The sequence below is a fragment of the Pagrus major genome, chromosome 4, assembly GCF_040436345.1.
Source record: "Pagrus major chromosome 4, Pma_NU_1.0".
NCBI lineage: Eukaryota > Metazoa > Chordata > Actinopteri > Spariformes > Sparidae > Pagrus > Pagrus major.
The window spans coordinates 31,885,762-32,097,709 of record NC_133218.1 but is presented as its reverse complement, the minus strand read 5'-3'; the positions used below and the strand labels follow the sequence as shown (position 1 = coordinate 32,097,709).

Below are 211,948 nucleotides of genomic sequence, written 5' to 3'. Positions count from 1 at the left end.
AAGGGGATGCTGAATGGAGTTAACACATTGCTTTCTTAAGGTTACTGCTAATAAGATGTCTCTACAGCCAAGGCTACGGTTAAATAAACCCTGCATAGTAATAATGGGACTCCCAGCTTCCCTTTAGGCTCACACCACACATTAGCCGGGTAACATGTCCTCAGTTGCTTTGTGCCCCACCCTTTTCACTCCACCATAGCCTCTGGGTACTCATCAGTCATACTTAAGATGTTCCTTTACAGACCACTGGGGGGCAGTGTGATCCTTCACAATGATTCCTCAGAAGACATAGCCACCTGGTGCCACTCCCATTAGCAGAGAGTGCTGCCTGAGTGTTGGACAGCATGTGCTGATTTGACCTCATACCTGCCAACAAATTTCTCCCTCACACTGATACACCCTGAAAAAATGAAACCCTTACGTCATGAAACTGAAACGGTGTGTGAAAAATGTGTGTTCATGTGGAAAGCAACACATACATGTATTTGTGTGCATGTATTTATGTACATCTGCATGATGTATGTGTGCACAGGGGAGACGGATGGATAGGCTGGCGAAAAAACAGACAAAGAGGGAAGTGATGGAGATAAGAGGGTGAGATGAGGCCACAGAGTTAAGACAGGAGCACTGAGGCGACATCACATGGTTGAGTCCCCTGAGAGTTAGATAAAAGCCCTCGCTGAGCGACAGAGGGGTCGGCCTCACTATCTACAGCCACTCATCACTGTTAATAGGAGGGCAGGGCTCCTCTGCAGAGGTCTCAGTGAGGACCCGTATGCACAAACCCACGCACAAAAACACATGCATTCATTCTCATACTTTACTGCACTCGCCCATGCACCTGTCTGAGTGTGTACTGTTACTGTGTACACTGTTTTCCTGTCCTCCAGTGGTCTCTGGGCTGCTTCAGCATGCCTCATATTTCATCGGAGAAGCAGGCGAGTGGAGCGCAGAGAGTCAGGTGGAGGGCTGGACTCATGAGGTAGAGCTCACAGCCTGTGGGGAAATAACTGTGTGTGAAGCTCTTGAATCAGCCCATTCATTCTGCCTCTTCCCGCTTGTGCTACTACAGTACTACAGGCTCCACCTTCAGCAGCAGCTCTGCTTGTTTCTCTCCCTGCTGAACTGTCTGTGCTCTCTGACAGTTCAAAGCGTACAGCAGAAGACCTCCTGGGTTGGCATATATTTGCAAATCAGTCTTTGTGCTTGTGGAAACGAGGGGTTCTGCAGTAATATCCAGCTAGCCACAGTACATAAAAGAAAGATCAGAGTCAAAACTCCAGCAGCAGAAAGTGCCACCACGAAAATACCTATTTATGAGTACAAAAAAAAGGGATGTTTACTTATTTATAACATGACATTCACACGGCGGTGACCCCAGTTTTTATGATCTTTCACCAGACAAATAAACACCGCGAGTATCCAGTTTGTACATTTTAAAACATTATCGTGACATCTGTCTGCCCTGCACTGTGCTGTAAATCTTGTCCTCTACGTAGGTTAAAACAAGGCATTATGTGCATTAGGTTTGAAATGTCACAGTTTATTCATCTCAGGATATTGCCTCAGTCAATTTCAGCCTCTCACACTAAAAGCATTATATTGACCGCATTCCCTTTTCTTCGACTATTCCTGCTTCACATCTCCATATAAAAGCTGCTGGTGTTGTAGTGGGGTGTAATTGTATGACATGTGGTGATGACATCATGGTTACAGGTCTGGTGCATGACCTTAGCTGAAAGTCATTCCATCTCTGCTGTCTTTCCTGCTGTTCGTCATAAACATAAAGCAGAGAAACCGAAAGGAAATCTTTAAAAGGTGCAATATGTAATAATTTAAGTGTAAAGCATTTGAAAATAAACAGAAATTATCATGAAAATGTGAAGAAATAACAGTTTTGGTGTTGTGTCAAAGACATCCATGTATTGTGTTGCAGAGATACAGTATCTAGCATGCTAACCAGCTAGCAGTGTAGCAGCAGTTAAAGAGACAAGCACGAAAATGGAGTTCTCAAACAGAGGGTGAATAGAGGTGCTGCAACAATGGACAGTATGAAAAGTAATGTGTTTTATGAATATTAAAGCAATTTTAGTAAACCTTTTATAGTAGACACACAAATATGAATAGTATAGTAAACAGTTCTCTAACTGTAAGGTTTCACGACCACACACGTGGTTGTCTACGTGCATTAACCCATTTTTTTGTGAATATCAGTATCTACATTTGTCTCCAATTACTTTCCATGCATTCATTCGGCTATTCTGTGAAATTACCCCCAGAAGTAATGCTACTGACAGATAAGACATTTTCTCAATGTCAACCCTGCTGCGTTTTACAACCTGCCAATCAAATATTCCCCAAACTAAACAGGCACAGCCTGAGGAGAAAGGGGAATGAAGGAGGATGAAGCGGAAGATAAATGAATGAAGTCAGGGAGAGGGGGGATTGAGAGGAGGATGAAAGTGGGGGAAGTCATCTCCTTTATTTGGACTACATATCTCTGGAATTATATTAAATCCTGTGTGCTTTACAATAAGCTTTCAATACGCCCCATAGAGTAGCTGTGAAAGGTGAGCTCACAGGGAGAAAGCAAGGAGCTGTCAGTAATGGCTGAGGACTGTTTGCTCCAGCTTCTTCTCTCCCCCGGGGTCTCTGTGCCGCACTCCATTCACTGTTGGCTGGTCAGAATAGGACCCCAGAGAGGGAGCAGCTTTAAAACTCACTGTATAACAATTTTCTATACTACAACCGTGGGCAGAGTGTGACACTCGTATTTGAAGTGAAGAAATGATGCATCCTTGACTCCCCTGTCCGGGCGAGTCAGAGGAGAATCAATATAGTGTTGTTTTTTCATATTTAGTTTTTTACTTTTACAGATCTTATCCTTAATTTTCCTGTCCTACTTATAGGCTGATAATAGGCTTGAATCTAGTAATGGACTGACAGCATGCCTGTCTCTCTGGCTTTACGTTGGGCCAACCATGAGTTGATCCAGCTATAGTTGTGAGCCAGCCTTGGCAATGAAAACCTTCAGCTTTGGGCAATGCATGTGGATTAAAGCCTGCATGTTGTCTGCCAGTGAGGGCTTGCTCAGAGTAAAGTGCTGGCTCCTGGCCATCAGTCATCCAACAAGGGTTTTACTTGCTCCTACATTATATCCAAGTCTGACCTGATGTCAGAGCTGCAGGAGCTCAAATCTCTGCATACATTACACCGGGCCTGACAGAGTCATATAAATATACTGATTCTCCACCAGTCTTTATGCCCACTGGCAACACAAAGTTATGCAGTTCCACTGCTTTGTAGGCATCACCAGTGACAAGTAAGTTTATGTGCCTAATTCTGGCTGAAATATGGGACTTGCATAAGAATCTATGAAGCGGACTCGAAGCCCCCTGTTTGCATTTCTTTCCCCTGCTTTTGTTGTTTGCTTTGCTGCATGTTTTCTCTGTCATGATGGCAGAGAAATTACAACACAACACTACAAACACCACTTTGGTTATTCCATTAGCAAGTGTCAAATGGCACTGAAAAAAAGTCATGAAGCCATTCGTTGGACAAAGAAAAAGCATTTATGGGCTTGCTCCACATCCAGCGCTAATCAGCTCAGTGCTAAATTAACACAATATTCAAACTGTAATCTTTTACCAGTCAAAGGTCTCAAGAATATGTCAACAAAATCACATATCATAGTGTTAATTTGCTAAATTGTGATAATTACATGCAGGTTCTCATGGAGGAGAATCTAGAAATGGCCACGTTAACACATCCATGTATGTAGTTTGGAGCAGCATGCATTTCTCTCTCAACACAACACATTATCCTTTTAGCATGTGCTGAAAATTAGAGTGCTTGTAGTCCTGCGTCACGACCAACGTTGTGGTGAGAATGACTCATTCTTTGTGGAGTTTGTGTACAGAGCTGGATGCTGACTGTGGCAGTGTTTGGTAGTGCAGCCTTGCTAGCTGGGACTGATGCTGCAGACTTATTTCCACATCAGTGAATGGTACAGGCTGAATCTCAGTGGGCTGGGTGACCCACTTTCCAGCGCTCCAAGTGTATGTATGCGTCGTGCGCTGCACACCACACCGCACTCGGCCGTTATCTAGATTCCCTCACATGCCAGCCATTAACGTCACATCCCAGAGAGCATCAAGAACATCATTAAAAATAATTTGTTGTATTTCCTTCACAGGCTATTGCTCTAGTGTTACCATTTCAGCCCTGATGAAGGAGCTTTGCTAGGGTTGTTGGTTGAATTAGAAATGAAGGAACAATGTGAAAAGTTGGCTCATTGCTCCCCCCAATGTTATTCTGCTAGTTGTGCCAACACTAAAATTCAGAGGGGAATATTGTAGTTTTTACCCGATTACAATTATTTGACATCTCACATATACAAGTGCAGCTGAAATAAAATGCTAAACTACTTTATTTTTCTTTTCAATTATTTAGGTTAGGAGCTAACTTTACAGGATAGGAACTAACGTCACAGGATAGGAGCTAGCTTTACAGGATAGGAACTAACGTCACAGGATAGGAGCTAGCTTTACAGGATAGGATCTAACTTTACAGGATAGGATCTAACTTTACAGGATAGGATCTAACTTTACAGGATAGGAGCTAGCTTTACAGGATAGGAGCTAACTTTACAGGATAGGATCTAACTTTACAGGATAGGAGCTAGCTTTACAGGGTAGGATCTAACTTTACAGGATAGGAGCTAACGTCACAGGATAGGAGCTAGCTTTACAGGATAGGAGCTAACTTTACAGGATAGGAGCTAACTTTACAGGATAGGAGCTAACTGTATAGGATAGAGGACTTAGCAACAGCCATCAAGATGAGGGTCCAGTGTTTGTTACCGTACGGACTGGAGAGCATGATGGTGTGTATTTCCAGAGCAACACTCTTCTCACGACCAAGAGACAACCCTGACTTTATATTCAACTATTTGTCAGAGGTGAACAGCTTAAAAAATCTCACCCTAACAATGATCTCAAGGTTGTTTCCTCCGACTACCAAGAGCTTTGGGGTAGGCTACTGTTAGGCTACTATTATATCAAATAAAGTCTTTTAAAGTAAATATTTAAGATGTCCTGAGATAATCCATTAAATTTCTCAGATTGATTCCGACACTAAACCAACTGGTCCCCCAGTAGCAACACAGCGACTTTTGAAATAGTGAATCAAATTAGTATTCTTGCAACATATATTTGATAGTCTGGTACTTATTCAGTGCTGAATTGATATGTGGGACAGCTCAGAGTCTGGTATTTTAATGCTCTTTGGATTTGATAAGTGAAAATCAATACATAAACAGTTTTAATCCTGGGCTAGTTTAGTCTTAGTATTTTCACAAAGTCCCTTGTTTCAGGATTGAAATTGGGACATCACTAAAAAAAAATAACATCCAATAATAAAAGATGAATGAATTTTACCACTAATGCCTGCTCAGGCCTGTGAGAGCTGAGCAATCAGAGCAGACTGGGCTTTTTGGGAGGCAGTCCTGCAAGAGACAGTCACTAAAATGAAGTGGTGAATAGAGGTGCTGCAGCATCGGACAGTGTGAGAAAAATGTGTTTTTTAAACACTAAAGCATGTAAACTTTTTCTAGTAGACACCAAAAATAAAAATAAGAGGGAGATAAAAAATACGAGGAGGAATAATTAAAATTTTCTAAACAACCACGGTCAACTTATGTTGCCTGATTGATGTCTTCTAATCGTACAGGCGTGCACAATATGGGTTTGATTGAGAGCTCCATCACATGGCTGTTAGGTCAACATAACCTTGTTATCATTGTTTTTAGGTTTTTGTGAAAAACACTAGTGAGAGTGTGCAGGACCCTTCAGATATTGACAGTAATGGGTCTTCAGGCACCAGCTGAATGTGCATCACTATTTAAGGGGGACCAACAAGACCTAAAGATTGTACCTGTGTCTTTCCTACAACTTTTGAACAGCTACACACCCTTCAGTGAAGAAAAAGAAAGCCTTTCTTCAACATATACACATTAGAAGGTGTAGTAAAACGCTTTGAAATGGTAAAAGCACCGTTTAAGTTAAATTTTAATCAACGGCAGCACAGTAAGTGCGCTCCAGAGGACTATTCAAAAGTGAAAATTGGGTCAATTAAAGAACACTCAAGTACTAGCTGTAAAACTGTGGAGGTCAATTTAACTTTAACAAAGTATTAACATAACAATAGCCACCTGCTGTCTTTAGTCGGGTTTGACACATTCAAAAAGCACTCACACACTCGCACTGTGGAGCCTTTTTTCAGCTAATCAAAGATAGAACAGCCTTCAAACAAACCTTGTTTTTCAATCTCGGTCGTGCATGGCCATTGCAGCATCAAGGATGAGGACCATCACTGACTTCCCACTGGAAAACACTGCCTGCTGTTTTCTTTGACACACATGTCCCTGGGTCTCTGCAGAGAACACAAACTTTACCCCCGCATCACACATGCAGAGCCAGTTCATACACTCATATTTAGCGAACTGCGTGCCCTTTTCTCAAGCTACAGCAGACAGCACAATTACACTACACAGTAAGCTTCACGTTTTACATTTGAAACTGTTCAAGCTGCACTGAACCACCAGTGACCCAAAGGTTTCACACAAAGCAGTCAAGAAAATCGCTCGGGGGGCTGAGCAATTTATGCATGGCTTGTTGTTTATTGCTGGGCTTATTTACACTAGATGCCCGCGAGGTGCTTTTAGGGCCACGTGCCTGTAAAATGTGTTATGGAATTGCAGCGTTATCTCCGCCATTATTATTATAGCCATATCACTCACACATGCATGGGGCTAAAGAGTGGGAATAGTGGTAGGAATAATGGTGGTGGCGAGTCTTGTTACTTGGCAACCTCTGTGTGTCATTGCATCACTCATCAGGGGTAATGGCAGGCATGACTGCTATAGTTTTAAAAAAAAAGCATGCCTTGCCTGTTTTGATGTATGAGATGCAAAGTGCTGCTGTGAAAACAGCTCCTTAATGTGATCCTCAGTGTGCATATCTAATCTGGTTTACACTGCTAATGCAGAAGACTGTCTGGGTGGAGGATGATGTGTCCTTGCTGTCTTATCACTCATCGACATAGTCCATGTGTAGCCCCACACTTCATGTTTCAAGTTTACACCACAGGCTGTCAGCCCGGGAGTCATGAGATGATTTTCATTCTTCACTCTTACATTCTTCTCTAGATCTCACAAATATGTCAGTCCTGAGCATTTCGACAGTAGACCTTGACATTATTCTCATGCTTGATGCACAGAGCGATGTACTGTAATGTACTGTCTGGTGCGGGAAAAATTAAGTAATTAATTAAGAGAATTCATGCATGAAGCGTGTTTCTAAATATGGAAATTATACAAACCTGTTTAAGTGGAGGCATGAGCAATCCAGAGCCCTTAATATAATAATATACTTTGTACCTTCCAGTCTTGACAAGAACAGCTGGTACATTTTGTGGAAAGATACAGGAAACAAGAGGCAGAGGTTAATTACATATTTTAGATGTATTGCCCGCCCCGCATCGTTCTGCATCTCTCCGCTGGATTTTAGATTTATGAGAACTCAGGAAATCTTCAGAAGAGTCTGCAAAGAGTTAACGGGCACTCTGTTTTTAGGTCAAACCTGGGAGCTTCTGCAAAGCGAAACAATTAAAACAAAACAGAAAACAAGGCAAGAAGCTGGGTGATTTGAATCATGGGTCTTGGCAGTTGTTTTCTATTCATCAGATTTCATCTGCTGGCAATCTCACTGAGGCTTGATGCAGGAATGGCCTGGGCTTGACCCTCATTTTCTGTTTATATTGTAAAGCCAAGGTCTGGCTCCTGCCCAGCACCCTGGAGAAATACCCTGCCCCTTGTTATCAACAAATCTTCCCGAGAGGAGCAGTCAGACATCCTCTGAATGGCCATGCAGGTTACAATATAGAAAGAAACGCATATTAAACATGCAGGAATATTGGGATCAGAGGTGTTGCTTTCCTTTTCTTTCTTCTTCTGGAGGGGACTCTCCAGTTAGTTAGAACTGAAGAAGCCTCTTGGATGGGAGGTGAAACGTCTTCAAGGCACTGAAACACGTCCAGTTGTCTACAATACAGCACTACAGAATTACCATGACCTGGATGACTGAGAAACTTCATCAACTTAAATGGTACTGCATTACACAGCGCTTTTGAAACAGCTTATACTGGCTGCTACGGTGGATGAATAGCCTTCTTTGTCGACTTTAAGTAATAGTCAGAAAAGATTGGAAGTTTACTGTTTAGATGAAGTTTTAAATGAGCTCCATGGTGCGTTGATGGCTATTTGGAACGCTGTCGCATGTACATAAATCACTGCCTCAGCTGGCTTTTGCTGCAGATGTATCGGTTTCACCCCTGACATACTCACCAAACGAGCAAGCATCTCTCCAAAGGCTGCTGCATTACTCTGCAGACCACTGAGAGGGAACATCATTCAACCAGAAACTGTTGCAAAACCGCTGGAAGCATCATGAGTAATGTGACAGTGGTCGGCAGTAGGCAATTTGAGGGGGAATGAGGGGGACGCCATCCTCCTTGTTGGCAAAATGACCAAAATGCATCCCCCTTATTAACTTGCCATCCCCCTCCGCCACCAAGACCAGTAAAAGACGGACCACACTCTGGCTCCAGACCCAGATGCCGCCCAGACCCGGACCTTTAAGCAATACATTTTGGGGAATTAATATATTTTGACAGAGCATTTAAACAGTCCAGCATTTCCAGCCTTAGAGGGACTAGCAGCCCAGGAAACTCACAGAACAATTGTATATGTTGTAAATCATCTCACAGTCTCCCCCCCTACTCATCCAATAGGCCATATTCACACGGCGGCCATTTTCCTCCCAGGATGGAAAGCTGAAATGCTGGGACATTATGCTGCAGTGTTTCAGGTAGCAAGTCATATAAACATAGGGCATCTGACAAATGATCATTTCACCATTTCCTGATTGATCAGCAACTGAAAAGATGATTAATGGTTAAAATCTGGAGGAAAATCAAGGTTAAACAACATATTTGATACCCTGTTAGCTAACGTTGGCATTCAACCACTTTCTAGCTAACATTACTGATTGATTAGTTCCAGTGCGGTTCATTTCCAGGCTGTCCAAGATGTGTATTGATATTTTAGAATGAATGTACATTTTTTCTATTCTATCATAGAACACTATCGAATACTAACATTAGCTAGGAAGTGGTTTAAACCCTAATATTGGCTGTTGTGTAACAGAAGCTAACGTTTTTGTCATGTTGCTTTGCCTTGAAATATGGCCCGACGTCCCTCAAGATTATCACTGTGGCCTTTCCATCAGGAAGCGGTGAAATGATATCAATTTGTCAGATTACCCATATTACCACTTGCAACCTGGAACCAGTTTTCCCACCCTGAGCAGAGGGAAATGTCCGCCGTGTGAATAGGGTCTATCAGATCTTTCAATAAGCTTTGCATCTTGAGTCAGTGTGTGAGACAGATACACACTTAGCAGAGAGGTGAGAGGAAATAATACAATCGGGGAATACAGTGAGTGATACAGAGAATAGTAATTTCACATGCTGTGCTCCAAAAAAGCAAAAGACAGCCAAAGCAGTGGGACCGAAAGGAGGCATTCAGGTCTCTGTTTAAAAAATGAACAAATCCCGTAATGTGGGTAGGTAATGCATGTTGTCAATCATGGAAATGTATATTAAATTTACTTTCAAGTAATATAATGGCCGAACCTTTTCACCGCTCTGTAACTGCAAGTCGAGCACATCAAGTAGGGTGAACAGAGTCACACAAAGTAATTGCAAATTGGACTTCGGTCGGCACAATAAGGGCACGATGACATATTGAAAGCGGCCCGTCTCAGACTGATTTTTCAGGCGGGGACATTAACGGGACATCATTGTCCTAGAGAGAAGGTTCTGAGACACTCCCAGCCAAACAGATGACTTGTGCCACGAGGCCACGAGGACACTAGCTCAGCCCAAGCGTGCTCAGCTGATTTATGATTTCAGCGCTCTGCCTCCGCTGAGATGATTATGCAGGCGGCTCCCTGGGCCCCGAGCACGACCATAAAGGTTATTAGAGGTGCTCCACCACTCCACATCCAGCCATATGGAGAGACCGTGGACAGATGAGTTTTTAACTGCCGCAGTGTGGATCCGAGCCCTCAGAGGGGTCCGGGATCACTTTCTATGCAGCTGGTCAGCAGGATTCAATTCAGAAAAAAAACACTTTTGCGTTCTCTTATACAAGTTTCTAATCTCAGGCTGAGCTCGGACTTATCCCAGCACAGCCGCTATCAGCCTGTCTATGTGGTTCCCACCATGAACCTGACTAGCTCTTGCCAGAGGACTGTGTGCAGGGCCTCTGGGGACAGAGGGGAATCGATACGGGATTGACTCTCCCTCTCTCGCGCTGATCCTTCCGAGCTCTGTCATGTAAAGTCATTTGCTTTACCATGTATGTGTTTACTGGGACTGCGGAGTTAATGCTCGTCAGCCTGCACCAATATCCTTTGGCTTAGGAGAAATCACCAAAGGTATTCTCGATGGCTCGTTAAAGGAATCTTCATTTGGAAGACAAATGACCAGATGCTAAAAGGCAATCAATCTCTATCTGAACAACCTCTGCAGCCTGTCCTGAACTATTTGGTGAAGCGAACATGCAATCACATCTGTGTACAGATTGGACCAACACGTTGGAGAATAAGATTTAGAGTAAGACTGGTTTTAAATCAATAATCACTGCCATGATCATCAACTGCCATGATGTTACGTACATATTATCCGTTTTATTAGAACAATAATTGCAGAAGGTGTTTTGCCTGAAATTGTCTCGAGTATATTAAAAAACGATCAATTTGACCACAGAGTAAACACTGTGTAATGTAAATTATACTGTAATGCTACATAAATGCATCTTTGTAATGGAAAGAGGTGGTGTGGCGACTCAGCGGGAAGGCTGCGGACTCACGTTCAGGCTTTGGATTACTATGTGTGAAGCTTACACGTTGATTTGTAATAAATAAATCATCTCCTGCCCTCGTGACCCTGAATAGGACTACACGAGTGAGGAAAATGAAAAGAGTAAATTACCGCGGACACGTTCTTTCGGCTTAAGTCTACTTCGAATCATCAGATCAATTTATTAGCAATGAGGGTGTTGCGTAATCAATAGCTGGACGTTCATCAGGGAGATTTATTTCGACAGCACCTCTTCTGAAAGCACAACAACAGACGTGTGAGATATTACAGCCGTCTCCCCCTGGGCTAACCTTTTTCAACTCATCATGGCCTCATTCCAAAGCATTCTATTATTGTGCAGCAGTAGCGGGCCCGGCTGAATACAACCAATATCTCTAACGACATTATAATGTGCCATCACTTCACCAGCTGAAGCAAACAACCCATCAGCAATGCCGTCGTTAACAATTCACCCTAACATTACCTGTTGGGTAAGTGGTGGAAGTGGCCCTTCTCTGCTGCACTACACCCGGGCTCATTTTCACTGAGAACCAAGGAGCGTTTCTGTACATGATTTAAAGTAGATGTTTTCTGAAGGAAACTGAGAGCAGCTCCTCTGAGTTGTAGATAGTGAGAGTGAGGGAGGCGTACTCTCTTTGTGGCTTGAGTTTTGAAGGGTAGCACTTTAAAATACGGTGCACAGAAATGTGAGTAGGTACTAAGGACCGAGTGAGGATCGAATCAGGAACAATATGAAATCAAGGACTAGATAATGATGACTTACTAGAGATCAGACTGAGAGACACTATATTAATGAATTATTAGATTATTATTAGGTATTTTGGCAGGTTTAGTCCTCCATAACTGAGTAGTTACTACGTAGTCCATTACTGCATGATACAGACATGGCCAACAGGTCAACACGGCTCTGTTAACTGGCCTCTCTGTGAACACAGCTGGACATTAGACTGGAACGAAACACAGCCTCAGACAGATGCCAGTTTGAAGACATGGGATACAAAACAGAGGCGATTTACAGCCGCTCTGACCAGGACTATAACTCCGGGGATGAGAAGACGTGGCAGGCGGGGAAAGGAGAGGCATGAAGCAGCAGAGGAGCGAGAGAGAGAGTCAGACATCAGCAACGGTTAGCCGGTTAGCATGCTAACTTTAGTAGACATCTCTGCAACACAGCACATAGAGGTCTCTGAAATAACATCAACACTTTTGCTTGCTCAAACTGTTTATAACAGTTCATTTTTTGAACGTTTTAAACTAAAATTCTGGCCATATCTTACAAATTTCTGCTTTAAAGGGTTGACCATAGAGCAAGAACAAACAAAAACTGCTTCCAAAAATCCAATGCAATTACAAAAATGTCTTAATTGAATTATCTTGGGTGTCAGATGGCCACAAAAACACACAGACTCTAGCAAACACTTATCTGCTCCCAAAGGCCTGCAGATATAAAGCTTAAGGCCAGCACAGCATCACATCTCAGCTCACTTTAGCACCAGGGCCATGGAACAGATGATAGCAGGTGACTTAACTTATAATTACAAAACATGCATCTCGGTTAAATTAAGCTTCATGTTGAATTGACCTAAAGATCTAGTATGTAACATTTCCACATTGAAAACAACTATATCTTTAAATTGAACCAGAGATAGTTCAGGTTGTCTCAGCAACAAAGACCATAGTAACTGGTCCTAGCAACACGCTGTAATAGATGCTCTTTAACATTGGTCTTCCACCAATTAAGAATGCATAGCACCACTCTGTCGCATCTAAGCCGCCATTATCTTGTCATTAAGCACTGATTTATTTAATCCCTTTATTTCCAGATCAAACACAAAGACAACCCTGTTTAAACCACATACATTCAAAGCACACCCAGTGCGCTCAAATTAAACATATGCAAATCTGACCTTTTTTTTTTTTGGCAACACAAATGTTCAGAGGATGAGTCACCGCCATTAAGCAGCAAGAGCAGTTTCTTTTGTCACACCGGAGCACAGTGGGGAACATTTAGGACAGTCACCTGCTATACTCTTAAAATATCAGTATTAACCATAAGAAATCTCAAACATTCTTGATGGACTGTCAATAATTGGCTATTGTTTTCCAGTTACACTTAAAAAAAACGGTGAAAGAAAGTCTACCCTGGCACTTTGCTCGACAGCAACCGATAATTTGCCTGGGTATTAATGTCTGTCTTTATTGCCTTGCTCCAACTCTGACTGTTGATTTATTTGTTAGATTATTTTGATCCAGCAAATTAGAATTAATTAGATGAAAATGTGGACTTTAACCTAACAACTTTCCTTTTATCTCGCATCATGATTTAAAAACTCATCTCTGAACCCTGATTCATCTCTCTACCTACTGGATGCCACCTCATTGCTCTTCCCTCTCTGGCCTCGACCGGCAATTAACTACTCTATTTATTTTCCTTGCACTTTGAACCCAGGAATAATGAGCAGACATGATTAAGACCCGATATTTAGAAGCTTGCCTTTCAACTGCTTGTGATTTGGGTGATTTAGAAGTTAAAAGGTAGTTCTAGTGGGAAGTCATTAAACAGCTCAAAGTCAAAATGAGGTAACTGGTTTCTTGTATTATCCTAAAATCGGCCAAAAACCTGATTTCTTCTAAAGTTTTCAACACATTATATAATACACTGAAACTGTTCATTTTATATAGGACTTCCTGGATAGTCAATCAAGTCAGTTCATAAAATTAAAATGCCTTGCAAAGAGATAAAAAAGAACTGAAAGATGATTTTATTAGAGACAGAAATTGGGTTTTGCAGGGACAGAAACCTTTTGTAGAGAAAAAACTCCAGAACAAAAAGGTCATTCTCAAGTGAAGATGTGTTTTCCATATTGTACATCCATAATATAAGCAGTAAGATTCAGCAGTCACACACATATCATGTATGCATTACCTAAAAGATGACTTGATTCAACTGGTATTTGCCTCTTGTGAGAAGATTGATACCAATCTCATGTGTGTAGCTTAAATATGTAGCTGGGTCCTACAACCAGCAGCTGGTTAGCTTAGCTTAGCATAAAGACTGGAAACAGAAGGAAAAAGTCAGCCTGTCTAAAGGCAACAAAACAATGACAATGCACTATACTTGTATTTTCCTTTTTGTGTAGGTTAAATGAGAAGGTCGATACCACCATCATGTTAAAATATAAAGATATGGCCATCAGCTGTCACAATGACTGGAAGGAGAAGGAAACAGCTAGCCTGGCTCTGTCTGAAGGTAGACAAAATCTGCTTTGAAGCCTCTTAAAGCACACTAATCAACATGGTGTGTCTCAGTTGTTTAATGTTAGCTGATTATAAGCATATTTGCAACTTGAGATGTATTCCTTCCTATCCCTTTAAGAGACTATTAATGGTAATTAGACCAGGGAAAATCAATGATTGTTTGCAATGGATACAGTTAGTCATTTTTTCTGAGTTTACTCTTCTGTTATTCATCTGTATAGAGCCATTGTCCAATTTCATGCAGCAAGGTTGAAGAAAACAATCCCAAAATCATCTCAAGACAATTTCCCTGCCTTCCCCTCAGATATATTGCTCTCTATATCTGCAATAAAACCTTATGATCATAGCACTTTGTATTCTGTATTCACAAGAGTAAGTCAGCCAGAGAATGACTTTGGTCTCATCTTTCTGCAACTTAGACTGTCTCTGGCCTGCTGAGGCTCTGTGGGTGTTAGGGGATCCTGTCAGATGTGCAAACAAAAATGACTGTGTGAAGAGGTAGGCCGCAGGTGATGAAGCATCATCCGAGGAGGGGAGCCCCTTAACATGGCCTGTATAGCCGTGCCATCGCCTCTACTCATAAAGATTAATGACCCAGACATCCATTTAAGCCTATGGACGAGCCTGAACTACAGCGTGCCACAAATCATCAAGTCTTTCGATGCAGGTAAAGGAAAACAGTCCTCATTCTTTAGACAATGCGATGTGGATCAGCTCAATGAGTTGTGACCCCTGAATCACAGGGCTGTCTGGCTGGTTCACGCTTATATTGGTGCTCAGAATGGTTGTCTAATACGGGGATGGATATGTTTCTACTTTCTTTTCCACCTTGCTGTTTGCAGTGTTGGGACCCATATTTAACGTTATGTGTCTTATGCCAGAAAAACATTTATTTATTGAGGTATTACATGGAACATTTTTTAAGTCTAAATGCTTTGCCATTGCATTTCTGTAAGATCAGTGACAAAATAAAATACGACTAGTGACAATCACATATTTATGTATTGAGAACTATTTTTAAAAAATCAATCAAAATCAGTGTATCAATCATGTATCAGTATACCGTGGCAGTTGCTGGCTTGACCTACAGGTATGTACAGTACCTATATCCTGCCTAACGGAGGCACTAGTGAGCAGGGACCTCTGAGGGCCTCTCTCCACTCTGCTAAAGGAGACCAACAGTTGCTAACGTTAGTTTAGAAATGGTGTCAGGCTTCGTCAGGCTTCCAGCGCAACACAGTAGTTCCAGAGCCCCTTTAAGATAGAAAAAAATTTAAAACTTTTACCTGCAGGTTGCGTTGATTACCAAAATAAGAAATTTGTGCCGATTTTCAGTACTTGAGGGCCCATCTGGGTGACATAGTAAAGTATTGAATAAAGAGAGATAGCAAAAGCAGTCTGCAGAAAATGTGTCAGACTTTTAAAACTCAATGCAGACAACACTGTCAAAATGCAAAGCTGGCCAGGGCAACATGCTGAAGGAAACACCTGGTCAAAAGCCAAAGAGTCTAGGCCTACTGTGTTTGACAGCCTGAAAGCCAAGTCCCTGACAGCAGCCGCTGCTGATGAACCCTACGTGGACGACAAAACGTGAGGTGAGGCATCGACAGCTTCACTGACGTCTTCATGTAAATAATAAGCTTGTTGGACAAGTTATCGTTGGAGATAACTGGGTTTTGCTCACTGTCTTGGTTGACATTAGCATCCGAAATTCCTTACCAAAATGCTATTTCGTACACTTTTAGGATGTACAAAAGCTCAGTATTATACCAATATAACTTACCGGTACCGTTTCAAACCTGAGAGGTACAAACCTCTACCGGTAAGCACTTCTTCTGTGGCTCAGGAAACCCACTTAACATGCCGAGAGGAAGCAACAAATGCACACTCCGACACAGGGCTGTACTGAGAGACCTAAGTGCACATAAAGGAAGAAATGAGCGAGCTCAAGCAGAGCACTTGGAAGGAATACCGTGCCGGGAACTGAACCAAATTCGAGGGATCAAGGCAGGGACCCTTGTATCTGCTCACACCACCTATACCCTGGCTTAAGTCAAGCAGTAGCCTTAAGATAACACCAAACTGTATCAACCCACTCTGGGAAATTGGGTCATTACAGCATCAGCAAAAGTAAAATTATTCAACTGGGTTAGGGCAGACAGAGATATAGAATATAAATTTAAGCAAAACAAAGCATGGGGAAAGCACATTAACGTGTATTTCTCCCAGGAATAATCCTGTACAGAAGCAAGATAAATACTATTAACATTGAAAAGGTAATACTGTCAGGCTAGAGGCCTGGAGAGGATTACGGGAGGGATACATTCGGTGTAAATAGGTTTGTTGCAACCCCAGCACTAAGGCACAGGAGAGGTGCTTCTCATTCATAAAATGCTGTGCTATCATATCAGGACTGGCGTTATTTCCAGTTCAAGAGTTGGCCTCGGGCTCCCCAGGGCTGTGGTGACGGGCAATGTGGGATCAGTCTATTGCATCAGTCACTCTTGGAAATAATACGAATGTCAGTGCACAGCACGCAGTAAACGTCCAATTGTTACGATAACTATTAATAGCCAGTGTGCTCTGTAAATAGAAACTTTTATTGATATAATGAATCACAACGGAAAGAGGAAAATGTTCTTTGTGCGCCCAAATCGACCGGGGGGAGCCGATTAGTTTGGAAATAAGCTTCTATACATCATGATCTGATGGCCCTGGAGATTATCTGCTGCGGTGTAGGTTAGCTGTAGAATCTAGGTTACCATGGTGACACACCCGATGTAGAAATGAACAACCACCATGAAGTGTCAGCCAGAGTTCATTCAGATCTTAGTTTGCTTAATAATCTTGCTACATGAGCCGGAAGAATATCACTGCAGACCTGGACAAAGACTGTAAGCTGTTGAAAGTGTTAACATGCCGCTTATCTTATACATACGCAGCCCAAACCACGTGTTCACAGATGTTTATATATAGTATTAATCTAGTTTTCAGGTAAAACATCTTGTCTTTCTGTCACTATTTGTTATAATCTCAACAGTGATCCAGTTTTCTATATGATAATCTTACTACTGTGTGCCTTTAAGACAACCCTACAGTGATGTACAGACAGTATGTCACATGAAACAACAAGATTAGAGCAACTACAGTACAGTCATGCTGGTGGCTCTGTGTGCGTGCTGCCTCACAGAGCTGAGTGATAGAATAAGATAAAACGTCACACACATGTTTTGTTTTAAGCTGCTACTCTCTAGAGGTCAAGGCTGAAATAAAAGTTTCTAATAAGGTAAATCAAATGTTGACGTTGTAGCAGTACCATTGTGTAAGATTTGCCTTTTTTTTTTGCTTGTTTTTGGGGCTGAATTTCAAAATCCCTCTGGACTGATTGCAGTGGATTGAGATCACCTGTGTGCAGGGTGTGGAGACTGACTCCTAAGTAACGAGTGGAAGCAGCTTGGGGCATTCCCCTCCCAGCCAGTCAGGGTGTGACGACCCCCTTTTGTGAAGGCTTAAGAGAGGTGGGGAATGGCACCCAGTTTGGACTCACTGTCATTCTGAATCTGTCCCCTGACACACTGCAGACCTCAGCCCTAATCGTCTCTAAATTGAGATTTCTTTGCTGCCCCATTTCGTTCTAGTTGAGGGAAATTGTGTTTATTCTTCAGACAAATAGAGTGACCAAAAAGTTGCCAGGCTACCTGCATCAGGGCCGTCCTTATTTGTGCAATGTTGCTTGCCTTCCAAATAGCCAGACGCCTGCAGGTTTTCTTTTGTTTATCTTAACTGAACCTCTTGAAACCCAAGCCCCTATACACCTTCAGTTTTTACCTTATTATTTTTTGATTATCGCCTGAAGAGGTATCCGTTTATTATCCAAGTAGTTCACATTTGGCGTTCCCTGTTGGTATACGTATTTTTTGTTTTCTTATTTTTATGTAGGTTGGGGCTGGTTTGTCAGCATTTTACTGCCAGTACCGCCACAACGTGGTGACAGCACCATAGGAAAAGTTAAAGGATCGCCTCAGTTATTACAATTCATCCTGAGGCATCGGGGGGCATGGATGTCTGCATCAAACTTCATGGCAATCCATCAAATAGTTGTTGGGCTGCCAGAGGGAAGGCTGTGTAAACTTTTGTACGAAAAATGTTCTAAAGTCAATAATAAATTATGAAGTGACTAAGAGATGTTGTTTTATCTGTTCAAAGTGTGAATTATGAAATGGACACATAGAAAAATGGAATGAATGGCCAGAGAAGCTGTAGTGCCACATGTCCGTTCAGATGAGCGCAGACACTCGAGCAGTTTGGTGGAAAGTGATGAAACTCGTCTCTCTGACCATCTGCCACGGGGCTTTCCTCTATACTCCGCAGTCTGGACGGAAACAGGGGCACGCTGTGGTGACCTAATGTTGAAACTGAGACATCGTCGCCTTCCAACTGAGCAGTACATCCCCGCCTGGTTATTGATGGTCAGACTGGGAGATGTAGCCACAAGGAAGTTGTACGTCTTAAACTGTCTCTGCTGATATTTGCAGCCTGACAACCTGCCTCAATCCCAAAAGTCACGCTACACAATCACACACACACACATACACACCACCCACACAGAGACAGACATATGCATATACAAATATACTTAACCCTGTACACAAATATAGACGTGCTAAAAAAAGGAAAAGCCATCAAACCGTACGTCACTGAGTGAATGGGCGACATGCAAAACCGTGTGTGAATGAACTGTGAAAAGGTGGCGCCATTCCAGTGATTATGATTAATAGCAAAACAGCCTCTGTGCAGCAGCTATGGCTGAGTGCCTGCATATAAGATTATGTTCCACTCTATGAAGCGATGTCACACCGGTGGTGCATTTGCGAGGCAGCACATCCATACAAAGTGTTTCCACGTGTCATTTATGTTTAACATGTTGGACAGCTCTGACGCGACACAGAATTTAATGTGGCATTACAAACATTATGGGCAGGTCATCCATGATGCGACATTATAGCCTTGACAGAAAATACCAGAGGGGCTCTTAATGGTCGGAGGGTGACAACAACTGCAAATAAGCCATTTGTCATATAAATGTCAGGAAGAATAGCCCAGTAGACGTTATCTCCCGTCTTACATATAAACCTCTGTCTGATTTTCTCTGTCATGCTCGGCTAGAGAGGCATTTAACAGCTCACACCTGACTTAAAACCATGTAAGCTGCGATGCAGGACACAGAGCCAGCATTTACCTCTCAGCCAGGCTATAGGTCGGTCAGGGGGCCCCGGATTCAGACTGAGCCAACTGAGGCCCAAAGCTGTAATTACACATGAACAGATGGCCTTGCTGGAGGACTCTCCTCCCTCGATCCCTCCTTCTCTCAGACCTGCTACCTGCAGCGCGCCGAGCTCTCGCTGCCCGCAAAGCATTGTTACACATGCATTATTGTCCACAGTGAACGGGGGGGGGCTCGCAGGATGGCAGGTACAGAGGCAGCTGTGTTGCCAGGGAGCCGTGAGTTCCATCACTGAAACAGCCAAACCATCACAACCCCCATAGCTAACCGTTTTCTGATAAAACAATGCGATTCTGGAGATGTGTATTGTGCTTCTGCTCCTGAGTGGTACCTGAGGGAAGAGATCCCTTAACCTGAATATGCAGGGGACATACATCTATTGGGCATAACAAAGAAAGCATTTACTTTCTCTCTGATTTTAAATGAGTGTTGCATTCACTGACTGCAGCAGTGAGGAGAAAAAAAAACCAAACAGAATCCAGCACGGTGCAGTTGGAATGGGAGTCCATCTTTCCATGCACTCCCATGAGATAAAGATGGAGTGGGGTAGATGCTTGCTGTGCTAGCCGTGTCCTTTGTTCTCTCTTTGAAATCATGCAGGTGATTTACGAGTGAGGAATACGAATAATGCCTCTGTTGTGTTTTGCTGTGTACCAGTGGCCCAGTGCAGACACAAGCACAAACATATTTCAGTGCAGCTCTGGTTATTGTTGAGGAATTGAACATGTATTGAAAGGAAAAGGACAACTATATTTATTTATTTTGTATTTATTCAGCTGTTTTTTTATTTTAAAGCAACATTTCCCGCAAACTAACAGCTGCAGAATCATTTTGGTGGTTCTTCAGTGAGAGGGTAGGATCACAGCGTTATGTACATGTTTACTTCAAGATACGACAGTGGTGTTACACTCTAAATAGCACAAAATGCCAATTTCTACATGGTGTTGCTTTAATGATATTTTTATTTTCTTAGTCCCCGACATACACACAGGTAGTAAAAATATAATTTTTGTCATCTTTTGTCACAGGCCTTTACAGAGTAAATTAGTAAAAGGAAAAAAAGTAAATGTATATTAAAAACACATTTGTCATTGAAATATGCATGATACACACAGGTACACATTGTTTTTAATACACTATTGTAATGTACAAGTCATTCATACTGTACATTTTTCAAAAATGACTTTACTTTAGAAACGTAAGGAAACAGATTACCTGAGAATTAAGTAGACTATTAAAGTTACGAGCTCAAAAGTTTTAACAACTTAGAATTATTAGTCTGCTTGATCATTTTTGGTAAACTTTCCATTTTATTTTTTATTTTTTCCAAGTACAATTACTTTGTCAGATTTTAAAGTGTATGGTGATGTAGATGGGAGGGAGGTGATTGTTAACCGCAAAATGGACAGGAAGTTAGATAAAAACACAACATTTAGAGCAGCTTTAAATATGAAGATGTGTTCTTTCTGCCAGTAAAGTTTATAGTTTCCTGCCAGAATTTATTTAACTTTCAAATAAAGCTTCATGCAAACTACTTAGAGCCATCACACACACGATTCAGGGGCCTCAGAGCTCTGGAGGAAATGAGATTGTAGATATTTACTGTGTCATAGGCCCAATTGAGCTGTTTCTTTTAAATGCCTGATGGAGATAGGACAGCTGCAGGCTCGAAAATGTAATGATTTGTCAAATCAAAGTGATATACTCGCCATTGAGCGATCCGCTGACCAGATTCTAGATGCAGGCGCTTCCTTTTAATCAAAAACCGCAAAATGAAACTGTGCAGTCAACTGAAAACTACACCCAGATGACTGTATCGCAGGAGCAAATAAATTATGTCTCCCCCTCCCTCGTCGTCATGTGTGTTTGCTATATAACTGTCACCCAGCAGAGGCAATTACAGCATTGTTTGCGCCAACTATACACCAACGCTTGGCTGCTCAGCGTCATGCCTCGGCTCAACGTCTCATCTATCAGGGTCAAAAAACGACAACCCTGTTATCCCCGCACGCCGTTACAGAAGTGGCTGCAGCAATCCCTCACCACGTCTAATGAACATGAGATCCCACCTCGTGACTCTCAGGTGGTGCATTAGTTAGTGCTCAACAAGTATAGTGACCACCTCTGTGCGATAATGGCTGACTCTTACTTGCCCGTTGTGGCTGTAGACCTTCTTCTCCACCGTTTAATGGCAGGATGAGGAGCAGGGTCCCTGCGTCCACCGAGGCACATCAAGCTGTAATTAGACTGAGTCAGATTTGTTCGGGGAGAGAGAGGGCAGGGCAAGTGTGCACCCATAGGACACACTCTATACACACACACACATGCCCTATATAGTTCATGGGGACAGTGCTTCCACATGCAGGTCACACAATGTTCTTACAGCGCATACTGTATATGGTACATACGCTCCAGACACATGATCCCGATGATTTATTAAAGCAGCGAGAGGAGGAAGGAGAAGACGGCAGTAACAGAGAGGGAGGGTGAGGGAAGCCGTGGGGAGATGAAGTGGGGAGGAGACCTGGATGACTTGTCACACTGATATCGGACAGTGAGAAAGGGGATCCAGCAGGGAAACTGCTTTCTAGAGAGAAAAATCTCTCTGCAGTGTGATACAGCTGCTAAGTAAAAAAAAATGGAACCAATCGTAGTGCAATGAATCCCAGAGACTTATAGATTACAGCACACTTTTCTCACAGCAGATGTTTTCACTTGTCAAACACAGATGCAACAAATAACATCCATTTGGCTGCATTCCATTTAGGTGTGCCAGTGCCCTTGCCCTGGAGCCGTGCCTCCTGGCTCACTGTCCTGGCTCGATATCGGCATCACATAACTTTATCATTTCTTTATGTCACTCTAAAGCTGCACTGCAGCACTGACCGGCTCGCTGCGGGTGGAGAGAGGTCACATTCAGCAGGTTCATCTCAGATGCCTCCTCTCAGTCCGTTCAGGTATGTTGATACATTTTACATTATTTTAAGTTACAAACAACCCATTTGAGGCAGCAGTGGATGAGCAACTACAATGTTCTGCGAGCTAAAATGACTTATCAATGTAGTCTGGTGGATATGAAGAGATCAGTTTGATTTCAGTTTTCAAGTTTCAGTTCCCTGTTGGTATTTGAGCAGTCATTCTGTGCAGGGAGCAATTGAAGATACTCATCCCGAGTCACCTTTGTCACGCTGTCTTCATGATTATGTGTCATTTGTCATAATGCAGGGTGACGACAAACAAACAAACAACAGGTTTGTTTGTCTGTCTACTGACAGCAGCATGGGGAGTTGGATTGGTGACAGACCAGTGACTGATGAAGGTACCTTTTTATATGCATGGCCATCTTAACAGTATTCGGATTTTTCTAGACTCTGGTTACGACAATAACCAGAATAGATCATGGAGAAAAGGGTTAGGTTAATGAAAAATTAATTAAAGTTACTGCCTACCGATGAGCAACAACACGGCAACTACAGGTCACTCAGAATCATATTACTAATTGAAATAAAGGATTAGCTGATTGTGGCTATCCTGACTTGACTGTTGCCGGTGTGGGGAAACGAACCCACCATAGGTGATCGATCAGAATCATTAGGCCACTAGTTCAGGTTTAGTTCAATACTTTATTGAAGCTTGTGCATGATTGAAAGCGTAATAAGGTGTGGTTTCCTATAAAGGAAATAAACAGAAATAACTACCAAATTCAGGCTGGTGACTGTGCAACAGAAACTTCCCAATTGTAAAATATACTTCTTACTTTAAACAAAGTGCTCTTTAGAACCAAGTGCCACCGACATCCCAACATATGTGATCAACAAACCCAACACCAGCTCCCATAATGTGTACAACCTATAGTAAACATCACTCACATAAGTATGTATGCACACCGTGCTGAGGGACAAAGGGCTGGCTGTGTGGGAGAGGATCAGCTTTATAGGGGATAACAGGTGGACTGATTAGGTGCACTGCAGGTGACAATGGCCCATTCCCCGGATTGTACCATTGCTGCGGGGGAGTTTGATTACCTTTTGTACACTAATAATACAGCTGTTTTTAGTGTTGTCATTTTAGCTAACTTCCTGTCCATTTTGCAGTTGGCGATGCCCTCTCTCCTCTCTACGTCGGCACATGAACATGCAGCGGTAATCGGCAGACACTACAGCAAACAGGAGGCTCCTGCTCTCTGCACGTTCACCAGCAGTGTGGGAATTAAACGGTTTTGGATTCAGAAATCAGTGTATGGTAGAGAAAATATCAGGACGTGAGAGGAGGGGAGATTCCCCTTCACCTAAGATGTGGAGAGTAATCGGTGTTGGAACAGGTCAGGAAGTCATATGAGGGGCAATTCTGTTCGTTTAAGGTGTTAACGGGATGGTAGATAGGATTACTCTTACTGTCCAATAAAACGTCGAAGGATCACTGCCCCGGGAAAAGGCATGATCAACACAAACATCAGGGGGTCACTGTTTAGGGAAAGAGTGATTAACAACTATCAAAGTATGTAACCACTGTTCTGTTGTATTTAAGTCAGAAACATTTGGAAGCCTGCAGAGAACACTGTGGGTCTTCTCTCCGGGCTGCATGTATTACAGAGATCTGATTCATCACACAGTCTAAAATTCTTCACAAGGAGAATTTCCCTTACAGCAGACAGGACCGCCTCTCTATGGAGTTCTCTGTCCTGATTGGATAAAGTGGGCATGGATACCAAAAACTTTATTTTCTCTTTTACTGCATGAACGAAGGAGAAGACAGCGAATACTGTTGGAATATAGAGCTATTTAACACTTACTTTAATAAAAACACATCAATTACAGCAGCTTTAATAATTCATAATAAGAATAAGAACATTCTTCTGGTGAACATGTTGGTCCTCTGCATACCCAGGGATTCTTAGTAAAGTTTCTCAGACAGATTGAAGTTTGCCCCTGCTGTCGGAGCAGCTGAAAACTTCACATGTTGTTCACAGTATCCTAGACATTGCTGTCAAATGTAACGTTGCATAGAAAGTAAGTGTAAAAGTAGAGACTTGTTGATTTCTTGGAACAGCCTGCATTTAAACGCGCTGATATTGTGGGGAGACACCGTCGCAATAATGCCTACTTGTCTACTTCCGGTACTTACCTGGATTCGTATGTGCACAGTGAAGCTGACCCTGGAACCCTTGAAGTGCTGCAGCCGATCGTACAGTACATGTTATTAGCTACACCCGCGCCTGGCAGGTCAATATCCCTGCTTTGAAATGACCACGACCTCCAGACCTGAGCTTTTCATGCTATGAAAATCAATACGGTCTAGTGGCGTACCTCGTGGATATTGATGCATTGTTAATGTATAAAATAGTCTTTCATAAAAAAATTATTCACGTACAACCCACTTGACTGATTAAACCTACCTGCACTGTATCAGAATGTATTAGTTTGTCTCTATTGAATGCTCTTAACGCATTCCCACTCACTGCAGTACACATGGCGGCCCTTGAGCATCCCAACAGGTATAATGTTGAAAGCAACCAGGTCAGGTCTTGTTTATCATTAACATGTAGTGAATTAATTTCAAGCATTCATCTGCGTACATTCAGCTTAGTCTGCAATCATTCCCCCCAGAACTTGGCTCCTATATTTTATTCTGTTGCTTGAGGGAATCAAATGCAGTCGATAAGGTAAATAACTCTGATTGCATCTGATCAAACCAGCATATACAGTGTAGAACTGCATCATGTATCATTTTATATGAAGCAGTAATTATAATGAGGTTTGTATTAGATTTATAGATGTGTGCCTTAAGGTTAGAAATCCAACAGTTTTGGATCTTCTGCCCGATTTGCTGTGAATGACTTATCCCTCCCTCGAGGTGAGCTTCATCAATCTTCCCCCCCGAAGAATAAACAACCCTCCGCTTTTTGAAGGACACGCCGAGTCCAGTTCGGATGCCTCCATGTGTGTTACTCGTACACAACAGCTGGCTGCATGCCATTATCACACAGATGGACATGTTCCTGCGGCCCATAACTTCTGGATAATGCGTCCTCCTCTTGTTTTATCCTCCAGTCATCTGCTCAATTAGCCACCGCTGGAATTCATCGAGGCTTTATCTTAGTTCCTTTAATCCAAAGTATCATCAGAAAGGAGACATGAGCACACACACAAACACTCAGACAGGACAGCGAGGTTAACAACGCGGTCGTCATCTTTACTATAAATTATAGCAACCAGCTCATCCTCAGAGATCATCATTCGCCCGGCATCAGTGCGTCCTCTGAAAGTGTGCGGAGGATGATGACTAAAAAAAATTCCTGGAGGAGTTGACAGTATGCAAACGCGAGGTCAAGGTTGTGGAAGTCAGAGTTGATGTAATTTTTGCATCTTGGCAGCTCCACTGTAGGATGAGTCAGGTTAGTGTTTTTCCTCCGTTGCTCTTTTGCGTCTGTTTTCCTCTTTTAACTTCCTGCTTCCACAATCTCTGATTACATGGCGAGGAAACACGCCTCAGTGTGACTGGCATAATTGGCTCAGGAAAACAAAAGGATTGAAGATTAAAAATTGCACACACACACAATTTCTGGCAGGGCGGGGGGATCGGAGCATTCTGGGATGATTTTTTTTTTTTTTTTTTTGAAAGCCATGATGCAATTTCCTGTAATGTAATACAATCTAAATTCAGACACATTCAACCTCTGCTGTGACTCTAATGCCTCACCATTAGCTACAGTGTAAAGATATTAATGGTATGCACATTTTTAAACAATTACATTCTCAATAGCCATCAATGTTTGACATATTCTTGGTGGTCTTCTGCTTTTCACTATGTTCCCCATACCCTTTATTTCAGAGCGGCATATAATATCCATAAATCTATACTGTAACGGTTATGTTGGTTGTTATATTAGCTATTTTAATGGTTTATGGTGTTGAATGACTTATACATTATGTATTTATATTCAAGCTGATTGCCCTGTAATGTCATAGTCTGTTATGAACTACATTTGTCATTCAGATGAAGTGTGGTTTTATCCTCAGGAAGACGATGTGTATAAATTTCAAGCTATGAACCAAAAGATGGCATAGAGTAAGAAAATGTGCAGCTTTCTTCTTTCTTTTCAATCTACTGTATGACCACATCTGAAACCTTAATTAAGGCCACATGCAGTAACAAAAAATAAAAATATTTTTGCAGTCAGCACAATTTGAGTGTTTCATGTTACACCCAGAATATTTTTATTTATGCAATTAATTCCTAGGAGTTATGGGTTTTGGTCACCAGGACTAGTTTAAGATTTGGGGAGTTTCACTTAATTATTTTCCTGCTGAGAGTGAGATGAGAAGATTAATAACACTCCGGCACAATACCACGCAAAAGCTAGCGGCTGATAGAGTGCTGCAGGGATGATGTAGTTTTGTTGGCTAACCTGGAAGTTTGCTTCGCCTCAGTTCCCTCGCCAAAAAGCCGAAGGATTCCATCGGCTTTTTGATTATTGTGGCTATAAAGCTCTGTGGCGAACACGAGTTCATGACAGCACACTTACCCGTTTTGTTCAGCAAGACAATCCTCACAGATGAACACCACTTTTATGATTTTTTTTAAGCGTAAATGAAATCGCCACAAAAAGCTAACGTTCGGCTAGAAACCAAATGTATTGCGGTCGAGTGACTTCAACGTCATCACCCCGAAGCGTCTCACTGCACTATATTGTCCACACTTTGCTGTAAATTGATCAATCTACAAGTTGTGACGTTAGTAAGAATAGTTTGCAACTAAAGTAGACCTGTAAAGATGGACCAGTGAGCAGATGAGTCTCTGTGTTCGGAGGGATGATGTTTAATGTCCAAGATAACCTACATAGTCTCATTTGGCCACTTGTTAGCAAACTGCCTTTTTTAAGATGCATAAAGGTTTTTTAATTTTATTAAAGTATATTTACTGGCATTTTTATGTCGTAGAACAAAATGTAAAAAAATGTCAAGTTTGTGTTGACCACAGACCTTATTTAGGGCACTTTACTGAAAATGCACAAAAAAAAAACCCATTGACTTTGAGCAAGGAAACTAGCTTATTTTCAGGTTTTATTCCTGTGCTATAAAGATGTCTAATAAATAACAACTTGATTGTTTAACTGAGGCAAAAACACAGGTGAAAAACGACGGGTTGCAGGGGAATATGTGGCGGACTATTTTTCTTCACACCATTGGTTTTATAATAATATAATAGCTAGCCTACAACGTGAGGAACTGTTGTTTTTTTTAAGGTATTGTTTTCTTGTGTTTGTTTCTAATTATGTTGCTAATGTAATAGAAAAAAAATTGACCTTTTTCGCTGAAGACATTTCAACTTTCGACGATCAAACACATTGCATTAACAACGGCTCAGTTCCATCAGGTGTCCAAGTGATCCATATTGAGAAATAAAGAAATACACACACGTATCATAATTAATCAATAGTAGTAATCCCTGTGGGGGAAAATGTTCCTTTAAAGCCGTGCTGTCATGTCGGTGTGAAAGAATTTCACTGAAGTCTAAGTCTCACAACTCTAAAACTAAAAATATCTCCCACATCTTCCATTCTTTTCTCTGCAGGTCTGTATCTCCTCACACCGTTTTTCTTCTCTGGATGTCTTCATTACATTTTCTTTCTCCTCTTCTGGACTAGAGCTGTAAAGAAGAGACAAAACGGTGACACTGACAAATGGACTTACTTTGTCTGGCCCTCTTATGTCCTGGTTCCAGGTGATTAGATCCACAGTTTGGGCTTTTGACCAGGAGACAGCCTGTGGCTGCGATAATCGGCTTTTTGACGAACAGCAGTTTTTCTTTCAAGTTATTGCTTGTGTGGCTTCGGTAGTGATTCTTTAAATCAACATTTGTGTGTCATTTTGAACTGTGACACAAACCTTTGTCTACATTTATACAGCTTGCATTTACCTAAAGCATTACCCATGTCGTGCTACAACATTTGACTCATTGTCTTTTGGCTTTAAAGTGTTGAGCCGGAGGCCACCTTATCACATTTAGCCAGAGAGGAACGTATCACAGATGGCTAGAATAAAAAGACCCATAGAGTGCAATTAAAGTTTTGTCAGGTGACATGTTTGTGAGGGATTATTTCCTGCATTTCCTCCTGTGGGTGTGGAATGACTGACAGTAAGTAGAGCGGAACCGATCTGAAAACACTCATCTCAGCCGCCATGAAATCACCAAAAAAAGAGTTTGAAAAAAGTGAAGCCTTCATGTTTCGTGCATCGGATTACAGTATCTCCTCAAAGTATCTGTCAGTGTTTTTTCAAAGAGAAAGCATCAAAAGGGAAAAAATGTCTCATGTCTTGTGCGGAAACCAGCAGGAAAACTCGATGCAAAAGATGGGGAGGAAAGTTTTTCCATCCAGCAGCAAAGTGATCGGCTCACCCTGGGTGGTTATTATGCTTTGAAATGCCACAATAATCTTAGTGAGTTGTCCTCCTAGGATCCATATTATCCAATTCTAAATTTGTAGTTTTGAATGACAAGGTATTTAATTTAAAGGTGTATAAGGGTGGGGGAAAAAATAATTATAAGATGCACTACGATTAGTAAGTAAATGTAAAAAGTAAATGAATCTGAGGGTAGTTGTAACACTTGAAGTAAAACTCCACTTAATATACACATCAAAGTCTGTCAGGCATTGAGGAGCACTCCTGGACATGTGGAAGAAAAAAAGAATAGTATAAAGCCTTTTGTGGCCCGTCTGATTGCCTCCTAAGTGACGTCACGGGACCAGTTGGGGCCGAAGACAGCGGAGTTAGAAGGCAGTGAAGTCACCGGACCTCTGGAGTCCACTCATCTCTGTTTAAGACTAGAGGCTTGAGGCAATGTTAGCAACTGTCAGTGGTCAAGTTGTATTGTGAATACTGTAGAAAATGATGTTTTGACAAGGAGGGAGGATGTGTGGAATAAAAAAGACAATATATCAGGGTTCAGATGGGTTGGTTTAGATCCTTTTCTTTTTTTAACTGTTTAAATCTAAAGAAGTGTCATGCTAAATTGGTTGAGTACTTTTTTAAGAGGTTAAATGTCACAGATTAAGCAGGACAGACCCTCATACAAAGGCTGTCAAAGCAGGTGATTTCCTTCCATTTTTACATCATTGGTCTCATCGCGAAATGCAAGAAACCTCGTGCAGTGACCTTTTATGAATATTAGTAGTCAGGTTAGCATCACGTGTGCTTAGTGTGGGAGCGATTCTTAACTGGAAAGTTGTTCAAAATGACCGAGATGTTTTAACACATTTGCACATACTTTATGCACATTGAAGAAAAGTAGACTTTTGTACAATATCTCACTAAATATATTTACATGACATACAATTCGCCATCAGTGCAATACATAGGAATGTTGCATATTTACCAAATGTTAGACTCTTTCCTTTTTATGAAGAAATATAATTCCAGTGACAGAAGCTGATATAACTAATGTGTAAAGTAACATGTGCAACTTTCATATTGGTTAAACAGCTTCACAGGAAATAAAAAAAATAAAATCTTAGTACCACCCTATTAATAATCAAATATTTAAGCATTGAAAAAGTAATAGATCACATGTACATATATATCTTCATACATGTAATGGATTGCTTTTGTACAAATATTTTATATAACTTTGGCAGTTTATCAGGAACAAAGTTATTGGAAAAAATATGAAACAATAATATCAAACTGTCTGCAATGTCATGTAAGCTTGCCTTCCAAAGCTCATGTTCACAGTGGTCATTCAGAAAGGCTGGAAGCTGATGGCTGAAAAGAAACGAACAAAAAACGCCAAAGAAAAAAGTAAACATTTCCATCCTTTCTGCTAAGACTGTTAGCACTGGAGGCTGTCGTCATTGTTGTCATGGTTATAAAATTACAAACACCTATGAAGGTTTACATAGCAGTCATCGCCATTTAAAAAAACACGGTCTATTTTTCAGGTCGACTTAAAATACAAACAGTTTGAAGGCAAGGGGGGACAGGACCCTGCTCGGTGGTCACTGTGGAATCATGGGAGAGACATGACCGAGAAGAGGACATGCACAACAGTGCTGTGTGGAAGAACGTGAAGCCAAGAAACGAGGGTGCAAAATGAAAGACTTTGCAACAATCAAAACGCCACACGGTCAGAAAATGACTTACACCGGACAAAATAATCGAGCAAATTTTCAAACATACTAAGTTCACCATAATTCATATACGTTGGTTTTGTTCTTTTTTTTTCACTGGTTTGGCACTTTATTGGAACAAATCTCTGTTCAAAAAGACTAAATGTTGTACAAAAGGTATTTCATGTCTCGTTAACATAACTCGTAGAATATAGTACTTAATAGTAAGCATACGGTAAGTAAACACTTGTACATACTGTAGTTTTAAAATGAACATTCCAACAGATGTTTTACGCACATGCACAAAAACAAACAAACAAACACAACTCTCTCTCTCTCTCTCTCGCTGCCTTGCCACATTTGGGCCTCCTCCGCTCTTTGGACAATCTCATTCTCCAGCTTCAATCCAGACAGAACAACTGTCGCTACTGCTCTGACTCCTTTTCTTCTCTTTATCTCTCACTTAAGACAACACAACTCTTTTTTTTTTAAATACTGCATTTTTTTGCTCCACATTACGACACTTCCTCCGACGAGCGCGTGTCTGTCTTGAGACGCACAAACTCTTTGGCCACCTCGTCGTGGGTCCTTTGAGAGAGTATCCTCATGATGGTGAGGCCAGTTTCGTCCATGGAGACGCTCTTCATCAGGGGGTAGCAGGCGGAGCAGCTGCCCGTGTCGGCTAGCTCTCGGAGCTGGATGACCGTCATGCCGATGATGCGGTCCTCGCGGGCAAAGCAGTAGTCCTTTACTGAGACGTGCAGCTCGTAGGCCTCCGGGCCATGTTCGTTACTTAGAACACTGGGAGAGATGACACGGAGAGATCAGAAAAGTCAAACTCAAGAATTCAAATATGTTCACATGATGCAAAATCAGCTGAGATGTTTAATTTTTTTTGCTGTCATGCTGCACTACTCAAAAAATAAATAATCTACCATCAGTGGGGAATAAAAATGGAGGCTTTATCACATCATGACAGTACAGATGGTGTGAAGTATGTTGCTCCTTAAAAGTTAACCAGGTTTACTTTGAAGTACTTTTTTCTTAAACTTAATATAAAGTCTCTTTCTGTAGAACTGCACATGAGTGCACAAAATTGCCTTTTTGGACATTCGTCTTTGTTTGCAGCTGAATATAACGTGTCGGTAAAAGACTCCGGCTGGGTGACATTTCCTTGTTATATATGTGGCTGTGATGAGACAATCCCTCCATGTTTTGCAAGTGAAATGAATGTTTCTATTCAAATGAGCCATTCATCTGAGCCAGCTTTTTTTTAGGGCCGTTTCCTAATTATCCCCGGCAACCTTACAGCTTCTTAAAATGCAAATGACAATGTGAATCCATATGTAGGCAGCACTGTGTCTGCGCTGATCACATTGGCGTTGCTACAACTCAACTTGGATCACTTTACCTCTGTGACTTTAATAGCTCGAATGACTGTGTTGAAGAGGAGACAAGGCTTTAGATCACTCACTGGCTTCCAACTGTTTCAATGCAATGAGCAGGAATGCTGGTTCAGCTATTACATTGCATTCACTGCTTAAACAGCTGGAGGAATTGTTGTTGATGTATTATAGGTATCATGTTGTACTGTATAACGGTTGCTGCAAGCTCTTTTGTAGTGTGCAGACAGCAGACTGAATGCTAGTTTGACGGTATAGAATGATGCAGGCAGGTCGTATGCAGGATAAGGAATAAGAAGTTTTAAAACATCCTCAGCTCTGCTCCACCCTCTCTCCATCTCTGTAACAAACACAAAGGAAGCTCACGATTACTCACTATTGGAATGTTTCATTGTACTTTGGTGACCAATTGTTATTCTTGGTCTTGGTGCTGAATTTGCGCTTCTTGTCAGCCAGGTGTGGTCCCACGGCGTTGACCTCCACAAACGGGCGGAACATGGCGTTGGTTTGCCAGATGAGGTTGTTCACTGCGACCACTGCAGAAGGCAGAGAGATTAATCATCGGTGGCAGGAAAATCCACATCCAACAGTATTCTGTTTTCTCCTTTTTGGATGTGTGTTTATCTTATTTTCAGCAGATAACTGTCTAAATGTACAAAATGTCATATTACGGTGAGATACTGTCAGAGCGGGTATTAAAGAATTTGATAGCAGAAACATTTCCACTTATTTGGAACATTATTGGAAAACATCTTTGGGTGTCGGCGTCAATCAGACAAACTGCAAGAATCTATTTTGCACAGACATTCACAGAAAAACTGTAAAAAAGGAGATTAAGGAGACAGAGATTTTTTGATTGGCCCAGCGGCTTCGAACAGACCATAGTTCAAAGGCAGCATGCAGCCACTAATGCTGAGCCTTTTTATTTATTTTGTTGCATTTTGTTCTGTCGTGGATGCCAAACGTAATTCTGGGAATGTAGAAAAGTCACTAACAGAAACGGACAAGTGTGAAAAATACAGAAACTGCAGCTCTTCATCCTGTAATAATGGATTTTCCTTTTTATAGAAACATCCATATGTGATTGCCATAGTAACCCAACTGGCAGTCGCATTTTCATGTTAGTGCTGTCGGCTGATTACAGCTGATTGTCAGCTGGAGTGCATATGGTGCTACTGCAGGGGGTGAAACAGATATTATTGCAGCTATGGAATGATATCTGGGATGTCAATGTTTTTTTTCTTTTTTCTAACTTGCAAATGTATGTATGTTGATTTAAAAAAAGGGAAGGAAAAGTCCGGGGATCATCTGAATCCCTGCAGAAAAATTTGTGCCAACCAATCTTGTAGATGTTGAGATATTTGAATACATAACTAGACGCTGACCTACCAGAGGCACTAGAGGAAGAGTCAGGGGATCAGCTTTGTAATTAGGATTCTCTTTTGGGCCATTAATATCATTACCAAGTTTCATGGCAGTCCATCTAATAGTTATCAAGATATTTCGTAAATGGCCTAAAGTTTCTACCTGCTGGAAGCGCGAGAGGAAAAGTCGAGGGATGATCAAAGTCAGCGTGATTAATCCTCTGGAGAACATGAATGTCTGTTCAAAATTTCAATGTAATCCACTGACTAGTCGTCGAAATATTTCAGTCCGGATCAAAGTCAAAGTGGTGGACCCTCAACATTGCCGTCCATAGAGCCATGCCTCTAGTATGTTGATGAAGATTCTCAGTCATCCAGGTCATGGTAATTTCTATTTGCTGTATCGTAGGCAACTGGACGTGTTTCAGTTTCACCTCTCATCATCCTCATGGAGGTGAAGCGTCTCCAAGAAACTGAAACACGTCCAGTTGCCTAAGATACAGCACTTAGAACATGCCACTGGTATGCTTAATAAAAAGTAATTGTAATGATTGTGTTTTTTTAATCTTTCTTATAGCTCCCAGACTGCAAAAAAAAATGCTGCTGATCATGACACTACAGCACCATCAGACAAATTAAATTACCACCATGAGCTGTCCGTGGTGAGTCTTTGAACATTTGCAAGTGTGAACACATTTTGAATAGAAAACGACAGAAAGCAGGTCTGAGTAAAAGGAAAATCTCACCCTTCACGCTGACTTTGTGCTCTCCGGTGCCAGGGTGAGAGATGAGATTCACTTGCATCGACACCTCCCCCACTGATCCGTTGGATGACTGACCTGGACACGCACCAAAACAACAACAGGAGGATTGAGAAGAGGCATAATGAAAATCAGAGAGAATGGAGGAGTGGCAGAGAGGGGAGCCAGGGAGAGAAAATAGAGAGATCAGAAATAAAAAAGCGAGAGAGAGGATGAAAGGACAGGATCCAAAACTGTGGGTGCAGCTTTTTTTGTAGATGAGGTATCCAGAAATTGATCCAAAAAGCGGTGTGTAAACACTTCTCTGTGTGTCAAAGCTAAAAAAACTAAACCCGAGAAAAAGAGTAGGGGAGCCAACATGATTTCACCCCCATGGCAGCCTAGTAGCAAGCACAACCAGGGTTTCCTTTAGCTTGAGGCTGAACAAGAAAAAGCAGAAGAGGGGGAAAAAAGGAAACATGGAATAATCCTGGTTTGAAGGCCATAGAGGAGGAAGATGGTGTGCAGAGATCACTAAATAAATCATGTTGTACACAGTGAAATCATCGAATCTCTTCAAATCGGCAGGAACACAAACAAATCTCTTGCTTTGGAACAACACAAAGGAGGTAGAGAGAGGGCAAGGGAGAGGAAAAACATCGAGTCCAAAGAAAGAAATACCCTTTTGGGCATCACACCCTGCGAACTTGCGTCAGCATTACAGTTTCACATGGGGACATGTTGTTGCCAGGAAACAATTAGAATTGATTGCTGACCATGTGTCTCAATTCGCCTGATGCAGGGAGGCCTGCCCATTTCAGCTGCCTCGTGTTTTCTCGCCCAGCCCGGGACAAGCAGATGTTGAACACTGGGAGGCGAGAGCCGGTGTGGTTGATGAAGGGGCATGTTGATCCAATAGCTAATCAATATGTGCCAAACATGCAGTGCCCATTATGGCTGGTAATGAAGAAACAAGCCTCCTGATTTATTATAATGAAGCCCTGAGAGGCTGAGGGAAGGCACAGAAACATTGCTGCGGCACAATTAAGCCCTGGACTTGTGGGAAATTAACAAGCAAATGCCACAGCACATTTGTTTCAGCTTTCATCTGACATATTTCAATAAATAGAAAAGATTCTGTATGTTTTCTTCTTGGTCGAAGTCTCAGACGAGACGTCAGGCATGTACACAGCAGACACTGGCTGGAGCAGTTTGAGGGACATGGGAGAGCAGAGCGCGACTAAGACGAATGGTACATAAAGAAGATAAAGGAAAGCAGAAGTCGATAAAACAAAGGCTGCAATGCGGAGGGTCAGCAGATTAAGTGAGAGAAATGCTAACAAATGAACTAACAGATAAGAAAGGTGAGCCGGAGGTGTAAATTGTTGCAGAGTTGCAGTTTAATTCATCGCATTTGCTGGTTCATACAACCCTTAATCCACAGGAAGTGACAAATCAACAGAAGATTACTTTATAAGCAGAAAGCTGTGAAATATTTACATTATGCTGCCGAATGAAGAAAGACGTGTTTATTAGTGTTAAAACTGAAATCCACTGACGCAAAGAGCAGCTAAACAACCTCATTCTGCTCCCTTACAAACAGAAAGACACATGTATGCTTCAGAGAGTGCACTTGGCACGAAGAGACGAGTGTGTGTGTGTGTGTGTGTGAGTGTGTGTGTGTGTGTGTGTGTGTTGTGGTCTCAATGTGTCGCTGCCAGAGCAGAGGGTCGGTGATTAATGAAACAGTGTCCACTGTGCTACACGGAGCATCAGCACATCCCCACACTGTTTACTGACCTAATGCACATCAGCCACCTCACTACCTCCACTTATAGGCATCACATTAGATCACCTCGGATAGAGAGCGACAACGTGGTGTGAACTCAGAGGGGGGAAGGGTTGCGATGAGGGAGGAAGAGGAGAAACGCGTCCCAAAATAGCACGGCGAGAAAATGCCGCACGTCTATGCCCATCTGCCAGTCAGTGAGAGCGAGAGCGCTGGTTGGGGCCTGCCCGCTGCCTGCCTGAATAGCTTTCTGCCGTTGCCTTTCTGTTTCCCGCCGCCTGCCTATGCAGCGTTCTGCAAGGCTGAACACACTGAGGCGAGCAGGAGCTTAAAGCTTCAACGCCCCACTGGACTGAATTCCCTCTCCAATCTCTCCGGACACCTGAAGGTATTTCCGCCTTGTTGCGGAGAGAGACGGGGGGGAATAAAGTTGAATATAGAGACAGATGACTGAAGACAACAGCATGAAAGTGGGTCGGTGATGATGGAGAGAGAGAGAAAGGGAGGAGGAGCACAAGAGGGAATTCGTACATTCATACTACACATGTATCTTATACATTTAATGTGACAGTGTTTTGTGTTCCTAATTAGAGAAAGAGAGCATGAGAGCAATCAGCCCTCCAGGGCACAGGGTGAAAAGGCCACAGATATCTTTGTCTTATTTGTGTTTTATTTATTTATTAACAGTGATAGAGACAAACGACTTATACAGTTGGGGGATTAATGCCATTACTGCAATATCCAATGTACATGTAAGGCTAAACAAATTCAAAATGACGCAGCGAGGTCCTCAGAAGACACATACGGTCATGTAGAGGAAGCAACCGCTGATCATTTCACATCGATTCTAAAAACCAATAGAAGCAGCAAGTGCTTCGATCATAATAAGGCTTTCATTCTCATTTACTCCTGAATGGGTGCAGACCTGTAACGTACCACGTTTTATCAAGTTTATTTAGAATATGTTTACTCACTACGGACTGCGACACAGCAGTATCCACAGTCTGTGCTTTTTTCACACCTTTCTAGCAACTTTCACTATCTAAGCATTCTGGCTTTCATAGCAGCGTTCCTTTAGTCTGAAACTACCCATGAGAGACACTTTTCATGCTCACTGAAAACAGCTCTTAACCCAAACATGTTTTTTTTTTTTTTCGGTGTCTGAATGCTTAAGTAATCCCACTCTCCTTAACTGAAACCTAATTGAGCCTGACCTTGGCGAGCTCCTTACCTTGAGAGGTTTGGGTGCATATATATTTCTTGATCAAGGCATCTGTAGGTTGAGTGTAAAGGCTGAGAGCATATTTGAGGGACTTCATATCGGGGCTCTTTTCCAGGAAGGTTTTCTTCAGCCCGTTTCCTCCAGCATGGAAGTATTGCTGCAAAAAAACAAAAAAGAGGAAAGAGCGGCTCAGATTTATAATTTCCCCAGGTATACAGAAACTTTGGAGTAACTTGGAACAGGATGGCAACCTCTCGTGCGTGGTAATTAGCTACAAAGCTGGCTATTATTGCTGTCCCTTGTCTGGTTTCTGTAGATTTTTAAAAGCTCATTCTCACGTAATGAATACACAACAGACCTTACTTTTAGGTTATGTTACACTAATGAGAATATCAATATTATATTCCATTTTCCAAGTCCTAAACCCTGGACCTTTTTTTATGCAGTCTTAAGGGAGAAAATGGCATCTATTCTGAAATACACAACCTGCGTAGTTTATCTGTGTACATACAACAAAGAAAAGCAAAAAAAGAAACAGCTGCCATTATTCTATAATCACTCAAGAGGTCAGAGTTGAAAGAAAAGAACAAATGGTGCATTATTATGGATTAGTTAGATTGACGGCACATCATCTTTATCACATAATAAATCCTCTATGGGCCGGTGCATATACCCATTATCCTGCGTATTAGTCTTCACAGGTTCAAAGTTCAGTCTTTGCTTTAAGTATTGCTGCAAAAAGTAAGAAAGACCACTTAAGATTTATGATTTGTTGAAGGTAAACAGAAACTTTAAACATGATGGCAACCTCTTTTGAGTTTATACATAACAGCAGGTCACAGTGGGCTGAGAGAATAGCCTAGGATTATATGGACAAGTATGCATTTTATAAGGAGGAGCAGCCACATAAAGGGACCAGACGAGAGACAGCTGTAATAGCTGCTTTTGTAGCTAATTACCATGCATTTAAACCTGAAACCCATGCTTGGATGGTTAATGCCCATTTGCGCTGATGAACCTGATAGCTGAGGACAGACAAGGCTCTGCTTTCTTTTTCAAACGCTGTCACCACTCCCACATGTTGAAGTTGGGAGGGTGGCCATGGACAGATCTTCTTGGGAAAAGAGGCGTTGCTGGGGAGAAGTGAAGATGAGTATGTGCACATGGAGACACGTTTCTAAAGCCTCCAAAGGCTTTATTCTCTTGTGCTCGTTATGTGGTTTGTTGCTCTCCTCCGTAACACATGATCATTACAGGAACAAAGGAGTACTTGTTGTGGGGTATGTTGTCGTGATCTAAGTTAAAACGCTGATACAAATCTCATATCCTGAGAGGCGCTGGACAGAAATAGAGATAGCATCCGCACATTATATATATAGCTGCCAGGTGATATCTGAACCATATCATCTTCATCAGCAATTTTTATATAAGGTGTTTGACTTGTGACTGTGACTCAGCAAGGTAGGAGGCACTGTTTTCTGCCTCACTACTGACTCATGAGCCACAACATTTGACCAACACGTGCCTCTCATGAACTATACATAATCTGGCATGAAGCGAGTGAGTCATGGGTGGAGTTTATCACGAGAAGGAAAATAAAATCGCACACGCTGAATGCAAAACTGCGTATAATCAATCCAAATGTAGCCTAAGGCAAATAATATGTATACTTTTATAAATTAAATGCATTCTGTCACAAATGAATATTGAAACCAAGGCTAGGATTCATGTAAGTGATGATGTAGCTGTGTTTTTGTAGCACTTATTGATGATAGGGGTACATTCTGACAGCCTTAAACTTGATATTATAATAATGGCCCCTCTTCAGGGTTTCAAAACATGATACAGAAAGAATCATGAGTTCAGTATTTATGTGTGTATTTAATAGTTTGTCTTATTTTGTTGTTGGGGCCTTTTTAAGGTATAGCTATACTTTCATACTGTAGTTATGTTTATTCATACCAGACATGACATTTTCATAACCCCGTCATGACGTCAAAACCAGTATGACTAACATCAGCATCCAACCAACTACCATCCGTCCTACATTTCTCCTTTCTTGTCTTTTCTTCATTCCCTTTTAGCTTTTCTTGTATTTTTCCATATCTTTCCATATTTCTTTCATTTATTTATTTCTTCCGTGTCTTTTCTTTTGTTTTCTATACACTTGTCTTGAGTGTAGTCTATGATAAATCCACCCCAAGATGTACTCAATATAATTTCCATATCCAGGATTGTATACCAATATCTGACAATTGCAAAAAAACAGGAGTATGGGTCTTTTTTATTTCATACTTTCTTTAAGGAAATGGGCTAAATCTAGTCTAACACGCACAACATGTGTGTGTATTTAGAACTCCAAATATGAATTTGGTGAGAAACAAACAGCTGCTGTTCTTCAACAATCATTCATAGGAGAGTTAAGTTGGAGCTAAAAGAAAGGAACAAATGGTTTGAATAAATGAAATCCAGTGCATTCTCCCGTTATCCTACCCATTAGTTTTTACAGGTTCAAAGTTCAGTTTGGATAAAAGTATTTTCAGTGGGATAATCACTCGACGTACTCTTTCTGATGAGCACTGGCTTGTACTTCAACATTTGTCAAAACGACCATAAGCAGCTTTTCAACGATCCATATTTAGGTTAGTTTTTAGGCGGCGAGCTCTAGTGGCTGTAGTAAGCATTACAGCTGAAAAGGAGGAAGTGAGGACAAGTGGTATAAAAAGTGAAAAGTCGGGGATGGAGAGTCGGGTTAAACAAGCACAGGACTTTGATTTAGGAGACCGCTGTCCGTGTCCAGTGTGAAACTGGAAGACAATGGAATCGAATCATAATTAATCATATATATTTGTGTGTGTATATACAGTGTATTTTGCTCTTCTTCAATGCATAATCCCCTATTTGTTGTCTTTTAGCTCAAAGGTTTAAAGCTGTTGTTCCTGCAATATCGAACACATGATGCAAGTAACCGTCTGCATAACATTTATAGATCTGATTGGCCAACTCTCCCTGAGGCATCACTGAACTGTGCTAATTGACTGTTCTCGTTAGAATATTGATGAAAGTATTCCAGCGCCGTGCTTGAGCTAAACCTGCAGGTAGTTTCCTTGGAGACCGCAGAATCAATTAGTTATCTGGGCACTTTATGATGCAGTGTTCCCTCAGTGGCACCTCGCCATAACTCTCCTCTTGTCCCAGTAGAACGGAGGCTTGGTCTTGAAATGGTCTAATATGGCTTCACAACAACCAGTCGTGCGGTAGTAAATTAACAGGGCTGCATTTCACACTTTCTTTTCGCTGAGAGGCTTTGGGCATCTTTCCATATTCCCTGATATTAATCACATCTGCTCAGAGGAGTCTGGACTAGTTTTGTGTGAAGTGTTCTTAAAAAATAAAATGCTACTTTCTTTTTCCGACCGTTATAAAGCACTAAAATTTGAGTGCATCATCTTCTTGCAAATACATTCCGTCTCGTCAAGAGACATCAAGGACATCTCTTTTGCAATTTGTGAGGTGACAGTGAGGAATAATTTGTTCACCAGTTTGGTCCGATGACATTAAAATAAAAAACACATGCACAATGCTGCCTTTACCAGTGTAAGTATATTAGAACAACAGTGGAAAGTAGAACAAATCAATAGAAGATCAATAACATTTCAGTCCAGGGCATCTCAAGCACAAGACCTGAGTCACAGCCTCCCAGTTCATGTTGTCTCTCTTAAACAAATTTTTCTGCTCTGCCTTGACTCTCTCGCCTTTTTTTTTTTTTTTTTTTAAAGGTCAAGTTTGTCTCTTGCTGTACAGCCAGCGGTATAACCGACATAAAACTCACCTTGATGGTGGGAAGCACGAGGTCCATGGCTGCACACTGTCGTGGAGTCAGACTTCTGGCTTCCTCTCGAGTGACGTGCTCCTGGAGGGATATCGGACCGAGTCAAACACACGAACACAAGTCACATTTAGACGCTTGGAATTCTAAGATGTTTCTCCAGAAAACCATGGTACTTGAGCATTTAGAGGTTACAGAACAGCACCAGCAGTCATTTCAACTGCAGTGTCCGATAAAACTGGCATTCATATTTTTGGAAAAGGCACTTTGAAGAAAACAAAATCATTGATGCAAACACTGTAAACCTTGATCCTTATCTACAGTTTCATGTGTCTGGACCCTTGTGTGTGGAAGATTTAAACAACATAGCCACATTAGAAGAAATGTGTACAATGTGCAGTTCTGTGAAAATGCACACCCCATCCATCAAAGAAGAGGCTTCAGATGAATCACACTGATAGGTCTTTTATATTCGTAATATGATATAGATAAAATCTACCACCAGTCTGTTTTAAACAGATTTTAAAGAGCTGCTGTGAGACAAAATCGCTTTTATCAACATCTGCGCTGAGATCTGATCTGCTTCTGGTGCCAAAATTGCACTGGGCCCACTTGATTTGTATTGACTCAGTTCCAGTAATCTTCCCATCCTGTGAAAACAATGTGATGGTGAGCCCCAAAATAACTAATGGCTGCAGGCTGAAAGAAGAAATACTTCTCTTTAATGAAAACTCCACAGTGCAGATGGTACGGACTCTGTGCTTGTTATTGGATAAAAAAAAGGCCCTTTCTTTGGATTCCATTAATTTTGATTGCTTGAGTAGAATGTTTCCCCTTGATTTCTAATATTATTATTCATAAATCCAGAATTGTGTATTCTCTAAAAGAAATAAATCTCTGCAAGATATTTGGGAGGGACAGCAGATGAAACACTACAAATCCTACTTTGCAACATATTTGCTTAGGCAGATAAGTGCAGTGCTGAAATGTCATGGGGATTTGTGAGGGTCAGAGGACGTGATGGTCGAAGCTGTCCTGCATGCAGCAATTATTTTGATTCAGACATCGAATCAGTCCCGATGAGTCGGCTGTTCCATGAATCCAGGCCATTAAGTGTGTCAAAGGTCACAGCACTGCACCAGCAATTTGACAGGTGTTCATTTTGTATTTAATTGTAACTGAACCCCAAACATATATTGATCACAAAATAAACTATAGACACACTGGACCACATGAAAGAAAAATATTTCAGTAGCGTGAGCTGAAGATTATCGGTCCAAATCATAAATAACGGGGGGGATAATAAACCATAAATAAACCTCAAACGACATTGGACACACACAAACACGGCAACAGGTAAACAAACACAAATAAAAGCCGATGAACAGATATTCAGTTTGCATCCCCTCTATGACTCGGAGGTAAAATACCTCTCTGAGCTGCTGTCATACCACGGTTGTTAGTGAAACCACAGCGCGACCGCTGATCCGTTCCAACGCCTCACTACTCGGAGCTCGAGGGATTAAACGTCCTCCGGTCAACCCAGCAATTAGATACCGGTCTGGCTAGTGTTGCACTGAGTTACACTGCACTATGCACAAGCTTACAGTAGCTTACATGACTCTGCTTCCAAATGACATAATCCATGTACCCAAATGTGTGGCTAAAGCAAATATGCGTGCACAATTAGGTGCAGCTGCTAACTGACTCTGTTGGAATATTTCCATCCAAACAATTTTAGATCCTGGATAACAGAAAATTGACACATATTAGGTAATTTGATGTCATGATGTTATTCATGTTGACATTAGCTAGCTACTTAATAAATTTTAAGCTGTTGAGATATGAATTGATAGGCTCTGTAGTGAGTTTCTTGTAGTGTATCTGCATCATCTTTAATGCCTCAGATGTACTGTTTACACTATAATATACAATATAATCCATGTTCAGCATAATTACAGATCTCAGTGTATGTACAGGCATAATGCATATTTTACTGAGATGACGACGAGCAGGCTTAGCTTTGAGAAATCCCTTCGGAATCCGACATTATAGTGTGCAGATATTACAGAGTTTGTGCGCTGAGATTAGCAACAGCTGCCTGGGGTTCATCCAGAAATTACCTTCAGTTTGGACAGCTGTCCCAAGTCCTTGGCAGCATTGAAGATCATCTGAGCTCCTTGCTGTTGGTGAGACAGACATTTTTCCAGTCATGGCAAAATAAAGTTGCAAACATGGGTGAATATTAAAACATAATGATTTTATGAGCACACTAAGTAACGGAAGATAAAGGGGCAACATCTCAAACATGAGCACATTATTGTCATTATGTTTTAAAGCTGCGCAAGTGGGAAGAAAAGGAGAAGAAAACGTTCCCATTAAACTGCACTTTCCATTAACAACAACAACAATAACAACAACAACAACAACAACAAACAGATTAAAAAATGTCAATCTGGCTCTTACAGACGGACTAATAGTATGAAATATCCGCTCCATGTGTGTGGCGATTTAGAGATGCCATGTTGTTTCGTCTGCTGTACAATAATTTGTGTGTCATGATGGAGTGAGCCGAACAGATGGAGGAAATGAGGGAGAAACAGGTGGAGAGAGGAGGGAGGTGGAGGGCAGGCGGAGGGATGAAAAGAGTGACATAAAAAGGAAAGAGACAGATAATTAATCAAACTCACACTCTGGTCATTCAGCGGAGGCAGAACAATTGTTCTCTCGATTGTGTTCAGCACTATTTTCCAGAGCTCTTTGAGGACTCGTTTCAGCACAGTCTTCTCACAAATCTTGGCAAATAACATCAAACTGCAAAGCAGGAAAAAAAGAACAGCATTTGTCAGGTCAACAGTCAAAAGCACGCGCCTCAAACTGAAGCAACGCGACTCGAGGCTCCAGGTGATGACGTCTTCATAAATAATGTGATTAAATAAAGAACACCTGTGATTCGAAGAATAAATGCAGCAGCAGCTTTTATGCTTTAATCTCATCCTATTGTGCAGCAGTGTCTCAGAGACAGGAAGAAGGATTTGGTATTTCCATATCATTAAGAGGATTCCCCGTAATACCCCATTGGCCTCAATGTCGCTTTGACAAATTGTTGAGAGCGATTCCCAGAGCTCAGCTGAACCATTTCATCGCTATTCTTTCAAGAGTGCCACAGAAGTAAATACAGTCCCTCGGTTGAATTAATAGACATTCACAGATAATGCTGGTTTCTTTTTTTTCTGAAAACAAATGTAAAGTGGTAGATATTATAATACTGCTGCATTCATTTTATGGGGCAATTTCATTTTTAAAAATGGAAAATAAAATGGAACTCCTGAGTCATGGCATCACCTGCATGCAATCACACTCTTCTCAAAAGCATTTTGCTCTGCGTTGTTATCAAGTCACTGAACTGTCTGAACACAAATGACACTATTGTCTATTACAATGTTTTAATGGCTCTGTTTCAATCTGCTTACCTGCCCATTCAGAAATCCATCTCATAATATATAGTAAATAGAGCACTGTGTGAGCAGCTGCAACCTAGAAGTTGTAAAGAGAAGCTCATCTGATTCATCTGATGAATGTAGTATAGAAAATCCTAAGGTTGCAAATGTACAAAACCTTCGGTAAAGTCAGTTTTGTTAAACGTGTAAGCTGCCATCAAGCATCTGTTGCTTCAACAGAAACAATAAAGCTCTTACATCTATTTTGACACACATGCCCTATTAACGCAGAACTCATCATAGTTAATATTGAATTTCAGTGGTCCCTAACAAAATGGAATTGATTAAATAACCAAAACCAGATAACGTGCAGTATATCTAGGACTTTTGGGGCCCTGGGGGCAGTCGCCCACTTTGTCCAGTTGGGTAGTCCAGTCCTTAATTGACCAGGCATACACGAGTGAATAGGAAGCTGCCTAAATGTGGCCATGTGTCTTTATTAATCAACCTGACTGGTTAAATCTAATTGAACTACAACCTAAATTAGAGGCTCTCCCACGTCCAACCAGTTTGAGTATAAGAGTTGGACTAGCCTGTCAGTTTGGTCATCATTAAAATTGAAATTTAGCAAGCAGCAAAAAAAAAAAAAAAGCAGTGATTTATAGGACAGTGACAGCAGTTAATAATCGTAAAGTAATACAATTGATTCATAATAAAGAAAAGTATACTTTACAACTTTGTGGAATGCCTGTTAGCTATCACAAATTATGCTACCTCATCCACGCTACCTACTTCCTGTTCCATCACCCCATGCAAGTACATTTCAGTGGATGAAATCCTGATTTGGCATCATCTCAAGGCCAAAACTCTTCAATAAATGACTTTCAAAGACCAAAGTTCAAAAATGCCTTCCATGTTTGAGTCTAATCTCTGAGCTTGCATCCAGTGTTTACCCACTTTTTATCCAGTAGGTCCATGAGAGGCCGGAGGACAGTCTCTGCGTCCATGGCCGCGTTGCTCCCTTTGGCGGAGCCTTTCATCTGAACCAGCTCCTGGTTCATCTGCTTCACACAGTCCTCGATCACAGGTTTGAAACTGTAGAAAACAACAATCCATTAAATCCTTTGCAACTGGGTGCTTATTTCAGGCAGCAGCAGTAACACAACTTTAAAGAGGCGCTATCTCACTCCTACTGGCCCCATTAGATTATTCAAAAGGCTTTAAGAGCAGGCGTGTCTTCTGTTCAAGCTGAAATGTTTAGCAACTTGCTGCGCTCCCACGGTGCACAGCAAGAGCTCCAGTCAATTATATCTCGAGTACACGTCTGTCAATAACGAAGCAGTCTTGTAGTACGATTTCTTTGACGGAATAAGACATGAATGGAGACGTTAAACCTGAATGAAAATGAAACCACACAGACACATGGAGGTGAGTCACAGTTGTGCTCACCTGGAGCCAAATACTCCGCTGAGCTCATCCAGCACCGTGTTGAGCTTATTCTGCAGCTCCTTTAGCAGATCACTGGCCTCTGCATCCAGCTGTCAGTGGAAGACAGACAGTTACTACATCATTACAGTCCATACAGTAGCCCACACTGACTAGACCTCTGAATCTCTGCCTCAACTGGGGTGGGGGTCTCTGTGGGGTGGGGTGAGGGGTGGACGACAGGCACAGAGGAGTAACCTGCCTCGCTGGTGGCCTCCCGCTCGTTCTGCCTGCCATCTGTGCCGAGCGGCGTTCTGAATACAAATGGGCGGCTCACCTCCGAGTGCTGCAATGATGACTGCTCGCCACGTCATGAGACATGGTGTCAGCAAAGAAGCAGCTGGCTAGTGGTCTCTCAGAAGGGAACATTTTTGTGCACCACTACACAAGTTACAGTAGAGAGAGTGCGCTGTCAGGGAGCCTCGACATTGTATCTCCGGGTAATCACAAAGCAATAACACTTACTGTCATAGATAAATGTACAGAGTTCTGGCTGACTTTTTATGATCAGGAGAAAGAAAGTTGCTGCAGGCAAAAATATTGTTCATTTGTTGGTTTTGATAAGAAATTCATTGTGCAAATTCTGTTTTATTACACAGGAGTGATACATCCATCTACTATGTACCTAAACATCTATAGTAAGATATAATGACGAATCAATGCCTAGCACTGAACAATTTTCAATACCAGCCCACACAAACACATTTGTAAAATTGATTCACAACATGTATTGGCCCATGCATGGCATGTGTAGGGTTTCTGCGGTGCCATATGTATGCATGTGCATGTGATGGTTGCGCAGATGTTCGTGGCATATTCTGAGAAAATGACTGTGACTGTGTTGATGTCGGATATTTATGCTGTGCGTGTGTGTGTGAGTGTATTTGTGTATCAGCAACTTAACGTATGAGTGCATCTGTGTCACTGTTTGTCTCAGCGCTTATGAATCAGGTTCGCCATGTACAAATGTCCAAATATTGATGTTTTGGATGGGGGGTGGAGAACACACGCTGCTGAGGCTCGGTGCCTGAGATGGATGTGTGAGGCCAGGCACCGCACCACATGCATAACAGATCGTCACATTAGACCCGATAAGCTTAGCCATGGAGCCGCTCATCTCGCACATTGTAATGGCGGATGGCTCAGCTGGGAAGTGGATGTGTATACTAAACCTTTTAGAGATATTGTTATTCCGCAGCACGAACCAGGTAGATTTATACGTGTGTGTATGTGTGTTCACTTGTGCACATGTGCATACTGCTGCTGTCACCTCAATCACAAGGATAGTGGCATGTAAGATTTTTCTGTCACAGAGAAAATTGCCCATCGAGGTAGGGGGTGTTATTTTACTATTTGAGTAACGGATAACATCTCTTGAAGTGATGGCATAAAAAGACAGAAGGTCTTTTATCAGTTCGCCTTGGCCTGGGGAAAGTTTTAGACTGCAGCCTGGCAGTCTTTGAAATTGGGATTCTTTTTTATTTAAGAACACTGTGTATTAATGGGAACGCTGGCGAAGGAAATTCACTTGGCTGCTAGATAAACCGAGACACCTGTCACCTCGTGAGAGGAGAAAATTTCTTTCAGACTCGGTGTAGCGTCAGATGTCTACCTGAAGACTGCAATCTTTTCAGAAAAACCTCCGTTCGACAGCAGTAGCGGACATTTCTTCAACTTGCCAAGAAATATCAGAGATTCGTCCTCTGAAATGTCAGATTCAAGACAAGTGGGAAATCACTCCGCGTATTGGATTAGCCAGGAAATTGAATGTTATGTCGAGGATAATATGATGAATGTTATTTACATATATGTGTATATTGGCTACTATGGATAGTTCTGGTGTCCTACAGTATGTCTCTTATTCTACATTTGCACTGTCAGAAACTAGTTTAAGTTGTCAACAATGGTACCAATAACACCACAACAAATTCTTCAACATGCACCCAAGAGATTGTCAACATTTTTCATTATACTAATTGAACATTCTGCAAAGGAAACATCAATTTTGGAGACTATGGAGCACCTGGCTCCTCCATGGTAGCTAGTTACACTTGACACTGATGAACATCCAGAGTGAGCAAACTCTCCCCTGGCTGACGGCCTATCAACAGCAGCCAGCTTTGCTATGCTTTGCCTGTTTCAACAATACAATATCTACTCACTGGCAGGCTGTTATTTCGAAACACACTTTGTGCCAAACATTGGCAGGTTAATAAAGATTTAATAAACCACCATTTTAAAGTGACAAAAGCAAATTAACAAACACCCAAAATAAAACCTGTTACCTATCTGGGGAGTCAGTTCTTGATGATTCCATAAATGTGTGCACTGTAAGAGATTATTGCTAATCTCTGTTATTGGTAATGCTATGATAACAGCTCTTAGTAATTACATTGGCTCTCTGGGAGTTAATTGCTGATAGGGACCTATTCTGTATTGAATAGGTCGCTGTGCAGAGAGGACACTAATGGGAAAGTTTGACCTGAAATACACCGTCGCTGTGTAATTAGTATTCAAGAGAAATTACTGAAAACATACTTTAAAGATAAATCTGATCGTACATTAACAGTTAATGTTCACAACTTTACTTTCTGATGGGATGTAAAGAGTTCTGGTGTCTTTATCCCGCAGACAATAACAGACTCATAGTGATCCAGGTCGAGATCTGCTAACTGGTGGGGAGGTAGCAGCACTCAGCTGAGGGCACAGCTGGAGAGATTTGTAAGTGTTTGAGAAGCTCATTAAACACGGTCTGAAAAATCCTGTCAGAAGCTTTTTTGTGGCTGCAGCCTGGGGAATGAATAGAGATGATCAAAACCACAGCCAGCGATTTTGGTGAGCATCTGACGCTGCTGTTTGCGTCAGGGACAAAAAAAGGGGGGAACAACGTATTAAAATAAATATATCGCATTTCTAAATTAGCCATGGATAGAAGAAGTGGTAGAGACGGGAAAAAAAAAAGCAAGCTAAAAATAAAGATGGGATCGGGTGGGTTGAGCCACTATCCCCAGAGCGCCGGGGATGGTGAGCTTGAGCAGCCTGTCCAGAGGCGTGATGGGTAATTCAAATTCCGTATGCTCTTTGGCACATGCTGCTGGAGGGGTTGGGGGGGGAGGTGGGGTGGGGTGAGAAGCGTAGGAGCGTGAGGGGTGGCGGAGAGGCACAGGGGGGAGGGGGCGTGCTTTTTTTTTTTTCGTATCATTCGGTAAATGGTGGGAAGGGGTGTTGACAAGTCCTATTGCACACACCTTACAGAAGGACACAACCCCCTCCTCCTGGAGACAGAGAGAGAGAGCACAGAAAGGAAACGGGGGGGAAACAGAAGACACAACGACAGGAGACAAAACGCAAGGCAACACAGGCGTTAGATACTGGAGAGAAACATGCGTGTAAGTTATAAGAAGCTGTGGCTGCTTCTTCTCAGGTCAGACTGACACACTGGCGGGTCGACGGGGGATAAATTCAATGGTGTTTCAAACCAAAACACAGACTTAAAAAGGTTTTAACTCAATATTTACAAAAAGGAAAAACATGGGGATTAGTGGTGGGAAAATAATGATGGGGTACAAAGGAAGTAGTTATTGGGGAACTGTAGTGGAGGTAGAAGTTGAAAAGGTTGTATTAGCAGACCGAACTACACGTCAGATTAGTCTGTTAGATGGTTAAGTACAGAACTGAGGAAGGAAGGATTACAGCACATCACTGTGCGGGTCAATTCACTTTCACTTTGTATGAATGTCATCTCAAACGATCATTTACATAATCATGACACAGCATTTATTGCACAGCAGAGTGCTGATCTGAGGATGGTGGTTTAAGCCTCCATATGAACTGGTATCAACACTGCTGAAGTGTCCTTTAGCAAGACACAGAAGCCTTTGAAGCCCTGGAGACGCTGTTATTTAGCTAACCTTGTGCTTCGACCTTCCGGTGGAAGGAAGCAGATCAACGCAGCATTGCATCGTAATAATTCATATATTATACGCCAGAAATAGAAAATCTTTACTGAAAGTGAATTGCCACAGACATAGCAGACACATATACTTAGGTAGGCACAGACCTGTTTGCCACCCATGGACTCAAACATCTTCTCCAGTTGGACACGGAGCTGCTGAATGTTGTTGAGGATGATGCAGGGCTGTAAAAGTACAAGAATAAATATAACTACTTAGTTCTGCACAGTGCTGCACAGAGAATGATCCAACGTGTGACAGGAACATCAGATATACAGTTTATTTAATGTTGCTGACATCATACAAACAGTAGTATATTAAACGCTATTTTTATTGACATTGTACTGTAACAATTTGTGAGCTTTCGACGGGCCCGTATAATTGAAAACACATTGCAAAATGTCAAATCCATCAGTTCTGACTTCCTGACACGTCATCTATACAAAGATGCAAGGTTTCGGTGCGACATCGCCAGTCAGCGGGGCAACGCAATACATAATACAAGAGGGAGAGAAATGTCTGCACTGAATATGTCAGCTGTTATCGATTCTCGGCTCAACAACAAGTTTAACAGATGACAGACATTAATCACTCTGCTTTTTACGGCGACTGTGGGCAATTCTTCAGAGTTTTCATTCAGTCACACATTATGAACATTATCTGAACAAAGAACAGCTGACAAACATACCCAAAAATTATGATGGTGATAATGGATAGCACTAAAATGATCATTCTACGCCCCACGGGAGAAGGATGATTGGTGACTTTGGATCCACACAGCAGCCAATAGTGTCTCTGTGGCAGCACATAATGGCTTTCTCTCTCTTAGATTTATGAACATATTTTGAAGGGAGTGATTAGATATTCTTAATCTGAAAAAAAGATTTTTTCTTAGGCACATATTTCTAGCTTGAGACAATAGAATAAACAGTTTGGTCCACTAACACTCCCATTGGTTGTATTATAATCTTTTAGTGAAATGTGAAAGGCTGCTGTGATATGAGAGAATACAGTAATAGCGTATTTATTGGTTTACAGTATTCAGTGAGGTAATGATGTTTGAATACGGTGATGCTGAGCTAAGTTTGTCTGCAAATATTATCAATATCACAAAATGGATTCATATCAGCACTATGTTTGCAAAAGCAGATCCTCTAGGTCAGTGGTTTCTAGACTGCCATAGCCAGAACTATCTCTACAGCACTGTGTCAGCACTGGAGAAATGTCTGGCTGCAACTATAATCATTCTGCGATAGGGGAAAAATACTCTGGCTTTTTTGTATTTCTTTAAGCCAGTCACAATTATCTTTAACACTGCATAGCCCATGATGTAGCTACGGTGACGCTGTAAAATAGTGTCGGGGAGGAAGTTTTTTTGATGGGATATTTGCATGTAGGGAGGGGAGTCCTGGCATTAAAATGGCTAAATACCTGCAAAGGAAAAGGTAACAGCTGCTAGCTTTTTTATGTTTGTAGTGTTCGTGACCAGGGTTCGGATATCTTGCCATTTTCAGCATTTAGACCGCTAGCTTGACGGTTGTTGTTGTTGTTTCCTGTAGAGATGGGGAGAGTTGGGAATACCACCTGTAATAGGTGCCTAAGGCTTATACTCGCAATCTACATCTGTCAAATCAGACTAAGTGGCTCCTAAACTGGGGATATCCCAAGATAAATCTGAGGTGTTATTGTGACTTTTGTCTAATTTGTGCTTTTTTATATAGACTTTTATGACTTTAGGCTTTTGAAAGTCCTTAAAGTAAACCACAGCAAAGTTTGAACCACTCATGTCCTCACTATAGCTGTTTTGATGTATGTTTTAGTTTTGGGTGGCAAATGCAGACGCACAGTAAATTCTTGGTAAAGATGGCTTTGATGTAGGTCATGTACTGTACTTGACAGCCTGACAAATTAGAGATTAGGTTTAATTTGATGCAATCCTGCCGCTGTGCAACTCCATCTGCCTCTTATTTCCTTCTTCCATCAGCTGTCTGTTCAGTCCCGTCTCGAGGAGGGACATTTCATGTTTTCTCTGGGTCAATTGTAATGAGCCTGTCAACACTGTAAAGAAACATCTGCCTCCTCCGCTCGTACCCTGTGTGTTATCTCTCACTTCAACTTCAAAGACCAGTGTGGATAATTAGGCCACTCGGAAGCCTTTGCATTTAGTCATCCGTCACATTAAACAATGGACAGAGAGCCCAGAAAATACCAATGACTTTTCCCTATCAGCTGTGAGCTGTGAAATGAATAATTGCATCCCGGTTAATAGAGACACTATTAAGTGCATAACAGAAGACGAGGCAGGGCTCAGCCTAGAATAGACAGGGTTGCTATCTGAAGCGTTTTCTACATGGCTGCATGCAAACCGCTGTCGGAGACTGTCATCATAGAAACACCATCACCTGACGACCATATTTGCATTGTAACCTTTGCTATTACCATTTGCAGACTTTTAAAAGGGCACTTACCACGTTCTCCTTGCTCAAATGCGAAGGAAATTCCTTGGAAATGATTGCAGCATATTGCAGAAGAACTTTGTTGATAGTCTGTAGGGAGGGAGAAACATTTTTTATAATTACAGTTTGTTTGCTGTTCTATTATTGAGTTTCTGAGACTCGCTGAAAAAATTTAAAGCAGTCACAACCTAATAACAAGATAATATCAGACAGAATAAATAGACCGCAGAGTCTTCTTAGATCAATGGCAAACTATTTAACTGTAAGTTATTACTCCCTGCAGGAGTATTCAGGGTTCACTGAGGGGCCTTTCCAAAGAGCCTGACCTTCGCAAAGCGGCACATGAAGTGAGCCAGGGCCTGCGGGTTCGGACACTCCAGCTTCTTGATAATCTCGAAACTCTGGTTTAGTTGAGTGAACACATCCACCACTGAGCAGGAAAAGAGGGCGTGCTCCGAGGTTTGCTGGAACTGTTGCATGAGAGGAGGGACATGAGGGTGGAGAGAGTAATGGAGGGGTTAGGAGAAAGAGAGGGCAAGGAAAAGAGAGAGAGAGAGAGAGAGACAGATGGAGAATCAGATCTTCAAACCCTTAAGCAAAGAAATTATTTCGGACAGTTAAAACAAGATACGATTAATGTACCAATTACTCTACGACCACATCACTCACAGAGCAGAAATCTAAACCACAAACTGCTACTGACCCAAGCAGGTTGATGTACTAACCGCTGCCAAGATGCACTGATAACACTGAAACTTGGTGTTCCTGCATTTATTCATGATTTACACATAGATCCTATTTAACCACCTGTTTCATGTGTGAAAGTAACAGGAAATTATGGTTTTATTTTCCAACATTGTTTTGGTGGACATCTTGGTTTAAACCTTTCAGCCAGTGGTAATGAAAATGTTACAATTAGCCCGAGTGAATATGAGTTTTATGGAGGGTGATAAATAGTTTGTCTAACTAAGCAGAAGGCCTGAAGCGTTTGCTCTCTTCTCAGGTAAATTTAATGTAATCAGGCTGTATCACCTCTAAAAAGAGTATGCAAGCCATTTAGTAGTACATTTACATAAGGCTGAGGAGTTTTATTTAGAAATGGAACCTATACTTACCATAATGCACAGCGTCTTTGTGTACACTTTGACAGGCTCGTAAACACCCACACATTTTGAACTCCATCTCCCCGTTTTGTAATGTAGGCTTTCTGTTGAAAGTGTCTAGTTTTCAAGCTCATGAGAAGATTTCACTTGAGTAATTTTCTGACTTGAAAAAGTTGGTATCGAACCACAGAAGATATTATACAACATTATAACTATTTTTGAAGTACGATTAACAATATGAAGAGAACTGTGTAGATTAAAAAGTCGGTAACAATATTATTATATTCTTTGCAATAATAATAATTATTTGTGTGCAAGAAACAGTGCATCAAGTAATAGAAAACATGTCTGAGCCAAACTTGTTTTATAAATCTTGCACACATTTCCTCTAATTATTGCTTAATATCTCTCTGTGCCTTTTACTGCCCTGAAAAAAAAAATGTTTTGCTTCCTGATTTTATAAATTTGTAATTTGAATTTCATTCATATTCTTGTCTTGTGATGTCTCTCGGTGAGGAATGTTTTTGACTGTGTGAAATTTCCTTTATCCCTGAAACCCTCCTCCTCCTCCTCCTCCGGAGGTAAATTGAAGTCGTAGCAGGCTGTTCTTGTGAATAAAAAAGCAGTCTTAAGTGGATTGGTGGGTTGAATGTAAGGCTAAATTTTAAGAAATAATTCAATGTTATACTCACTCCATCCTTCTTGTCCCTTTCCAGTGCTCCATTCAGGAAATCCATGGCAACGTCCTCATTCTCATCAAGCCACTGAATGACAAATGGCTCGAACCACCTGAAAAAGAAAATCATTCTGTCATTGAAAGGTCAAATCATAGCTGGAAAGTTTTTTTTTTAGCACTGTTATGGTTCATCTTATCCATCTGGAACACCAGATGAGTGCGAGTTTACTTTATCTGAGCAATTTTGAGACCAAGGCTTTATATCTATTTAAACATTTTCAAGGAACCACTGTATTTAAGGGAGATCAATGAAAATCGATTGTGTTACACTCAAAAAGGTATCCTGAAAAGACCTCGCAGATTTCAGTGTGGTTTTGGCCAAGGCTGCAATCCGTGTAGGCACTGATATCAGGTTTCAGTTTGTGGACAGATTAGACTGCGAGGCTCAGACAGAGGACAGCAGAGGACAGGACAGGCTGGGACGGATGAGTTGGGTGCGGAAGTACATTTGTTAGTGGAATAATAATGCTGTTCTGTCTGTTTCACTTTGCCATTTCCTTGTTTAATATAGTGCCTGAGCTTGTCCTCAGAGCAACGGATGTCCCCCCAAAACTGCTTTGTACTCTGGCTAAGGGCATCTGCTACAGGAGGGAAAGCCAATAAATAAGGTGGGCGTGTCGACAGAGAAAGAGAAGAGAGACAGGCAGACGGAAGAGGAAGTCTGTGTGTGTGTGTGTGTGTGGAGATGTGCGTGTATGTATAATGTGTATGCCTGTGGAGGAATCAATCCTGATAGAGATGGTGTTTGAGTGACAGTGTTGGAGATGGGGCGGGTGAGTCATTACTCTGATAGACCGACAGGATGGGAGAGGGCACTGCGTTCGCTGCTTGCATTACACGTGTTTATATTGCAGCTATGTCTGCTTTGCCGCACATAATTATGCGTGCACAATGGAAAACAGGGAAGCGTGAAAAGAAGAACAAAAACACGCTTTTAGGCTATAAATTTGTCTCCTCATCCAAAACAGTTTATGATCAGCTCCCTTAAAGGCTTTGTGAGAATAAACTGCCACCACAGATTACACGGACATGACTGTTTTACAGATTCAGTCTTAACCAGAAACTGACTGGAGCGATGAGCTCATGATTGATAGTCTCACATTACAGAAGCCTTTTCCTTATAGTTGATGGTGTACTGAAGTATGATTAAAATATATTTTAAATGTTTTCTAATTTATGAACTAATTAAAAATAGTTTTTGATATGGAAACATATTGAGTCAGGCTTCAAAAGTGTTTCCTGTGGAGTTCCACAGAGATCAATACATGGACCCTTCCTTTTGTCTCATTTATGTACACTTGAATTCATTATTAGGACTTTGAAAATTTAGTTTTCCTAATGAGACAATTTATTTTCTACTAAATGGAGGCAATGATTACAGGCAGAAACAAACATGTAATGTTATATAACGTAGACACATAAACAAATTTCTCTCAACTCTAATTCAGCCCATCTTTCCCCTGTTTGCTTTAACTTGGATGTTACAAAATCCTTATCATGTTCTATAATGCATTAGAAATCATCACATTCCACTATGTACAGCGCAAATGTGTGCACATGAATACTTTGATTATACAGTAATAAGTGTTGGTCTGCATTTCCGTGCATGTGTGAAAAATGAGAGGTCACTTACAGAGAATACTCGGGGGAAACACCCTTGAAGGCCGGCAGGTCACGGACGTACTCGTTGTGGAACCATTTGACTTTGAAGTGAAGATTCATGTATTCGGTACTTTTGCATAGGCGGTGCTTGTCATGCTCTGTAATGCAGATTAAAACATAACACACATATGTTAGCATGTAGAGTGTGTCCACTGAAGTCACAGTTCTTAAAATAGGGAGTGTCACACATGGTGACTGACCACAATGTGTTAAACTGTAGCACAACATGAAGTTGAAGTAAATGTGTTTGATGTGTTCTGGACACAACCAACAGCACCTCACATTCTGCATCTTTCTCCACAAAACTCAAAGCACAATCATAGACACACAAGGATAATAGTGCAGACATCTTAATACATAAAAAGACCTGGGTAGAAGTGGTTGCTTTTAATCTGACATCTTAACAGGCTCAATTATGTACAGCCTCGAGCTATCAAAAGAATAAGAAAATAAAACCGAGCATGGGAATGTGTCCGGCTCGCTTCAAAAGAAAGTCCTTGAAGAACTGCAAACAAATTCAAACTAAATGGCATTAGATTTTCATGTCAGCCGACATGGCTGCTGAGTCATTTAGTCCAGCTCACTGTAGACATTTCAGAACAATTAAACATTTCCATGGGATCCCCTGGAGGAGAGATGGAGGGAGTGAGGGAAGAAGAGATGAGGGAAAAGAAAGAAAAACCAATGAAGTAGAAACAGCAAGAGGGATATGAGACAAAAGAGAAAAGACGACAGACCATGAGAAGAAAACTATTCTACAACTGCAGTGGTGGGTAAACTAAATTGTCTTTGCGACAGTCCTGCAGATGAGACAATGGCACTAAGAACAAGGGCAAGAAACAGAGCAGAGGAAATATCCTGGCAGCATGGAGAATCATGGGCGCAACATAAAGCACGACATGATTGCAACACAGATAAAACAGAAAACAAATCAAAGATGAGTGAGCAAAACAACATTTCATGCAAAAGAGATGAAACCCTCACGTATTAGAAGTGCAAATCCTCTGAGAGTGTAGAGCCATACTCAGAGGTCTGTGGATGTACTCAGGAGCAGAGCTGCTTTGAGGTAAATGCTAACATCGGGATCAGGACTGGAATTTATAACTTTAGAAAATGTCTACATCTAACTGCCACTGACAGATTATTATTCAAATTCAGCCACTCAATATTAGATCATCATTTCTTTTTGTATTGTACCATTTTCCTTTCATATTTTTCAAGCCTTTGTCTGGTGGCTGGTGGTAATTTCCCACCCGGGTCAGCATGTTAACATGCTCATGATGACAACCCTAATAAGTCGATGATGTTTACCAATTCCAGAGAACTGGTACCAGAGATAATCAGATTGAGATATTTCTAATGACTGACACTGACTACCTCCATTGAGCCTCTGGCATGGCCAAAAATGCATTGGTGGTTTGTTTAAAAGTTTAAACGGCCTTTGTTTCCTAGAAAGTGACCTTTTGTGGCTGGCAAATAATGACTGTTGTATGTCTGGGGCAATGGTAGAAGGCGGTAGTTGGTTGGGCAGACAGTGTGTCTGACTTAGACACTGGAGTCTGCACATCCCGTCTCCTACCACCAGTAAACATTGAGTTCACTGAACCATGACCATGATCTTCCTCTGACTTTAACCAAGAAGCTGTATTTCCATAAACTTTAACCAGAATAGTTGCATTCAGAAATCCACTGTGTCACATTCTCCATCGTAGGTCCTCATTTGTTAACATTATGGTGTTGTAATAAACGCGTCATCAACCGCAATGAACAATCACCGAGCGAATGCTGTCTGTGTGTTGCATCACAAACCTCCCAAACTCGGTCCTTACCCGAGGCAAGTCACCATGCTCTCGCTCTCACTGTCTCACTCCCCCCCTTCCTGTCTGATTGTCTTTCTCTTTTAGCGACCTGCATTGTTTCTCTTTTTTGTCAAACCTTTTTAATCTCAATCAAATTTTTGTGCACATTTTATATGGTATGTAAAGAGCCATACAATCCCTTTCTCTATGGTGTGTAGTGCAGACATCTTTTTTTTGATTCAGTGGCTGTTACAGGTTCCCGCAGATACAATACAGGTAGTGTTGAAGCTTCATCTGATCATCTGAATGCTTCTTTGAGAAATGTTTGAAACTGATTCAAATGATAGTCGTGAACTCCAATTCATCTCAGCTTTATTGAGACAAAATTTGGCGATGCATACTCCAATCTTACGCAGGGCTAAAGAAGCAGGGAATATAAAAGAGTATGATGGATTTCTTTTTAATTTTACAGTGGGTGCCTCTGAATGGCGAAGCAGAAATAAAGACATATATTCACACACTCTTCTGCAGATACAAGATGCATACATTCACATCACATCAAAGACATGTTTAAATCCAGGCATTGTGCCCTGCCTGTCTTGCTTTAATCCTGATAAGAACCTCGGTGCTTACTCTGATGAATAGTGCAACGCCTGCCAGCCTACACTCCACTCTAAGCTCAGAGGAAAATATTTACATATGTCCAATTAACATATTTACCTGTGGATAATGTATTCCAAGTGCACAATGCTATAGTTTGCTCCTTTTTGAAGGGAGAAGAAACCGAGTGCTCCACTTTTGAAATCAAGGTTAGGAACTGCACTGCACACCAAAAAAAATCTGATTAAAATTAAAAGGGAAGGCAGTCATACATGTGTAGCATGTATGCATGTGGATTAGGATCAACTTAAATGTGTGTGCACAAGACAGAGACGCAAGGTTTAAGCATTAGTCATCTGGGGTGACTGCATAACAACATTGGACACATGTTGTCCCACATACAAAGCTTTCATTTAAAAGTTTGACGGTGTTAGTATTTCTCGAAAAATATAGCAGAAGAGGTGGCTGTAAAGATATTTACTGTGAAGTATTGTATAAGAAAAAGTGGATAGTTGCCATAGCCACCATGACTGAACACATACAGTAGGTAACAGTGTCAGAAATAGAACCTTGATGAGCAGAAAATCACACTACTGGCAACACTGACCGACTGCCAAGTGGTACGTGGAAAATGCATCCAAAAGCAGCAGAGAAGTGACATCTTTAAATATCCCATGATACGAGAAATACTATTATTTGTGTTGGCCGGCATTCCCATCTATTCAATTCATTTTCTCCTCTCATACAGTCAAAGCCTGAGGTGGAGTTTGTTCAGCTTGCTCATATAGATTTTTTTTACATCCTTTCATAAATCCCAGGAGTCAGCCACACTAGACACTAGATGACTGTTTAAAGTTTTGTAAAGTCGTGCAGATAACTGCTGAAAAGCCGCAATGATCCCAGCACCTTTCAGTTATTTTCTCTTCGAGCCAAACACTAGAAAATGGCCGGGATCACGGCTTGCATCTACACCTAACCTTCATGGCCAAAGTGGTTTTGATGGCAGAAATTGTAGAGGGATTTAAGGTTTCACCTGGATTCACCTGCTCAGCCTGTGTGTCACAGGAGGAGCAGGTGGTCGAAACATGGTGAATGTTGAGTCGAGGTTGTTTTACTAGAGACGACCTGCAGATATTCTGCCGCAGAGGATGCGTACAGTAATATCTGAGCCGAGGGATCCACTGTGGCAGTGCCGCTTTAATAACTGAGCTGGCACTGCAAGGCAGCTTATACACATACAGGATGGACACACATACACACACACACACACACACACACAGTTTGTCAACCTATCTGCTCTAAGCTGTCTGTCTGCACACACATACCCTCACTGTCACACACTCATAGTCACCTAAAGGAAGCAGATGGAGGTCAGTTGGGAGACAGAAAAGTAGAAGGTCAGCAGGTGTTTTATTTGGTGCTGCCAGCCAAGTTCTGGTAGCTTGCTGTGTGAGTGTGTATGTGTGTATATTTGTGTCTGTGTGCGCATTACATCAACTCAAACACATCGACTCTATAAATACGTGCACATAATTTATGTAATATGTTTCTACTGCCCAAAATATGAAATTGTGGCTGTTTCCAAAAATAACATTCATAATAAAAATGCTTGACTAGAAGGTTTCAATCACTCATATGAGCCCGAGCTTTATAAACAAAACTATCAATGAGAAATGCATAATAACTTTGGTGCGTCTGAGTTAAGAGTGACTCGTTGTTTTGTTTTCTGACAGATATTTTACATTTTGATATGAAATTTAAAAGGATGATTAAAAGTCATGAAAAAAGTCTTAGCAGAGTATTATGCTTTTTGTATGTGACAATAACAATAACCTACTCTCCTGACAATCATGCAGTTCTTAAGGAGTAAGCTTGCTCGGCCAGTGGCTGTACAGGACAGATCATGTTGTCCTGTCAGGACCATCAAAGATATTGGGAAACATCCTTAGAGGAACTTTATACCAAATTGCTTGGAACTGCAAGGGAAGCACGCACCATTTTCTAAGATCAATGGCTTTTAAATGAACACAGAGTTCTATAGTATCTGTTAGTGCATTTGTTTGTCAAATGGGATGGATCATTGTGCCAGCTAAATATTCTGCATTAGCATTTTTCTTTAGAGCTTCAAAGCCTGTGGTACGAAGAGAGAAATATCTGCCAGAGGTTGAAAGACTTTTAAGTTCTTGAAAAGCTTACGGCTTTCAAGGTACGGAGTCATACAGCTCATATCCTGTTTTCTAGAAAACGGCCAGAATGACAGAATGCGCTTCTTTGCACACTCTGAATGAAAACAAAAAAGGATATAATTTTCCATCCACTGGGTCCAATGTGATGTTTGAATAGAGGAGAGAATTTGAGGGAAAGGAGGCTGCAGGGGGTATTGCTTTAAAAAATTCTGCAATAAAACAAACAGAAGCAGCCTGACATCAGAATGAGTCATCTACTTCTTTTCCAGAAAATGGCATTACATTTTTTATATCTAAGAATTCCACCTAAAAACATTGGAGGCGACAGACTTGTCTTGAGCTTTTAAACACAATCAAGGTCTCCTCAAAATTAATTACAGGCATATGAACTTCAATATGATTCATTTATCATTCATTGAAGAATTTCACTTTCACGACAGCGATTATATTGTCAAGCTGAGGTGTCACATTTTTTCAAATGGGCAATCTGTCATTTTGGAAGGTAAGTCAATTGCTATTTATTTATGCTGTTTATGCAAATCCAGCCTCGTGGAGCCTCCTCGTGGTGTCACATTAAAAATGTAGGCATGTGCATGCATGAATGTATGCCATTCTTGTAGCAACACACAGACTGGTGTAAGCAGCGCTACAATGAAATATGTTCATCCATTCGTATGGGAATTCTGCGCCCTGCACTGTGAATGAGAGACACAACAATACAGTAGTTGCATGCAAATAAGGCACCACGGTGTTAGACATTGCTTCTCAGTGCACTCAGAGGATTTGGACTCAGAACATTTGAGGACATGGTCTGTACTTCCTGCAGTATTACTCTGTGGAATACGTTAAGAATACTTAGGCTCTGTACACACGTTAACGGCATTCCAGGTCAATGAAAACAGAGCTTTTAGGAAAACTCCTGCCTGTGTGAAGATATTCAGAAACGCCGTTTTCAGTGTGTAGACAGGAAAACTGTTGTTTTTTGGCTTGTCCCCTTTGTTTGGCAGGCTTTTGATTAGCCAACGTGGCCTTATGGTAGAGGTTATATCGCCACCTGTTGCACTTGGCAGCCTGCGTTTGTGTTTTCATACCGTTGGTGTGGACGAGAATTTTCTGGAAACCAGAGGAGGAAAAAAATGCATTTTTTTTAAATATCCGTGGACGTGTGGACTAGGCCTTAGAAAAAGGCAAGTTTAATCAAATTTTAGCCGGAATGCCAGCAAGGCTGAGTCTGTAATGAGCTAGAGATTAACGACTGGTTGACATCCAAATTATGTGCTTCATCTACAGTTTATTAAGAAAGTGATGCAGGGGATCAATAACAGGCTCCCGCAAAGGAAGTATGCTGGTCTGCACACACACTTCACACTGTTCTCTCTACATCACTGAACTCCCTCGCCACCCTTTCCCATTATCCTCTCTCTATATTTTCAGCCAAAAATACAGCAACAGGTTCAATTCCTGTGTCGTTAACGGCAATATGATGTGACACAGTAGAATTATGACTGTAACGGCTTCGGTTAAATAAGACAGTGATGAAGGGACGACTTGCGCTTCATCTATTTTTTAAAATCTCTTCAACACAGCCTTTCTTCCAAACTTAATTATACTGTAATGGTGAATTTCCTGTTTATGCAATCATGCAAATGGCTTGTGGCAGTGTACATTTACACCTTGCCACTCTCTACTTCCTGTACAACAATAGTAAGCCAGCAGATTCTGGTCTGTTAATTTATCTCGACATTTTCATTGTGGGCCATTGTGATTAGCACAGCTGGGTAATAGATAATGTGACTGGCTGAGAAGATAGTGATTAATCACCACACCCATCTTATTTAGATTCAGCTCCACCCACGCTTTTGCTAATATATATAAACGTAAACAAATGTATGAGCTAGCGCTGCAATCAGGCCATTTAAATAGGCCCGTCATATCTGTGTGTCCATGCCTGTGTGTGTGTCACATCATGCTTGTGTGTGCGCACATCTGCCGTATATGTGTGTGTGTGCCTTTGTGCCCCGCTGGTGGTAAACAGTGTGGGCTGTCCTGAGGGAGGAGTAGGCTCAAGGTCCCTGGTGAGGATGTCATCTTGTCTGAGTCAGCCCACAGGGACGGACAAACTCACAGGAGACTCACTCACTCTCTGCCTCATTGATTTAAATGCCGTGGATATTATGATGAACTGCGGCGGTACACCACAGCATTTCCATCCCCTAATTACCATCCAGTAAATTTCTCTATAGGAGCGTGTGGTTGGACAGATTTGTTCGAGACAAAAGGCTGCAGGACCAGAGTGGCAGCCAAGGCCAGTATAGTTCTCTTTGTGACATAATTCCTTCATCTTGGCTTCTGACCCAGTTCTGTCAAAGGGCCTCCTAAGCCCTATCGCAGGGCCCTACTGACACAGCTCTGCTATAACACCAGAGCCCACCAGAGACACTAACTCCTGTTGATGTGACTTAAGCATACACTGTAATGCATTAGGACACAGTCAAACTTATGAGATACTGCTGTAAGAGACCACTCTGGTTCATTATTGTGAATCACCATTGTAGTCTCATATTTCACTCTTCTATCTAATCTGTATGAACATTAAATATACAAGATTAATGAAGTATCATTTACAACAGAAGGTTGTATAACAATGTAGTTCGTAATCCCTTTAGGCTACTACAGAAACAAAAATATGTGGATGGATTAGTAATTAAAAAATGAATTTTTGTACTTGAGCGTGGAGGATGAGTTTAGAAGTATCAAAAACTGTGGAAAGAAGCAGCTATGTAGTCTGGTGGTACGGCAGCAGATACTTCTGTTGTTGGGATGGGTGTGGCCTCATAGCATCCTTCTGCTCGGGCCTCTCACCTTGCCGATATCAATAATGCTTGTTAGATTGGTGCCAGTGATGTCTTGTAGAGCCTCCCTGTCCTGGGCCATGCACAAACCATGCCAGTTTGTGATGTTTCCAGCCATAGTGCTTTCTATTGCTCCTCAGTAAAAGTTGACAGAAACTTAAAGGAGACCGATTATACGTTTTAGTTTTTTCCCCTTTCCCTCAGTGTGTTATATATGTAAAGTAAAAAAGTCAGCGCCAACAGGAGCTCCTTCTCTGAAATGCCTCATCGGTAGTCTCGCCTCAATTTTGTGACTTCTTCACATCACACTACATGTCAGACATTTGCATAACTTCTGCCTATATGCACAGTAGAGGCAAAGCGTATTTGAAGCCGGAAACACGACAGAGCCAACCAAAGACACGGTCAGTGGTGCTGGGTCAGGCGTGTTTAAGCTGACCAATCAGAGCAGACTGGGCAATCGGGAGGGGAATCTTAAAGTCACAGGAGCAGAGGACAGAGGCGGGATACAGTGCTGCTCCACTGAACAGTATGAGAAAACAGATGCGTTTTTTTAACACTAAAGCATGTAAACCTATTCTAGTTGATACTCCTAAAACTAAATTATGAACCTGAAAATGAGCATGATATGAATTTTTTAGCTTTCTAAAACAGGGTGGAGATGTGCAGTGTCCATGACGTTGATGCATATGTTTGATGCTGTTTCACAGGAATCTAAAATGTCTTAATAAATATTTATTGTCATTAACTTTATGAATAAATGAATATACTAAAATGAATATACTAAAATAACATTGGATTTCTTTAAGGGTGGGAATTTACAGGACTCCAATGAAAAAAAAAAAAAAAACTCTAGGCAAACTCTCGGTTACTGTAGGTGGATCTGTGCATCCAACAAAAATGCAGCACAGATGGGAACGTTACAAAAAATCTTTAACGCAGAAAATGATCCCATTTCCACTGGACTGACCGACCGAGAGAATTTATTAAGAATTTATGAGGTCTGCATGTATGGAATAAATGCACTACCTGCAACATTCAGCGCTTTATACACTCAATATAAACTCAATATAAACTATAAAAACCTACAGTGAGCTGAGGCATGGGGAGTTCAGATCTGAGTGTGCAGCGCTGTGCTGAAAACTGCAATAAAGGCATTAGACACAGCAACTGGAAAACAGACTAGCTTATTAAAATCACACTGCAGGACAACACCCAACCTTTAGCCGTGGCCCAGCCCCGTAAACAATGTCTTTCTGTGGAAACAAAACTCACCCTGAAGAGGTACATTAATTGAAATTCAATTAAAACTTTCTGTGGAGGGAGGCTGTTCCAACAGGCTGAAGATGAGTTAATGGGCTGCTGGAGCATTCGATCTTTAATGACATGCTCCAGAGACCACGGCCATTAAACAGCTATACAGTGGATATACACCATGTACTGTAGAACTTCATCACACAAGCATTGTGAAGTCGAGAAGCAGCGCTACTTTTTCCTCCTCTTAGTAAGGACTCCTTCCTTGTGGCTAAAACACAGTGAAGTTATTCATATTAACCCTTACTGTAATTGGGCACATGTTTGATTTAGGTCAACATAGTGGATCTCCTCTTTTATCAGATACCCTGTGTTTATCTTAAGCAGAGGTTTGGTGAGCTGACTCCACACGACCTTACGGCTGATACTTATTTCAGTCTGACCTAAATTGCGTGTGATTCCGTCAGTGCTCACCAAAACTAATAATGATGAATGATTTAAAAAATGTACGGACCTTTAAAGTGCACCCTTCTGAGTGTTCATCATGTAGGTGAATGCTTGAATGACAGTTATTTCAGCTTGCCATTCACTCTCTCACAGCCTCATCTTTCTTTTCTGTTTCTTATTTTTATCCTCTCTCTTTTTGTCTTCTTTCCTACCTCCCTCTGTGGTCTATCCTTTCCTCTCCTCCTCTCACACATTCAGAGATTCTCACAGAGATGCTAAAATTAGCAGCATCCATTTCTGCACCAGCACAGGCACCAGAGGCCTCCGAGCAGGAAGCAAAGGATGCATCAAAGACTTCATTAAGTAATGCACATGCACATGTGTGCACACAGACACGCGCGCAGATTCCTCTTTTATTCTCATTCATTCTTTCGCACTAGAGTGCACGACTGAGCGCTTGCAGGAAAATGCGCAGACAAACATGCCTGCACACACTCAGGGAGAGACATAGACAGAAAAACAGGACATTCTGGCCCGCCTCCTTCGGGGTGTCTCTGTCAGCCGCCCTGCCAGTTCTCTGCGCCTTCTTATGTAAACAGGTCACTCTGAGTTATTTCCATTTGTCTGAATGATAAAAGCAGGCAGCAAACTGGCTCAGTACCTACTCCTACCACCTCATTATTGTCACTCATTGTGTAAAAGCACAAACAACACATGCACCAATGAATATGAATATGTACATACACACACAGTAGAAGGAATTTGTGTGTGCAGCATGCAGAGATTACACGTGTGAGCTTGCATACATATACAACACCATTTTTGGACCGTTCTGCCAATCATCTCAACACACAAACACTCACATAACTTAAAAACAAAAAAAAAGGCATTGACAGATGATGGGGTGCTTTTCTTACACGATGGATGCAAAACATCGACTCAAAGACGACCCAACCAAAGCGATCAATTTCTGGTATTCCTCCAACAATTTCTAGCTGTGGATGTGCCACTGAATTATTATGCTTGATGATCCTTGTAGAAAGCAGAGGTTTAGAGTAGAGTAATTAAATCCCCTGTGGTTTCCCTGTTTTCTATTACATTTTTTCAATGATGTTCTCTTCTGTCGCCACACTTTCCTCTAGACCACTAACGCAGACAAACGTGTATGGATGCGCCAGATACATTTATATGTATAAAGAACGTTTTGCCATTTAAAAACTCAATGAGCATTCGTGTGAGTAACATTAGCTTACGCTGCTCATATCACTCGGTGTGTCAATGTCATTAAGTGACAATCAAAGGATCTACATCAAATGATAGAAAATTCATTAGCTTTACTTCTATCTCTCTGTGAATAGAAAGACTTGCCCTCCAGTGAAGCATGAGATAATTTAAGAGTTTAAAGTAAAAAAACAAACTAATGAATATATATTCTACTATCTGATATACATTCCCTTTTTGTTTTACTATGGTAAATTACAACAAGCAGGCCAAAATCTTAGCAGGTCCATTCAGCCATGAGGTGTATTTTCATCTGTGAAAAGGTTTTTGATAATACAAAATGTGATTCACACAAAATACCATCCACATGCAGCCACACTGGTTACACAGCAGCAATGTAACATAAGGTAATCTGTCATGTTTAGTGGACAGGACAGTCAGATATTAATGTCAATGTACCATACATCCAAGCATTTTAAAGATGCACATCATCATCATCATCATCATATTCTGCAACAAAAACATAGTACGCTCACATGCTTGGGATATTAAGAGTGAGTAATACGCAGGATCAATCCATAAAAGTACGTTCTGCTTTCCAAGTTGCAACTGGCACCATCTGGTCTTTATGTGGTTTTACAATCTATACAGTAAAACACATTATGTGGTTTACAATGTGCATATTTGCACCGCAATGTTAAAAGGTTTACGAGCTGTCAAACTCTCAATTTAACTGCTAGCTTGTCTACACCAAACCAGACCCAGAACTCTGACAGCCAGTAGGACCAACAAAAAATGAGCAATAATTCATACAAAGTGCTCCTTTGAGGAACATGACAGTCATGTCTTCCTCCTGGCACGTGTCGCTGTGGGCGGGCAGTGATGTACTGACAAGAGGAGGCAAAGCAGGGGAAGAGGGGTTCGGGCTCAAGGAGCTAGAAAGAGGGTATATGTGACTGAGTGCATCCATGATTCTTGTCTCCTTTCGTAACACGGACACCCTCAGGCCGATCAGACGCGCACACACACAAACACACACACTGCCCAAACCTGCTGTGACAGCAGTCAGTAACACCCTAGGTGGTCACATGCCCAGCTGCCCTGACTCAGATATGAGCATATACACACCACAACACCACTGCTCTCTCTTTATTGATCTACATAGATGTGTGCATTATGCTTCAAAAGACTAGTGATCTCAGTATTTGTTTGTTTTTAGCAAACGTCTTTGTCATTTCAAAATAATAAAACCCGTAGTGCTGCTTTTGTTTAAGTTACCATTTGTGCAGTAGGTAGTGTTCAATCTCTGCTCATTTATATCAGTTTTCCTCCTTATTGACATGTACACATATGCTGATGACACATTGTTCAGTATGTAGTTACTGAATACAATAAGATGTTCAAAGTGTGCAACTTTTCCTATCTTCAAAAGCCTTAATTCTTCAACCTTAAATGTTACTGAGACTAAATACATGCAATACACTTTTAGTACCATTATGATTTCCAGATATGCTCTTTATGCTGCAGTGAACATGTTCCCATGTAGATTCTTGTCCACATTCATAGTAAAAATGTTGCATGTTACTAACACAAGTCCCAGCTCTGGCTTTATTTGTGACGAAAGCAAAAAAAACAAAAAAAAAAAACTGTTTATTTATAAAACACATTATTTGGTAGTATTCCCTTTAATTCTGGCGTGATCTGAGTGCTTTGGACTGTTCTAGTGTCTTAAGCCAGATTGCTGGATTACTACAATCCTCTACACTGAATTTACAGTATGTCATCAGGGTGGATTCTGTTCAAAATGTGCCGGTTTGTGTAAAAACAAAAACCTACAGTAGAAAGGCCAATATTCTTTCAGTAAAAAATAAAAGAGACACAGTTTCAGAGAGTGCTGCATTGCCCGATGATAAAATGATGTCTGAATCATTCATTTTTAAAATGCTTTTTCTCTTCAGGGCGATGGAAGTATATGGCGTTACAAGTAAAAACATCCTGTTTGTACCCAAAAGGCAATGAAAGGCTGAGAATATATAACCCTACCATAGCCACTAGTGTTAGATCAAGGCTACTGAGAGATAAATGGCTACCTGCTTTGTTTTCAGTAAATCCTACACCCAAAGTCTCACACTTTTACAAGAATATGGTGAGTGTTAGAAGTGAAACATGTGGAATCGTGGAAAAAGTAAAGATTAATGATTTCATGTAAATCTCAATTCACGTAATCCAAGACTTCTTCTTGCTGCTTTATAGCTTCTCATTATCTCACCACAGGAACACACATCCATCTGTGCACGCGCACATATGAATCTACACGTCTCATTAAAATCTGACAGATGGGCACATTTATATGCATATATCCCAAATACAATCTGAATCCAAAAATCCATCCTCTGCATCTATATATGCTTCCTATGTGCATGTGCTTACAGGTTCGCAGTGTACTTCACTTGGCACCTGGTCGCCATGGCAACTCAAGATGGCTTAGCATGGAGAAAGCAGCAGGTATGCGCTGCGTAGATGAGGATAAATCACCAAATGAGCTCCTTTGGTGCTTCTCTGCCTTTTCTCTTACACACAGTGTGAAGAGCAGTCTCAATCTTTGACCTCAATCAGATCTGAGCTTTTCTTCTTGCTACCTCTCTACCTCTTCTGTCATCGTTAAAGTAGCAAAACAGTTAGTCTAGTTCAGCATAGAGGTGGTTCAAAGGATCCAACCAGGATCGGAAACGATATGTATGATATAAATTGCTATACTGGGTCCACTATCGCCCCATTTACTCCTGGTAATGCTGTAAAACGCAATCTGTATCTGGACTTGTTAGCCAGATAAGGATAAATGCATGTTTTTGTGAGGTGTAAAAGTGATCAGAATGTGAGTGGATCTGCCTGACCACGTCTGGAGGTAGTCTGGCTCATATTGTGTTGAGATCTTTGGTAGGTGTAAACACAGTCCCTACATAAGATTACATTAATAGACAGACATTTGTGTCCAGATAACATAAAATATAGGATGATGATCAAATTTAGAGTGTAAACAGGCAAGAAGGCTACTTCTATTCTGCTAGATGTCTTCAGACCATGCGTTTTTTTTCTTGACATTGGTGCGGTTGAATGATGAGATGACATGAAACTACAAGGTGAAAAACGTAACCTTAGAGTAAAACATTGTTCAGGTTGTTTGCCAGTTTCACTTATTGGGTTGTTTTTGAGGTGTACTTAACGTTCAGTAAAATTTGTATCATTCTTCTTATTTACATCGGAACCATTACTTCCCTGTTAATGATCTTTTCATTTGATCCTGAACTGTGTGGCACTTTGCATAGTCTGTTTCAATCTGAGCAACATAATTGAATCATTGAGCATCCTTCAGAGGTTTAATACTGATGATTTAGATATTACTGCAATGATGGTTTAAAGGTACGCCCTGCGTAAATAGCCTGTGAATAGCCTCAGCCGTGCATAATGGTCACGCGTAATGATGTGATGCTGTTGGTGAACCTCACTGATTAAACACAGCCGGCTAAATCTGGGTCTAATGAGTTACAGAGTGGGCGCAAGTATCGATATGCAAACAGATGTTTAAGGGCATTTCTACATCTTTTATAGATGGTTGTGGGAGTGTAAATGAAGCTTTTGCACATGTGCCAGTTTCCACGATGGTTGAGATTTCTAAAACAGAATCACCAAATAATGCGTCTGCATATTTCTGTCTTTGCGCTTACACACACACAAACACACACACACACACACACATACACACACACACACACACACACACACACACACACGTTAAGTCTTTAATCTACACAGACTTTGTGCATCAGGCCCCAGGTACTGCAACATTCCTGGACAAACTGACACAATATATTTTATACAAAGAAATGAATAACTTAATGTATTAACTTTGCCAAAAATACAAGATGGGACAAATGATGGAGAATTTGTCATCGACAGAATTTATTTTTTTATTTTTTTTCAAAGTTTCCCCAAACTTATCAACACAAAACATGCATGCAGCTTTTGCCCTGCAGACAGCGATCCGATCGCAGTGGGGATAACGAGAACACAGAATACAAAGTGTGAATAAAAAGGCAAGATCAGATTGCTTATTATCCAAATAACGTATCCCGTGGAATAGCAGGTGTTAATGGGATACAACTTCTCAAACACAGCAGGCACAGAGTTTTTTGAGAAAGTCTGAGTGAGACAATTGATCACAAAGGCAAGAGCAATTTGGTAACCATGAGCATAGTGTGTTCTGCATACAAATGCTGGATTACTGGGTAATAAAGCACAAATAGCCTTGCTGCTTTTTAGAGACCTGATTGTGGCAAACTTTAGCTGAGTACATCTTCGGAGTCCTAACCCAGGGTGCTACCCTGCCGAGTCTTTAGGTGCAAACACAAACAAACACACACACACACACACACACACACACACACACACACACACACACACACACACACACACACACACACACACACACCTATCCTGGGTGTTTGATCCAAAAGCCTCCAACTTTAAAAAAACAGCTAGTTCAATAACCTCCAGGAGGCAACGGCTGACGTTTAGGAGGTGAGCTGGAGATAGAGGGGGTGTGGATTGAAGTCAAAGCCCACGTTAAAATGAGGCACTTCTGTCTTCGTGCCAGAAGAGCAGATCAGAGATGTACCGGTTGATCACTGTGAGTCTCTACTGTTTTTGGAAATAGAGTTACTTGCGCTGACAAAGTATACACTAAACTACTGAAGATGAAGACTGAATATGAATTACATTTTGTGGCATATTTACTGTTCAAACTATTCACAACAAGGCTGCTTCAGAATGACAGATTTATAATCTTGAGTAATTGGTCATAGTGGAAGAAATTGAGTATTATCATTCATGCTCGATTTTTTTATGCCTTTATCTTGTGTGAGGCAGACAGTACTATTGCCTGAAGGTAATAGTGTCCACTAGTAATGGGTTCAACTCGCATCCCTGCTTTCAACCTTACATGCCTGACTCAAATACTGCATTATAAATAACTTTAAGCCTTATATGTTGTATAAATCATTTAAAAGTTAGCTGTCTATACTTTGTAGATATTCTTCTTGACTCATATTCAATTGGACCACAATACAGGAACACACCCACACACACACACCCGCAAACCTGAGCATCTGTTTTTGATTATGCCATCAATCAATTGTTTATCTTGATTAAAAGAAGTTCCAGTATCTCCATAATGATCAATACAGTGGAATCAGGTAGGAGTTATGTAGATACAGGCATTAGAGCTGACCACAGCCGATAAACAACACTCAGATACAGAGAGGTATGACACAGTAACACTCAATACTTATTACTGAGTAGTTACACATAGAGGACGGAGACAGCAACACATCAGAACTAATTTAGTGACTAGCTAACAAGCCGTTATACTCAGCGGTAACTACTCAACTACTAACTACCCTTTTTCTTCTTCACCATTACTCAATCAACTTATATCATTTATCCTCATCTCTCACTCAAACAAGAGGTACAGTAATCTTCTGATCTGCAGCAATACTGACCTTCCATTGCATACTTCATATCCAGGGCGAAGAGGTTCCACATGATCTCGGCGCTGATCTTGCCCACACTCAGCTCCTGTGGAAACCTGGTGGAATTGAAACGGATCCCAATCAGGCTCATTTCTGCATAATGACACGCTCGACTGGGTGGCCTGATGGCTTGGCCCAGCCTGAATCTCTAACAAATGACTTAACAGATGTGCAAGAAGACATGGTTGGTGAATCTCATAATCTAATAATCCCCCCCATCATTTCCAAACCTGGTTGAATGGGCTGGAATGGAGATGCATGCAGAGGAGATGAGAAAAGGAAAAGGATGGCAGCCTATTTGGCAAGTAATCTGCTGTTTTGAATGCCTATAGATTTTCAGTCAAAGCTTGGATGTGAGATGTCAATGGTTTAATTATCCGTGTCTTCAGACAGTGATGGGAGGACATTTATAGATGACTGGGCCTTGTCCTGAGAAAGGTCGATTTATCTGTAAATGTTTTACTTTTGCAAGAGACCGCCCTGTTTCCAACAACAAACTCGTTTGTCCGACCATCTCTATTGAAACAGTAATCATCTGCTCAGCCGGGACACAAACCAATGCCAAGCGTGCACACACACACACACACCCGTTCCCCTTTCCTCCTCTCCCCAACCTTCAGCGCATCTTTTTGTGGAGCAGAGGAACAAACGCTGAGACTAGAAGGCGGATTTGTGCTCCCACCGGCAACTGGAGGAAAAAAACAACAAGAATCCCAGAAACAATTGCTCCCTCTTTTATCTCCATCACTCTCCGAATCTGTTTCTCAACCTCGCTTATTCTTCAGTCATGCACCCACTTGGTGTACTGCAGGCTAGGCTGACAATGAAAACAAAACTGAATGTAACATCTGCAGCTTCTGTGTATACCCGATGGTTTACAATCTACTTCTATGTGGTGAAATAACTGATGTTATGCGGTTTACAATCCCCATGATGAGTATTTTTTGAATTTAATCTCTAAAGCTTCTTATTCTTTACACTTTTATAAACAACTGTAGCATCCAATTTGATCTACAGAATTTTTTTTGTGATTGGAAATATAAGTCTATTAGCTCAAAAAAAATTGTAGGCTGGATTCCCAAGTAAATAATCTCAGCACAGAGCAACAAACTAACATTTTCTTTTCTTCTGGCAGCAGCTCCCATTATCTAAAGGTAACAAGTCCACTCCTATGAAAAAGCACCGGACTTGCTGTCATTTTGGAACTTGACCGGGGGAATGTGGAGGAAATGGGCATGAATATTGCAAATCTATCATTAGACAGTGTAGGAGAGAAAGCTCAGGGCATAAACAGAGTGTTAATAAGCATCGTAAATCAGCAAGAGGAAGGAGAAAAAGAAAAAGGGGGAGGCGAGAATGTGAGAGGATATGTATGAGCAAGGGAGACAGAGAAAAATAAGCTTCATCTCATTTCTTTCAAGGCGAGCTCCACTCCATTTTCTCCAGGTCGTGTAATTTGTTTGATTTTATTAACCAAATCATCGGAAGGATGCAAATGCTTGCACCTCCCTCTACGCCATCACCACAATCAGCCCTCCATTTTATTTCTATAAACAAATCTCTCATCTGTTATATAATTCAGCAACACTGCTTTCCCCTTTTATCCATCCATACTATGGCTCACCATACAAACAAAGCATTTTTTAAGGCTGGCTTCTCTGGCTGCCTCACAGCCTTTCTTGCGCAACGTTGCACTCATTCATGTCCACACAATCAGTAAATACATTTTTCAAACAGGCAGGAGCTGATGGGTAAAGAGGGTTTTTGGATTTTTCCTCACATTCTCTAACAAAAGACATATTTAATGTATTTAATCTGTAGTCGGTAATGAATAACAGAGCCAGAATTGGCCTTAATTAAGCCAAATAATTAAATACAGTATAAAATATTGAACAAATACTTAAACCTTTAATCAGCATGGGTCTTATTACAAACCCTCAAAAAATAACTGAAAACTCAGCATCACTCGGCGTTAGGCATGTTTTCAGTGTGGTCATTTATAACTTAATTTAACTTTAAATGTAAATACTGGCAAATTATAGTTAGATACAAGCAAATATTCTAACGTGAACACAATGCTCAACAATACATGTGAAATGAAAAGAATTAACTGTTCACCGTGAAAGCTGGCAAAGCCCCCAATAAAGTACCCTTTGAACTCATTTTTTTATCAGATTGCTTAGTAAAAAATATGCATGGTATAATAAAGAAGTACATACTGGTTAATGACTGGGGTGTAAGCCGTCCGGTCTTCATCGATTACAGACACCATGAGAGTGATGAGTTTTGGCCAGAAGTCCAGGTTCTTTATCGACGGACCCTGCTCCTCCCGGGGAATGTCCTGCTTCCGGCTCTATGGAGACATAAATTAGGATGGCGAGAGTCAGCAGGCAGTTTGAGTGCATCTAGGGTGAAGCATTAGATTTGATGATGCTGAATTCTGGGATTTGGCTAAAATACTTTGTTGCCTGGTGTTCACAAAAAGATGGTTGTTGTGCTTCAGAGACTCTTCAACACATATTATCTTGCCATTACATTTTATATGCAACTGATACTAAACTTGCAGTTTACTGAACAGGAAGTTAGAGTTGGTGTTATTGAAGATGTTCAGAGTGTAGGGACAATAAAATCAACCATTTAAAAAACTTAAAATGAGGCATGGGTATCACATTGTTGTACGACTTCTTATTACAATAATGTGAGTTTGCTTGGCTGAACCGGAAACAGATGCACTGGTTGTTCTTGTGTTGTACCTGCAGTTTTAAACCACACTTGCTGTTACCTCCTGTCATGACAGGTGTCACCAAATCAACCACAGCTTAAATCTTTTAGTGTTAAAAGTGTTATCACCCTGCAGAACTGTATTTATGTTGATGTGGGTGCGCGTCAAAGTGTACTGCATAAAAATCTCTGTGGCTGTCCCGGGGTGAAAGGTGTTACATCTAAAACCTCTCACTGACTCTACCATCTGTTCACCCCACACTGAGTGCAATCACGCTGATCTCCAGTCAGCAAGTAACTGTCACAGTCTTTCATTCTGCCACAAACAGGTTCCATGGAAAACAAAGCAAGGCCACAGGCACAGAAAAACACTGAGCTGAGCGAACGCACTGGAGCCACACTGACAGATTTGTATCATACACAGACGTGATGAAATGCGAGCACACCCGTGTTTATTCACACTGACAATGACAAATACAGTGTGGACCATGGGGACATACCCTCCCAAGAGCAAGCAACGCACAGTTTCTCATCTGTGGATGTAACCCTGACTAGAGCAAAATGTATGTTTGATGAAAAGAAAATTATGTTGAAAATGAAACATGTTCAAATCAGTTATTGAATAATTTAGGCCGAATGATTTAATAACTTTAAGCGTATTGACTTTGGTGCAGCACACAGCGGCGATGTGGTAGTGAGAGCTGGGAAAATGGAAATGCAACGCGAGCCCATTTATCACAAATACAGTCCTCAGAAACTAATCAATTCCTGCAATAATCAACTTGTGCTCCTTGTTTTAAATATCTGCTGATGTAAAAGATCTAAATGGTGTTGCATGTCTCATGCCGACGCTGCAGTTGGGGGAGCGACAGAATTTAATCTCACAGGAACATGAAACACAGACAGGGCTTACAGCTGATTCTGTGACAGTCCATCGTGTCGACCAAGGGTTCACTACTTTAATCATTCGGGTTTTGGGTCGTTAAAGTTAAGTCTATCATCCTGTGTGGCACGGTCATGAACACAGATTACTACTCATTCTGTGGGAGGTTCCATCGCAGACATCGTAGTTGATCAAAGGCTTGTGGATTTCTCATTTGCATGTTCATGTATATACGCTATGTAGCGAGACATGAAAAATGCACTGGTTTCCAACGCGGACGCAACAGGGAGGCTGCTGAGCTTTATATTTAACAGAATCCTAACTTAAAGACTGTGTTGGAACATGCAATAGAAGCTGGATTCAGATTAACCTCGGCTCATATGTACCCACAAGGGTAAATCATCTACAGTATGAGCTACAAGAGCTGGTAAAGAAGTGAGAGGTGAAACAACATTGGTCAGTGTGATCATAAATTAACGCAAGCAGCGCCAAAGACAGATTTGCTCAGCCCATGAATCATTTAGTTCAAGATATTGAGAGGTTAACAAGTGATTACTGGTGAGAAGAAAATAAGCAATTTATGAGTTTGGATCAAAGCAACAAGAAAAAGGCCTGCATCCATTTTGGCCCCTAACTCATTATGAATTAAAAAATAGTGATACTCACTTCAAAGAGAAAAGTACTGGCCTGTGAGAGGCCCGGGTCATCGTTGGGAGGTATGCTACTACATGCAGGAAGGTACAGTTCTGTTAAATTGGAGGCATGAATAATGAAACAAATATCTCTGCAGGAGGTGAGTCAAATATGCAAAAACCTGTCTGTACACGTACTGTATCTGTGTGTGCGCGCCCGTGCGCAGCTGCACGACTGTACGAAGGACACTGAAGGTTGTGTCATCCCTACTAAATTGGATGCAGTATGCATCCCACTAAAACCTAGGGTAGACTCCCTTTGCTCATCTGTATTCACCTCGAGTAGGTACAAACACATTGTTAAAGGTGATTAAGTAGGCTGCTGCCTTTTTACAGTCAACAACACACCCATGGGCTTCACTCCCAGCTGTACTAGGAGGTGAATACTGTACTAAGAGTGCTAGTGTAGTTCCACTACTTCCAGTGCACAGGGTGGTGGAGGCACTGGCACAAAATATTCATGGCAGCCTATCACTCCTCTGGAGGGTAGCTAGTGGTTTATGCTTATTGTTTAGCACTCTCGCTCCCTGTATGGGAGAAATCAGCATTAGCATACAACTGGCTCCTCATCAATTCTCACAATGTGACATAAATTACAGAGCCACTGATTGAAGGATGTTCTCAGAGAATGTGATCAAATTCCTCCCAAGAGAAATAGCGTTGGGGGGATTGAAGCTGTTGCAGTGCCTTTTAAGGCTCAGTGAAAATAGGTTGCGTGCGTGCATATTGTGTGTATGGAAAAATACACTCAAAGACACGTAGTCCGAAAAAAACAAACAGCCTCTCCTTCAAACACACTTCAATCGACCATTTGGGCATTGTTGGCAAATATCTGATAATGTCGGTGAGTGAGACGCTTATCAAATCAATTTGAATTGCTTGCTCAGTAACAAGTGTAGTCGTCTTGAAGCTCCCCTGTGTCCCTTCTTCAGAGTAAATCCCTGCCTGTGCATGCCAGTCAATGATCACCAAACTCCCTCTTCGAAACCAGATTGCTTCAAATCATCTGTCTACGTATGCATTGATATTTACATAATGTATATGCATGTGTGCGTATCTACATTCCTCTCTCAGATGCATGTGCATGTTACCAGAGATTTATTGTCTGTGCACTATGATTGCCACTCCACATCTTGGAGCCAGAAAGAAAATTATGGTTGTTTTCCCTTTTGCCCTTTTCCGTGATTCCTTTGCCCTCTTTCCACTACCCCTTCATCTTCCTTCTTGAAATCCTCTCTTTCCTGCCAAGACTCAAGGAACTGCTAAGCTAGATCCCCGCTGCTCCTCCTCCCCCCAGTCATTTTACGCCCTGGCAGAAGCAGAAAGCTTTGTTGTTATGTTATGCAAGATGCCTCGTCGTGGCTGGGATATTTCACTGCCTGCCTGGCCACCGTGTCAGCTCTTGTGTCGCCGCACTCAGTCACTGTTAGCAACTAGAGAATTGGGGTCTGTAATGTGTTCTATCCGCTGAGTCAAAGGGCCTCCTAGTGTGTGTGAACATAATAATTTATAGTCACAGTGAGATTTGCTTTGGGGCGAAGCTGATGCCTTTTTCTTCTGCCGTGGAGGAAACATTGATGGAGAGGCTGTCAATTGTGAAACTGTGGTGGACGAAGATGTAATTAGCCAAAGTGTCTATCTCTCCGGTTTGGTAATTGCTTACAACCCCTCAGGCTGTTTAAACAAAGGAAGCTTATTATTCAACTTTTGAGCGGATTGCCGCCATTATCTTAAAAAAAAAACATTATCTTCTGTGGTGTGGAGGCCATTCTCCTTGGGAAGTAAGCCGTAAAATAATCAGGCGGGGCTGCCTGTTGCCTGCTCATGACTCGGCCGAGCTAAAGCAAGTAAACTAGCGCGGGGAATCATGTATTTGGAGAAGCAAACTATAACTGAGTTTCTTGAAAATGCAATTAAGTCTGTGTGTTCTGAACATGAGAACATGCCTCTCATGGCATGTCAGTGATACATTCTCTCATGAGGAGGCAGTATGGCAGTTTGCTTTCATGCCAGTTGAAATGTAGTTTTTGTGCTCACACATCCATCTGGACTTTTGAGAGGCATAAGAGCCCTAAAATAGATGAGATGGTGATTTGCATCAGGTAAGTGCTGCCTAGTGCTTGGCTGCTTTTACTGACTATATCTTCCCGAGAAGGTTGAAGTCCTTGATGCAAAGTTTGCAGGAGATGCAGTGCAGGTTTTTATTGTCGGGTAAATGTCAGTCCTGATATACAGTCTATTGATTTCCAGCCATGCTGGATTGAATTTATATTTTCCCGGTATTGTCACACATCAACACAAAGCATACTAAAGCTTGAAGGGAAGGCACAATGTCAGGTTTATGACAGGCTGAGGGTGATAAAGGAAAGAGGGTAACAGAGGAGATGTGAGGTGACAGTTTTTACCTTGAGTTTCTGACAAGTAAATTAGGAAAAGCCTTGAAGTAATAACTGTATTCAATAGTAATGATTTTTTAAGGACTACCACTATAAAAAGGCAGATTCTTCAGGCATTCTAATATATAATTTTAAAGATATAATATATAGCAGTTCCACATTAAAATGCCTTGGACTAGAATGTTGTTAAACGTTTCCTTGCGTTCTTAAATCCCAAATGTTTCCAACCATTTTCAAACCCGGGGAAATCAGTAATTTTACTCAAGATAACGCTGTGTTTCATTTGGCCGCCTGTTGTTATGACTTCCGGGGAAACATCAGATGATCCATCACAGAGTGAGAGAGGAAGTCGGTGAACGTGACTTAATGAACCGTGGATAACACATTACCTCATCTGTGAACATCTCTGCCTCAGTAACGTCAGAAAGATTTTCATCATCAATGGTGGATTTTTTATCAATGAAGACAACACCGGCAATGATCCAATACTACTTCACAACTTCACACTCAAGCCTTTTGTTTTTATTTATTTGATTGAGAGACCTCAAGCAGCTTTAATACATACTGCCAGTTTACGATAGCTACATCATCAAGCTGAAACAGCTTACATTACGCAATGATGCAGGTAGTAAGTTCTTAAAGACTCCATTGGTTGTCAGTTATCTACTGGGTATTGCCTATCTGCCTGGCTCATTACCAGATGATGAGAAGCTAGTTTGCAGATGAAATGTTATTGTATGAATGTACAGAGCAGGCATGCTGTGGTTTCCTCTCACACTGTGTTTACTCATCAAATCAATATTCAGAAATTCATAAAATTATATCAAAGAACCTTTACAATAACAGTAAACACATCAGCCTAGATTTTATTACTCTGCTTTCCATTTTTCTGTGTGTGCTATTCATGAATACAAATCCTGTCATTAGAAATTGTTTTATAATATCTTTTTGAGTGTTTGCTCTGGATGGGCCAGCAGTGAGCCGGGTTATGGCTTTCAAACCCAGGGAAGCCATAACAACAACTATAATGAAAGAAATGAAATAACACTGAAGCTAAACAGGTTGCAGACAAATTCCACATTACAAAAGAGGTGAACAACTGCAGCATTGGTATTCAGCTTTTCAGCCTCTGCTGAAAAAGGGTAAGTCCAGGGTGAGTGATAAGCACTGAGACAGGATTTCGACCAACTGATAAAAAAGCTCATTGTTTAAGACAAGACACCAGATGTAAAACCCTCAGAGCAAAGTCTGCCTCTCTGTTCATTGTCTTTAAAAACAAGCTTGAATTTGCAATAGCTGCAACCACAAACATGCATCCATCCGAGCCTTAATGCCTCACAAACATTTGCCAAAATTGTGTGTGTGTGTGTGTGTGTGTGTGTGTGTGTGTGTGTGTGTGTGTTGGTGTCTTTCTGCTAGGTTTGGTCATGTTATGTGAATCCATTTATGACTTATGCGCCTTTTTGTTGCAGCCACTCCCACTTCCACACCCCTTTAAACCAACTGGCTAGTCTTGTCAGTGCAATACGACACACACCTGCACATACATATGAACTTGGCAAATGGCAAATTTTTTTGTGGAATGACTGACAAACCAACCGTCAGAGCGAGCTACAGAGCTGTGACAAGCAGCAAACATACAATGCCTATGTGATTCCTGCTGTGTTTCAGGAGGCAGAGGAGAAAGTGATTTAGTCAAGTGATTGACCAATGACGAATGATTAACAAGTTACTATGTGCAGATGCAGCAGTCAAAGAAGGTGATGATTCAGATTTTGAATCTGATGCACTGGGTCAATGCAAACAGCCTTACTTTGATTCAACTCCAACACTATCCATGTCTTATAACCTGGCATGTTGCCCTTTTCCTCATCTTTCTGACACAAATGAATTCATGCACAAGCTATTTTGGACTAACTCTTCTTTATTTTTGCCAAATCGTGTTTATGTATGACTTAACTAAACTTTAAGGCTTCAAGATATATGCAAACTAAAATCCAAGAGAGAATTAAGTGTTACAGCTGTATGTGCAATGAATGCGAGACATACAGAGATCTCAGCCTTTGGCTGTTTTTCACTTCGTGCATAGCATGTGAGTTTGCAGAGTCTACATGTGTATGTGTATGTGCACCGACTTTAATGAGCTGAAATGGTTGATTAGTAGTGACAGTCAAAATGATCTGGAGGCTGTTTACCTGGTCCAGGAGTTGGTTGTATAATTCATGACAGTTATCAAAAATGTATTTGTATGTGGAGTCAGAGCACGCTTTCACGCAGTCCTTCACCACCTGACTGGCTCTCGGTGGACTCTGGAGCTCTTGTACCTGCAAACACAAATACACAACCATTATAAAGATGTATACTTTCAGGGGAAGTGTGTTCTCCTGGGTCTCATAGCAGTTTATATAAATCAATGACACAGTTACTGTGACTTTAGTGCATTTCTGTGTATAGTACTATCCATCAGTGAAGCGATACTATCATATTACATGTTTGAAATATTAATCCACATATATAACTTTCTTGTGGAAAGGGGGCAACCTTCTTACATCTATTATGTATATCATAATTGACATGTGGCCAGACCGGCATTTAGACGTGGGTGCATTATATCTTATAGTAAAACTGTAGCTCCTGTGTGTGAGCAGCGGTGTGTGTATACACGGTAAAGCCCAGCATGGGCATGGCACAGACTGAAAGCTTTGATAACTTGAAGTGACACTTTTCATTCCTTTGCTCACAGCTGCCATCTTAGCTATGCCTCAGTGCTCCGCCGCTACACCCCCACTCCCGCCAAAAGAGAGCCTGAATGGAGCCGAGCTTTTCATATAGCGGACGACAAGTCAAGTCAAGGCATACTGCTGGGGGGAGATGAGGGAGGAAACAAGACAGAGCTAGAAGCATTTTAAAGATGGAGGCTTACTGTAGTGTGCAGGTCAACACACATTAGGCAAACAACAACCCCATTGCATCCGCATGCACTCAAATATATTGCGCAACAATACATCATTTGGATTTGAATGGTCAGTACTGTAGAGAGGGAGAGGCTATCGGGATTTATGACTTTGAATTGATTTCACCTAAATGACACCTGCCTAAAATCAATGCGGGTTTATGTTTATAAATGAATGTTGGGAGATTTTACAACTACGACCAATATTGCAGTTGTCCCAGTCAACAGCACAGCACTTCTGTGCTAAAATGTTATTAATGACATGTATTTTAGATGTCTACAAAGGTTAGTTAGCACTGTGCTCCATCATCATTTATCATGTTTATGTTTATTTCAATTTTCTCTTAAATTGAGTGCCGTGCTCCCCCGTTGCCCTTCAACTCCACTTATACGACCTGCACACTCTCTCTCTCTGTCTCTTTCGCACACACACATACATGCTACAGTACAGTACCTTCATCCTGAAGAAGGTGATGCTGGTCAGGAGATCAACAGTGGACTTGAGATCTTGCAGACGCTCTGGGTTTCCAGCTGGGAAATTATCCTGGAGGAAGACAGAGAGAGGGGGGAAAAAATAACATGAGGAGAGAGGACATCTTGTTGAAAGCAGGCTTTTAACATCACACACCCTCACACATACACACCACACACACACAAACACACATCACATCACATCGCTTTATTCGAAAACATTGAAATTGATTACAGAGCAACGCCCAGCAATCATAACGAAATGACTGTCTGTCTAATCGTTTAGTGGACAAGGGAGGTCTCTGCTGATGAAAACCTCTATTTCGGGTCCATGAAGTCATCAGGCAGTGCAGAGCAGCGTGACGGGGAGCATATAAAGCCCTGACAGCCCTGAGGAAAGGCATCACTGCCCCATACATTATCCTACTTCTTGTACTCTCTCAGTACTCCTAATAAAATGTTGCCTTTTTTCTATCCCCCCTCTACCTTGTCAATAAATGCACAACAGAGATTCAGGGAAATGGAGCCAAATCTTCACAGCAGCCTCCAGGCTTGACAACACAAGGTCTATCTGAGATCAAGGCCAATCAGAGGAAGCAAAACTCGCCCAACATCTTTTGGACGTGAGCAGTGTGAGAGGTTGTTATTGGGCTGATAAATGATTCAAGATGACACGTTTTCAAAGAAGAGGCTAAACGGACAATAGAGAATAATTGTTCAGTACAACCTGAAAAACAATAAATGTAGTTGGCCTGTTAATGCTTCACTGACAGTCAGCTGTTCACTGAGAGCTTACAGTGTATTTCTCTACACCCATGATTTAATAAAACTCTGACTTTTGAGAGGTGAAAGTGTAGTCTCCAATAAAGATAAACTAAACAGCCTCCAGGCAAACAAGCCTGACACACAGCCTGCAAACAAATGTGGAACAGTTATACAATATATAGCTGCTGATGGGAAAAACAGAAAAGAAAATCAGTTTTTGAGCTGTTTTCTTTTTGCCTCAGACAAAATGTGGTTTGCATCACTCCCTGTTATATGAGCAATATAGGTCGTATTATTTCATCATTTCTTTCTAGCTAAAAAATAACATTCAATTTCTTTAAAATATGATTAAGAAGCTCTAGCAACCCGTCCAATCCAGTCCTAGGCAGACTCCTTCTAATATAATACCTTCAGTTACAAGCAAAGAAAAGTATTTTCTTGCAGCTGCTGTACCACCATCAGTCACACTCACAGTATGGGGCCTTCATCAGTGCCATCAGTCACTACGCTTTCTCTCTGTGCTGACACCGAGCTTTCTCTTTCAACAACCTCACATACATGTAGCCTTCAAGAACAGGTGAAACCATCAGTCCGTCTGAAACATGGATTCCATAGCTTGCGCTGCAACCTTGAATGCCACCATCTGTAAACATCCTGAAATCACTGTGCGGGAACTGTTGTCACAGCACTTCAACGTGTGTTTTATCTGTTTGTTTTGGGGGATAGGAACTGCAGCTTTTATAGAGAGAAACTAATTAAGACTGCGGTGTGATTTTTGTTGCTAAAAAGTCATTCTGATAAATAAAGACAGCTAATCCACTAAGGTCCCTGCATTTCTCAAGTGATGTCAAACTAATCTGTGCTTTCTTGCTTTCCCAATAGGCAGTAACACCTTTATCTCGGAGAGCAAAACCACCTATGAAAGAGCTGAAATTGCACAGAATAAACTGCAACGTTCACCACACCCGGTCTGAATTTCAGTGATAGTGGAGGTCTGATTCATTGGGTCTACTTAGTTTGGAAATTAAATGATTTGTAAAATCAGCAAACACAATCTTATATCACATTCTGTACATTTAAATGGAAAAATAAAAACTGCAGTTCAACTTCACTGCAGCATTTTAGATGTTAATTAGTGGATCCTCTGACATCAAAAGGTAATCTAGCTGTGTAATTACAGTGATTGAAATCAAGTAAAGTCAAGGGCTCATTGACACTCATTATAGAAGCTGCAAAAGAGGTAGGTGGGTTCCACACAAAAAAACAAATGTCTACATGCAAAATGTTATGATCAGCCACCAATCTAATTTGATATTTCATAACCTGTTTTGATTGCAGATGGCACGGGTGCACAGAAATGCATTAATTATTGGCTACAACTGTGTAAAGCAAGGAGCAACTGAATGGGGTTTATCTAAATTATAATCACAGCTTCAGGCAGGGAACCAAGTTCTGGATGCTTTAATAGATTAAAAGCAGCATGCACTTTCAAACTGGTTAAAGCATTGTTTTACAAAACTCACTATTGCTGATCAGCATACAAAAATGATTCATCCAGTGCCTGACTTTACAAGAAGTGACAGAACTTTGTCCACCTCTAACAAGTCACTAGGTCTGAATACACAAAGACCAGAGTAGAGGAACTCCAACTTCATCAGCAGAAAAAAAAAAACCAAGGAAGAGAAGCAGATTTATTGCCCAGAAGCAGGCAAGCATACTAAAAAAGCAAAGTATCCATCTCTGAGCCAAAAGTAGAGACAGCATCAGCGTTGCCTTCCAAAGATGACAGAAAGTCCATTATGAGATGGGACGAGAAGTGAGTGATGCTGATGAGCTTTTAGTTCTTTGTCTTTGTTCTCGTCTAAATTGAATATTATGTTGGGCCAGTGCCTACACTGAGTGCAAAACTCCAAAGCGGGGACTGCTTATTATCCAAATTAAAATAAATATATATACACCGTACAGCTTCATGATTACTATGTATGAATATCACTGTATTTTAACACTAAATATTTTGAGTAAAATGTCCCAATATGTGATGTAACTCTGGGTTGAAAGTTCAACTCTGAATGGATGATTGTACCTGTTATGTGTGGTCTGCTCTTTGGAGAACACAGAGGCAGCAGTATGACTAAAATAAAGTCAGTGGTCAAACACCGGTTAGTACAGTTAATCATGTGGAAAAAGGGATCAAAAGCAGTCAGGCACTGACGGGCACTGGACCTCAAACTGCCTCAGGAAGAGGAACAGGTCACCCTGAACTCTGAGCATCCTGAGGGAAGGCATATGCCACAGAGTATGTGTATGCGTGTGTGGATTTATGTGTCTTTTGAAGTGATAAGGTGTAGATGGTAATGGCTTTGTATTTTAGATATTCTGTTAAAAAAGGAGGCATCTCTTTAGCTCCACTCAAAGTTGCTGAACTACCTGCTGTTTTAAGGGTCTCATCATGTCACACAGAAACTAACTTTTGTCACCATGTATGAACAGTGAATATCAGTTTCCTTCTAAGTTTGCTTTGTAGCAGAACTTCACACATTTGAGTTTTGTGTCCTTTCAGTAACTTTTAGAATTTCTTTTTATACCCATCAGAGTTGGCACAGAGGTTTCCTTATCTCCTCCGAAAGGTGATACCAGCTTGTCTCTTGTGCTTTGCTTTCTAAAATTTCCACTTTCATTAATTTCAAAGGGTTAGCTTTGGATTACGCAGGTTTTGCTCTGCAAAGAACAAGATAATCCCAAATATTTGCAACTATGCAGATGCAGCTTTGTTCTCTAAACATTTTCCTTCTCCAGAAAATAGAAAATTATATTTGTCTCCCATGTGTGGATGACAGAACCGTGTGCCATAGAAGCATACAATCAGCCCTCTATGTACAAATAATCCTTGCCAGTGCTATAACAACCGTGTGCATAAGCAGCACAGATGCCAGAATAAAATGTTGCTATTATAAGCTTCTGCAATCCATGGTTAAGTTTAAAGTTTTTTGTGTCATACGCATCATATAAACATCTCTACATCTTTATATGATGCCTCTGTCATGTCACATTCGCATTACATGTATATGAGCTGATTTTCATCTCAGGAGATGAAGGGAACGATGGGGGGCGGTACAGCCAGTGTAGATGGCTGTCATGCAAGGACCGTTGTTCAAGGCAGCATTTCAAGCGTGAAACCACTCGATATTTTCAAGGAGACATCAGGACATTTTCTGTTTGTGGCAACCAAACAGGATATTTTTGATGGGATGTCGGGACATTCACTAGCCGTGTTAGTGGTGACAGGACCGGGTAAGCCCAATTATGATATTTTTCTGGCCCTAACCAAATATTTTTTGTGCCTACCTAACCAGACCATAAACACAACTGAAAATTTAACCTGAAGTTGCAACACAAAGAAAAGTTTTAACATATCTGCGGTTTGCAGTAACAGCAACATTTGTTCTGGCGATTGGGTTGGGATATTGATCCCAGAATTCTAATGTTTTATTCACGTGATGCTTTATCAAGGCTTTATATGACTGAATATGACATAATCCTGCTGTAAAGAGCTACAGGTACAGTGTGGAACGAGTTTTCTCTCTATGATCTTTTTTTACTGAGGGAGACCGCAGGATCTCCTGCAACACAGAAAGCACCAAAACCAGCTGTTTGCATTAAGTAACCTTTTCTCTGAAGACCCACTGTAATACTGCACAGACTTCCATTTTTCAGAGAATAGCGCATATCTCCCAGGGGTGCTTACTGAACAAACAGCACTTTATATCAAACTGTCCAAACTAAGGCAACAGCCCAAATCCCTAGTAGCCTGCTCTGAATGCTGGTATTTTTATGTGCGACCCGGAGGAGCCTGCAAATCCCAGCTGGGACAGACTGGCTGTACGCTGTGTGTCACTGTGTATCAGGGCTGTTTGAATAAAGTTTCATGGGAAGAAATGCATATGTAGCAAAATGTAGAGTGGCAGCTGCACCCCTGCTCCCTCTCCTCTGATTCAAGCCCTCAGTTTTACAAAAGCAAACTCAATCTCCCTCAGAATATCATTACAGGGAAATCCATACGGTGAGCGGGCGGAGTAGCCAGATCTGAATCTTATTACTGTCCAACAGTGTCAAGGCCGGCTCTGTGGGACGGCTGGGGGAAAGTGAAAGAAGAAAGAGAGAGTATGGACTGTTTAGGTGTGTATGTGTGTGAGGGTGAACCACTGGTCTGTGGCAGGCTTGACAAGGGAGCAGCAGGGCAGTGCTGGCAGGTGAAGCCAATGTGATATTCTGTGACTGCTCTCAGTGAACGTGTCATCACCAGACAGCCAGGCCATCTGAAAAATAAAGGAGGCCATCTCCCCTTTACTTAACCCTCTCTCTCCTACTCTGCCACCCACCCACCATGCCTCCTTTCACTCTTCATCTGTTTCTCCTTTCCACTCTCTCCAAATCCATCTCCGTCCTTCCAACTCACTCGCTCTTTGTCCAAATCCCATCTCCTCCAACTCTCTCTCTCTGTCTCTGCTTGTTTCATCCAACTCTCTTTTTTCCAGATCCTCTTTATCCCTCCCTCACAATTTGCAACTCCATTCTCTGTCTCCCTGTCTACTTGCTGCCCTTCCTATCATCCTCTTTTTTTTGCTTTTGTAGGCAGACAAGCAGGATCTGCTGCCATCAAGGTGTGTCTCTGTAATCACACGTGGCTTCACACAGCGAGCCGTGGCAAAGAACAGGGAAACTAAAGCAATCAGCCACTCAACGACACAGTGCCTTTTGTGTCACATTAAAGGTGAGAGGGTCATCTTTCAGTTACAGTTCACAGTGTCCTGCCACCAGCTGGGGGAGAGGTGTGGAGATGTGTGTGTGTGTTTGGATGCTCAGGTGCATTCTTGTGTGTGAGAACAGCAGTTTGACTGTCTGCCCGTTTGTATTATGTGCCTGCATGTGAGCGCATGGACACACATGTGAGCGTAGAGGGTCAGGCAGATGAGTGTGTGAGCGTGTTTGTGGTGGTGGTGAGTGGTGTCTAACAGGATTAGCTCTCCTGGGATTGTTCTGGAAGATTATGTACTGTAGCTATGTCAGGGTTTTAATCTGCCTGAGTAAAATACATCTACACCCTAAGTGGACTGTGAGTGGCAGAGCTCTGGAAATTAGAGATTAATTTCTGATTCCAGTTTCTTGTTTAATGTAAACCGTACATCTTTTATCTTATATTTAGGTCAGATTACATTATGGAAGGATAACATTTTAATTAATCCCCTATTTATTTGGGGCCAATTTGATATGGTGTGAGGGTGGTACAAAAACTTGATAACGCAAATCTTGTAATTCTATTTAAACTGGCAATAGACAAATCATTTTTAAGTAAATGTTAATTGCACAATGTAATACAGAATAATGAAATCATTGCCGTTTACATTGTTCCCTATGAACTTCGCTATCATTATACAATTTTGTCTCCCACCTGGCACACGGTCACGCAGGAAAAAGAAAAGCTTAACTGGCGATCCGTTTGTATTATACACTAAATAATTAAATAAAGTCACATTCTGTGTTGTGTTGTTGTTATCTCTGACTCTGAGGAAAATGGAAACGAACCAGCTGACTTTGCAACAGCGGTGCCAACAATAATACCACCCGGAAACGCTGCGAGAAAAAGTTTTCTGTTGACACTTTAATTCAAAATAGCTTTTAAGTTATATCTAATTTTATTTTACTACATGTACGACCCCTGATTCCCAAAAAGTTGGGATACTGTAAAACATAAATACAACAGCGATTCCTTTTTGACATATACTCAGTTAGAAACAGTACAAAGACATTATATTTATTATTTTACTTCATTAACTTCACTGATTTTGGTAAATATTTTAAAATATATGCTCAAAAAACGCCTGTTTGGAAGATTCCACAGGTAAACAGGGTCATTGGTAACAGTATCATGCTTGGGTATGAAAGAGGCATCCTTGAAAGGCTCAGTCATTCATAAGGAAGGATGCAGCGAGGTTCACCACTTTGTGAAATAAGGATATTACTACATGGGCTAGGGAACATTGTAAAAATGTTGTCGGTAAACACAATTTGTTCACAAATGATTGCGGCGCCCCAACTTTTTGGAATTGGGGGAGTATTGTCATTTTATATAAAATATGATTCTCTCTTTTTTATAATAAGACTAGGCTTCATGAATAAGCAGGTACAGTATATCTATCACTGGTACAACAAAGTGCAAAGCAGCAAGTCATGGAAGACATGCCAAATAGGTGAACTCAGAGTACAGAGACAACATGTACTGAGCCATCAAATGGTGTCAGACAGCACTCTACTTTAAACATAGCAACAGCAGGTCAACCAGAAAATTCTCTATATAAAAAGGTACAGTGAAGCTCGCTAACGGATGTTTCCTGGTGCTCATCATTCAGTGACTATCACCAACGAATGACAATGAAGAATGAACCTGTATCATACAACAAATAGGACTACGAGTATGACCCACTCAGTGGGGGATGAAAAGCCATTACACCTGTTTACATAGAAAATGTATCTCCCCAGCATGCATTGACGTGGGGGTGGACAAAACATTACAAACACATTTCACTATAATGTCCAGTTCATCACTAAGGCTTGAAAAACGACTGCGCCATAGATGGACAGTACTATTTAAGGAGAGAAGGTTTGTTGCAGCGCTGTTTTAAAGAGTGCGTTTTAAAAATAATAGATTCTATATATTTTATAAATAGTCCTAATGATTATGTATAGTTATCAGCTGCTGTTCCTACAGGCCATTTTGCCTTATTGCAGAAGGAGCCTACAGAGTTTAACTGTCCCCCCCTCTCTCCACTCCCCTCGGTGCATCACCTTGCTTTCTGCTGCAGTGTGTACGGTTAAGTAGCTAGCAGTTGATTGTGAAGCCTCTGACATTGGATGCTGCAGCCTAATCGCCAAAACGTAGCTCTTACAAATTCTTTTAGAACAACACATTGGTTTTTTTATATTAGTGATGGCCAACTTTTAATCAATCTGTAGATGTTATACCCAACATACAGACACGTGAGAGTACACAGCCTAGGTTACAGATGTTTACAAGGTGTGCAATACCCTAAATCCATGAATAACCATGGAAGAGAGAGTGCTGGACTCTCATGACAGGGTCTATTTATTGGACCATGAGGACCCCTATTTCCTGAGAAGCTGTTGGACACTGTGGGCTGATTATCGATATTTATGTGCCCGGCTACACCACTGGCTACAGTCTGCTGAAAATCGCAACAGCACTTCATTCATCATTCAGTTCACTTGTAACAAAGTTTGATTCGATCATTTCTGGTTTTCCATGATATGAAGTCTGTCTGTTTTCATATGTATCTATCTTGAATATTTGCACTTCACACAAGTCTTTCATCATTATCACAGCTTAAAGCCTTCAAAGACATATAAATTAAGTTGTTAACACTATGACAAAATGAATGCGGCTCATGTGATGCTATAAAATGTCATTCTTGGTATGACATCACCACATCTAGAATGACATTTACTTCACGCGTGTGTCCTGTGTGATTACACTGTGTGATTCAAATGAGGCAAACAGGCATAAAATACACACTGAGCTGTTCCCAAAAAACGAAGAGAATCCAGTCAGTAACCACATTTGGAGGGCAGCAGACACACATTTGGCCTTAACATCAAAGTGTAAATAGATTGCTGCTCCAAGCCAGATATAGTAAGCACACGGTGTACTGTAAACAGAGTTGAATCAACCTTGAAACGCATATCAAATCAACCAGGTGGCAGGTGGCTTAGATGGTAACAATTTGTTCAAAAGTACAGTCAGTTTAAAAGGATGTAAATACCAAACAGAGCGTACTAAATGGCAAATGCATTTTCACAGGAGAAGTGTTGCTGCCGTCTGTCTACATAATATTAATGTGTAATGATCCTGCTTTTGAAGTACCAAACATCACAGGGCCAAACATGAACGTTACTTTAACAAACACACCAGAAGCAAAAAAATCATACATACCCGATATTTGGAGAGGTCGATCCTCAGTGAGTTATGCAGCTGATCCAGTAATTTGACAAATTTCTCCCTCTGTCAGGATGAGACGGCCATGATTTAGTCCAAAGTGTGACCACACCCAAAGAATTGTGTCAAAAAATTTATAACACTGCGTGGTTGGTAGCATTGCACTGCCGGCAGTGATTCATTTATACTTCCTGGAACAAAATTTAGAGCTCCATTGCCAGACTCGGCTTACTGCCTGGAAATATTATTTGATGCCTTACAACATTAGCTTATTAAAGGCTCAATCAGAGAGCACTGGCAACCTTTGAGATTTTGTTGATTTCAAGTGCACAACTCGCTTTAGAGAAACAACTCTTAAGAGAATGATGAAAAAGTAGTGATGTCAAGGGTTCATTTTCAAACTATAAGGCATGGACAGATGTTACTTAAGTCCAACTGCTGGCCACAGATAACCCACCTGTTTATCTAGCACTATAATGCGATATATCACTGCTGTAATGTCTGTGGATGTCAGACTGCAAGACAATAATAGCTGCACTTACCCCAAAGTTAGATGCAGCAAATCGGTCAGAAGCGGAGGCAGTGGTTGTGGTGGTGGTGGTGGTGTGGGCGAAGTAGGCATTGATGTTAGCGAGCAGGTTGCTCATCACTGCTGGCACACCGGGACACATGTATTTAGCGGACAGACAGGAGAAGTGCCTGCAGAGGAAAAAAACAGCGAATGTAGCATGAGAGGCAGTTCTGTAGCCATTAAGAGATGTTGTTTTCCAGAAAGGATCAACAGACGATATAAAAAAAGCCATTTTGAAACCCAACATCGACCACACAACCCCAAACAGAGAAAATGAACAAGTAATTGGCTTGCTCTTCACTAATCCTCAAAATCCACAAAGTTATTCAGTGCTGAAAAAGAACATTGTTACCTTGAAATATGAAGCTCAAAAATACCCTATATCCTCTGTCTATCTATTGCTTTGCACTGCAGTAACCATGGTAAAAAAAAATACAGTATGCAGAGACACTGCGGTACAGTATTTCTTGATTATTTTCACCTTCTGACTGCAGAGCAGAGAACATATTTTTAATGTTCCAAACAATTACTTCTGGTGGCAGAGTTAGTGCTTAAGTAGTTCACTGGTCTGCTAGTAGTAATATAGTGTCTTCAATGACTATCTACAGCAAATGACATCATAAATCACAGGTGTGTAACGAATACTAAAGGACATAATTCTGCAAAGTATTAAATGGAGCAAGAAAGTTTGATTGTAAACCACGTGATCATGCTGGAGCTGAGAAAATCATATCCAGAGGAAGTGAAGAGAGAAATGTGGATGTTACTGTGAAACATTAAACCTTCTTGTTTGTCTCGCACTGTGAAAAATACAGCCTCGGAAACTGTAAGTGTTTTCTAGTGAGGTGAATTCACACACAGTATGTCAGCGTAGCACAAACTAGATCTCAATACTACGCAGCGGCCTAATATCACATAAGTCATCTTTCCCAGGGGACGGACTGAAGCAGGGGGCCTTTTACTGTTGCAATGCTGATGTCTTAAATCCTGTTTCCTTTTCTTCTGTCTCCAGCACATTTTTAACTTCCTGAACTTTATAACTACACGCACTGAGTTAGGCACATGTATTGCCACTTCAGATTTGTGCTGATCTCTCTCTCTGCCTGTATTTCCCTACACACACAGACACACATCTCCAACAGCACTACCCAGCAGTAATTAAATGCTGGAGCCTGAGAGGCCTGGTTTTGAGAAGGGATCTCTGGCTGAGTGAAGAGCATATGCTCATCTTAATACTTCATAATTCTGCTTCACAAGCCACGTGAATGCCTCATTCACTATAATTCACTCTACCTATAGAGACTGGCTGCCATTTCCATATCGATTCATAGGCACATAAAGATTTATGTTATTCTAGAGAAACCACATTTAAAAAATATATGTGCAATAATCCCTATGTTTACTTGAACGCAGCAGAAAATAATATACGTGGGGGCTTGTTTTTCAGCCTCCGGTGTGACCCATAGCAACCAAACATCTGGATGCATGGGCTGCTTTTTACTGCAAACATGCCTGAGAGCTTAAAGCCAGGAAATGTAGGCTGAGCTTTATAAATATAGCATTTTTTTTAATGCTCTTCCTGAAATCTATGGAAAAACAGAATTCACTATAATCTGCTGCGTTCCCTATCAACAAAACTCACATTACCTTTGAGCCTAAATGTTGCTTTGACATTTGACACTGATGTTATTCACACCCTTCACTTTCAGATACTGGAGACACAAATTAGTGGTTGGACAATAGAAATACGCATTTTTTAATATATTGCATGTTATTAGAGGAAATATGTGTAATCAACATGTTTTTTTTTCATAAATATTTTCTTATATCCAGTTGGAGGTGATCATTATCATCATCAAGCTCAATGCTAAGCATGGAGTACAGAGAAACTAAGAACATATTGCAGGGTGAGGCATTGTTTCAATAAGCCCAAGTGTTAGAAAAGGCGCAGAGTTATGTGGAGTAATGATTATAGATTTACTGAGTGCAGCCTGTACACACACACACACGCACACGCACACGCACACGCACACACACACACACACACAAATAGAAACACAAACATGTTCTCATCGGGAGGCCTATTTAATTACTCTGCTTTCAGCCTCCAAATTACCCAGGAGCACTTGGGGTTAGGCGAGCAGAGAGACTGATGCAAAGAGAGCGATGATGGCATCCGCTCAATTCCCATGGTGCTTTTAGAGCTGGATCTCCTGAGCCAATTTTCAAGAATGAGACGTTCCTTGTCCTAGTGTTACCCTGCCTAGGTTTTTACCAGCGGATGAGACGTACTACCCACACGAATCGTTTTTATGGTCTCAGATAGCTGGGAGAAATGAGAAAAAGATGATGAGGAACAGAGGGGTGGGAGGTAGGGAGTGGTGATAGAGTGAGATGAGGGAAAACGAAAACGAGGGAGGGGTATGTTGGTGGTTGCTGGGGGGGATGGTGGGGGGCACAGGAGGGAGGGTGAGTCTTCACAGCTGCAGTGATTTATGCAGCCATCATGTCAGGAGTGACTGGGAGTCAAGGCTCTATGATGGAGAAAATGGAAAGAAAGGAGCTTCCATAAATTCCTGATGAAGCTAATAAGCGCAAATCTAAACAAGTTTCATGTCTGGAGAACGCTGAAATAACCACTTACTGTTTCACTGTCTGCACTTAAATAACCTGACAATCCCTCATATGCTGCGAACCCTGTCACACTGAAACAACACCTAGCAACTCCACACCAGCAGCTAGAGTTGGGCTGATGAACGATGCCATCGTCCATCTACTAATCCCTGACCGTCGTAACATTGTGATTTAAAAGGCTCCCCACCACAGAGCACAATTAAGTGGCGTGTCCCCTCAGAGTTGCCGTAGGGCAAGAGTTGTTGTTGTTTGTGATATGTGGGGAGAGGAAATGAAAAGAAGTTGCTGCTCTGTGCACTAACATTACGTCTCCCTGTCCCGTTTATTATTTTCTTATTAAACCAGCTCAGTTAGGTGAACCCAAGACACTCACACACACACTTAAATTTGTGGCAGCAGTGTTTCTTTTCCTGCGGGCCGCTGTTTCTCCAAGTCATGCCATTTTTATACAGTGTTGTTAGCTTAGCTTCCTTGGCTAGTCGGCCAACGTTGTTTTATGCATATGAGGCTGAACAAAGCTAAGTTACGGACATGTGGTGCGGAGACGAGGATGCTTTTAAACCTGGCACAGGGATGTATGTCGGTGGAAACGGGAGATAGTTTCCTCTGCAGGGTGAGACAGTTGGAGATTCATGTCAGAGAAACGGTGACAAACAGCGGCGGTTACAGTGGTGAGCTAATATGCAACTGCTGCCTTACGACAACGCTGTGGGGACGTGCTGCCTCAAATTCATCAACAACGATGTCATCGTCCATCACGATGTTTCACTGAGGACATCGTCATATGCCAAATCGGCAGACATCGCCCAACCCTACCAGCAGCATCAAAACAAGTTACATACATGTTGTTATTAGCAGCAGTTCCACCCCTTACTGATGTGAAAAATTAACAGAAACCCAATGACGTGTCAAAAATGGTGAATAAAGAAGCTGCTGGGTTGGAAAATGGGAGAGTAGTGGGAGAGGGATCAAACATGCTTGGAGCCTAGTAAAAAAATCTACAAATCAGAAACAGGTTAACATAAACTAACCGAACAAATCATTCGGTTTAATTTTGCTACAGCCATCAAAACTCCTATTGCAGTATGATTATTTTATGGTGCACAATTTTTGAAAATATTCAGCAGACTATAATAACACCATAAAAGCAACACAATTTCTCACTGTTGATTCACCTCAGGGACGCATGCGGCCAGATTTATGGACATGAAAGCACAAATGTGAGCTGCGCCTTTCATTCAATTTGCCCAACACAATCTGTGTGTAATTAGCATCTGATTTACTAAGGCAGCAGCTAATTACATTGGCGGCTACTGGGACTGCCCAACAAGAGTATTCTGCAAAAGAAGGAGAGCTTAAAAGGTGCAGTTTGGTGGTGCATTTTTCAAACAGACTGAAATCATAATGTGGTGATGCTGCAGATACTCATTATTACTCACTGAGTTAATTAAATGCAATTGAAGTGATTTTCATTCAGATTTCTACCAGAACTCGGCAGGGTCTCAACAAAATAAACTAAATAAAAACAATGTCACTGTTAATGATTAGAGGAAACAGATCAAGAGGTTATCCCTGCTAATATCCATCCTTTTGCTATCGATGCTAATGCTGCTGATCTTGCTAGATTGGCAGTCTGGTTGCGATGACAAAGGATTAAGTCAGACAATTAACTAAACCCCCATTCTCTGTTTGAGAAGTAGCGTTAACCATTTAACAGGAAGCAACACTGACTGAAGTGGGGCTTTAAAGGCTCTCTTAGCCATTTTGCATGCACTTTTGAGACGTTCCCCAACTTAAGTTTCCTGTGGGAGAGGTGGGCGGCACTATGAACATTATATACTGCATACGGGAAACACTGCAACTGAAGTGCACTTGGAGATAAATACATGTAATGTTAGATGCAAGATGTAGATGTACACTTCTGTAGCGGTAACAATTACAGCACATCAGCACTTCAGAATGTTACATGGCATCGCATGACCTTGATCAATAATTTTAATGTTTAATGTGGTGTGTCTTTGCAGGTGTGTGTGTGTGTGTGTGCACGAGGAGGAAACAGAGATAGAGACATTTATGGATGGACAGGGTCACAGAGGATCAGAGAGACAGAGAGAGAGGGAAACGAGACTGTTTATGTGTGTCCATGATCAATGTGACCTGGGGATGGTTGGGAGTTTTTTCCAGGAGTCCAGCAATTAATCAATCAACTCGAGAGCTCGATAGTACACCTAGCTCTGATTCTGCTGAGGAGACATCTTTACTGCTCCTCTTCTCCTTCTGCTCTCCTTCTCTCATCTCCTTCTCTCCTCCACTCTGCTGAATGAGACAGTGAAGGATTGGTGAGGCAAAAGGCCATAGATCAGGGTGGTACTAACGTCATAGCCTGATAGATGGACTCCACTCCGTATCTCATGGCGAACTCATCCACAATCTCCTGAGACACGTCGTCAAAGTAGACCTTCCACGCCTCGTCCCCTTTCACCTGCGGGATCTTCACTACCCCACCGTTCTTCATCTCGGTCAGGTAGTGGAACAGGTTCTGTGAGTGGCACGACAGATAAGAGAGAACAGGTTACGGTGACGAAGCACAGTGTCACAACAAGTAATAAAAGTTACGCTCCTTTGTGTGATGTACTGTTGGCCAGATAATGAAGACCCTTATCACAATTGGAGACATTGTTTTAACTTCGCTATAACTTTTGATTGTTGAACAATCCTGATAGTTTTCTTTCCAATTTAATAACAGCACACTTAATCACAGCAACAACAAAAAAACATCCCCAAGGTTGATGATTGAAGTTGTGTTGAGAGCTAAATCGATCCTAATCACATGATGACAGTTACCTCATGTAAACAGGTGTACTGGCCGTGAGGAGGAACCACGTTCTCTTCCCCTTTCATCTCCACACTGATCTTGAGCCTGATGGCACCGGATACTGCAGACTTGTCTGTCCTTTTATCTGTAGCACACAGCCAAGATAGTTTAGTCATAACTGGAAATCAACTGCACTCAACATCTCACCAAATGTAATTGGCTCATTTCTATTCAAAATAACACATTACACTTAACACATGGCACAATCACCTTACAAGTAACATTTCAATGAAATTGATGGACTTATTTTTACACAACACATCTCATTTCAACAAATCTTAACCAACAAATTTTCACTGTTCCCCCTGACAGATTGTTTTTTTTTTTTTTTTTTTTTTTACTTTTTACTGTTTCTAAGCAAAACAAAACAAACCAAAAAAAAACCCTTTTTGTTCTTTTTAAAATGATTTCTGAAGTGGCCTTTCTTCCAGTGTGGACAGTAAATACCAATTGCAAGCCACATCTAATTCCATGACATTGTTCTGACGACCTGTTATTCCGATTTCCCTTCGTTATTTATTCCTCTTATTCCACAAAGACCCACACCTGCTCTGCCTCTGATTGGTGATGAGCTTGTCAGTTTTTTTCAAACACTAACCATCTAACCATCTATTTGACGTTAACCCTCCCAAGCAACAAACACTAGCCAATCAAAAGGGACATTGAGGTACACAGTAGCTTCAGTGTTTTGGTCCTTCTACTTCCTAGATGATACAGTGGAGGTATGGTACTATGCCCTCGGAAGACCAGCGAAAAAATAATTTGAAAATAATCCAAAAAGTTTTATTCTATTCAGTCAAAATATAAAGGCCTTGTGTCCTTGACACACTATAAGAAAATTACATAGACAAACACCAACAGAAGAAATTAATGACACCGCCTAAAACACAAAAAACATTAATGACAGGAAACATTAATGGCATGACATCATGTCCTGTAGAACAGGAATGACATCATATCCATGCTCGCAACCATGAACCTTTTGATGCATGAGAAACACCTTCACATTAACAATAACACTGCCTCTGCTCAGTTGCAGGTTTGCAGAAATATTCTGTGCATGCAGACATTAACAAACATCCTGTGTATGCACATGCACTATCCTTCTTGAGTGCTCACATACACACTGACACAAAAATGCAAGCACACACATTCTTGACTGGTCTGAGAGCTAATGACTCCACAGCTGCTGGGGTTCCTTACAGACTTTAAATGGCCCCCCTCTGTGCTTTCATATACAATTCATCTCTACTGTGACAAATTATTCTCCTCTACAGTCAGTTGGTCAAGAGACAGACAAGTGAAAAATAACAACGTGACAAAGCGTCAGAGACTAACGCAAAAGCCCAGATTGAAGAGGAAGCTGAAGAGGCTTAGAGACGAGAGCAGCTGGAGGGGTAGACACCCACACCAGCAAAGGCATGTTTAAACATTCATTGTGCACATTTAAAAAGGCACAGGGCGGCAACAGTGGACAACAGTGGACAGGGGTCACTATTAGCACAAATTGCTTCCTTTTAGCGAGGCAGCCAAACAAAGGCAGCACCCTGCAGTCATAATACTTCCAACAGAAGTGGGAGCTCCCATTATGTTGCCATTCAACCTCATATAGTATGGAAAAACCAGTGATGTATGAGAGCAGAGACAGGAAAAGACCCTGCATCAATAGCATCAGTACCCAAACTGAACCACAGGTCCCTCTGTGACTTCTCGGCACATGCATATTAATGTTGATATATTAATGGTGATCTCAACTGGACCACACTTTATCCGACCATACACTTATCCTCATATCCTGTTTAACAGTGTAATGGGGATGTGTAAGGGAAGATATGAAGAGTTTGTTTATGTTCATAGTATACACAAGTAAGCCTTGTACAATATGTCATAATCATAATCATCAAATCACAACGTTTTTTGGTACAAAAAAACAATGAGTCAACAACAAAAAAAAACTACTTATAACAAATTGATTGGCAACTGATAATCTGATAACACTTTCAAGCAAAAATGCCAAACATCCTCCAGTTTACAGCTCTTTCAATGTGACAAAACCAGCAGATATCTGTTGCCTCAAGAAACTGTGCATGCCATTTTTTCACAATGTTTAAACATTTCATGGAAAACAATCGGCGGATGAATCAATAATAAAAAGAATCATGCAGCCCTACTGTCAGGCACCAATAGTTGTCATCAAGAGCTGAGTCAGATTTGTAGTCCAGCTTAACTTTTAATCACTGAGTTAAATCATAGTTTTGCCATTTTAAGTCCATTTTCTTTTTGTTTTTTGTGTCTAATAGATTTAATTTAATATTTAATGCAACGCATGGCTGTTTGCATTCAGACAAGATTAAACATTTGCGAAGTTTGGGTACATATCTGCATTTTACAGTATCAAAAAATGTCAATATATCACAAAGTCTACATTTTATCTGGGTAAGTGCCATAATAACTGCTACCATGATTTCTAGTTAATCAAGCAGGTAACGTACCCAGATTGTACCAAACGTCCATCTCTCCACTGAGAGTGCGAACCTCGATGATGGTCTGGCCCAGGAAGTCATCTGACTCGCGTTTGAAATGCTGCTTCACCCGTGATTTGATGTCGTCGTCCTCGTCCCACACTCGCACCTTGATGCGATCAGTGGCGTTGTGACATTCACTGCAATGTGGGAGATGATTACGCCGGGTCAGAACAAATCACAACAACACGAACAACAACAGCAACAGCATATTGAGTGACAGCTCATCAGGTTGCAGTATCCAGCGGAGCGGAATGACAGGCAAATGCACTATTCAAGCATAAATGCAAGTTCAGACACGCGCACTTCCTGACCCTCTTCTAAGTAATCTATGGAGAACAATACTAGCCTGGATTTAAATGAGAGAAAGTGTGGGTGTGTGTGTGTGCACATGAGTGTGTATGAGTGACTGTGCATGTGTATGTGAATATGTGAAGAAGGGCTCTCTGCCTGGAAGGAGGAATTACCCCAAGATACTGCATGACCTTTACACTGCATCTCTATATTTCTCTCTCTCCCAATGCACACTAAACCATCAGAGAGTAGCTGAGTGTTACATTAGAACGACTGCCTAGCATTCGTACCAAGAATTATTTATTTGTGAAAGCTTTATGTCCATCTCTTTGGTCCCCCCCCCCGCATCACTGCAGCTGACAGACGTTTCACAATAACGACTCTGCTAAATAGAACAGAGGTGGCCAAAGCACTTAGCTTCAGATGGGGGTCACACTGTTCAACTCTGGAATTAAAACCGACAGATTACATTTTGTTCTAATGACATCTTGGGTGCGACAGCCAGAGAAACACTATCTGCAGTATTTTTTTAACTAATCCCTTTCTGGGGGGAAGCACCGGCTGCTGCCGCTGCTGCATGCTGCTGCTGCTGCACTAGTCTGGGACTTTGCTGTCTGCCAAGCACACAGTAATGTATCGCTCTATTAATCTACATCCCTGTAGTAATGGGAAAGAGTTTTATTACAGTCACCACTGGAGTCTCATTACAGGTGTGCAGCCTTGTTTGCAACAGGCATAGGACACACACGCACAGAGAGTAGGACACGTGTTCCTGTGAGGTTTTTATGAAGAAAAGTATTATTATTAACTATTAAAAAGTATTAATTTAAAGACCTACATCTTGAGAAGAGAAAGCAACATGCATAGAAATAGTATGACCTAAACCATGGACAGATTCCTCCTGAGGAATGATGCTGGAGGCCTCGAGGCTTGTATGAATCAAAAAATACCATTAGCTGCTCTGTCTTTGGTTTAAACAAACATGACAAATGCTCACTGATCCTTTAACAGTGGCTCCCCAGTGCCCCATCTCCAGATGGAGGATTACAGTTTAAAAGAAAAGAAATAAATAAACAGATAACACAAAGACTTTGCTGATGCCCAGCGTGTTGGGGTCAGACCTACACTTTGTTTGTTTTGAAGACAGGTCCAGAAGGCATGAATATCTGACAGTATGACAACACAGCAAGTATTTGCAAGTCAGATTAGTACATATTTTTTGCTCTTCTACTTGGTCTGATTCAAGAAAGTAAAGCAGAACAACCGCAGACAACTACTGGCAAATACTATTTTGCACAGAGCTCTGGGTAAAGCTCTACAATTCCTCAGAGAAAATTACATTTTACTCTTCATCCTGGTTCTTTTTTTTCAGAGTTCTGACACTCTGAGATACTTCTATGAGGTTTGTTATGCTTACCATAAATAATGTGGTTGTCTATGTTTTACAAAGGCTCAATTTTTCCACATTTTTTTCAACTAAATGTTTAAAGTAGTCCCCTGGAAACTCACTTGCTGAGTTACACTGCCAATCTACTTCCTGTGAGATGTGCAGGATAACCTAGCAACTGATTCATAAATGCATGCAGCTTTACTCGCAGCTGTGCACAAAAATTCGAGGCAGTGGCAGAGAGGCAACCAGCAGATTGAGTGGTGATACTCCTTTGACTATTGCATACTGACTAAGGAGAATATCCTGTGCTAAAAACAAAGACACAGACGCCTGGTCAGCAACAGAGAGGTCATACAGAATGAGAAGCCACTTACTACTAAGGCAGTAAAGCACGAAAGGATTTGAAGAGTTAAGACCCTTGTTGTCTTCACTGATGGATGCCATCGTAAAGCTTTTTCTAGCAGAGTCTGCATCTCCAAAATCTCTGCAGTGCAGCTGGCGTGTAACACTAGAATTGATAGTAATTTCCTAAGCTATTAAGAAAGAGTCAGTAATAAAAAGAGATAAGAATTTACTTTTCCTTATTTACTGATGCCTTAAGATTCCCTTGAACACGAGATTCTTAATCTTAATGGGGATTATCTGGTCGGACAGAGGTCACATTGATAGAGAGCACTCACAAGTTGAACTTCTCGTCCCAGATCGGGTTGAGGTTGCCGAAGATGGTCTTCGTCCTGCGTTTGGTCTTTCCCACCTGGACGGTGACGTACGGATCACTGGAGCCGGTTTTATCCTTGGCCTGCAAGCCCTGCGCACTCATGACTGGAGAAAGGACAAAGATGGAGAAGTATGAAGAGTCAGGTGTCACAAGCAAACAAGCAATTTGACAATCTTAAGGTTTTTATCTTTTTTATTTTAAAGATGGAAGCTTCCTTGTCATGAATCTATTACTGTATTACATTATTTTTTAAGTCAAAAGCACTGGCCTGGTGGGTGAGATTTTACAGCAGATTTAAAACCCAGTCATGAATCAGCTTTCATGCTTTATTTTAGTGCCCACTTCCCAGTTGCTTGGATTAGATTTATTTCATTCTATGGGTTTCAATATAAGAATTCAGGAACTGCCTCCACTGCCCACAACAACTTTGTGCACTTGCCAAAAGCTGAGGCAACAAAACCGCTCAGTGCCGCCATTATTTATCTTTTTGTGTGAATGTGAAGCGCTGAGTTCATCTATGATTTATCTATTCATACGTCGAGGCTATAGGTAGCTCCCACCCCTGTGTGTCTGCCCACTGCTACAACATGTCTTTGCTGAGCTTCAAAAAAAAGATCTCCGATTCAGAATCTTCCTTCCACACACACACACACAGGGAGGAAGGTGCAGAGAAGGAGAGACAGTAGTATTTCACAGCGCCATAAAAGGGAAAAAGGACACTGGGGCATTAAATATGCATAAGTGACAGTCTAAATAATTCAGGGTACATATATATCTCTCAGCTCAATGCTGACAAGGGGTTGGTGGGCAGGATATAGAGGTTGGAAGAGCCCTGGCCTGATGATCCAGGAGTGCTGAAAATCAAACGTCTCCCGTAGTGAAAGAGGGGTCTGAAGCATCGGCGGGCGTATAGACAGGTCAGTATGCTTCACATGAAAGTGCTTGTCAGATCATCCAACAGCATCTAAACCCCCACACTTTTTCCAGCAGACACTGCAATCATGCCTGATTGGCCCGATGTGTAGAGGTGAAAAAGTAAGCATGCAACCACTTCTGTCACATTTCCTATGTACAAGCAACAGCAACATCATTGCTTCTTTCTGCTCCGCAGTGTGTCTTTGGTTTGAGCATCCCCCTGCCTGTGAGCAGAGTTGCTTTGATAGCAATTTAATTTGGTACAAAATCTGCTTATCAAATTCAAATCCTAATGAGTCTATTTGGGTTTAGGTTTCATAACTTTGAGCAAAAAAAAGTTAGAAACGACATTAAAAGAATTGGAACCAAGTTTACACCCCGTTACATTGCCTTTTGGTAGTAAAAAAAAAAAAAAAAGATAAAAGACGAAGACATTTGCTGGTGTGTGTTTTAACAACTTGGAGCCGGATTAATTCTTGTCAAGTTATTTTACAATCGTCCCACTTGCTTGGCTTGTTTTGCCATCTGTGAAGCACAAAATGCACACTAACACAAGAACTCTGATAAGAACAAAAGGTGAGAAAAAAAGTAAAGTAGAATAAGAAAAGAATAATTCCATTAATTCGTGGAGAGCAGAGTAACTGAGAGCATACCCAGAAGCATAAACAGATGAAGTATTGTTCTGGTATGAAGACTGAACAGAGGAGACTGAATACATGTTCTTTCTTTACAAATACATTGACCTCTGTTGAGCAAGCATTATGAAGAATGCTTCTGTTCCAAGATGAGACATAAAGGAAAATAGTACAAACCCTACGCAGTAATATAATATACTTTCCTCATTGCAGTTTGTGTGATAATAATGTGATTAATGCATTTGCTGGCACAAAAGAAGAATTGGTGATTCAGGTTCATATTCACTGCCAGACCTTGTAGTGAGCACATTTACCACACACAGAATATCTCATGGTCGCTGTCAGAGTGCTGCAGAGTCAATGCCAGTCAGTGTTTATCTAATAAATGGTGAATAAATAACAACTCAATAGCTACATTTTAAAATGGGACGTTCGATAAGCCCCAGGGAAATTGACCGAGGCAGCCCTGGGTCTTTCCAACGTCTCTCCCTCCCTCTCTGTTTTCTCTTTCTTCCTCCTCCTTTCCCGGTTTTGCAGTCCTCTCTCTCACTATCCCCATCCTTTCTGTCTCCCTCTCTATTTGTCTCCCTCCCTCTCTGTTTCTGTTTCTGTCTGGTGTATTGACACTGCAAGAAAATGCAAGTTGAGCAATAAACGAGCTGGGCCTGGCACAGTACCACAGAGATGGACTGGAGTTTGGTGTCGAGGTTACAAAGCTAACTTCCTGACCTTCTTTTAAAAAGTCAACTAGGAAAAAAAGGAAACTCAGTGACAGTATGTGCCATGTGTGTGAAACAAGAAGCACTGGAATGAAAGAAAAGCCTTTGTAATCCTCAAAGACAATTATTTTTTTAGGTTTGTGGTGTTCAAGAATAGAGATAAACAACATAGGTTATGTAATCAAACTGGGTAGTGCAGAAAATTAGTCTAAAATACAGACATGTGAGTCTGTTAGATCCTGTCATGTCTCAAAACACAGCCAAATAATTTTCCCTCTGAATGCACAGTGAAGTGGTGTACTGTCAAACTGCGCTCGGAGAGGCACAATGTTTTGATTGGCATCTCTGAGAGAGAGCTTGATGTGCAGCTGTGGGGGATTCATTTCAAAAGTACACTGTACAAACTAGCATGCTAGTGAGCTCTGAAATGACATAAAGCTCTCTGGCAGTTGCAGCAAGTACTCTTCCACTATAATAATAAGTCATCATTGCCTCTTTATTGCTTCCTCTCAGATGCTTTGTATTTATTGTGCCACCGTTTAACACTCTGAAAGCATTGTTGCAATTTGTTGTTTTCATTGGTGATATATGTCGCGGAGCTCTAATCAAATAATTCACGCGTTAGTACTTCTATCAACAAAACAGGGATGCTGTAGTAACCATCATTGTATTATCAACAGATAAGTCCTCTCCAAATCAATCTCTATTTCTGTTTCTAATTAAATATGCATTGCAGTTTGTGGCTCAGTGTCAGAGGTTAATGACCAAGATCTTGAGGTTAATAACAAGTGAATACTAATTAGGATAACATTGTTTGTTATCTGAGATGAGCCTGCCATTTAATGGCAGTTTTGTTGATTTGGCACTGGAGGACTGAACAAAGGGTTAAAGGTCATGGTCCAAAGGTCAAGGGTCAGCTGCAGCAGCATCAGGACTTCACTACTTATAAAACATGTATCCATAGTCAATTGATTGATGATTAATGTGTAAAGAGAAGCTAATAATAATCAATCATATTTGATGGATTAATAATTAAAGATTGTACCAAAAGTTCACGATTATTAATTCATATGTTAGTGGAATGATTGGAAGAATTGACTTTCTGACAGAATGACAGGAACCAGGCTGACCTGTGATGTTGATTTTGGCAGACCACTTGGAGGTCCCATCCAGCACAGCCTGCTTGGCTGTCTTCAGATGGCTGGTGACTTCTTCTTTTGAGACCTGAAACATCTCCTGGATCACCTCGAACACTTCTGGACGGTTCTTCTCCCTTATCTTCATGCGCTCCTTCATGGCCATGATGATATTCTGGGTCTTGTCCTCTGCTCCGTGCTTGGAGCTCTTCTCCACTGCCCCTGAAACAGATCAAGAGATCGAAGGAGTGCTTAGACTCAATAGTCTGCATATTTAATAAGCAGGAAGATGGATAACTCTGATCCACCCATTCCTACGGTGTCTATTATAGGTACTGTATCTTATTTTCTAAATGACGAGGTGAGACTGAGTGTGACTATGAATTACTGAAATCACAAATGTGCATGTTAATGTTGGTGCGTGTGTTCAAATGTATGTGTGTGTAAGACAAAGAGGTGCATGCAACGGTTTATTCACTGTATCTGATCACAGTATCATGTAAGTAGAGTGTGTTCATGAGTGCAGATTGAAATGTGATAAAGATGAATCGTAGTTTGAACTATGAAATATTATTATGCTAGTGTGAAGCCTTTATAAAACATTGGGTTTTATAACAGCCAGGGTGTAGCTAATCCACTTAGAGTGTGTGAGGATTGCCCTGAGGATCATCCTGAAGCCTCCATGTCACATTGTTCCTACTAGTCTGCGTACTGTGACAACAGGGGTGTGCCTGATTGAAAAAGCTGATTGGAGGCTGTAATGAGTGCCAGCGACTGAGCGAGCAGTGTAAATGCACCATGGTACTTGTAGCAATGAGTGCAAGGGGGATATGTAATATGAATTACACAAAGCCCCATAAAAGCATTCACGTGTTCTGTAAGACTTTCAGTGTAGTGTTGGTTCTTATAGAGACGGAAAAAAAAACAGTACAGATGAGGTGCCACGCTTGCACTGTGCCCACTCAACAGATACACAGGCAAACCATGTTTTTAAATCTAACTGACTGTAATAATGATTTATTGTTCGATTGTTTAATACCTGACAGTGCAAAATACTCAATTATAAGATCAGACTGAAAGATCTTGTAAAGTAAAACTAGAAATATAACAAAATGAGAATGAATGCAGCTTTTTTTTAAATGCATTTTCAATACGATGTTGTTTAAGCTACAAATCATGCTTATACACATACATGCCGTACTAACAAAGGCATTTTAGTGAGCACATGCCAACAAGTCTTTGAGTTTTTGTGAACTGTACATCGAAGCATTATGGGATGAATCTCATTCCTTACTTTGTAAACAATCTGCATTGAGCAGGTCCTGGCACTTCTCGTGGCATTTAACACCACACTCTGAGCAGCGCATGCCCTGACGGGCGATGCCCCACAGCAGCCCCTCACACTCATGGCAGTATGTGGGCGCAGTCGCCGTCCACACCTCGAAGTTATGGGGTGTTGTGGATGAAATTGGATAGATCAAGGCCTGGAGAGTCTTTTTGAAGACATGTAGTTTCTGAAAAGGAAGAGAAGGCATTGAAATGTGTAAGAAATAATATGGTATGAAGGCTCTGATGATAAGATATGAGGATGTGAGAAACAGGGGAGGCACAGATGATGTTAAGGCACATTGAAGTAGAAGAAAACAGATTTTATGACAACTTCAAAACTCAGTAAAATCCAACTTTGATCTTAAATTGCTTTTCAGAAACGTTGAATATATCTTGAGATCAGCACTTACAAAAAGGTTAATACTTTGCACCTGCTGAGTGACGATAATAGCCTGATATCATAACATAAAGTTTAAGTTTAGAAGTTTGACAGAAACAATATCAGTGGGATTAATTCAAATTGATCTGCAGTCTGAGTTGGATGAAATTTACAATACACTTCTGTATAAGAGTAATCTTGGCAATTACATACTGCGGCTATCATTCAGCAGAACTGCAGTATTCCTCAGCTACTTTTATTTAAAGGGTTCTGACGGATTACATTATTCCGACAGATAGCTTGTAGGGGGGCTTTGTTGATCCTTTTCTGATTACCTTATCAATGGAGGGGTCAGCCGTATGAGCGTAAATCACCCTTACATCTCATTAAGCGTAGATTAACAGCATCCTTAGCCCATAGGCTTTGTGCACATTGAGTGGTTTACTGACTAAGGCTCCTCCAGACCAAATACGAAAGTCTACTAGAGGCCTGTCTGGACTGATTGCTGTGTAACGGAAGCCTCTTCAAATTGAATGCTTTACTGCAGCAGCCCTGCCATCCACAAGGACTAAAAAACGGGCTGGGACTTGCCAATTCTTGAAGGCAGAATCAATGGATGCTGTAAATAAGGTTTTTAAAAGAGAGCATTATCCAGATTGAGAGAGAGAGAGCGGGCGAAAGAGAAAGTGACAGGGCAAAAGAAGGAGATGTATGGCGGTTAAATAAATCTTCAAGAGGTACTTGCTCTCCACTCTGCTCCACCCTACTCCTCCACCCCTTCCTCTGCTGTCAGCCCCCTCTGTGTGTTGACAAGTGTGCTTTAACACCTGAACAGTAGCTCTGCACTTTGCAACAAAGGCTACTGCAATGCTCACTCGAACACACATACACACACAAATGCGCGGACACACACACACACACACACGCACACTCTTTTACACGGATGATTAAATGACACCAGATGACAGGACAACAAGGCTGTCTAACATTGTGAAACTTCGCTGATGCAACACAGAGACTCGCTGAACCCTGGAGGACCTTAATGAAACACAGAGGGAGACTGAGAGATTTCCTTTTTAATCTTGGAAGGATGAGATGAAGCAGATGTCTGAGATTTATCCACAACTTACACACGAGCCAGACCGGGGCCACACCCGGAAGCCGGGCCCTCCCGAAATATAATACTGAACCGTCTCATCCTGACACCGCCTGCAGGAGATGAGTGAGCCAACATTTGTATGAGCGTGGGAAATCTCAGAGACCTCAGTGAGTTGACTTGGCTGCTACATATCCTTTCAGCCTCTATTTTACCAGCCAACTAACTGTTTTGAATGGTGCTGAGCATGTTAAGCCTTGGCATTTCTTTGAGTCCTATTGTACCATACATCTATTTTATTGACACAGTCTTTTCCTGTCGTTTTGAAGTTCCCTCTCTTCCTTTCGGTCTCATCACTCTCAGTCTTGACGCTACATGACAAACTGTGCAGCAGATGTGTGAGGAATGCTGCATGTGTGAGTCTCATGTGCTACACCGTTAGGTAACCCTGATGATTCGGTGCAAGACACTGCTAGAACTGATTGACAGCCGCAGCCTCTGCCTAGGAGCGACATGACAGTGAAAAATCTAATCTCTCCTCCTCCTTTCCAATTTCACCACCTATTGTCCTTGTCAACCTCTTCACTGATGCTGCCATCCTCCTCACCCTGTTCCAGCCTTCTACAGCTCTAATCTTTTGCTTTAACTACTTTACCATCTCAGCCCTAACAGGGACCCCATGTGTTTTTCCCAAAATGCATGACCATAAAATTTAGCCAATGCCAAACTCAATCTATTATACTTTCTCTGTGGCAAGATTCACAAAACTATCCCAAATTACTTGGGCAGATATCACAGGCAAGCATTTTAAAATCAGTGTAGTGCATTCTGCTGCTAACAACCTGCCTGATGATATCTGACCTGACTTAGAGCAACAAATCACATCTTATTTCCAGATCCTCCTTGACCCATGTCAGGCCGTGGCTCCCTTCTTCCTTTGTGCCTGTCTTTGTCCAAGCAGGTAAGTTTATGTTGACAGTCACTGATAAAAGGCTCTGGTGCTCCGCTCACATGCAGCTCAGAACATTGAGCAGACACACGGGCCGTTAGCCGGCCCACACATAATGTTCCTTTCTGCTCTAAAAAGCAGATGCATGGGAAACGTGACGCAGAAGGAGCATATCATCAACAGAGAGAGACTTCCATACGTCAGCAATGAGTTAGGCATTTTAATCCAATTAAAATGTATTAAGTTGAAAGAGAAAATAAAATAGAAGATGTAGGGCAGAGATGAGGCAAGAAGGGGATAGAAGAAGGAAACACTCTAAATAGGTTCAAACATTTCTCCAGGGAGGAGAGGACAGATTGCTCAACATGGCTGCCTGATCAGTGACATCAGGGCCACAGGGTCACGATGACAAGTCACTCTTCGCTCCGATCTTCCCCCATTCTCTCGCCCTTCCCTTCCTCTTCCTTTCTCCTCTCTTCTCCCAACTCCTCTTCACTCTTAAACAGCATATGGTCGTTTACTGAGTGCTCTCACAGTCCTCACAGGAAAGCACTCTCCTGGACTTAATGCAGCAGATAAAACTCTGACATCTGCTCGTCCTACTTACCAAGACCGCACAATCTGCAGCTTTGCTCGGAACTCTGCTCCCCTCGACCACCAATTATTAAACTCCTCCTTGTTTGCTCTGAATTAGAGCATCGTACATCTATTCCAAAAGTTCAGTGGGTTCAATTTGTTTCTTTCCACAGTGGTGCAATCTCAAAATCTGCCCAAGAATCAACTCCCTTCATACACAATTAACACATTGCATCTATCACGTCATTCCTGCCTCATCTGGGACATGAGTCGCTCATCCCTAAAGCTCCTTTAATCAACCCAATGGCTATATGTGCGTAATCTAGACCATGTCACTTTGGGGCAACTGGGCATGTGGACCATGAGGACCAAGTCAAGTGTGTGAAATAGACACGTGATATGAACATGGACACAAATCAGTGTGCACAAATGGTTGGCCACATCTCTCATTTGAAAAAAATGAAATTTTGTGAATAACGTACAGAGAACATTTGATCCGGTAATCGTGTCAGCTTAGGCAGCCCCTTGTTGCACATCAGCGGATATGAAATTGTCTGCTTGTTTGTCTTGCTGAGGAACTGCTCTCTCCTGCTGTTTGCCTCCTATAACCCCGTCTCCCCTCTGGGAGGGAAGAATTGCAATCAATTAATGCAGGGAGAGCTTTGGAGGTCAACACAAAAGTGTCTCACACCATCGACTGAGACATTCTGCCTTTCTCTAAAGCTCTGTCTTCCTTGATGCACAGTGCATGTTATTAATCATAGGGCATTGTCTCAATAAAATGATTGGGCCATCATTTAATTTCTGAACTCATCCAAATGGTCTGACAGAAGGAGCACAGCAGAAAGAGTGAGCTGGCCACAGAGACTATTTTAATAAACTGCACTATAGACAGGCAGACAGACAGATGATGGCATGCTGTATGTACATCTAAAAAGGGGCCAGTAACTAATGCAATCCATCTCATTTTCATTTTGGAACCCCGTGTTCCTGGCAACGTGATCCCGGGCCCTGAAGTACAATAGCTGCAGCAAACAGCACAGCTATAAAAGTCTGTCAGAGTCCCAGCCCCCTTTTCTCCAAACAGCGCCCTAAAAAATAATGAGAACACAGGTCCAGCATCTCCTGCGCCTGCAGAACCCTACATTGCCAACTAAGACTCCTGCAATAAACAGACAATGATTTTCCATGCAGGCACTGCGGGCATGTTAGTACTCACCAGGTCCTCATTATTCAGGGTGGATCGGTTCACCAGAGCGAACGAGATGCCTGCCTTTCGAGCAGTGAGGGTCTGAGAGAGGAAGAGGAAAAGAGAGATGATGAAAAGGGATAAATTCACCGACTCGTTTTACCTTTTTATGCAGTTTTACACCGTATTTCAATGGATTTGCACACATCTATATAGTTAAACAGCTTGAGAATATTGGATGATATTTTATTAAAGGAAGTATAGTCCGGAGGAGAATGAATTGCATGTATAATACCATTTGGATGAGGGAATATGTTAAAAAATATTAAGTCAATAGATCAAAACAACTTTTCTGTAATGAATGTATCTAAAGACAAAACATTTGTATGTTGCTATTAACTTGTGCCGTGCAAAGACAGAAAGTGAACTCACCAAAGCCTGTGATTTCCAGGAGTAAATGAATAGAGAATGAAAGAAATACAGTAATTGAATTAGACAAGGAGTGGGAGGATGAATGCTGAAAGCACAAACAGCAGAGGAACTGTATTTTTTTTATCCATACTGAGCGCATAGGTGTCTCAACTGCCATGCAGGACTGCTGGTTTGGGCACAGAGCTCTAGAAAGATTCAACTACTCATCAAGAGAGATTTTACAGCCGCTGCATGATTCTTGATCCACTCATGCATTGAAAGTTACTAAATTGCAGTCATGCTTGGCATTTATATTCACTTCTCTGTTGGATGAAGCTTTGATCATATTTTCTGCTGTCTGCTCTGCACATTAGTTTGACACAAACAGAGAAACACAAGACACACGCACTCACGTATGGGTGAAGCCAGCTGTACTGCACAACAACGACTCTCTCTCACACATACGCACACACACACACACACACACACACTCTTGAAAAAAACACGCACACACACACACACGCACATCTGCTCAGACGTTCAAACTTACTTAAACATTTAACAGCACAGGCCCACACAAGGCAGGCGCCCTCACAAACACGAACAGGTAACACACACGCACAGACGCGCACATATACACACATGTAAATTAGCTGTTATATTAATATCCATTGAGTTTGGGTGACCAGAGATTGATAGACATTTATCCCAGACTGGAGGAAGTTACGTAACATAGGAATGCAGACATGGACAGCTGACAATATTCGATCAGTCTTTACCACGACCCTCTTTGTCTGTACAGCCCAGCTATGGTAAAGATCCATGGAAGCCATGGAGAATGTAGGAGGGAACGTGACCTCTACATGAACTGTGAGTGTTGATGTAAGTTTATCAACATGCACCAGCACTGCTGCGGATGCTACGGGCAATACAAGATGTACCTGTATGTCCAGATATTATCTATTCAGCTACAATATAGCGTTCAATGCTTTGCAAATCGATTTTCAACTTTTTGTCTTTTTTTTTTGGTTGGTTTTATGTCTTTGTTGTTTTTGCTGTCCGTTCCAATCAAACGCTGTTGCTGCCCTGAAGCAATCGCACAGCAAATGGGAGACATTGACAAAGGAGAGGCATGAAAAGGGGACCAATTGGTTTGCTGACAACTGACTTCATCCCAGGTGTAAAAGGCTTGCTCAGTGTCACTTTTACATGATTTAAAAGCCTCACACAGTTAAATCAGAAGTCAATGAAGTCTCTCGGATATATTTTTGGGTTGAGTTGTCATCATTTCAAGTTATGTTCAATTTTTTTTTTTTCGACACCTGCCGAGCAACTGAAAAAAGCAAGAAAAATGGCCAAGCACCGGCGAGGCTGAAATCTGACAACTCACTGAAAAATATCACCCATAGCTGTTATGGGTCTATGTAGGAATGGCAAATATACACGCAAAATCCAAAAAAACTAAAAATTAAAAAACGACAACCCATACTTACCAAGACATTGTTGGTTATTAATTTCATGAGAGATATGGACAAATACAGCATCAACTCATGTTGTTCACTGTGATATAAACATTCATCAGCATCTACGTGTATGACATCAAGCTACATAATCATATTAGTTCACAAGAAACTAAATCTTTAAAACTGAAGTATCAAACAGGTTGTTTTTAAGTAACTTAATTGAAGAATTCTGGTATTTATTTATTTTTTTCCATCTTTTTTGACTTAAATACATGAAGATGAGAGACAAACAAACACAAGACAGACACATACTGTGCAGCGCATAATTGACAAACAGTTATAAACACACATGAATAGCATTTGCATCACGACAGTCTGTTGTCGTTCACACAGACTAACCATGTGGCACAGTGCTACAGTGGACTGCACTACAACAGGCCTCTCTGTGGGATATGTTATGACACATTATGTTGCAATAAAAACAAATGGGGGAGCATCACTGTGGTGCTGCGTCTTAAACACCCTCTCCAGGCTAATTAATCAAGCCATAGAGTTATTGCTAAGGTTACATTTAACATTCCCAATAGACAGTGCTGTACACTAAATAGCCAGTTTTATGTGGTTGCCTTTATCACCATTCAAATCCATACTGACTCCATTGTTATCACAATGAAAGTTTGAGATTTTTCTTAAGCTACGTATTGTTTTTGAACTACAGAGCAACTTTCCATACAGTGTGTGAGGAGAATATTTTCATTAATCCCAATTTGCCGTAAACAAAATTGTAATTAAAATCACAACTCAAATAATTTTCCAATAACCAATATTGTTGCAGGGACTTCAGCTAAATGACTATTATAGGTCCTCGGCTAGCCCCTGGGATATTATATAATGATAAGAAACAAACACTGTCTCTATAAAGCGGTAGCACATTTTATCAGCTTCCCAGTAAACTTATCATTGTCTTCAGCAGGGATCCATACTCACACAGAGCAGGATTCCAGCAGTGTGGTACCATGTGTGGTCACTTAGATACATTTCACATAAATCACACGTAACCTTGTTGAGGCAGATGACTCACCAGGTCTCGGACAAGAGGCACTGTCCTCTTGCGGCGTAAATCTGGCATGCTGTCAATACCATAAAGAATACTGCCAGCCCTGGAGAAGCAGACAGATTTAAGGTGTATTAATATCATAATAATGCCATGCTGGGGGAGACATTACTACGGTGAAAGGGGGCCCTTGATTTACACAGTCGGCAAACACCATGGATCATACCTCCTGCCTAACCTGTCTCACCCCTTCCTCTTCACTTCGCATGATGCCGGCCACCTACACTGGAGCGCCATGTAATCCCTCTCACCCTCTGCTGTTCCCACAAACATAGCTATCTACATTTTGACAGGGTGTTGGTCTAGTGATGCCTCTCTTACTGATAAATATCACACCTAATACTGGATTTATTTGACATACAGTGAATACAGAATTTGAGATGAGTTTGTCTGAGTTGTCTCTACAGCACTTGAGTTTCAGTTCTCTTGCTGTCTCCATCCTCCAACTCCCCCGTGCACACTCCACACCCCCGACTGCTTCTCACCAGTTGAGCTCCTTTCCCGTGAGGCTCTCAGTGGCATCACCTCAACTGTCACTCAGAGCCTCTCTAACGACCTCAACGTGACATCAAGGCTCCAGTGCCTCCACGCAGATAAAGCTCCTCAAGCTTTTCTGTCAGGCCTCTCAGCGACATCAGTGGTATGACCCTATAGACACACAACGTGACGAGCTGCGCTGGCCCTTGCCTCACCCTAGTGCCCCTGGCTCTCGCTGCCTTTATGCACAATGCATGCTGCAGAAGGCTGAACAGTCATGCTGGGGTAATGGAGGCTAAATATGATTTTTAGCTATTTTTTCCCCCATGACTGCATGTAACAACAGTTGGTTTCATCAATCTTTCATGCAGACTTTCATTGTTAATCGTACATTAATGTCGACGTTTACAGATGTTGTGAAGGCATCCGGCATCTAATTCATCTCTTCTCTGTGGTATAGCACAAAACAGGGAGTGCGATACTTTTAATTGGGGCCATGTGCTAGAGAATCAGCATGCCTGTAATTTTTCTGTTATGTGTGTGCCTCAGCGTGGAGGTGCGAAGCAGCGCAGCAGCTCAGATTTGTGTAATTGTGAACCGATCAGAACAAGAAGTGAGCAACCACTCACCCTCCAGTCTGCAAGCCGAGCACTTTGGGATCCAAAAGACTGCGAGGCTGCAGAGAAAGGAAACACACAATGTAAAACAAGGAAGTACAAGGTAACTGTATCCAACTTAACACAAAGCAAACAGTAGCAAAATTAAAACAAGAGAAATACACAGTAAAACATCATGTATTTGGGAAAATACAGTACATTTGGAGGTCAATTGAGGATAAGATAAATGAAAGGAGAGGAGGCGTACAGCACAGGGAGAAGGGAGGGAAGCACCACAGGCAAAAGACCAAATTATTCCACATCAATGTAATTTGTGGGCTCAAGACTGAGAGTTTTGCCGCTCTTGGTGCTTCAGGCCAGATTTGCCTATTGTGTAACGCTCCCTCCTCACTGACCAAAATGGTCAGTTTGAAACACAAATCATTTTCTGAAAAGAGAGGAACAAAAGGACAACCAGCACAAAGTGACAGTAAGATTGGCTCAGAGGTGCATGCTGCATTCTCTTTTATACCAACAGATATAACATCGATTTATCTTCACGAAAACAAATACACACACTCACAGATACACTCAGGTAGATGTATTACTTCAAATCCAGTAAACAGGAGAAACAAAATCCGTACACCATCACACCACACACAACAAAACACAAGACATGCACATGCAAGGAAATCACAAGTATCCACGTGGTTTATGATTAACAATGACTTAAAACCTGTGTATCCAAAGCAGTGCTGTCTGGAGGGAGAAAATGACAGGAGGATGGAGCGTTAGGAAAGAGCAGCCCACTGGAAAATACACACTTAGTTAGGACACTAATATACTATTACAGCCTGATGACACAATTCTGTTTTGCCAAACAATTTATGCAGAAATGGAGACAGAGTCAACACGCGCCTCGGGGTGAATGGCTATGAACAGAAGCATACTGTATAAAGTAGATGCAGTAGAAAAAAGCTGTTAGACAACAAAGGGCTCACAGCTAAAGGTTGATATTTGAATATCATTTGCACGTAGAATATTTTAAATCAGTGCAGCATACATTTAAAAATGATGACACTGATTGATAAGATTACATGAGATAACAGTCATAGCCATGAAGACGTGGGACATTATCAGTATCATATTGCCATTTTGGAGACGAACTGTGAGAGGGCATGCCCTTTAAATAAGCAAGACTACAGAGGTGTAATTACTGTGCTATTGATCCGTGGGTGATAAACAGCGGCATGGTCATGATCTAATGTGATACAAACAGAAAACAGCTGTTCGCTAGAGAAAGATCAACTTGCTCCTCCGATTAAAACGACACAATACACCGTTTGTTGTTGACGAGCAGGTACTGCATCACTAGTGCAGCATAAGGCGATGATAAACTACCTTGTTTCTATAATCTTCAAGTTATGCAGGCCCATTCAATTTTGTTTTGTCTCTTTACTTGAAAGTTGACACCAGTTAAAAAATCACTGCATGAAAATATTAATTCATAATCATTAAAATATTCATAGCCCTGTACCTGTGGGTTCGTTGAGAAAGCAGTACATAGTAATTGTTGGATGCTGTTATCCAGAGTGCTTTAGAGTGCCATTAGTGTTCACCACAAGTGCATATCTTTTCATGATGATGGTTCTCATGGAGGCACTGATAATTCAAAAACATTAAAATGCTTTCTCGTCAATGTGAAACCAATTAGATAGTATAAATTCTTGAAAAGGATGATTTTCGAGTACAGTACATTTTTGCGACAGCTGTGACAATATACTGACACCAAGAGCTGCACACACGCAGAGACACAGCACTCACAGAGGAGCTAAGCTGCAAGTAGGTACCATGGACAGCGATCAGCTAAGCTACTTTCAGCACCACAATACAAGATAGAGCCATCTCCTCTACCAGCGAGTCTGCAGCTGCACAAGATAAAGCCAGACCACAAAGATAGGCTACAGGCTGCTGATATAAACCTCATTTCACAGGTGCCTTAAATCTATGGAACGAAAATGTAATTGATGGTCGGAAACCTCTGTGTGTGTGCAGTGCGGGCAAAGTGTTGAGATCTCAACAGTGGCAGTAAATCCTACATTTCAGCGCCGACACACATGGTCACACACCGCACATAGCTCAGAGCTCACCGGAGCAGAAAAGCCCGCACGTGGATGATAGAACCAGGACCCCTACTCCGACACACACAAGGACATGTGTTCTTATATGGACATTCAGGTGAACATCTGAATGAACAATGAGGGACAAACCAATCCCAGAGCAAATGTTGGCAACGTACGTCTCTTCAAACCACCGATATGTTGAACATATATGAACATTTTGTTTCAACTTAACGCTTCTTTAGGCTTAATTTTTAATTCTATCTTGTGACAACACTGTGCTTTTGCTCTGGTTAGGACAACAACTTGGTTAGGATCAGGAAAAGATCATGTTTTGGCTTAAAGTAGCTCTTTTGGTCTCCACAAACATGGCTGGAGATGTCTTGAAAGGTCTTGAAAAAAAAACGCCCACACAAAAACACAAAATGTCCCGACTTCCAGTCAAAAATATCTGTTTTTGTCACCACAAATAACCTGAAATTTGTCTCCTTAAAAATATCCAGTGGTGTCAGGCTTACAAATGTTGAAACGCAGTCTCAAATTGCAGTCGCCATCTCCACCATCTCCAGCAAGTCAGGTCATAAACATGTGAGGGCAGGAGGATATATTTTCAAGAAGCTGATAAAAAAACAGAGGAAATCAAGATGACAAAGCAGAGCAGGACCTGCTACCACTGACTGTAGCAGAGAAGTCGACAGTGACGATGGGTTAGAGTTTGTGCAGTGTGAGATGTAGTCTGGCTCATTGGAAAACAGCAAGCCCCCATCACAGAGCAGAGGCTGCAGACCTCACACTGAACACATCCTGATATAAACAAAAAGTCACATTGGCAAACCAACCACTGGCCACCACAAGTGTGACCATCTCAACTTTGCCTGTCATTCTTAATATAATAGTCACACCACACACAGACACGCTCACCAGAGCAGAAAAGCCTCCAGTCCCACTGGAGAAAACCAATTCCAGTCATGTCAAACTGAATTCTGAAGTCACTCAATATTTGAGAAACTTAACTTTTATGATATTCACGAACAGCCTTCCTAACATTACGTAACAACTTATAAATGCTTTACTCAAAAAAAAAAAAAATTCAGGGCAGGATTTAGTATTAAAATCACAGAAAATGAACACTAAAAAGACAGTTTTGTGCCGGCTGGGTGTGTTCTCTGTTCAAACACCTTAAAATGTCCCATATTTCCATTCAGTGCCAAGGCAGGAATTAGTTTGACCTTCATGTAGTGCTGCATCGGTGCCATTCAACACTTTCACTTCTACCTAGAGACCAGAGGCTGTGACTGCTACCTAAAGTCAACATGGCTTTATTTTAGGACAATCCTTACCTGGCCTCAGCCAGCTTTGGCTGCTTCAATTTGACAATAAAAGTACTTTTAAGCTGGCGTTTCTTCACCAGTGCTGAGATTCATATTACTTTGAAATGTAATTAATATAATTATGTAATGTTATTTTTATGTAACTAATTAACTGACCTGTACTTTTTCACTGAAATAATCACATTAGTCTACGAACTGATCTTTTTCAGGGCAGACATTTTGAAACGTCAAAGTATTTCATGTTGGGACAACGCCATCGTCAACGTGATTAGTTGCACCTACGCTCTTCTTCTCTTCTGAAAATATGTAACGTCGCCATGAAAAGCGTCTAATAATAAAACGTGCTCATCGTTACAAGCTGGCGTTACATTAGGCCTCATAGTTACTCTTCGTTAAGTTACTCACCCCAACTCGATGGAAGGTGCTTTCCGTCGACTCACCGACTAGCAACAGCTAGCTTAGCAACAAGTAACGTTAGCTGTTAGCTCCCCGGGCCTCGTCCTTCAGCCATGGTGGTCCTCACAACCTCCCACCTCTAAACAAGACCCAGGTGATGCCAAGCGGCCAACCTACCTACCCTGCTACGAAGACACGACATGTTTAAAAGACAACGTTGCTGTTAGCTTATCCGCACAAGCTAACCTCTCACCTGCTGCAGCAGCTAACATGTTGAAGCAGAGATGTATGCCCGTCCTCTAGACTCCTCTCAGCTCTTGGTAAGTCAAGGCAGCAAACAAGCACACCTGCTAAGATGTCAGATAAATTCCTCTGCTTTACTTGACAGTATATTAATTTGTGAACTTTAAATGCTGTACTCATAATTAAACTCCACACTTGAAGCTGGTAGGATAATATTAACTTTAATTACACTGCTAATGTGTGTACCAGCATAGCTAAATCTGTGGAAGGAGGAATCAAATTTTACACAAGGCAACATATTAAAAACCTCTCGTATATGTTACTTATTAATAGGTGTATTTATTATTTTCGGTGGCAATTCAACATGAACATATTTTTGTTGAGAAAATAGTGACTATTATGATTTGTTGATACGTTTTAGATATTGCAATCGGTCATATTGTGATTTTGTTAGCATTTTGATTACTTGTGCAGCCCCAGTGTGTATTCTACATACACTGTATATTTATCCGTCTATTTATTTAATTGTATTTATTTATTATGTAGTACTGGATTTTCCCAGATGCACCATTTACATGTATTTATCTTCATAACTAAGAAATGGTGTGTATTCCTTGCTTGAAAATCTTTTATAGCTGTTTGGATCTTTAAACATTGGTGCAGATTGGTACATGCTGCTGCGAGATGACAGCAAAACCAGGACATTTCCCTCCGACAGCTGGCAGTAAAACAGAAACATTTCATATAACCATATATTAAGCTTCATTAATAATTTAACAAATTACTTACAGGATAACAGATTTATGATGAAAGCGGACCAAAGGAGGACATGTGTAGTGTGAGGTTGCCGCCCTGGAGGGTTTGACATAATGAAATGTGGTAGCTCATAGTGAGATGTAAAAGTCCTGGTTGCCTGTGCTACCAATTTGTTCCCTGCTTGTCCCTCTGATGACTCGAACAATACGTGACTGTGCCGTTTCCTACTATAGGAGACAAGACATCAAATACTGTATATGAGTAATCTTAGCACTCACTGTTCCCCTCAGCTCCTATCTTTTTCAGCTATAACAACGCATTTGAGGCTGTGGCAGGCTGATGTCAGAGAGTTTATTTAGTTCAATTTCAGTGCAAAAATAGAATCCCTGTGGACATGAACCAGGAATAGAGCACTGGGGTAAAATGGGTTATCTGCCCGTATCTAATCAGGAATATGAATTGTACACATAAAGGCAAAACTATTGCCTTGATCTAAGTTATTATGAAACTATTCTTGTGCACATTTAGGGGGAAAAGTACAAGCGCAAGAAGAAGGATTTGGCAAAAGCGCAATCCGAAAAAGAGTACAGTGTATTAAATGTCTAATCTGAAAGCCAGAGGTAATGTGTTGCAAACTAGATTCATAGCTCCTCCAAATTATGGGTGTAATCTGTGGAGAAGAGGCTTTCCCTGTTTACAACAGTCAGCTAAATAGAGCAACATTGAATCAGTCAGTGCTTTGAATTGGATGGTATCTCTTAAAAACAACAACAGTGACTCTTCGTTCCCTGCATCTGCATTTTTCATATCCACACTTTTCTCAAGAAATGGTGCACTAAGCATAAAGAGGGTCTACCTCCTTTGCTCCCCCAGGAGCAAGCAGCAAACTTCACTAGCAGCAGACCTCTATAAATATTCCAAGCAAGGCTGACCTGGTTACAGAATGCCCTTGGGAGTGTGAATTAGCATCTGAATACAGACGCTGCTGTAGCCAGTTGAAGACAGGCCTGGCAGGAGTGGCAGTACTGCTGAGACTCCCTTCACAGCTCCAACACAGACCGGCAAGCACGCTTCAGAGCACGAGCATGATGAGCACACATCAGCTACAGGAGATGAAGGCATAATGCTAACGAGGGTGGGTAGAGTATGCCTGTCTGCGCTTCCATTCGGACTGCATCTCCATTAGTAGTATAATGAATTGAAACAATTGCTCCCAATGTCACATAACTGCATACTGGATGTATTTCTATCAAGAAAGAAACATGTAAATGTATTTAAATGTCAGGTAGTTGTGGTAACAATATTCAAGGATGCTCAACACTGGTCAGATCGTCAGGGTGCTTTAATGTCAGGTAGCATTGGCTGCACTTTATGTGTCAAAAATTTGCATTATGAGAATGTTTTGGATGGTGCTAGAAACAGTAGGTCAGTGATTTTGAAGCTGGTCTTTGCAGTGCGTCATTTTTTTTGACAAATGTGTTGCAATGTCCTATTTAGTTCATAGATCACCTCAAAACATAAGTGTAAAAACCTTGTTAGTGTTATTGCTTCTTATTTGTATAAAACATGCATAAAATGCTCAGTAATCGCTAGCTACAATATTTACATTGACCTCATATCATCGATGTAAAAACAAACTGTGGGAATTAACTAAAACAACCAGATACATCATTTTATGTGGAGGATAAATGAGCAAGGCTAGTTATTTGCTGTACGATACGTGGACCCAAAAAAGTGACAGCACACCAGATTAAAGTAAACAAACAGCCGTCCTATTGTTTAGACTCTAAACAATAGGACTTTAAGATTAAATGTGAGACCGGAGAAACTCTAAACTTTAGAGTTTCTCTGGTCTCACATTTAATCTCCTCAACACAACCTATCTCAGCATGTCTCAATGTTTTTGCACTGTTGGGTAAAGTGAAAACAAATAATGGCCATGACATATGGACTCATACATCACTGTTCACCCAACCAGCAAAGAACAATATGGAAACACTATAGGATGCTACAGACAAGGCCACTAAATGATTTATAGAGTGACGAAGGAAGGAACCAAAAAACTGTCAGCGAGTGGAAGAACTCGTCAGACATTTTCGATTGGAGTCATATGCCCTGAGTCTGCTGCAAGCCTAACCTCACACATGCAGGATTCAACAGTGACAAGTGAGTCAATCAGTCAATGAGTCAGACAGTCATTTCAGCTCTTAACTCTCTTGCTGGTTAAACAAGCAGAAGCAAAGCATCAAAAAGGACAATCACAGTCAGTAAAAAGCAAGAAGTCGCAGTGCAGAAATTCCAAAGATATGTTTATGAGGATTTAGACTTTTACATGAACTATCCATCAGAGAGCCAAGTTCCCCACTGAGCGTGCATCGGCCATAGTTCTCTAAAAATCGTGCTGATTTATGTTACATGTGACGTTAAAAAACAAGTGTAGGCCCATGTATTCTAACAGATTTTTAAACTCCAATATCAATGTAATCAGTAAATCTCAAAAATCCATTATCAATTGCGCTTTAATTTCAGAATTAATGGTGCACACCTTCTGCCTGTATTATCACTGTGTTAATATGGATGAGTGAAGGCATAAATTAAAAGCGAAAGGAATTAAATGTGAGTGCATATATTGCCTATGGTAATAATTTTTGATGATAATGTATGGTGTTCATTTTCTTGCCTACTAATATTTCATACGAGCTGCAGTTTGTTGGTCTTAAAGGTTTGTGTGCAGGGTCATGTTCAACCATATGACAGAGAAGAAAGCTCTCCTAATTTAAGAGTTTCAGTGACCGTATTAATTTTTATTCTCTGCAGGGTGTTTGGCAAATATAGTCACAGAGAAGGTTTGTGCATGCGTCTGTCAGTCTTCATGTGTAGCCTGTATTCCCTGAACTACTTTACCTCACCATGAGTACCACAGTTCCAGCTACATATGTAGGTCAAAAGCTTTTTCATTTTAAGTAAGAGTGGAAATTCCCTGGTCTCTTTTTTCATTCTCTTTGAAAGACTACTTTTTCTTCAATGAATCAATCTTAACAATTTAAACTCCTGTGGTGATTATAAATTGAGTTATTTTTTAAGTAAGCAGTGACGCATCAGCTACACAGCATATTGATTCAAGGCAACTACTGCAGTGAGGCAAAAGTATGATACAAAAAGGCAAATGAGAGTATTAGCAGAATATTCTGCTATATGTATAAAATATCGCTAATTTAAAGCACTGTAGCACAAACACCAGGGACATACAGAACGTTTTCAGTGGTATATGTAGACTTAACTGTTTGCACCGTGCAATGACACACAATAACAGACTCTTGTCATGTTTTTATTCATTGTGAGGAATTGATGGTTTTGGAGGTCATCCCTACTGTAGCTTTTGAGGTCTATTAAATTTTAATGATAAATGATAAACCTCCAGAAAACATGTTTGACAGTCTTATCCCTTGAGCCACAGTCCGCTACAAGAGCTATCTAGCCCTGCGCCAGTGGAATATAAATACAAAGTCAATGCCACAAGAAACACTGCCGTCCACCTTCAGAGAGAGTCCACTCCTCAGTTTTTCAAGTAAATTACCAATTCAAAGAGAGATCCTTCGAGTGGATCAAAGTCCGAGCTTCCCATAAATCCAACGATATTAAACTAGCAAGATTAAAGTCTTGGCCTTGTCACCACCAAAGAAATCAGACAGAACTCAGACTTTCACTAAGAACACAGAGGATCCAGTAGATGTTAAGGACTACCACAGGATACTGAGAGACTCTTCAGGGATCAGCCAACATCTACGACATAAGAGTTGATTGCAGTATCTTCTTAGTGCAACACATGACATTGTAAATTAATGTTGCCCATCCAACAGTGTCCATGCTTGCTTGTTTGTCTTTCTGACAAATCTGAAAAAGCAGCCACTGATAATTGTTCTTAAGGTTTCAGGTGGTTATAATGACTACTTAATGTTACTGCTACTATTATTTATATGTGGTAGTTTGTGGTAGTAATATTTATCACTTTTTATTCTTTCATATTTTTCATACTCCTGCCCCTGTGCACGTCACTGCACTGTGTCAGCCTCTTGATGAGGATTGACGTGGTGTGACCCCTGTGATTGACAGAAAATTCGACGTGGCAGATTTTATAGCGCCTTTCCTTTAAAAATTTAAGAAAGGGGAATTCTTCTCTCCAGGGCGTCTGAAATTTGGTTAAATATTCTTTCTCCTCTGCATTTCTGTGTCCGTCTCTCACTCACTAAGGAGGACAAGGCGCAACAGCACAGCAGACTACACACTTTAGAGAGCCAGAAATAGGTTGCGATAACTAAAAGTGGAAAAAGTGTGAAAAATTGTCATAAATCGGGAGAAATACAGGATAATTGTGACCCGCGAGGAAACCGAAAGAGGGCAATGAAAAACTGGAGTCTCCCAGGAAAATCAAGATAGTTGGCAAGTATGTTTATATGTGTTATAGAGAAACACAGTTATGACCTGCCATGAATTGCCAATGTATAGCCTTGTACAAAATCAAAGTGACACTGTGACAAACAAAAAGGAGAGTCATACCCCCTGCCAGGATCTGCTGCTCCAGTTCAGCCATCTGTTTCCTGTAGGCCCTCAGTGCTGCCTCCTTAAATGTCGGTCGAATGCGTTTCTTGGGTGGGGCCTCTGCGGGTTTCTCCTCTGGAACATTTTTGTTTTCATCCTCCTGCTGTTCTTCGACTTTTTCAGACACCTCAGCAGCCTCCTCTGCTATCTCCTCTACCTCATCCAACTCCTCGTCACCCTCCTCCATCTCCTCTGTCATATCATTGTCCTCATCTGGTTCCTCTACGTCTACATACTCCACCATTGCGTCATATTCAGCAGTGTCCTCAGTGAGCTGGGTTTCATAGTCCTCACTGTACTCTTCATCATATTGCTCATCCAAACTGCAATCATACTCAAGAACACGGGCCTGTGTACTTGCTTCATAGTCTTCTGTGGCTTCAAAATCTTGAGCAGCATCAAAATCCTGAGAGGCATCATTGTCTTGAGAGGCCTCAATGTCATCGGACACATCAAAGTCCTGAGAAGTCTCAGTCTCCTGTGTGGGCTCATCTGTCTCCTCTGTCTCATTAGCATTAGTTCTGTTTTCCAAGTTAGCTAGTACCTGCTCCATCACTTCAACATAGTGGGTCTCACTGTCTACTTGTTCCCCAGCTTCTTCCTCTGCACCTTTTTTCTTGTCTTCTGCCTTGTAGGCAACAGGCTCTGCGCAGACATCTGAGTCTGCTGTAGTACTAGAGTTATTTACACCGGAAGTGGACAGGGTGCGGAAACGCCCCATAAATGAAGAAGAGGAGTTGGTGGGCTCCTCAGGAGGAGCAGGGGTAGGCTGAGCGCCAGACTTCCAAACAACCTCCAGAGCTGACTTAGCCCTCTGCAGTGTAGACCCAAAGCCAAAACCAAAGGACTTCTCACTGAGATCTATGCTGAGCCTACTGCTCCAAGACTTAGGAACCTCCTCAACCTTCTCTGTTCGAATCTCACTCTGACTGCGGTACATAGTAGAAGACTTATTCTGGTTCTGGTGAAAGCTGTGATTGACATCCAGTTCAGGGAATTTTTCCCTTTCTTTAGGAAGTGTTTTAGAGCCTTCCTTAACAGCATTTTTAGAGGCCACTTTGGTTGTTTCTTTAGGGCCTACTTTTGGTGCTTCTTTAGGGGCTTCTGTTGGGGAAGCTTTAGGGGTCTCTTTCGGTGGCACCTTAGTGGTCTCTTGAGGGGGTGACTTAGGACTCTCTTTAGGGGTTGCCTTCGGGGCTTCTTGCGGTGGAATCTTAGAAACTTCTTTAGTGGGTACTTTACCAGTCTCCTTAGATGCTACTTTGGGCATCTCTTTTGGGACCTCTTTTGGGGGTAGTTTTGCAGCCTCTTTGTTAACCTCTTTAGCAGCAACTTTCGGACCTTCTTTAGATGCAACTTTCGGACCTTCTTTAGATGCAACTTTTGGGGGTTCTTTAGCAATGACTTTTGGGGGTTCTTTAGCAATGACTTTAGGGGATTCTTTAGGTGATTCTTTAGGGGACTCTTTAGGGGTTGAGACAGGGCTCTCAAATGGGGTTATTTTAGGGCTTTCTTTAGGTGACTCTTTAGGACTTTCTTTAGGAGTCATTATCGGGCTATCTTTCTGGGTCACTTTAGGAATGACTTTAGCAGCCTCAATAGAAGTTACCTTAGATGTTACTTTAGATACTTCTTTAACAGTGGGCTTTGTGGCATCTTTATGTGTGAGTTTAGGGATGTCTTTAGGGAGTGCTTGAGAGGATTCTTTCGCTGCTGATTTCTGAATATCTTTAGATGACTCTTTAAGAGCTGCTTTAGAGGTCACTTTAGGTGCAACCTTAGCAGATACCTTAGGGTTTTCCTTTGGCAATATTTTGGTGGTTTCTTCTTTCTGAGCCAATTTTGTTTGTTTATGTGTCACTTTAGCTGCTGCTTTAGGCGCATCTTTAGAAGATACTTTCGTGCTTTCTTTTGGAGTCACCTTACATCCCTCTTTAGATTGACGGACAGGTGGCTTGACAGACTCCCGTTCTGTGATTGGAGGAATAATGTGGGTGGTTATAGGTGGTAGGGGAGATTCCCTGTCGAGCATCATGAATTCCTCATCTCCTTCAAATTGTAAATCAACCTCCTGGCATTTAGTGATGTTTTCTGGAAAACCAGGGATGGTTGATGGGTCAAAGGGACTGCTGACCTCTATTGAGGCTTCCAAGCCAGAGTCAGCACCCTGCTCCAGGTGATGCCAGTCTTTCCAGGGTGATAGGTCACCTTGCAAAGAGACCTGGGAGCCACTGTAGTGGCTTCTGTCCCCAGACATGCAGACAAGTCCATTGCTCACTCCACTGTCAATAGTTTCTGTAGTCTCAACCTCATTGTGTTCATAGGTTTGATTCTCATCGCCAAGTTGGTGACTGGGGCTAGCATACCAAGAGGAGGCCATGTCTTCTTGTTTTCTCTGCCACAGTTCCTGATCTGAGGAGGACAGCAGGGAGCAGCCATTAGCCCGTGTAAAGTACTGGCTCTCTGAAAAGTCCTCTGAGTATGACTGGCAAAGTTTTGAGCAGTCAGACTCAGAGCGGCTGAGTTTTGGGGTGGAATAGTCACTCTGGGAAAGCCAACCAGGGGTCAAATCAGAGTAGTAGGCCTTTCCGTGCTTGTCTGGGTCATAGTAAGTGTCATCAGCATAGTGAACTGTGCCTGAGTAGCCTGCTTCATCCCCTGACCGGCTATGCTCGTGGGATCGCCTCTTTTCTGATTTGCTCTTGTGTACCGGCTTTGAAATTACCATTGCATATTTATTTCTGCTTAATTCATCTAACTCTTTATCACTGTCCATTGAGTCCCAGTCATCACTCTCCACTACTTTATCCTTTCCTGAGACCTTTATATCCATGCTTTCATAGGTTTGTGAGGAGGACATTGATTTGTCTTTTCTCTCCTTTCCATCATGAGTTAAGCTATCAGTAGAGACTGTAATGCCTGTTCCTTTTAGTTTATAGCATTTTTTCAGGACTACATCCCTATCTTGGGGTGTTGCAAAAATAACAATAATTGGGCGGGGTTTTGCATTAGAACATTCTCTTTGTTGCCCTAACCTATGAGCAAGCTCAATTTTAATTGTTTTATGAGCATCAATGAAACCCATTTTGTCTTTTAGTACTTTATATATTAGAATCTCTGTTTTCTCTGGCTTCTCTTCAGGAACATTGATGAATCGCAAGGTTGAATTATTGGCCTGGTGGCTAATTTGTTTTATGTAGTCATGAATATCACGGGTTTCCCTTCTAGACTGGACAAATCCTGAACGAAGTTGCTCAATCTCACTCTGAACTACTTCCACACTGCTAGAGATCTCATCAATGGAGCTTTTTAGGGCATTCACATGGCCACGTAGTTCAGACAGTTCTGTCTCTATCTGACTGATACCCTGAAGCTCCTTAAAGATCATCTCCATGACATCCTGGGTCTGACTGATGCAACCCGTGGAGGAGGAGCCAGGCTCCAGGGTCGAGCTCTTTTGCTGCCGTCCAGCACGATCCAAGGACTTGCTCCTGATGCCCAGGGTTTTCCTCCAATTGCTCACCTCGGAGTCTGAGGAGACACATTCCTGACTCTTCTTCCATTTTCTTAACTTGCGTAGAGCACCCAGCCTAAGTGTGTGTAGACTGGAGCGTTCCACTCGTTCACCTTCAGAGCTGCCATCAGAAGGAGCCAAACTGATGAGGCTCTTCCTGTTTCGTCTTACTGGCATAGTGTATGATTTATGCTCATCAAGTCTCCTGACAGGTTTTGTCTCACTCAAGGAGTCAGAGTAACTACTATCAATCGAAAGAACCTCAGGAAAGATACTTTCATTGTTATTCAAAAAAGGAGAGCTTTTCGGGAGTCCATTTGCAATAGCTACACGATAACTGAAAGTAGGCGACAGGGATGAGCAGTCGTTCTTTCCGTCGTCTTCTTCAAGCGATATGTTACGTGCCGAAGAGCATTTGGAAATCTTTTTAACTGTAGTCTTCAGTGTGGTAGAGAGAGTTAGATTGTGTGCTTGCAAATCAGTGGTCAATTTGGGCTCTTTATTTTCACTTCTCTCTTTCTTCTTGATTGGGTTTGCCAGTTTCTTTGTAAACATTCCTTTGCAAATCTTATTAATGTAGGATGATATAGTCTTTATTAGAGCAGAAACCATGGATGGCAATCCTGTGGACTGATTTTTATCATCTAGTGAAAGAAGTTGGCTGAGAATACAGCAGTGGTGAGCCAAGCACAATCAACCTGTGCTTGACAGTGGGACCAGCTCACAATCTCTAAAATCACAGTCCACGAAGAGGCTCATTAAAAGTTTTAAATCCAATGGCCTTCTTCCAGAAAAGGAACATCTCCCTGAAAGACAAAGAAAAATAAGAATATTTACAATTTGGTTGTAGATTCCCACATCACACTTAGCACAAACAGAAGAAGAGCCCATACTTGGCAATTACCAAGACAGTGGCTATTTTTCCTTAATATGTAAATGTAAAATTGCTCAATCTAGAAACTTATTATACAAAGAAACTGATGATTCAGAAGAGTCAGCCATTATACTTAGACATCACTTAAACTGTATGCCAAAGGTAATAATGCAGCGAGAGCAGGAAAGACAAAGACAGAGACTGAAGTATTGTGTGCATACTGTATGTTCTTGTGTGTGGGTGCGAGTAAGGGGGTTTGAGGGGTAATCAATTGCATGTGTGTATGTCTGTACATCCGTGTGTGTGTGTCAGTCAAGGTCAATAGACCCACTGGCTGCATTGATGTATCCAGCTTCTACAGGAGTAGACATTATTCTAATTGCCTCTGTGCTACAATACTCTTGACAGAGTGTGTGAAACACAGGGAGCACCAAATCAAACCCTGATTGTACCTCAACAGTGTGTTCATCATACATACATATCTAGCTGGATGCAAAATGCTCAGCTAAAGAAAAAGATGATTACTTGTACAACATATCAGTTTTGCTGGCTATATGCAACATAATTATTATAATGATGAGGATGATGTGCATGCTTTCACTAATCTAAATTAATTTAATGACCTATGTTGTCATACATTTAATGTCCCAATTAGTTTAATTGGAATTGTTCAGCACCTGAATCAGTCAGGTATCATAATGAATATGTGCAGCAGATTATATTGTTACAAAGAGGACAAAATGGCCATCTTAGGCTTATGGAGAACAGGTCACTGCCTCTGGAATCACTCTGCATAGTGCAATACCTTCAACAGCTTAGAGTGGTTCTGATAGGTTTACATTTCTTTAGACTAAAACTGGCCAACTGAGTCAAAAGAGGGATGTTTGTTGTGCAGAGGATCTGACAGCTGCTCCACATTAGTTCTGGGGTTTAGAGCTTGATGTGTCTACAGTCTCATGACCACAGAGACATGCTCACTTTAAATGAGCTGTGAAACACAACATCACAGTTAGCTTTTATTGCTGGGCTCTGAAGACGGACCAGGAATTAGCAAATATTGCTTAAGTTTGCCAGCATAGATTCATTTCTGCCAGATTCAAGTGTGATAGAATGAATCCAGGAGCTTGACTATTTGTTCACTTCACAGAATAAGGTTTGAGGCAGGCCTAGGGCAGAAATGTTTGTAAAAGTAAAAGATTTTTTTTATATATTTAATATTGAAAGGTATTATGCAGTTGTACCAATCTTAATGGACGAGCTGCAATTTACTTACTGCAGTATGAAGTACTTTAAACCATCCTTCAAACATTAATTAAACATTCCTTGAGAATTATGGCCCATAACATGGTCTTGAGTCAAGAAAATAAGAGAAAAGCAGCATTAAAAATTGTCATTATAGAACTAGAACTGGAACTAAAACAGAATGAGGTAACGAGGGACTACAGTATATTTTATGGTATGAGGAGGTTCATGACTCAGCGCTCTTGAAGACTGGCTTTACGCCAAGAGCAGCCTTTGGCAACTGATGGGTCACGACCCAAAACTACCCCTCCCATAAATACATCACATAAGATGTTGTTTAAACATGTTCCGACATTGCCTCAACTACTTTCGCTGACATTTGGAGCTCTCGTACAAATTTTAGACTCCAATCTGCATGCAAAAACTGAGATGTGCCCAACCACAGTCAACTTGTGTTAATCAGTGAGCAGCTCAGGGTTAAATGCCTTGCTCAAGGGAACGTGTAGGGTAGAAGAATGACAGCTGGTTCACTTTCTCCACCAGGATAAGTGATTTTTATGTTGTGGGATTCTTGTGTCCATAAAACAGTTTATGGTTTCCCAGTTTTTTTCAACCAATTTACAATTTAGTTAAATATTTAAAGCCGCAACACACCCACACAGATGTTTTCGCTTATGTTGCCTGATTAGACATCGTCTCAGGACTGTGTTGGTGTGTACCGACTGCACTTGACTGACATCTCCCCCAATTTCTAGTTAGTTTTGTTGCATCTGTTATGGTGGGAAAGTTACCCTGTTATCGTTCTCATCAGTATGGAGACTTTGGTGACATCACTTAATTCCCAGCACAGCTCAGCACAACTTTAACCTGAGCAAAGGTCTAATTAATCAGCTAAAGTAATTGAAAACGCCTATGTGGGTGCACTCTGCTTTGCTGATTGATAAGCGTGGTGACTATAGAGGATTTCAGCACGATGAACTAAGACAAGAATATTAATATTATACAGTCATGAGAGGCACCATTTAATTAGTTGGAAAACAAGTCTTTACTTGTAATCAGTCAATCTTTTCCCAGTCAGTGATTTTTTATACCATAGGGTGTCGAAAGAAACAGCCTGATCGTATAATAAATTAGTATATTTATTAACTACACAGTTGAATAGCACAATATAATAAGCAAAATTGAATGTGGGCATGAAGTAAGTATAAGGCAAATGAAATTGGAGTGAAATTACAAATGACTTAGACATTTGAGAGGCAATCAATCAATTGGGTGCAAAACAATTGCAGGAATATGGTGGATGATAATAACAACTGACAACCTTTCTTAGCCAAAGAGAGTAAGTATTAGATTAAGAACAAGTTTGGCATCCAACTCTTTTAACACTCTTTCCTTTGATATTATATGGAGCTGAGAGCCTGGTTTTGGCCTTTGTCAGGTCTGACACGAAGCGCTTCTTGCTCTACTCTTGAGTCAGTGATGCTGGGTCCCCTAGATTTGGCTGCTCTTTCTGTATGATCAACACACTTTTGTTGCTCTTTGCAAACGTGGAAGTGATACATGCATAGCAAAGGCTGTTGTCTGTGTGAGTACAGGCAGCCTCTCAAAGTTGCAAAATTGTGCTATTAATGCACAGCTAAAGACATTTCCCTCTAAGGTGCTGAGCAGATACAGCTTACAAGAATACTCAACTCATACTCATAACACCAAATCATTGTTTCACAAAATATTAAAAATAATAAAAAAAAAAAATACAGCATGTCGTAGCTTAAGCAGGGCATAGGGAAACTTTGGCCTTGAGCCAAGCTAATGGTTTTGGATAGGATAAAGGAAAGGATAAGCATATTACATTATTAATAGCTTCAAATACAAAGACAAACATGTTGTAAATACTTGGTCTGTTTTTTCAAGATATATTATTAGTAGAAACATTTTGAATGTTTAATGAATACTATTATCAAAGAATTGGGTAGAGAACACCAAGTTTCACAGCTCAGTTGTCAAGTTTATAATAATTATTCTACTTATATTCTCAGAGTTCTTCTTCTTGGAGTTAGGAATCCAAAGTATTTCGATTATTTCTTGAATCAAATGTCTCAGTAAATATCACATTCGGGACATTTTGGACACAGCTTCATAGTCTAGGTGCGAGTGAAACTTGGGAACTTCCAAGTTCTTTAATGTTCATATCCCTTTTAGTCGTAAGTTATGAGTTATAAGTAGGTATAAATCCAGATTATGTCTTGCTTTAAGGAAGTATGAAGTCATGACATTTCATATACTACCCTTTCTGTCCGTAATTCAATATCTAAATTGATAGCCCATTTTAAAAAGTATATAACACATAAGTGTTTGGGTTTTATTGAGTTGCATCTGGTTCAAAGACATCATGGACCATTATCATATAACACACTAAAACACCTAGCAATGACTGCTGGCTAATTTTGACCGTTTATCTTAACTTGTTGTAATATATGTATATATACATATGTATATATGTATAAGTTATGTATAACTTGTATGAGGTGCTTATCCATGGTCAGTTTATTACCTACAGTAGATAGCAGTCAAGACATCCCCACTTTGGGAAATCAAGCAGGAGTACCGGCACAAAAGGTAAGCAATGCACTGCTGTGGATAGGGGCAGCAGCAAAACTGTGGACTGTATAAATAGTGGACGGAGCTGCCTGGTCTGAAAAGTTAAGCCAATGTGGTGCCTTTGACCTACATTATCTATAATGGCCAGCAGGGGGCGACTCTACATTATGATGGTCATTTTGTAATTAAATAAATAAAATGGACGATAAAGCAGGGTTTGCTTTAGTGTGTGACTGCCTTGTGACTGACAAGTCATTGGACACTACATTTGCTCAACCATACACAGCTGGAACTCTGACCCAAACAGCTGATTTGTGGCATAATACATTGTGCGTTATACGGTTGAGAAAAAGTTGAGGCAAAGGCACTACAAACTCAGTCTACCCCCAGTTCTCTGACCAGTGTTTAATACACTGATTATGGATAAGCACCTCATACAGTCCCACTTCAACTAATCCGAACCAACCTTTTATTGTCCAAAACTCAGCTACAGTCACTAGGGATTAACCTGGCTGATTATCGGAGCTAATATTCAACATTTTTCCGATGATCGGCATCAGTGTTGTTTGTGTCTGATTGCCGATAAAGTAAATCAATTTAAAATTGCAATACTTTGGTTGATGCAGCATCCTTCCATTGTCTGCAGTCACCATTCTGTGGTCCCAATTGATGTCCTGCCCACAACAACATCTTACTGGTTACATGTCACACGTATCAGCCTATCAATACTGAATGCTCTGAATCTACAAATTAACTACTATCTAAAGTTATCAAATAAATGAAGTGGAGTGAAAGTATAAAGTAGCGGAAAATGGAAATATGCAAGTAAAGCACCTCCAGATTGGATAGTATACAATAGATTGTATACAATCCATCACTGGTTATTCTAAATTTTCAGGCTAAGATCTTTATTTTACTGCAAATGTGTATCGGTTCAAAATATCAGTCATCGATCTCCTTGATTTGAAAAAACGGCATCACCCTAAAAACACTCTATCAGTTCATCCATAACAATCATGGCTGCCAGCATCTAGAATATGTCACTGTTTACTGTAGCAAAGCACTGTTCTGCACTCTGTCTGGACGAATCACACTAAGAGAGTACTAGTGTTTAATGAGTGTTGATTACCTATTAGGGAGCTGCCGTTCTCTTTACAGAGCCAACATCCTGACATCTGCATGTTAAGGTTTGACAAATGAAGCATTCACCCACTTCTAGAGCTAGAGTTGATAGGCAAATGACTTGATAATACCCAAGAGGTATCGCCTGTATCGTCCCATTAGGGGGTAATGATGCAAGAATTAGCAGAAAAAGGATGACAGATAACTAGATCACCTTATCCCACTCGTGCGTGTGGGCTACAAATGAAATGGTATCATTTATTCCGAGTAAGCATGACTAGAGCATGTGAGAATGATATTACATGTTGGGTTATCTTGATCTGCAGTAGCTCCTCAATTGTGCATCTTTCATATAAGCAGATTCAATGTAACAGAACTCATTCAATAGCACCTATGTAGAGATAGTAGACTGTAGCTATTGGTTTTTATAATAGAATGAGTCGTAAACAATGAATTTATCTCAGCAGCATGTGCTCATACACACACACATAGTCCCTTTAATTGGTAGCAATTATTGAGATTATACATCAACTGACCTGGAACATAATATTAATGGGTTTTTAGACATAAACATGACATAGTCAAGCATGTTTCTTGACAGTAGTTCAGAAGCTATGTGCCTTTGAGCAAGGCACCGGACCTTGAACTGCTCCAATGTCCACCAAGTGTATGTTACTCAACAGCTACATGTCTAGTATGTTGTAAAATAACTTGTTCCACAATCAACTTGCTTGCAGGAATATGAGCGCCCCCCCCAAAAAAATTGTTGTCATGAAAGAAAACCTGGGAATTCCTGTGGTCCTGAGGTAGTGCCCCTCCCATCTGTGAGTCAGACTAGAGAAACCTCCAGAGAAAGGGGGAGCACCTCAACCACACCCACTCCCTGTGCTTTGAGGCTCTGCTTCCCCAGGCCCTGCATTACTGCCCAGGGACCAATTTCACTCTTTTTCCTAATGCATCCAATGAGCAGGGCACTCTAACACTCCATTTCTCACAGTCGTACAAATCTCTGCCACTCTCCTTTTAAATGAAAATGAGTGTCAGTTGGAGGCATGCTAACCTATTTTCTCACAATAGTACAATCTGCTCTTTCCTCCTCATAAAAACCCAAGTATGCCTATTGGAGGTTATTATACTGCAAGTAATTATACTACATGCTGCGATCTGCTGCTCATTCTCTTATCATTCCGTCAGAGACTATACAGGAAATATTTTATGCAAACCTTTAGAAATGTATGAGAGATGCTCGTGTGTTACGTCATGTCTCCAGAACACATGATTGTGGATTATTGCCCAGTGTGGATTAGTGCACATGTGGGTGTGGGTGTGTGTGTGTGTGTGCGCGCCTGTGTGTGCAGCCGTGCGTGCACACACATGTGCGACATGCATGCCTCCGTGCATGATTGCTTTTAAGCATGCATTTCTGTGCTCTGTGAGAGACGAGCGGAGCACACCAGCGGGGGGGATGAGCGTGTGAGGGTGTGTGCATCCTCAGATCGTATTGCCCTCACGCCCATCCTCAGCTACATTCTACCTCCCTTCTCCTAACCTGTGTATTTTCCCAACAGTGAAATATCTGCCTGCAGCCCTAGGACACCAGCCAACATCACAACAGATTGTCTCCCCTCATAAATCAAAATATTTCCATTTCTTTGGCCGGCAGGACGAGAAGCAGTCTCATCGCATTTGCCCAGTGTGAAACAACAGCATTGCTCACATGCGTCCATGTGCATAACAACATAGGAGAGGTGTGAATGAGAGCAATGGGCCATTTGTGGAATCGACAGTGTTTGTATCGGACGTGGATTTTTAAGAATAGACAACAAAACGATGAAATAACACTGACACCTTCTGTTCTTTTGTGTATTTTCACCTCAGCTACATGGACAGATGACTCCATCTAACCGCACCATTCTCAAATAACGTTTCATTAATCCACTGACAGGGCCACAGAGGGAGGGGAGGGAAGCAACAAGAAGATACAGGATAAAGTCAAACAGTTAATATCCCCCCCACCCCCTCCCCGCCATGCAAACAGGCATCCAGCGCCCAAACGGGCTCCGCCGCTGCACATACCTGGTTGTGTCAAATCCCCGCGCAGGACGCCAGCTTTTAGAGAGCACAGCGAGCCGTGTGGAGCCGATTCCCCGGTTTCAGCGAATGGTCGGTGCGAGGAGAGCAGCCGGGGAGGGGAGGGAGGGGAGAGAGCGGCTCGGTGCGCAGCTGCCTGCTAATACCAGAGCTCACAGCATCTCTCCGCGTCCGTCAGACGCCACATCCCACTGCCCTGCCTCCGCGCACAAACGCACACACACCTCTCCTCCATGCCACCTTCTGCATCCCGCCTCTGTTCTCTCTCGCTCCTCTTGCTGTGCGCTCCCCCCTGCTCGCGTTATGGGGGGGCCGAAGATGCTGCCTTTTAACGCCACAAGCGGCTGGGTTTTATTTGCTCCCCGACTGACACACACACACACACATACACACACACGCACGCGCGCAGATACACACACCCCAGCTCGTAGACAGTGTCACAGCACGGGGTGTCTAGTCCAAAAATGGATGCAGACGGGTGGCGGTGGCGCTGATGGGGGAGGCAGACAGCGCTACTGCTGCTGCTGGCTGCCCAGACTGAGGCTGTGCTCCCCGGCTGGAGAATGTCTCTCCCTCCCCTGTACTAAACTCTCTCTCTCTCGCTCTCTCTTTCACTCTCTCTCTCTCTCACACACACACACTCACACAAGATATCCCAAAACACACAGTCACACACACACACGGGCTTGCGCGCTGAGTAAAAGAAAAAAAGGGATGGGGAAGTGAGTGAGGATGAAAAAGTGTGTGTGTGTGTGTGTGTGTGTGTGTGTGTGTGTGTGTGTGTGTGTGTGTGTGTGTGTGTGTGTGTGTGTGTGGCTGGATAACTGTGATCCCAGCACCGCAAAAAAACCCTACACATTCCGATGGAAACATTACAGTGATGTAATAGGTCAATAAACCTTGAGCACCGCAGACCCGCACATTGAGGAACAATGTTAGGCTTCAGGGGTATTGCTTTAATTTTTCGTCAGGGGCTCGTGCTTTTTGTCGTGCGCGTGCGCCACTGCTTTTTACGCGCGCACGCGCGCGGGTTTCTGGGCATGCCCGCGGGGCACTCGGAGCGCACTTTCATCTCCTTCCGTCAAACGCGCACTTTCTAATCCGAGCCAGCCTCCAGTCTCCACAGAGCACCTATTCCCATCCGCGCACACACGCCACACATCATCTAATTACGTCTCTCACTGGAAATGTCGTCATACATGATCGCTCATCCGCGCTGCAGATTAGTCAAAGATGTAATCTGCTGTATTAAAACACCATCAGCGTCATGCAAAGGCACGTGGCTGGGATTCACAGCTGTGCAACCAAAAAATCAATTATTTAAGAGTAAAAATACACTTAACCTCGCGACAAAAAGACAGTCCGACGGTGGAGAGGCAATTTTAGCCAATTGCTCTAATCTGTCCTTGTGTGACATTTGGCTAATTGAGGCTTTAATTTCGCGTTGACAGGGACAAATGAAGACGGACACAGTGAAATGAAAACATTGCAGGTAGAGTGTCACATGATGGTCCACATCATTTCACCCACTCCCCCAGCCTTGGTGCTGATTAAGCTCCAAATAAAAGCCATCTCTCCCCCACCCCTCCCCTCTGTGCTCTCCCCCCCCCGTGCGTGAGTCTGCCTCCCTCTGTCAGTGTTGCTCTCCCGTCTCAGCTGAGATGTGTGTCATGCGTTCCTCCAACAGCCACTAATTGTCTGGCCTTCTAGCGAAATCACATTTCCCTCCCTCTCTCCCCTTCTCCGTCACATGGGAGCGAGGTAGGATGTTGGGAGATGTGTGCGGTCGTCTGCGCAAGCGCCTGCAGGTGGGGGGTTGGATGACAGGAGAGAGAGGGGGGCGCAGATGCTGATGCTGTGTGTGTGTGGCTGCTGATCGCCCCCTGCCGGCGGTAGAAGTAACTGCACCTTGCATCCTCAGCTAGTGTTGAGCGAATCTGACCCAAATGATCCTCTCCAATTACTGCAGTGCTTGTGTTCAGGCAAAGATATCAGAGAAAATGCTCATTTATTGTAGAATTTGACACAGCTCAGTTCAAGTGTTATTGTGATCTGAGACTATGGTAAATTAGTTTTGTCTGGAAATGTATATAATTCTGTCATAATTAATGCCTATCAGTACCAAAATCCATTTCCGTACGACAACAACAATGCCTGCTGCCGTTGCTCCATTTCAGTTTCATTCTCCATCCCTTCCTCTCTTGTGTATATCACTCTCCCACTTTCTGCCTTCTCTGGAAAACAGAGATCCTTTGCTCCCGTTTGTGCCTTCAGCTGCCAAGGGACAGCTAGCCAAGACTCCTGAGGTCTTCTCCACCTCCATCCCCCACCCTCCTCTCCTCTCTCTAGCCCTTGCCTCTTCAAGCTTGTGTAACAAATATCATCCATTTCTTTCTCTGGTTCAGCCTCTCTCTGATCGTGATTGCTCACAGTGTTTACTATTTAATTCAAATTAAACGCATTCCATATTAAAGACATCCATGTCTTTGATTAATCATGTTATTTTTTCTCGCTTTATTGTGGATTTAACTGACACGGAGTATTTTCTCTACTTTTTAGCAAAATATTCTCATATATACAGATTTAATAAGCATTGCTTCTTTAAATTCCACTGAGCTGTTCAAAACAAGTTTTGTTACAGTTGTCAATCATTCTTTATGAAGATACTATAGCATAATTTGAAATTCAAGTCCAGTCAGTCCAAGTGCTGATTAGAAGGGAAACAAACTTGATGTGCATCTGTTATTTCTGAAATAGCTCCCGGCTACTATTTCCGTCAGCTGATTGCAAACGAACATAACAAAATTCAGGATTCTTTTCCCGGACAAGTTAACTTAATCCACCTTTTAGATATTATTGTCACATATGAATCCATCTTCTAGCCCATTTGACAATGTACCACCATCTGTTCTGAAAGATTTACTGACACTATTGGTCCCAGTCCACATGTGAAGAGCTCTCCTATAGCTGTGTCCCATATTATGTACTTTGAGCAGCCATTGCACCACTATTGGAAAAAAAAAACCCAAAACAGTTTCACTATATAGATTATACTGTAGATCCATCTCTATTATTATTTCGATGCCAAATTCGCAGACAACGTAGTGCCTGTACAGTTCTTGGACATGGCAGGAAACAAAAATATTTGTGATCAATACCTGTATCTGTTATCGGCAACTTTGACTCAACAGAGATCACCATCGTTTGACATTTTGATGACATTTGGTGGACGGACTCTGGTGGCTGTTACATGCTGCTTCTGCTTAATATCAGTGCTGCATTTGACAGTATTGATCTTTTAGGATAAACTCTAAAGTATATCTGTCTTATAGAATTTTCTGCACATTGACAAATGGCTGTTATTCCTCGCTCGCTCCTTTGGTGGTGTACCTCAGGGATCAACTCTTGGTCCAATCGTATTCTTTGTATTTTATCCCCATATTTTGCCATTTTTTAATCTTTTGTTCTTGTCAGGCAGATAATGGACGATTATGGAACAGAATAGAATACAATAGATTAAACCTTTATTGTCCACCAGGGTGGAAATTTTTCTTAGGTTGTCCAGATACAGATAACAACAACATAAAAGCATACCAGCTGTTAGTAAAACAGACAAACAGACCAGCACACATTACACAAACAGTTCATATCATGTCCATGGTTTAAAACTCATGAATCACAAACTTAAGAATGTTTATGGCACTTTGAAGAAACAACTTCTTAAATACATTTTTAGTTACCAGAAGGACTCTATAATGCCACCTGGAGTTCAACATTTTTCGTTGCTTAACTGCAACAAAACAAAGATCACACTTTATTCACCTGGCACTAGCTCAGGTCCAAACAGTAATGGACTTTACAGAAAGGCTTTTGAAAAAAACAGACAGAGTTCACAAATTATTACATTTTCTTTTCAATGCATTTCAAAAAATTTCATTTTTGACCGACAATCCATTATAAGTCTCAGGTCCAGGGACTGTTTGCTGTTTCAGCGTCAAGGCTGAAAACTGAATATGATGATTAAACATCATTATCTTGAAACAGCTTTCCTAAAAACCTCAGAGTCCAAGCCAATACAAACTTTTTCTAAATAACTGATTTCTAACTACTGTCAGTTCCAACTTTACTGCTCCCTAGTAAAACTGTATTTAGTTTTTTCCTCCAATCTGCCAATATTATTGCTATTTTACCTTTTCCTACCAAACTGAAACTCCCCTCCCCCCTCTATTATGTTGGCCACTGCTCTACATAAAGCCCAGAGCCAGAGAACCGTACATCTGGCTAGGCTTGTCAATATACATATACACTTTTGCTGTTTGTTTTGTTTTCTGATCTGCAGAGGTAACACAAAATTCTGAGCTGCTGAGCACCTGTGACCTTTGAAGATACAAGGTTTGTATACCTAAAAAACCTCCTGGCACAAGAGTTCATCTTGACCCAGAAGAATCAAAAATATCGTAAAACTATCTCCCATGACAGACCTTTATCCTCTGGAGGAAGAAACACAGGAAAAGTTGGCACCAATGAGACAGGCAGATGGCCTTTATATAGCCCTTTGGTGGTTAAAATCCTTCCATTGAAGCATAAAAAGATAGCCGTGGGCTGATGTAGCATTAAATCTAGCACGTGACCATCAGCTTGAAGGAAAATATCTTTTCATTTATGTTGAGAAGAGAGAGAACACATTAAAGTAGAGGACTCAGATCACACAGCTGTCGTCACACAGCTGGCATCAATTCACGCTGCCTTCAGCACTATAGGAGAGGATTAACATTTTCATCATATTAGCACCTGGTGAACCAGAGAGAATGTAATATTGTTACTGGGGGTCTACAGAATAACAAAGAAAACATGTTGTGGATTGAAAAGACAAGGGAGAGTAATGATGGTCGTGGAATATTTTTCACACCCTGTCACCCATCCAGCGATGATGAAGTCTGAAAGCTGCGCTCGAGTAAATTCACACCTGACGCGAATGAAGGAACGTTTCCTGAGGTCCATTAAGATTTAATTGTATAAAAGATCCAGTTCTGTTTACCATAGACATTACTGTTTCCCAATTTTTCATCAGGGAAACAAGACCAGGAGTCGCCCGCCATGCTAGTAAATCTGTAAGGCTGTACTTCTGCACAGCTGTCCTTTCTTATAAATGCTTATGTCATAATGCTAACACGCTAAGAATGACAATGCTCAGCGTTGATGTTAGCATGGTATCATCTGCGAACAGGAAGTACAGCTGAGGCTGATGGGAATGTCAAAGAATTGGACGAACTGTAATTTTAACCTGATGATGGTGCAATACCAAGAGTGAGGGATCATCAGAGTTGTGACGATTCATCCTCAGGGGGACATGAATGTTTTTACCAAATTCTTTACCAGAGTCTGTACAAAATTTTGTTGCAATCCAACATGGAGCTGTTGAGATATTTTACTGGATAAGGGGAAGTTGCAACCTGCCTGTTGCACTCCAAAAAAAAGTTAGATGATCACAAAAGCAATCAGGATACATCATCTAGGAACCATGAATGTCTTCGGCAATCCATCAAGTAGTTGTTGAAATATTTTAGAAGAATTTCTGCAGCTGAAGTTGAGTAACGACTGAGAACCATGGGGGAGAAACTAGAAAACTTTAAAAATAACAACTTTTACTTAGAATAGTGTGAGGAGTAAATACAGGCCAGCAGGTGCAATCTGAAAGTCACTTGTGTATTAACATTCAAAGCTATTTTACTCACAAAATGTCACCATCAAATATGGACCAGTAGAAATTCTGAAACAGTCACAGAAAGAGACAGTGTATGGATAAAGTATCAACCTGGTCCAACATATAACTTGTCCAGTTTTTTGTCCAAAATGTAAGTTTATTTTGCAGTAGAGATGGCGCTTTTATTCTGAAGGATTCAGTCTTATTGATGTTGCTTCTGTCAGAACACAGGAAAAATATTTCCCAGGAGAGCCCTGGTCTCTCTCTCGAGAAAGCAAATGTTTTGTAGGACAACATGAAATGCCCAAGGGAGACTGCAAAAGTCATAAAAAAGAATCTTTCTTTTCATCCTGAAGACTCACTTTTACAGTGTGGGAAAGAATTACAACAGCTGAAAAACTTGAGCAAAACACAGGACTGTCAGTCCTCAGAGCTCACTGAACAGCTGATCAATTGAATTGAACCTAAGAATGACCTGGAGAGCGTTGGGATCACACCAGCCACGACACCTGTCAACATGTTCACATTCTGACCCACGAGTAGTCATTACTACATTATTACATCAGACCTGAACTTGTCCTTCATTTTGATCTCAACAACTCACCTGTAAAGTTTTGCGACTACATCTTGCACAGTTGTAACGGTATCGCACTGACAGAAATCTGTCCACAGACGGAAAGACATTTCTATAAGAAGAGACAAGTGAATGAAGTAAAGATAATGTTTTATTACAGCAGACAATATGTGATAATTGAGTCTTGTCAGAAAGTCTTTGGCGCTTCTACTCTACAGGGAGATTTTGGCATCTGCCTTGAGCAGCAGCAAGAAAAATCCCCCATGGAGTCTAAACACTGGTGGTGGCTGATGACTCTGCTGAGACCCGATTAAATGAAGAAAGCTGGTGAATCTGTGAAGATTTAATACAAATGTTGGAGTGTCAGGGTCAATATGAAGGTTGTGTTTGGTTGAGATTTCCTGCACTCCCTTGTTTATTCTTTGTTCGTCGTGCAGGATCACAAAACACCATCAGCTTGCTTGGATTTCAGCCTCCAGTTTTAGAGAGAGCTCTGTGGGTCGCAAGTTGTCGAGAGAGATGCAATGGATCAATCAGAGGGTGTTTAAGTCCCTGGCAGAGTCAGAGTCCTCTCCTCAATTCGCCCAACTGCTGCATTGCAGATAAAAAAAAAACCCCTCTGCTCTGCCAGACACCTTTTACACACAACAGGGACCAGCTGACGTCCTAAACTCAATAAATCACACTCTATCAGTTAGCGGATATATTTTTCAGCAGTCACTTTTGTTATACATTAAGTTGGGAAAGTATAGTATACCAAACAACAAATGTGGAGCTCTTGACATTACTGCCCATTTCACATCACACTAACAATACATGGCCTGTAATGCACCAAGAATTTATGGGAGAAATCCATCTCTGGTATTACTGAAAACAGCTGAATCGATGTTTTACTAAGGTGGGGATTAGATGCAGGAATAATTGTGGTTTTATTCCGCTAGATTGTTGAAAATGTCTTTTAGCTCTACAGCTACTGGTTAACACACATGTTCTTAACACTTCCAAACATAACAGCTTAAATTAAATACATGATCTCTCTGTACATGAATAATTTCAACATTATAGCAGTCAATGTGGTGTTTACTGAGTTCGCCCTCTCACTCGTTTAACTTTGCTGTTGCACTCAAGTCGTACCTGAAGAAACTTGAAACAGTTATTAATGCATTGCACATTCAAAAGTATTTGCATTCATGACATCTTTCATTCTGTGTAAGTGTGGTTTATTAATATAATGCCATTGGGGAATGTGCTTCTATAGTTGCTTTGCTTAATTGCACTTCAATGCCAAGTGGATAAAATTAATACTGCAAAAAATCTCTCTCTCTCTCTCTCTCTCCATATATATATATATATATATATATACACACACACATATACATATATAGTAATTATCACTTCAGGGCTGGTGTTGGCGTGATAAATCTAATTTTGACATGCATGTGGCGTTAGACTAAAATATGGTTTATCATATCCATAGAGTTGGGATGGTTACTTGTAAAGTATCACAATATTAATGTAATGTAATTTCATTACTTCTACTTTTGGATTACCTCCATGCCAAACATATGCACAGAGAAAAGAAATATAAATGGAAATGTAAGACTAGATAGATATCACTGCAGTAACGTTGACAAGATATTAACTTTGGGGCCTCAGCTGTCATTAATAAGATATTTTACTGTACACTAATTAAAAGTTTGATACAGTTAAAGCTTGTGAAACTTCCAGGGTAGTGTAGTTTACTAGATATAGCAGAGCAGGAAAAACACTAAAGTACGACTACAAACAATAATGATAAAAACTGTAATATTAATAATTACAATAACATCAACATAATATAGATGGGGATGGTGCTGATGTGGAACACGCTGCCGGTAACATAAACAATTCATCCAATTCAAAAATCCAACACTATCATTTTGTTTTGTTGCCTTTGGGTTTCATAATGACGCGATGTGGTTCACTCAAAAAGCCATTTGATAATACTGAAAACGCATCTGTTTAGCATTTGGATTACATGCACACTAACAGAATTCTGATTCAGCAAAGCAATTTGTCTCGACTCAACTACAGTACGGTGCTGCCTCACTCAGCTAATTATAATCTTCGCTGTTGACAGGTGAACTTGGATGTTTTCCGAGTGAAGGAGGCTCTACACTTAAAACCTTAATGGGCCGAGAGCTTATCCTCAGAAAACAGCATGTCAGGCCCCAGACGACAAGCTGTCCTGCTCCCCTGAAAACCCCTTGTCTTTTTTTGAATGGAATATTTCACAGCTCAGATCACAATCATCATTCTTGCTGCTCACGCTGCCTAACCGCAGAGTTGTCTCAATTGCTTCTGCTTACAACCTAACTAACTGTGATTAGCTGTCAGTTTGGAGTTGGAAGCGATTTGTCAGATTGTAATGCACAATGGGAAATGAATGAAGGGAACTCCATGTGGCTTCACAGTTGTTCTCTTGATTGTTATCACAGGAAAGCAGGTTGACATGTTGTTCGACACCTGTGTTTCAGGTCCCACATGACTAGCAAGTTTGTATAATCAGCTCTGACTTCTGCAAAGTTACTTGCATTGAAACATCCCAGAAAACACTGAGATGTGAAGGACCGTTCTTTGACAACCAATCAAGATACCTTGTTATGGTCCAAAATGGAGATTGTGTGGACAACCGGGACGTTACCAAGGACATTACATAAAATTTTGACACCGTGTTGGAGATGGCGCCTCATTCATTCCTTTTGAAGCCAAAAAAGCTCGACTAGTGCATTACGTGATGATGTGATTACACGGTTTGGCCACTATCCATAGTGTAAGGTTCATGAGTAGAGTTAATTCATATATTGCAGAGGTAAAGTTGGTTCACAGGTTTGAGTTAATTTGCTAAAAAAATATATTTACAATGTGTACACAGCTGGCTATTTGTATATTTATGTTTACACAATTATTATTTACATATTTACATGCAGTGACAGTGACCCGTTGAATCTGCCTCTCTGGTTTTCTTGCATTTACCTTAGTCCAAGTCCTGCTGGCTCCTGATTTGTTGTCGTCAGTGACGTGTGTGAGAGTTAGGGAAGTGTGTGCACATTGTGAAGTATCAAGCTGTAAACGTGAAAACTCTGTTCAAGAAGTCCTCCATCCTGCTGTCTCTTTTCAGAGAGAGCAGTCCAGTCACCACCAATGAACTCTCACGTTACAATAGCAATGATATGATTAATATCTGGTTTGTCAGAGAGGGTCTGACTGGACCACTGTTTGATGTGAAAACATTTTCACCATCTGGTCGACCACCTCATAATCACGTGGCTTTTTGTTAATGGCAGCAGAACTTTCTATGTCATCCGATGTGATTAATAGTTGAGTCACAAGTAGACCATTACAGCACGGCATCATGTCATCACAGTGACGTTACCAGTAAACCAGCTGAGACTCTATGAAGTCACTTTTCCCAGCCAAGAAATAGTCCAGCACATAACTCCATAAATTATAGTTTTACACTACATTTTTTGTAGAGATTAATAAGCTAGGTGTTATCCCACGTTTACTTTTATTATAACTGTAGCAGGTACCAGTCCAGTGAACGTGATGACTACCTGCTGTTGTGGTATAGTCTCACCATCAGCGACTAAAACATCACCTGAATTCACCTCCATGGCAAGGCTCTGAATATGTGTGAGCTGATTTAGCATGATGTGACCTCACAAATGAGGACCTGAAACTCAATTTGAGAATCAGCCCTTTGGCTTGCAACAGGAACGTAAAATTTGAGAACTTGTGACCAGCGAGGGTGAGTGAACCTCACCTCTGGGCAGCGGTGCCACTGAATAATTCACTCTTGTGTATGTGTGTGTGTGTGCACTCTCTCTCTCTCTCTCTCTCTCACAGACAGTCACCAAAGAATAGTCATGAGCCCAGAGGTGACAACCTGTGGATTTCCATTCCTGTCCTCAGCTCATGTGATTTATACTAGTGGCTGAGTCACACACACACACGCACGCACTAGAAGAAACTACATCTAAATACGACACGTGCAAACATTCAGTGTCATGACACAAGGTTTAGAAACACCATCAAAACACTGGCAACAAGGAGACCAAAAGCCACATTTTCACACACCAGTGTTAGCAGTGGTAGCAGTAGTGCAGCTTTCCCTTATTCCCTCTTTTATTTCCTCTCTCAGGTGTGGGTGCCTGATGCGTCAACAATGAGACAGAGCATAGCTGATTATCATTAAAATTAGCTCTGAGCGCTGCAAAGGCTCTCCACAATATAGTGTTAACGGCATTGGCTGTGTCATCGCAGCACTTCCTGTTTACTGTTTAGTCTCGCAGCAGGCTGCAGACGCCAGATAACAACAGCACAAAGCATGCTGGGAGATAAAAGCGCCGCTAAATGTGCTGGGGCCCCCGTAGCGGCTGTCGGCGCCTGATGTGGCATCAGTCAGTATTACTGCTGAGAACGGTGCTCCCTCAAACAACATGAGAGAGAGAGGGGGATGATAGAGGAAGAAAAAGAGACGAGTGTTTGTGATACAGTCAACATGTACTGTTGTTCAATTCAACATTTATAAAACCCTCAAACTACAGTTGTTTTAAACCTAAATCATACTAAATTTAACTATTAAGCAAGTTCTGTTTTAACACTTATGCTACTCATTGAATTTAGGCTGAGCTCCATAAGCTTATGGTTGAGTTACTTCTATGAAATGCCTGAAAGCAAAGGATGTGAAGAATAACAGCAGGTCCAAGTCTAGAGAGGTAGACTCACAAATCTGAATCCCAAGTAAATCAGTGGAAATACTGGGAGCTCATTCTTGAAGTGCCACTTAATGTCAGTCAGTTGCCTTGAGCAAGACATATATTTGCATTTTCTAGTCTCAGGGGTCACAAAAGTCATGAAAATAAAGTTGATATGAGTGGGTAGAAAAACTAAAGGGCTGTGTGTGTGTGTGGAGATATTTTTTAAAATAGATCTATATTCTACACAATATATCTGAGAGGAGTTTTTCTTCTTCTGGGCTTATTTATAGCGGATATACTTATATACAGTGTAGCCAGGGCAGGACAGCATGACATTTTTCATTGTTTTGGCTCTGTACTCCAGCATTCCAGATTCGGAAATTATTCGGAAATGACTTTGAGGTTAAAGTGCTGACTCTCAGCTTTAATTTGAGCGGGAGATGAATTGTGTTTTTATACACAGTCGGCTATTTTTTAACTCCAGGATTTCATTGCTTTTCTAGTATTGTACTGCTGCCATTGTGGAGCGTTTTGCCTTCAGCAGATGAAACACAAGTTCACTTGGACTGATGTCAGGTGAAGGTCTTGGCCTGTCAAAAACATTTCAGTTTGACTTAAAAACTCTCGTTTGTCGGGGCTACAAAAAGTCAGTGTAAATGATCCAATTACACTAACAACACTTTCCCTGTAAACACCAAGCAGGAATAAATTAAAAAGACTAAAAGTCAACAGTTCTTATTCCTGCTGGCAATGATAGCGTGCTAATGAGCACTAACCAAGAGGTACAGATGAGGCTGCTGGGAATGTCATGACTTGTGCAGCTCTCTGGTCATAAACCAAAGTATTGGCCAAACTTAAATTCGAACTTTTAAATTTTAAAATGTATCCTCCAGAGAGCTTGAAAACCAAAGGGTAGCCTATTTCATAGCTCCACAATATTTCACTCTGAACCACAAAAGTGAACCTCATGATGGCACTGAAGAAAAAGTGGAGGATCGGCAAAGTCCATCCATCCATTATTTGTAACCGCTCATCCTTTACAGGGTCACAGGGGGCTGGAGCTGACATTTGCCGAGAGGCCTAGTACACCCTGGACAGGTTGCCAGATCATATTCACTCAGTGGCCATTTGACTCTGACATCACGCTCAGGTTGGGAAGCTCAAATGCTGGGATAACGTTATCCTGTGGCTTTCTACTTTGCAAGTCATAAAAACATTGTTATCATTTAACCGCTCCAGAAAAGATAAAAGATGGAGGGACATTGGGCCATATTTCAATGTGAAACAACATATTTAATAACCCATTAGCTAACGTTAGCATTCAGCCACTTCCTAGTCAACATCACTGTTTGATTACAGTTTGATCTAGTGCATTTTACTTCAGATCAAACAGTAACTTTGGAGAGGGAGTAGTTGAATGCTAATGTTATGTTGCTTTACCTTTAAATATGGCATGAAGCCCCTCCAGATTTTCACTATCCATTGTCTTTTCAGCTGCTTATCAATCAGAAAAGTGGTTAAATTCTAATAATTTGTCAGATTATCTTGCAGCACAGCAGTACCACATTTGAGCATCCCACCCCCAGCGTGATGTCCGAGGAAAATGGCTGCCATGTGAATGTGGTCTATCGCATGGCATCACCGAAGTCAATCCAGGGACAGTGAACCAAAGAAAAGACTGACAATGCCATCAATAGACCTGCTACCATGGCTAAAAGGAGTAAGCCTGGGTATAAACAATTCAAAGACCTGGGCTCAGGTGTCCAAGAAAAGTAGTTTAAACTTTGTATCACATCTCCTTGTTAATGGCAAACCTTTAGCTAAGGCTGGTGTGAATTAGAAGCTCCGAACACATAAACGGTGGGGTCACATTAATCCACATTAGGGCTGACGTGGCCTAAATGTATGTGACTGCAGCAGGACTGCATGCCAGGTTTAAAGCTGAGACATCCACTGAGTTTTAAAAGGTCAAAACCATTTCTCAAAAATAACAGTTTGTGCCAGATGAGTTCACTGCTGATTCCTCCATGAGAGTTCAACAGCAATTTTCAAGGAGTACAACAGCAGCAGAGAGGCTGCTCTAATCTGTGCTATCCACATGGTCAAAAGCCTCCATTGGGACGATCAATGTGCCCATGGGACCGACTTCCTTTAGAGTGAGTGCAAACTTTTACATAGTCACATTTAGTAGTTGTACCTGTGTCCTTGCGAGATCCATCCACTGACATCCATGCAGGTGATTAACTCTTAAACATCTGTACCTCATGCTCAATGTGCAATTCTTACTTCAATCTAGACCACAGATTACCTGACTTTGCAAAAAAAAAGACCTCACTGAAGGGCGGAGGTCTAATTAGCACATACAATACTGCAGAGTACACAGAAAGACACATGTGCTGTACTTCACAAAGCAAACATGTACAGATACACCTCGCATACTTTAGATGAGGGATGTGTTGCTTAATGGTATAAGCTCCTGGAGCTGGCTGGGATAAAGCTGTAAATGTCTGCGCATATGTCTGTCATTGGAGAATATGCCTGGCCTCGGTACAACAGGCTAATTACGTTTCAGCCTCAGTGATAAATGTGGCTTTGCTTTGATTTACTTGCAGCTGCTCTCACCGTATTCATAGCCGTCTTTCCCATCCCTCCCTTTCTCTCTTATACACACGTACACAAAGTTGAATTCCCCCAGAGAGCAATTATCATGGAGTTCTACAGCATGCACTCGTGTTATTAATCTCTTTACTGACTTTGCTGTGACAATACAGCACTTTCTGTGGTTATTTACAGGACAATTCCTGGCCAATGGTTTTTACTGGAGCCTGTAATTACAGGCACAAATAAGCTGATGTATGGGAACCCAGCAGGTCAAAGAGTGAATTGGCCTGTTATTGAGCAGGTGAGGGGGATGATTCAACGCAGCCACAGAGACAATCAGTGGAGAACCTGAACTACCTGTCACAGTCAGGAGGAACACACTGTATGTAAACTTGTTTATATATAACAACTTACCTGAAGAACACAGCCAAACCACCACTGAAGCAGTAGTGATGGAAAAGTGTTGAAGTTTGCAGCTACCTGGGAATGAAAAGATTTCTCGGATAACTACACTACGAGTTGAAACAAAAAGGAAAACACAGTACACAGATGTTGTAAGACGGAATGAGCCTACCACAATAGTACTTTATATTTTTTCTTTTCTTTTTCAGGTTTTTAGCTTAAATTAAACCTGCAACAACTGATTTTTAATTATTAATTGGTGGAAGCAGAACTCATACAGCATAAGCATTTTTTGTGGCATATGACTAACCTGTTAGCAAATAGTTACTTAGCAGATATAGAGCAAGATTAGTCCTCATTTGAAGTTGTCTTTCCGGTGGCCTGGCAAATATAAGTCCAAAATTCACCCTCCTTTAAACTCTGTGTTTGGAGTTTGCCAACTCTTGAGGGGCATGGCTGGCTCTGTAGTTGCTAAATGTGGCAGGTGGAGTACAGCAGATGTGTATGATTCGTGATGAGGATTTGTAGCATTTTCACTGTAAACAGCTGTCAGCTGTTGCTGAAAATGAAGCTCATGAGATTTGTGAGAGTGAACCAAGGAGTTTAACATCGAGCTGAAAGACGCTCAAACGTTTTAAAGAGCCGAGGAGTTGTTTTACTCATTTCTCATACAGGTAAATGATCCACTGTCAACGAAAGAAATTAAGAAAAAAGTATCCCTACTTTATGTGCTACTAAAGTGGTTACAAATATATTTTTTATGCAAACTACAGCATTATTGAACTTGTTCACAAGTAAGGTGCCACCGCAGTAATAGTTTAGGCTTGTTTACTTCTGCTTGCTTCCACAAGATTTGCTCTTACCTTGAAGTATAGAATGAAAGAGAAGAAAATCACCGCTATGTCAAAGATAAAATAACACTTTCAGGTACCCTTTGGAGGTTAAAATCACTAGTAGCGCTATAGAGCAATGTTTTTATAAGTAGGTCCACGTTTCATTTGTTGCATACCAAGAGGATGCACATTGACATGGATGAGCATGTGGGCATTTCATACAATTCCACTTATAAGCCAATGAAGACAGAAAAGTAGAAGACTGCTTCAAAGTTCAATAGTTTATTTGTCATTATCAATAGGAATGTAAAATGAAATGCAGCTCTAGCCCCCTCCAAGCAATACACACAGAAAATGTATAAACAGATATTCAAATTAGAGTTAGATTAGAGAGCAGTAATGAAAGTACAGTGCAAACAGAGAGAAAAGAAAGGCAAGTAAACACAGATGTGAATGCAGGATTTATAATGTATTTTCTTAAGTGTTATTTCATAAATGTTTAATGAAGATGGAAATGCATTCAACACATTTGTTAGACAAACACATGATGTGTTTTGGTAAGAAACTTTAAAAGCAAGAAACCTCCACAGGGCACCTTTAACATATGCGCTTCATGTACTTTAACCTCAGTCCACTCAATGCTCATTAGAATGTTGATTTATGACCATTATCTTTTTCTCTTCACCCTCGCTCCCAATATATTAAACATCAAGTGAAAGTTTTATTTCAAGTTCAGTCACCCAGTCTAACATGATGAATAACTAAACAGTAATCTTCTGTGAAGACTCTCACTCTTTCAGGTCACAGGATGTCTTTAACTCATGGCGGGCTTGGATAATCAAACATGGCCGTTGGCCTGACACAACCTGCACAAGTCTCTTTTGACTGTGTACCCCAGTATGTATGTTCATACTGTGTGTTTCAGTGTTTGTGGAGCTTTTTTCTTTTAATGTTGTGGGGAATTCTTCGTAGGGTCATGGTTTAATGGACTGTGGTTTTAAATGAGTCTTTTAAATCTTTTCAGAGGTTTGTCATTTTGAAACTGTGATTGCTGGCAACTTGTTGGGATACTCAGTGTGTTAGTGCTGGTGTCTGCATTTAAAGCTTTGTTAAGTATCTTCCAAAATGAGTGTTGTGTAGGACCTGCTAAAGTTTTTAACTACCTAATCGGCGCAACATAAATTTCATAGATAGATGTTAAGTATTTTGAACACTGATACCAAAAACACTGTAGGATCATATTGTAAGTTTTATGGAGCAACGGCAGGTCTTTTACTATGAATGTCTTAGAAATAGTTAACCTCATACATGTTTAAATGTTTAGCAATGCTGTGTTACAGGAAAGTTAGTGATACGGACGAGAATAACTTAATGTATTTTGTAATGATTTATAAAAGATTGAATGGTGACATTATGACACAATGGAAACTTATAACTGTTTATTTTATTTTTTAATATATATTTTTCATGCAGATTGAAATCCAGATTGACATTTGTATATTTATTACTTAGCAAACAGCTTAACTATTTAGGCTACTGAATTCATAATCGCTATTTTGAAATACAGTACAGTGTTTCAAAGCCTTTACAAATTACTATACAAATTAAATTGCTGTGCTGCATATAATTCAAATATACGATAATTCAGTACCCTATATAAATTATAGCGTTCTTTCCCGTTGAGCATTTCATTTCTGTCTCCGTCTCTGGCAGCCATGATTGTTTCTCATTGTTTGTCATAAGCTTTGAGGAGACTAAATTTTTTATTAAGAGAAAATGACTTTTCCCTGTCATGATTTCAATGTGCACGCAGCACCAGCCTCAGGCAGAGCCGACGGGTTACCACGAGGCAAAGTATTATGTGAGTAAAATAATAAAAGCTAGAAATACCAGTTTAAAATATTTCTCCCATATGTTGTCCTGAATGAAAAGACCCAAAATGAACTACAACTAGATTTATTGCTTGAGTCTTGAAGATGGGATCAGTGGATGAGATGTAGAAGTGATGAAATCTCCAACTCGCAAAAACATTTCAACAACAACAAACCCAGTTGCCTTTGTATTAGCATAAATGCTAACCAAGTATTATATAATAACTCCCAACCCAAAGTCATCCCCCGTTATGGTAATACATATGGAAAGCATGTAATTTCCATTTGTTTTACAGGCGGGCAGTAGTTAGTGAGGTTATTGAGAGGGACGGAGGAGGAGGAGGCCGTGGGAGGGTTAACAACAGGGGTTTGGAAAGGGAGAAGGTGAGATCGTAACAGATGGCCTTTCTCTGGACTTCATCCATAGGCTTCATAAAAACACACACACACACTCACTCATAGACACGTATTCACAGCCAGTATTCTCGCACTAAATATGCCTGTCGGAGAATCACAGATGACCACAATATCAAGCTTCCTGTTTGTTTGCAGAAACAGTGAAACCCTTATTATTATTGTCATTAAGTGAAAATATCTATAAATGGATATAGGAATATCTAATTATTCCAACATTACACACAACAATAACTGATATTCCACCCTGCCCATCACCTTCACCTGTCCAAGTCAGTCTCAGCTAAGGGTTACTCATTTCAACAAGTGAGAATGTGTTCTGTTATTCTGACTTTAAGCAGCTGTTTCATTTGCCGGAGAACATACAACAAGAGATCATGAGGGTAAAAAGCAATTAGCCTGTTCATTGAACGTGTAGCCTCCCCTTGTTAACATATACTAATTGTAAGCCTTGTCTTAAAGCTCTTGTGTATTGTTGCAGAAATAGAAAGAACAAAATAGAACGCTGTACGCCAGTCGAGGTTGGAAGATCACAACAAAGGTGCCTGCTCCAACTAAAAACCAAGCAAAACTGTGGAGGAGCAAAGCAGAAGGGAACTCTCTAAATTATGATGAATCATTTGAGAACTTCTTTGCATTTTAATTAAAACCACTGATGCATGAGGCAAGAAGTAAACTTGTTTTCCCCCAAAGAGCTTTGTAATAATTATCTGCTTTCCACTGTAATGACTTTGAAACTAATCACTACAACTTGTACATAACTATCATCACCACAGGTGGATGGAAACAAGTTACTTTTGTAATGGGTGAGGAAATTAAAGGCAAGGTTTCGCCCTGCACACGCAGTATATTTGTCTCACGTTCTGTTTGTTTTGTTCTTAGAAAATTGAGGGTGAACTTGTTGCCAGGCAGCCGCTACCCTTGAACACTCAACACAACAAATAGCAACAGACCTCCTTCCACAATCACCTCCACGTTGACCAATGCCATAAATAAAGTGAACAGGATGTCTGATCAATCGGTTGCACCTCACCACACACACACACACACTGCTTTAGTACTTTAGAAAAAAGGAGTTTTCCAGTTTACTCAATCATCACAATGGCCTCCATTGATCCTAAGTTAAATATGCTTCCATTTCAAAAATCAGTATTATCAGTTTGAACTTAGAGCCCAGAGGCTTTAAGACAAATAGATCCAGCTGATGAATGTCTTCTGCACATCGTCTTATAGGCTAAATGGAATCAGTGAAAAATGATGAGTGCATGTGCACTGTGGCCCGTACAGTGACCTTCACCCTGCATTCAATCAAATGCCTTCACACCCAGGTCCTTAATATCTCAAGGTATTTGATTGAAATCCTTGAGCAATCAATGACAATCTAGTTCTCAAAACTGCCACCAGCTTCTCAGCTTTATTAAAAAAATGGATCCTTCCTATGCATCAATGACTTTTTTAGTTGATCAGGTTTCAAGAAGACAGTATCTGAACTGAGCTCACGTTTGTTTATTAGTTTGTATACACATTTGCTCAATGTGAACTAAAAAGTGCATGTATATTTTAGTATAAAATATTTTACTTGACACTCCTTGTGTAACATTTTCTCTCTCCTTACAATACAACATTTACTTTAGGCAAACTTTTTTCCGGGCCCCCCGATACGCACATTTTGATATTTTGTAAACAAACAAAATAACTGAAATGCCAAATGATTGTTATTATTATACTCATCAATGATCTATTCATATTTAGGTATTAATGCACAATTGGTAAGTCATGTAAGAAAAGTTAGTAGCTAACATAAAGTTTTAGTTTGATAAAATATGTTAATGTTGTTGTTAATGTGTATGTCAATAAGCTTTTTACTTCCGTCTCTGGGCCCCCTAGTGGCAATAAGGCCCTAGGCATGGGCCTAGATTGCCTATGTCTCGATCCTGCCCAGGACCTATAGAACATGTATATGTTAAAGTACGGTGCAACAGCGGCTTTACTCGCAGAAGACTGTTTTGCTGTTTGTTTGCAGGTAACAAACTGTAAAGTTGTTGTCTGTAGTCTTTGGGGTGTCTTCGAGTGCAGCTGAGCTCTTCACGACCACGTTCAGCTTTCATAAATTCCAGGGAAAGAATGCCAGCAGAGCTACAATATATCAACTGGCACCATAAAAAGACAATACAGCCAAATCTGTCTGTTACTTATATTTTGATTGATTTTACCCGCAGGCTGTTTGAGCTGAAGGTCTGTCTCTGTCTATTCATTTTAATTGGCCCAACATGAGGTGAATCATGCATGTCAGTGACATTCAGAAACATATACTGTTCTCTTTGTACAGAAAGCTTACTGCACTACACACTCATTATTTTTCCCCCAGTGTTTACATGCAACAATTTTTGGCCTCTTTAATGAGATTATTCAGTTGAACCTCTCAAATATTCTCATTTATCAACCCCCAGGGAAAACAACAGGATATGTGGTTGTTGAGCAAATTTCGCCAATGTAAATAATAGACTTAAATAATGAGACAGCACTCCAATGTTTGTTTTGTTTTGATGGATTAGCATGAAATTTAAGGTTTCACAATAAGAGAGTCGTGGGAGGAATGATTCGGCTTTTTAACGAGGGATTTACATTCCAAGAATATAACCATGTGATTAGAGTCATTTTTAAGTTCATACAGTCAGTTCAAGACATGAATTCAGAATATTTTTGGATCAGGATTTGTGAACACTGCTAAATTATACTCGACCACTTAATTTTGTAGCAGAGATACAGCTTTCGATTTTATGCCTCGTTAGCGCAGTAATGACTTTAGTGTCATGTTTAAACAAAAAGGGACCCACGAGCAAGACACACAGACAGGCAGGTTGAAAAACTGAAAGCAAGGTTTAATCACATAGCAGAGTGCAAACACAAAATCCAAAAATCCAAAATGCATTTGCAAAAGGCAGTCGACAAAAAGCGGGAACTAAGGACAACAACAGAAGAAGGAGCTGGCAGGGTCGAGAATTAAAGAAGCACAAGAAATACAAAACTAAATAAAGTACAAACTAAAGAAGCACAGGGAACACAGGCAGGAACATGAGGAACACAGGAAGGAACATGAGAACCACAGGCAGGAAGATGAGGAACACAGGAGACTGACGTTTGGAAACAGACTGACAGATTAAGAGAAAAACAGGTTTAAAAAGGCTGGGACTATTTAACAAATGAAACACAGATGAACAGGAAAAGAGGCGGGAAAGATTACTAAAGGGAGGAAGTGAAAAGTAAAACATGACACATGAGGAGAGAACTAAACCAACTAAAACAGGAAATAACTAAACCAAAAACTCAAACCATGACATTAAGTATCTTATACAGTATATAATATCTAATAAAATATGTTGGTTAAATAGAACAGTTGTGCCTTTTAATTGTAAACTTTACTTTTTGTGTACTGCTGCCACTGTGCTAATCGAGTTTAATCAAGGTTGCAGCTCTTGAGCCCACAGAGACTTAACTATGTTCAGTCTCTTTCATGATACATAACTATATCTGCAAGGTTGCTGGGTCTGATATATAAAGGCATAATCCATGCACCGCACCTCACTTTTCAACGCAGTCAATCGACCAGTAACCTTCTTGTCTCCACCTTCACAACCTTAAGACCTCTTGATTTACAAAGTAAGCTCTGCAGTCTTGAGGAACATACATGCAGACACATGCATAAGGACGAGAATCATCTCCTGTAGAAAGCTTGTTGATTCTCAATTAGCGCAGACAGTCCTGTAGTGGATTTCAAGAGAGAGTGAGTGGGTTAAAGAGCGTCTGACCTGTCTTGATGAACAGAATCTGTATTCAAAGTAAGCACTGTCAATAAGCCTCCTGCAGTTACAAGTGTCAAGCACCAGCTGAATCTGAGACACTCAACCATCAGAGAATCTGTTCTTACATGCTGACACTGAAAAAATAAATGGCACAGACTGAAGTACACATAGTCAGTGACCTTTCAAGGTCTGTGGCTGCTGTTTTAATGTAATTTAGTTATTTGACAAAGTATTTTACAAACTTTGAATATAAATTAGGGAAGTTGAAAGTTCAGTTTCCTCCCAACATTTCTCTTATTCATACTTAAAAAGTTAAGAAGAAGCCTATTTATTATGAAAAGAAAACCCTGAAGCACATGACCAGATGGCTCGCAATTTGAAACAAGCAGCCAGTAACTGGAGTTGCAATAACTGTCTTTTGACAGGCACTGGGAGATGATGCCATCTGCAGCAAGAAGAATACAATGAATAATATATAATAACAAAAAGATCCAAATAAGACAAGTGTAGAAGGGCGAGGGTGTAAGCTGTCTGTAATTCATGACATAACAAGGGAGCTGACAGAGAAGTGATGATTGTTCAGGACAGTCAGTGCGAAATGGCATGATGTGTATTTGAGGGCCCATCTGCAGGTGAACTAAGGTGAGAAGAAAATATTTGATTGTCCCAATAAAGCCAAACATTTCCTAAATTAAGGTGTTGAGAGAGTAAAAAGAGAGCTGTCTCACTGCTCTGGTTATTTTGCTTTAAAATCATACTTTAAATGGAGACATATGTGGTTGTCTAGACCAGCTAGATCATGTTTAGTCATTTTTTAAAAACCCTTATTGGATTTAATAATGATAAACAACATTGTTACATTCCCCACACAGAACACAACTCCCCATTAGCGTGAACAGAGTGTTGCTGTGGGGGCTCCCCTGCAAAACACAGTGGAAGTCTCATTTTACGATTTTAAAATAAAAATAATTTTAAATTCTGAAAAATTCTGTATAAAAATGATAAATTTTTTAAAGAATAAAGTTGTATTAAGCATTCAAATATGACTGCGTACCTTCACCTCGGATACAATTTTAGATGAGTGGCTAAACACAGCTGGCGTAGCAAATAAATGGTGCAAAAATAACCTAAAACAGCATTTTTCTTCAAAAACTCATGAATCAATTAAAATAGGCTCCATGGAAAGGCATTTAGTAGTGAAAGTGAGGTTTCATGTTATCTGTACATCCACAGGCGTATTTATACTGGATCTACACTGGTTTTTACACTGCCTGCAGGGTTTTTGCCTCTAAATCCAGTGTTTGTTATCTTGTTGAAACAGAATCTCTGTCACGACAACAACAAAGTCTTCTTGTGCAGCAACAAACCCCATCATGGACTCGAGAGGTAAAGATGTACAATGGACAATCTGTGCAGAGAAACTACTGCCAGCTGCTGATTCTAAAGATAGACAGGATGGACATCTACAGTATCTTAAACCTGATACATCATTAAAAACATGTTGAATAAAACAACAAAAGGAGGGGTAATGAGGTTTTTAGGCCTGTATGTCAAAGATTTTTTTCCTTTGATGAGCCAGCAGCAGCTGAGTTTGTTAAAGGATTAAATATCCTGGATCATATGAATGATAATGTTTAGTCTGCCCTTATATTATTCCCACCCAAGTTTCATACATGAACTTCACATGTCAGTTGTTTATTCTAAACATTACTACATGCACATAAGCACATGCACAAATCCATGGCAATCCCTGCACCAAGCTAAGATGTCCCAGACCAATCTATCCACTGAGCCTAGAAAGATGACGCAGATATATTTATTCCATGTAACTCCTGATAAGAACATTTGGAGTTGCTGTATGTGATTCCTAGATTTCAAATTGATTTGTTTGACGTGCTTGATTAATCCCTTACACCACTTGTTACTGAAGAAAGCACAATGTAATCCTAGTGCTGAATTTAGTCAAAGTCTTAAAAATGCAGTGCAGTGAGGATGCAGACGTTCATGTTCTCTCGCTTCCTCTTTCTTGCTCGTCCTCATTTAAACTTTACATTACTTTATGTTGTAACTCGACAATTCTTTTGGTTTTATTTTTAAGTGTGTGTTTGTGACAGTGCTGTGCTTATGGCCTGGTTAGGTTTAGGCACAAAAACCACTCCATCTCCTTCGAACTATCCAGTGGTTTGAAACTTGCAAATTTTGAAACATGGTCTCAAACTGCGGTCACTAGCTTGGCAGCCTTCTGCCTTAACTCCACCAACATCCCCTCCATCTTCTGATATGGAAGTCATAAACATGTACTGTGAATGTGATATGACACATTTTGTATAATGTCAATATGGTACGTAGCCTATGACACATACGAAAGTGGTCATATCAGTGTTTTGCAGAAACGTTAACTGCCAACATGTTATTCTGGCGGCATAATAAGATTTGGAAAATGTTTTTTTTTAAAGAATAGAATGATGGATACTGATTCTTAACTTGTTTTAAACTTAAAAAGTGAGACATTGGTAAATAAAAACATCACCTGTTCCACCATTTGACAAAGTTAAAGTTGAAAAGTTGCTGAAAGCGTTAGTCACCTACTTTTTGACCCTTACTTGATGATTCAAGGAGTCAGTCGTTCCTTCAGAGTTTTCCTTTGTGGAGCTTCTTGTTAACACACTCAGTGCTCGTGTTCAGTGGCTCAGCTTTGCCCACTGACTGTCATGTTTGTTGATGCTGCTTCTTCAGCATCGATGAGCATCTTGACTGTGAGACCAGCACTGACCATTGAACCTTGTGAATTTTAATACACTTATTCCTTGACTGAACTGCACGTCATGCTAGTCATGACGCAATTATTCTCCTTGTCACAACAACTCCGAAGGCAAAAACCGACACTTGTCTGCTTTGGACTTCTGGCACACTTGGCTGCTCACAGGAAAACAATGAATTCACTCATGAAAGTCAAATAAACCAAAGAGTATTTCCCACTGCAGACTTGTTGATGCCTTTGTGAAAGCACTATACGATATCTTCTGTTGTTTATTGCGTTTGTCCCCTCTGGGCATGAGTGCAGTGAGATGTCATCCAGAGAAATGATAGATTGTATGAATGCATTGCAACCCTTCACTGAGGTCATATATTACTACATATCTGCAAGCAGATCTGCTGCAGACTGAAAATCACAAGCTACCAAATCACAAACGACCAAACACAGTCATTTTGCGATTTCCTTGCACAAATGATAAACATTCAGCACCCTTTCTATCATTAGATTTTTGCAAAAAACACCCATTTGTCGTCTGGCTGCCCCCTTCTGTTGAACTTTGAGCAAATCACACTGAGTGTGCTGTTTGTTTGTGTTGGTGACAGCAGGAGGTTCGCTTTGTTTCGAAACACAAAAGCTGTCTGTTGAACCACACAACTTGTGAATTTGGTTCAGATGTGAGTGGAAGATTGTGGGTGTGTGGGTGTGTGGTAAGAAGGGGGCATACACAAATATGCATGTGTGCATGAAAGTGTGAGTGTGTGTGTGTGGGTAAGCAGCAGGGCAGTGGATATTTATGTGACAAGATAGCAGAATATTCATGTGGTGGGTTTACATAACAGGGTTTAGATGTGTGTGTGTGTGTGTATGAGAGAGAGACACACACGCAGAGAGAGGGAAATGCTACATTGCTCATGGGCTTGGCTTATTCTGCAAATGCAAAGGAAGCTGGGTAACCAGGGCCCAGGGAGAGGACATTCCTAGTTCCGCTCTGAGTGCAAATGACGAGAAAGGGTAGTTCCAGAGGAGAGCCCTCCCACCAGTGGCTGTGATGGCTGATGACATCACTTATTAGAGGTCGCAGTAAAGAGCACACACTGCTGAGAGGGACAGACTGGAATTAAACACAGACAACTGTAGTTAAAGTGGCTTTGACTCCTTAGAAGGGCAGTCGATACTAATATATTTCTCTCAGCTTTGTTTAAACTCTGCTAAGCAATAAACGCCACATGTCACCGCTGCCTCTGTTAGCATATCGTGTTTTTTCTCTGTCAACTAGTGGTGGGCGATACCACAAAATGTGTTTTCGATCCGATACCAAGTAATTCAAGGCCAATATTGCCGATACCGATACTTTTTATCATGATAGCACAGGACAGTTTTTAATGGCAATTAACACAAATATTTATTTTATTAATGTGAAGTGAAAGTGCATACATACAAAAAACAGTTATGCTATATAATAATAATTATTATAATATAATTTTGTATTTAAAAAGGTTACTATATTCAGCCATTTTCATATTTCAGGTTTGAGATATATTATTTTATTCAGTTTCATTAAAATAATTCATTTAGGTAATAAGTTCCAATGGGCTCAATATATTATTTGGATGTCTGAATATAGTACACTATATTTAATCAGTTTGACTAAAACATTTATTTTACTGTTTGTACCTGGATATTCCCTGCCTCTCTGCCACTGAACTCTTCTTCTCTGCTGTGTGTTCTCTTTCTCTTGTGTTTTATGTGTTTAAATAAGTTTGTGGTGTTGCCACAGTAGTGAACAGATTTCCTACACACATCACAGTTCGCAACATTTTCATTTACAACTGTGAAGTAGCTCCAAACCAGGCCCATCTTGCGTTCAGCCATCGCTGCATGTCGGATTAAACTAGTGGTCAGGGTGCACACCGGGACCCGCTGCACGTGCACAACACGCGAATTGTGCACGCAACACGACAACAGCAGAGCAGCGGAGAAGCAAAGAGAAGGCTTGTTGATGAAATACAAATAAATGAGCACAACGTAGAAAAGTTAAACTGAGCGTGATCCCTTTATATCGATCCAATTGACGCTTGGATCAATCGACAAAAGGAGTAGTAGTATCGGTAGTATCGATAATTTTGGATCAATCACCCAACACTACTGTCAACTGTTAGATCTTAAATCTATTATCCTTTTACTAATGGCATCCAGTTTATGCACATAATGCATGTGTGCATATGCATGTGCACACCTACATGTATGTATTTACATAATGCACACTAGTGTGTGTGTGTGTGTGTGTGTGTGTGTGTGTGTGTGTGTGTGTGTGTGTGTGTGTGTGCCATTACAGTATGTGTAAAACCTCAAACTCACATGCATTGTAACACAAATCATCTCACGATAGGTTGCATGAAAAGGCTTTCAGATCACAATTTCCATGCTTTGGTGTGATGTTCCTACATGAGACAGGATGTTTGCCAAGGAGAGAGACAGTCAGAGATACTAATGTCAGCATCACTCACCTCAACCCAATCGCCAAAATAAATGTTGGTAAACGTCTCTGCAAACTACAGTTTTGTTGAAACTTTACATTTCTTTTGTTGCAACTATATGTTTCTTTATGTTTGATTTTTAATTTTATCTTGTAACAGCGTTGTGCCAGTGATCTGGGTTAGGAAAAGATCATGTGTAGGCTTAAAATACCTGTTTTTGACACCACAAATATGGCAGGAGATGTATATATATATATATATATATATATATATATATATATATATATAATATCCTGTAGTTTCAGGCTTACAAATGTTGAAACACAGTCTTGAACTGTGGTCACTGGCTTGGCAGCCTTCTTGCTTAACACCACCAGCATCCCCTGCACCTCCCAATATGAAAGCGAGGACATAAACATGTAATGCAGACATGATATGAAACATAGTGTAGAAATGTGAACGTATCAGTGGTTTTGCAGGAAACGTTAACCGCCAGCATTTTATTCTGAGGACTGGGCTGCTCACCTCACCCCCACGTTAGATTGGGGAGACAGGGTAGCTCGTGCAGTACATGCTCTAATCCCCAGTGTCGAACCATATTAATATACATCAGCACAAGTAAGAACTTCCAATGATGCTGTGAATGCTGTTGATGTCTAACACCCCGCTGGGCCATGTTGGTGCTGATAGTGCTATTTGGTAGACCTGCGGGCTTTTTTTTAATTTGATTTGAACTTTATATGCCCCATGAGTGCAAAATGATCATATGAAGAAAACACATATGCAAAAGTGCATTTTTATCATATATGCACATACATTTGGCATGTAAAGTGATTATGACTATTGAGATTCTCCTCATCCACATCCCATCGCATCATACATTTAAGTCCTATCACAGAGCAATGCAAACAGTTGATACCTTTGGTGTTGCTTAATCATGCACAATCTGCTGTTTTACCATCTCACAGTCTTGCTTTTTTTATGCTTACGTCATAAATTTCAGCAATGAAATAAAGTTGCAATAAAATTGACAGTTAGGGCATTATTAAATTGTGTGTTGAATATTTGTAGTTTCACAAGAGACATGGAAAGCTTGAGAAAGCACACAGAAATTTAATATCACATAAATGAGATATTAAATTTGAGCGGCCGTCTTTCCAGCCTCCTTTGATTCTGTCCTGAGTTATTACTCTGAGGAGAGCTAAAGGGGCCACAGCGTGGAGGTGGGAAGATTGTGATCATGAAAATGATGATAATGATTAAGACGACTATAGTCTTCATCCTTAGGCCGTATGACTATTTAGATTACGTCACAAGTACGTTCTGTGTGGGTGCCAGAGTGATGAGACCGGTTGGGCGTAATCCGGGCTGACACTCGCCCACATCTTGTGTTCCCAACTCAGTGGCATCAACATTCACGTGGTGCCGCACACACACACACATACACACAGCAGGAACACATAGGGAACAAAACACATTATAATACAAAGAGAAAGAAATAGACACAGAGAGAAAAGAGAGTTATACAAACAGGGAGATGTGGCTTTGCAAAGTTGTTTAGAAAAAAAATGATTCAAAACAGTGAATTGACAAAACAGCATGATTCAGTTAAGGCAACTGCAGCTTAAATTGGTTTTGCTTTGCTTTATAATGCAGCTCATGAAAATGCAAAAAAAATAAAAAAGGATCCTTCTTTCTTTCCAGATGTAGAGAAGGAGGTGAGGTTAGATAAGCACTGTTTACAGAAGACAACAGCACAAAGGCGATAAGATTGCGCTCGAGGCACACTCATCAGAACCTGATAGTATCCACCACCGCTCCCTGGGAATAATAAGATAATAAAACCAGTTCTTAGAAGTAACCCAGTTAGTTTCATTCACCTGGGAATCAAGAACCGGCTCCAGTTGAGAACTGGCTCTAAATTGCCCGGTCCACCAGAAGTGTATGCCTTTTATCAATGCCGGCATGTTTTTCTGACAGTCGGGCATTGCAAAACAATGAGGTCAAACTCTTGACACTGCTGGAAAGTTGCAGCAAGAAAAAGTCATGGCAGAGATAAAGAAATGGTCCGATGCGTGCCTTCATTTCACAGAGAAAGATGACCACAATGCTTGTTGTAATGTCTGTAGAATGATCATTTCAAGTGAGTGTGGAACACATTTTTCTACTCAACATGGGCCAGGAATGCCATGTTTTTGACACTTATTCTCCAAACCGAGCAGCCAACTGAAAATATCCTCTTATAATAACATTAGTGTCATGCGAGGAGATTTTTTCTTTGACTGAGAACACGTGAATGAAAACAAATGCTGCACAAATGTTATTCATCCATCTTCTTATTTTATCCATTTCAGGTGATGCCAGACTGTTGCTGCAGCTAGCTCCCAGGCTACAGCCAGCTCGAGCTGTCCATCAGTGTGTTCAGAATCAGAGAAAATACAAAGTGTTCTTTTGCTGCTGAAAACCTGCGAAGGCCTTCTTTTTCCTGCACAGAAAATTAATTAGGAATCAATAAGACAATCAACAAAGAGTCTGACCAATAAGCAGAATCGACAAGAGCACTGGAATCAATAAAAGTGTATCAATCCCCAGCTCCATTTAAGAATATAAAAAGAACTCATTTGTGAATCACTACCTGGTAAATGACCTATGCTCTTCCCCCTCTTCTTCCCACCTCCTCATCCTCCTCAGCCTTTTCCTCCAAATCCCTGATGGCCAAGCATAGTGCTTCTCTGTTTCAGGAAGGATATTCCAATCGGAAAAGATGAATTAATGGTTTGAAGATCATTGCTCTGGTTTCCTGTTGCCTCCGCGCTCTCAACACCCTCCCCCACCACATCACTCGTATACCATTTCCACAGGAGGAAGGCATGGATATAGTTTCAGCTCGTCATGTTACATTACACTAAAAAGAAACATAACAAGACTAAGACTCTGAAGACCTGATAGCACCCCCTAGAGGCTAGAGGGTCCATTACACACAACAAATTAAAGTGTTTGGAGAGCTTGGGAGGACGCCACCGATAACATATCAACATAAATCAGCATGGGAAGGATGGAAATGTAGTGGCTCAGCTTGCAAGCGAAATGAAAGTCCTTTATTGTGAACATACTGTAGAACCACAGGGGAGAAGCCTGTTTCTGAAACAGATAAGTCCTTCATCAAGACTGTTCTGACTGAAAAAATGGCAGCATTTGTTATTTGGTCAAACAACTTACGTTGACACTTTTCTTGAGAAGTGACCTCTTACAGTGATAACCGTCCTCTTTCAGACGGCAACAGGCAAACATAACCGATGACTCGACAATGACTGATGAGTGGACTTACAAACTAAACTAATGAGGGGATGAGGTGCAGGTGAAGAGAGACGGAGAAGCACAGGTGAGGAGAATGATGTGGTGAAAAAGAGCAGAAAAGAAGCTGATAGGTTAGGAGGAACACAGGGAACATGGCTGGGTTAATAAAGCTGATGCAGGGCAGGTGTGGAGGGAAAGGCAGGCTGAGAAGGAGCACAGGAACACAAGAGGGAAGCAGAGCAAAAGACAACACAAAACCCAGAAAACACATGAAATACAAATAAAAGGAGATAGAAATAACAGCAATGGCTATTAGCTGCACGATGCTACACTACATTCACTAACTAGTAGTTACCTGCCTGCTCTTTGGTGCTAGATGTGTAGCATGCAGTACACTCAGTTTTTCAGAGCCTTTGCTTTTACTGAAATCTGCTGGCTGCTACTGTCACGAAGACGAATGAAAGCAGAGTGGGCTTAAAAAACCAAAACACTGATTCAGAATAGACTGAATGTTTTATGTGGGTTTGTTATTGCTAGTGTCCCATCACATTGCACCATTTTTATAAAAATACTTAACCAGACCTTAACCAAGGAGATAGCAGACCAGACACCACTACAATAAAAGGACCAATGTGGCAGATATGGAATATAATATTCATAATGATGTTTTCATCAGTGCATAATTGCCTGAAATCACACTGCTAGATGCCATTGAATCCTACACACTGGACCTTTACATTTTTGTAGTGGTTATATAGGTTGTCTTGGAAGGCACTGGAAAGCAGCTTGTCTTGTTGGCGTAGGTATGAAGACCTGCTGATTGACTCTATAATTGAAAATGTTTTGCCTTCAGTATGCACCGGATACCATGCCATGAATGTTGCACATTCAGCCGTCAAGGTCAGATGACCACAGTTGCTTCAGTGTTTTGCTGACGGAGAATTTTGCCAAAATAAATCGGTTTGCTTTTCGCAATTAAGAAATGGAGAAGGAAAGAATGGAGCGTGTCTATGAATAAGGCCTAGTTTGCCGAGTTTATTTCGGAGAGAAACGGCTGTTTGACCGTCCGTTCACGGAAGCTTGTTTTGTTTCTCTGAGGTGGTTGCAATGTTCACCCACTTGAGCTCCACATTGGTAATGGATGCATGGATTGACATCACCATGAATAGTTTCCAGCCTTTGTTATGTGATGAACAGAAACATGTGCTTGTGTGACTGACATTTCATCAAACTGTGAAATCTCACCTGAGCGGTGGTAAAAATCCTGCCTATGCCGGAGTGAATGGTGCGGCAACACCAACACCTCGCTCTCTTATCCACCATCTGATACGGTTTGATAGACTGGGAATACAAAAGGAGAGAGAAGGGGGTGAGAAGGGGGTTGAGAGACTAGCTTAAAGACGTGGGTTAAACCCTTCCTCTTTGATTCCTGCATTAGAGGTAAAATATGTATGAAAGGGAGATATCCAAGATCTGCAACACCTTCACACTCTGATAGCTTTGCAGCCATAAAAGAGAAGTGGGAAAGGAGTAGAGAGGTAAGAGTGAGGTGGGCCGGTGGAAATTAATTTGGTGCAGAACCTTTTACCGGCTTGACAGTTTTGCAGCAGCCGGCCTTGGCTCAGGCTGCTGTCTGTCATGTCTTTTGGAGGTTAGATAAGCCTTGCATCTGCAGCTCACTAACAGCCTCTGAATGATGGGCAAGATGCTGTGATAAGCTGACATTACCACTTCTGCAGCTACTGGGCTGCTGTTTGATCAACGGATGTGAAAAAACGTCACATCCATATACATTACCTGCACAAAAACGGGCAATGACACCTTTACACAATGCATTTCCTTTCTTCTATGGAGGGAAATCGCTATAAATCTCGATCAAAAAAGGCCCATTATCGCTGGTGTTCGAAAGCGAGCTGCTTCATGAGGCTGAATATGGATGAGCATCTTGACATGAAAGAAAGCAGGACTGCACAAGACGAGATCCAGCTGATCACAGGAAAGAATATTGTAACATCTTGTGTTCACATGAATAGGATTACCTTATCGCCTGTTGTACTCTGCTCTGTGTTTGAAAGCTTCTGTGGTGTGTTCAAATGCCTCTAACAACCACAATACGTTTATGTTCGCCTGACAAGGACCCCCTGTGGCCGCGTGAATCTCAGTAGCTATGGCGCTTCTCAGTCAGGAACAAAAGTGTGGTGCATCTGAAATGTGTGAACGCTTGTATTTTTGAGATTATTGTTTATCTATATTATTATTATTTTAAGCTTTTATTTTGGCTACTTCAGCAAGTAAAACATCTCAGAAAAAGAAACCAGAAGAAACCCTAGATGAGCCGGGGTGGTGTTGTGCCCAGGTTTCAAAACTGATAACATTCAGCCATTTAATGTGGCGTTCCATCTCCTCCCCTACCATTCACGTCATAACACCGATGTCCTAATCATCTGCCCCATCAAGTGGTTGCCAGTTTGTTATAGTATTGGCTCACAAACCTCATTAGAAGCTGGAAACAACTGTCATAATTCTTAGACAGAGATAAACAAAACAACAATAGTGGGCCTGACAAACATTATATAATTATCAATTAACAATCATAATAATGTTCTAAAAAGAAAGGAGATACTTTTATTCTGCTCCTTTCTACAAGCTCTGTAAAAGGCAGGTGGTGGCACTGATGTAATATATGAAAATACCCAGTTAGGTTCTTTCAACTTCTCCAACCTATATAATTTCCTTCAGGCCAGTGGTCCAGAGGTCATGTTTCTAAAGATTTCCCATATGTTGGAGATAGTCCATGAATATCAGCAGCAACCAGTCCTGACAGTGCTGGCAGGTAATGCTGTTTCCAAGGAAACGGTAAGACAGTTGAAGCATCTCCACAGAAATAGTTTCCAAAGCATGACTGGGGTGGATCAGATCGTCTGGGCTGGAAAAAGACTCCCTGTGAGAGTGCTCAGGCACGTCTGTCAGTGAGCCTCATCGCCTGGGTTTAGCTCAGTGGAATTTCATTAGGAAAAATCCATTTCCTGTAAAGGGGTTAGATTAGGTCAGTCTGGATATCCAATCAGTGTGGATCAGCTCAAAAATGGGCTCTGAACAGCTAATGGCAAGTTATCATCACGGCTGCTGTCACCACTATCATCACTGTCACAGTGTTATTGTCATGAGCAGCAGCGTTGGTTATTTATTGGCTCCAATTTGAAAGATTAGTTGGAGCAGACGATTCCAACATGTTAATGTCTGGACTGAGGGAATCCATGTTATAATTCACATGAAGAATACCACCACCCTCTGATACCTTTCAATTATTCACGTATCATCATCAATCATCTAAAGTTCCTCATGTTTATCATTCTCATGATTACCTCTTGTAACGACATACAAGATTATTGTTTTGTTCCTGTGCTGATTGGTGATGATTGCTGGAGTGTTTTCCCTGCACTCCTAAACAATCACTTTGCAGTAAGTGTTAACCAATACACTGGACTGACATCAGCTCCCCAATCACCTGTGGAGACATCAGATGTCAGCTAAGACAAGATTTAAACCTGTGCCTGAAGGCAACTGTTGCGTCATCCACTTAAATAATATGTTTGTATTGTTATCTTTATTTTAGAGGACAATGTACCAAGGTTTTTGTAACATTGAGACTGTAAAGCTATTGATAGCCAAAAGCTAATAATAAAGATATATTGAAAACATTAAGCCACGACCATCTGTCTGACAGGCTTACATGTCCAGAGGGCTTTAGGTGCCATTAACATAGATTATTTGAAACAGTTAGTAGAGATGAGGAGCGGCAGTGGTCAGGAGCAGAACTATGAGCTCAAACATCCGGCAAAATAATTTGCAAATGTGTGTAGAGAGTACTGATACTGTTTCACAATACGCACATGCACATATGGACTGTCCGGTTCTCCTCTACTTTGTTTACAACTTAGATAACACCGTTAAAAGTGACTAAAAGCCTGTTTGATCGTGCATTATGATCATTGAATTAGGGAATTGTTTCAGGAGAAATGCTGCAGCGATGTTCGCGTTAGCTAACGTTAATTTGTCTGCTGGATACATGGAAGCTGTGGCTAAAACAAAGGGATGGGTTGCTACAAACCTTTGCAGCTCTGTTGGCAACATATTTCTGCAAAATATTCAAACTTTACATTTCTTTAGGTTACACCTTCTATTTTATGTTGTGACAACGCTGTGTTTACGCTCTGGTTAGATTTAGGCACAAAACCCACCTGGCTTACATGTTTTGGTCACTGCAAACACGTCTGGAGATGTCTCAAGGTCTCCTCAAAAACACTGGTTTTGTCGCAACACAGCTGGAGACAAAAAAGTATCTGTTTTTTTTGTTGTCACAAGCACAGCTGGAAAAATTGTCCCAAGGTGTCCTGAGAGTCACACTTACAAACGCTAAATGCTGCTGTCCTTTGTAAGAAATATTGAGCGGTATCCCACTGTCGCTCATCTGTGACTCCACCATCGCCATCCCCTCCACCTCCAGATATGAAAGTCAGGTCATAAAAATGTAATGTGAATGTGATAACACATTGTAGAAATGTCAGTATGGTACGTTGGCCTTTCGAAACGCACAAATGTGAACATATCAATGTCTTGCAGACATGTTAACTGCCAAAAATGTATGCTTGTATCTTCAGATTTTTAACATATCTATACAAAAAAATGTATCTATAAAATCTTGCGCACATTTATAGATTAGTGCACACATCTGAACAAAGGGAGATTATTGAAGGGGATCGCTCTAGCACAGATTCACTTCATAAAGACATGTAGTTATGCATGGTATTTACCTACATGGGGAGCCGTGTCATGATTTATCACCCTGACAAAGCCATGGATGATTTAATTGAAGGTGTAACAGGTAAGCAGTGTGACAGATAAGACAGACGATGATAATGTTACGTGATTAGATTAAAACATATATTGATTATCTTGTCATATTTATTCCTGGGAGTGAAAACTCTTAGCAGTAGTAATATCATAAAATTAATTAACTGTCCGAACATACTCCCATACTCATTTGTTCACCGGTTCAGCTGCAGGGCAGTTACACACTTTGTTTTTCTTCTCTGTTGAATGACGCAGCACGTGTTGCACCTGATACATGCACACTGTTTGCCTCTTGCTGCAACTGAATTTTAAATGCAGACTGATTTGCATGAGCAAACAGAAACAGTATAAAATTATGATAATTTGAACAAAAATCAGCTCATCAGCTTCAGGACCTTGAAGTGTCAATAAGGCAATAAGCTGATTCATGTGACCTGTCAGCCTGTTGTGGAGTCTCAGGTGTGTAGGCTGCCAATCTCTGAGCTATTAGAGCCTTTGAAGTGCTAAATGTGTTGGGGTTTTTTCGATAATGAGAGAGAGTTTCTTTCCAGGATGAAACAGAGATTTTATGCAGCAGAAAGGGAACAGAATTTGCGATTTGTTCAAATGCTTCAAACAGCCTTTGTTAATTTTTTCTGACGTGTGACCTCTCCCTGCTGCAAATGATTTCACTTTGACAGAAGTAATTGTCTAGGGTTGAGGAAATATTAGGCAAAATGGAGCCAATCCCAGGTGACATTGGGCGACGGCGGGGTACACCCTGGATAAGTCGCCAGTTCATCACAGGGCTGACATATAGAGACAAACAACCATTCACACCTACAGACAATTTAGAGTAACCGATTAACTATCTTTTTTGGATGTCTTTGGATTGTGGGAGGAAGCCGGAGTAACCAGAGAGAACCGACGCAGACACGGGGAGAACATGCAAACTCCACACAGAAAGGCCTTAGTCTCCAACCCTGGTCCTTCTTGCTGTGGTCCCAAGGTGTCCGGAGATTGCAACAGCACTAATCACTGTGCTGCCGTGCTGCAAATAACAACAGTCCTTTCTCTCATTTCACTTTAACAGAGGTAATTGTCTAGGGTTGAGGAAATATTAGGCAAAAGGAAGTATGCGGTACGGATAATGTACTGCTGGGCAGGTAGCAGTCAATAATTTTGCCTGAGCTTGTAGGCTGAAACTGACCGGAGCTATTGTTTTTGTAACACACCTAATGCTGAGCTTTCACTCTTTCCTGTTTTGAGTTCCGAAAAACCAAGTACTCAGTAGGTCATTTATGGATTTACTATTTCAATTTCCTGCACTTTGACTCTGAAAGATCTGAACATGAAACAAACTCACAAGTCAGTTCTGAATTACAAGTGTGTAGGATGTGAGAATCCAATTCTTTTGGGGTCAACTCTCCATCGTGAGACATCATCGCCGAGCCTCAGGCATGTTCCTGGTTAGAGGTGGCATTTTCTTTCTTCATTATCGCCGCCTACACTTCCTCAACTGGATGGAGGGAGATTTAAGGAGATCAGAATGTGATGTAATGTCTTGTGACATCCTATCCTCGACAGCATCACCCGGGGTGTAGGCCAGAGACACGAGCTACACTGCAATCACACTCACACTCAATAAAACACACACACACACACACGTCTGGGAACTGCAGTGTCACAATGGTGGGACAGCAAGCATGTGACCAGTGATGAATAGGCGTAATTTGCAAAGCAGAGACGTACACATATCAACACACCATCCTACACTGATGTATTAACAAGTGTCACTGACATTAAATCAGGGATCGTTGGTGACACTGGCACTAATAGACACATGGCAGTGATAAATCACCATAACCTCTATTATATTGGGAAAATATGTTTTATTTCTACTGAAAAATCTAGATTTTTGCAACACCATTAATTTGCCTTATATTTGTCAGTACGTTTTCAGTGTATTTTCAAATTAGATTAAATTCATGCAAATTTTGCTGTCATAATATCGAGTTCTTAAAAGCAAATGTAGGGGCTGTCACTGAGTGAATGGGAACTTAAATGTCACCTGAATTAGTTTGTTTGAACACAGCACACGCAGCCTAATCTTCAACTACGTTGCAGATTTGATGTTGATCCCTCACAATGCCTCTGCCTACTCACTTAAGAGCCAAGCTAAGGTTTCTGTAACACATTTGCATAATGCAGAGTAGGAAAACAGCCTCACCTTTATCCACGATTCCAAAATGCCTCAAGACATTTTTTTTTCCTAAAAACGGTGTGGTCATAATTATCAGTTTAGCACAGCTCACTAGTTTTCACCATTTTGGATTAGTGAAGAGAACAGGTAACTAAGAGGACAATGGGACATATAATGGCTCAGTCCAGTTGCTCTTCTACGTTGTGAATTTTGAGCACAGAAGTTGACTGAATAATAGTTAAAAAAAAAAAAACAGGGTAAAGCATTGCAACCTTAGTACACAAAATATAATTGGTTATCAAGGAACCAGAGGGGAACGAGTTGGGAACAACCTGATAATCAACTCATCTTCAGTGACCAGACCTTAGATCTTAAATTCTGAGATACTATATTATGAATCATTAGGTAAATAATATTTCATAGATATCTTCTTGATGTACTTCCCACTTTCTTCATGAAAACTAGTCAGAACCCATTCATTACTAACTACCGAGTAGTTACTCAGTAGCCCCTTATTAGTTCATTATTATCAGACCATTATTTACCCTTATGAAAAAGCTTACTTTGTTTTTATAGATGATCAAATAGTAAACTATCCACAGATACTCTTTGTAGAAATACCAGCTGGGACTGTATTCATGTTCAAACCTCAGACCTTATTGCTTCGAAGCTAACCCCCTCCACCTCCGTTCCACTGTTCGGTTGAAGGTCAGGTTTAGGGTAACATATTCTGTGTTGATTCAGCCAAATGGCATTTGACCTTTGCTGAACATCACCTTTTTGTCATGTGATAAATAAATGAATATGAAAGATGAACTGTCCAAACCAACTGCTATCATAAACACATTTATTTACGAGTGCTTGCACCACATTTTTATGTCTCTGGGGTATTACTTTGAAACCACATGTACTCTTAAAACCTTGTGAACATGCTGTGTTAAATATAGCTGACTGATTTATTTGGAAAGACACAAAACACCGATATTGACGTTCATCATCCCCTTGTGGGCCGGCCCAGTGTTGTGTTGGCCTGGAAATCAATGTTTGACCCTTGGCCCAGTATCTGACATTCAGCATGACTTTGGGGGGAATTCTATTGATAGAGCTGTTAATGTTAACGCTCCCGCTCTGCTGCTTCAACTTCGACTATAAATAAAATAAAATCTTAAATGAGATGGTTATTGTCAACCTAATAGCTTTACATGTCCTAAGAGCCCCCAGCAGGCCGACACTGTCCTCTACAACCTAATTAAAACCCATATTTTCAGTATAATGGCAGTAACTGCAAAGAGACGAATATTTTTAATATTGTTTAACGTTCAATGCAGCACTAGAGAGCTTATTTTCACTTGCATGAGCTACAACTACAGCACTGGCCTGTTCTAGTACTGCACTGCTGCGCTCATGTCACAACTGATTCTTCTGGTGTTAAATTCCAGCGCACTGAAAACTTGAAAAAAGACGTTAACGACATCCTCTTAGAGGTAAACTAAAGTAGGATATGTGGGAGTTTTTGCAGGCAATGACATCTCCCGTCTGGCATCATTAAATTCCAAGTGTCCACATAAGCGGTAAACATTACAGTAAATCCACTGATGTCAGCAGCCTGAGGCATTTACACCTAACTGGATGTGAGTGTGCAAACCACCGTTTACAGGAGAGCAGCACTGCAGCTTTACATTATGTAAAGCTGCAGTGCTGGGCCGAGAACTACTCAACCAACCAACTCAATTTCAAACCAAATACCTGTAAATTATGATGAAAACAAAATATTGCAGATGGTGGTCTTAAATCATGAAGGTCCATGCATTATTCCCTGAGAAATCAACAAAATGATTTGTTCAAGAATTCCTGGATCTGTCCCTTCATCCGGATCCGTAAATCCGGGTAATCCATTCAGTAGTTTTTGTGTAATCTTGTTGACAAACAATGCAACCAACAACAAACAGACACGGGTGAAACCATAACCTCATTGGCAGAGGTAATTAAAGCAACATTCTGTAGAAATGTAGAAAGTGAAAAAGTCCATGCCAAGGGGAGTTACTCTCTCCCACAGAGGTGGTTCGATTCGCTCTGCCTGTGTTTCGGTATCAGACTCGGGCCCCAACATGTACGGCTGTACCGCAGCCACGGTTACCAGCTGTAGTGGCGTTATTTTTGATCACACTACCTTGCTTGACATGACCCGCCCTACTCTGCGTCTGATTGGCTACATCCTGTCCGTTAAGTAATGTGCATGTGCAACTCTCACCAAAGATTGAACAGAGGCGAGATGTCTCACTCTCTACCTAAAATGGAGCGTTCAAGACACAATGTGAAAAGGGATGCACCATATGAGAAAAATAATGTGTTTTTTGAAAATGAAAGTATGTAAACCTATTCTACTAGGACCCCCAGATAAAAGTATGAACCTGAAAATTACATAATATGATATCTTTAAGATAAAAAAAAGTTACATTATGTCACTTTAAGTAGGAGAAAAACAAGTATTCATTGTACAAACAGAGCATAGTTGTAGTGCAAATAGCACTTTAGCACGGCATTTACGTAGTGCTTAGGTGTAACATGAACAGTGCGCACACACCCACACACAAACACATTCACATATCATTTTCCTCACTAAATCTAAGGTCTAAGGTCAACTAAAGTGAAAAGGAAATGACTATTCCTTATAAAGTATCCATTGAACCTCAAAACAAAGACACAAAGGCTATCAATCTGTCTTTCAATCACCAAGAGACTCAGTGAGGTTTTCCACTGTGTGAAGGATTTACAGCTTTAGGTTCATCTGAAATGGAGGATTCTCTTTAAACCTAAAAACAGGTGGCAGTGTAAGAAATCATTGCTTTGCTTTAAATCTTGTGGGGGATGGAATACTATGAAAGCGACGAGGCTCACAAGTGAGGGGACAGTTAAATGTTGTGTTTTTTTGCCCATTACAGCGTCTCTGCTGTCAAACCAGAACTCTTGAAAGGAAAAAACACCATGTATACCTGCTAGTTATTAAATTACAACTCATTCATGCATCTCCTGTAAAAGTTCTGCTTTCATGTTAGAAATTTCCCATAAAACAGAATCAGTGGAGCCCTAAATTTATTACGCTTATTAATCCATACTCAGCAAAGACGTTTTTAAAAGTCAGTGCGTTCAGCTCTCAGTACTTTTGTGGCTTCTAACTGAATCTTTTTAGTTTCTCTCGTCCTGTATGTACTTTCAAACATCTCAACATCATTTACCGCTTGTGAAAACACGTTTCCTGTTATGCTGCTTCATAAGAAAAGCTTTTAAATGACTAAATAACAGGGGGCTTTTTGTTGAGAAGTTATAGGAATGAAACTTGTTTGTAGCTGAATTAGCGGAGCCAGTTTGTTAGTGGTGGTTCTTGGATAGCAGGGATGGGGACAAGCGCCTCAAGAGACACCTTCATGGAGATAGCTTAGTGCAAATTCCTGCCACGCCGAGTCTAACCGAGTAGAGCCAGGTCGGCAGATGTAATGGAAAATCCGCATAAGTCTCCTTAAATATATCCAGGGGTGCATTGTTTACAAATATTGAAACACAGCCTTGAACAGTGGTCACTGGCTTGGCAGCTTTCTCGCCTGTAACTCAACCACCTTTATCTCCAGACATGACGGTCAGGTCATAAACATGGAATATCAATATGATCTGATACATTTTGTCGAAACTGTCTATAGCCTATGAAAGAACTAATTTTAATGTATCAGTGATTTGCAGGAAAGTTAGCTTCCATTTTTTTTTGCTTAAACTGTGCTTTACACACTATGTTTCATCATCATCTTCATTTTTTATTAATATTACAATTATTTTTATGAAGTTTTATCTAGGTGGCCTAAAAAAGTTAGCAAGTTGTGTGTTAGCAAAACTGCCATACCATCTTAGGTTAGGTTGCATTTAACATTTGTGTGTGTTGACTTGTTGCAATACTTTGCATTATGGCAAGTGTGGGAACCAGCAATCTTGACGCTAGACCCATATGAGGAACTGCAGCCTCAATCTGACGGTTTCTTTTTCTAATCTCTCTGTTGCGAGTCCCTCTAGCTTTATGGAAGTCCAATACTTGCCAGAATACCCGTTTAATCTATATCCTCGAGGACAGGATTTGTGTGAGTCATAGCAAATTTCACTCTTCACTACTGTTACACAAATACGTTAGTGTGCAGTGTGTACCTGAAATATCAACTCGTTTGAACAAGCAATTGAGATATTTCACCGTGACCCAACGCCTACTCAATCTAAACGTGTATTCTCTGTCGTCTTCCCAGCTAAAGACTGCAAACAAAGAGAGAAAAGCTTCTGAAGTAGGACACATTTGCTGGGTGCATAGTAATTGTATTGATTTCCATGAACATGGTACAGCACATGTGCAGCACACCACCGTCAACATATCAAACAGTCACACAAGGATATAAAGGAGGAATAATCCGGGGGCGTTAAGCCTACCGTCCCTCTACAAATGGGAGATGTTGAGTAATTCCAACCTACAAACTGGGGATTTACGCTGACATCTACAAACACATGTAACACACACATAGAGCGAAGCAGCACAGCCTACCGCCACGTACACGTGCATATGTGCATGCTCGGAGGCTTAAATACACACACCAACACACACGGGGTTTACTGTAATCTCTGGCTAGCTGCCTCTGGCTCTCATGAAGTCATGCTGCTTCTTCATGATGCAAACACTGGAAGACATAACACGAATGTACCTCTCCTATAAAACCCACATATTCTCTACACACGTAAAAATATAGATATATATAAATACTGCATGATTATGTAAAGCCTGAGTTGTCTTTAGTCCTCATCTCAGCTCTGAGTGTTTTTGTGTGGCTTTAAATTTACAGTATATATATGCTACATGTGTGACATCATGTCCATGTCTGTCTTTACATGTGTGCATATACTGTAAGTGCTCGTATGCTCCAGCTCCATGTGCTTGCGCGAGTAAATGTCTCGGAGGAGCTTTCAGGCAGCAGATACCGACTGTTACATGTTATTCTCGTTCGCTCCTCCATCAATCAGAGGCAGAAAACGAGAGCTGAGAAAAACCTCTTCCTCTGACTCCGTTATCACAATGTGGTGGGGGGGTGGGGGGAGGGGAGGAAGGATTTCTCTCTTAATCCTTGACATTTGTCTGTGTGTGTGTGTGTGTGTGTGTGTGTGTGTGTGTGTGTGTGTGTATGCACATTCAAATGGGTGTGTATTTCTGTGTGCATGTGGTATCAAAGGGGTGTAAAGTGTGACTCAGTTTTCTATTCATACGCGCACACATAGGCATATAAATACAGTATTTGTTTCCACATTATTTTTGTGTTATGTGTGTCGGCACGTTGACGTCTGTGTGGGTTTATCTCCGAGTATCTGAAAATGTGCAGTGACACTGCTGTGTGTGTGTGGACTGTACAGTATGTGTGTCCCTCTGTGTGTGTGGCCAGGCTTGTTGATATTCTGCACAGTGTGCAGACTGCCTACCGGCACAGCGACACCTGGTCATGCCTCAGAGCGTCGGGGCTCAGTGGGACACCACTGAGAGGCCTTCCCGACAGCCTGACACTGACACACACACACACACACACGCACGCACACACACACCACCATCACAAGATCTTTTTCTTTGGTATTGCTCCATTGGGATTTTCTTGGCTTTACTCTTAAATATTGATTCTTCTCATACAGAATAAAATGCATGGTCATACTCCAAATTATATTAAATATTAGGCACATGTTAGATCTCAAAAATGCTAACTTCTTATTATTTTTCTGGATGAATTGCTTCGTCTATGAAATGTAAAAAAAAATGTTGGAAAATGGAAAATATAATTGTTTTGCCTGACCAAAAGTCAGAAGCCTGTCATATATGACAAAGAAAAACAGCAAGTTTTTCACATTTAAGAGGCTTCAAACGGAGAACTTTTGGCATTTTTGCGTGAATTTTTCTTTCTTTCTATCAACTACTTAATCAATCAACTAATCATCATCAGCTCTTACATGAACCAGGAGCTTCTTCAAACGTCTTTTTAGTATCTATTCAGGAGAACACTGCTTGTAGACTTGGCAGGTGATCCATCATAATGAATAATGAGTGTGATCAACTTTAATTCATGTTGGATTAAAAAAAGTTTTACATTACAGGTCATGACTACTGTGTGTTTGCTTTAACTGGCCTATAAGTGATTTTGTTAAGCCACACTCCATGCCTTGGGTGGGTAATGACGTGAACATTACATGTGTTTTTGATGCATTGCTGACTATTTAAAGGAACCTCGCCAACTCATATTTGTGAGAAGGTGAAGGTCTTGTACAGCAGCAAAATGACAGCTTCCCCTTCAGAGCAGTACTACTGTCATACACAAACACTAACTCAGGCATCATGTCACTTGGAATACTTCAGCTAGAAGTTAGATTTAGCCGTCGGCCAGCGTTTACCAGTGCCGGTGTTTACCTTGGTATTCATGCAGATGATCTGCACAAACAATCTTTTAGTCCTTGTCAAGTTTGGTTGATTTAGTTCATCATATCAAAAGCAGATGACATCATCCCCCATCACATGGTCTGTTGATTTATGGTAAACGGAAACATTATGAATTAATATATAACTACAGTACAGAATCTTGTGTGAAGCATAATCTAAACAAAAGTCAAAGGATTTAAGGGATCAATTTTTACCAAAATGTCCTCCATTTACGCTGATTTCTTTTGGCTGGATGATGATGAAAAACCTGAGTTGTGCTACGAGAAGGGAACCTTTGATGTGGCAGATTTTTTTTTTTGCCAAGCTTGGGAGAGAAGGCAGTATATCTTTTTAAGCCCAAGCTGCAAAATAAACTCTATTTGCTTAATACAATTAAATGTTTGACTGCTGAAACTGTACTTTTTTGTGTATTGAGGGTTGGACGCTGTGTGCAAAAGAAACTATAATCAAGTCAAAGCCATTTCCTCTAGGGAAAGCCATTATTGCTCGAGTATATACTTCAAATTTGCAAATGACTGTTTAACTAATGTGTGTAACACTACAGAAATACTGTGAATTGTGTTTCAGAGGTGATTTTCCCCCTGGAGTGTGAGTAGACTTCTGCAGAGGAAGAACAATAGCATTCCAGATTAAAGCAACCTTCCTGTCTTGACAACAACACGTACACCTCAGAAGTCATCTTCAGTTGGAGGAGCTTCACATTAAAAGCGAATGAAGGACATAATTAATATTCTCATCACTGAGAGGAAGTTTGCCAAGTTGCAGAGCATCAAAGAAGAATCAATCTGCGCCTCCACTGTACGCATGCAGGTTCCAGGGCTCAGCTCCAATGTAATAAAACGGAGGTATTTATCACCCAGGTCTTAACTGTATACCCTCTGCAGCAACGGTGCTCAACTGTCTTTTTCTCTATCGCGCTCTGCCTCTCACACATACAAATATCACCTTCATCTCACACTGACTTGCACTGAGTCCCACGCCAACAAATACAAGAAAGCACGGATGATTACTTCATGTCTTAAGGGCAAAGAAAAATTCCCCTTTCTAACCTTTTCCTGTTATTCTTCCATCTTAAACATTAATTGAATGGCATTATGCGGCCAATGGTTTATAATTGGTTTCTCATTAGCCTTGCCTCCGCTCATGAATGCACGATGCAGATGCTAATCTCGGACGCGCTAATGTGAATATTCAAAGAAGACAGGGCTCGACATAGAAGAAATGCATCCATCAGGAATAATTAGCGATAACGAAGAGGGATCGATAAGAAAAGTCAATAAACGTACATATTGATGCCCAGTCCAACTCGGTTTCAAGAGTCTCATTGAGCGGTACATTAAACAAATAGCATGTAACTAATAATCCATGCGTGAGTGAACATGATTCAATCGTACTAAAGCTATTCGAAGCATGAATTCAGCTATGAAAGATATTGAAAGTCTGGGAGCAAAACAATATCAAAGTCTACAAACAGCACAGCAAATAACAGGTACACACACAGAGACACGCTCCTTTATATAAAATTACATCTAAGCCACAGGAGAGGTCCCTGTTCATGGATTCACTCTGCACATGTCAAGCACAAGACCTGCAGAGAAATTCGATTTTGGATTCCTCTCCACCAATGCACAGCTTTCCAATAAATCCTGTACCATGAATGTGTTACGATAGATTTTGAAGAGCAAACTTTAACTTTTCATCCAACTACTCAACAGGGCAAAGAACAAGTGCAGCAGATTTATGACTGACTGGCCTTGTAGTAGAAGGAAATACCATCACTCTCACTTCTTTCTGCACCCTTTAATTTCATCTACCATCTTAAATGTCTTTCTTCCTCTACTCTACCTGCAGTAATGAGCTAAACTTGTCTTTTTTGCAGCAGGTGATAATGAAACAGATGAAACCACACTTCCCCAGGTTTTACTCATTAGTGCTGAATGTTGGCTGGGCAGTCTATGTATGGATACGCATGATTTATATTAAAGTAAATAAGTAAAACATTTAGAACAACACAGTGTGGAGATGGTTCTGCATGTGGAATCTGTTTGGATGGCAAAATAAACCCCTAAAACAAAGCTTGTGGATTCACACGCTACAAATAATCAAATCAAATCAAATCAAATTTTATTCATATAGCCCAAAATCACAATCACATTGCCTCAATGGGCTTTACAGTCTGTACAGTGATGGGTCACTCACACTGTGGCCCCAGTGTGTGGCAAAAAGGCCAGCCGTCATAAACAGGGGGAGATGTGATATCGTTTAAATGTGGGGATAACAGTGTACATTTTCAGATAAGTTTCTCCTGGAAGACATTCACAGTGTGCATACTAATCAAAGTGACAGAATTAATTCTATCAAGAGCGAGAGTTAGAACGATCAAACCCTGACTCCTTCCTCACCTCTGCACAGCTGGCTAATCACAGTGTGAAGTGGGTGTGAAAGTTGGATCTTCAGTTTCTGAAAGTTACAGAAAATTCGAGAAGTTTTCCCTCATTTATGTTCTATCAGACTGTGTGATTACTAATGTTAGCTATGAAGTTATTAAATGCTAACATTAGCTAATGAGCTATCAAATACATTGCTTTACCTAGAAATATGGCCTGATGACCCTCCAAATTTTTATTTTCCATCATCTTTTCAGTTGATAATCAATCAGGAGGTGGTGAAATAGTAACGATCTGTCAGATTTGTTTATATGACAACCCATTAGCTAATGTCAGCACTCAACCACTTCATCGCTGACATTGCAAACATTGTTGTTTGATTAAATCCAGAGTGTTTCACTTCCAGGCTTAAATGACCTCCAGGATTACAAGCAAAACAAAAGTGCCTCACTTAGTAAGTCACTTATTACACAACACTTGCTAATGAGCAAGCTACTCGCTAGCTTTGGGAGCACTGACACATCAATCACAACCCAAGAAGTAGTGGAAGTGATGTTGCTTGATTTGTTCAAAAGCAATGGGTCTTCTCCACAAAGTGAACAACTAACAGTGGCTCTGTGTGGCGGGACGTAGGCACAGCTGTGCTTTAAGCAAAATGGTGGCATGCTAACCACATCCATGATTCTAACATGCTCACAATGACAGTACTGATGCTGAGCAAATGTATTTTTTACCATGATCACCATATTAAGTTTAGCATGCTAACATTAGCTTATTCTAAAAATAAAGACAATCCATCTAACTCAACATTTATGTACTTTTTGATATATGGCCCTAAAATACTTTTTACTGTCCATTAGCTGTCCTCTCTGCGACCATTGGTCCTAACATAAAAATAGTTAAGTTATGGGTCCCCACAGGATCCGTAATAATACATTACAGACATCAATATTCCAACATAAGTATTAACAGGTAGATGCCATTTAAAGGTGATCCATGCTTCTTAATAGGGAGTAAAGCTGGATAATGTAAGATTGATTTAGACATTAAGGTCTTTTTGGGAAACACAGGACCAATTCTACTCCAATTACCTGGAGTGACATGTACCTCTTAGTTGGTGATTAATACTTTCACAAGTGGTCACCTTGGAGGTTACTGGGAAATGATTATGAGTGATAATAATCAGAATAACTGATGCACCAGCAACACTTTCAAGTCTTTGGAAGTGTTTTCTTAAGAGGGCTAAGTAATTATAATAGTGTCAGTAGTATTCATACCTTAAAGTCTCTAACCTAGATCTTAATTGATGAATGATGCAACATACCAGTCACTCTAAGAAAGACAATAAGCGGCCACGGAAAATGCTGGTTCCAGTGACGGGGCGCCAGAAGTCGTACCCATAATTCACGCAAGGTATCATGGGGGCTATATAATGGTTAACCAGTTTATACTGTCGGACTGATTGTCTTTTGGTTAATGTAGGTCTCCTTTTTATTGTTTTATTGAATTCACATTGATTGATTAGGATTCGGTATCTTCATTCTGAGATCTGGGGTTCTGACCAGATCACATAGGTTTGAAATCAGCCTTCAACAATAACGATATAACTAACTAACTTCAATGTTATTACCCAAATTGCAAGATTGTGCCAAACTGTATTTGTGAGTCGAGGCAGTCAGTGCAATGAACAGTTACAGACTTTTGTGTGGTTCGTTTTCTGTTTCACTTCCAAACAAATTATTGATTTAATTGGGTTGTAAATTGGAGTTGTGTTTACAACCTGTGTGATCATTAATGGTGTTGTTTGTGATGATAATAGCAAATTTTAGAAAGGCAAGGCACGTTTGTTTGTACTTTCAACAACAAGGCAGTTCAAAGTGCTTTACATGAGACATAAAAGGCATTAAGAAAAGAAACACAATTAAATATAATAAGGCAACATAAAATAGACATTTACAATAACATTTAAAAAGAGAAATAAAATAGAAGAGCTAAAATAGAATTAAGAACCAAACACAAGTCCTTATCCATGTTGGAAACTTTTTCCATTATTGTGACCCTCCTGCAAGTTATGCAAAACTAAATTACAGTTGACTTCTATTGCCAATTGGAAGCCTGCAAAGTTTTTTATGTGAGAATTAAGTTACTATGTCTTAGTTGCTTGAGGAGACAGGTAGACAGATAGAGACAGGGGCACGGGCAGACACATAGGTAGACAGAGGTGGTTGTATTCACACACAGGCAGAGACAACTGTCTCAAGAAAAAAACACCTATCAATAGCTGGACAAAGTAGAGTAGACTTCCCATCAGTTCAGTCCTAAGGGAGTCGAGGACAGGGAGTGGATGAGAGTGGGAAGAGACAATAACTCTGTCTCAGCTGATCAATACACTCTCAGAGGATCGATCATCATGGTCCCCATCAGCCACTAGATGAGCAACCTAACCCGAAGCCTATGATCGCAAGCCCCGGCTCGAGAGAGGCCTCAATTGTGACCCCTGCAATGACTCATTCTGGTACAGCTACTGCAGTCTCCAATTCACTCAAGCGTTTGGCTGAGGAGTCAGAGATACTTTGAGTGGGCAGAGTGGGAGGGAAACTTCCTGCCAATTGCTGGTCAATTTTGGCTTTTAAAACTTGTGTACATGATGATTTTGACTAAACCACTAATTTTTGTGGAGTGCCTGCATTAAAACAACAAAAAGGTGTTAACTGGATTATAGATTTGATGTTCAGATTGATTACTGATTTTTTGGTTTGTGGTATCTAGTGCTGCTCTGCTTGATAAAACACAACCAAACCTGCTCTGTTCAGTAAGTAGTGCTGCTACTTGATTGGATGCAGGTTAAGGGAGTGTGTCAAAGTCAGGGGGGAACCATTGCCTTGCATGGGTCAAGCGAGAGGAGACATTTCCAGTTCTTTACAAATTTCTGACTGAGGAGGATGACAAGAAATGTGTGGATGATGTGTGCAGACTTCTCATAGCACCTCAGCAGAGATGGGGAAGGGCGAAGAAAAGACCGGGAGGTTCAACATCACCTGGTATATCCATCAAGCCATTACTGTCATGAGATCATGTCAAGGCTCTGGAGAGTTAAGAGTGTAGATGGTGAAGGAGTCACTTGATCCGCTGCCATATTAACAACCCCAAGGGAATATCCATAATTAGCTTGAAGAAATGCTCTAAAAGCATTTAAATTAAATCAAAACAAAGAATCCACACTGGGAGCAAAGTAATAAAGGAAGCTACTGTATAATCATACATGTACTACAACAACAACAACAACATGCACACATAAATATATTTTATATTTATAAACATATAAATTTATCTCACCATCTCCTCCACCCTCAGAATTCCTCAGGCTGCGTTGATTGACATCCACTGGCGGCTGTCAAATTCTTGGTGCCAGAATTTGTGGCCTGAGTTTTGCAGCTTCTCACACCCACATGTCAAACTGTCTGGAGTGGCAGTGGGTGCTTAAACTCCCTGGGAATTTAAAACTGCTCATACCCAAAAAGGCGATTACAGAACCCTACGGAACTCTGGTCTGACATCGATTTAGGTGAAAAGGTCAATGTTTTGGGATATTGGATAGCCGTGCCAAGACTTAGGTGTGCGAACATTGTTCACAGTCTGATAAGCAACTTAAGAGTCGAGTTGGAGTTAGGAGACAACGACTGTGACTGGACTGTTTCACAAATAGGCAGTTTTTAAAAAGCTAGATCATTATCAGACAATAGCCGATGCGTTCCAAGATTGCATTTTGGTCAATGTGTTTCATCTCATTTGCCCTCGAAACTAGCTGTTTACCTGCATGCAACCGAAGCTCGCTCAAACATGATTGGTCAATACTACTAACCCCAACCCTAGCAAACTTTTGTCCCTTGCCAACAGATTCTGTTTATAGAGATTACCCAAGTCTATCTATTGTCACCTTTCATATTATGATAGGCATACTTTTTTCAGTTTTTATGAAGATTCTCAGTCAGTTCATACATTAAGTAAAGACGGTAGGTGCCCATCGGGTTTATTTTTAGGAAACACAGCATACTTTTTACGCTGATGACACACTATTCCCTCTGCTGAAAAAAGGTGAGCTCCCAATAGACCTCTTTCACAGCAGACATTTTGACTTGTCAAAGAAGGGCAGGCACAGGTGTGACCAATAACATTAACAAGGGCTCCGTTCTATTAAGTGTCCCAGCGAGCCATGCCAGTGAGTGAGCCCTGGAATGTAATGCAGCTGTATTTAATGTTAGCTAAGCCCATTAGCAGCTGTATTTAATGTTATAATGCTTTTCCTTCTTTGACAATTCAAAAAATGGCCTATTGTTTTAAGTTGATTCTAGATTGATTGATGGACCTTTTAAGATGTAAAATACCAAATGTCCAAAACTTCTTCCATTTACATGTTGTAATCTTATAAAGATGTTAAGTGGTTAGTCGGTTAGGTGTAGTAAAATGACTCACAATAACCTAAGCCTTGTGGATGGATGGTCTGACTCAGAGACATGTATTGGAATGATTCATGTTAAAATCATATTTATTCTGAAAGCTGTTTGAGGCTCACGCAACTTGCCCATTACATTTGTTCTGCACAACCCCTTTTTTGGCCAATACTCAATAGATACATGTCAGCAAACGGATAAACTGATACCGTTGCAGCTCAAAAAGCAGCAGCTACACCTGCATTAGAAACCCGAGGGCCTGTAGTCTCAGGTCAAAGGGTCAAACACTGGGGAAATCTAAGCTTTGAATTTGGGGCTGTCACAGCCTATTTCTGCTCACCGAGCACATCTCCTCACATCAATCAAACCCCCCACCCCCACCCTGGCCTCCCTGAGAGGAGGCATTCCTTGGTCCTCAAACAGTCACATATAAAACTACACAAACAAATACACACAAACTCAAGGACCCTGAAGTGCGGCTTTCCCATTGCCCCTGCACACACGAAGTAGAATGTCAGCTCTGATTATCAGCACTGTTCACTGCTTGCTTCAGGAGCTTCTATTTTGAATCTGTTTTTCTTCTGTGCAAGTGAGCACACAAACACGGGCACAGAAGCTTTCACTTGTCATTTCAATGTTATCTGCTGGAATCGGTTCTTAAAGACGTGCCGCCATAGGAAATGCACTGCTGTGGCCTCAAAGTGTCTGTTGAGTGTGCAGCTTGTGTGGACATTTAAATCCGTGCCTACATAATTTATGCTTGGGTACTTAAGGAAGGGGATATATACTATATATTTGTTATACAAGCAAACATCATATAATCAGAGATAGCAAATGTGCCACTCTGAAAGCTCTCTTATTACTGTGATCTGATGAAGTGTCTGTGTGTTCTTCAACACATCTACTGAAGTGATGAGACCCAGCAGTGAGGCAGGAGCACACCGAGTAACTGAAACAGGCGTAGGGACACAGTGGGAGATAACACAACATGTGGCAGGAAGAGTGTATAAATGTGAAAACAGTGACAAATGCACTTCATTGCTCTCCGGCACATCCCATGTAGCTGATAGTGCTCCGAGACAGGTACATGTGACAGCGGAGAAACAAACAGAGAAAGAGAGAGAGAGACTCGCGCAGACAGGCTGAGTCCCAAAGGGAGAGAGAGGAAGATAGAGAGCGAGAGTAAGATGTAGAAAGAGAGAGAGAGAGAAAAGGCTGAGCGCCGTGTGATTCATGGGGACTTTTACTGCCTCAGAAAGGTGTCGCCTCCCATCACGGTACAGAATCAGCTCGGTGTAGCACATACAGTAGCACGTAACACAACCTCCCTCTCACTTTATCTCGCCTTTCGCTCTCTCATCTGTCATCTCTCCTCCTCTCAGCAACGCAGACACAAACATACAGAAATTGAAGATTGAATTTAAAAGAGAGGCCCCTGACGAAAATAACCCTTAAAGACCGAGAACTGAAAAGCATTTAGAGCTTTCTGAGCGTTCCCCTATGCTATGTTCTCAGAGGAAAGGCCATGATGTATTTTAGGGACACTGAAATGAAACAGCACTGGCTGAGGAGGATTACTGAATGAACAAAAGCAGTGTGTGTAGCAGGTGCATCAAAAGTCAAGGACTTAAAAAAAAGAAAAACCTGCCTTCAGGGACAATCCAAAAGAAGAATTCAAATTACTGTGACTGAGTGACAACATTGTACAACAAAGCAATATCATCTCCACTGTTTTCAATAAAAGTTGGGAAATCTAATCATTGTTCAACATTTTTATATATCTTTGGTGTTAAACACTGACTGAATTGGAGGGATCCTTGCTAAAAATGTTCTTTTTTTGTGTAAGCTCACCCTTAGATATCAGTATTATCCCCTTAATCATATAATCAATCAGGCTCTAGCCCTGCAGGCCAGTGCACAAATTAGCCGTGACAAGGAGCGTAGTGTCATTTGCCACAAGATTACTGACCAGGAACAAATGCTGTCTCCACATTTCACCTGTGCTGGCCTTCTAACCTTGGCCACTATAGGTGATCAGACCGGAGGCTTTTAAGTGTCATGGCATCTATACTGAAGACTAAAGCGTTACATACATCTTTAAAATCTAACATTTGCTTATCCACAGTATTTAAATCTACTATATTAGTGTAATAAATGTCATTTTTTCTAAAGTTTCATATGTGTTGGGACATATTTTGTGAAATCATAATAAATGAATTTGTTGAACCAAAGAAAACCCCCAGTTTTCATTTGTTTTGATTCATTGTAATTGATACTTATTATTAAAATTGCTGTTTTTGTACCCTGAAAATCTGATAGTGTTGCAATCCTGATCAGCTAATAGCCTATACATAAAACATGAACATAAACAATAATAAGGCTGTTGGTTTCCATCACGTTGTAAATTACCAAAACAACAACGACAACAAAAAAACATTATTCTGTCCTCCACACTTTTGTTGTTGCAGTTTGTTCCTTCAGGGTTTCTTAAGGCATTCAAAAAGCTGTGAGGACCCAGCAGAATAAAAATTACCAAAAGGCGTTGAACTCAACCCACTAAAAATCAATACTCCAGTACAAGTTTTTAGTATCATTCACTTATTGGTTTTAATTGAAAGAGCATAACGTGCACAATAAGAAAGCGGTTTTGTGTCTCCAAACTTTTCTTTCCTGTGCAGGCAGAACAAACAGAACTTGATCTTTTCTAATCAAATAAAAGCCACTTTGTAATCACATTTAAGGACACGGTGTTTCTGTTTTAAAGCAGAGGTCGGGTCAAAGTGTCGTGTCAACATAACTGTACTGACAAAAAGGTGAAGGTAAAGTCAAGCTCGCACAACAAATAATCCATGTGGGTCTCGGCATCAGTGAGAAACACTTGAGAGGTCAGCCATATAAATGTAATCTACAGCGGTACCGCACAGGGGAAATTTTTATGTTACCAGAAAGGAGCCGTCTGTGGCAGTGTCCTGAGCGGTCACTCTGCTACATTGTCAATAAAGTCCTGAATGTGTAATGATTGTTCAGTCAAGAGAAAATCATTAAAACATGCCATTCAACAGTCACCATTAGAAAATAAAAAGTTATTGTTTTTTCTATCTCTTTCTATTACTTCTTCAGTGTAAAGTAGTTCAAATAAAAACTGTCCACATGTGTGAAAACAGTCCCTCTACAGAGTAAGAAGGACAATGACTCTGAAAGCTATTTTGTGGGTGCATTTTTAAATGTCATTTCCCGATGCTTTGAGTTCCACATATGACATTCCCTTCAAATCTGTAGGCGGAAATCTCGGAGGGTTAGTGTTAGAACATCGATATCAAAGAGGTAAGAGGCAAAGGATATATTGGTATATATACTACATACATAATGTTTCTGAGCGCACACAGTACACAAAAAATGTCCTCAGCAAAGATTTGACCTTTTTGGCGTTCTGCCACCTTTTAGTAAACTAATTCTGTGAGATCCTCAGGACACTAAGTAACTGAGACGGAGTTGGTCATGATTCACTTTGGCTGACAAGATAGTCTTGATAAACTTTCTCTCTCATTAAACAAAAAATCGTTTTTGAATCAAACCTCGCAAATTACAGCAATTCATATTAATGGCAGCTTTTTGAAAGAAGCGTCGCGCCTCATTTCTCCTCATGTCGATGACTGGGGACACACACATAGTTAATAATCTATCGCAGTTTAGTAGAGAGAAGCACTTCAATCAGTCAGAAGATAAAGTCGGTCTTCATTATCAATGCTTCGTTAATGTTGCTTGAGAAAGGTAGATATGTGACCTGTTAATAGGCAGAAGGTAAATGTTTATTTCTAAAAGTCTCCACTGTAGTATAGTTTTATCTTTGCTGTAGGTGTAAGACTTGTGAGTTTATTCCTAGAAATGATACAGGAAAAGGCAGAATTCACTTTGAATGTCTGAGTTTAATATTTATATAACATTCATATCTATATATTTGAAATTTTACTGCCACAACTTTAGTCCCCTGCAGCTCTTAATCAAACCAGTGCACTTTGGAAAAGTTGTTGACGGACAAAAGAGCAGTTTAATAAGCACTATTTTTTCCCCAAATGTAACAAGCTGCATCGTAATTGCACATTATTTTAGCCTTCAACTACTGCCTCAGAATATATTAGTTTAATTAACAAAATTCATGAATGTGGCCTTCAAAATGATGGTGTAATCTTGTATTTTTCCATCCCTGTGCAACATTTTTAAAACTGCCTAAGTGAATGGGCCTGTGCTGGTTATATTGCCTAAAGCTAAGGGCTATAATCAGCATGCTAACATGCCCGTAATGACAATACGAACATGCTGATGTTTAACAGGTAATGTTCACCATCTTAGTTAGCATGCTAACATTGTAGCAGTCCCATTGTTTAAGACTTGCTATCTTTCTTGGTTTGGGCTGATTTTCAGAATCCCTCTGGACTGACTGCAGGGGATTCAGATCACCTGTGTGCAGGGTGGGAAGACTGACTCCTGATTGAGGAGTGGAAGCAACTTGGGGCATTTCCCTCCCAGCCAATTTGTGAAGGCTTAAAAGAGGTGGGGAATGGTTCACAGGTGGCTCTCACACTCATTCTGAATCTCTTCATGACTCACTGAGAACCTCATCCCCTTATCTTGCCAGCCAGAAACTCTGGTCTGTTTAGGTCCTATTGTGTTTCTGTTGCTGCCCCACGTCATTCTAGGGAAGAAACTGTGTTGGGCAATTAACTTGATAAATATACTTAAATTATTAAAATGATTGCCAATTAATTCTCTAGTGATCAACTAAAGAATTAATTGGGTTCTTTTTTTTAGCTCCATCTCTGCTCTAACTAGCAATCTTGTCTCCAACCATATAATTAAACAAAATTACTTTCTGTATCAATGAAAGATCACACGATGTGAAGTAATACAGTACAAGTGCAAACCTTGAGTCACCCCACCGTCGTCTAACATTTAATAACATAGGCCTTGTCCTAAAACTTCATGAGCCAATGAAACCCAACCATAGCTAATAAGCTAAACGGTACCTCATGTTCCTGAAGTAAACTCCTATTGTACTTTTTGCTGTGGGGTTTTTGTAGGATAAATCAAGTTCTGTGGTACTTCACTTTGTTCTGTTGTAAATCTCCAGTGGCATGCTCAAGTGACATTTCCATCCCTAGAGTTACGCTGTTAATGCTGTCATGGCCTCTTTGCTTGGTCCGCTCTGCTGTTGCTGTACTGTCTGCCTCCAGGGCTGCAGACCAATTAAGGAACTTAATCAGCCTCATGGGTCACACCTGGGCCCGGTGCATATAAGCCAGAGCAGCAGCCGGTCCTGGGGCAGATCTCCTTACCTCACATACCTCTGCAATGTGGATTTCTGCCTCCTTTTTCCCTTCCTTTTTGTTTTTAACAGCAGAACATCCATCAGAACAGCAGCAGGACATTTACCTGTGTTTTGTTTTAGATGTATTTGTTGTGAATTAATTACTGTGGTATTCAGTGTAATGGTGTCTCTTGTAATTGTATTCTATGAGCCCAGTCTAATGCTGAGCTGCACATCATTTTATTGTCTCTAATTTCCCCTGTTCCCCTCTCTCCATCAGTAACCTTCAAACTGTTTTCAGCATGCGTCATGAATGCGCACACCAAATTAATCCAGGCAATGACTACGTTAGTATGCAGTGGTTTTGCAGTTATGAATCACATCTTGTTTTCATCATATGAGTAAGCTTAGTCGCCTCCCCATGACGAGACTAAGACAACAGGTGATTGGTTTGCAGCTGCTTGGACACTGCTGCACTTTAACATTGTGGCCTGACTTTAAACATGGAAGTTGGAAGCAACAATCGAGACTTTCACAAAAAAATATGTAGATCATGATACATCAATATGAAAAGTAGAAAGACAAGGACTGCAGTTATTGTTTGGTTGTCTGTCTGAACATATTTAGACTAAAGTTACACAAGACCGTCACAAGACCTTTGGGCGCCCCAGCAGCTCAGTTAGCAGAGCGTGCGACCCGTGTACAGAGGCCTTGTCCTCGCTGCAGCAGCCCAGGGTTCGAGTCTGACCTGTGGCCATTTGCTGCATGTCATCCCCCTCTCTCTCTCATCCTGCTTCCTGTCATCTCTCGAGCTGTCCTGTCAATAAAGCCATGAAAAGGCCAAAAAAGATACTTTAAAAAAAAGTCACGAAACTTTAACTTCCTGGAAAATCACTACAAATGTTGATGACTCAGCTTGTACTCGGAGGCATATATTAGTTTTTCATCCATGCTTTATTCAGTGATTTGGATCAAACTGGGTCATGTTTTATGGAGAAAATATTTGATCAGCTGCCCTCAGGCTGCTCTGCCCTGAGCAACTCTGGACAGATAACAACTTGTTGTTAAAGCAACTGTTAACAACTGATAACCAGCAGCTTCTCAATGAACACCTCTGGACTGGGGCCACATGCGGCCTCTGAGAATGTCGACGGAGGACAGTTACAGTACAGAGGGGATTTATGGACTTCCTTGTTTTCCACAGACAAAGCAAGCACTAACTGCTGACTTCTGACTCAGCCCCACAATGCCAGAAGCCAAACTTGGCAAGAAAACCACCTCCTGTATTGTACTACCTGTCATGAAACTGGCCTCTGTCTTCTCTGAGGCTATGTTCTGCCCCAGTCCGGCCGTGTTCACTGGAAGCTCCCAATCCAGGGAGAGGCAGCATCAGCGACTTATTGGTTAGGAGGTGGGGCGGGGCGTAACCTATAATTTCGCGCCATTGGCTGCTTCCTGTTTTTAAGGGAAACACAGCACTATGTCGACGCAAATAGCACTCTATTAGCCATTTCATGAGAACGTTAACATTCCAAAAATTGTTTTAGATGCTATGACTGCCATTGCAAATGTAATTTGAAAAACAAGTTAAAAGCATCTGGTAGTGTCTAGACAGATCACAGAGTTGTTCCTAATAAAGTAAATAAACACAGAACCCACAGAAAAATGCTGCCACATTGTTTTTCTACAATTCTACACGTTCCACTTTCGGCCACACACTAATTGCTGCTGTGATATAGGCTGTAAGTGTTGTGTTTTCCACATTTAATGTAAAACACCTGCTCATTCCTTGTGTTGACATTATTCCCATCGCAGTGGGATGTGGGTGATACATTAGCCGTGTTTTTCAATAACCACACTCACCTTTCCAGATGGTATTTTAACCAGGGCTATATTACAGGAGGGAGTTTGTAATAGATGACACATTCCTCATCCCACAACATATAAAATCAATTATAGCAAGGCATCTTGCCTGGATTCAGTGTTTGCCTGTAGCCGATATTATAACAGGCTATCAGATGAACTTGCAAGCTCTAGCTTTCCTTTTATTCTCCCTGTAATCCTCGAGGAAGGGCAGAAATCTTCCTCAACACACCCATGATCCAATCTTGACATCAGAATCCCTACAGAAGTTGCAATAAGATTCTGTCAGGATAAGAATAAATGTAAAGTAAACGTATCAAAATGTAAATATAAAGTGGGAATGCATCCGGAAGAGATTATCCAGTCTGACTTCTGCATATGTGAAAAGTTTCCAAACCATATCCTGCACTGTGGGGTGTTTATACATCTGTGCTGAAATCCACTAATGTTCCATCTAAATGCAATTTCCATTGTATTTGCAGAGAAATTAGAATGCCGGGGCTATGTCACTGCTCTGCTGCGTGTGTGGGATTATATTATGTCATATTACATTATGTTAGATTAGATCAGATAAGATTAGATGAAACCTTAATTATCTCCATGACCTTAATGATCTCCACCGGGACGATGAATCACTGCAGCAAAGATTAAGATTCGGACTGTATACAGTAGTTGGTGCAGAAAAGAGAGAACAAGGTGTGTGTGTGTGTGTGTGTGTGTGTGTGTGTGTGTGTGTGTGTGTGTGTGTGTGTGTGTGTGTGTGTGTGTGTGGTCGTTAAACCCAATCTGTGTACATACACACTTGACATTCATGTCAGACTGAGTAATACCTAACTTATGTTCAATGGTAAATCATTTGTGTGAAAAGCAAGATGTGGTGTGTGAACGAAGAAAAGGTTAACCTCCCTCTATACAGGAATACGAAGACAGAAAAAGATCACTGGTGTGTGTGTGTGTGTGTGTGTGTGTGTGTGTGTGTGTGTGTGTGTGTGTGTGTGTGTGTGTGTGTGTGTGTGTGTGTGTGTGAGACAAAGCCACTGTCGTACAGTACAGTCCTAAAGCTTTTACAGTGAAGGAGCTGCCAGTGCACACACAAGGAAAACAAACACAAATAACCTTCGGCTACTCATTTACTCCCATTCCAACAACTTATGGCAAGGCTGAAGTGAGCGCTTTAATCAGGAGACCTTCACTGCTTAAAGGCACACAGTAAACAGATCCTTGCAACACAAACCTGAATCAAAACAACATGTTTGTACAGTGCAGTCAAATGTGACTGAGGTTTGGTGCATATATGCACACACACACACACACACACACACACACACACACACACACACACACACACACACACACACACAGGCGTCTAAAGGATCGATATGAACTCCAAAGGGACAAGGTCGCCCGTCATGTCAGAAAAGTCAAGATGTGTATACTGTTAAAGTGTAGCGACCTTTGAAGGTGGGAATTAAAGGTGGAAGATAATCAGGTGAGAGTAGACATTAGTACAAAAGGCTATAAAAATGTAACTGTGATGGATGAGAATAATTTCTAAAATTCTGTGTGCGCATTGTGTTATAAAGTAGAATATTTTTTTGTGCGCACTTTGTGTTTTTTCTGTTGGCAAAATTAAGCAGAAGGTATAAATCCCAAATAAGCTTGAACCCTTTTGCAACAACCAGAGCCAACTCTGCATTCAGTGGTATTGATGCATATGATGGATGTTTTTCCTTTGATTGATTTCTTTTGTTATCATATTGTGCCAGACTTTGAAAGTTTGGGTAATTATCGGAACTTCCTTATTGTCGTGGTCTGTCTTTTTTTTCTGGCAAAGTTTGAGTTTAACAAGGAAATGAAACCCATTTATCCAAGTCTGTTTCTGGTTTAAATGAGACTTTCCCCAAGTTCATATCTATGGTTTGCAGAAATGTACATAGCCAACATTTATTCTGGTGATATTCCAGGCGTTCACCTGGTGGTTGTAAAGTTTTCATCCTAATCCTGGACATTTTATTACACCAAATAATTCGAGAGAATGCCTTTTCCAGTACCAAAATACTACAAATTGTACCTATCCAAGGAAGGGGGAGGTTATTTTTTTTGCCAAATGCCAAATGAATAATTGATTGACAGCATGGCTGGGATCAAGATCTTAGGGGTTGTAAAACAAGTAGAGTGTCATCCACATATAATGCTATTTCGTGTGTACACCATATATGTCCTTACTATTCCTAATGCATTCGGCAAGTGGCTCTTGTGCACCCCTCTCTCACCACTCTCAAAGATTGGTCCATGAGTAGATTTGGTAAATTATGTCATGTTTTAAATTAAAAATGTTTCTCACACTGTCTGTGATTGTGAGCAAACAATGTGTGAATAGACCGTTTTGCCACACTGCCTACAACACGTATGCACATCGGTATTATGATTTATGTCAAAAAGGCTCAGAGTGGTCAAACTGACTAGATGGATTGGTGGTTTTAGACTGAGTCAATTAAAATAAAATCAATTGAAATCTCTGACACAACAGGCAAGGTGCTATGACGTGATCTGGTTCAGCGACAGCACCTACAATAAGCTGTTCGGCAATAGCTACAAGTCCAGTGAGGATCTGCGGAATCCAGTCCCTGGGTTTGTCTTCAAATGAGGACCCCATGAGGTTGTGAAGCTTGTCATGAACAATCCCTTAGTTAAGGCTAGTCAAGTCCCAAGTTATTATTTCTTGGGGCAAGTCAAGTCCTAGGTTGGCATGTGGGAGGTCTACTCCTGTTTGCCAGATCTAAACCACAAGCAGGCTATATCATAGCCACATGTCAGCCAAGAGCGAACCAAATAAACCAGAAAGTCTTGGCCTGGTCGATCCCATCAAAATAGAAATGAACTGTTGCTAAGACTTGGGCCAGTTCGGGTTTATTCAGTTCGCTCCTGCCTGATCTTTGACAGAGGCTTTAATGGATACACTCAGGAAATCTTAAATGATTACTAACTATTCGAACAGTAGCTTACTCAATAGGAAACAACCTTGAGATCAGCTTCAGGGTGTGATCTTCTGAGTGTTGCTCTGAAAAGACACACTATCATGCTGTTCAGGCCATATGGACACAAATTCTGGATACTTATCTTTAAGCCTTTTAGAAAGCACTCTTCGAACATTAGCATTCAGTTGGAGTCATGTTTCTGACCAACTGCCATATGTACAACTCCTGAGGAATATATCAGGTTTTTAAGCTGCTAAATGCTTCACAGTTCAATTTCACTTGCTAGGCAATAACCTTGTTGTTCAGTTGGGGCGTAATGGTACACAGAAGACACGATTCTGTATAGTATTCACCTCAATACGGGCATGTTTCAGTATGAGTTCAGTAAAATGGGAATAAATTAACTTTTTTTTTCATTTATTTTCAACTGATGGTAGTGTAAGTTAGTTTGTTTCACCTCATGTCCACCCCAGATAGTTAGTACAGTCTGTAGGCAAGGCAATGCAAGTTTGTTTATACAGGCCCAAGGCAATTCAAAGTACTTTCCAGAGGCTTTCGAAATACATGAAATATAAGACATTAGAACATTTTTTAGATTGCATGGTAGTGCATCATGCAGTACTGAACATGCATACATTTTTTATACAGGACTGATTAAAAAAATGTAAATGCCATTTGCTTTGGTTATATCTTTGGTCTTGTCTGCTTTCACATCTAGACGCTGCTTTAAAACATCAATCAAAGTTGTTGGACTCCTGTTTTTATTTTTATTTTTTTCCTCACTCACACTCATTGATACAAAGCTGTTAACGCCAACAATCTGTCCTCTTCTGATCCATCACTCCATCTCTGAAATTTCCTTGAAACAGCTCCAGTGTCTCATCTGACCTCGCTGTAGCACACAGGGCATCATCGTGTCTTCTCCTTGTCTTCTTTAGTAGGGGATTGAGAGCAGCTTTTAGGCACATTACTGCCACAGGCTGGATTTGAGGGTGGATCAGAATGGTTATACTATCGCCTAATGACACATGCTCTCACCAGTCAGTCATTGACACAGGGAATAGGGGTGCTGAGGGGGCTGCAGTACCCCCTAAACAAGGCATTAAAAAAAGGGTGGTGCAGATTTGTGGCAAAGAAAGAGGGAACTCATGTCGACGAGTGAGATAGAAAGTGAACAGAAGTGTCTACATGATATAAAAACATTCTTTAATCATGAAGCTTAATGTTGCTCTGATTGTCAGTCTCACGTCCTCGCTCTATATGCAAATAAACACATCACTTGGACAAAAAGACACAATGTTTTGTACGCAAGGAAAGAAAAACTTAATGTATAACATTTGCTGAATTTACAAGTGTACACCCCTAGTGTTCAGCATACGCTCAACATTTTTTGCCGAAAAGCTGGCAAACATTAATCTAAAAAGTCTGTAAAGCTTTGTGGAGGGGAAGGAGATTGTAGAGTAAACGATCATTCTCTGTGGGTTCCCTTGTTTTTCTCTTTCTCCTGCTTTATTTTTGAGACAGCCGAGATGATGAAGGTTTCTCTGACAAGGAAAATATTTGTTAAGGCTAGCACAACCGTGTGTGTTGCTATCCTTTTATCTCACCCTGTGCACTCAATGTGTATCGGGTAATTTGTTTACATATTCATTTCAGACAACACAAGCTATGGGGCCAAGGTTGTGATGAAATAGATAATTTATTGAAATGAATTCGGGGAATAGACCTACCAGAACAGAACAGAAGCCAAAAAGCCGACAGCAGTTCCTCCAGATCCCTCCACTGCAAGAGAAGAAGTATAGACTCAGCAGGTGCCTGTGGTCTTTCACATTTATTTGGAGAGACATCCTCTCAGCCCAAAAGGCAAGGCTCTCCTATGTCAGTGCATGATCAGGCTGAGGATAAGGTCGAGGAGTACAAACAGGCAGAGCCATTGGCCCCAAGTGGGGATCCAGTCAGCTACTGAAGAAAGCATCGAGCCGTTTTCTCATACTTTATATCTTGGCTCAAAATGAACTCTGCAACACAGGTCCATATGCAACAAAGACATATTGAAGACATATTTAAATGATGTAACCTGGGTAGATTTATCAACTTTTAATGCATTTAAAAAGTAAGAATAGGAATTCAAGCACTGGCTGTGACAAAACAGAATTCTTTGTTGGACATGCATTCAATGTCGCCTTGCATCATTATAGTCACACTAATAAAGCATAAATTAATCAGTGTAAGCTGTCCACTATTAATTAATCAGGCAGAACTGCCTTCGTTTACTATACATCATCATCAACAACTCACATCATCATAAATAAATAAATAAATACACACACACGGAAGCGCGCACACACACACAAAACAGATGATACACACATCATCATCATCAGACCCAGTGGTGCGATGAGGAGTGTAAGACTGAGCTGCCTCCTTGCAGCTCCCCCCTGCACCCTGGCCTGGGAAAACGCCCCGGGCACTGTTGGGCAGAACGGAGCGGACATGACAACACTGCCCTCTGGTGGACAAGGAGGAAGGTGTTTCAGCTGATGGGGACACAGCAGTGGTCTGCAGTAATCTTCTTTGCATGATCTCTTGGCGGCTCTGGTCACAGTCGGCTTGAGAAATATTTGACTTTTTTCTTGCCTTCAGGAGATGCCATTTTATGACATTTCTGCTGCGTGTGAAAAATCGCTCCCTCAGCATTGACATTTGCACAGGTTAGGTTGTTGCATCACTTCTCTTTAGACTTGTGCTTTTAGAAAAACAGTCAGATGACACTATTGTTGTCCTTGCTGTGCTTACTGTGAATCACCTGACCAACACATTGCTGAACCCGTCACGAAACCCTCTGAACAGTTTATTTGATGCAAAGTTCGAGAACAAAACTTTGAGTGAGGAGGCGGTGGATACGGTTGACAGAAATGTTATAACTGGAAAGTTATTAGCAAGATTATGATTAAGGGGATTGGATATTTGAGTAGCTTTCTAGTGCTTTGCCTTGTATATATTACCATATGCATAAAATCATAAATTGCAGCAATTTACAACACGCTATCACATACAGAAGAGAAAAATGACATGCTGTGAAGACACAGTGAAGAAATAAAGGAATAATAGTCTAGATTTGCTTCACTAATGAGCAACATGTTGATTGGAATCAACAAGTGCAGGTCACTTGTTTTTCTCTCCATCTTCTGCCACACAGTGCAATTGCAGCGTCATTGACAGCGCTGGTGTAATGCAGCTTCTCCTCATCTGAATGAATTGTTTTCCTCATCCATCATGGTTCATTAGCGAGCATTCTTCCCCACCCCCGGAGCTCAGTGCTCGATTACCCTGGTTCTGTCTGCCTACACATTCCTATAAAGGCATACCGCTGCGCCCGTAAACACAATCTGTCCCCATTCCAGCAAATAAACAGAATCTGTGGAGCCTTCCATATTTTATATTTCACAATAACTCCGCAGAGCAGTTCGCACTGAGAAAACAGATCATGGACACAGAAACACAGCACATAACTCTGTTCCTCTGCTCAAACCTTTACTCTATAAAGGTGCAATATGTTAGAATTAGCCACTGTTAGGATTCATACTCAAAACAAATAGGGGGAAGCACTGGAAGCTCAGAGAACTGGGGAAGTGGTGGTGTTTACACTGCTTGCACAGGAGCCAAGACAGTCTGGGGTTGGCTGGTTAGCATGCTAATGTCAGAAGATATCTCTGCAACACAATACATGGAGAACATAACTTTAAAACTGTTATTTCTTCACATTCTGTTGATAATTTTAGGTAATATCTGATTGTTTTCAACTAAAATCTTACACACTGCACCTTTTTTAAGGTAAAAGTTCGTCACTTTCACTACAGCTGTGTTCTTTTATTACAGAAATGTTTCAACCTTTGGAAAGTGTTGACGCTTCTCATCCAACTGAATTTCTTACGACAGGAAAACATTAAAGTATAAGTGAAACAATTGTACATTCGCAGCAGACAGAAAATCTAACTAGTATTTTGTTGGAGTGGAGAGAGCAGTTTGCTCTGCAGTGTAATAACAAGTGTTGCTCTGTATGACAAGCAGCTTTTTTCCTTTGAGCACCTCCAGCAATTAAATGCTACTGCGGCAAGACCACCACTTCTGAAGGAAACATAAAAAATAAAACATAGGTTGTAATGCAGCCAAATGTCCCTCCAAATGGATAATGACACTATCCTTATGCGACAGGAGGCAGTTCCCCTGAGATCTACTGACTGGATATGGAGTGGGCTCAATATCTCGAGCAGCTTACCGTGCACTGTGATCTCCTGGTTGAGGGTGATAAGAGATGTATTTTTCCCTTAAGGTATCACCACAGCACCGCATTATTATTCATTAAGAAGCATAAAAAGGACTCAAGATATTCATAATAAATCTATTATTCATAATAGGCTGCAAAACACATTAGATTCATTGTCTCCATATGTATTATGTTTCTGTAAAGTAGCTGTGTTGCCTTGCAAAAACCTTAGGTGGCACTAATACGCTGCTTATGAGTCCTTTATTTGCTCTAGGATGACCTGCTGAGCGTGCTCACTCTGATACAATAACCCTACTACTGTACACATCCATGTAGCTTTAAACACTGAAACTCAGGAGCAGCTGAGAAAAACATTTTTCATACTGGGACCACCAGCGGTTCAGGGCTGATGGCTTGAGCTGTTACTCAGAGGCCTGGGTATATATCTATCTATCTATCTATCTATCTGGAGCCACCATCACCAGCTTGTTTTCATTTTTCAGGCATGACTGACCTTGAAAACGGCAAATAACTTCCAAAAATCCAAAAATCATCTTTGAGGAGCTTTACAAGAAAACCTGCACTGGAAGCAAAATATACAGAGTAACGATTATTAAGATTTCAATTAAGAACACACAGATCAGAGATGCTTTGATATCGACAGAAGACTTCTTTTGGTCGTTTGTCTCTGCAGTCCTTTTTCACACTTCTTGATAAGATGTATGGGCATAGATGAATCAATCCTGTGAAAGAGCAGAGCTGGATAGTCGGAAGGTAAACCGTGGCTGTATGCGCTGTAGGCATACAGCTGGATTTACATTCTAATCCCATACGCTGACATTTGCTCAAGAAATTAATCATGCATGCAGGCAGCCATGCATATTCACAAAACCACCAGGAATCCATTCCCAGGGAGTCCTCAACATACAGGCAGATGCACGCTCAAAGACAAGGCAGTGTCAGGCGTGCACACACGCACACACACGAGATAATTACACACACACACAAACTCCCAGTCAATTACTCAAGTGCACTTTATATCACTGCCTATGAGGCAGCGATAAAATGTTAAACATGGCCATTCCCTGTGTAACTAAATGTCATTAAGACCAGATTGTGATCATGTTTTTCGGGGTTTTAACACCCCACATATTGGCAAGAGGCTATATCAGACATTTATGGTCAAACATTAATATTTAGCTTCAGTTGATCGAATGAAAACAACCTCCTCTGGTGTGTTTTATCATGTCAGCACTGCAGCTTCGTTTCCAGAAGCCGTTGGAATTGCAGAGACACTAAATAAAGAAAAGTAAGATCAAGATCCCTATAGTGCAAACTCCCTTTCAGACATGCATCATTCAATAAGTCCCTATAATAAAAGTCCCACAGCCAACTATCTTCGATTGAAAGGGCTTTAGCGTCCCGATGATATACCGCTTTATTGTCTTTGCTACAGCACAACAATCAGACAGAGACGGAGAACAGTTAACCAAATGTGAATAATTAACAGACAACTTTCCCCTATTTGTTGCTGTAATCCCCAAATAATGTTTAGCAGCTAAAATGTTCAACACAATGAGAATTTTCAAGCCTGTCCTCTTTTCTTGTCAGGTGGAGACCTCTAGCGGATGTCGCAATTATTACGGCTCCAAAGGAGGATGTGTGAAGTAGAGAGAGCAAGAAGTTGGTATACGGAGGAGGTCGGGGATGGAAGGATAAACAAGCACAGGACCTTCATTCAGGAGACCACTGTTGGTGTCCGGTGTGAAACCAGAAGAGTTCCTTTAAGTTACTAACGTGGTTAAGTTACGTCACGCCAGTATGTCACTGAAAATATCAAACGTGAAGTAGTGGTGAACGGTAAATAATTACATTTACTCAAGTGCAATAGTTGGGTGAAGTACTGACTTGACTTAACTATACTTTTGTATTTAATGCTATTTCATACTCCTCCACATTTTACCTATAATACCAATAATATTATAGGTACTTTGCATACTTTGCAGATAAAGATTATTTATACAAAATAAAATCAACTCAAAGCATATGATGTACATATTATTAATGATTAAATCAATGGATCTTAGAGCGGAGTCCAGGGACGTCTAGGGTTCCTTGAGGTGTTCCAGGGGATCCCCAACAAGCATGGGTGTCATTTTTCACTAATCCATCTATAGATAACACAAGGCCAGAATGTATCACTGCTTTTATCCATTTATCAAAAAAAATAACCATTTACAACGTATTATAAACATCAGTTGCAACTTAACAATAAACGATTGCTTAATAAATGGTTTATAAATCATTTCAATGTTTATTACAGTGAAATAACTGTTTAAGTGTAATTATTACAATAAGTGTAAGTGTTACCAAATGGGGGTCCATGGTCTAAGGTAGTTGAAATTAGCCCCATCTTTACCAGTTGCAACATTAGAGCTGCTCACAGCAATGCACAAACACATTATATTGCATTATGCATACTAATGCATCACTAAGTATTATCTAGTGAGCCATCCTGAATAGGAGTATTTTTACTCTGTGGTATTGCTACTTCTACCTGAGTAAAAGTACTTTTTCTTACTTATCAAGTAGCGTGTCCAGTACGTTCAGTGTCTTTAAAGATGAGATTCAGACATAGGAGGCAAAATTAACAAAAACAAATGTGCGAATCCCGGCTGGAGCAGAACCTGTCTGCATGTTCGTGGGTTTTCTCCAGGTACTCCGGTTTCCCCGCACAATCAAAACATGCCCACTTGGTTAATTCCCCAGTCAGTGCCCTTGACCAAGGCACCGTCTTGTAAATCTGGAGTTGGTCCCCGGGGGCTGTGTGTTGTCTGCCCACTGCTCCCTCGGGATGGGTTAAAGGCAGAGAACCCGTTTGATGTTGTTCACTGTACGATTTTATGGAACTAATAAAGACTCTTCTTCTTCCAATGAATAGATTCTCAGAGTTTACATTTACAGAGCTACTAAAAATAAGGTCTTCTGTTGGTTTGAACATGTTTTTTGTGCAGTATTCTGCTGTTGTTTGTAGCATTTATGTTCATACTGCAATATTGGTCAATATTATCTACCCTATAGTTATAGTGTAGCACTAGGCACATAACTTACATTATATAGTTTAATGCATATTTTCTGTATCGTATACTTATATATATACTTATATCGTATATTTTTACTTACTCTTATTTCTTATTGTCTTCTCGATATCTTATTCAAGTCTCTATAGTGCAATATTTATATTCTAGAAGCAGCAACTGCAACATACCAATCAATAAACTATTTCTGATTCTGATGTATTCAAGATGAAAAACATAAAAAAGCACTCTTTCACATGAAAACCTTTTCACAACAAACTGAAAACTGGCACTGAGAAGGAATCAAGCACCCCTTTTCTGGAAAGACAGACACCCTGCCCTATTTTAATATCACTTAACGGTTACAGTGCTTCCATTAAAAACGGCTCTACAGCATTATCACTGCTATTAATTAACCTGGCAGTGACACATGGACTCAAATCAAAGCATTAAAAGCATTATTCAGAGTTAGAGCAGCTCTATTGTTGGCATACAGTTTTGTTACTAAGTGTAACATTAATACAAAAGGCTATTTTTAACAGGCAGGTAGGAGTGCAACTTGCATGTAAGAAAAAAGGATTGGGAAGGAGAGGAGGGAGGCCGCCTCCAGCAGCACACTCCTGCTGGGGCTGGCATTTAATTAAAGTAGGGAGTGTGCATCAACCAAAAAGTCACTTTTAAAAGGGTGTGTCGCCCATAGATGAGTCGGTACACATCAGTTACACTCATGTGCTTCACCATTATCTACGTTTGGTAAATGTGGCAGGGAATTGTTTTTGCATTATCAAAACCTTTTTTTAAAGACATTTACTTATTTCTTTATTGATTCCTTGTATTGTGTCAGTTGAACTGAATTTAGACAGGACACCTCTATTCATAAATTGAATCATTAAACATTATAGAAGAGATATTCGTATGCTTGATAGTTATTCATGAAATATAGCTCTTTCTTTACAACGGCGCTGTGGGGAAAAGAACAGGGGCAAACAGACAATCAGAGCACAGACAGTTGCCTCTCTTTTCCTCTATTATTGTTGCAATTGTGCAGTTCGGCCACTAAGTGTAGCTGTAAGTCCACAGTAGAGTGAAACGCCACGAGATAAAATGCAGGAAAGCCTCAGTTACCATCAGTGTTTGGTCACTGGTCTTGGTCATGCGTTATATTCACACATTTACACATGTGTGAAACCCAATCAATGATTCATACGTCGTCGCTAAGCAGCTCCACCGCATCAGACAAGGCACCGGGGATGCAGTGCACCAAACATTTCTGAGGGGGCACAGCTGCACTTAAACATGAGGGATACTGAACATATAGACAGTGACACCAAATGTGGGATTTGTCAGTTGGATTCTTTAAACGGCTAACCTGACGTGCGGGATGGTTTGTTAGATCACAAGATCACGTGCCTCGCAAGGTAACTTCAACGCAGCTTCCCTGTGGAAGAAAGGAAGAGACATCAAGGCGTAATGTGTACCACTGTTCTAATATTTTTATGGAAAAACACAGATGCGATTGTGAAGAGCAAGAAAACTTAAATCGGACGGGTCTTGAATATGAAATGTTTGAGGTAGTTTGATTTTTCATGAAATCATTATGTGACTGCTAAAATGCACCTTTCTTAACAGAAATGAAACATATTGAAAAGGGATTTAAACCAGGAACATTACACGACTAGATCACTCATAACGTACAACAGACCTTCTGAAGAGCATGTTGTGGGTGGGTCACAGATTTGATTACATTACATTTGATCTGTTTGTTCTAATGTCATTCATTCAACAACCACTCCTAAAGAGGCTGTTATTTTCAGCATATAGTTATTTGTATATCTGTAATTCTTAATGTATTATCTCTCTTTGTGTCAAAGGCATACTGCTGTGTCATGCAAACATATAAAAGCCTTTATTCATGTGGCTGCATAATAAAACATTTTTTAAAAAACAGGACCAAAGCGTACCAGCTTCATGCAGTGGAAGAATAAGTCAGATCTTTTATGAGAAATTACCAGCAAAGTAGACGGACATAAGAATTGGCAATTAACTGTCAATAAACTTTGGGAAAATAATGCAGAAAGAGTGTTTTATTCTTATTTATTGTATGTCGTTTGATTTATATTTTTGACGCTTTAACATCTAAGCAGCATTTTAATGTTGTTGCTCTTGGAAGTGGAGCTTCCTCTCATCATGGCTGCTGGAGTTTATTGCGATGTAGATAATATAACTGTCAGTTTGTAGTGTCGTCTCTCCAATTTCTTTTATTTATTATTTTATTTTCATCAATTGCATAGTTCTCCTCTGTGCTTCTGAAACGTGTACATTTTGCCGCCTGGGATCAATAACCTCATATCTGCATTTTATATCTATAATAATAGATCATCTCTCACAAGCCGGTCATGTATTTAGTTTAACAGCTGTCAAATAAATGTATTGACAAAACGTGTAACAGTTTCCTCTGCATTTAGTGGACTATAACTTTAGCTGCACACCAGTCTTCGTCAGCTTCAAGACATTTTTCAGATCTCATGAGCACTTCCCCTATTGCGTTTTATAACTGTGTGTACTCAGGGATATTGCACTGTTTCAGATGTATGATGTGCAAAAAGGAAGAATTATAAGGTCCAACATTAAACGCGCAGGAGCTCAAGATGGCAGCCTTTTTTAAGAGCAGTGAATTACGTAGACACACAGAAAAAGATTGAGAAGGAGGATGAGGGGGAGGGCGGACGGAAACACTTTGTTTACTCTGCTTGATCAGACAGCCATATAGTCATTTAGTCGCTTCCTAATTGCTGAGTAATCGTCTGATTGTAGCCATTTGCTGCTCGCAATCTGTGTTAGCAAGCAAATACTTTAATCAGGTTTATATCAAACAGTAGCCTGTAAAAACATGACATTTACAACAGAGCGCTATAAAGCTGTGTAAGCCAATCAATAAGGACACACACACACGCTCGTGCACACACACTTATACACGCAAACAAGCACAATGCATGATTTAATGTCAGCTTCTCTGCATGGAGCCGAGCCAAGCAGCAACACACACGCACACAACTCCTCTCTCTCGCTCTCCATCTTTCTCCGTCTGTCTCTTTGTCTCTCGTTTTAATTTCCCTAAAGGTGAGAAATATTTACATTTAAATGCCAAGTGTGAGGACGAGCTCCAAATGCCAGATTTAGTCATGAAAATAGTGGCTTTTGATAACAAAAAACAACAATAGTTTAATAGTTATTTTATGTATTTATCACTGTGAACCTATTTTTATTTATTTATTTTTTTACAATACATACATCGTAAAAGTAACTTATTTCAGAGTGAAAAATAACAACAAGCTACAAGTCAGTACGAGCACCCAGTGAAGTTTGAAGTGGAGTGCTCAAACTTTTGAAAGCAGTGCCAAAAAAAGGAACACCAGTATTCCTCACGGTGAGCTGAAATGTAAGCTCGATCGTGAAGAATGAAGAATCTGTGAAAATAACAGTGTTTCTCTGTAAAATAAATAAAGCTATCTTTGTATTGAAGGTGTTCGATCATAATAATTGAGGGAAAATAAGTGTTTCTCTGTAAAAACTTATAAAAAATGTTTTGTTTTTGCACTTTATTTGAATTAGGATAGGTTATTTAATTTATGTGTTTTGTTTGTTTGTTGCCAGTCATTTGACCGTTTTTTTGTTTTTTTTTTGGTTGTTTCTTTTACAGCGTACCATTTTATTCCCCTGACAACATGTGTTTGTTTTATAACACCATACTGGTCTCTTGTCGGCTGCAGTGTAAATGATTTTGCACATATTCCCGTTTTACTTTTTGATTTTTTATGGGATTCACGCTAGCAGAACTCCACGAATCATCATCGAAAACTTCCACTGAAGCCATTTTAGGTTGGAGCACTCACCCGAGTTTTCTCACCGGTTGTAACCAGCCATTAGTGAGATCGTAACCATTTGTGTTGTCACCATCAGCCAGCCTTTTCATCCCCAACCATCATCAATGAGTGCTAAATAGCCTGTTGAGTATTTCTGTGGCTGTATTCATGCACCACTCTTGTATACTCCTGATATATGCTATTATATTATTGACTGACATGGCATTGAGGCTCCCTGGATTATCAATCAATCATGCGTTTCAGTCTGTTTGGCAAACAGCAGCTCCTTTCATGTCATTAACTTTCCCTGCTGGTTATTGGATCAGCAAACACACTGCAGTGTCCATATTCTGCTCGAGCACCATCATAAAAATGGTACACTTGGCCCTCTGCACCGATGACTCAACCTATCAGGTAAAACATGGCATTGTAAAGCTCTGTGGGTCTAAATCAGTGCTTTATGGTGGTAAAACATTGGACGTATTGCTTTTCTGTCTGTTTTTCTGCATCTTTATCTTTTGTCTGCCAACAGCGTCCTGCAGCTGCATAATGGAGCCGAGTTTCTCTGTGGTCAATGTACACATCTGTTTCCTTTGTTTCTCTTCTTATTCCATTGATTGCTTTCCTCCACCTCCTTCTACACGTAGCCTACTTTCTGTGATTCAAAACTTGATATTTAGGTACTGGCTTAGGTTACATGAGCTAAACTAGCCTTTGATGAGTTCATGAGTTCCTGACTGAGTTCATGTTACACCTTTTAATAAATGTCATTTACCTTGAAATTTGAATAAATGCTGCTGTTTTTGTTTTTGTATTTTTGTTCTCATTTCATAAGACAACTTAAAGGATAAGTTCACCCCAAAAAATGAAATGTCATTCATTATCTACTCACCCGACTTGGCATGAGGTTTGTAGTCCACAAAACAGAGTCGCAGCTTTAGATGGGGACTTGTTTTAAAGTGCAACAAAACACAAAAAAGCATCAAATGTCTCCAAATAGCTCATTAGGGGTAATCCAAGTCTCCAGAGGCCCAGAGATCCCAAGTTGATTTTGAAGTTGAAGTTATTTACCCTTTTTTAAGCTGAAATCTTCTCTGTAGCTGCTAAGCTAAAGGAGTTAGCTTTTGGGTGCACGAGCTTGACTGCCTGTCGAGAGTATATAATATCTTTTCAAATCAAATTGCGGTCTCTTGGCTTCCGCAGACTTGGTTTATGCCAGACGAACTGTATGGAGCCCTGTTATGTTTTCTTTTTCATGTTTTAAAACAAGTCCCCATCCACCTCAGATGCTCAGGAGAATGTTGAAACACTGTTTTGTGGACGTGGGGTCAGTGGATAGTGACTACATTTTCATTTTTGGGTGAACCTAACAAGTTTTCCCCAGTGTTTCAGGGCTCTTTTTCTTCACTTTCTTTTAGATTTTTTTTTTCATCAAAAAAGCCTTAACCAATCTTTGCTGTGGTGCATTTTCATCTATAATGGTGCATACTAAATCCACACAGCAAAGATGTAGCAAACAAACACATTAGAAAGCAAAATACATTGGAAATCAGCCATGCATGTTATTACTCTTCATGCTTCTCTCATGCATCTAGGCTGAAGTTAGCCAAAACTATGTTAAGACATGTAGAGGCGAGAGTGCGTCTCTTTTATCATTTTAAATGATACCACGGTAAGTATACACAATGAGTTTACCTTTTTGTTTATTTGTGAGAAACACATTTTTTTTTTTTACAGGACTCCTGAAGGACCCTTTAAGATGCTGACAGCACGGTCAGCAGATGATGAAATTTTAATCATAATGTACATCCTAGGAAATATAAGTAGTGTCGCATTGAAACACAAATGGCCCATTATGGATAAAACACTTGCAATTAAAAGAATCAGCTGTTGACATAAATCAACAGCAATGCACATGATTTGATCAGCTCTGATACCAAGGAGCAATAATGCACCTCTACACCATAGTAACTGATGATGACGTCGACTTAGCAATATATTTCTGATTCATCCGAGTGAAAAAAAGATTAGTTTTTCGACTGTGAGCTTGAACTTTTATTTTCCTTCTGTGTGTTTCAGTGAAAGACTCTGGCCAGGAAAAGACAGCTTTTGCCCCGGTTTGACTTTCTCATCGGAGCTGCCTTTTTAATTTCGGCAGTTTTGCTAAGACTTGGGGGGTGGGGGGGGATGCAGCGAGAAAATCCTCTGACGCTGTAGATTGTAGATACATCTCTCATTGTAAAATAAAAAAAATTAAATAAATAGATTTAAAAAAAAGAAAAGAAAACGCCTCCCGGTGTAAATGCTGCAATTTGCCTCTCAGCTGGTGGAGGCAGCTTTGACAACGGCTAAACAGCTCTGAGGCACAAAAACAATCAATACAGATTCTCTGCTCCATCCCGAGCCCACCTGCTCTCTGCTCCGAGTCCCACACAGGGAGGCAACCCCCACCACCACCATCACAATCACTGTACATGTGCACACACAAAGACACATATGCAAACACACACACACATCCTTCCTGTGTCAGAGTTTTTAACATTCCCACCGTGACTCTGGCACATGAAACGCCTCACCTGGTGAAAACCCTCATCATGTCTCACCTTTTCTGTTGCCCATTAATAACAACGCAACAACTCTGATTTCTTTGCATCCTTATATACGAGGCTGCTGTTTGAGTCTTTCAGTATGCACAGTAGGTGGTCCCTCTGTTCCCAGCCTCGCTTTCTCACATCGCTGCTGTTATTTGTGTGCGTTACTCCCGTTCGACGCCCACTTCCAGGATGGTAGCTCAGCTAGCCATCAGACGATCAAGCGGACGCCAGACACGCGTGGATTCCTCCATCACACACGGGCAATACACTTTGACTCCTCTTTTTCATATTGCAATGTTGTTGATGCACCCATGTTCATACTCAAGGTCCATTTGATGCATGTGTCAGGCGTGAGGTGGAGGTTTAACTGATTACATCAAACTCCAGTGTGGTAAAAGAGCACAAAGGTGTCAATCTGGGCCCTGTGATGGGAGATCAGTGGAACAGTAATGCAATGGTAGTGAGTTATTAAATGAATAAAGAGGCAGAGCTGCCGAAGAGTATTGATTTTTCACAGCTCCCCGAGGCTCTGAGGGCTTTCAAGGCAGGGGAAGGACACACACACACACATAGGCTTGGACACACATGTATGCACACATATACAGACACACATACAGACGGAGAGAGAAAGGTTTAAGAGTGAAAGGATAATGGCCCCAGCAGTTGCAGTCTCACTTAAAACACAGTTTGGGCTCTCAAGGTTTCCCACCGGTCACCGATCGCCTGATAAAAGGACTCATTCGGAACCAGCCGGGTTTTGTTCTCCTGCTCCCGCCTCAGTTGTAATGCATGCACTCAACGTTTTGCACAATGCTCCAACACACACACACACACACACACACGCACGCACACGGTTTGGTACATGCAGAGAAGCAATATCTGTGTTCGTAGCCGCTTCCATAGCCACCTGGGGCTCGTAGGAGAGAAAGAAAAATCAGTTAAAAACCTCTTAATCATAAAAAGATGAAGTGTAATAGGTTTAACAAAAGCTCCGGTGTGATGAATGGCCTTATCTGATTAAGCTGAGCGATTTACCCTGAAGGTGAATGAATACCAGGGGCCTTCAGTTCGGAGTATCGGAACACTGTTTTGCCTTGCTAATTCTCAAAATAGACATTATTTGTGTATTATCTTGATTAAAACGCAAATCAATGAGTTGCCCAAACCGGCTCATAGTAAGGCGTGAGGAGGCTCCGCGTGGCTTAGTGTAAAAGTTGAGGCGAGCTCTCTGCAGTCGTTCTGTTTCGACCACACACTGGAAAATACACAAACCGTGTGCTTCTTTGTGTGTCATTTTGATGAATGCCCGAGGCATTTTCACAGAGTGCAAATGTGAGGAAGCCGAGATCCATCTTGATTTCAGGAGTCCATCGGAGTCCATAAGGGGAGGGTCAATGTCCATCCGTTAGCTTGACGTGACACTGAGCCAGCACGAAGGGATGGACAGACCGCTGACCTCATACTTGGGACTCTGTGTGTTTGAATTTCTCCATAGGTCCACAGATCCATAGTCTCCCGTCCTCTTTGTTTCCTTTCCATACACTCGTACATATTCTTGGTATGGCGAAACAATCCCTCCCGCAGCATCCACAAACACTCAAAGTCGTTCAGCCTTTTGTAATGAGTCCTGAAGGGCCTCTTGATTGCACAAACAAGAAAAAGATGCTGGCAATCGCTGGCGTCTTGTCTCTATTAGATGTTGGAGCTCTGTCCTATTGACAAGAACCTTTTCTCAGTAATGGCCCTAATGTATTTTCTTTATTCTTTGCCAATATACACAGGTCTCTCAACAACTCCTGTGTCTTTGTGCCTCGGTGGGCGACAGAAAAATGTGTATTCACCAGCCGATATCATGAGTAAAATTCAATCGAAATCTTATAAAAGAAGAGTTCTCGCTCTTTCTTCCTTCATATAGCAATTCAATAATTACTTTTTATTAGGCCTTTGTTTGTTGTGTTTTGTTTGGGTTTGAGGCTGAGAGAGGAGGCTTTTGTTTGACTGTGACATTGAGGCGGTAATGGAGTGTCATTTAGGTGTGAACAGAAGACAGAGTAGAGAGACATGTTTCTGATATGATGAGTCCAATAAAGTTGAATCAGTGACAAATAAATGCATCTAACCCCAACCCCTGTTCAAGAGCTGGATGTCAGTGTATATTGTAAGCGTAGGATTTGAACCCCCTGTGAGTCGAGGTGTGACTGTGAGTATTGAAACATAAACTAACAATGTACAGAAACTTATTCATGCTCCTGGTTTGTTCACGTAAGTATGTCTCAGATGCGGTTCATTGCCCAGAAGTGAAAAGCGTCCGGCCAGACAAGGCGATGTAAATCAGGGGCAGAGAGGGATACAGGCTGTACAAACAAAAGACAGAGAGACAAATAGACGGAACCGAGGACAGGCAAAAATCCCACTTGCACTCGGCCGCGCTGTCTGAGCACATGCCCACCATTCAGACTGCAGGGAAATCAATAGTTTTCTTCATCACATACAGATGATTTTTCTTTTTCCAAGGTGGACTGTGTTCCACTGAAAGATTTTCAACATTTCTAGATCTGAAAGGAGAATGGCCCGTTAAACCTTGAATGATGAATGGTGAACAACAATTGC

At 41.0% G+C, this 211,948-nt stretch overlaps 2 protein-coding genes across 2 annotated transcripts; both read right to left on the bottom strand.

Moving 5' to 3' along the window:
- Positions 1 to 29,794: 29,794 nt before the first annotated feature.
- LOC140994652 (protein unc-13 homolog C-like) lies at positions 29,795 to 118,848 on the bottom strand. The gene is made up of 30 exons (XM_073464385.1): positions 118,760 to 118,848; positions 114,693 to 114,739; positions 113,554 to 113,632; positions 110,629 to 110,700; positions 106,375 to 106,594; positions 105,075 to 105,302; positions 101,638 to 101,779; positions 99,244 to 99,413; positions 96,721 to 96,836; positions 96,252 to 96,415; positions 91,214 to 91,370; positions 90,669 to 90,737; positions 81,882 to 81,971; positions 80,670 to 80,798; positions 74,002 to 74,135; positions 71,753 to 71,838; positions 55,807 to 55,933; positions 54,130 to 54,226; positions 52,661 to 52,804; positions 52,347 to 52,424; positions 49,986 to 50,063; positions 45,890 to 45,978; positions 45,398 to 45,535; positions 43,691 to 43,814; positions 43,124 to 43,183; positions 41,004 to 41,084; positions 37,181 to 37,328; positions 34,167 to 34,259; positions 32,433 to 32,592; positions 29,795 to 31,454 (listed from the first exon to the last, which is right to left on the bottom strand). Exons 3-30 carry the CDS (start codon positions 113,599 to 113,601, stop codon positions 31,169 to 31,171), a joined length of 3,528 nt encoding a protein of 1,175 aa, XP_073320486.1. The 5' UTR covers positions 113,602 to 113,632; positions 114,693 to 114,739; positions 118,760 to 118,848; the 3' UTR covers positions 29,795 to 31,168.
- Positions 118,849 to 120,441: 1,593 nt separating this feature from the next.
- Positions 120,442 to 128,230, bottom strand: LOC140994298 (protein unc-13 homolog C-like). The gene is made up of 3 exons (XM_073463868.1): positions 126,053 to 128,230; positions 124,063 to 125,713; positions 120,442 to 120,575 (listed from the first exon to the last, which is right to left on the bottom strand). The coding sequence occupies exons 1-3, from the start codon at positions 128,228 to 128,230 to the stop codon at positions 120,442 to 120,444; spliced, it is 3,963 nt and encodes a 1,320-aa protein (XP_073319969.1).
- Between the last annotated feature and the right edge of the window lie 83,718 nt (positions 128,231 to 211,948).

Bases quoted from the DNA above. Each gene is read 5' to 3' on its own strand.
- LOC140994652 (XM_073464385.1), bottom strand. From the start codon at position 113,601: ATGCCAGATTTACGCCGCAAGAGGACAGTGCCTCTTGTCCGAGACCTG. The intron at 110,701-113,553 runs GTGAGTCATCTG...TTCCTCTCTCAG, and splicing joins TGCCTCTTGTCCGAGACCTG to ACCCTCACTGCTCGAAAGGC. The intron at 50,064-52,346 runs GTAAGTGCCCTT...GTACTTTTACAG, and splicing joins ATTTGAGCAAGGAGAACGTG to CCCTGCATCATCCTCAACAA.
- LOC140994298 (XM_073463868.1), bottom strand. From the start codon at position 128,230: ATGGTTTCTGCTCTAATAAAGACTATATCATCCTACATTAATAAGATT. The intron at 125,714-126,052 runs GTCCGTCAATCT...GTAACATCTAAG, and splicing joins GGGAGTCTGTCAAGCCACCT to GTAACTTCTATTGAGGCTGC. The intron at 120,576-124,062 runs GTATGACTCTCC...CGTGCTCTGAAG, and splicing joins GCAGCAGATCCTGGCAGGGG to CGTGCTTGCCGGTCTGTGTT.